This window comes from Calonectris borealis, chromosome 4 (assembly GCF_964195595.1).
Source record: "Calonectris borealis chromosome 4, bCalBor7.hap1.2, whole genome shotgun sequence".
Classification (NCBI taxonomy): domain Eukaryota; kingdom Metazoa; phylum Chordata; class Aves; order Procellariiformes; family Procellariidae; genus Calonectris; species Calonectris borealis.
In genome coordinates, this window is record NC_134315.1 from 57,772,111 (window position 1) to 58,003,910 (window position 231,800).

General features: G+C 39.7%; 4 protein-coding genes across 18 annotated transcripts; 3 read left to right on the forward strand and 1 right to left on the reverse strand.

Moving 5' to 3' along the window:
• The first annotated feature begins 3,900 nt into the window (after positions 1 to 3,900).
• On the forward strand, positions 3,901 to 40,198 carry ARHGEF38 (Rho guanine nucleotide exchange factor 38). Its single transcript, XM_075149699.1, has 14 exons — positions 3,901 to 4,125; positions 14,141 to 14,331; positions 16,866 to 16,989; positions 21,349 to 21,496; positions 24,497 to 24,514; positions 28,973 to 29,172; positions 29,690 to 29,823; positions 31,490 to 31,594; positions 32,793 to 32,915; positions 35,331 to 35,651; positions 37,261 to 37,401; positions 38,593 to 38,791; positions 38,973 to 39,232; positions 40,013 to 40,198. The coding sequence occupies exons 1-14, from the start codon at positions 3,930 to 3,932 to the stop codon at positions 40,196 to 40,198; spliced, it is 2,346 nt and encodes a 781-aa protein (XP_075005800.1). The 5' UTR covers positions 3,901 to 3,929.
• Positions 40,199 to 40,259: 61 nt separating this feature from the next.
• Positions 40,260 to 66,924, reverse strand: INTS12 (integrator complex subunit 12). Of its 12 annotated transcripts, none has more exons than XM_075149688.1 (11): positions 61,839 to 62,198; positions 60,093 to 60,256; positions 57,918 to 58,070; positions 57,171 to 57,358; positions 53,161 to 53,320; positions 51,675 to 51,827; positions 49,383 to 49,775; positions 46,715 to 46,807; positions 46,442 to 46,516; positions 46,254 to 46,352; positions 45,939 to 46,166 (listed from the first exon to the last, which is right to left on the reverse strand). In XM_075149688.1, exons 2-11 carry the CDS (start codon positions 60,246 to 60,248, stop codon positions 46,050 to 46,052), a joined length of 1,587 nt encoding a protein of 528 aa, XP_075005789.1. In that variant the 5' UTR covers positions 60,249 to 60,256; positions 61,839 to 62,198; the 3' UTR covers positions 45,939 to 46,049. The 12 variants fall into 12 exon arrangements, with proteins under 12 accessions (XP_075005796.1, XP_075005797.1, XP_075005789.1 ...); XM_075149687.1 differs by having other exon boundaries at positions 61,465 to 62,198; XM_075149685.1 differs by having other exon boundaries at positions 61,416 to 62,198.
• Positions 66,925 to 67,056: 132 nt separating this feature from the next.
• GSTCD (glutathione S-transferase C-terminal domain containing) lies at positions 67,057 to 142,065 on the forward strand. Of its 4 annotated transcripts, XM_075149682.1 has the most exons (13): positions 67,162 to 67,645; positions 71,362 to 71,520; positions 76,412 to 76,843; positions 78,486 to 78,947; positions 84,411 to 84,665; positions 85,368 to 85,461; positions 123,140 to 123,255; positions 123,476 to 123,520; positions 123,932 to 124,060; positions 130,160 to 130,293; positions 132,096 to 132,126; positions 136,841 to 136,910; positions 141,415 to 142,065. In XM_075149682.1, the coding sequence occupies exons 3-13, from the start codon at positions 76,433 to 76,435 to the stop codon at positions 141,549 to 141,551; spliced, it is 1,884 nt and encodes a 627-aa protein (XP_075005783.1). In that variant the 5' UTR covers positions 67,162 to 67,645; positions 71,362 to 71,520; positions 76,412 to 76,432; the 3' UTR covers positions 141,552 to 142,065. The 4 variants fall into 4 exon arrangements, with proteins under 4 accessions (XP_075005784.1, XP_075005783.1, XP_075005782.1 ...); XM_075149683.1 differs by lacking the exons at positions 67,162 to 67,645; positions 71,362 to 71,520 and adding an exon at positions 67,057 to 67,113; XM_075149681.1 differs by lacking the exon at positions 71,362 to 71,520 and having other exon boundaries at positions 67,162 to 68,993.
• Positions 142,066 to 162,023: 19,958 nt separating this feature from the next.
• On the forward strand, positions 162,024 to 216,536 carry NPNT (nephronectin). The gene is made up of 13 exons (XM_075149700.1): positions 162,024 to 162,127; positions 163,601 to 163,701; positions 171,842 to 171,892; positions 179,732 to 179,824; positions 187,782 to 187,901; positions 188,712 to 188,831; positions 193,956 to 194,090; positions 195,310 to 195,432; positions 197,379 to 197,702; positions 207,369 to 207,464; positions 207,844 to 207,945; positions 211,498 to 211,754; positions 214,396 to 216,536. Exons 1-13 carry the CDS (start codon positions 162,057 to 162,059, stop codon positions 214,489 to 214,491), a joined length of 1,689 nt encoding a protein of 562 aa, XP_075005801.1. The 5' UTR covers positions 162,024 to 162,056; the 3' UTR covers positions 214,492 to 216,536.
• Positions 216,537 to 231,800: the final 15,264 nt, after the last annotated feature.

Consider the following 231,800-nt stretch of genomic DNA (forward strand, 5'->3'; position numbering starts at 1 on the left):
ACACCTAGGCTTCCTTGTACGGAGGCGGGGAGCTACAGAGACGTCTCCGCTCTTTGCAGTCACGCTCCACCTGTGAGGAGGGTAGGACAGATTTCTGCAGCAGTACTATGGTACTTTCTGCTTCCCCACTGCCTGTCGAGTGTAATCGCTTTACATGGGCAAAATTTGTGCTGGCTGGTGAAGTCACTCTGCAGCTGCGTACTGAGGTTCTCTTTTTGCTTGGTGGCTGTGCTGGCTATTGCAGTGAACGAACTTGAAAATGGCAGTCCGGTGTCATTGCCGCAGGACTCCAGCAGTGGTCTGTACTTCCGATCAAAGGGACAGGCACGGTAGTCAACCCGCACCAGCATTTTTCATATATGCTCTGGGATACTAAGTTATAAAGAAATCTTCTGTGACAGCTGTGAGGTATTACAAGAAAACAAATAACTGTTTGCTTACTTAACGGCCATCAGTCTTGATGGCGCTCCCGGTTCGTTTATAGCTCAGGACCAAGATAAAGGTTAGCATTGACCGTACAACAACAAGCTCTTATATGCATCTAATACAGTTGCTTGGGAACACAATGCCAATATTTTCCGTGTAGACACCAGCACCTGTTCTGTCTCTTAAGCAGGGTGGCTTCCAAGCAAATAACTCCTGTATGAGTGCTCGCATCAACTGGATTCCAGTTTGCTTAGGAGAATTAAATGAGCACAGCATACAGCGGTTAAAGACATTTTCGCGTTAATTGTAAAAAGAGCGTTTTGTCCGCATAGATGCCAAATATTCCCTCTTGTCTCAGGGATTAGTGGCTTTGATACTGCTTGACCATCAGTTGTTATTGGGGCCAGAAGGGAGGAGGAGTAATTTGGAAATTGAGAGAGGGTTGCTCGTACTATTGCGAGTGGCAGCTGAAGTCGAGTACTTCACATGCAGTTCTGACCGTGCTTTCTGTGGCATTTTGTTATAGCCCAGGTGAAGTACAGTAAACAGTAATAAGGGTTTATAGGGGTTTCTTGCTCAAATACACATCTGATTGTTTTTACATATTCCTCCCATGACTGCACTGGCACAGCCCACTAGTGTAAAACAATCATTGGATTTAACGTGACGATGGATAAACCACAATGTGTTTCAAACCTCCCTCCCTCCAGAGGGGATAGGGAAGCCACTGGTTCTGAATGCATCCCCCTCACTTGGACTATTACAGAAGACATGCTATTTTCAGCCTTTTCCATGCTGAGTGGCATAGAGGAGATATTTTGAGGTTGCAGAAAGTACTCATCTACATTTCCAAACTGCGGTATAAGCTAGCTCTGGGCTCCTGGCTGCCTCAGAAATAGTGCTACTGGCTGAAGCCAGATAAACCATTGCAAGCACAAAGGCAGCAGCAAACCACAGCCGGCTTTCCCCGCAACTATTCCTTGCTGAACGAACACATACCTTTTCACACCCTGCGACTGAGTTGGGGAGGAAGAGGAAGACAACTTTTGCATATGGGTAGATTGCTGTCGTAATAAACACCTGAACAAACTTTACTGTATCCTATCTTGGCTGTAACTCTGTGTATATGGCAGAGAGCCTACAAAGCCAAGAATTTTATAAAGTTTTTTCTTCCACCTCCACCCAGCCAACATATATTCCCCAGTTCTCCCCCAAGCCATCCTAATTTAAATAAACATAACAAAATCTCATATAAATGATGGGACCTGTGTCTTCTGAAAAGCATGACACCATAAAATCCTGGCGGGGGGGAAATACCTTCTCTGGGCAATGCTGGCTTAAGCAACCGTCAGCCCTACCCCCGGCTGCTCACATGTGCCCCTGCATCATCCCCTGCCTCACGCTGCCACAACTGCTTGCGTAGCTGGGGGATGAACTAAACGGGAGCACGGATCCAGATGGAAAATAGCCCAGGGAAAAGGGGGGAGGGAGTTTTCAGCTGGATCAGTTCCTCCGTCTCGTCTCAAATGGGGGTGTTTACACCCTGCAGCAATAGTGGGAACAAAATTATCCGGGGAAGGGGGGCAGTCAGGGCGGTGACTGTTTAAACCAGTTTTACCACCCTCGCTGAATGCCAAGCCATTGCTTCAGAAAAAAAACCCTCAGGAAATCCCCAGTGTAAGGAAATGGGGTGGTTGATTTCCCTCAACTCCCACCTTAATCTGTTTACTTGCTGCTGTGGCTTTGATGCTTGTCATAAGGGTGTCACTGGTCAGTCCCTGCGTATGCCTCTCCCCGCTGTCACCACTGCTCTGCCTTTCAAGGAACTTTTGTGGTCTGACTTGCAAAACAAAGAGTTTCTTAGGGAATATCAAAGAGGAGGGGAGACATGAACTGCCTACGTAATACGTGAGTTCTCTGCGCGAGCACAAAGTCTTCCCAGTGTCCCTCTCACCTCTTTATTGCTCTGCCAGGCTGTGTGTTTGGGCTGGACACTTTGTGCAGCACTGGCGCGCGGCTGCACTTTGACGTAGTAAATTGCTTAACAGTTTCATAACCTTTTCCTTTCACTGCTGGGGAGAAATGAGGGGCTTTGATCAGGAGGTTGCATCACAGGACCAGCTTCTTAAAGCAAAAGAAAAGTTGGAAACGAGATTACACTACTACGTCCCGTCCCCGCTTGTTTTTTACTACGCAGTCCTTCGGGGACACAGCGTGGCAATGCTAAAGCAATATCCTTTGCCAGGGTTTGTCAGAGGGACATTAGTTGTGACCCCTGGCAGATGCTGTGGCAACGAGCGTGCGTGCGACTGACACCGATTAGGCTGCACCACGGGGCTCCCACCAGGCGTTTCCTAGAGCAGCGAGGGCCGCGGGGGGTGGGTATCACAGCCGCGGCAGTGATAGCTGCTGATGGCTGTTGGGGCTCTTCCCAGGGTAGGTCCGGTCCAAGCTTAGATGCCAGCAGCTCCTGCTGTTTTAACATGAGCTTGATTAGACCGGCGCTAAGGAGGATCACTAGACAGTGCTTGCGTGCCAGCAGCTAACAGACAGGATAATAAGATCTCTTCCAGGGGCCGATCCAGAGGTATTAGGAGCAGGTGTTTTGCTGTCCACTTCCTCAGCCATCGGAGCACGGTGATTTGTTAGGACAGCCTCCGCGGGTCCTTGGCAGGCTTTCATGTCGCTTCTCTGTGCATAGTGTAAAGCAGGACACAGCCTGGTTTGAGACAAGCATCAGCACCACGCTGCTTCCCACCCCCCCGAGGGGTTTTCATCTCCCTCCCGGCTCTTTTCTTCCTTGTCCTGGGGGATCCGTCTCCCTTCAAACCTGTAAATCAGGAGTTTCCAGTCTAAAGACTACACATCTCGGTGGGGTCGGGAGCCTGGCAGATGCTATTAGATGCGCTAGAAGTTGGGGTCCTGACCAGGCTGCAGGTTGGGCACTAGCCCGGGGAAGGAGAAGGAGCGAGGGTCAAGGGGGTGGCTGGCCTCCCCTTCCCGTTAACCTTGCCCTCTGCTTCCCCGCTGCCCCCGCAGCGCGGAGAGGGAAGGCATCCGATGAAAGTGTGGCCGTGCCCTGCTGCACTCGGGCATCTCCCTGCCAGCGCACGGCAGGGGCAGCCCAGGCAAAGCTGGGAGGATGCCACTCCGCTTCGGGGTGCCGGCACCCATGGCCCCGCGGCGGGGTGAGGAGCGTACCCTGAAGCAGGGAAGGGGGGCCGTGAATGACTGCGGCTTGGGGCTGGCTCTGAAACCGGCCCCGCCGGGCGTGCTTGCACATAAGGCAGGTGAATACAAACACTGCCTGGGGCGTCAGCTTCCCGGGGGTGGAGCCGCTCCGGCACAGGTGGCAGGGCTGAGCCCGGGCCCTGCGGAGCCTGGGGAGCCCTGCTCCAAAACCAAGCCCAAAGCAACCAGCCTTTGCCTGGGCAGCGAGTTCACCGCCCTAAAACTCAAGCTATTGCCCCCCTTCCCACCGCCATCACCAAGCAAGGCTGGCTATGGCGAGCACGGACTGTCCGGGGAAGGAAAGCGTGGGGGGCAGGAGGAGGAATTTGGCCCTGCTGAGGAACAAGCTGTACATGGGGGAGAGGAGGAGGACGGAACCCGTGGTGGAAAGCACCACCGCCGCCGGGGACCACGGCACCTTGAGGAGGAGTCAGTCTGACAGGACAGAGTACAGCCAGAAATTACAAGGTACCGGGAAAGCTTGCTTGGTGCTCTGCTGCTAGGGGTGCTCTGGGCTGGGGTGGTATCTCGCTGCCCTCCAGCCTGCAGCCTGGAGATAAAGAAGAGAAGGGCACTCTTTGCCCCACACACGCACAGTTGGAGTGAGCAATTGTCCCCTCTCACCCTTGCCCCCCACTTCCAGGGTGTGAAATGTTTCTCCTCATTTTTCTAAATAATGTGTAGACAGGACGCAAAATGCAATCGAAGGTTTCGGCGTGCTCCTGCAAAACGCGTATGCGACCCGGATCTTTCTCGTTCGTCATTTGCAACATTTGCAACGCAAACAATAATGTGAAAATATGATGCCTCCATCCTATCTGTCTTTGGTTGTCGTATCAAGTGGGGTGTATGCTAACTAATTAGAAGCATCAAGGGCAGTTTTTTCTTTCAGTTAAAAATACCGGGATCTACAATGTGTTTATCTGTTGCTCAGATTGTACAAGCCTGAACTGAAGTACGTCCAAATACACGTTTTGATGGATATGCTGATTCAAATTATACCATTATGGAGAGGGTTTCTTTTCAAATAACCAAATTGCATCTGGACCAGAAATTGGCAAATTATGTCAGTATTGGGCCTGTCAATCAAAAATTAAATGTGATCCCACAAATTGAGGAAAAGCATGAAGAATGTGTATGTCTATTTCTGGGAGTGCTCTGGAACACAAACTTACGAATTTCTGTGGGTTTCCAGGGTCTTGAACAAATGCGGGGTTTGAGTAGTATTATAATATAAGCGTGTATTACTAATAGGGATATAACTGTCTAGTGACAGTCACTCTTGTGCCAATAATCCTTTATGGGGAAATAAAATAGGAGAATACTTTGGGTTGCTGTATTATGGTTTTGATGCACTTAATTAGGAAGTAGCATTCCTTCAGAGAGACAATAAAAGCAGAAAATAAAATAATAAACCTGAAAATAATAGGATTTCTATGGGGGCTGCGTACACTGAAAACAACAGAGCGGTTCATCGATTATGCTGTTCCCTCCTCATGATAGCTAATCAATGAGAAGATGAAAAATTGTCAGTTAAGTCAGGCACGCGCTGCAGGGATCTGGCAGGGGTGTTTCAGGGTGCAAGCACGGATCGGGATCGCTATGGCTGGGCAGGCAAGCTCCTGGCACACATCCCACCAAAACAGCAGTTTTTTACCATGAAGGGGGTTGCCCAGGTGAGGTCGAGGTTATCAGAGTGGTATCCAGCAAAAAGTATGAGATCTTCCTGTCCCGTGTCAGGTGTATTCATGCCATGAACGTCTCCTGTTTAAAATCTGGAGCAAAGGAGGCGGGGAAGCCTAGGTAGTCATGGCAGAGCATGAGGTTATGTTCATGGCAGCAGTCCAAGGAGATGGTAAATCCAGCTTTACGGCTCCTGCCACCAGCTGAGACTGCCGCGGCTGCTTATTGCAAAGCACCGGTGTGGTATCGGCTCGCTCTGCTTGCTCACGTTTGTTCAAAAAAAATGGTGATGGGTTAACAAGGTACCCACAGGCTTTATATTGGATTAGAAGTTGCCTGTCCTCAGAGGGAAATATGAAGTCGGTAGAAATTCCTATGAAGTGTATTTACAGTCTCAAGAGAAAGAAATGGTGGTGTGCCAAGGCCTGATCTGGATCAAATTTTGGTGAACTAGATGTGCCTGGATCCGATAATGATCACAGATCCCAGACCTAATGTGTTACCTGCCAGCGCTGATGATGTGCTATGATCGTACGCCTTTATGTTCTTCATTTTTCTCACTAGTGCTTGGATGTGAAGCAGCTTACTCCAAGGTGAGGCAAGTGGTTTTGGTGGCACAAAGCTTTTGAGTTCTCTATTCTTGGTAAGAAAACCCAACAGATCTGTTGGTGACATAAATGGTCTGTTGTGTATCACCAGGTCGGGACTCTCCGATCACCCTAGAACGATAAATGCTTTGCAAAAAGATACAAATGGTAATAATTTGCACTTGCTTCCCATATGAATTGGAAGAAAAGCTCTGTGCCTCTCCGTTCTGTAGTCCCCTGTTAATATGTTTTCTAACAGACAGTCTGCAGAACTGTGGTTGGTATTAGCACGGACAAGGATGTGTAAGACAGGAGCAAACCCTGCAGAAGGGAATCCCCTGTGAGCAGGGCTGGGAAGCCAAGAGTCAGAGGCTGCAGGACCCCCGCCTCTGCTAGTGGCAGGCAATCTAGGCAGAACACGGGGACCAAGCTGTCTTTACACCGCAATGCCTATGTCAGTGTTGCAGCACATTCGCGCAAGGTGAGGCACAGGCGAGACATCTCTCGAGGGCCCTTCCAGTCCTCTGCGTGCTTTATATCGTTCCCTGACTAGAAACCAGGCTGCTGCCCCCCCAGCCATTTCCAGCCGCTCTGAAGTATATGCTCAAAGTGCAGCTCAGTGTGCTAGAAATATAGGTCCCCAAATAAAAGCCTATAAACAAACAAACAAACAAACCCCCAAAACAAGTGAGCAAGCAGTCAGGCATAAAAACTCCTGAGCATTCAGTTTCTGCCCTTGGATTTCTCTTAAGTTTTGCTGTTTCACACAGAATCCAAAATGTTTTCTATAAAGTGTGAGAAAGGGAGCCTATCACCCAGATCTCCAGCGTAATCAAGGTGGTTTGCTCTGTAAGTCTACAAACATGAGCACAATAGCATTGTCAAAGGTGCAAACGTCTGCAAGTGTTTTTCACTTTAAAATTAAGGATTCATTAAAAACACAAAGAAATTGTTAATTATTATACTAGACACATCTATTCAATACCTTATCTGGTGTGAATGGCCATGCAACACCTCCTGACTTTACTCTTTTTAAAAAGGGAACGAGATGCAAAGTAACCATTATATTCTCAAAGAGCTTGGCAAGCATTAGTGCATCTATTTCAACTCATCCTGTGAGATAACCAAATGCCCGCAGCCCCATTTTAGATAGGGGAAAATAAGGCGATTGCTATCAAACGTCAGGTTCGTGATACAACCATGCAGTCTTCCAGAACTCACGTTGTAGTTGCATTCTTGGATGAGTCCAGAAATACCTTGATCAAGCCGTATATATATTTTTCTTCCATAGTTCCCCATCAACTGGATTTTTCTAAAGAGGGAAGAACGGGGTTAAGGAAGATAAACTCACTAGCATTTGTGGTGGATGCAGAAATATTATCAAGGGTCATTATCAGAGCTAAGACACAGCTCCTGTGATATTTCTATGCAGTGCTCTGCTCTACGTTCACTAGAAAATCCTGCACATATGTCCTTTCAAGCGGAATGAAGAACTTGCTACTATCCTTAAGCAACGGCACAACATGGCATTTAGCAGCTCTGTTTTCAAATGTATTATCCGTAGCTGTTTAGCTGGTAGGAGTCGGTCTCTTTTCTACAGTGAAAATCCATCAGTAGCAGCTGTAAAAGTAACTATATTCATATCTATTGCATTAATGTTGGGATCAGTCTTTGAATTAACGTAAAGCTACCATTCTGTGAGTAACTATGTATTTTGGTAAGAGGAGTTTGCTTGATGTAGTTATCTGCAGGTAAATGTTTGCAAGATGAGGGCAGATTAAGATACAATGTATCATGGGGATAGATGCTATCAACCAAAAAGGGCAGACCATGAAAAGGAAATTAAAACATAGTTCACTGTCTGTTAGGTTTTGGACAGATTGTTGGTTTTTGTTAATAATCACATACCGAACTTGTGCTTGGTGTGAAAAATGAGCTCTAGAAAATGGTGGGTTTCCAGAAGGAATCAGAGATCACATTGGCAGTGTTCAGCGAGACAATACATGCTTGGAAAATACTCCTTGTCTTACAAATCTATTACATATTAACTCCCTTATAACTTTAGCTGTGAATGGGTCAACTGCACTGTTAAATGATTTGCACATTCTTCAATTTAAAATACATCAGTGACATACCTGTAATAGGTAGATAACTTGTGATTCAAATCACACAGCTACCACAATATATTGCCTCAGCGCTCGTGTTTGAACCCCGAATTTCACGTTTTGCCTGCGTCTGATGTAGTTATGAGAAACAGCCAACAACAGAAAGGACGCAGAAACCTGTGAAATTATACAAATTCCTGGAAAGCTGCTACCCCTTGGTATACAAAAGCCCAGTCGGAGGCAACTCATCCCCTTTCACCCCATCCCAAGCAGGGCACCTTCCTCCATCCCACCCTGCTCCCTGCCTGCTCAGCACGCCGCTTCCTCCTGGGCGGGCTGCCCACGCACACAGCTTCTCGGCACCTCCGGCCAGGCGTAAAGATCCTCCTGCGCCTCTCCCCAGTTCCTTATTTGCTTTGCGCTATACTTACTGATTAACTTTCTATGGACTACAATGCAGATAATATCCTATTTCACTGCAAAATGTATTGATCTTTGGAGCGGCTGGTTTGCTGAAGTACAGTAAGAAGTAAAAGTCCAGATTATTTCCTGAGGTGCAGGAGATGGCTTGATGAAAATAGCCCCCTATGCCCCCTGATGAGAAATCACAATCTACAAATACTTTTATTTTCTCCCGTGCAAATTTAAGCTCGGATGATCCAATTCTGTTAACTTGCACTACAATAAAGCTGGAGTTATTCCTTGAACTTACTGCAGTGGCAGCCAGGCTGGGAAGCAAGCTCGTCTTTTCAGAGCAGAATCCATTTTGTGCTGCTGTGTTTGCACAGCACTTAGCACAATCAAGTCCTGCCGTGTGGCTTACGACTCTTAGGAGTACTGCAGCGTAACTAGTAACAGCAACCAAGGTAAGGGAGTAAAGACTAGGATCCAACGAGGCTTATGGATCCTTCTCTGAGCATATTAGCAAATGTTTTCTTAATTGGGATACTTTGCATTGTGGGTCACACAGCTCACAGTTCGTACAGCTAATCCGTGCCGAATCTTGAGGCACATGTGTCCCAGGGGAAGCGGTTCAGATGCAGCCCTTCCTCGGTTCTTACTTTATTAACATACTAGCTCAATGCCACAGGAGTGGTATATTTATACCAGTATATGACACACTGGAAAGGTTTATTTGTAAGTATTGGCGCTAACAATAAGGGCATTCTTCTGTCACCTGATGATAAGCTTTTTTCCCTTCCACTACGGTCACATGGGATCTCTCAGTAGTCCTGTCAGCACACATATAATTAAAGCGGTCTGCTGTCAAGGAATTGAAGAAAGAACTTGCGTGTTGAATGTAAATATTTTCTGTACCTTATGGAACAGAAAAATGATCAAAGATTGAATGACCTAATTGCAAGGAAGTCTCTGATGCAGATTTTATGAGCGAACCTGTTGCCCAGATAGACTGGTGCAAGGTCATCCTGGTCCTGCAGTGTTCTCCTCTTGTGTTCAGAAAAGGGGCTTTTTGCATGTGTAACTCGCAGCCCATGTACAACAAACCCGCTCCTGAACAACGCTGCTGTTATGTGCATTTGTAAGTAAAAGAAAAAAAGGTGTTTTCCACAACCCTCCTCCCAATTCTTTTGTATTTCAAAATTTGGAGTTCAGCGGATCTAATTCGCACCATGTTTGCACCATATTGTTGCACTGTAATAACCCTGGTGCAAAACTATAATGACACCCCTATGAAGTGGTCCCTCGCAAGGGGAGGGGAATCTGGAGTAAAACTCCTTGTGTGTTAGCTCATGTGATGTACTTCTCCCACATGCAGTGGGACACTCCGTCCTTTCCCACTGCTTGTCCCATTTCAGGCTCACTCACTTCCAAAGATCCTAGTGTCCCGCAGCCTTCCCAGCACCCGCAGTGGAAGCAGGGGTGTAAGGGGCAGAGCCGGGGCCACGGTGCAAGGGGAGATACAAGGGGGGAGAGGAAAGCTGCCACGGCAGCAGTCTCTAAACTTGGCTGCCTGCATTTCATTCCCAAATCCAGCTGATAAAAGCCGGTGTACATTCCCGTGTGTAATCGCTAGGTTATCTGAGGGTACAGGCTATCTGAGGACTTGCTTTCACAGAGGAATAATTTTATCTAGGGTGGTGTGAGACTCAGGTTTCACGTGTGAAAACACAGTAAGGCTGTAATTTGTTTGTTATACCTTGATAGCTTATGCCTTCTCTGCTCCCTTGTGCCAGGCAAAATCCCTGCATCGGCACAGCGCGAGTGCAGAACATGTGTTCCTTTGGTGTCCTCCAAGAGCTGCCTAAGTAATGAAAAGGCCTGTTACTCACTCCATGCACTGACATCACTGTACTTGTTGGTCTATTCTGTGCCCGTACCTTCACTTCCAGATGGAAAACATTAGATGGGGAGAAGCCTGGGTCCCGTCCCCAAGAGCAAACGTAATATCCAACCTGAGCACCTTACCTGGGAGGAAGGAGGGATAGAGCAGACCTCTCGGAGCTGCTCACTCTCTAGGTGGGAAAGCCAGGGAAATTTGCACGCATAGATCTTGCAAACCTGCTCTGGCTGCTCCTCCGGACGCTTGCTGTGGGAGGTATTGCCCTCAATACCTCCCCTGGGCCTCAAAGAGAGCTGCTGCGTTTGCACATTGCAGGCTCTGTTCCTCCGTGCTCTCACTACATTGCTGGATGTCTCCGTATGGGGATATTTTTAGACTTCACACTTGCAAGAAACTGTTTTTGTAAGATGCGTGGCTGCTTTGTCCATGTCATCACATAGTGAACCTCTTGTTTCGTGCAACTAGAGCCGTGTACTTCAATACACAGCTGGAAAACCAAAGTCATCGCCTTCCTCTCCAAAGCAAAGTCCTCCAGAAAGGCGACTCCTGCAAGTAACTGACACGGCAAAGCAACAGTTGCAAACACTACCTTCTACTTTACATTTTTATGCCTACTAAAAGTACCAATTACTTTTTTGTAAACTGGTCTTAAGACGTAGCTGTCTAATAAACCATTCAACAGACAGTTTTTTCTGTTTTCTAAACCTGGCATCTCCGAGGATGAACAAGCCAAATTCTTACTGTAACAGTTAATCCTCAGCAATGTCTCTTCCTGCTAATCCTCTCTCTCGAACCATTCCAGGGCTGGTACACATTACCAGGTAGAAACGAGTCTGCTTATATTCCAGATATGCACTTGCTGTTCGTGCATTCATTAAACTTTCACTTACTCCACAGGGATTTCAGCAAGCTACTAATGTCCTCAAACTGGTCAAAAGCAATCAGCTGAACATGAAATCACAGGTTTTGGCTGTAATCATCACTTCAGGATCTTGCTGCTGCATTCTATAGAGACAGACATGCCTGAAATGAGAAAGTGAACGTATTGAGTGAAAACGGAAAATTATATTACTTTTAACAAAAGGACACATTTATTAAAAAACATGTTTTCTATAAGGAAACAGCATCTTCCTGATATTTCTCACGGTTATTTCTTCCTGTTGAGAATAGTTTTTCTTTCCTGGCATTATTATCTATCATGCAATAAGGATAATAGATGAGCCCTGACATAATTCAAGAATCAAATTTGATCAGGGCGATCTAATGACATAAACTGAAAGAACAGCCTCTCAAGGGATTGCAACTTCAAGCCTGAAGTGGGATACAGTGGCTTTATTTTGCTCATATAATGCCCTCCCCTGCCACCAGTATAAAAGATTAGAAAGTTCTTTTGCACAGCATCTTGTGTTTAGCTTCAAATTCCATCTGATATCGTGACAGTGCTGCATCTGAGACGAAACGACACTTCTGAGATCTTCCAGGACATCTGGTCCTCTCTGCACTTTCTCAGAAGTCGCCCTGAACTCTCACATACAGTCACACACGTGCAAACATTTTCACACCCGATCTCAATAAAAATGCTGATTTCGGTGCAGAACTGGAATGGAAATGGATTGTCCATGTGGTTCCTTGTGAATTTGTAAGTGTGGTTACATACTGTAAGTTTTTAGAGGAAAAAGTACCTGCCATTTTAGCAAGTAAGCAGCAGGCAAGGTGCTCTCATTCTGCAACCCTAGCAGAAAATTGCTCAGAGGGAGCTGTGGAGGGATACTGGTACCAATTTTGCTCTCCTCCTCCCTAAAGTAAGGGCAGAGTCTGTTTCTTCCAGCACACAGCACCTTTGGTGGATGAGCTCTGCAGCAGCGCGAGCTCCTGTGCAGTCTGTGCACTTGCACCAGCACGGACTCACTAGAGCAAGATTCAGCTTAAAATTCTTTCGATAGCCCAAGCCTTGCGGAGGGGAGACATCCTGATCGTGTTTCCATTTTATTGTTCATGTACAAACTTGAGGACAAAATGTTCATGCTTGTGTTATACACAGACTTCAAGGCTAAAAACTCAAAGGTAAAAATACAAAAGAGTCTGAAAAAACAGGCCCCCCTGCCCGGTTTGTTTGGGTTCCTTCCTTGTCCTCACTGTTTAAAACTATCAGTACAGAGGCAGAGGTGCAGTCCCAAAAGCAGCTATTTAAAACAATAACTGTGGTCACATCAGTCTCACTAGAAAACCTTATGGGAGAAGGATTAATAACAAAACTGTCCTTTCTGAATATCAGTGGTCTGCATAATTGTAGAAGGGGTTGGGGATGACGATACATTGGATTTATAACACTTTACTCCTCTCAGCGGAAGTCGGCTCCAAGCACTCTCTCCTGAAAGCTGCTTGGTTTTCCCACAAGCCCAGCTCCAGGTTATCATCTACAGCCTTGTCGTACTGGCCGGTGTCGTACTGGTGAGCTGCACGCTGTTTGACGCTCACTTGAGCGCTCATGACCTCACCCTTGACAACCAATTCAAACAACTGCAATATATTCAGTATTGGCTATCAGAGAGCAAAGCATCAGACGCTGCTTGCTATTGCCTCATCATACAGTACGCTCCCCACAAGAAGTTGACACGAAGGCGTAGCAGTCTGATCCTCAGCAGAGATGCCCGTCCTTTGCTGCTGGGCTATTGCTGTCAAAGCTGGGCCAGCGCTGTCAAAGCACGACCTGGGTGATGCAGAGATGAGTACGGTAATGATATGTCCATCTTTGTTGGTGCTCTGCACCATCTTGTGGCTAGCAGAAAAACACCAGAACAGCCTCTGAAATCTTTCACTTGGTGTTGGTGTGTGTGTGTGTTTTTCCTAATGAAAAATACAGATTGTCAGTATACACAGATAAAATTCAGTGCCCTTTGTACAGCTGACATGGATGTCTGCAGGCTGGCTTATGAACCAGCAAAAGGGAAGACCATCATTACAGATAAGTAGGTTGTGTGCAGGTCCTGTAGCATACATAAATTACCTATCTGCAGAAGGCTTGCTTGCATTTCCCTGTATTTGGAACAAATCAGATATTCTAGGTCTTAAGTATGGAAAACTAGTTAAGAATGTCCTGATCCCAATGACCTCTGTTGTTCCAAGAAATGTTTGTTACTGATCATTAAAGGTTTTCCCATGTTCTCCTGTAATTCCTTTGCCTCTTTCAAATAAATCTTTTTAAGCAGAATTACAGGTTTCATCGTCATTGTTAGTAACATTGTCTTCATTTGAAAATTTGTCTTCCAGTACTTACAGCCCTCAGCCTCCCATGAATAGACTCAACATTACATTGTACAGAGCAAAGGTTATTCCAGTGAAGCTTATTTATGGTAAACACAGCCTTTTTCTCCCACAGGAACGCATTGTCTCCCATCCTCCAAATCATAATAGATGTCAGACTGAGACTGTGTTTTCAAAGGAGTAGAAGGGCATCAGCTATCCTTGCACTTCAGCGTGACAAGGGTCACACTCTCCTGTGCTCCATGGAAAATTTCTGCCCACATACATTCTGCTCCCACATCAAAGCTGGGGGAGCCGGTGATGGGTTATCCCCTTACTGCCAAACGGATGGTTTCCTTTGCCAAACCCATGTCTGCTTTTAGAGGCGGGAAACGGGACGACACTCGGTCTGATCTGGGATTGCCATTTCTTGTGCTTCTTTTCCTGCTCCCCATGGCGAGTTTCTAACAGGCACCGGCTGCGTTCCCCCACAGTCGCGCAGGGCAAGCTGGGTCAGCACGCAGGATTACGATGCTCCTCACAAATCTCCCTCTTTTAAACAGAAAAAATGGCCCCGCAGGTGGGGTCCTCATCCCCTGCCACTTCGCCACGGGAGGACGAAGGACAAGTTAGCAGACGCATGATGGCCAAGAGGGTGAAAATCATCGCGGAACTCATGCAGACGGAGAAAGACTATATCAGCGACCTGGATCTCTGCATCAAGGAAGTGATTCAGCCCCTGAGAAACAAGCAGGTGAGTGCCGGGGGCGGAGGACGAGGCAGTGACGTCAAGGTCTCAACTCACCCACGTTCTGCTTGCAGATAATCTTAATGCAAGCACAAGTGTCAGCGTGAGAGTGACACAGTGCCGGGAGCGGGTCCAGAGCTAGCTTTCTGGAAAGGGACGTGCCAGGGCTCTAGAGAGGAGAGCGGGAAGTCAGATACGCTCCTGACCTTTGCGCTGCACTTGCATAAAGCCTGCATCAAAGTACTTGCTCAGAGGGCAGCTTGGACGCCATATCCCTGCTCGTGGGCTGCAATAGCAGCTTCCACCTCTCCATACTGCTCTGTAGTTATAACCCCTGGTACATGCCCTGGCAGACCTTTACTGGCGCCTCCAAAAGCAGTAAAAACCAATAAAACCAAGTATTTTCCATGATAACAACCTGGCATGGCATGAACCTCCCCATCAAGGTTAAATTCAGTCATAAAGATAACTTTATCCGGCCTTCCAGACAGCTGTGATGGAAAAATACCATGCCTGACAGCCCAGTGAGAACTTGAGAAATTTGCATTCTACACAGAAAAGGTACATTTAAGAAGGAAGGCTCATAAACTATCTTTCAGGCAAAAGATCTTATTAGGCCAATGATACCCATTTTCTTTTTCAGCTGAGACTTCAAAGAGCACCTTTTCCTCAACAGTATTTCAATTTGTAGAAAAATTGTGCAGCCGAAAGCTGGGAATAGAAGAGGTTGTCCAGAGAAAAATTTGTATTTGCGGGGCCTGCAACATAGCGTTCACAGAATGAAGCTAATATAGAATAAAAATAATTTTAAACAGACCTTAAACCAAGTATTCTGTATGTAGGGTTTCTTATGAAATTGGTGACAAAATACACGTGTGGGGGCCAAAGTGTCTTTAGATGACATTGGCACTGCCTCTTCGGGAAATGCGGTGGCCAGCTGAAGCCTGTGCTGTTTAAGCTCCTGCAGGACCTTTTTTCCGTCTTAAAACTTTGTCAGAGTTTATTCCAACCCATTTTCAGAAGAGCTGGCATCTGCTGGCATAACTTGACTTCTTCTTTCTCCTCACTCGTTCATCTGCTTAGAAGTAGTCTCCACTTGACTCCCTCCCCAGCCTGGCCAGCACTGAGCAAGAGTATTCTCTGGTTGAACTCACTGAGATTTTTTACAAGCGTGCTGTATTCCTTTGCTCTTTTCCAGCCAACTGAAAACACACGTTTTGATTCTGTCCTTTGTCACTGTATTAACGTGTGTAAGTGTCCATGCACAGCATAGTTCCAAATACTATGTAGGCATTGTGCTGGAGTGAAGGTCAGAAGTCCTGTGCTAGATGTATACAGGAAAAGTAATTTAGAGATTATAACTGTCTTAATTTAATAACCTCTACATTTTTGAAAGGCTTTCAAGAATGTTATATGGTTTTAAGGCTAGTTCTCGGATGAACTACCGTATTGAAAGTTTGTAATGTGTTTAGAGAAGGATAGCATTTAGAAAATTGACCTAGCAATGAATCTGTTTCATATTTCCAAGTGGATAAAACATGTTTTAGCCCCTATAATACTTACAAAGAAATTAACTGCATTAGTACTGAAAGTATATTTCTGATTCTGTTACAATAGCATGCAATTTGATCCTCCTGGCATCTGGTAAGCTGCTATATAAGTCAGCAATTCTATTTCTAATGGAGAGATACGTTCAGAGGGTATCAATATGGATGTCGAAATCAGTCTTGCCTTTGTTCTCAGTATTACCACATTATCACTGGCTATCTCCAATTGTCCCTGAATATTAACTATTGCCCTCCTGTGCAAGGAAATACATAACTACTGCATGAAAAGTATGTGTCCTGGAATTTTTCTACTTGCTGTAAAATGAGCAGGGACACGAACCAGATTTTCTGTTGGTGTAAACTGATTCAGTTCACTGAAGTCAATGTTGTGCAGCCAGGCTCTGTAGGAAGCTCTTTAGGTTATATTAATACCCAGAATTGTAAATGTGTTTGTTTCAGTGGAAATTATATGATCTTGATTGTGTTTTTGGATTTATAGGACAGCTAACTTAAAATGGTACCAACATCTAGAAGTCTTTGTACCTGCTAGCTGGCACCAAAGCGCCAAGATCTAAGCTTATGTAGCAGCCTCCGTTAGCAACTGGTAATCAGGGAATCAAACCTACTGTCAACTATTCTTTTTCTCAGTGGGAAAGTAAACAAACATTTTAAAGCCAGCTAAGGATCTTTTGTTTATTCAGATGATAATATTTATTTCCTTCCTAGGTAAACACTTTCAGATTAGGAATAGTTCAAAATAAGGTTAAAAGTACTTGATAACATGCCCTTTGTTAACTGCGTCAATCATATTATACTAATCTGAAAACTGTGTATGTGTCCTTGAAGTCACAAGGAGGATGTTTATATGAGGTTTTGCAGAAGTAGTGCTTCCTGGAGTGTTGAACACTCAGGGCATAGCAAGAGAAGGTCTGTAATATACAATGTCCTTCTTTATCCTTCGTCATTAGCTGGTTAATATTTGTATTCCATTAGACTGCTCGCTTTGACGTGGATGGCTTGTTTAGCAACATTGAATTGGTCCATCAAGTATCAGCCAAACTGCTGTCATTGTTGGAAGAAGCCACGACAGATGTGGAACCACCCATGCAAATAATCGGTATGTTTACTGTCCTCTTGAGTTCTACAAAGCTACGTGAAAGAATAAACATAACACTCTCCTGATCTATACCCTCATCAGACTTAACTAGTACCACTCCCAGAGGCTACCGTGCTACAAGCTGTCCGTAATGACACAGGAAAAATGTGAAACCTGTCCAGTTGCTCCACTGTACTTGTATGATCATGATGCTCTTTTTCCGTCCATCTGGATGTTGAGGGGAAGGAAGGAAGGAGAGAGTGAGTTTAGCATGAGTAAAAACTGCAGCACTGAGTTATGCCACATACTGATAATACCCTTTTCATCTAGTTTGATATTGCCTACCTAACGCTGCTCACGCCTACACCAACTCTTATATTGCATACTCATAATTGTACCATTCAAGAAAAGAATTAAAAATGATTGGAATAATAAACACATCACAACCCCCCCGAACATTTGTAAACATGTATCTACTGGCAATACAATTCATGTAAGAGATGGTTAAAGCTTAACCGGGACACGGTCAGTAAAGGCAAGAAAGCTGTAATTGACATGAAGTTTGTGGGAATCTGTGCAGGAATGTCTGTAGGGATCATGGGTATTTTCAGCAAACGGATTGCCCCTGGATTTGTCACAACAGGCACACATTCTGCAGGTCAGGCTATGAATGTTAAGACTGTGATCTATTCACGTGACATTCTGGCACAGATTTAAGAAGTTACCACTCGTCAGCTCTCCCATAATTGCTTCCTCAGTACACAGGCAGTAGGTGATCCACCTTAAGGGATCAGGCGAGAATTCTTAATTTGCTTCAGTGCAAAGTCAGCCAGTTTATTTTAAAAAACTTCCAGCCGTGATTGAGGTCAGAGAGGTTCCTTCTTCCCTAAACTGACCACATACTACACGTAACATGTTATAGAAAGGACCCCTCCTATCGCAAATAATGGGGTAAAAAATTATCGGTCGCCGTTTGACTACGAAACGTGACATTAAAGCATATGAGGCTTGGGAAAAGTATTAATCCTAGCACATCTCAATCTGGTTTGCCAAGGCAACAGCTTAACGTAGTTTGACGCGACTGTGTTGTTTGGCGGTATTTCAATAAAAGTGCATCATGATGAGTCATACCCTTAATAAGCAATGTTCTATTCTAGCAGGAAGTGCCTTTCTCACAGCCAAGAGAATCATCCTTTTAGTTCCCTGCCACATCCAGAAGTAAAGACAAACAATTTCATCCATCTATTAGGGTGTATTTCTCCAGAATCAGACAAAGAACCATGAAAATGTACGGGATTGTGGATCACAAAGTTGGCTAAATTACGGCAGGGAAAAAGATGGCAAGTGAGGTGTGAGCTATTCTTCCAAAGGCTCAGACAAAAGCAGGGAGAATAATTGCATCACTGTGAGCAGTAAGTTAGTAAGTTTTTCATCCTCTAAAAGTACAGCAAAGTGATAATTTTGTCTTCAGGATCTTTATAATCAGTGTAAAAGTTGTTAAAGCCAGTCTATAGAAAAAGCAGGCTGAGAATCTGTTTAACACACCGATCATATTCTATCATGTTTATGGTATTTAAACATTTTGCATTGAAATATCTTACTTTGGAAGGCCACCCAGTCATGGTAAGATTGAGGAGAACTGCTAATTCACTGGTTTGAAACAAAACGATGTGGTTGCTTGTATTCATGTCTTATTTTAGTCTATGTTCTCCACACCTTATGCTATGTCCGCGTTGACGAGTAGTAATGTCCAATAGGAGCAGACTTGTAGAGTTAAAGAGTTGGTGCTAAGGACCTGGTATCCATACTACACATGTCAAGAGGTCTTACTTCAGATTGGCTGTAGCCTGAGAGATCCCTTTATGGTTGGACTGCATAAGATGTGCCCTCGGAGTGCGTCTTCTGGTAATGACCATCAAAGGGATCCAGTTTGTGTGTCTGTGACTGCTCCGCCACACAGCCAAGGCATGGGAGATGAGGGCTACTGAGAGACAGGCTTCAAAAGCCCTCTCCTAATCTGAGCTAAACCGCTAATGTAGACAGACTTTTTGTGGTGCTTGGTCTTCTGATGCTCAACGCCGCTGAGGTTAAATACCCTTTCTAGTTCTCCCTTGTATTTTTTCTGCTCTCTGTTCTGGATACTGTATATGGAGGAATATGAAGACTTAGTAACCTAACCCTGGCTTTGGCTATTAGACCCCTTCTTCCTCCCTCTCCCACTGCTGTCCACACAGGAAGCACCACTGAAAGCCACAGGGAGAGACTGTTTCTGTCGCTCAAGCCTTCCTCCTAGGATTTTCTCTTTGAGACTGATGACCACCACACTTAAGAAGAGGCATCAGGCAGATTTAGATCTGTCAGAGTGCGCAAAAGACTCAGTATTTTTAAACCTGTGCCCAAATACAATGTGGTTTTGGCCCATAAAGCAAGCTCCCACAGTGATATGCCCAAAGCTCATCTGATTTGGTCCATATGGCTCAGAACCAAGAAGGGCTTTAGGCTTAAGAAATCCATCTGCTTTTAAAAGGCCCTATCCATGAAATCAGCACGTAATTTTTCCCATCATTGAGCATCAATGAAAGTATCTGTCATTGTGGCACAATACATCAGTGAACAGATCTTGCTCATCTCTTTCATGCCGGAGAAGAGAATGATAATTTCCAGCCTCTAGTATATGCTGAAATAAGCTGTAAGTCTATAGCTTGCATTTTTGCTACTGAAAACATAACCTCACTTGAGGGCTTAGCATAGTACGGGTCATAATAAGCACTTGGAGCTCTGCTTAAAGTTAGTGAAAACTGTGAGAGCTCAGCATCTCTGAGAATCAGGCACCAAGGGAGCAGGATCAAGAGAAAGCTTATTAAGGTTTCCCCTTACACTGTTGGCTAATAAAAGCCTGTGTAGAGAGTTCATGGGAAAGTCAGGATGCAATGTGTGTTGGTAGCCATCAGCATTAGCATTAAGCACAAGACGGAGAAGACAGACAGCTAAAGAGCATTTAACTGTAGGATGCTGGTGCTTTTCTGACTGTGGCCTTACAGTAACTAAAATGAATTAGTGTGGTCTTAGCTCTGTCATTGTTGTTCCCTTATTCGCACCTTGAAACCAACATGCATTAGACAGCCCAGTTAACCTTCGCTGCTAGGGGAAAAAATCCAGAGCTGTGTTACTGTGGTAACTGAATCATTTTTCACTTCAAGACGGAGCAGTTCAATGCATTGTATTATGAAACAGCCCACTCCGGTCAGGATGAAACATGCAGGATGCCTGACAGCTTGGCGCTCACTCTGTGAATGAACAGAGCGCTCCCAATTAATGTGGTATTCGGCTTTTAACTTTAATAATCATTGCTATAACTCAAGAGAAATGTTTATAAAACATGGGACTGGTTGCCACATAGATGCAATTTTCAGTAAATGCCTGAGATGGGAGTTTTCACCATTGCTGTTGTTTATTATATGCATTTCCAAGGATGCTGATCAGGGCGCTGCTACGTAAGGGTGTAAGAACTGAGTGAATATCTCAGCAGAAGAGATGAAGCATGCCTCCTCCGCTCAGATAGTATTTCTTACGTACCAGAAACCAACACAGGAGTTTTAGGCTGAGAGAATTAGGCACCAGCATTAAATGGGAAATGGGTGCAGGACTACTTTAGTGCCTCTAAAATTCCCAACTGTTCTTTGGGGGGAAATGGTGGTGTAGGGGACTGGAAATGGAAATGTTTTCCCCTTCCAGTTGTATATAAACCTACATACTATATAAAAATGGCTGTAATCCACGGTGGTTTTACTTAATTAGGGGAGGGGTGGAGGTTGTTCCCCTGTCATGTGAAGAAAAATCTCTATTCTAGGCCATAACAATTGCCATTTCAGGATTTTGCAAAACAGATAAAAGTGAAATGGCTAATGGGAGATGGAGTCATTATTCCTGTAATAACGCATTTAAGTTCATATTCACTTGAAAAAAAAAGTCAAAAGGAAAATTAACAGGCTTACATTCATCCCTCCTGCCAGCCCACGACGCAAAAATGGTCTCCCCTTAACAGTTAAGCTCTCCTGTGTGGTTTCCACTGAAGGGGCATTAAGCTGGGGCAGTGAATTAGGGGGTTGTGTATGAAGGGGTGCGGGGTGTAGAGATTTCATGCCTTTTCCTGAGGGAATTTTTGTGCATTAACACAGATATAATGGTGCCTGGCTATGACAAAGATGAGCAGCTGAGAAATACATGTAATAAATAATGCACATAAACATGCAAGATCGTTTCTAAGGGAAGTAAAGTGGAAGCCAGCCTTTTTAGCTCACGGCTAATGTGGTGGAATAATAAAACTCCTTCTGAGATGCTGTTGTCTGGCTTGACACGCTTTGTTTTTCTCCTCAACAGGGGAAGTGTTCTTGCAGATTAAAGGCCCACTAGAAGACACATATAAAATCTACTGCTATCGCCACGATGATGCACACACCATGCTGGAATCCTATGAAAAGGATGAAGAACTGAAGCAGCATTTAAGTCACTGTGTACAGTCCTTAAAGTAAGATCTTTTCAAATGATGATTTCCGTCCATAGTCAGTTGCCTGGCAGGGAACATTTTAAATGGATGTAGATGAAAGGTCCCCTGTAAATCCGGAGTTTTATGAGGCTTGCTGGGAGCTCTGGCTTATGCCGCTTTCATGAAAAGATGACAAGCCAGGGGCCACGATTAGATTTCTTTCTCTCTAAGACGGCCAAAAATAGCACAAGAAAGGTTGCTTTTCCCTTAGCTTCAGTGCCCCATACTGGCAAAAAAAATGCTGCATCATATCATGGGCTATTGGGAAAACCTTGCCCAGCTCCTAGGAGACATGCTGTCCCCGTCTTCAGCACTTCCATTGCTTGAATTAAAATAGCCTGTAACGGCGCTCTTCACACGCACTGGTGCTTCTGGGCCCCTGTTGCAAGGTCCCAGGGATCTGGAGCAGCTGTGTGGTGCTGGACCCCTCATGATGGGGGTATTTGAGAGCGATCAGCATTGGAGCAAGTTGCCAGGTCCCACCAGTGGAAGGTGCTTTGCGCCTTCGCCTCCAGTGCCAGCCCCTCAGGGAAATGTGTTGAGAACTGGGGATGCCGCAGAATTACGGATCCATCTTTCCTCCAGCGTGGCTTCCTCCTGCAGCCAGTTGCAGGAACCAGCTTATCCGCTCCATGGAGCGTGCTTCTCTTCCCACTCATAAATCCCCTTGCCCCCTCACTTTCCCAAAAGCGTCGCACGGAGCTGTCGGGAGGGAATGCACCACGGTCTTTCAGATCAGAGGTCTAGCTCCGGCTCCAGGAAAGGCCTATGCTGCATGCTGGTAGGAGAGACGTAAAGCTATCACAAATAATGGAGTGGACATCAGCAACAGATATTTCAACCACACCCCAGTTGGTGATCAGTCTGCAGAGATGTGTTAAGACTTAGGAGATGGGAAGTATGTCCAAGTGAAATCTGGAAAGAGTAGTGGAGGAAAATATTAATAACATTAAAAGAGAAACGTCCACTTTGAAGACAGGTTACGTTGAAAATAAGGCTTATTTTGTGCAACACGTCCAGTTATTAAACACATAACCAAGTATATGTGCAGGGTACTTAGGCTTTAGCTACCCTGGAAGTTGAAAGAAATAGATTTTCACACAAACTCAGGCTTTCAGGCTAACGGATGGCCAGGTATCTCCCCTAAGGGGGTGTTTTAGTTGCTGATGCCTACAATATTCTCTTCCGGCTAATCAAGAGAAGCTGCTACCGTCCTTCACTCATCCCTGCTGCTGAGGCAAGGGGACATGGAAGGAAATAAAGATAAAAGATAGCGTCCACGTACATGCTAGGGTGGATGCTGCCACTTGAATTCCAGAGCCAGCAAGAGGAGCTCCTGTTCCAACATCACAGCTGGGATTTGTGAAGACAAAGGATATTTTGTGCTGAGCCATTGTAGCCTTTGCTAGCAGGAAGTGACAAAGCCTTCCTCACAATGAAGCCTTGTTTTGTCTTGTTCTTTCCTGATTAGCCTTTAAACAGGAACCAACAAAAAAAGCACTGATGCATGTATACTACGTTGTGTTTTTTCCCAGTGCCTAAAGATTGCAGCCAATTCAAATATTAAGACCTGAAAGCGCACACCCAAATGCAGAGCTGTGGTCAACTAAACCTGTTACTACTGATTGGAGAATACTTGCCCTAGGAAGAAAATTATGCAGCATTTTAACCAAATAAGTTACAGGTTGTTTTCCATTGTGAGACACAATAAATGCAGGGGCTGGTGACGACTACTCTTCAAAAATGCTTACTTCTTAAATAATTATTTTTTTCCTTGGAAAGAATATTGTTCCATTTTTTTTAAATTAAAATGGGCTAACGTTACTAGGGGCTTCTGTTCCTCAGCTGAGAAATATCTGCCATGTGCAAAACAACTTCTATATCAGGAGCAATTTGAGAGTGGCACTCTGCACATCTGTACAGACAAATCAGATTTAATTAGCCATGCTGAGATTCCTATTCCTCCTGTTGACTGAAGAGGAGAAATTCCATCCCAAAATGTAGGTGTCTGCCTTGGAGACATGTGCAAATCCAAATTCTGTAGAGTCCTGTGTTTCAGCAGTGATTATGCAAACTGGGGATGTTATTTGCTAGCTTAGCCAAAGACATGCAGCTGGTAAAAATGAAAGGATGCTGGCAACTACCTGCTCTGCTTTCAGCTTGGAGTAGCTTGGTCAACTATTACAGGGGCAGAGGGACAAAGTGCTGACAGTGCAGAAGCAATGAAAGCGCCAGCTTCCAGATGCTCAGTTAGGCACCGCTGGGAAGGAGATAAGAGTGCAGGCAGTCAAAAAGCAGTGGTTGATGATGTGATGTCAGGAAAGCCTGACACAGAGATGGAGCGACATTTTGGTTCCCTTGCAGTGAATTCATACCATAAGGAAAATATTCTATGCGCATATTTGCATGTTTCCAAACTACAATTGTACGTCCCTGCTGCTTTCAGTATATGTATCAACACCATCCTAATCTGAAGAGGATTCAGTTGATGTGTAGCCTACAAAAAAATCAACAGCTTCATTGATTCTATATCCTAAAAGGCTGAAATGTATTCTTTCCCATTTAGAAATACATTTCTATTTAAAGAAAGCAGATGGGAATGCACGTAAACTGTAAGAATGACATGTTTAATTTTACTTTTTGTATTAAGGACTTGATGTTACTTAGCGTTGTTAGCACAGTGACCCAAACTTCCTCCTCTAACAGTGTTAGGACAAGGCTGAGTCTTATAGCCAAAGCCAGGTTTCTGACAATCCTTTCTCATTTGGGGCTGTCCTTTCAAAAAGATATAGGGCCAGATTCACCAGTACCCTCTGGCTGTTTTGTGCAGTTCTGCTGACACATAGCAGCCATAAACCTAAGTTAACTGGCCAGTTACGGCTGCTCTGTGTCACTGAAGTATATCTGAGAATCTGGCCCCTGATCTGTATAAATCCTTTTAGGAGGAATCTAATATATGTTTTGTTTTCTTCTCTTTTGCAGAAAGATATATGAGGAAGAGTAAGTACTATGCCTTTCTTACATGTAAAATAACCTTTAAAATATCTTTAATTTATCTTCAGTATGCTTAAAATTGTACATGTGGAAATTTTAAGAACACAAGCCTTTTGTGTCAGTATAACCCATAGACTCTTCCAGGACATATGTGATAACGACTCTCAGTTCTAATTTCCCTAAGCCTGTCTAGTTTTCTAATTACCGTTGCACTAGCTTTGCAGTATCTTGCAAAACTTGTGGTTTATGAAGCTACTTAATTTGCCTGCCAATTCATTTGGAGTCCTTTATTATCACCTTGCTGTCTCATAAATGTGCTTGGAGAGCTCTAAGGTCCGCAAGAGTTGTTGTCAACAACATAGTGTCAGTCTTTGAAATCCAGACAGTCTGAAATAATTTTGCATAGGCCGCTGTAGACCTGCTACAATACACGTTAGGTTCACAGGTAAAGCTATTTCTAAGGTGGTGACCCCTTTGGCAGCCCTGTATGAGAAGTCCATCTTAGGATCTTCTCTTTGACAGTGGCTGGAAGAGTATTGGGAAAGAACAAGCTCATTGCAACACTTTGCCAGAATACTCACCCAGCCACCGATAATTTGTGGTTAAGGGACTTTTGTGCCAAATGTGACATCTTTGAAAAGCTATAAAGGAGAGTTTATCACAGCTGCAGTTTCTGGACATCCAGCAGGTTGGGATCATTGAAATGCAGCATCTCCTGAAGTTATCTGCAGGGAGAGGTCAGAGGAGGGGTTAGCTGAACTGAAGAAAATGATTACAACCCCAGACAGAAATGTTAAGAGAGAAGAGGAGAAAGTGTGCTTTATATTGGTAGGAGAGGAACACCTGTAAAATCAGAGAATTTGTTAATCCGTCAGTCAATCGCACGTCATAAATAAGATCAGTGTAAAATACACTTTGAAGGATTTGCAAGTTGAAATTCTACAGTTGGGGTTTTCAAGCTTTAGTCTATGATAGGAAATAGTTTTTCTGCATCTTGTTTTGATAAGGGACATTCTTGTATACTCCAGTCTCCCAAGGAGCGGGGCTGCAAGAGGAACAAAATATCCAGAGAGTCACAATAAGATCACGTGAGTCAGCAACACATATAGAAATAGCGCAAGTCTGGCTGCTCTGCCTTGCGTAACCCTATCAGAAATGAATGCCTAGTCCTAGTTTTCTCCTTCAGTTTCCAGTGGAGTGTAGGATACAACTCACTTTCTGAGTTTAAACTGGCTCTTACAAAGCTGTGCAGATGCAATGAGCCAGGGTTAGCTGCGGGACCCTCCCCGAGCTTGGCTACCTTGCGTGGCGTGGTGGCGTTTCCCTTCCCCGCTGACCAGCAGGGCACTCAGAAATGCCATCACCTGCCACTCAGCTTAGAGGTTGCAGAGTCTCAGCAGCCCTTGGGCAGGACCGCGCCCAAAAATCTGGTTAACGTTGAACTGGAAAATACAGCGTAACTCACCCCAAACGGTCTGTGATGTTGCGGCTCCCAGACTGCTTTTCATTCAAGCACGATCAAGAAAACAATTACATAAATACCAGACAGTGCTGCCCTTTGCTAGCATCTCGATAGGTTAAATTCTGCTTGGCTTAACAGCTGTGCAGCCTCAGTGAATTCCCTGGCTTTTTATGGGAGTCTTACAGCACAGTGACTTATTTGCCCTGCATGTTTTGTACGAAAATGAACTCACGCACAGTAAACCATGAAGCCCGAGACTGCATCCCAGGCGCTGCAGCCTATGATGCACGCACACCATTTCAAAAGTGCCAAGCTGAACATGACACCGGCGTCAGCCCTGCTGTACCATACTGCCTATCGTGTTCGCCACTGGACCTAGTTGCTGGGTAATGAGAGCAAATGAAGCTAAATCCTCAATCACCTGTCTTTGCACAGCTCACCACCATGTGGTTTTTAAACAGGTGGGAATCTTTCTGCATTTGTGACTTTGTTTTGTTGGGAGGAGGGAGGAAGGGTATGCTGTGAAGCTCACTGCAGTTAAGCCCGCCGCATTTACTGCAGAGCTACGGTAATAATTTGCGAGGAGATTAGTACAGCTACATATGACCTAGAATACTTGCTAAATTCACAGCAACATGGCAGGGAAGGCTGAAGTAGCATCACAAATGAATTATCAACTTAATTTTCTGCACAATAGATGTCACAAGCTGTTACTCGCCTGTTTCGGTCGCGTGGCAAGGCCGTGTCCTGCCCAGCGGCCGGGTGCGTCCTAACAGGGCGCATTGCAAACGGGACTCGTCCAGGGAGAGTGGCTATCATCAGCTAATCTTGCTGGGGAGAATTAGATGAGTTGAACTTTGTGGCATTTAGTGCCCCAGGGAGTCATTATCTTATAACAAACCTACTATCTCTCGAACCATATTGCAAGACTGTGTCATGCAGATATGCGAACAGAGGGCTGTTTATCACTTGGGCAGCTGTCCAAAGTGCAACGATATAAAGAGAAGACACTTGAAGATTTTTCCATTCATGAGGCAGCTTTTATAGATTTGCATTCATGGGGCTTTTCAGAGAAAACAATAACAATTTAAGATTTTTTTTTTTTTCATTATTGCTGCCAGAAGCTGGAAGAAGGAAAAATAGCTCTCTATATTTAATGTAGGATACAGGGGAAATGAGGGGGATTGAAATGATGAGAAGGTTTGGGGACATCAAGAAGCCTTAAAAGGCATCTACTGTTAATTTTTTTTCATGCAGAACTTTTTTACAGATAATGCCTGTGCTAGAGAGATGGTTTAAATATGCAGATGTCTCTTCCCAAAAGCATTCAAATTGTTAGTTAATTAGTCAGCAGTAAGGATTGGCTCTTGTACTTTTTATACACATAAAAGTGGGAATGAAAGCGGGTTTTTTTCTCTTTTACTCCTCCTGCTGCACAAAACAATAGATGTCAGCCTGCAAAACCAAGTGGCTGTTCCCTGTTTTTTGTACTTTCCTTCTACATTGTGTTATTCCATTTTTCCGTATGCAGAAATCCTGCTTCGCCTAGCATTAACTCTTGCATAGTAAACGTCAACCAACCTTTTCCCCTCCAAAGCAGCCTTTTTGGGCATGCAAATGGAAAGCTTGTTCTGCTTTACTGCCCTTCCCACTGTTACCAACAGCTCACGCTCAGTTTCAAAGGGGAGGTCTGTGAGTCACAGGTAGTTCGTACCAGCACTGGTGCTAGAGTGTTGCCTGGTTTGCTCAGGAGCGTGCTGTAACGAGGAAAGACAACGGACATGTCTGTCCCGCTGCTGGAGCCTCGGTAATGGCTGGCCCTGGCCCCAGGGCTTGGCCACCTGGTGTTACCTACTCTGGGGAGACCCCATGTTTCTACCAGCCACGCGGAAGGTAATGAAGGCACGTGTGGCTTGGTCCTGCCCTTCCCGTCTTTTCTCCCAGGCTGTTGTGGTGGCCTGCAAACTGCACGGCCTCTCCCCTTCAAGCCTAGAGACTGTGAGCAAAGGCTTTTGCCCGGAGTGGGGCTGGAGCATGAATTCAGCTGGCTGGTAACTCCCTGGCATGGATGCCAGAGAGCTGGGGTGGCCTTGATGACCTGAGCCGCTCGGGTGCCTGGGGAAGCTGCTCTGCTGCCCCTGCCGAGCCAGCGGGGATCGAGCCTGGGGCCACAGAGCGTCCCTGTGCCCGTACTGGAAGCTGTGGCTTTCCTACCCTCATCCTTCTGCCACCCTAGGCAGCTGCCTGCTTTGCCTTTGCGTAAGGTGACTTCCAGCAGGTTGGATCAAGCCTGGGTGAACATCCTGTATGTTCAGCGTTCCCCCAGGCCAGATCTGGTACCCTTTGGAAGCTCAGGCATCATTAGAAATAACCTACTGGCAGCCAGCAAAGAAAAACCACAGGTAAAAGACAGTAAAGTTTAAGGGTCACTGTGGCGAGTTGAGAGATGTTGTGAGAAGGGATGCAGCCATGAACGGGCATCCCAGTTACTCGCAGCAAGGAGATGCTGAAATTTTAAGCCTGAGGGGCCAGGGCAGGATGCAACAGCCCCGCTCACATGGGTTTCTCAAACTTCCTGTTATTTGTTCTTCCACCTGCATCTCCCTTCCTGGGTGTTGTGCTGTGCAAGTTGTACCACAGGCACCCTCAGACTGAGTGGGACAGTTTCAGAGGTGATGTCTAAGCAATAGTCTGGTAGGTTGCTGAAAATACAGAAAACTCGGCCCCGGTGTGTATTTCTCATTGAGGGGGCGAGAGGAGGGTTTCGTTTACAACGGCCCCTGTTCCCTGACAGATGTATCTTATTTTTTGACTTAAGTGGTAATTGCACTTCTATGACTCAGTGCAAAGCACTGCTCTGGTTTTGGTATTTTCTGTAGTTGAAAGCTCAACTGAAGGATTGATAAAAGGCAGCAGCTTCAATGACTAGACAGAAATAATAAGAAGGTTTTGTCTTCAAGGGTTTTCTCCTTATGTGACCTTTTTTTTGGTATAAATTATAGAGGAAAGCCAAATCTAATGGACATGGGATCCCTGATGATCAAACCAGTGCAACGGGTGATGAAATATCCCTTGTTACTCTGTGAACTCTTGAATTCAACTCCTGCCTGTCACCCTGACCACAAGGTGCTACAAGACGCCCTTTTTGCTATGAAAAACATTAATGTGAACATCAATGAACTTAAAAGGAGGAAAGATTTAGGTAAGAAAAAGGCACAGTAAGTTCTTCTGTCTTTGTAGGTTTGGGCTGGCAATTACAAGAGAGGTTTCAACTCCAGCCGTATCACTACAACAGTTTTGGCTGGTGCTACCCCAGTTGTGTAATACACTTGGGTTTCAAGAAGGTAACAGATGCCTTAATGTCACTCGTCCTCAGCCAGCTATGTTATCTGACTGGTAACTCCAGAAATACGAAAATGGTTAAAGAATTCATGTTATATCCATGTTCATTGTCCATAATGCAGTTGCAAACACTGATAATAATTAAGATGCAGTGATAGCAATATTTCTTATAGACTTGCCATGTTGAAGCCCTAACTTCACTCTTCCCAAGGCTAGCGTTGATAACAGGGTTTTCATAATCCCAAACATTTTCACACAAGATTACAGCAAGTGACATCAAAGTGTCTACTCTCAAATGGTTTCATATTTGTGTGCCCGTCCCTGTGAAGAGCCCTGTGAATACAGATTATTAGTGTCATGAAATTCTCTGTCTGCAGTGCTGAAGTATAAGAGGAATGATGATGATGAAACCCTTAGAGAAAAGTTTTCCCGACTGAATATCCACTCAATTAGCAAGAAATCCAAGAGGGTCACCAGCCATCTGAAAATACTGACGGGGGGAGAACCTCAGGTACTTACTCATCCAGTTGCAGATTTGCATTGACAGCTTCAGTTCTGCTTTTGCACTGGGCATTTTTTAAAACATGTTGGAAATGGAGTTTGTGGTGTGGCTTTTTTTCTGCATCATTTATAAAGTAATTTTCTGACTGTCACAGAAGACAGGAAAGATCTTTGTGATTGAAATAGAAAATAACGTAATGTGTTCTCCACCTTTTCCTTTTTTATCTAAGAGTTTCTCAAACTTCTGATCTTCAGCAGAGAGGAAGTGACTGGTAGTTTTGTGAAACTCAGCCTGAGAGCAGCGCTTTGTGGATAGTCTGGCAATAGTTATTGTCGGTGGTGAGAACGTGTTCAATCTGTCTTGCTCTGCATCGTAACATTCAGATTCTGAACCCACCAAGGAAGATGAACAATACTTCTGATTAGGAAAGGCCATGGGGTTTGCCTCTACATGTGTAAGGGCCTGAAACGGTCAAAACTACCAGAGGCAAAGAACCCTGTGATAAGTCCGACGGGTGTTGGGTGGCCAAAAATAAAACGCTCCTTCATAATTTCGAGGTTGTAATTCAAAACCTAACAGGATAAACATTTTCAGGAAAGCTTAAATCTAAATCTCAAAGAAAATCAATTACAACTGACCTTGAAAATGATATCCAGTGCACTTCACTGCATGAGCTGGCCGATTATACAAGGTCACTTGCCTTTCTAGATGTGACTTTACAAGATACGTGCCATTTTTTCCTGTTTTGTTTTTTATCAGTGGTTTCCCCTTTTCTCTGATGCAAACTACCCACATTTGTTTTTTCTCTTCATTTATTTGTACAGTGGAAATTTTTATATACAGAATGGGACACTAGCAAGGCTATAAAATCAGAGAAAAACAGGGAATTAAATTTGATTAAGAGGAGATGCGATTTTTCTTTTTTTTTTTAGAAGCTTCTGTTTTATTTTTTTTTTTCTTTTTGTTTTTTAATTAAGCTTAAAACATTTGAGAATCATTTTAGAATCAGGATACATCTGTTAAAGATTCAGCCCTTTCTCCTGCTTAATTAGACTAAGAAAGTTCCCAATTCACATCTCTGAAACACGCTGTGACCCTTACAGCAAGACCACTGAAAACGAGACTTGAGATTTCTCAAATTCCTCAAGTAAAAGGTAGGCAGAAATAAACGTATTTTTTCAGCTAGCATAAAAAAGTAGTACAAGCCTTTTTCCAGCTGCTGAGGTTTCTAGCTGAAGAGCTGGCGTTGCTCTAGAGGTAACAGCTCCATCTACAGACTGCCTGTGGGAAATCTCCCCATCACCCACAAATAAGCACGCAGGGAACTAATGCCATGACATAAAAATATCTGACAATTTTCACCATTGTTTCCTCAAATGGATCGACTATACAGAAAATGAAGAGTTTTATTGGCACACTCAGGTGTGCTTGTAATAAAGCAACTCCCTGCTTCCTCAAGGATCAAAAATTAAATGCTCGGTCATATTGCCCTGTGCACCCAGGACTTTTCTTGGATTAAAACTGGAGCTTGGGAGAATTAGGGGCTGATCTGTTCTGTTTTCAAAGGGAGGAATTCAGGGAAGGTTTGGGATTTTTCCAGCAGCGCTCTGGACGTTTCTTTCATTAGTCAGGCTCTTTTGGGCTGCCAAAATAACAGTGCAAACATCTATTTTAGGTGAAAGATCAAACTTTTAATAAGGAAGAAATGTTGTTTCGAAGTTTAGAGAAGACTGTGAAATTATGCATGAAGAACATTTCACTCTCCTCACAACATCTACAGGTGGGTACAGGCCTTTTTGAAATCTGTGGCCAGAAACCATGTCCATAACCAGTTTAACACACATTTCTGCCACTGGTTAGGCAAGACCAAATTATTTATAAGCAGGCCTGTCTACATCACAATATTAAATAAATGAGCTCTGCTGCTGCTGCATTACTGAGCCCATGGCAAAGAATTTCTGAAGCCCACACTTCTGCATTTTTCCCCTTACGCAAGCAGGCTCTATGGAGACCCATGGGTGCAGTGCAGAAAAAAAGGTGCTGTCTGGTGGCACAGTTATGACTTTCAATCACTGTGTGAAGCCACCATGGGTCATGCACACCTGCTGCAGTGGAGCACCAACTGCTTCTCATTAAAAATGGAAGAACTGAGTTGCAGCCACATGAATTAAAAAGTCCTAAAATACATATTTTGGATGCGAGGACTCCTTCCTTTGTCCTGTCGCTAGGTTGTGTTGAGGGCTAGCATTGGATGTACAGAGTGCTCAAGTGCTGTAAATGTCTTTGCTTTAATCCTCCTCTCCGAAGGTGCAGGTTGGCTTGTAACTTACCAACTTTTCCCTCTCATTGACAACTTGCCAACTGTGTAGATGGCATGAGGCCCTTCAAAGCATAAGTGTGCCCAAACTGGACATGAAGGTTGCATGAGAGGTGGGTAAGATCAACAGCCAGCTGGCCAGAGCTTATCACAAACACACCTCATTTGGTTCAGCAAACGGGGGAAGGCCAGTGAGCTCAGCCGACAAGAGCTGTTGCCTGGAATGGTGTTGACAGTTCCTTATCCAAACAGATGCACACTTCATTAAGATTAAAATTCAGACTAAGTGAAATACACCACTGTAGTCCTACTTAGTCCTCCAAAAGAGGACTTTGAGGGTGCATGGGTCTTGAGCTGGCTTCTTGCTGAGGAGTAGCTAACTTCCAGTGGAACATTAATTAGGTTGGGGCATAATTTTTTTAGCTGAACACTAACAACTTGACTTTTGAATAGTTTACACTGAAAATAGACAAAACATAGCAAAATATTATCGCAGTAAACAATCCCACAATGGCTGGAAACTGCACAGAAACTGCACAGGTGTCAGAGATGGAAAATATTTCTAATTCCATCAGTATTATTGCAGAATCTGCATGAGTAAATGCAGTATATTAAAACAGATTGTAATACAGTTTCATCTTCCTACCATCTTCTCATTTAGGATTCTATAGATCTGGCTGCACAGAATATAATTGGGCTTCAGGAAATCTTGCAAGACAAAGATGACGAAGTCAACGACTGTTTGAAAAAACGGAACAAAGCTGCAAATCTCTGTGAAGACCTTGTAAGTTTATGCAACGTCCAGTGTTACACAGCTATCTCTATGTGTGAGAAAACAGGTGTATGTGAGGAATACTGGGACAGAAAAGAGAAAAAACCTTACGAATCCATTGGGAAAGATGAGTGGGTTTTTTGGTTGAGTTTCTGTAAGAAATAAGATAAAATTCAGTGTAAGTGCACTGTGTTTTCCCTAGAAGAGCTGAAGAAAACTTCTCAAGTTAAATTCCTGGGTTTAAACTAAAATCTTTGTGCTAAATTTGCACGTTTCACCTGAGCTTCAGACGAGCAGCAGATCTTTGCTTTGCTACTTTTGTTATCAACACTTGCAGTTTCAGAGTGACTTTTGTGATCTTTGTTGTGCTCATAAACTATTAGCTCCTGGAATCATAGATCTGTGAAAATCTCAGCTTTATTACTTTTTCAAGTAAGTTACTACCCTTCATATAGGGAAACCATGAAAACTCTGAATATAGCCCATAGGAATTAAAAAGCAATTAAAAAAAAAAGGTAATAGTTTTTCAGCTAGCCTCTTGCTTTCAGGCTCCAAATGAACTCTAATGCCTGGCTCTACTACGATGGACTAAAATATCTCTTCAAAATGGGGCAGGCTGCTTCTTCAAACAGCTGCTCAAGCTGGAAAAATTCAGAGGTGGAGGTTTTCTTATACTTTCCTAGGTTTGTGCTGACTAAAATATAGCCGTTCAATCCTTTCCAAAACACTGAAAACAGAGTCTGCCAAGAAACAGAAGGATCTTTGACAGACCACATCCTCCCAGATAATGACAGGGAAGTAAGATGTTGTATTTCCTTTCCTTTGAAGTTCCCACATTTGAAAAGAATCTCAAAAATTAATCTCAATAATCAGAAAGATATTTTCAATGTCTTTACAATGAATGAGTGCATAAAGTGCAGAAGAGTACCCCTCTATCATTGTGGTGAGTGTGTCCAGTATGGAAGATGCCCCCATATTCAGAAACATCAAAGAAAAGCAGAAGCAATTCCACAAGATGAAACAGGAAACTTTTTTTTAGAAAAAATTTTGTAACTCCTATTGGCTCATGACCCAGCTATTCTGAAGATCTATGTAATTTAAAAACAAATAATCTTAATCTTATTTGTTTTAACTGTGGACATTGTTATTAACCATATTAATTTCTGCTTATTATCTATTTATTTCCGTGTCTTGGATGTACAAGATTACAAGGATTCTCTATCCTATGTGTAAGGTTTTTTTTTAAAAACCTTTTGTTCTGACATTGCACGTTGAGTAGATGTTCTCACTAAACAACCCATGGTGTTCTTCACGTGTTTTCCTGAAAGGATATTATCAATGGAGATCTCAGCAGTGGGCTCAGATTGATTTTTTTTTTCCTTTGTGCATTTTTCAGTAATGAATACCTTCCTCTCTCATTATATTTTAGGGAAAATTTTAGGGCAGAAATCCACAATAGCCTCTTCTCTTCCAGAAATCAGGTCCAGCAGTTTGGAAAAATTGTTTTCTTAATGCATCAAAAATTAGTTTGCTAAACACAGCCCAGTTTTTCAGGTGGAAATAAAGTAGGAACTATCTAGCCAGTGTACATCATCTCGGCCTTGGGAGAGCAATTCTGGTGCTAAAATGGATCTGTTCTCTCTCTGCGTTACAAACGGTAGAGGGACAGCTGCTCTTTTATTCTCACATTCAACCCAACAACTTAATTCACATAGAACGTCCAAAAGCTTTAATATGATGATGAGTTTCACTCACTACAAGCCTGTGCTGTATTTGAACAAGTGACTTACAAAAATAAATTTTATTTCATGCAATATTAATCCCTTGAGACAATTAGAGACTAATGGAAAAGTCTGAGAAAGACTTTGTTTTTTTACCAGGTGTCTAATTTTGTTGATTACTAGAGATAAAACCAACAAGCATAACATAATTTAATCAAATCAAGTGATTGTTTGTGTTTGCTTAAACAGGAATTGAGTTACAGCTGTTTCCAGGGGAAGGAAAAAAAAAAAAGCTTTGATAGCATTCAAGACTGCAAGACTGCCATTTAACAAGACCTCATTGACTCTAGACTGTATATTGGCATGGGCCTTCCAATTATGGAAATCCCAGTTTTGTTGGACCACTTCACTGATCCTTGCCCAGTTTTCCCTCAGTGGTAACATACTAAGGGCAGTACTGCAGGCTGCATGCTCCACGGGACCATCACCAGACACTTTAAGCTGCAAAACTGTTACCTCTCCTTTGCAATGTTAGGAAGGAGATTCTAACTCATGCTAGACCCTACCTGAAGCTCCCTCTGACAGCAATGCTTGTGAAGAGTAATTAACAGACTGCTTGATAGGCTGCCGTCAGGCTTAACCTGTTACTGGGTCTGAAGAACTGTATGAATGAAATAGTAAGTAGGTCTGTTTTATACCTTTCTAGATGGCTCAGCTGGACAAGCTTGTTTTGACTCCTCTCTCAGCACTACAAGCCTTGTTTTCAGGCCCACAGAAGCTCATCCAGAAGCGCTACGACAAGTTGTTGGACTACAACAGCTACCTTCAGAGGTCAACAGGAGAAGAGCTGGACCTGGCAAAGAAAGACTATGAGGCTCTAAATGCACAGTTAGTGGAAGAACTTCAGGTATTCAATAGAGCAGCCAAAAAGATTGTGTTGAACTGCCTGCATTGCTTCATTGCCCTCCTCAGGAATATTATATCTGCAGCACTTCAATCAAATTCTGCTGTGGTGGTGCCTGTTCCGGTAAGTACATTAGAAACAGGTGTAGCTCTGCCTTTACTTGTCTTCTTTCTTTCTGTATGATTTGGCTAGAGTTATGTAGGACACATACCTACAAGCTACACTGATTTTGTTTGTTCTGCTAAGCACAGTCAGGTTTGGGGTTTTTTTTTTTCCTTGCAAGCTCAGCAAAGGTTAAGTTCTGAGCTTAAGTTTTGTCAGGCCTGGACTTTTCATCGCGAATGAGCCTAATGCAGCTGTTCCAGCTGCTACTGTGATAGTAATGGCAAAAACATTACAGTAAGGAAAAAAGGAGGCAGCTGCTAGCATTTTATTTTCTGTTTCTTAGCATCTACCCTGAGTAGCCCAGAAAACACAGGAAGAGAAATTCTAAGAAAGTACATGAACGCTCCTGTTGCTGCTAGACCTGCAGAGTCACAGATGACTGCAGAAGAGAAGCAGGTTAGGAGATCTGGTGAAATAATTTCTACGAAAAGCAAGTTGCTTTTAAACTCAAATATGCTGCAGAAGCTCCTGCAGACATCTCTAGTGGTAAGGAATAGCTTTGTCTATATTGGCATTTTTAGAAAGTTCAAATCATTTCACTTATGAAGCCAAAAATACCAAAGATGCCTGTCTGAGCTACACAGAAGGGCATCAGTTCCTCCAGCCCACTTTACTCTTTCTGGGCACTATGATCGTTACTTGAAGATTGAAGTTGAGAAATTATTCTTAATTTGTGTGAAAATCCTACAGTGTTTCAGTTTTTCTGTACTTTTGCCTAGAGGACTTGAAGCCCCCGAGAAACACAGCTGCAACAATGCCTTCCACACATCCAAATGCACTCACCTGAACTGGAGCAAGACTCTAGATAGATAGGAAACACATTGGAGTATTCCTTCCCGTCAAGGCTTGAACACAGCACTTTATAGTCGGGGGAAGCTGAAAAATTAAGAAAGCAAGGTCAGGATCAAAACATAGAGCTGTGCCGTTTAATGGGAAAATGAAGGCTTTTCCCACATGAAGAAACTGCATCCCTGTAATTTGACAATTTCATGTTTTGAAAGCTGTTGTAACGAGCATTGTTTTCTGTAAGGCTCTGCCTACAAAATTACCTTATTTTTCTTTTTTCTGTTTACATCAGCAAATACATTTGGGGTTAGGCATAGACCAAAAGCACTTATCCAGTGCCACAGACAGAGCTTCAGCTTACCCAGTGATTTTTAACCCGGTGGCAGCACCCAATTGCACACACACACAGCTGTAGGTAAACTACTCCAAGCCTTACAGCACATTGGCAACTCTGATAGCTGCCAAGATGCACATTTGCATCTGAAAGCAGGTGGCTCAGTAACATAAGTGCAAGGATGTTCATTTTCATCACTGTTTAGAATATTTTTTAATGACTTAACTTAAATTAGTATGTATTTTAAATCTAATAGCAATCATTAGAAACTTTCATTAAGCAAGGACCTTTCTTTTCTTTCCATCTCATACCTAGCACGCTATGGGCTCTGCAGAAAATAGCAGTAACTTGTCGGATTTCCTCACTCCTAGTGTTCAGCCCATTAAACCAAAGCTGCTCTCTCAAACCTCCTTGCTGTTTTGTTCTAACCCACCTTTGTGTTTACAGCTGTCTTCCTCAAGCATCTGTGAAGTGCAGAATCAGTTGATGGAGGAGGTTCACAAGCTGAATTTTGTAAAAGAAAACAGCAGCACAACCTTTATTGAGAGAAAATTGAGCTTGGAAAAAAAGAAACCTGTCCCTTCTCTGGTGAGTACCATACATCCGAATTATGTTATGAAGCATCCTCTTCTGATCGCTTTTGAAACAAATCCATTTTTATACCACCTAGAGGTTTGGGCTTGGTCTCTTCACTGGGACTCTGAATCAGGCTGTTGGAATGAACCTGTTCCATTGACCAGTAACTTCTGAAGATTTTTCACTCTGTTTTCATGTTATTATCTTGAAAATCCAGTTGGAATTATCTCCGATTACCCTTAGGTCTTTAAGCACATGTTAAGTTTAAGGTTGTATATGTAAACTTTGATTACTTCTTTTGTTAAATACTCTTACAGTGTATCTTAGTCTTCTAATTCAGAACATTTTTTTTTTCCTCATCCTCAGCTGTGGTTATGTGTACTGGTGTTTACACACATATGCACACACATACATCCCCACAGCAGAAGATTCAGAAAATCCACCAGGAAATCTGTGTCCTCCTGGTTCCCAATCTTATCAGACATTTCCAGAGCTTTTAGGAGTCTAATTTACAGTAAAATAAAAACTCAAGTGCAGATTTAAGAAGCTGAGGAAGCTGTATGATTCCTTTTAGCATCAGTAAGGCACATGTGCTCTTGCTTCTGTGGTATGTTAAGATTACATTGATGTGCAGGACTTCCCTCCCCGCCCTCTAACCAAACTCTGAGTGAATATGCTTCCAGCAGTTAATAGCACCTTGCCCTTATTTAGCAAGGTAATTTCACACAAAAAGCAGACTGTTTGGATACCACTGATTTTTTTGCCTAATGCCTTATCATGCAAGTTGTTATGTGACCTTAGCACATCTCAGCCGATTTTTGGATTATGCTTTTTTTGTGATATTACATAGGAATTCAAAGATCATTGCTACAGAAAAACAATTAAGCAAGTGACAGTTCACGTACAGAACGCCGGCTCTTTGAGAGCAGAGGACAGACTAAGAGGTCTTTAATTAGTGAAATTCCTACATTTCTTTAAAATCTGCCCTTTATTGCTCACCTATTAATATAGCAGTTGGACAGGTCCTTGGCTGCATATGCAAAGGAGATTTGGTTACATATAGCTGTGTAAGTAACTCCTTGACCTGCGTGTAAAAATGTAGGGTCAGTTGACACATGCAGCATACACTAGTTTTTACGCATCTGTGTTGCTCTAGAAATGGCCTTAGCATTATTCCCAGTGAATAATTTTTTTGCTTTTCAGCTCGAATCCCCACGTCAAACAGAAGGCCACAGGTCCAAGCTGTTGTCTACGTACAGCACAGAATTACTATACCAAGCTAAGCGCAAGTGCAATGCCACGCAGGAATTTGATATTGATTTACATGAAGGAGAACTGGTGGCTGTTGTGGAGCAAAAGGACCCCTTTGGAAGTACGAGCAGATGGCTTGTTGACACAGGAGGTAAGTTCTCTGCACAAACATCCCAATAACAGCTTCCCTTTAGGGTACTGATTTCTTTTCATTCTGGCCCCATCTGTTTGCCTCTGTCATACTGACAGCTGCATAAAATGGTTGGTTTTGAAATGGTTTTAGCAGTATTTTCCTGTTTGTTTATTTTCTCTCTTTTTATTCTGGTGTCTAGTCCTTAAAGGGTATGTGTATTCCTCCTTCCTGAGGCCTTACAATCCAGCCAAAGCGCAGAAGTACGTAGCAGAAAACAGCTTTGGTGATGACGATTTTGATAATATCAGCCTCTTTGTCTCTTCACGGCCCTCTACTGACAGCAGCACAAGAAGTCCAGGGCACAAGAAGAGTGACAGCAGCTCATCTCTTCAATTCTGCGAAAATCCCTCAATTAATGGCACAGGGACTGATGCTTTTCAGGATATGGATGATCAACACGTAAGTATGATACACACTGTGCCTGTCGTCTTCTTGTTCCTATTTCAAATCTAGAATTATACTGCTTATAATTTAAATGGTTTCCTTTTACACTGGAAAAGACTGGCACTAATCTGTCAGTATGACATAGGAATTCGTTATCCTCTGTTCTTTGCCTTTCTTAAATAGCTATGAGGTAGGAAAAGATAATCAGTTAAACTGTGAATTGCAGTCCTGTCTCACAGAAAACACACTGTTGCATTATCCCACCCCACGTTCAACGCCTCAAGGTTCTCCTATGGAGCAGGAACCTGCAAAATAGCTCAGTTTGGGGGATTTTTCTACTTACCGTTGACAAGAAAGCTGTGGCAATGCTGATCAGCAAAGCGCAGAAGTGACCCGTGTGCCACATTTGAGTACAGGAGCTTTAGGAAAGGTGATTCTCCCTGAGGAATCCTTACTGCAAAATTCTCTGTCCAAGCCAAGGCCGCTTGGTGTGACAGAAACAGGCACTTGGTGCGAGCTGAAAACCTTACTAGTGTAGTAAGGTGATGAGGTCTTTGCTTGTTTCTTTGTTTGTTCTTCCCCGTGCAGAATTCTCCAGATCCTTCAATTTTACTTTTTATTTTGGCTCTATTCATTGTAGTCTGTGTAGCAATTGCAGAACAGATGTAGTTGCGTACTGTTATATGTTATTACACATTTTCTGTATACAGAATTCATACTAATACACAATGACAGGGTAAGATGTGGCTACATTTCTGAATTCAGATTTTGTTTTTTGTGGCTTTGCTTTTTCAGACCTTCTATGCTGTTTACGCATTTCAAGCAAGAAATGATCAGGAACTCAGTCTTCAGGAGTACCAGAAAGTTAGGATACTTCGGTTTTCTGACCTGAGTGGCAATAAGGAATGGTGGCTAGCAGAAGCAAAAGGTCAGAAAGGATATGTACCATCTAATTATCTCGGGAAGATGACATACGCTTAGGAACAGAAAGACCCATTGAGCCAGTTTCTCTGAAGTAGACAGAATAATCATCTATTACAGTTTGCAGCAAGCAAGGCAAACTCACAGGTGATTGACAGAAGCCATGGTATCTGGTACAGCAGACAGATGATACTGAGAACCTCCATCCTCCAAAAGCCATCACCTTGTCAAGACCTGAGGGAGAAAACATTTAACAAGAAGACTGATTCTGATTAACATCCTGAAGAGCTTGCTTTTCTATTACCCCATAATTTTGTCTTTTGTCAAAGCGTCCTACGTCAAAAGGCAACCTAGAAGTACAAGTCACAGCTAAAATTATGTTTTTCTTCCGTGATATTTAGAAAATAATATTCAAGATAAAGAGAATATTAGCCTTGAAAAAGGACAAATTCAGTCTTCAGGGATGCTGTAGTTCAGGCTGAATTGTTCCTGAACCGCTCTCTCAGTGAACATAAACACATCTTAAAACTTTTTGGTTGTCTGTTTTTATCCTCAATCACTTTTGTAATGAACCTTTTTCTCAGTGGAGATTATTGGAGTGGGAAAAGAAAAAGGGTTTCATTTTTGTAGGAAACATTTCAACTTCAAACATACAAATGTGGTGGTACCTGTAGCTGGTCCCAGGGAAGAAGGTATGTTTAGTTAAATATGGAAACAGGGGGAGGGAAAGAGGAGGCACAAGAAACGGGTACTATGAAATAAAGAAGTTATAATTTTCAAAAGAATTACACAACTACTTCATATGGTAGGAAACAGTTTGTAGCAATACGAAAATGCCCCAGGTTTGAAATTCCATATGTCTCCACTCTAACTGCTTTATAGTGCAAGATCTGTGTAGTGAAATGAAACCTGTGTTATTAGACTTGGGAAATTTAGTAAGATTTAAAAAAAAAGTCAAGCAGTGCCTTTCAAAAAATATTTACTGCCTATCTGATTCCTTAGGTCAGATATAGGGATCATGTCTAGTGAATAAGCTAGGACTTAAGATACATCAACATTTCTCTTCCAGAAAAGCAAAAAATCATCAAAGTATCTGATGTTAGATTCAACAGTGAGGAATGTATCGATGAGCTGATTCACTGTTTGCAGAATTCAGAGTCAACAGCCCTGTATTTTGCTGAAGTATCTTCAAAACAGTTGAGGATGTTTTAACAAGTTAATATAGTTCACATTGCATCCTCAACGAGCATAGAAAACAAAATATCCCAAGGAAGGATGTGAATGTCAAGTGGCATTGCTTTAGGGTTACTGACTACAGTGATCCTTAGGTCAGGCTGGTGCCCTACACTTGAGCTAGACTGAATAGTGATATAACAACATCTCGTTGCTATTACCATCGATGACTGAGTGTTCATCACAATTTATTTCAATACAGCAATGCCTAGGTCCTCTAGTGATAACTGAGGACCTTCTTGTGCATTGCAAAAAGGAAACAAAAAAGTGACTATGCCTGCAGCAGATAGCGTGATTGAAGGTAAACTCCTGCCAGGTATTTTCTGTATTGCTGCATAATTGATTATTACTGACTGACCATTAAAATGACAACACTATTAAAATTAAGGGGGGTGTGTGTTGCTGATCAAGGGTATACAGAAATTGTTCTAAAGCTTTTGTGTAAGTTTCTACTTCCTATAGCTGAAGTGTGAGGTATGAAGATGAAATGATTCAAAACCCTTAGCAAGATGTAATAGGAGATAACCTGTCAGCAAAGAAAGGATGAGAAAAGTTAGGGCAGTCGATGCAAACAATAGTTTTTGCTACACTAATGAACCTAGTTTCATTTTCTATAGTGTCCCAAATTTTCATATTATTTTCCTAAAAAAGAAAGTTCTCAGTCTTGCTCAGAAGATGAATGCAGTGCATCACAGAGATGAGAACCTGCAATTTGTGCTGGATTAAATCATATGATAGAGAAACTTTTCGAGTTCTCCGAGATGGACATCCAGAAACTGATATGTGAAACTCTGTGAACTACTGCAATCCAATGAGCAGTAATAATAGATAATGCATTATTTTGCCTAACTGTACATCACCTCATACACTTAAATCTTGCTGTTTCCGTAGCAAGCAAAAAAGATTCTCATTCATTTTATTAATGGATGTTCTGTTTTTATGGAAAACTTTGCCTTTAGTTAAATGAAGAAAATACAGCTTTGGAGAGGGAATATCAGCTTGGACTGACTATATCAGAATGGACTGACAGACTCTCCCCTACTAAGCTTGCACTGCTTTCGTTTTTATATTTTAAGATTATGGGGAAGATGCACACAAGAAGCTTTTCAGTATGTCTTACAATTTAGAATATTTTATTTGGAGATGATCTATACTTTGCAATAGTTGAAACAGTTTTAGAAATGACTGAATTGTACTTAATAGGCTTAATGCAGTCATTTAAGCACAATGATGAAGTTTTGTATTTCAGACCGTGAAATTAATTAAGGGCAAGAGTCAGGAAAAAAAAGATTTCTGAAGTCTTAGCTCTGAGAACTCAGCTTGAGTCATAGGGAGAGCTCTGATTTTGAGTGTTAGGTACATTCCCCATGAAAAATCAGGCTCTGTGAAGGTGTCTCAAAGTGTACTCAAATGCTGCTCTCCAAAATATTCACTAGGTATCATGAAGTAAGCAAAGAATGAAGGATGAAATATACTGGAGCTGGCCACCTACATTTCATTGAACTTCTGAGGGACTTGGGAGCTCCTAGTAGGCCATATGAAATCCCAGTGTAGGGTTAGGACCTATAATAATTTTTATATTGTGGGATAATTTATATGACTTTATTATAGCCTTGTAACTTGGGATCCAGAAAAAGTACTTTATTGGGTACCCAGGTGGATTGGTTTACTTCATTTCAGAAATTCAAAGTTTTAGCTGTTATCATTTGATCTTACAGATCTGTTGCAAACTTTTATTTTTGTTTAAAACAGATGAATGCAAACTACAATTGCCAAAAATTAAGAGACGCTCTTTGAATCTAAAGCCTTCCTACATTAAGGAGATTTACAACGATTCATATAAGACTTGCTCAGACACATTTTTATTACATAGTGCTTTAAATACTAGAAACTGAACTATGTTAGGGCTCCTGAAGCTCCTAAGAATATGCAATGTTTTTGCAGCTGTTTCTTTAATGTAGAGAAGGTTACAGTATTCTAAGAGTTTTACCATTCTGATTAATGACAAGACTAATTTATTTTGATTAAAGCAGGGACAGGCTGCAGTTTAATGGACCGATCTTGCATTTATTCAAATGCGCGTTTTACTTACTTGAACCATTGTGACAATAAGCATGTACAAGTACTTTCAAGATTGGGTCCACTCAAACTGAAGTGCTTCTCCATTCAGGGAATATTTTTAAGTGTTGCCATTGATAACCCGTAACCCAGAAAATGTCCAAGCCAATGAACAGCACAGAGTCTCTGGCTCTGACCTCTGGCACCTGTGTGCTTCACCATCTTCCCTCTGCTTGGATGGTGCTTGTGAACCTTAAGTAAGGATTCACCTTTTCAATGCAAACACAGACAGAAGAATTATTCCTTCTGACTTTTCATCTTAGGAAGCTTCACTGAGTAATTACCTCCTTCAAACACTAAGGTATACTTTTGCGGAAATTTAAGATAGCTTGTAAAAATGCAGATATGTGAAGCGGACCTAACACCTGCAATAGGAAACACGGCCATAACAATCCTTGTGCCTGTAGATCTATTACTGATAATTCCTTTTACAATATTGTTTGTTCAGAAATGGTGAAAAAAATCTTCTTTTAAATTATTGTAATAATAAAAATCTATTTTTGTAAAGATATGTTTCTTCTTTTTTTCTAAACAAGACTTTTTCCAGAAGCAGAGACCTCTATATGCTATCCAAGATCTGCCTTCTGTTGTGAACTATTAAAAGCATCACCGCAAAATTAGCAGAGGAGAGGAAATAGATGCCTCAGATAAAATGCTGCATTTCTAGTATGCATCCTAGCTTATCTATCAATATATTAGAACTCGTCAAACACTATCAAAATACTAAGCAAGTTTCAAAATACACTTCAAGTTTCCAAATGTCAGCTTAGTTCTGTTCTTTTCTAGCTGCTCCTGAGGTCGTGACCATTATTTACTGCTATATCCAGCCAGAGGTCTGTCATGAGTTGCAATAAATAAAAGCTTGTGTTACTAAATTAAATTACAGAACTTTGTGTTAGATCTTTCCTCTTAGACCCAGATATCACCAGCATCCCTTAGAACGGCCAGAAGGAGCACTCATGGAACCAGAGTAACCTGTCATTTCACATTACTAAGGGTATCAGAAGTTGGGCATCTATGAAAAAACATCATATTTAAGTGGAAGTAAAATATTACCATACCAATTTATAAAATGGATAAGGAAAGTCAATTAGCTATTTTTATAGTATATCACAGAGCATAGATAGAAAAATGGGGGGACTATTTGGGATAGAAAAATCACAGGACTATTTTCCAGTTATTTTTTCTAAATATGAGGTATGCTTCTCAAAATTCAGAAGAGCCTTCCTTCTTTCTGCCCTACACCAGATTCCTCAGCCTGACGTGCAAATTCAGTCAAACAATCCTGTAGAACAGACTCCTTTCCTGAAAATACAGTTGTTAATTCCATCCTAACTATAACTTCAAAGCAGAAAGCAACTGCTCCCTTCAATCTACTCTGTTTTTCAGCAGTGCCTATCTTACATATTCAAGCTAAACATCTGATTTAAAAGACCAGGTCTATGCTATAAATCCTTCCTGATATAACACTTGAAAGAATCACAATCCTAACTGACGTTTTTATACCAACAGAAGGAGACTTTATATTTCATTTAGGGAGCTGGGAAAGTTACAGTGGAAGAAAGTCTTTTGATGATACAAATTGCAGCTCTATTGCAGATTTTGCTAATACAAAATATCAGCAAGTCCAGCTAGACTTGGCCTTATTAGAAGGAAAAGACAAGCATGTATAAAAGGTATAGCATAAGTTATGTTATTCTAAACAAATAGGAGATAACCTACAATCAACCCATGCCAGAGTTATAGATGTAAAAACATCAGGATACACTTGAATCGGGTCTCAGAGGTATTTTAAATGGCACTAGCTACCACAATTTAAAAACAAAGACCATTTTTTTCTGCCTCTGTTCACCCCATACGTGGTACCTAAAGTAATCTGCACAGTTCAGATGTAAGCTCCTGAACTCTCACAAGCAAAACTATATGTATATTGAGAGGCAAGACAGAGGCAGCTAGCACCTTGAACCTTCCTGTGGGAGCAGGTTTTACTACCAGAGCAAACACTTTACATAGCAGCACTCCAGCCATTAAAAGAATCCATCTTCACACACTACTTCATAGCGTTGGCAACATTCAACGTAGATTAACATTTAGGAAGAAAATATGCCTTCTGTTTGCTAATGGAAACTGCTTCAGTGTCTTTTCCTACTATACCACCATTAAAAACCTTCTGTGCTGGAGAGGAAGAAGGATAGACTGATCGAAAAGCAATAAAAGTTCTGGATTCCTCCTCCTCATGCTGTTATTTTTAAATTGCCCTGGAAGCTGCAGGCACTACAAAGACAAAGCCTTTCGTTTTTTCCTCCACAGGAAATAATAGTTGAAGAAGTATGCAAATTCTCCAGGTAGCTAAGGCAATCCTGAGTAAATGAAACTATTCCTTTGGATATAAGGAATGTTAGCCTAAATCTTAATTGTGGAGAAGGGAAAAGAGGTGTGAGAAATAGCTGCATGTATCAGCTTTACACATACTTAAAACACAGGATGGTTAAGAAAAGCTGTAGCTTTCACCTATCTATGAAAGTCTGAGATGTTTTCATGTTTAGACATGCTCCCCTCATCACAGAAGGAATGGAGAGAGGATTGCTAAGTGCTGGTCACAGACAGCAAGACTCGAGATCCTTTTCGAGTGCTCAGCCTGAGCCAGTTCTTGAGAGCCGAACAAAACCTGGAGCAGCTGGGATGAAGAGAGGGAGCACAAGCTGTGAAGAACAGCTCAGGGGCGCGAGTGGAGAGCTGGAAGACCTCATACTTTCTCAACTACCTGTCTTAGTCGCGGTGGTAAAGCATTCAGTGTAACCTGTGTGTGGCTGGGACAGGTTTGAAGGAGTGTAACAGAATCCAGCAGGATACGCAGAAATAGCTGAAGGGAGGCTTGTGGGTGTAAGACAGGAAAAAGCCACAAATGCCTCCGCAGGAAGCTCCCGAGAGGCAGTCACAGTGCCTACAAACCTCCTTTGTAACAGCAGCTGGGCTAAGCGCAAGACCGTGCTGGGGCTGGGGGGCGGGGTGGAGGGGTATAGTCTTCTGCAAAATAAAGAGAGACAAAGCTGATCCCACCCAAGGCCCTGGAAGTGGGAATTTAACATATTCACCTTGAACAATACCCACACACTGAGACAAATTCCTCTTCCTCCCTGCTCCCCCCCCACACCCCCGCTTCAAGTTTGTAAAATTATTAGCTGTCAGGCAGAGGACCCAAGATGCTGCTAGGATACAAGTCACCTTGGACGCTGCCGATGTCTGGATGCAACTCTGCCCTGGCAAAGCTTCTCTCTTGCAATAATCCCGTGGCATCTGCTTAATTTGCTCCTGGAACTGAGACAGTACATAACAACGAAACACAGATATGTAAACACAGATATGAGAGTTCTATGAAAGTTGTGCGGAATACGTCACTCAGTGTAACAGGAAAACTCCTATGCACAGTTAAAAAACCAATTTTTTTCATTATTCTTTATGAAAGCAAAATATGAACCCTTATTTTCACAAAGGGGTAAAGAAATATATTCAGATCTCTGAGCAATCTTTTCTATTTGAAAAATCTATGCTATTACAAATATTTTTGACCTATTTTAACAGCTAACACACGTTGTATCACTATTTCAGATACTTGCAAATCCACAAAGGAACTAGTGGAGGAGAAAAAAGGAAGTCTGTGAGTTGAGGAGAAAGGAAGGTTTCGGAATATATCTGCCCCCTGCCCAAATCAAACAATGTTATGGGAGGGACAAGTGGCATATTAGGATCCCCATTCCCGGGTTACATGGATCCCAATACTTGGCCTCCCAAGTTCCAGACTCTGGCCCTTGCACCTTCAGACGCTGTTGACAGGCTATCCAACCTGAAACTCAAATAGGGAGCCTGCCACGGGTCTTAGATTAATACGAACGCGACACGCAACATCAGAACTGGTGTGGTGGTTTGTAGTTTTTCCTCTGTCTAATTACAACTCAAGGGATAAAATAGGTACCATAATACAGCTGGGTAAGGCCTGTCTCCTAGCATTTCTTTGTGAATGTTTTTGCAGCCAGGAGATTAGAATTAACTTTCTATAAGCTTAAGACTCTCAACATGCCCTGGCCCTTCTCTCCAAATTGCATCTGGAAATCCAACCCTTCTCCCCAGGCTTAAACCCATCTACATATAAGCCTTGAAAGATCCAATGCCAATACCCAGTTAGAAGAAGCTCGGTAACACTTGCTAGTAAATTCAAATACAGGGTCTTCCAGCAGATTTGGGAAAGCATGCACTAGCAGAGTCTTCCTTCTGAAATACAAATCACTCAGGGGAAGGGGAAAGGAATTGAACTTCTAGAATATACACAATCCATTTGCTACTTTGAGTGTCATGAAGGAAGACATGCACTTGTATACATCTACTTCTGTTTCTGTCTCCTACAGAAATTGCTGGAAAAGGTTTTCCAACTGATTTCAAAGCTCTGTAATAGACATATTTTTAAAAAAGCAACAAACCCTTCTCTCCCACCCTCCCCCCCATTAGAAACTAGCTAATAGGGCTAGAAAAGGGTTTTTATCTACCAACACTGCCACTAACTACTAAAGAGATTTCTGCCTTTGCTACTTCCTTGTATAAGAAAGCAGTAATTTTAAATAATAATCATACAAGCTACGGTAGAACAGTTAAGAGACTAGAGGCTTCATTTTCCGAGATAGGTTGGCAGGCAATACTATTTTGACACATGCAAGGTTTGTGGATTTTACAGCAATACTTAACAGCATGGAATACTTAGGTGATCAAAAAGTCTTATGTGTTTCACACGTGCCAGAAAGGAAGCTAACTTACTGACACCTAAGACAATTCCCTTCATTTTCTTTTCTTTTTCCCTCTCTCACATCATCAAAACAATGCGGTTCAATCGGACTGTGCTTTTAATTAAAATATACGCTGCCTACCACTTATTTTCCATTCATATTCAACAGGACAATATTAAGGTTCTTTACAGATTAAGAAAGCTTGAAAATACTGTCTTGGCTCTCTTCTGATCTTTTTACAGTTTAGGGGCCATTTATCCTCTGCCAACACTCTTTTCTACTCCCTCAGAGAATTACAACAACGACGACATGATCATGACCCATGAAGTTTCCCACTGTATAAAAACAAAATAGGCCACTTAAAATTCTCATTTTAAATAAAATATGTTGTTTAACAGTTAATTTTTGAAATTGTTTAAAAGAAAATGTATTTTTTCCCCTAAGGAACTGTATAAGTTGGGATAAACTTCATTAACTCTGCACAATATAGACAACTCTGAACAGGCGAAGCATTTTAAGTATTGGAAAATAGGGTGAAAAAAAAGCAGCAATGATTTCCCAGATTAATAATACTTTTATTAATAAAGTTTAAGAACGACAGTTTCAGCAAGTTCCATTTATTAAGTGTCCACATAAATCTGTTTTTTTATACGCCAAAATACCCAACTTCCACAATTTCAAGTTTCAGTGCTTTGAGCTAAAAAACAGGAGCATATAATAGGGAATTCCTCCAACATATTAAATTCATAGATTTGCAAAGTCAGAAGGAATACTAGGATTATCAAAGTTTGACCTCCTGTATAACACAGGCTTTGGGCTTCCCTGATTTAACTACTGTTTCAGTCCAGTAACTGGGGTATTTTCTTTAAGAAAAACACCAACGCTGCTGTTTCACAGAACACAACCAACAAGATTAGCAAGCAGCCATACTACTTCTTGAGTTTCTTTTGAGCAGCCTTCTTCTTGACCATTTGTAATCTTTTCATAGCATTGAGCTGAGATTCCTGAGAAGTCGGGCCTTTTAGGGAGGTTGACTGATTACCAGTATCTGCCGTGGTTTTGCTTGCGCTGCCCCCACTGTTACCCGCAGTCCCACTGTTGCCATTCCCACTGCTCGCCTGGCTGCTGGTGCTCGGCGCAGTACTGCTGGGACTAGGAAGACCTACTTTGCTGACATTGTCGCTGCTTACCGAACGGCTAAGAGTGGTTTTCCCCAGCGTCAGAGGTGGAGGAGGTTTCAGCTGAACAGGGTTTGTGCTGTTGTTGGCAGAAGCTATTTTTGACCCTAGTCCTGTTTTGGAAGTTGCCAGCCCTGACAAACCCACAGGTTTCTGGTTATTTGAAGAAGCTGCAGGTTTCCCACTGGCGCTCTGTGCTGTTGATCCCAGTTTGGCAGTTGATGGATTGGCAGAGGAGGTTTTGGCTGCAAAAGCAGCCCATCCTGTAAGGCCACTGGTTGCTGAAGAGGAAACACTCGTACTGGCTGAGTTCCCCGAAATTGCTGCCGAAGTCTAAAATAAATAAAGCATTCTTATTATAGTAGCATCTATTTATGTAACACATCACAGCAGGAATAGATCGAGCCTCTGTTTCGGTTCTTTTCCCAGGAACACCCAGTGGACAATATTTCATCACTGGTCACTCCAGTTAAAAGCATTAACAAGAAAAGGAAAGGATGCCAGGTACAGATAACTTTTAATTTCCCAGCCACATAAAACCAATATTACCTTTTCTTCCGTTTCTTCTATACAGCTAGCAGGCTATCATGTAGCATTGTGATCCTCCCATAAACTCTAAAAGATGGTTTAACTGAAGTAACTACAAAAAGCCCAGATTTGTGAAGTTTAAAAAAGGGAGGCAAGCCACCACCTTTTATTGTTTATTGTCGTTACCTGGTGTCACTTTTTAACAAGATGACACATGCACAGACAAAAATCAGACACTGAGCAATTAAGTATTGCATTTATTACAGTCTTTTGGTCAAAGTAGCAGTGTCTAAACTTTTTCCTTTCCTTCCCTTCTCTCCTCTTGGTTCTTTGCAGCCTGTACCATAGATACAATTTTTTAAAAAAAAAAAAAAAAAAAAAAAAAGGTTATTGGACTTCTTTCCTGTAGCCTTCCCATTCAGGTACTCCAAAAGACAAAGCTCCTGCAAACAAAGTTCGCCTTGCCTGCAAAGTGCTATACACATTAACTGCAGTTCCCACACCTTAAACCCTATAATATCCAGTTTTCAGATAGGGATAATAAACATGTTGAATTATTAAACCTGAGTTATACCAAACAGCAGTCAAAATGGAAATTAAAACCCTCTCTTCAAGTAATACCCCTTCTATAATAGATCCAGACAGTTTCTAAACAGTAAAGATGCTGGATGAAATTGGGCCTCACTCTTACAACCCATTAAGGCATATAAATAACTCTGCTGAGGTGAAAAAAGTTATTCACAAGTGCAAGTGCTTGAGCAATAGCCATCATATTACTTGTGATGATTTGCATCCAGGCAGAGCAAAGGCAAACACAACTTTGAGTACGTGAATAATTCCTTTGATTCTGAGTTAAAGATGTGTTTTCCTAGGCAAGGGTCATGCTTTGTTAGACTATGTTATTTATTACACTGTTTCTGGTTTACCACCTTTGACCAACTTGTGACAATATTTATTAAATAAATTGGAGAAACAGAAACATGAGGCAACATATATAAGAAGCAGCAGCCTCCTAAATTAGATCTCACAGAGTCAGCTAGAATTTCCCTATTATCATGAGGAGAAGCCTTCTAACTATCAAAATATGCATATGTTACTTGACCACAAAGAGCAAATCATATATTTTATACAACTCATAGAGTCATAGAATGGTTTGGATTGGAAGGGACCTTAAAGATCATCTAGTTCCAAGCCCCCCGCCGTCAGCAGGGATACCTTCCACTAGATCAGGTTGCTATAAGCCTCATCCAACCTGGCCTGCTGAACGCAGTACTCCAGGAGGGATCTCACGAGAGCCAAGTAGAGAGGGAGAATCACCTCCCTCGACCTGCTGGCCACACTTCTTCTGATGCAGCCCAGGATGCAATTGGCTTTCTGGGCTTCGAGCGCACATATATGAGGACTTCTACTTGTATGAAATATCATTAAAAAAAATCCACAGAACAAATTCTGTTCTCTCCCTTGTAACATAAAAACACAGTCAAGAGCTGGATGCTTTAGGGACTTACAGTTGAATTGAGGCTTTTCTTCCTACTCGCTTAGTGTTAATGCAAAACCACTATGGTATGGTACTACTCAGTACACATAGTGTAGCAGACTATTTTCATTCATGGTTCTTGTGAGAAAAGATTGGTCTAATTGAAAAAATGATAATCTATCCAGTGAAATGTAAACTCTCCCTCCGGAAAATTTAAACTACGTTACCTTGGCTTCTGTTCTCTTGAATGCTAGAAAAGTTGGTGGGGTCTCAGGTTTTAACTTAATTTCTGGCTTCTTGACCAAGGGATCCTTCACAGTTGGTGCAACTAAAACCACTGCAGGAGCTGGTTTTTGAGGTGGTTTTTGTGTCTTCTGAGCCTGTATAAATGGTAGGAAAAAAAACCCTAAATTAGCTATGGGCCCCATAACATTGACTGTTTTGACTGTTAACAAAAAGAATGAGCGTTATCAGATTACAATCTAGCCTTTACAATTTCAAGCTGAACGGTGCCTGAGAAATAAGATAATAAGGGATGTGGAGGTAGTGCTGAGTATGATACTGGGGACAGAGTCCAGCCGAAAAGCATACTGAATAGGACTTGCTATTTCAGCGTGGAAAGAGTGGCGGTGTTGACACTTAGGGAACAGGAAAGGACTGGGCCTTCATAGAAATAAGGCAAAGACAGGTGAACTTGAGGAAGACAGGGGCATAATTCAACAGTACGGGGATGCAAGCTGCAAGAATCTGCTACGAAGTTGCAGGTAAAATGGTAGAATTTATGCTGAAACAAAAAAAGGAAAGGGCATATTGAAGGCAAATGTTGAATGGCTGCAATGGCTATCCTGTGCAATAACTGACCTCAACCAAACTCTGAGTTCAAAGGCCTGACGATCATCAGAATAATCATGTATTTCAGTCAGTGATGATAACTCCTAGGCCAGGATCTTACACTGCCTTTTTTTCTTATTTCTCAGTAGAGCCATTTCAACAAGATAACAATTTGCTAAGTTATCATAGAACACTTCCAAAACAGAACACATTTTCTGCTGTATAAAAGGGTTTGATTTTAAAATGTCAGAGCTAAAGTTGTGCGAACTAATGGGTAATGTTTCATGCACCCAAAGATGCTTTCTTACTCTGATGTTTGTTTCTCATAATGAGGTGAGTGGGATTCCTGTGGGATCAGGAATAATTAGTCTGTTTAGTCAAGAAATTATCACACAGATCAATCAAAATAAAGGAATTTTTTCCTGGAGCGTGCTACCCTTAGCTTATTGTCCAGCGTGAGAACACTCAGCACTTAAGATCTGGACCGAAATTTGCAGTCTTGTCTTACAGGGAAAACAACCATTCATGTCCAAAGCTGAGAAGAAAGCTAAACTGTAGGGCTATTTGGTAGACAGGTCCTAAAAACTGAGTATCGCTTGAAATAAAAAGTTTTCAACTGCTGCTTACCAAGTAGAAAATAATCCTATTTCACTCTTCTTGCACTCAACTTGTGCTTTTTAAAAAGCTTTGTTTAAGAAGCGCATTAAAGAATACTCTTTGAGATGCTACATTAAAAAACAGAACTGCAGCAAGGGAAGCACCGCTGAGAAACATGGTTCTCTAACATGCTTCCAAAGATTTCTGCAACCCATAAAATACTCTCACATATTGGAAATAGCCTGCTGTATTCAAATAGTGCTTGTACAAAAACCTGACTCCTACCATTCTCTTCATCTGCCTGGTACAGCGGGCACAATACCACACAAGTCGAGGATCATTCACTTCCTTGTCTGTCACTTGAGGTTTATGGCAATCCTGGTGGTAGAGATTATGGCACTCCTGACACTCCACTAGCTGATTCCCAGAAATAACTGTCATTTGCCTGCAGAGCAAATAGTTAAGAACAGATTATGGGAGAAACCACTTAAAGGATTATCCAATTGTTGCAAGTTTTGCAAGGCTTAAGATAAAAACTAAAAATATTTTTGCTTTCACGTATATTTTCTACCTGTGGCAAATGAAATATATTCCTTTTCTTCCTGTATGAGTTCTTCCTAACAAATATTTTAGAAATTTTTTATTTTTTAAAGGTAATTTTGTTCAAGAAAATCTAAAACTTCTATACTATTAAACATGTGTATACGACACTTTTGATTTCCCTGTTTGATCTTTATATTAGAAATGTAAGTCTCACCTGCTTTGCTTCACCTGGGCATTTTATGGATACCTCACTGTATACCAATTATGACTTCCTCATTATATTAGCATATGAAGGCCTAGTTTACATTTGGATAATTTTGCTGCAAGCTATAGAGCAATACAGTTCAAGAACAAATAATTTCTCAATGACAAGCCTGTAAAAGTGCTTTCTGCTACAGGATTTAAAAGCATCATCATCCAAGCTGTATACTACTTTAAAGATGTTTTATTACCCATCCTTTTGGTCCCTACTACACAAACAGACTCTTGGAATTCAAGATAATACCAGAATCATGGAAAGACGGAATAGAGAAGATTAACTGTGCAGTCCTGCCTTGAAGCAAACATGTAAGCTGGTGATGAGGACTTAATTTTGCATGGGCCTCTGGTGAAAGTAATCACGCTGTATAAATGACAAATTAGTGATATACACATGACTGGGAGGATGTCTGTGAATTAGCCAAATACCATTTTTCTAATGATTTCTTCCTTCAGATGACAAATCAGGCTATTTAATTGCTAAGCTGCTTTTGCTCATATCCCCATGGAGCAGGTACCCAGGTAACCATGGAAACTCTATTTGTAGATGGGTGGGGAAAGGTAATACCTTATTTCTTTATATAACAGGAAAATGAAGTCTGAAGGTATTGTCCATATGGATACTAGAACATTTTCTAAGAAATATTTCTCTTTTAAATGGGCTAGTTAAAAACAGAAGGAGAAACCTTCCTGAAATTCCAGGGTCCATTATTTTAGATGCAGGATATTTCAAAAGCTGTTTTGTTTGTTATTCCTGAATAAACTGGGTCAGAAGAAAGCAGTGATGTTTCAACCCCATGTCTCAAGGGAGGAGACTCACCCTATTTTAAAATTACAAGGAACAATCCCAGACTGATTAAAAAAACATGAACTCTTCATGCCCAGAAACAAGTTAAACCAGACTTATTTTTAAATTACATGATAAATGAGAAATGAACCAAATGATTTTTTACCTTCAGAAACTAACCAAACAAAAAAGTATTCATAAAAATTAAGGTTGTTCTTTCAAAACCAGGCTTTTTAAAAGACATATATTTTTTGGTTTTTTTGAGAGACAGAGTTCAATATCATCTGAAAACTGCATGTAGTATTTCCTCTTCATATAACTGAGGAGCCATATAACTGGTGAGTCCTGTTTTTCTAACATCTGCATGTATTGGAGAGGGTGAAGTTATTTTAATACTCCCTCTCTCCTTATGCCTAACTTGCTATAAAAGAACAAGAAGAAAACCACCACAGGCACCAATGTTCAATACTTCTCATCACTGCGAAAATACATTTGACACTTAGCAAATCTTGAACAAACATTTAATGTCTCTACATCTAAAAAAGGAATAGTTAATATTCAAATGCACTCTTTTGCATTTGTGAACCCACAGCTAAGTTCTTGTTAGTTTGTCTTCTTAAGCAATATAAATATAAACCCTTTGGCTATGAACCCCACCTACTCTGCAGTTGGACATGGTGTTTTCATTCATAATTGATTGAATAATTGATGGAGTTATTAAAAGATGTTAGTTTCTAAATACTATTCATATTTGAGTTATTTTGCAGAGTATCCAGTGCTTTTGTATTGCGCATGTAGTGGGATGTTATTATTTCGGCTCATGATGACCAACCCCAAAAAGGGCCCATATGTTGAAAGCTGAGCAGTAAATAGTGGAATACTGTCTAACCAATGTGTTGGATTCAGAAAGCCTGAAGCACGAGTACCCTGAAAAACACCCTTTACGGTGTGAGCTGAAGATCGAGAACCACATGACATCAGTTCCAGCAGGTTTCATATAAAATGAAAACAAATCCTGAGTGTTGGGTGACTGTTGCCATTCCCTCTCTAATGGGTTGTTTCTTTCCCTGCTGTGCTTCTCCCTCCCTCTGGCATCAGCTTAATGAGAGCTATTTTAGTTAGCCAGGATAGATGCATCTTTTGCAAGAGCACTATGAATTTGTGACCATGATTAGCTAGAAGCAACGCCTTCAGCAGCCAGGTTAAACATTGATTGTGGAACAGCTAATGGAACCACATACCTGGCCTATGCTTTTCAAAGCAAAGTCTTGGCCACGCTAGGCACAGTAGTTGCATTTTCTTTCTTTACTTTGCAGGCATTTCTCATTATGCTTGTAACGTGTTTTCCTTTGCCAGGGAAGATGCAGAATTAATAATCCACAGCAGCTCAAGACTGTCTAAACAAAACTTTTCTTTATCCCCTCCTGCCAAATAAATTAATACTTATACTACTGTTTTTACTAGCATTTTAACATACTGCTGAAGAGGGCTTTGCCCCTTTAGCAGACAGCAAAAATGGAATTTACATGAAGAAAGGTAAAACTGAAATATTTATTTCATACTTCAAATGTTTTAACTGTCTTCCTTTTTCAATGTCTATAATAAGAACTTAAACATTTGAGCTAACACATGGGAATAACGTGACGAGATCTCATCAGTTCACAATTGGTTAACAGTATAATTAGCTGTAACAATGGAAATTTATCCTCCATGTACTGGAGACATCTCCTTATCTACACAACAGGAACGACGGAAATGACTGAAGAACAAAGTTATAAAACACAGTTTCCCAACTAGCTTAAGCTGAGCTAAAATATATAACGCTACCAAAAGGCCAGTCCCACCTTCCTCTCTGTCCTGGCTCTACATTCCTGCATCCACACACGTGCCAGCATAAGCACTCACTAAGCTGCCTGAAACCTAAACCTACCGAAAAACCCAAGTGGAGAGCTGATCCAGAAGCTGATTCAGCTGATCACAAACCTGTGTAGGCAATATACCCCCTAAACAGGACAGGGAAGGAGGTACAATTGGGAGAGCCAAACTGTTCCTTTTGGCAGCAGTGGGGACTTACAAGGTCGTAAATCATCTGTGAAACCAAATCCTGATTTGAGTGATTTGATCCCAGGGTGGATATTCAAAAGCGTATTTTATACTTTTGTTAACACTAAATATATTGTTAGCAGAATGTTACTAAGATCCAATTTTAGAGCCCTTACTGAAAAGTAAAAAGAACCTGTCTTGACTGCAAGATATATTTACACTGTTAACTGAAAAAACATGGCTATGTGTAAACTAATGTGAAATGATTATGAAAAGAGAAGCAACACATACAGATCTCATAATAATGCCATGAAAAATGTTTTCAGAAGAGAACTGATTTTTTTTAAAATGCTTATCGTTAGCTGTTAATATTTTGTTTTCCAATAATTACAAATCAGTATTTATCATGATAGGTTTTGCATCATGTCTAGTTTTATTATTTTTCACTTGCCCTTTCCTGAAGAAGAAAAGTTGGTTTTCTCATTAAAGATTCCATTTTCAAGAAACCATTCTTATTCATGTAGGATGCTTAAATGTATTATTAATTTTGGATATGTGCTTAAGTGATTTCCAGAATAAAAACTACAGGAAGCATTAACTTAATAGTACACAATAAAAAAAAAAAAGGTAACTACACAATTGCAATGAAGAAATGTTGACTTACCTGCAAACAACACAAGCTAATCCCATTTCCATAGCAAAGTCATCAGCGCTGGTTTCCTCAAAGCTAGATAAATCAGGCATGGATAAATCCTTGCTTGTCTGAACCGTAATAGGAGAGGAACGAGCCTCTTGCTTCTCTAGCCTGGGCTTCTTTGGTGTATCAGCTCCTTCAGCACTATCCCCTTTTATCTGTTACACACACACAACACAGAGAATGTGAAAATGCAAAAAGCTAATGGATATTATTAAAATGAGAAAATGACTGGAACAATTAGGTTAGCAGTATAAGATGATGTACTTTACACAGCATACATACAACACATTTTACTTAAATACATATTTTCTTCAAATTATTTATGAACCAGAAGCTCAAGTCCACTTTTTGTACTTCACCTCAAAATCCCTGAAAAAGCTTTGGGAATCCCACATTTCAGTTTGCTACATTTTAGTATCCTCTTATTATCAGGATATTTAAAACATAGAATCACAGAACGGTTTGGACTGGAAGGGACCTTTAAAGGTCATCTAGTCCAACACCCCTGCAATGAGCAGGGAAAACATTCACAGAATAATTATAACAGGACTTTGTGTTGGATTGCCTAAATGGCAACATGATTGGATAATGCAGCTCACAGGCTATGCACAATTAGATGAGTTGACTTACACAGGGTAAAAAGGAGAGCTTTAGTCCAAAACATCTTCAAGTTTATTAACAAAGTTATTTCATTAGAGAACAAAAATTACTTACTTTATCAGCAGATCTCTTTTCTGTTTCTTTTTTCACCTTTTCTGATGCAGTGGACTTGCCATTGTTGTTGCCAGAAGGCAAACTAGAAGAAGCTTTAGGTTCTTGCTTACTGGAAATAGGTTTGGTAACAGATACTTTTGGTTGCTCTACTTCCTAAAAACAGAAATAAAAATTGAAGGCAAACCCTACACTTGAGTTATTTCCTAGTTGACAATTAGTTAGATAACAGGATAGGCAAACAACACGTCATACAACATTGGTCATCAATATATACACTTTTATTTTTAACATTTCTTAAATATTTTCATATCACATCGACAAATTAGTGTGCTTAAGCTGCAGTCAATTATTAAAACCTCCCCTTACCACTCACCTTTCAGAGGAAAAGGTGCTCCTTTTCCAAAGACAGGTCCTCTTTGGAACATTAATTAAAAAAGGAAAACTTTTCTGCTTTTAAAATTCAAAGAGACAATGAACACAAATTTTCAGATAGTTCTGAGGACAAAATTCAGTATAAGCTCAAAACATAAGTTGACGTCTGATGTCACCAGACACCAATACTTCATTCCCTTAGAGAGAAAAATATTGACCTCCGCTCAATCTCAGTCCACATTCATCTATCAGATTAATAAATTTAGATCTCAACAGAAATCAATAGCTCTTATTAATGACGCATTAGTTTCAGCAATGGATCATAAGCAAACGAGTCTGTAAATGAGTGATTAATCACAGCAATGTGCATGAGCAAGGTACCCCCCCCAGCTTAGTAAGAAGGGAGTAATTCTCTGCTGTATACTGGGATGGGTCCTGAGCCTTGAGCTTCAGCCCCCCCAAGTTTGCTGACTTCCTCTTGCATCCAGAGTCAGAAATGGATTTCCTCATCTGCCCGACTGTGGTAATCCTGTGCTCCTTACTCTGTTCTTGGATTTCATGGTCAACCACAAATTAATCCTGCAGCCTGAGAATGCAAGGAAAGGAATTCTTGTACTTTTTTCCATTTCTGAGTTTTGCAGTCCAGCTGATACTGGAGATACACTGAAAAGAGGAGAACAAAAGACTTCTTCCTCTGGCCTGAGCCTCAGTCTCACCTGAGGGGAGGTGACTACCAGCCGAGCTGTTACTAGGATTGGCTTCCCAAGCCTCTTTGCACTATTATTCAGCTCCCTGCTTCCTCTTTGAACCACAAACCAATGCTTCTTTGAGCTCTGACATAGAGGGCTCCTGGGAGTTTTGAGACCTGTGTCAGAGGGAACTGCAGTTTAGGTTTTGGGGAATGAACAATTTGAATAGAAAGGAGTTAGACCACAAAGTGCAAACATGATGTAATGCTGTAGCAGTAATTGTGCTTTTCAGTTATTCGGAACCACGTACACGTAGAAATGAAATATTACTAATCTATCAGCATACAGACCATCATTAGAACATACCAGGCTGACTTCCAGGCATCCTAGGGGAGAACACTACCTCATTATCCATATGGCAATACGTAGCAATATGAGGATGTCCCCCCTTGTTTATTTCCATACACTAATCTCAGATTCAAATATTCTCTCTAGCAGGTGTTTAGTGATTTTCAGTATATGAAAAATAATGTTTGTCCATTGGATGGCAATGATTTCAGCCTGCAAATCATTTCTGCTTTGAACCATTTGATGTTTTTCATTCTCATATGACTTCATCAACAGAATTTCAAGAAAAGAGATCCAGCTTTATAGTAAATAGCTTGTTTTGTTTCATATTTATCTGTGGCAAAAGTAATCTGCATTTTAAAGATCTTTTAGCTCTGATTGTAACTGGAGAAATACATAATTTTGGGTGCACCTTACATAGCGTGTATGATGGCTTACAAACAAAAATGCCAAAGCTGATATAAAAGTGAATACAAAAAGTATTATTACAAAGTCATGACACTTGCAATGTAGTGTTGAATCTCTCTTTTACAGGTCTTGGTACATCAACAAGGTAAAGAGATTTTTTTATTTCATTAACTTCAATTAATCGAACGGATTATGTTGCATAAAAGGGGAATGATGAATATGAACATTCCGTAATTACTTTTTCTTCTTCCTTAATTTCTGATTCTCTTGTAACTTTTCAGCTATAAAAGACGAACTAGGAATAGCAGCAGCTTTAAAAAGGCATACAAAAATGACCCATGCTCTCTAATATCAATACCTTCTGAGATGGACGATAGCTTGAGTCAGTTCCTCTGGCCAAAGACTCATCAAGAAGCGCTTTCAGCTTTTCAGCAGAGTCCTTACTCTTTGAATGCAAGAAACCCAGGGCTTTCAGAAAAATGGGATCAAGCTCCAAGTTCACTGTAGCAGCCATAGTGGTGTCTTTGGAGGAAGAAAAAAAAAAAAAAAGAAAAGAAAAACAATGACAACTTTATTCATATGGAGTATAACTCAAACAGCATGTGGCTAGCTATCTCACAGAAGATTTTTTTTTTTTGTAAAATGAAATTATATTAAATCACAGCAAGGATGATATGTGAATTAATTATCATCATTAGAAGATGACTGATTGTGAACCTCAGAGCTGCAGAATTTGAATTTGGCTTTACATCTGAAATGATGTCAAATTCGTTCTTTGGCATATCTGATGTTCAGAAACTCTTCATATTTATGTAAATGGAACAACTATTCCATATTCTTGATATTCCATATATACAGAATATTGAAAAGTATGCAAAATAAGTGTAAACTTCATGAAAAGCAATTACTACCCTTCTCCTTAACATTATTTGCACACACAGTGATTTCTATCTCATTGGTCATTGAAGAATAACAAAGAAAAATCTCTTACTTGTAGAAAAATTAACTTTTGAAACTTCTGAAAAGAACAGCTCATTGTAACATACAACATAAGAGATATAAAACAGTTAGTATATATTAAAAATCTGAAAAAAAATATTGTCCATTTTTAAATTTAGCTGAAACAGTGAGAAAATTTATAACTCAGACTGTGATTTATCCAAGTCCCCTTGTGATAGTCTAGGTTTTCATGTCAAGTAATAACTATCCAGAGCTCTAAGATGCCACAGTGTCAATGTAAATGGAATGAAGTGAGGAAAAGGTTAGAACGGATTTAAAAAAAATATGTTTGCTTCATAGCAATACATTCCTGCACTCTGAAGCCTTCTCTGTTAATTTCTTTAACAAAAGTTCTAAGGAACTGCATTTACATCAGAAATTGTCCCTACAAAGATAGATAGCTCTCTAACTTAATCACTAATTAACAATTAATAACTTAAGAAGGGAAGTTTCCTGTTCGTTTCCAAAATGGATGAGAAGTAATATTGTTAATAATCCCTTCAATCCCTCATTTGAAACACATCAGGACGTTTTATTTTTTTATACAGTAATCTAGAAGACATTCTTGAAAAGGCTTTCATCAGTTCTGCTCAAAAGCACTGCCTGGACAGCTTTTTCAGCTGGAGCTTCCAAGGTTTTGTCTGATGAATTCCTTTTGATATTTAAGGCAGTGAACTTTTACCTCTCTGGCCAAAACGCCAGCAGTGGCAGCATGCTCCCTCAACACTTGCCTAGAAGTCTCCAGGAACGTTTATCTCACGCTGAGCTTTCACGAGACACCAGAGAATCGCTCAATCGAGATCATCAAGGAGTTCGACATACAGTAGACTTCATAGGGATTTTATCAATGGACCCAGCAGAGAGTTAAGAATCCTCTTCAAGAGCCTCTTCTCTCCTCCTTAATCTTTGCTACTTGTCAAATCATTTTCCGGTGGCCACAGAACTTCTTCTAGTAAGTACTACACATCAGTTACTCTGCTTTTTCACTGATCAAGCAGAGACTGCAGTGCAAGCCCCATCCAGACAATTCAGTCTCTCTCTGATGTTTACAAAAAGCGAATTCAATGTGCATGGAAGCACATACCCTCTTTTTTTATGCATCTACCTCTGATAAATTTTCAGGCTGCTCCTGAGTTCTGTGAGTAGGTTCTCTCTTCCATTTCTTTGTTCTGTGAATATGCCTTCCAAGTTTCAGTACCATATAATCCTAAATTAGAACTCTGCTAAACCCTCTGTTAAATGAAAACAGTAGAATTAAAACACCAATTTCAGAAATTCGGAATAATTTCCTGTTAAAAAAAAAAAATCCTTTAAGTTCTTTTCTGAGGCTTCTTCTAGGAATATATACTTGCGTATGTAAGGAACAGGTAGCCTCAACAGTCATGAGCAGGCAATTCAGGATGCCTGGAGTATTTAGAGAACAAGTGTAAGCATACTAATTCCATTTTCATCTTTCTGAAGGTAACACTTCCCAGATTTATTTCTAGCTCTAGCTTTTTAAAGACATCATTGTAAAGGAACTGTTAAAATCCAAATTTCAAAAGGGTGCTCTGTATTTATTCTTTTATTTGCGTATGAAATTGCAGCAATTCTTTCTCTGTTCTCAAGGGTAAATTATAATGTCATATGCTAATGCACTTATAACTAACATCACAAGAAATTTCTCATGAGAAGGGAGGGAAGTGAGCTTAAAGTTCAAGTATGCTCAGTTTAGGCATACATTTTCAAATTAAAAAAAACTACTTCCAAGTTAAAGAAGATAAGTATATTTAATGGAAAGATGAACACATTAATAGCTGTCTTAAGAACAGCATCATCTGAAAAAAGTAAATTGATAAATATGCTCTCCTTACTGGACCACAATAACACAACTATCAAACAGGCTAATACCAATAACTGGTCTGATCTAAAAGGCAAATTATCGCTTTTGGTAGTGGCCTTTTCCAGATGTTTACAGATCAGAACAGCGGTTTGATACTTATAAAGCTAAGCTCCAATTACATTCATTCATGTTTTCATTCATAAACTGCTCCTCTGGTGGCGAAGTCAGCATTAGCAACTTGATAGTCTTGGAGCAAGAATAGTACAGTGTTCTAACAATGATGCCATAGGTTATTCTGCGCGAGCACTCCTTGACTTTCTTGTTGAAGTGGAATCTTTGTACGGAAAATACAGATGTTGTTTAGGAAAAAGAAATAGGAAAAAAAGTGAGTATGACACTGTCTTTGTGTAGCAGTTTGATAACGCAGCTGTGAGATTAGAGGGCTGTGTTATAAACCTTGAACCCAGAGCAGAACTGGTTTTGCATGAAGCAGTAACTGAAGGGAACACGCAGGCAACTTGCAGAGCAGGGACAGGAACTCAAGCGCGCCCTCTTGCAACTAAGCATTAACCCATTAGTCCAGCCCTAAAAGCACCTTTCTTAGCTTAGATCTCTGACACGTCTTCACTAATGTGTAAGAACTGTTTGATGATGGATAGACAAGACCAAACATATGGTAACAAAACTCTCTGAAGTATGTGAGATAATATTAAAAATCCTACAATGGACAGTCATGGAGTAACCTCATAATGCAGACTACTCTAAGTGGTTTAAATCCCTGGGGGAATAAAAAATGTTAACTAGTGGGTTGTTATCCTTAAAACATCTAAGAATTTTTTTGAGTTTCTCATTTCTTGAGTGTACAAGCTTAATTGAGCACTATACAGAATATGTAGTCTTCCAATTTAATAGACTTATTAGACTTCCAGGGTATAAGAGACTCTTTCTTTTCATTTATTTGCCAGCTATTATTTTGCATGCCTACACATGTATTATCTTACTCATCATCACTTTCCGTTAAATGGATCTACTTACATTACATTTTGAGATATGGCCATATTTTCATCCACCTGTTTCTGAACTCCTATTTCTATTATTTTCTGAAACAACTGAAGATATTTTTCCAAGAAAGTGCACGCCTTCAATTTACATTGCAATGCTATTATCAAACCCATTCTTTATAAATTCAGCAATACTTTTATTTTTCACTGGCCCTGATGATTAAAAGGACTTTCACTCACATATCCTTTTCAGGTACCTTAAACATCTGTAGCAGTTAACTTAAAACCCAGTAACATGAATAAGTAGCACAAAATTCCTCCCAATGCCCTGCACTGTGTTTATCAATAATTAATTTCACTTACCACCATAATATCAATTCACCTTTTTTTTTTCCCCTTTTGGATTCTTCTGTTCATCAGGATTTTCTCTCTTCCTGACTAATCTAATAACTGTGACAGCGGCAGATTTTGCTTATTTACCAATAATGCCTTTTCCAGATCACTTTCAGATTTAATGTAAGTCTTAATAAAGTAGATCAAGGAAAATCTTAAAAGCAGGAAAAACTGAACTATTTTCAGTTTTTGTTTTAGTATCTTAATCAGGACTTGATTCATGACAACATAATTTCGCAGTTATCTCCCACGAGGGACATTTCAAAACTCACACACTTTAGTAGTCCGGACAACCGTATTAACCAAAACAATTGTATTAATCAGTTCTTATTTACTTGACATCTTCTCCAAATAATTTTAGAAGACTGGAGTAAAATCTTCTGCTATGGAGTTACTAGTAGTGGTATCCTTCATTTTACATTCTATTCTACAGCGTATTTTATACTGTACTTTTAAATTAATATTTCAATCAATATCACAGCAACCTGTTTATCCAAAATTTCTAAGATTACACTATTGCCCTATATTTGCTGTTTTCTACTCCTCACAAACAGTACATTATTTAAGAATCACTGAATCATTCAGTTGGGAAAGGACCCCAAGTGGTCACCCTGTGCAACCTCCTGCTCAAAGCAAAGTCAACGCTGAATTCAGACCAGCTTGCCCAGGATCGTGAAAACCTCCAAAGACAGGAATGCGACAAACCTTCTGGGCAACCTGTCCCAACGCCTAACTGTCCTCATTTCCTTACTTGGAATTGGAAGTTCCAACTTGTGCTGTCTCTTGTTCCCCTGCAGTGCACCTGACTAAAAAGACTGGCTCTATCTTCTCAATAATCTCCTCTCAGGTATACAAAGGCTTCCATTAGGTCCCCCTAAGCCCACGGTAGATGACATCCAACACTCCTCCTTCATCTTCAGATCTAGTTATTTTGCCACAGAGAACAAGACAGTTGGTCAGGCACGATTTATCCTTGGTAGATCCCAAGCTGGCTATCCCCAGTCACCACCTGCTCCTTCTTATGCCTACAAATGGCTTCCTCCATGATCTTTCCACAAGTGGAAGGGGTGAGGCTGACCAGCCTGTAGTTTTCTGGATTGTCCTTCTTGCCCTTTTTGAAGATGAATATAAGATTTGCCTTTCTCCAGTCTTCAAGGATCTCCCCCAATCTCATGGCCTTTCAAAGACTACAGAGAATAGCTTCGTGAAGACACTGTCAGCTCTCAGCCCTTGAATGCAGTCCACCTGGGCCCACAGACTTGTCAGGTAAACAACCCCTGCTTCAATCCTCTTCCACAACTTGTAGATCCTCCTCTCCTTGAACCCTGCCTTGTGGCAAAAGGCCTGGGAGACCTTATTGCTGAAGTCTGAGACAAAGACGACATCAACTATCTCACCCTTATCTGTGTCTGCTGTCACTTACACACTTGTCCCACTCAGCAGCAGCACCATATTTTCCTTGTGAATCCTTTTCCTAATAAATGACATCTCTTGCTAGTTTCAAATCTAGCTTAGCTTTGGCTTTCCTAACACTATCCCCACATGCCTGGGCAATATTTCTATATTCCTCCTTTGTAGCCTGTGTCTCCACTTCCACCTCCTGTATACGTTCTTTTTGCATTGGAGCTCTGTCATGAGTTCCCTGTTTAATCAAGCCCTTTTCCTGTTAGATCTCCCTTACCTTTCTACAAAATGTTTTTGTTCTCACGAATAGTTGTGTTGCCACAAAAATCAGTTTTATAAAAAACATTTATTCAAGTAAAGGAGATAATCATACCTACGCAATTGGGATTTGCTAATCCCTGCTACCACCACGCTCCAATATTCTGCAAAAATGGACCTGAAGATGCTGTTTAAACAGATGTAACTGCTCATTGGTTTAACTCACCAGTAAATTGATTATATCTCCATTATTGTTTTCACCTTTCCCTAACTCAATACCTACCTGAATTTATCAGGTTTACAAATTCCCTAGATATCATCCTTCTGGTGATTTCTTGGTGGAAGAACCAAACTTTAGTTAAAACCGAATTTCTGAATTAGTTACACCAAAGCCATGACCCGGTCCTTTGCAACATACTTGCTGCAAATTTCTCCCTGACATTTCCTTTAAGAACGAAGGAAAGGCCTCTCATCTGAAAGTCACTCTTCAAAAATAAAATGCTTAAGAGAATAAAATGCCACCATCTTTTAATCCAAAAATACCCTATACTATGGTTGAAACTTCTGTGCCCTGTATTACGCGTACATCACCTCTATTTGCTTGGTCTGTTTCTTTCCAATTGCTGTCCCCACCCGCGGGCCAGTGCCTTCTTCGCGTGCCAGTCCCTGTCACAAACCGCCCCGTTTCATTACCGCGCTAACAACCCAGCCCGCTTACACCGAAGTCAAACGCCAGGACGCGGCACCTCCCGCCCGGGGGCAGGCGGGGCAGCTCCACACGGCTCAGCGCCCTTAGCTGGAAACCACCCGCCGGACACGCTGCCCTGAGGCAGGGCAGCGCGGCTGGCTCTCACCCTGGCAGAGCCCGAAACAAGGCTCCGGGACCCTCCCGCACCCGCCTCCGCCCTGGCCCGATTTCCTCACGGCCATGGCACCGGGCGTGCCCCTGTGCGCAGGAGGGACCGTCCCTGCAGAGGCCGGCAGCAGGGGCGCCAGCACCCACAGGGCCAACACGGCCGCCTCCCGGCTCCGCCCGGGCCCACCCCGCGCCACAGGGAGACTCAACGCTCGCCCCGCCCCAGGACCGGGGGTAACGGCCACCAAGCGTGCGTGTTGGGCTCCCCTCTACCTCCTCCCAAACCCCCTCTTCCCGGGGCCCGGCGAAGTCTTGTCTGCCCCCGCGGAGCCGCCCGCCGCGCTCTTACCGGGGGAGGGGGGAGGGAGAAGGAGGAGGAGGAGGAGGAGGAGGAGGAAGGTGTGCGGGGTCAGCCGCCGCCAGCCCCCGGAGCCGGGTCCGGAGCCGGGTCCGCCGCCGCGCCAGTCCCCCCGCGCAACCAGGGCCCGGAGACAGCCGTTCCGGGCGCGCGCCCCGCGCTGTGGGCGGGGGGAAGTGTGCGGGCCGGGCCGGGGCCCGGCGAGGCACGTGCGCAGGAAGGGGCGGAGTCGGGGCGGAAGCGGCAGTGCCCCGTGCGGGGCCGGGAGAGCGCTGCGGGCGGGGCGGGGTAAGCGGCGGTTGGCGCCCGCCTCACGCGCGGGGGGACGGAGCCGTTGGGGGAGGGGCTGGTCTTATTGTCTCGTGGCCGTTACCGGGCCCCGGCGGCGGGAAGAGGTCGGCGCTCGCAGGAGCTGCCTGAGGGAGAGCAGCCGGGCAGCCCCGGGGGTCCTCCGCGGGCTCGGCGCCCTCTGCGCAGCCCTGGGGAGCCCCGGTTTTCTGCTTCCTCCTCGCCTGGGCCCCCAGACTGAGAACGGCCGCGTCTGCCCCTTTTGCCGTTAGGTCTCTGTTTCGTGAAGGAGGGTTGGCTGGAAACGCCTTGTTGAGGTGTTTATCGGTGAAGACCAGTAATAGCTGATGGCAGGAAAGACACTTGTAGCCTTCGTGTCGTTCATCTGACGCTTGGTGACTTATGGCTAAGCTTTTGGGGAAGAAAAAAAAAAAAAAAAGAAATAAAAGGTTTCAGTGTTGACTACCAGGTCCGATTTTTCTGGGCTGACAAACTGCTGAGAGAAGCTTGGAGTGGAGGTTTTATGGAATAGGTCTGCAAAGGAATTTTAACTCAGTGGTATTACTTTCTGCAGTAACCAAGTTTTAGTGTGCTGTCTTTCTAAAGTTTGGCTTCTGTTCTTCATAGCCTGTGTCTTACTTTCTTGAACCATTAACAACTTTTACTTTATTGATACAACTTTCTGAAATTCTGGCTTGAAGCTCTTGATGAAAAGCTTGTGTGCTTCTCTTTGGATTTACTAGAGGATGCAATGGTGGCCCTAAACTCATTCAGCAAATTGATCGTCTGGATAGAAATATAACTCCCAACCTCCAAAGCTATTTACCTTAAAGCACAAATATTACTTTGTACTAAGTTAAATATTTGCTGGAGGAAAACTACTTTTTTAAATGGCTTATTATGTTGAACCTTTCTCGAATGTTGATGTGTCTGTTTAACAAAAGTTCTGTTTTACCACATAGTAATCAACAAATAAATGAGATCTTTTTCAGGACCTAAAAGGAGGAGGATGTTTGTGTACTTAATTATTTATTTTTAATTTTTTAATTTTCCTGGGAAACATTTGTTTTTAAACCAACGATTTTCTTTTATTACATCGTTAACACAGTAGCTCAGTGAAATTAATTTAACTGTTGTTTAGTGCATGTTGAAAAGGAAGAGAAAATGGTAGCAAACAGTACAGTTAGTGAAAATTATACTTGCTTAATGTTTATTATTTTTAAATAGTCAAGGGGATTTTTATACCAAAGGTAGACAACATTATTTATCTTGTCTTTAAGTTACGTTGCAAATCCTGTGATGTTCATGACTTCTCCCCTTCCCTCTTTCAACAGTGGCTATGTAAATAAAACTGGTATAGAATAAAAAACCCGTCTCTTCCCAGAGAATTTACAGTCTAATTAGAGAAAAAAAAGTGCCGGGAAAAATACTATGAGTGAATAGTGTAATGTCTTGTAGGTTTTGTTAGTTCTGTGTACATGTTTTGTTTTATTGTGCATATCTGTGGCTGCTTTTGTCTTAGTAAGCTGCCAAGGGATTCATAAATTTATCACATTTAATGAAGGATAGTAGTTACGTGAAAATACATAAGTGAGAATGGGCAACTAGGTAGGCTATTAAATCTTCCAGAGGAAAGGCTCTGCATAAATCCACAAGGAAGATGTACTGTGCAGAGCCAAAATAGTGCAGAAAAACAACTATCTTAGAAACAAAAAATATAGGAAACGAAACTTTATAAACGTCTGTGCTTAAAGACAAGCTGTTAGGAGGAATTCTCTGAAGTAGAAGATGGGAGAAGGATGGGATATGGCAGCGTAAGAGTGTACAGCACAGTTGAAGTGACGATGCAAGAAGACCTTACCTTCTCAAGGGAAACACAGGTAAAGTCACTTATAGTCAGGACTCCCAGACAGATTCATTTTGGTTTCTCTTCTGTGAGAGACTTGGGAATAAGATTAGCCTGATTGTAGTTTTACAGTGTATTCATAGACTGGACTTAAAAAAAACCCCACATCCAAACAAACAACAAAACCCTTAAGGAAAATGATTTTTAGGTTTGCTCTAGGACAGGCTTCCTGTGTGATGCTGAACTAAAAATTCACTTTTGTGCTTCAGCTTTTTCACGTGCATGGGAACACAGGAAACTTCCACCTTGCAAGGCTTTTGGGAGGAAAATCTATGAGACGTTCAGTTACTGTTGTGATGAGGGGACATAGAAGTTTTTACAGTAACTAGCAATATAAATAAATCCAGACTGAATGCTTTGCTATTCTAATGAAATAAATATGTAATGAGTTGCAGTCATTACAGAAGCCCGTTTTGTTAAAAATACTTTTTCAAGTTTTTGTGGGAATTAAAGTATTGGAGTAATTCTGTTGATGTTGAAAAGCTCAATGCAAAAAGCAGAGTGGAGTTTTCTGTTGCTAGCCCTCTCTACCTTGTAGTCTGAAACAAAGTCTGTCTTCCTGGTCTGAAAAGTACGTAATTTTAAACATCCCCATAGTTAATATTTCCTATTCTTTTCCAGTTTGCTAAGAAATTGCTAACTTCTCTCTAAACAAGTGGAATAGCAAAATTTAAATTCAGGCATAAGGGAAAAATACTAGTTAACAGCATGTCAGATCAATCATTTGTGGTATATGGTTGTAGTAAAGGAATAAGATTCAGTGCTTCCAGTTGTGAAGAAATATTATGGTGATCTAGTCAAACATGAGAGGATAGAGATCTGTGGCATGTGTAGAGAGTTGAATTGCCAGAATGAATTAGGACAAACATCAGCGCTCGAGCTTTCTGACAGTGCTAGTGAATGAAGTTCTTGCAGTGTAGCCATGCATGTGGCAAAGCTTGTGTCCAGGACAAAAATCTTGTTTCTGGTATTAGCTAATGTGCATTTCATCCTTCTCTAAAATCTCTGTTACAGTATTTTAATAATGCTGCTCTCATCTTAGTAATTCTAGAAACAAATGTTGAATGGGGAAAGAGGAAAATCTTCTATTTGAATGATTACCCTGTAATTCAAGATATGGGCCCTTTGAATGTAGCAGGTGGCTTTATGTTGGTCACTATCTGACTGAGGCTGAAAAAGAAAATTTCCTAGATAAACTTTTGAGGTAGTCACTGAATGATCTTTTTTGTGGCGAAGAGGTTTTTGATGTCTAGGGGAGTAAGAGCAAGAGAGACCTGCTGGGTTAGTCTAAATCTTATAACTTCAAATATGAATTAAAAAAAATATTCTTAAGTTACCAAGGTAAGCATGTTATTTGGCAATTGCACAGTCTGTATGAAAGTTCTGTATGAGGTCAGAAATTACACTGTCCATGTAAGTGTTCTATGAAAAATAAAGGTGGAGAACTTTTTTCAGTGTTCTGGAGTTGGTAGAGGAGACAGATGCATTTAGAAGTCAGAAAATGGGGAAAAGTGATTTACAAAAGATTTTCTCAGCAATTGAGCTCAGGACTTCTTTTTTTTCTGCTTCTTCATGTAGTAGGAAGTTCTAAAATGGTTAAAATTTCTTTTGTGTTTACCTCATGCATTGTGAGCTCTATAGTTGCAATTAAACTGAATCTCTAATAGAGACTTACTTTATTCAGATTGTCATTTGGCTGTTCAACTTACTTATCTATGACCAAAATTAACTTAATTGCTATTTTTTGGCCTTCTGAAATCTCTTATGTGGAATACAAATGGATTAAAAAAGCAAAAACCCCTTAAACTTTTGACTGTTTTAAAGAAAGACAGAAAGATAAGTCCTTTGCTCCCTGAGAATCTTGTAGATACTAAGAATTAACTTAGAAACAACTTACAGCCAATCTGGTTGCAAAAAGTAACTTCCAAGTATGAACCAAAACAGTGGCCTTCATTCCTTGAGAGTTCTGAAAAACATCTTCCGCTGCTCAGCTCATAGGGGTATTCACTTGGTAGCTTATCTTAACATGAGCACTGTTAATTGTCTAACTGTTGATCACCAGCAGAAATATCAGCTAATAAACTTACCTGTTCTTGTTTGAGGATGGTACCTTCATCTTAATAATTTGTATTCTCAATTGGATGAAATAAAGTGAAGAATTAAGTGTGAGTATTGGAAGGAGAGGGATGAGTAAACCTGAGTAAATTGACAAGTGAATCTTAACCTTCGTTAAGTCAATAGTTAGAGTTTTAAAAATACTTAGTTTGATACTTGAGCCTGAATTATCACGAATTTAAAGATACATAATTTAACATGTTTGTTTGGGCTTCCTTGGAATTTAGATGCAAGTTCTTTGACAACTGTAAAGGAGGCGTGTCCCTGGACCACCACGCTGGGCAGAGCAAAGGAGAGAAACAGCTGGAGGATGCAAACAGGAGCTTTAAGTGCAACATTTCTTTTGTTTTCCTCCTGAGTGAAGCTCAACTTTTCATCCCTTGAAGGTTAGCTGCAGAAACGGAAAAGTATTATTGTCCTAAATGGACCCTAGTGAAGTGTCATGGTTTAACCCCAGCCAGCAAATAAACCCCACGCAGTCGCTCGCTCACCCCCCCCACCCCCCGGAGAGATGGGGGAGAGAATCAGGAGGGCACAAGTAGGAAAACTCCCGGGTTGAAATAAAAACAGTTTAATAATTGAGATAAAACAAAGTAGAACAGTAATAATAACAATGAGAACAACAACAATAACAGAATATACAAAGCGGGCGATGCGCAATGCAACTGCTCACCGACAGCATGTCACAAACGGGGGGGGGGCGCGACCCCCCCCCCCCCCCGTTTTTTATACTGAGCATGGTGTCACATGGTATAGAATACCCCATTGGCCAGCTGGGTCCACCACCCCGGCTGTGCTCCTCCCTCCTCCCCCCCAGCAACAGCCAAAGCATCAATGGGCCATCAACGCTCCTTTCACACTAAACCCAAACCACAGCACACCCCCCCAAGCTACTGGGAAGAAAGTTAACTCTGTCCCAGCCAGAACCAGGACATTAAGAATATAATTTGTTCCACTCCACACAGTAAGTTTAATAACTCAGATCTAAATTGACCATATCAGTAGCTGAACAGGGAGTATGGTTCTGGGAAACCAATTTCAGTGTTGTAGCACTGCAAATTTGAGAAGAGAAAGGGACTTTGGTAGGAAAAATAGCAGTAGTATACTATATGAGAAGAATTTGGGACTATATTTGGAAATGATGGGACAGTATATTGCAAAGACACCTTCAGGTCAGGTACTATGAGTGCTTGCAGGATCAGGACCTTTAGTTGAGAGAGATCTGATTGCCTGTATGAACCAAAATGAATCGCTGCCGTATAAATGGTGAAATGACAGATTGGTTTGTCAGGGTTTGGAAATCATTTGTGTATGTAAGTACCTATTCTCAGATTTAAGACCCGATCTTGTGAAACGTGCAATGTTCTTAACTGTCCCTGAAAACCAAGGAAATGAGACATTTGTATTTTTTGTGATGAGAGCTGGAGTTACCTCCTGCTCTGGAGTTTATTCTGCTGTTAAGTGTAAGATATTAGTTGCTTGCACTTTTTTCAGAAATTAGCAATTTACAGTTCATTTTTATTTGGTTCAGAATTACTAACTGGGATGATTAATTGTTGCTCTATTGATACTGTCACTATCTATGTGATTCTTTAAAACGGAATTTCTCATAATATTGACCATAATTTTCATCTTTGGATTTCCCCTTCTCCCATGTGGGGAAAGTAATTAACCAAAACAGCTGCCTTAGCCTAACCCTTCTCCTCCCCCTCACCTTGATATAAGAATGCCCCTCTAAAATTTTTTATGAGTACTTTTAAAAAAAAACAATAATCTGAGTAGCTAATGAATGTTTTATGAGTGAGTGTTATTTAAATTTTTTTGCTTTTTGGGATAAATGCAACTTCAACATGTGCATAAAACCTAGCTAAAGGAGAGTCTAGCTTTTGGAAAACTTATTAAAAACAGCTGCCTATCCAACTAGAAGAAAATGTAGAAATGGCTTTTTTATATATCAGAAAATTCAGCAGCAGATATTGCAACTTCGCTAAGAGCCCTGAGAATCTTGTCAATGAGCAATGGAAGCTCTGTTTTTAATTTGGGGTTAATATAGCTACCTGTGTTTGAGCAGCTAAACTTCAAATCATACTGAGCATTATGCTTACCTCTGTAGACCTGTTCACTGGTTCTTTGTGCTTCATGGAGGTGAATTGTATAATTCTGTGGAGAGTTAGTGGAGAACTTTTTTGTCCTTTTGGGCTTGTGAGTAGATAATTACAGGCAGGTACTGGAGGACTGCTAGTCACTGACTACAGTAACTTGTGTTGTACTGGACAGTCGTAAGTGAGAACCCCTCTCATAGGCTATCTAAGCTTATTTTAAGCAGTACCAAGCCTACATGAGGTGGCTTTACCTGAGGAGGGAGAATACAAGAAAGAGCCAAATCAGAGTCTGAACAGACTCTGTGGAGAAGAGCCAACTTCTCCACAACTTCTTCACAACTGCCAAGTTGTGGGACTAGAGGGTACTAAGCTGATTCAGTGTGTGATACCAAGACCGGTTGACACTATCTAGGTCTGAGCCACTGACAAAACAAGTAATTTCCTGGGCTCCCTGTCACCTGCAGTTGCACATTTCTACCATGTCCTTTACACGGGCACTTTTGCGGCTACATGCTGAACGACATTAATTTACTGCTCTGGCTGAGGAGGAAGAAAAGTCTTGGCCTTTCCTTCCTTCCCAGAATAATTTTTCCTCAGTCAATTCTGCAAAATGTTCTGATTTTACAGCGTGAGCACAGTGCTGCTGTGTAGGTAGATCATGAATGTCACCGTTTCTGCGTTCTTTCTGTCTTTATAGAAGTTCATTTAGGTTCAGAAAAATAATTTAGTCTCTCTGGTATATTCCACCATGTTGCAGCTGAGTAGAGGTAAATTACTGTGTATGTTCACAAAAAATTACTTTGAGTTTTGAAAAAGTTAGTAACCACCCTTATGCTGTCTGGCCCAGCTGCCTCCCAGAGGTTCTCTCTTCAAGGCATTTAGAAGAACAGACCTTTCCTGAGTGTACCTTTGCTTCAGTGCAAAATCCAGAGCCTTACCTAAAATGGTTGAGGGAAGTGACTTTAAGTTAAGATATTATGGACTAAATGAAGTGGGCTGCATACTTATTCCTGTTTTCTGACACTGTCAAGAGAATGGAGTAGGTAACTCTAGTCAGCATCTGCTTATCCTGCTTCAGCAAGATCCCAGTATTAGTTTTTCTGGTTTGTGTGACTTCTGTATGTGATAGTTGTATCCCTGAGAATGGTTGAATTTGACCAGTCAAGCTGCTACTCTGGGTGAAAATGGGCAAGGGCCGGTGTACCTATTGAGCGTACCTGTGAGAAGGTTAATGTTTTACTTGTGCAGTCCCGAGTGGTGGATTTGGAATAATTTGCAAGAAAAGGTGATTAACACATGGAAACTACAGAATAATATACTTTGGAAATAGAAACCTCTTCAGAATTTACCAAAATATTTAGCAGTTCTATACAGCATGATAATGACCCAAAAAGCTGATTATGTCCGGTAAGTCAACCAGAAGAAAAAATTCAGCAGTGAAGTGATTTTAAGGTGAATGCGTATGTCTGAGTGGCTAGAGTGGCCAGGAAAAGATGGGGTTGTATGCTCTACGGGTTCCCATGGAAAATAAAAACAACCCAAATGCATATAAGGGTACTATTTAATATTGAAAGAAGTACTATAGTCAAGGATATGAGTTTAAATGCTAGTAACTGTGGAATTAGCAGGTAAGACTAACTCTTCTTGACTAATCTCCTCAACAGTACCTTCACTATATAGTTTCCTCCACAGAGCTGTACTTAGGGTATTGAGTCTGTCTCAACTTATATGCTGTCAAGATTTATCCACATAAAATAGCTTTTAGGAAAGTAGGTATTTTATTATGTATTGTAGTATTCTTTGTGTGGCAGGTGTATTAATTAAAGAAAAGCAACGGTACTATTATGTTGAGCCACTGTTGTTCTGAGAGAAAGTCATGTAATGTAATGGTTTAAAAATACTTCAGTATGACAATCCTTATTATGATCTTTACTTAATGTCAGGTGGACTTGATTTTATTCTTCCACTGCCTCTTTTTGGATAATTGATTTGGCCCAGTGATAGATGATATAAAATAGTAAATTTGATGTACATATCTACATGAAAAAAAAATCCAATAATCTACATATATCAAACAAAAACCTTTTTAGCTTTTTAAATAATTACATCATATTCATGTAACTGTATAGAGACCTTATTAATCTAGACAGTTATTTGAAAGGCTGATGCTGTTCCAATGTCACTTGTGCTTTATATATATACGTATATATGTATATATATAAAAAAGCCCATACTGGCCTTTCTTAGCAACATTCAAATGTCTTTCTCTTATTATAAGAAAGCTTTCTTCTATAATGATTGTTTTAAGAGTGCCATCTAGTGTCTAAAGCTTTTCAATACGAGTTGTGATTTTTAAGTTAATGGGCAATTTTATTGAGTGATGGAGCAGAAAAATTATTGCATCGTTGTTTTCTATTAAACTGGTATGGAATAGTTTAATAGGAGAAATGTAATTTTCAACCAAGTATAAGGAAGATGAATTTAAGTTTTTAATATAATGAGAAGACGTTAATTTCAGCTATGTTACTGTTGTATTTAAATGCTTTAAAGCAGTTGTGTGTTTGAGGTGTTCATGTAGCATTCTCGAAATGAACGTTTTTTTTCTTCTTACATGTCCTCTTGACCTTCAGTTAGTATCTTGCCAGGCTCTAGATTAATTTTTAATACAGAAACCAATATGGCCTAAATACCCTATATATATGCCTTCTAACAGTTACAGAAAGACAAATGTGTGCATTAGGAAACGGACTATTGTAGATATGTGCTCAGAATTTGTTTTTTCAGTAATATATGGTTAATGTTGTGGGAGATTATTGATTTAAAAAAAAAAAACTCGCTATAAAATATTTATAAACTAAAAAATCTAAAAGGAAATGTTTTCTTTTGGTTTTGTATGTTTTGTTTAATGCCAGAAGTACACTAAAATGTAAAAAAATTTTTACACAGATCATTTCCCTATCAGTGATTTGTATGTAAAGAGATAGTGTATATGTGAAACCATTCTTTTCTCTCAAGAAGGGCCTGCAGTCCACTTATTCAGGCAGGATGTCTTTAATAGTGTCTTATGTTAAAATCAGTTTTAGCAGATAGTGGAAGGACCACTGTTTCAAACCCTCTTTTTTTGTTCTAAATTCTGTATTCTTTTATGAATGTTGTGTTCTGATTTCTATTTCAGGAACTTCAGCTCAGGAGGAAGATGAAAGATAGTGTCGCTGAAGAACATTTATATTTGGGTTTTTCTCATCAGTACAGAGATAGTATCTTTCCTCTTCATACATCTATTTCACTGTTTTTGCTATCCTACTGTGACTGCAAATTATTCAAAATTTTCTTAGTGCCGACTGGTGAAAATGTGGATGATCAGTTTGTGACAAAAAACCTCCTTGGCGATCTTGAGGTCCATTTAATCTCCAGATGTCAGCTTCCAGTGATTGTGCAGAGCTGCTGTTTACCTGCTGTTGTCGTGAAAGATGGCAAGTTCTGCCGAGCTGGGCTTTCCGTTGTCTTAAGGCATATCATACAGAAAACATATGAGGCAGATCCATCTAAAAAGGATGTTTTGGAACTCTTAGGCTTTAAGAAGACCTGCTTAAAAGCCTGTGCTGAAGTGAGTGCTTCTCTTTCTCTTGGATACCTTAATAGTTTTTCTTACAACAATTAAATACTCTGAAGTAGACTCTTAATATTGATGTAGACTAAGTTCTTCTAGTAAGAAAGTTAATTTGCTTAGAAACTGAAGTTTCCTCAATGGAGAAGTATCTGTATTTTGGCATAAAGATGAAAAATAATTCTTTTTAAAGATACTGCTTTCTATCAGCACAAAAAGAACCTTAAGATTCAAAAAAATGCGTCAGATCTTTATTTTGTGTCCAACAGTATAGTTTCAATGAGTTATAAAGTACAGCTCTTCCAGTTTGAAGTAAACTAAGAAATACTTAATTTATTGTTAATTTTGATTTCAAGAGCACCATATACTGTTAGCCTTCATCACTGCCAAAGCGCGCTGGTGGCTTATGTTTAGCTTATGCTCACCAGGATGGTCAGGGTCTTTTCAGCAGAGCTGCTATCTGGCCGGGTAGTCAGTCCCTAGCCTTTTCCATCACAGGGATTTAGTCCATCCTAGATACAGGATGTTTTACTGAGTTTCGGGAAGTTCCTGTCAACCCGTTCTCTAGCCTGTCTGGGCCCCTGTGAATGGCAGCCCTTTCTTGGAGTTTGCTCCACTGAACTCAGTGTCATCCTTGACATGAGTGTATTCCATCTCCCCCTCCAAGTCGTTGGTAAAGGTAGTTAATAGGCCTCAGCATAGACCCCTAAAGAACTCCGGTTCTAACTGACCTTCAGGTAGACTGTGAACCATTAACCACTACTACCCTTTGAGTTGGTATTTCAGCCCATTTATCACATAGCAGTTTACTCATCTGGCAGTTCATCCACCTAGACTTGCCTTCCTCGCTCCTCTCAGGAGGTTGAACTCCAGTATGTCATGATTGCTACATCCATGGTTGCCATTGATTACTGTGCCTTCACCCCAGTTCATCTCTGGGTTGGAGATCTGGGGAAGCATATCCTTCTGTTAGTCCACCTAGCACTAGCATGAAGAAATTGTCCCTGACATCCTCCAGAAACTTCTGGTTCTAATCTCTTCTTGGAACTGCTGGAAAACTTGATTCTATGTTTCAGATGGCTGCAAAGTGAGTAAACTGAATTAAAAAGTTTTAAAACCTTTAAGTACAGATAATAAGGAAAAGAGGACAAGGATAAGAACATGAAAAAAATGAGTAATTTTTTTTAAGGTGTTGTTCGGTTAGACTAAAGATTTTTGATGTTGCATGCTAAAAAACCACTAATAATATAATGTATTTCTGTAAAATAAATGTGCTCAAAATCTGTTTGGTGTAATCTTCTGATTTTATTACCAGCACTTGGTAGAGATGATGTATATAAATTGATCACAGCTTTTCTTCTCATGAGTTACGCAGCCACCCTAATCTTATGCCAGTAATAAGGAATAAAAATATGCTATACTGGATAACTGTTCATTCTGTTATATATAAGATTTAGCTTCCTAATTCTGCTATCGCAAAAGTAATACAAAATACCTGAGCTTCTAGGATTACCAAAGAATGTGTTAAAAGCTGGAGTTACCACCTCTGGCTGGAATTTCTTTGCTTAAAGTGTACAGAAAGGTAGCCTGGATTTTGTTTCCCTTTCTGTAGAGACATTAATTACATAAATTTATCTGGCAGGTTAGCCAGTGGACCAGACTTTGTGAGATCAGCATACCTCTGGCTGTTGAAGGATTTTTGACGGCGTCTCCTGAGCACTGTCAGGCTATTCCTCCTGACATTTTACAGCTTGAAAGGAAGCTTGGAGAACCTGTCCGAGTACATAATGATGACAAAATTCGAAGGCAAAAACTTCAACAACAGAAGGCAGGTGCCAAGGCTGCAGTGCCTGTACTAGGTAAAGAAGCAACAGAGGGAGGAAAAACAGTGGAAATGTATGAACATCCACTCCCAAGTTTGGAACTGAGCATAGCTTTCTCCAAGCTACTTGTCCAGGAAGTATCAGATGCAGTCAACAGGGAGGCTCCTCACATCAGGAGAACAAAAACCTCTGACCTTCCGCTTTTGGACCACGTTTTTGCAGAAGGACTTTATTTCACCTTGGCAGATATAGTGCTTTTGCCATGCATCCATCAGTTCTTGGTAAGACAACAAGTTCTGCAAATATTAAGTAGTGTATATGTGTTTTTTTTAAGAACTGGAAGGTTGTAAAATGTGTTAATTTAAAATATATTGTGGCATTTGCAATGTGAACTTTGCCTGAAACAGGAGATTTGTCTTTGTTTTTGTACAAACAAAAACCAGGGATTGGTGAGATCACCAAAATTACTTTTAAATACATAGCATATCAATACTTAGTAAACACTGTTAACTGTTAAATTATTATGCTGAAATATTTTGGCACCAAGTTGCCCAGAAAATTCCTTCATGAAAATACTTAAAATGGACACTTAAAGTACATTGTAATATGCATAGGAAAAAAAGTAGGTAAGCAGGAACCTATTTTAATTTTGGTTTCAGTGTACGGAGGGGCAAAGAAAAATGAATTCCTACCCAGTTTGTTGTACTTTTACTACATGGATATTATGTGAATTGGAATTCTTTTCAGCAAAGACTTGAAACTTTATGTAACTTTATCTTGACACGGACAGGTATGCCTAAAAGAAAACAAGTACCTTCTAGGAATGCCTTTTAGGGAGGCAGTGAATGAAGAGAGATTCAGGGACTATAGTGACTTTTTAGAGGTGTAAATCCTTGACTTTCCTTACACATAAGAGAGCTGAAGAGGTACTCGGGTATTGATTAGAGGAAGACTTCCAAACAAATGAAGTTTATGCTACTGGTATGTAATTTCTTGAGATTCTCTTGAGAATTTTTTTTTTTTTGTCCGCAAATATTTCTTTTTAAAATATGGTGCGCTATGACTTCTGATTTGCTTATTTCTCCTCATAGTAGGTTAGTTATTCTTAATCTCTGCTGTTGTTTTCTTCTAGTTCCTAAGAATGACTTCTTTGATTGGGAGGAAACATTCCTGTGTAGCCAACACAGCTTTAGTCTCTCTCAAATGGGTGCTTTTTATCAAGCCCTCCACAAAATAAGCCAGTTTCATTGCACATCTGTAGATAAAGATGCGTGTCTAGGACAGCATAATACCTACATATCAACAAACCTTTTATTCTTCTGTGCAGTTTTGTTTTTACAAAACTTAATCTGTATTCTTCTTCAAGCAAGGACTGATCACTGTGACCCTGCTCAGAAATGAGGTGTTGTGTCTAGGGAGCCAGCTTCTTTGGGATATGCTTCAGGCCCTGAAACTTCAGTAATCTGTAGTTTTGTCATTGATAGTATTGTTGCTACTAAACTGTTTTCCACAGTTTGTGGAAGGTCCTTTGTTTACTGCAGTGAAAGGAGAAGTTCCTTGGAAAAGGTTACGTTGCTAGAAGCTCTTGGAGTGAAGTTTGTAACTGAGAAATTACGATTCTCTTTGCAGTCCTATGAGATTGGCTGCTTAATTTTTTTTTCTAATAGAATCTGTGTTCTCTCTATGGTCCAATAATGTACTGATAGAAAGTCCATACTTTCCTTTAGGGGAGTTGAATGTTTTCCAGATTGCGTAAGTAGTTTGGAAATGCAAAGAGTGTGGTCTGTTCAAAGATGCCTTTGTCTTTCTTCTCCGTTGCAGTCAACTTAGCACATTCTCAATACTGGACAAATACCAATGGACTGTTTTCAATTGTCTTCATCCTTGTCTCTTTCCTTCACATCAGGAGGTTTTCGCAGCACAATAACGAAAAACAGTGTATGCTAGCAAAGTAATATGGACACCGTATATAGTGGGTATATGCAAAATTTTGTTCTGAGTGTAGGACTATTTTGGGTCTTGTGATGTGTTTAGAGATCTCAAAAGGCCTCCCAGTCTTTATATGGAGGAATTTGAAACCTTCGAAGAGTTTCACCAAGATAAACCAGGAAAAGCACTGACAGAGCTGGCCGTCAGGGCACCACACGGAATGTGGAAAACTGGGGAATAAATCTTTGCTCCCCGACATAGAATGTCACTATAGAAACACTGTCGCAAGTGACAAAGCTGATTTCAGAAGTTCCTGCACTCCAGGATGCAGTTGCCAAGCTATCAGTTGTGTCAACTCAACTGTGATTTGAATCAGTAAAATATTCATGTCTCTATACCTTAAGATCAATGATTTGTTAAAAGCTTATCTCACACCACTTGTAGGGAGAGCCTTAGTCACTTGGTTATTGAGTCTTTTGTGGTGTATCTCTCACTTCGTACGAAATTTATCTGGGCCTGAGAAGGAGATTCCGTGTGTGTGTGTGTTGGTTGTTGGGTTTTTTGTAGCACTTACCTAGTAAGTGCCAGTGTCTTGCAGATTCTGTTGTACAAATATCTTAACATCTGGATTAGGAAAATATATCCAAATATGTTTTCAGCCTAATAAAGCCATGCAATTTGGCTTTTATTTTATTTACTTTTTTTTTTTAACCCCCGTTTTCTCCCTCTACCCTTTTCTCATCTCTGGAAAGAGGTAGAGCTTAGTAGTACAAGCTTGAGCTCAGCTTCAAAACCAATTTTATAGTGGGAAAAACTTCTGTGGCAAGACTGTGTGACAGTCTTGCTCAGCACAATCTGTGTACTTAGTTTTATGAGGATGTATACACAGAAAAGAATTAAGGAAACGATAACTGTGTCTTTACTTCCCATGACAATAAAATGATACGATGAGGTTGCCTACTACCAGTATTCCTGCAATTACTCTATGAGATTGATAGCTAAGCTGGTGTCTGTTGCCAGGAAGAGCTCTGAGTGAAGTTGGTATTTGCATTTTGATTTTGCAAGTTGTTTTGCCAAATTTGCCTTATGGTGTTTGAAAACAAATGAAATTCCTGGAGAAGATGCTGTCAGTCAGATTCAGAGAAACATCTCTAAAATCAGGATAATTACTAACGAACATTCATAGGTGACAAATATCCAATTTATAACTTCTTTAACCAAGATCATCATCCTCAGTGGATTTCTGGATGACGATAGCAATGTAGGAATCCAGAAGTAGGTTAATATGGCTATCTTTGAATTACGATGATGAGTTATTTTACAGAAATTGTTATTAATTCATCTCTGCTTGCTTTGTTTGTTTTGCAAATCACATAATTGGGGATTAACAGCAACTTCTGTATGGATGATACTAAACAACCCTAGTAAGACAAAATGCTTTCCTACTATTTAAAAAACTTTAATATATTTCAGTCATCTTTATTTTTCCAAGGCATTTTTAAAGAAGAAGAGCATAACTTTTTATAGTAATATTTGATTTACTGGTGCTAGGCATAAGAATGTTCCTGGATCAGATGCTTAATTGATTTCAGCAATCCAACTGAAATTGTTCTGTAGATGTACCATGAGCAGCTGAGAATGCTGTATTTTTTTGCTTTTCATGTGTGACCCTTGAGCCCTGGTGGTCTGCAGCTTACGAACGATATATTGTATAATACATTTTTGTTAGCTCGCACCAAGGATTGTCCTAAAAAAATGGCTTTCAGTTTCATTTTTACCTAAATTATAAGAGCTCTGGGATGATGTTGCTTTATTTCTGTTCTTTGGTGAATAATCAGTTTTCTAAGCAATTATACCTTGATTCCTACAGTTATCATCCAAATTTAATAACTTGCATCTAAAAGCTGTTTGCAGGCAGTGGGTTGAAACTGCTCTTGTTGATGGAAGTGCCAATTCTGTATTAAAATGTTATTTATCACTTATATAACTGGACTTCCTGGATTGTGTTTAAAAAAATCATTATAGTTGCACTTCCACTTAGGGTATGAATGATAATGAAGTCTTCAATGGGTATGTGTCTGGAAAGTATCATACAATAAATATGAGGAGACCTGCCTAGCTGATTGTAATTGTAATTACCAAAAGTAAGATAATGAAGCTGAAGAGTTGTTTTTCATTACCTCATTCCATTTCTGTTATCTTTATGAGGTTAGCTTTGTAACACTTTCTATTAGTTGTAACTGTTCAAAATTAATGGAAGAGTAACAAAAGCTCTGTTCTCCATCTGGGAGAAACCACTATTCCCTTTTTAAAATACAATTTAGAACACTTGTTATCAAGTGTAACAGTGCCTCTTAGAATTGCTTTCAAAATACTTCGTCCTTAACTGAATTAATGTATTTCTGCCTGTGTTACTATTAGGATATTGAATTGATACTAAAATTACACAGTTCATCCTCCTTTTGCTCCTTTAGCTATTACTTAGCTAATTACTTGTGATTACTTTAAGAACATTATAAACACTGCATGCAAGAAATCTGCTTGAAATTTTGTGTCATTTCAGGTGTTCTTTACCAATTCCTATTTCCACACTGAGGACAGATATGTGGAGGAGCACTGTTTTTGCATGGCCTTTTCTGCCTTTTCCTGTAATCTTGATTTTTAATGTTCTGCTTAAAGCAGGCACAGCATCACGGAACAGTAGAGGTTAGAATAGTTGAGGTTGGAGGGCACCTCTGGAGAACATCTTGTCTAACCCTCCTGCTGCTAACTCAAAACCTGACCTAACCCAGGGTCAACTAGAGCCAGTTGCCCAGATCGTGTCCAGTCAGGTTTTGAGTGTCTCTAAGGATGGAGACTTCACAACCTCTCCTGTAAGAGGACGATTTTCACTCTTCTACAACATTTGGGAACCTGAAGAAAAATTACTTCAGTTCACCAGATGCATCCTTTTTAAAATTAGCTGGTCTTCACGTAAAAATGCGTTTTGGGTATCTTTTTTGTAATATGTGCATTGTATTCTTACTTAAGAATTTTTTTTTTTTTACACTTAAAATTCTAATTTCTATTGAAGGCCACATCATCTCACCATCATATATACTTAATTCAGAAAAGAAATATAATAGTTACCATTTTTGTATAAAAATATGAAGTTAAGGTGGTAAAAAAGTTTGAGTAAATATATGATTTTTAAAAAAAAATTTTGATTCAGTGCTAGTAAAAAAAAAAAGTCACAGATGTAATGCAAAGACTTCAGTAAGGACCAGGGACAATGTATGCCTGTGCCTGTTTTGCTGTTACCGTATAGTCAAAGGTATTTCAGGCTTGCAGTTGCTGGCAAAATAGCTGTCAGTGGATGAGCTTTTAAGGGCTGCAAGGTGCCTGTGAGAAGGAAGAGCATTCGGGTACCATAATGTCTTGCTTAGAGTTCAGTATTTATTGCAAATTACTGTTGTGGTTTTTTTTTTCTTTTGTGATTACCAACCGAAATGAATCATTCCCTTGTTAGGAAATAGCAGATAATTAAGAATATTATTTAAATTGTGTTTTCCTGCTCCTGACTGAAATTAGGATTAAAATTGGTCATGTAAACTTTTTTATCCTAGTAAGCAAATGGGAATTATAGATAAAGTCTAAATGGCCAACTGGCAATTCCATCTGCAGGGCTGAGCTCTTAACTAGCTAGCTTTTTGCTATCATACTATGAGTAAGCATGCTCGACATGAAGCCGAGCTCACTTCTGTAGTTCTTGCCTTCTTGTGGCTTGTAGGAAGAAATTTACAGAGGCAAGTAACCTTTCCATTTTATTTTTCTAGGTTTCCAGCAAAAAACAAGGCAAAAATCTGGTAAATTTGCCTCTTATATCTAGTTGGTATCAAAGAGTTCAAGAAGTACCTGGAGTAAAAAAAGCTGCTGGCAAATGCAATATGGAGCTTCTCCAGCTTCCAGAGTTGATGTCTGCTCCAGAGGAAGAGCAACAAGACCTCTCTGCAGTTCCTGATGAATTAGAAGAGGAGAATGAAGACAGTCATTTTATAGGTGGTCCAAGGCCAACTATGACTAAGTTAATGGTAATTTTAGCTTTTTAATGAGTTATTTTTAATAGTAATATTCTGCTTGATTTGGAATAGGTGAAATTTATTAGAATTGCAGAAGCTAAGTGTGACAGCCTTGAACAGTTTAACACATTTGGCCCGTCTTCTGTCTGATATGCATTGACTTAGAAGTGATTTTACTTTTTTGTTCTGTGATGATACTTGATCAATTCAGGAACTGAGCAAAGATAGGGACTGCTGGAAGCCTCATCAATAATTCTGAATAATCAAAGTAATTTTTTGTTTGAATTGCAATATTGTATTCCTCTTTTAAAGATATTTACATAAAGGATGACAAAAAATGTTGCTTTTATGTTTGGCTTCATTATTCTATCGTTTCTGTTGTTTATTTGCTATTTTATTAGAGCTTTGAACATCTGGGAACCCTAATGAGTTTTGTTAAAGAAAACTCTCCATGATGTTCCATAACTCTCAATGGTTTTTTGCATAGAGGCTGACAACATTTCCTAAAAAAAATTAGCAGGGCTTTCTTGTGAAAATGAGAGAAATACATAATTTGAATCCCATATAACATCAAGTCAGCTGCCTGTTTAGTTTCAGTTGGGCTGAAAGTCTTGCACAGTTTGATCTGATGCCATTAAATTCAGTGGGAATTTTGCTACCTACTCCACTGGGTAAAGGATCAGGGTCTTAATTTTTTTCCCCCCTTTCACATAGGAAAATGGTATTGAAGCAAAGTTTTCTCCTCATCCATGCCCCAACTGGACCATAGACTGGACCAATCTACCATCTGCAGTCAGTCCTGGAGAAGGTAAGGGTTTTTATGTATGTATGTATGTATTTAACAGTGCCTTCTTCTGGTGAAGCTACTTAACTGTTTTATAGGAAAATATGTCACTTCTCAATGTATTTCAGAGCTCTGTAAAACAGGTAAGCAGTTTTAAATCTGTTTTAAAATTCAGCCTGTTTGGGACACATGGTGAGATGACTTCCCTCAGGTCATCAACAGCTGATGACCAAACTGGGGATAAAAGCTTGACCTTGATTCCTGAACCATATTTTTCCCCACTGTTTCCCACTTTCCTGAACTTTTCTTCATATCTAGAACAGTAAATTCTGACTACATGATGTTAACATAATCTGCATGAATGTTGTACATGGACTGTATCTCCCAAAGCAGCAGCAGCTGATTTTATTCTGATGAAGATAATATTCATTAGCAAAGTTTGGTAGCTACATATGAATGAGTCTTCCCTTTTGTGGCAGTGTTCCCTGCCCTGAAGGGGTTGTTTGCTTTGCTGAATTGCAGGGCAGTCTGTTGCCTAGTGGCTATAGTTCTACAGAGAAAAAACTGATTTATCACAATGTTTGTTATTTTCATTGGTGTTACGAATATTGAATACTTCTTCCACCACACAGTAGAGTTTCCTCTAAAAGGTCTTATACATACTGCCAGCAGTAAGAAGTTAGTGGATGGTAACTCCATTCTACAGGGAAGAAAAAGGCTTGTGTTCTTTTGTGGAGTCAGTCTAGCCTCAGTGGCATAGAACTTTGAAGAATGCAGAATAGATACGCAAATGTATAGATGCTCTTCAATGACCAACGTGAAATTCCTCACAGAATATGTTAGGAATCACTGAAGAGCTATAGGCACTTACACAAAATACTCTTTTTTTTAATGTCTAACTGTGTGAATACAAGCATGTATTCCCATCTATGATATACAGGCTATAAAAATAAGATCAAATTTGAAGGTTTTTTCCTCTGTTTTGGATCTGTGTGTAGTTCATAAAGCCATGACAAAACCCTCATGTGTACCATGAGTAGATTTATAGTTTTATATAAAGTATCCATCTTTCTAACATGAACTTGATGTTTTCCCCTGGTTTTGTCCCGAGAGAACTCTTTGTTGGGAAGTTGCACACCCTGCTTTAAATATGTTGATTCTTTCTTTCATTTAGCGTGGAAGAAAAAAAACCACAAAACTTGGGTTTGCATCTGTCAACATTACACCATGCTTCTTCAGACTTTATGTGGATATTTTGAATATACTTGTGTTAAAATAGCTTTGTAGCCTTACTGTTGAAATGCTCAGGGAGGATTATATGCGTTGAATTTCTGTGACAAATTCCAGTATTTTGTCGGAAGTGAATAAACATTTTTGCTTATTTCCAATGCTCAGGTTTTTGGCTGTAAGTGTTAGTTCATACTTTTGTCAAGATACCTCTTTTCTATTTAAAAGAAAATTTTGAAAAAGGCGCATAACATACAAAACCACATAATGAATGTGGAAATTTTGTGCTGGAAGGAGTCTCTTGGACTAGGTTTGACTGGAAGAAAAACCAACTCCTGCTGCTTCCTGCCTGGATGTGTGCTCGCTCTCTCTTTTTTCACATTTGCTGAAATAGTTACTAATGATGTAGATATCTGAAATCGGGTTTCAGTTCAATTTTTGGGAAGATTTGTAGCTCAACAAGGTGCCAGGAGAGAGAGATTTCACCTCCCTCCACCTATGATCACAGTGATGCTGATGCCACTTTCTGATTTAGGGAAACTCCAAATGGTAGTGTGTTTAGTCCAGGAGCAACAGAGTCACATAGGACAAAAAGAAGTTTCCCGATATGAGAATTGATTTTGCTTTTAAGTTGGATACATCTGCATGCTTACCTCTGCTGTTCTAAGTGGTACTGTTCTCTGTTTCCTGATTCTTTTTGCTAGTACAGCCTAATCATTGTTATATGAATTGAATTCTCAATATTTTACTACTAAATCCTACCTGGCACACTAAGAAAGTAGTCACTGAATCTGACAGGGTTTTAAACTGGATTTGAATAATGCAATTCAAGCTTTCAAACAGATTACCCCTATAACTGGTAAATAAATTTCCTTTTACTAATGTTCATTGCAGTTGAGACAAAGCAGAGAATGTTTCAGTTAAAACTCACTTTGTTTTTTATCCACAGTAAATTTCATTTGCTTAATGCATACATGATATACTTTCTTCGCCCTATCTCAGATTAGATAACTCGGAATTTGTGTTATACGTATGTGGAACTTCTTGGATTGAATTCTTCAGTCTGTCTGTAAATCTAATCAGACCACCTTGCTGTCACAGTTATTTACTGCAGAAAAGAATTACTGATGATTGCATTTCTAATGTATTATTTGGATTATACATTTAAGTTCTTTCTTCTTTTTTTAATAGGGATTATTTACAGTTGCAAAATTGAAGATTATGACATCATGATTTGCATTTCATTTGCTTAGTCATATTTCTGAAGCAGAACGAGATAGTTAAAGACGTGTTAGTTCTAGTCCTCATGCAATTTTTAAAATGTATTTGATTGACCCAAAATGGAGTCATGTTTACCTTTTAGATATCCTCCAGCTTTTTGAATTCCTGCCATTATGTCAATTACTTCTAAAATATTTGGCTTCTAAAGTTGTGTGTATGGGCCTTGAGACATGTGAATCTGTAAGGCTTTGTGAGCATCTGGACTGTATTTGAAACATTGCAAAATATCCCAAAATATAGTATCTTAGTGCCCTCTAACTGTTGATATTCTAGGATATTGTAGTTGCTGAATTGTTGTCATAAACTTTCAAACATTGGAAGGAATGTAACACCAAATATTTTATTTATTTTAAAATGTATTGTAAATGCTGGTTTCTGTTCTAGTTTACTGTATAAAAACTTGGCCAGTACTTTAACTGTATTTTTTCTAAGCTTGTTTTCCAGATCTATGTTTAGATCAGAAATGTGTTGATATTGTCTATTAAATACAGTAGCCAAACCCCCTCAGCACTTCGTTGTTTCTTCCAAATCACACAGTGTATAAAGACTTACCCCCAAGCATACAAACCAAGAGATCAAATGCATCTCTTGATATTGGAAAATTAATTTGTGCAAAATCCCAAAAGAAAATGTAGTATTTCTAAGTTATATTAGGGGTAAATACTGGAAACTTGTATGCCATTAAAATATTTAATGAAATACTCATTTGCAATATTTGCAATAAATACTTCAGTTGGCAGTAGACACAACCCAGAGGTCCTAACCAAGCTCAGTGCTTGGCTGTGTTGAGCTTTCCATAGAAGTAAAGGTAGATACAGTTGTAAATATGTACAGACGGTAAAAAAAGAGGATGGCAGGTCAGAATATAAAAGTACAGGTGGTCACAATGTGAGAGTGAAGGAGAATGAGATACGTGCATCAGCAGTACAGGGTAGTAATCAGCATAGAAAATGACAAGGTGGTGGCTGAAATTTTGGGAAGGGGGCCTTGTTGAAATGAGAATGCTGAATGGAAGTAGTGTGCTAGTGCCGATTAAATGAGGAGTCTGGGAAAGAGGAGGCTATCTTTAATTAGATTTGTGACCAACAAAGAAATGGGGCATCTTTTCCATGGTTTCACAGTTCATATTGGGCAGCAGTGGAAAGAATTTTTTATCCTTTTTGGAACTTCAGTCAACCCTGGAGTCTTTGCTTGTGTTCCTGGTGCTGTGTGTGTATGAAACCGTTCCTTGTCTTCAGGTTAATTTCTTATTAGCTGCAACGGCTTTATGGATATCAAGACCAGTTTGACTGGTTATGATTAAAGGTGCTTCCTTAAGGCTCACCCAAAGCACATTATGGGGAGGGGGAAAGTGTGTGTATGTGGGGGCAGGGAGTGATAACCCTTGTCACTGCTTTATTATTCTGATGATATATGGGGATGTAAGTCTTTGGCACTGTCATTTTTTCATCAAGCATTGTGTTCACGGTGAAACAAAAAAGGGAGAAAGGTTATGTTTTTTTAATAGGAACCTATTTTTTTCTTTAAAACAGCCTTTTATTTATTTAAGTTTTTTACCCAATTGTGAAATTCAAGAATGAGAAATAACTGACCCACAGTCTCACTGACCCTTACTACTTCATTTGTAAGTTGAAATACTTGTTAAGCAGGAAGTACTTAAAAGAGGAAAAGTGCTTTATTTGTGGTATCTTATTCTGAAATTACCAGCTAGACTGACAGAGTGTGCATGTGATGGTATTTACTTACAAAGGTAGAGGTTAGCTGTGAAGAAATTTATACTGTTCTTTCCAAAGTGTGAAACTGCTCACAGAATGAACGTAGCAAGTAGTAAACTACATTCTGTAGGCTTGTGAGTAATGCCCTCTTCCTCATAAAAATATTTTTTCCTAAATGAAGGAATTGTAGTAGGTCAGAAAAGAGCTCCTCTAGCTGAAATACTACTTACTGTCAAGTGAACGTGGAAAGACCACTATAATAAAAACTAGGAGTGCATGCACAGTAGGAGATAGAGGATTCAATTAGAGAATCTGTGAAGAGTTTGAGGTGGAGGAAGTTAGTTTAAAACATGTAGGCAAATAAATAAAGCTAGATCAAACCAAATGAATGCATTTTACAAGTGCAGCTTGCTCTTACCAATTAGTGGAAGACATGTAGCCCTTTAACTTTGTAGTTGGTCCTATTCATAGGGCCAATTTTTCCTGAACAAGTGCATTTTAATGGATTGTGTATAAACACAACTGCCAATGAAGCATGTCAAGTATTTTATATACTTTGTTTTTCCTAGTAAGAAATTGATTGATTCCTGGTATTGAATTGATTTGGACAAGTGTTTGACTTGAGGAAGTGAAATTTTCCATGTATGAATTTAAAAAAGCCAATATGGAAAAAGAAGAGGCCTTTCACATCTTCTGTGTCCAGCGCACAGGTGTAAGAAAGGGTGTTAGTCCATCGCAAGGCAATGCATACCTGCCTGGCTGAAGTGCAGAATGACTCTGATCAAGTTTGTTTGATTTATGCTTGCTTTGTGATCAGTAGCAAGTTGATGGCCAAACTAAATGACTATATAAAACTGTCACAGAAAGGTTAGCCTGAATAAAATGATGCCCTGATTGATACTTGCCCCTTGTTTGCATTCAAGTCTTCAGACTTTTGAGAAAGTTGCTAGATTTTTTGAACGCTTAGTTTTTAAAACAAGACAAAGTTTGGAAAGCCCAACATCTACTATTCAGGGGTAAGGCTGTCCCTTAAATGGTTGTTGAGAAGAGATTTGTTACCTTGATTTATAAGCCACAGAATAATTCATAATATACTGTAAATGTTTTTTGCGGGGCGGGGCGGGGGGGGAGACAAGCAGAATTCAGGAAATACAGGTATATAATATTTAAAAAGTTGCCTTTATATTGTCATCTTTTCCTAAATAATTTATGTCAGCTGAGAATTTGATCTTCAGTGCTTTTTCTTTTTTTGAGGCCTGCTTTTATTAATAGGAGTATTTTAGTAGGATTTATATTAATGTATATATTAAAGGTGGCATATTCAGTTATTTATGTACATATAGAGTACAGAATGTTCACATTAGAAATAGAGAGCTTGTCTGAATTACAGAAACAATAGTGACATGAAGATGAAGCTCTTACTGTGCCACCTTTCTTTACGTTTGGTACTTGTGGTAATTTTTTCCCAAAAGGAAATGCTACGTTTTTGGGCTTGGGATATTGTTTTATTCGGCAAAAACATAAGTGACACTGTTTGAACGTAATTTCTGATGAGTGGTTATCTCAAATCATTTGAGTATGATAAGAAATTACAAGTAAATCTAGAATGTGCCTTTGAGAATTGACATCACAATATGTTTGGCCAGATGAAGAATAGAAAATTTTCTTAAAATTATTTTTAAACAAACTTCTTATGAATTAAAAATATGGAAAGATGGAAATTTCCACTATCTGAAAAAAAAAAAAAGCACTTGATGGTATATGTCTGCAGAGGAATTGTTTGTTGCAATGTCTTATCCTTTTTAAAAACATATCATTGAAACCCCAAGGCAGTGAAACTTGCTTCCCTCTAGAAGTGTAGGGTCTTTGTGTTCCACAATTGTTGCATAGAGCTAATGCTCACGTTTTCTTTGTGGCATTAATTATTTGCAAAACCAGGTTTTGTTTTTAACCTACTGTCCAACATAACATAGGGTTACTGTATTAGATATCTTTTTCTGGCAGAAAGAAAAATGAATTACAGATATTTGGCTGACACTTTGTTGCACTAGAATTGTTAAAATATCTTATGAAGGCAAGAGTGTTTTCCTTCATTGGCAAAAATGAATCTGCTAAATAAAAATTCACTGGAATGTGGACTTCAAAAATGTTTTTTTAAGTGGACAACCATTGATCTTGGAGATCCCATTTATCTATATTATTCCAAAGCAATTTGGTTTGTCCTCTGGGGTCAACTCTCAAGGACTGAGTTCATGCATCGTAAGTGCTTTGCAAATACTGAGTACTGTGTCAGTAATTTGCTACTCTGCACGCTCTCTCTCCATACCTACTCTCCTTTCCTTCTCTGTCCATAAACGCTGATTTTATAGGACATTTTGTAAGAAACTTGCATCAGGCTTTGAGAAAGTATTTGTAAATAAAGGACGCAGAGGAATTTACTTCAATAGTTTTACTTTCTCATCTGCTTTCTGTGAGACATCAACTTAAGTTTTTTTCCATTTACAAATTAACAATACAAGTACAGTCTGGCTCAGGAGCTGCAGTTCCTTCATGAAGTGACAAATTAGCACAATCAAAACAAGTTTCCCCATGATGCCTATTCATCAGGTTTGACCAATGTCACTGTTCAGAGTGATCTCTAGTCTTGATTTCCAGTGTGCATAACTTAGGAATTAAGGCATCAGCTAATTTGTCTGCAGTTGAGATAAAACCTCTGTTCTTTCTCTGAAGACTAAATATACAAGTAGTTTGTAAGGCTATTTTTAAAATGCATTTACCTATTTACTATGATGTTGTTTTGTAAAATGACTTCTCAGGTACCCAAACTCTCCTCAGCTCCTCCTACTCCCCCACCTCACCCAATAACTATTATCTTTCATCTGGACAGGATCTGAAATACTAATCTAGTAACAAATGCCTCTGTACTCTGTTTCTTTAGATCAGTAACACTCTTTAAACTCATCAATTCATACATTTTAAAGCTAGACAGACATTCTGATCACCTGTCTCCTGCCTGATTCTGGCTATAAGCTAAATTTGTAATTGTATCAAGCAGAATGATTCCTAGAATAATAATAATGTTTAACAGATACCTGGTTGAAGGAGGAGTTTTGGGTTCACAGTATAATTTTATTTCTCCAGAATGGAGATTAAACTGTAAATTAGATATTCTAAAGTGAAGAGTAAGTTATGAAGCACAGCAGTTTTTAAAAAGAGCTTCTGTTAAACATATTGGGTGGACCAACAAGAATAAAACAATGTTTACAATTTTAGCTTAGAAACATCTTCAAAACTTAAGAACCTTTAAATAACACAGAACATAGTATTACAGTTCTGTGGAATTAACTGATGTTTTGATTGAGCAGTGTTAGTGGTATACCAGACATCAGTCCTGGAGGATCAGTGTTAGCTTCAGCTTCCAGAGCTGATATTAAGTAAAAGATACTTTAATGTAGCGTGGCCTCTCAACAGGGAAGATACAGAGACTTAACTTGGCAGAAGAAAATTTTGAAAATTTTTCAGCCTCATTTATCATATACAAAATTAGCTATAATGAAAGGAAGGAGGAGACATCAATGAGCTATGATGAGATTCTTGATTTCATCCATCAACCATTGAAAAGCCTGGCTTCTGACTGAGTGCCCTGTATTTTGGACATAACGTTGGTTTCTTGGGTTTTACCCTTATACCAAATGACTATCAACCATTCTCTAACTTCACGTGATTAGAGATTACTGATGTTTTAATGGTTGCTGTGTTGTGGTTTTTTTTTTTTTTTACAACACTGGAGGAAAACAGCATTAAATGATGTCATTATCTTTTAACCAATTTAAAAGTTTGTGACTTTAGGTCCATATTAAAATTTTTTGTAATTGCTAACAGAACTGACTAACATAATAACTGTGGAATAAATGCTTTATTAGATGCAGAGTTATTTGATTTGAAATTGTCAAGATTGATTCAATATATCCAAGTTGCTTCTAGGATTATTTTGTGAAGACAGGTCACAGTTATTTTATTTTGTTTTGCCTTTTATATTGGTATTACCTTTGGAATATTTTAGACTTGAGAGATGCTTTCTGAGATGAGAATACGTGATGCTTAAAAATCAAAGCTGTTTTAGGGAATCTGATATTTTATTAAAAATTTTGCTAATCAAGAGATGCAAATTATGTGTTTTACTTTAAATGTTAAAAGCAACAGTGTTTCTAAAATGAGATCCAGACAGTCATTTATTCTGTAAAACAAAAAGAGTTAAAAGAAACACTTTAAAGTTCTCTATTTCCTTTCCAAGCCTGTCAGAACTTTCTGAAAGACTTTGAAGATTTTTTTTTTTTTTTAATAGTTTTGTAGCCTATTTCAGTATCTCAAGCATCCTGAAGCAGGAACTCATCCTTCTTCTTCAACTGATTTTTCCGTATCAGACAGCTTTTTGCCTGCAAGCCACATGGGTAACAATCCGAGGGAAATTCAACTGAAGCTGCTTCTCATTAACCTCTCCTTAAAGTTACAGTTTTGCTGCACTCGTTTAAGTAAGTTTAAACCACATTTATGATTGTATTGTGTTTTGCAATTCAAGATCTGGAAAACCTGCGATGGCAGTGGAGCCAGGTTGCCTCATATTCTTAATAAATACCTGAGAAGTAAATAATTTTCAGTAACAAAGAGAAAGGGAAATGCTCATCGCTTGAATATAGGCAACATTGGTATTTGAGGTGATAAGTGTAAGAAAATGGAAGCTTATTACTGCAATTTCACTCTTTTATGTGGCTTATCTTAAAAAGAGGATTCTTGCAAAACTTTAGATTTCATATGTGACTTTTTTGGCTCTTTTGACTGTTCTGGGATATACCATTGTGTAGTTGGCCTGAGAACAATTTTGATGGGAGTTTGAATACAATTACAAATTTTTAGACAAAAAAATCTTTCTGTGTAGCTGGAAATAATAAATTATGCTTACCACCAAACCAGTTAACTCATCTATGGCAATATACACCATTCCTACTATTACTGTGCTCTCCCTCCATTTTTCTTTTGTGATTGTCTTGGTTACCAAACTAAACAAGGGAAGGGAATGCATTATTTTATGTTTTTAAGATGCCTATTTGGAGACAGGAGGCAAAGCTATTATATGACTAAGTTAAATTAGTATGTCATAATGATTTTTAGGTACAATGTTTTACTGAAACGAATACTAGTTGAAAATATGGAAGGTTTGTATGCCTCATGAAAACAATGCATCTGCATTATGAGGGATGCAAGTTCAGTACGTTTATGTTTGCTCAAAGTCTGTTGCATTTTTTTAAGTGATGTTTTGGTCTAAATGACATGCTTAACAGCCTCTGAAATATTCAAAATCTGCGAAGAAAAAACAGCAGTTGTTAGTGTCTCTTATTGGAAATCATACTAGAAAAAATAATATCAAGTTCTAACAGCTACATTTTGGTTCAGTTAGGACACATTCTCATTGGTGTTTGGCCTGTTCTGTAAGAAATTATTACAGTGAGGATGATTGACGGACTTCTCATACGACTGATAATCATACTGAAAAGTGTCACATTTGTTTTAGTGCCTTTCTTTGTGGAATAAGTGTAAACCCTCAGAGAATTACTGAAGCTTTAGCCCTTCATACTGAATATCCCCTATAACAGGAGTTCAGTTTTTGAAGAAGTTTAATCCCTAGGGGTATGGTTTTACAATTCACAAGTCCTTGTTAATTGTGAGTTTATTAGGCTTCTGAGAGATTTGTTTTATAGAATACAGTATATAAAGTTCAGTGGAGGCTTTTTTCAGTCCGGTTGTGGTTTCTGTTTGTTTACTGAACATATCTAAAGAATTAAAATTAAATGTTGCAGTTTGCCAGTTGAAATGTTTTAGGGATTTATGATTTGGGAACTGAAGGCAATTCTTAATGATTTGTTTTTGTAAATTCACAGTAGTCTTAGTTCTGACAGTTAAATCAAAGCATGTTCTTGATTAATCAGCGTGAACTTTTAGAAAGTGTCTGCACTTGACAGTCACTGGCCTAAACTGGCTATGTGTAGATAGAATTTGAGTGTGATCTGCCCTAGACAAAAAAAGTAGCTTTATTCATTAGACTGTGGGGTTTTTTCCCTTTTGTCTCTAAATTTCTCACACTTATGGAAGGACATAAAACCCAAAAACATTAACTCATAGATGACTAGCAGATTTTTTTTTTTTTAAACAGGACTGTTAAATTAATTTTCTGTGTCTTATTCAGAAATCTGTAATGAACGTTAAATAGACTGCTAAGTAACTCTGATCTTTATTTCATTTAACCTATATTTGGTCTTTCTTCTACTCCTGATATCATTGTAGTAGAGTTTACTTCTTTCTTTGCCCCTTTTATATTTCTGTGTTCCTTGTTCATGGGATAGCAGAGCCCCGAAGTTACTTTATTTATCTCTTAAGCCAGAGGTTTAGAGAACAAGTTTCTGCTAAGTACTCCATAGCATGGAGGTGCAGGTCATTCTTTACGGAAGATTACTATTGAGGAAAGAAGGATGGATGATCCATTCTAGCAATTTTGGTTTGAAACAATGTCCAGGAAGAAATTCAGGACAAATGATTACTGTGATCCAAAAAGACATTTTCTTCTAAACATGACTTGAAATCAGCAGGGGTATTTTTGTGGAAGCCAAGGTATACAGAAATTTATCTCCTTTAATGGTCAGTAAGGTGTACTTAGGAGTGATGCTGTGGTACAAAGTGACACTTTGTCGAGAAGACAGTGATGACATATTTCTTGCTCCTTTTTGCCTGGAAACTACATATGAGAAGGCATTTAACTACTTTTTTTTTTTCAGTCCTGTTTATAGTGTTGCCATTTCATAATAACTGATTCTATATATGCCATCCAGTCTGAATTACGCAGATGCCTACCGTTCATGCGCTGCTGACCCTCAGAAGGCCCTCATGGCAGCTGGATAACTAGTTGTCAAAAAAATTTGCCTGTTTCAGAACTTCAGCAAAAATATAAACAGATAATTAGATGGAGGAATGCTGGCTTTTTTGTTCACGTTCCATTTATTTTCTCTTGCTTGCCTCTGAATAGGTCAAAATAGACTTTATGTCTGCCACTATGAGGAAGAACTAAATGCCTATTTCAGGAGTTTTGCTCATTGCACTAGTAGATGTGAACTTTCCTACAAAGTATATATAGTGTTCAAACTTACAGCAATTCATTTTTATACCTCGTCCAGTTTTAAATCTGTATGTACCTGATTTTCAGCATCAACCTTTGGCTACCATCTAAAAACTTGTAAAGATGTGTAAAGAAATCCTGTTCTGCTTCCACATAAAGCAAGTGAAAAGATTGCTTTTACTTCATTGGGGCCAATATTTCCGGTTTTGAAAGGTCTGTTTTAACTTTCTAACTATTTTAATCAAATGTTATAGTAATGAATTCCATATGCATTAGCATATTTGTATTAATTACAAAGATTTAGGAGGAGGGGGAGTTAATGCCTGCCTTTGTCTCCAAATATTCTGAATATGCTATTGGATAAAACGTTAAATTTTTGATGACATTAGTATTCATAATTTTTTTTCCAGAATATACTAATATCTTAGTATTCCAGTTGCTGTACAATTTAAATTGATCTTTCGTAGCACCAGCATTGTCTTTAAAAGAGAGATTTAATCTGCTTCAATATTCTGGTATTTCTTGCTGTAAAACGTCTTCACTGCTTATTTGAAGATTGTTCTGTAAGTTTTCTCATTAGACTTAAATCCCAACTACATCGATGATAGGCTGTAACCACTGTACAGCTTGTGTCCTTTAGGTATTTCATGTCATCCATTTGCCATATCTGAGAGTATGGAGATTCATAATTCATATAGCTATGTAGCGTAATCAACACAAGGGTTTAAAGTTAGGTTTTTTTCCTTTCTTTGCAGGATTTTTTTAGGTCACTTACATTGTTGTTTTCTACACATTGTAACTGAGAGACAGCAGATTTTTAAATTTATCAGCTCAACTGTTAAGTGAGCATGGCTGATCTCTGCATTTCTGCTACAAAGCCTTAGGAGTCCTTTAGGAGACCTTTGTTACCTCTGCAACAGCATTTTTGGCTTTTTCACTTCCTTCAAAGTGTAATGTTGAGCTGTGCAATCTGTCTTTCAAGACAAAAGTGTGAACTGTCTGAGCGGAATCAGGATTTTTCTTAGCTGTTTTGCCAGTGCGTTGGGGTGTATGTGTCTTTTGAAGCTTAAAATCTTCACAGGCCACAGGAGGGCAGCAAAATCTGTTTGGATAAGAAACTGTACTTGGATGGATGGAGCTGTGCCCTGCAACTAAGGAGTCACCCAAGAGATAGCTGCTTTTTATATGGTAGTTCTCAGCTCAATAACCTCTAATCCCAAAATTTCGGACCACCTGCTGGAAAAAGTGATTTAAAACATTATTTTTTTTCCTACAAATTAGAGTTGATGATTTAACAGTTGACATATTCATTGTGTTGGAGTAGGACTTAAAAGCAATAATTGCAGAGTCGGTTGTGCTAGGTGCTGTATAAACACAGAGCAGAGTAAATGCCTCCTGCCTTCAATGTTTTCAAGTCTAAGAAAAAAGGTAACAGCTGAGCAGGGACTGACAGAGGGGGAAAGTTGATGAGCTCAGCTTCTGCTGCTGGAATTTTGTATTCTTTGGGATAAAGGAGAATGCTGGGAAGATATTTGTAAGAGAATGAGGAGCTCAGTGGAAATTTCTGGGAATTTTTTCCTGGCACATACATAACAATATGAGAAGATTTGTGCAAGCGATTTAATTTTTTTTTTTTTTTAAAATGCATCAATAAATGCTGCCATAGTTCAAGGGCCAACATTTTGATAATTGAAAAAGATGGTAGCATCGAAGGCTAGGTTATGGCTGGAATTCAGAGGAAAGGGAAATAACTTGTTTGATATGGTGGAAGAAAAAAGTAGGCAAATTAAAGGATGTAAAGAGGTGAATTTTAAGCAACTAACCACAATCTTTTTTGCAGCAGCAGCACTCTGCGCACATGAGAATATGTGACCCTCTCATTAGGATGGGAGGGCAGTAGTCAGAATGTGAAAGAGCTGTCTAGCCTATGCAAACGTTTGAAAATGTTCCCCAGAAACAAGTCAAAAAAGATTCTCTCTCTTAATTGAACCTCTCACAACTTCTCTTGCTGATATAATCTTGCTTTCAAAAAAGGAAATGTAGGCACTGGGAAATTACACAGAAATTAAGATCAGAAGATTAACTAAACATGAGAAGGAAGGTATAGTTTCTGTGCTTGGGCACAGAAAAGACTGCAGCCCAGAGAACAACTGAAACTGAGCCTGAGTGTGTCTCTTTCTCCTGTTCCTTGGTAACAAAATACTGCAAACATACCAAAAGAATTTTTATATTTTTCTCATTCAGGAAGATCCCCCAAGTTTTTTGACATTCACTCATATTTTGTTCTGGGGATAGGTTATTTAAAAACATTATTTGTTATTGATTTGGGAGGGAAGAAGAGGAGGTTTTGCTGGAAGTTGAAATACTTCATACATTATTTACATTATCTTTTTTGTAATGGTCTTTGGAGAACCCATTAGATTATTTGTAGATTATTTGTGAAAAATAACTCAACCTGTGTTCTTAGTTCACAGTTTCTTATTTTACTGGATTACTGAAACTCTATTCATCTCTCCTACTTAGTATTTAATATCCTTAAGGAGTTATTTCTATGGCTACTGGTTTTTTCCAGAGTTTGTGATTGCCCAGGTTTTATGTCAATTCATAAATGAGCATAATAAATAAAATGGAGGTTTATTTTGTGGTTATTAAACTAGACAGTTTCCTTCAGAAATGTAGGCAAACATTTTTTGAACAACCTTATTTTGCAGTGTCAGAGTTTTATACATTGGGGGGATGGGGCTGCCTCATTGTAATGTAAAAAGCATATCACTATTGAAGTACTATAAAGTTTTTTTCAGCATTAATGAATTTCTGTAAGCTCTTTATTGACATTTTATAAGGAGTTTATGAATCACGACGTATTTCATCGAGGCAATACAATAGGCTTGTGTATATAAAACATACTTTGAAACGAATGTTTCTGCTAGAAACACAGGTGTTGTGTGTACTCTTAAAGGTAAGCATTGTACAAGTGGCTGCATATACCTTCTTTTTCCATCCCCCGATCTTTATCCGTTGCTGATTTGAGGTACAGATTTTGTTTCCAATCCATAAATCATTTGTGACAAGGTATGAGATAAGGAGGAATTTTTCTGTCTCTTGAAGTTACTTATGGTTTCCATCTGCACTTTCAGTGTTTTTAGATTTCCGTATTAAGAACCATGAATGTATTACTTAATTTGGATACAATTCCACATTGGGTAAGGTCAGGAGTTTCATTTTAGCTCTTCCTGAAAGTGAGTCCTTAGGCCACAATTGTGCATTTAAAGTTCTAATCAGAAATTTCAAGGAAGACAGCACCACTATGTTTAAGAAAAAACCCCCAAACTTAATAGTGTTAAAAAAGAAAAAAAAAAGAAAAAAAAAAAGAAAAAAAAAAGTAAACTATTTTGGGTGATTCATAATCTGTTCTGAGTAGTCTGATACTTTTAAAGCTTTTAATTGCACAAAGGAAAGGCCAGACTACTGTATGTTTAGTGTTTTAGTGAAGGTGGTATTAATTATTTTGTACTTGAAATGCATCTTCTCCAGATGGTCTGGAATAGCTTCTGAAAAGTTAATTTTTGGCGCATGTCTCATGTCAAATTTCTGGCATCTTACAATAGCAATATCAAAAGGAATTCACATCCTTTAAAAACTTTTAAAGTATTGAAGAGCAAAGGCAAGTAGGAAATTCAGCTGTTTGTAGAATTATCTTGTAAGTGTAGAAGAGCTGGAGAATAATCCCAGTATTAAAATCAGTCAAATATAATCTGAAGCAATAAAATTTATCCTCTGTTGTTGTGGAACAAAAATCCAGAGATAACAGAGAGAGATATGACGCTTTTATTTCAGTTTTTGCCAGGAGGTTACTTTAAAACTTTTGCAGATCTGTCACGGAGTTGTTGGTCTTTATGTTGATGTTTAAATCGCATGTGTAAGTATTGTAAGCAGACCAGTTGGGATAATATTCATTTAATCGTTCCATCAGCACACTCTACCTGGAATTTTCTAATGTGTCTGATTGGTGAAGTGCTCTTAAATCTGTTTAAATGCTTTTGAATATCCCATTTGCAGATCTTTCCTCTGTTCTTGCATTTTTAGTAACAAGAAGTAAGAAACAAAACAACATCCCCTCACCCCCAAAGACTAAGAAACCTCTTACCAGTATAAACTGTTCTGAGAGCTTCCATGAAGAAATGCTAAACTGGACAAAGTTCTTGGCTCCCAGTTGCATTGCATGTTTTCTGCAGTCTTTCGTTTGTGAGGAAGAGTGTGCTGGAAAAAATAAAAATGCATTCTTAAACTTTTCTGTTTTATACAACCACTCCTTGCTGTCCTAGGCTTTGTACCTGGTATTTTGAAGGCTGCACTGAAAGTTAGCTCAGGCTGTAAATGGTTCTAGGCTGTATATGTGACGTTCAAGACTGCGTATGGAAACTGGCTTCCTTTCCCTATCCTTCATCAGTTACAGACAGTAAAGATACTGGTATATGTCACAGACTTGCATGAGCTAGCATTCATGCTGCATCCTGGATGGATTCACATGTTTCGGTGCAAGTTCAGTGGGACTTAACAAGCCCCCTAAGGATACAAGGTATCTTTAGGAAAGAACATGGTGCTGTTACTTGCAGCGTGACATGCTTATTTTGTGCAAGAATTAAGGCAGTTTGTAGATACAATACCTTGAATCATGCCTCATATTTCCATTGTGGTTTATAGTAATATTGGGCATATTTTGCTTGAAATTTTATTTATCTATCTATATCATTCTTATGTTTCCGTATCATCAACAGAAGCTACTTGTATATGTGTGGCGTGTTCTCAAAATGCACGTTTCAATAATCCCAAATAGGGATTTCGTGTTTGTAGCTCATTTTCCCTCATACAGGGAAAAGAATGTAACTAAATCTTTGTTCAGAAGTAGTAACTTGAAAAATGAACCAGGGTATCAAATATAGATAGGTAAGCTTGAGAAACCAGACTTGCTGTGCAAGATAAGTTTTGTGGACTTTAATGACAAATTTGACGTTAATATGGATACATTTCTAATGGTTTTCATATTTTAAATTGATGATTTGGGCTTTTTTGACTTATATTCTTTAGACCTTGTCAACTGTAATAGACAGAATTACTGGTTTTACTTTTAACAAGCTTCATATTACTGCTACAAATCTAAATGTGCATTTTCAAATCCTCTGGCTAGATACTTCAGTGGATTTTTTAAAAATAGACATACTTGGTAGTGTGAAGAATGGAGTATTTTTATTTTCAAAAGCAGAATTAACAGTTTGCTTGAAGGCTGTTATTTACCAAACATGGCTCTTCACATGTGTTGATGTTGCTTGTTGAATGGTAGTGAATTCTTTTGATTCTGAAATCAGTAAACTTTCTTCTTAATGTGAGAGGGAAAGCATAGTTTGTTCTGCAGTGAGAAGTTAAACTAATTTTTTTTTTGTTAGTAGTCTGCAGTGAAGAGTGCCCTCCAGACCTTGAAAAAGCTTACTTTTATATTTAGCAAAATGGAAAAAGGGATGAAGCAACAAAGCTAACACCGAAAAATGTTTGTTTAGTTATATTCATTTAGTTCTAGAGTCTGTATGTTCTTGTGCTATGCTTGAAGGCATGACTTTAAAGTGTCCTCTGAAAAGAGCACTGCAATGTACTTCTGCAGAATAATGCTGCAGAACAATCCAGGTAAATAAGTGAGACTGCCTCAGTCCTGTCACCATGACCTTCGTCATGGGTAGCTTTGGTGTGACTTCTTTCTCTTCCAATTTGTGAATATTTCCTTATTTTAAGCTTTCTAATCATAGGAGGCATCTGTTGGTCTGCAAAGTTCTAAGGCCAGGAACTCTTCTGTTGTTTGTATTCCTGTAGTACTAAGTTTCTCAACAGAAGCAATGGTTTCACTGCCAGATCTCTTCAGTACAAGTCTGATCTGAATTAGACATTGGCATACTACTGTATCTGTGACAAATTAGCACACAATTTGGAACTTGTGCCTAGATACTGCTATGCTAGCTGTGAAAGGACACCTGAAACCTGACTTGGCTTGAGAACAGTGCTATAGATAGAGAGCATGTTATCTAAATTAAAGCTTTTCAGTACAAGTTAAATGTCAAAAAAAAAAAGGGGGGGTGGGGTGGAATTAGGAGTGTTATTTGAGCCCCCAGGGTGATATCAAATCAATGCGTTGCAATATGAGGAACCTGTATTTTTTGGTCTGGTAGTAGTAGCACTCAAGCATGATTTGGTAACTTGTTTAGCTTCCACCTGACCTAGAATCCTTTCTTGTGCTTAATGCTGCATGTACCCATAATTAGAGTCCTTGTCCCAGAAGAGCTTGTTGGCTGGAGAATCTGTCCCTTGTTCTTCCTAGAAGAGTCTGATTCTGCCACTTCCTCCATATATTGAATTGTACTTTGATTTCACTTGGTTCATTTCCAGAGTAACTCCCTAAGGAAGAAAAGATAAGCGTGTAGAACTCAGCAGAGAGTTACGGGTATCTCAGTTCTAACAGCAAGTCCTTCTTCACTTCCAATATTGAACATCTGAAAGGATGTATGGCCAGTCTGTTGATTTCACCATCTCATTACTATCAAATTTGTTTCCCACAAACTCTATGAAGACATTTTGAGCCCAACTCTGGACTAACATAAAAACAATGTACTGTTTTGTTTCTTTCGACAATAATTCAGCATGACTGGTTTTGAAATAATTTGGCTGAGATCTCTGCATCTCTGATCACTGTAAATCAGTAAGTTAAGAAACCCAAGATCATACTAAGGGGTTTTATTTTTTGGTTTTGTTTTTTTGAACCAAGTGTATGTATTATGGCATCAAGTCTTCATTCTGTCTTTATCCAGGTAGTTGCAATTGTTTGCAGGACAATTACATAGATATGTCTGTACATACTCAATTAATATAATCACAGGGGTGTACATTTTTAACATTTCTCATTACTGACTTCTGTTTTTCCAGAAAATCTTGGTTGGATTTGGCTTAGCACTGGTTAGTGATTTTTAATGGAAGAAGGAGGAAGAGGTTGCAGAGCAGAAGGAGGTGGATTAATATGTGTTTAGTCTTTTAGCATACGTTGAGACTAAAAATAAAATCTAAAATACCACAAGAAAGCATTTGTAATGTTTATTTTAATCTCTTTTCCTGTTTGTTTTGTAGAATCAAATTGTTTCCCCTTGTTTGTGCAGCCCCTGAAATACTTTAATTGTCTGTACCTTAAAAATCTCTTCTGATGTGTGGGTTGTTGTAGTATGGTTGTTCCTTGGTTGTTCTTTTCCAATATAGCTCTCTCACAAATTTCTTGCGGAAGTGGGAACACTTTTAATTGTATCCTTTTATTGTAGATGTTTATGTCGCTGCTATTGCTGTGGTATCTAGTTCACAGCTTTTCAGCTGTTAAAATTCAGAGCTGACTTGTGACATGGGACAACAGTAATACCCACATAACAGCTGAGGCACTGGGCTTAGCTGATGTGCCTGAGGATGTTCACAAGAGAAATAGGAAATAGCCAGAACCTGAATTCTGCTTCCACATTAGTATACTAGCCAATGACCCATCTGTTTCTTCTCAAATAAAATTGAAACTTTAGGTATGGTTTGTAGTAATGTGAGAATTGATATATTTTAATCATGCTGGACTCTGAATATTGTGGCTGGGCTGGAGTGTGGGATTTAACTGTTTTTAGAATAATTTTTCCTCTCCCATTTTTTCACCTTTAAAGTTTAAGGGAAGGAGGAAGAGTCAGGAAAATGTGGGCAGTCCTAGCAAATTCAGTAAATGGCTTAATCTGAAATGCACAACTGCTTAATATTGGAATTTCTAGGTCTATCTCTATAATAACACATAGCCCAAGAATTTAGGCCTTGCTTGTTGAAGAGTCTTGGAATCCTGATCATAATTTAAATGGTTTCCAAAATAATGAGCTAGGATTTCCAGGGCTAATGTACATGTAATCCAGAAACTAGTTAGTGACCAGTGTGGTCATATATTAAGCAAGTAGCAAGAACTTAGTTTTAGTATAAAAGTGTATTGTAAGATATTTATGACATGCTTTAAAATAATTATGTTTATGAATCAGTGTATATGGATATGTTTCATTCCTATTTATAATGGAAATATAAAATTGTAAGCAACTACTGTGAAAAGTCTTGTAGCCAGGGGGTTTAGAGTTATTTTTTCGTAAGTAACTTTTAGAATCAAGGGTTAAGAAAGACTGTTTACTCTTGAACAGCTTCTGAATTTATACTTGTAGCTAATTTGGCCCTTTAACCGTAAAGTAGCTGTACAGCTTTTCTGTGTGTGCTAATCCTAAAATTGTTTGCATTCTTTGGTGGTTTCTGTAGCAAACTGGAAGTAAGCAAAAATAAATGTCACTATGCTTTAAGTGTAGGAAATGTGGAAGCAAATCGCGAATTTTACATCCAGATCCTGTAACTTCAGACTGGTAGTTTCCAAGTAAGACATTTCATTTGTTAGTCACTTTAAACTTAGCGTTTCATTTTCTCTGTCACACCACCCGCCAAAAATCTTTGAAAATAAATCTGGCACTTAAAATTGGCATAACGTTTTGTTCTGTATTTTTTCTCCAGGTTTGCAGAACCTCTCATTCTTGTAATAGACTGTGGGCCAGATAGTTTTGGACCTCTTTGTAAAACATTTGTTGATGGTGCTAGTTTTTAAGCGAAGCGGATGCATTTTGAACTAATGAATAAATTAAGTGACTGTTTCATGCTTTCTTAAATTAGCCATTGTTGATTCTAGTGATTTTTGGTTTTTTAAAGTATATAAGTGTGAACAGTAAAATTCTTCGTTTGAGCGCTCCATTGCTTGCCTGTTGCTAGACTTTCATTCTTTGTAATTCAGGTTTGTTATCCCCAAAATGTATTTCAGATTTATATGAACTAACCATAGCTGCTAGGCAAGTATCAGTTTTAAGGAATTTTGGCGATAGACATAAATTTTGTTCATGTGGTTTGTCTCAGTTTACCTGATGTAAAATATGAAAGCCAATATAAATGGGTATATAGCCATCTTTAAAAATTGTTAGTGTCCCTATGTTCTGTAATGTATTTTTTGAGCACAATCTATTGCTGTACAATTTTTGTGAAGCATTGCCATAATTTCTTCACTATCCTCTCATCTTTTTTTGAAAGGCTGGAAATGATTTCTTAATTAAAATAATCTGTTTCTTTAAAAACAAAACAAAAAGGAAAAACAATTTGAGCTGAGACAGAACAGTTCTTAATCCTGTGTTCTATGCTATTCAAAAAATATCTGCCAAATGGTTTACTTTCCATCTTATCTGCAGCACGTATTTGACATTCCTCTGCTTGTTCTTGTTACTGGATGCTTTGGCCCAGTTATGATCCCACTTGATGTGTATTGGAATTATAAGTTCTCTGTAACTTATTTTGGATGATGTTAAGTAAGATGTGATGCAGAAAATAAATCATACCTTCAATCAAGCTTTCTTGACATTTTGGATCTTAATTGCTTTGTAAACAAAGATTGTTCTTGCTATATTTGTATCCCCAATTTTTTTCTTGTTTCATGGTTAATACATGCATTTTACATCTCTGTATGTTTTTAACTGTGGCATAAAGATTACAGCCACAGTTGATTCTCGCTTGTGGGGAGTAAGTAGAACATATGGCAGAGATTATGAATGTTGAACTCCTATTTGAGCCATAACATCAGAAATTTTGTTTAAAGATTGGTTTGTAGCTGTTGCAATGGCAGACAGTAGGGCTGAAAATCACTGCAGTAATTTTCCACAGAACATGCTGGTTGTTTGTAGATTCAGCTTCACCTGGTTGTGTGTCAAGTTCAAAACATGCAGGTCTGTACGAACGTATCTGTTCATGATTTTGTTATCAGGGAGATGAGCAGATTTTGTGCTATATTTTTTTCCTGAAGGTCCTGCAAGGATAAGTTAATCTCTAATAATTAGGTAATATCTCATATCTAGTTCAAGGCATTTTATGAATGTAGAGCTTTTTTTGTGTAAGTTGTTCATCATTTTAATAAATACCACAGGGAAATGCTTGCTTAAAAACCAGTAGTTTCTTAAGTTAGTTAAAAAGATATAAGGAAACTTCCTTTTGGTTTTGTTTTTTTTTTTTAGTAAATTTAATTTTTATGGTGACTTGTAGAGCTTATTCTTCCCTACTGCAACCATGTGTGTACTTTATTTAAATGTAGGAGTAGTCCTGTTGAGGTCTTGTGTAAAAACTTAGCAACAAGAGTTTCAGTAGAATCACAGCTTTAATTTTATGTTGTTCATTAAGGTCATCCAGTTAGATTTACTACTGTGCAATATACATAAATCCAAAGAAATAAATTTTAAGACTTACTTTATTTAGTGTATTCTTTCAGTTTTGTGTCACAAATATGCTGCATAGTCAAGTGCTCCATACTGCATTAGTTTCCCGTTTGACTTAATTTCGTTGTGTGTCAGAGGGACAGAGCATAGCGCTCAACTCATTTTTTTCAATTACTTTTCTGAAGTATTTTCAACTCAGTAATAATTAATTTAAAAAAAAAACCTAACCCTGTAATATTTTAGTCATTAACTCAAAACAGCTTTATGGAGAAATCAAATCTGATGGAATGTGGTCCGTAGTCCATTCATAAGACATCTAGTGGTTGCTGCATGAGTAAAATTAGAAGCATGCTTCATGATTATATTTTTATATAAAGCTGCAATACAAGAGAAAAAATGGGCTTTACAATAGCTATTGGTTATCAAGGGATGTTGAGCTCCTTTTCACTGAAGGGGGGAAATGAATTGGAAATCATAATTACTTTATCTTCCATCCTCAAATTTTAGTGACTATAGACTATTTGTATTGCCCTTTTTTGCCAATATTCACCATTATGCAGGTACACAATGGAGGTTGTGGTTACTATCACAGCTCAGGATTTCTTGGATTTTGTAATTAAAAATACCCCTTAAAATTACTGAATACTCAGTTATGGATACTCCTATACTCACGTATAGTCTTTCTTGTCGTATTGTAAGAAACACTTTTCCCTGTAATTGCAATATAATTCTTCTAGTATAGAGATGCTTGTTCTGGCTTCATGTCTTTTCAGTTTTGTTTACTCAAGAAGTGGTTTAATCTAAACAAAATAATCCTATCAAATACCCTCAAAATAATTCCACTCTTATACCAGAAACGCTCATTTTAAGGATTATATTTGTATAACAGTTTTGATCTGACTGATGAGATTTTTCTTTGTAGGTTAGGCTTTGTGCTATGCTGTGTCTGTATTAGTTACTGTCAAAACAGTTTCATGTCTTTGGCCTTCAGGAGAATTTTTTGGCAATGTTAATACCCTTTTAGCTCGCTCTTCTTTGAATGCTTGCTTTGCGCTGTGGGTACAGGGCTCAAGCATCTGCAGAACTTCTATCTCAGAAATATCACAGGAATATACATGTGCCTTGCTCCCACAGGTGGTGTCCAGGCAAAGGTGAAGGGTCCCCACGTTTCTCAGTTCCTTTCAGCTACTTTGAGGAGCTTTGATTTCCTTGTGACCTGCATTACTGGGATCTTCCCTTCTCAATTCCCCACACAGTTACAGGTGCAGAGAAGTAATTCTGCCTATCAGTGCCTACACTGTAGGTAGAATGGGATGCAGTAGAAATCTTGCAGATTTTCCTGTGTGGAGTTTGTGAATAGGAAAACTTAGGAAAATAGGATAACAAAAAAGGCAGACTGTTAACTCCACTCTGAAGAGACTCTGAAGTAGGTGACTAATATTGCTTACTCTTAGCTTCATATGCATTTGCTTAAGCCCAATTTGTCCATGCAAATATGTGTGACAGGCAAACTTTATTCAAATATACCAAACAATCCATGCAGTACAGAGCTTTTATATATCTTGTGTTGCTGCTGCTCTGGATTCTTTATAAGTCTTAGCTGTGATAGTGTGAATGTTGTTGAGCTTGAGTATACAGAGTAGTTTATATTCTCATCTTTCTAGCAGAAGGGGTGCTTGATTTCCTTGGTTAGAATAATAATCAACAGTGGTATAATTACTGTTTTTCATCAATATGTGATGACTCATTGCTTGCCTGAGAAAATAAAAACGTAATAATTTTAGATTATATATAAAGGAAGAAATTTTGAGGAGGAAGTGATGCTAAAGTGGCTTAAATTCTGTATGTTATCCATACATTTTTAAAAGTTAAATAACTCTAAAAAGAATATATTTTATCTTCCACTTTTATGTAGTGATTTTTGAGGGTATTCATTTGTAAATGATGCAAAGCATTCCTACAGTTATCAGAAATATGTATGTTTATATATATGAGAATAGATTTTATGTTTAAGAGTTTAAGAACTATTAGCTGAGGCATTGCTTAGCAGAGGCACTGCTGAGGCGTTTCTTAGACAGGTACTGCTATAAAGTATATAAACTATTCATGTTTTTCAATGCTAGACATCCCCTATCACAATTTATTAGGTGGTGAAGAGGTCTATAGCCACAGATACTTAGTGCCCTGTTAGGTCAATTTCTGCATCAGCGTTAAATGATGATGATATAGTAAACGTATCTGTATGATCTCCAGTACCACAACTCTGTATCCACAGATGATGTTGATGAAGGAAAAAGAATTTTATGAGATGATTTTTGCACTAGAAAGGCAGTATGGCACTTGAATGGGTTACCCAGGGGCCTGTGGTATTTGCATGCTTGGGGTTAAGACCCGTTTAGACCTGACCAAGTCTTGATGGTAGCTCTAACTGGAGCAGGTGGTTGTACCAGAATAACTCCAGAGGTCTTATCCAAAAAAACACTGCTGTGATGATATGTTGTGCTGTTTTCTTTGTGCGTTTTCCATTTGACATTATAGTGGCATATAAAGTTTGTGTCAGAGACTATTTTCTACACAACGCCCTACAAATATTTGCCTGTTGTTTAAATATCTTAGGTTTATGTTCTACACTACTCTTAAACTACCTTATGTTTTTACTATTTTCTTGTGTTTAGTCGTGTATTTTTCATTAAAGCAGATGTTTCGATGAACCTGCCTTCTGGCGACTAGTAGGAGATATATTTTCTTTTTAAGTTTCTGAAGGCAGATATTTCTTTAGCCTGAGTCTTTGTGTAGTTGACTGAGCTGATTAATTTATGTTGGAAAAGAGTTCATAATTTTTCATTTCTGTTGGCTTCAGATCAATTTCTGAAATATTTATGGAAATTCAGCAAGCTGTTTGAATGACTTCAGTCCATGCTACCCAATTTTTCTGTCTCTCTCCATCCCCTCAAAACTGCTTGTTTAATTTTGTTCAAGTATAATAAAGTAATTAAAATATACTGGGGAGATGAGGGAGAGAAATGTGCTGATGTTTTCCCTTCTGCAAAGAACTCAGTGTTGACATAAGGAGCAGGAAGATACTATCGTACATTTCCTCCTCTAAATTAATTAATACAGAGTTTTCATGCTGGAGATAAGTTTATGGATGACCTTACTGTTTAGCTAGATGGCCTTAAGTATGCTGATAGTTTGTACAGTAAACAGAAGTGACGTGTAAAGTTAAGCTGAAAGTACTGCTGTTTGTCCGGCAGCCAGCTGTTCAGTTACTTGCTACGGCAGGGCCAAATGAATCATGCCTTTGTTTACATGTAAAGAACATGTGAAGGAAAGCCTAGGGGACTGGAATACAGTACTGGGCTGGTGCCCACAGTTTCATTAACGTTTTTTTCCCTTTAAATCTCCGTCTCTGTTTCAAAGGTGGTTGAAGGGATTTATGGATTTTCCTGGCTATTTGCTTTCATAAACTATGTAAGAATAATACAAAAGGCCACCCGGCAAAAGGCTGCTTGAGACGCAAGTAAAAGGACCTTTTTGTTATTAGAACTGTTGATTATGCAACAAGTGCCAATTGTATATATTCATTGTCTTGGAAACTCAATTTTTGCCTCTGCTTTGGATTTCAGGAAAATGAGTTAACTTGTGACAATCTTTGCAAGCTTGAGTACTTTTATTCCTTAGAATATCAGTAAGGAAATACTCTCTTCTGCTCTTTTGTCAAAGGCACGTATGTTTGTAGTAGAGAACTGTATGCACAATTAGCTTTTCAGCAGTGTTTCTGAAGTGATCTTACATTGGATTAGCCAGAATTAAAATTTCTATCTTTAGGCAGCTTTCTGAATTGATATATCCAAATTGTCTCTAATTGGTATTTTATACTTGCTCTGAAATCTTCTAGGAATGTATTTATTTGTGAATAAGTGCTGTATAGCATAAGCCGACACTTCTGTGTTTTTGAGAGGCATTTCCCCTTATGTCTAGTCCTTCAGAAACACATTAAAACATGTTGAAATTTTATTACATTTTCTTACAAACTTGATGTAAAACGTTGTCTGCATGTTGCATGTTTTTGACCTGTCATGAAAAAATTCTATTTATGGTAGGATTGTTTAACTTCATAATCTTTCTGTCATAAAGTGTGCAGTAAAGTAGCATTTGTTTGTATTGGATGACTATTGCTATGAAGTATGATCCAGATGATCACACCATTATTTTTATTTATTAAAAGGAAAAAAGTAGGTATTTATTCTGTTCATTTCATTGGTATGTCTTCCACTGCATTATAATTAGCTTGTGCTGATTATAGTCAATTTGTGCTTTACCTAATTTGGAAGGATTTGAATGGGTTGTTTGGATTACTGACAAATGAAAAAGAGCAGCTTGAACAGGAGCATTCTGCAAAATGCCCTGATTCTATGAGTGTGGATAAATAACATATCTATTACAGTTCTAAAAGTGGCGGGGGTACCAATGGACTATCTTTATGAATACATTTGTTATGAAGCCTGGGTTTTTTCATAATAGTGAATGCCAAAGATGCTTAGCAAGTGGTCTGGTTTTACATAGCTGGAGAGCTCCTCAAAGGCCATGCTGAGAATACTGAAATACTTGTTGATTCTGACCCAAATTCGTTATCCAGAGCATCATAAACATATCGTAACCGTACTTGGCTGTGGTATGCTACCTGCAAAATTGCACAGCTAGCATTCAGTAACAGGAACTTAATTATGGCTAAAGGACTGCCATCTCAGCCACTTTTGGCTTACTCATTTTGTGTTCGTAGTATTAGGAAGCACTGGAGGGAAAAGACTATGGAAAGAGAAATGCTAATTGAAAATAACTTTTTTTTTTTTTTAAATGTCATATGTACTTCTTATAACAACAGTTTATTATAGAATGCAATTCTGGAGGTTATACAAACTTTAATGCTGATCATCAGCATTTACAGTGGTAGACTGGTAACCTGGCAGAAGCAGATACTGACCTTCAACATTAGAGATTCAAAGAGCACTTATCCAAAGCTGGTGACTCACTTCAAAACAGTATAGAAAACATCCTAGTTAGCTAGGTATTCAAAGGAATTAATTGTGTCTACTGTGTAAACTGCAGTTCATTTTGATCCCCACCCCAACTTTGCTAAGAAAATTAATCAGAAGAAAAAGAAAGGAAAGGAAAACAAGTGGTCAAGCAGTTACTGTTACTGAATTAAAACCTTATGATGGAGTCATGTAATTCCTATATTTCCTATGAACTCTTGAATGTTTTTTCAGCCCTTTTAACTAACATAAACCACATGAATACCAGAGACACTCATTTTATACAGTAAAATTGATAGAATTGAGTAAAATTTTCATAAACTCCAGATTTATACAGGATCAAGCTGTAAGTGCTGTGATAATTGCAGTGTAGATCAGACAAGGTAGAAATCTGTAACCTTGGCCTTTCCATGTGCAACTAGAATGCCTTTTGTTTGGAAATCATATCCAGCCATTGTGAAATGATGTGGTTATTTGCATATTAAAATGTAAATGAATTATGAATCAGTCATCAAACCCTTTGCATTGTGGGATTTAATTTTTGTAATGACTGAAATGCAGGATGAAATTCCAAGGATGAAATTCCTTTTCATCAGACTAAGTGATTTGGAGGGATTCCTCCAGCCGTTAACCTTTGTACATTAAACAGACATGATGTGTAAAGTTAAGCTGAAAGTACTGCTGTTTGCCCAGCAGCCAGCTGTTCAATTGCTTGACACAGAAGGGCCAAATGAATCATGTCTGTCTTCTAAGCCAGCTTTTCCTGTTTCTGAATTATTAGTTCAGGCTTTCTCACTCTTATTGATAAGCAAATCAGAGACAGGAATCATCCAAATTATTAATATACCTAATATTTAAATTTTTTTTGCTTATTTAGGGGCTGTGGTGGGAATTAATAAGATGATATATATCAGAAGGTGTCTTTCAGAAGATGATATATATCAGTAGGTGACGTATTACCGTCACCTACTTGCGATTCACTATTCCTTACTGTACAGAGCCATTTAGCTCTTACCTTTTCCTTAACAATCAGTTATAGGTATTCAGCATAAGGAGCTCAGGAAAGGAAATCCACTATGTTCCTGCATGCACTGTGAATAGGCTGCCTTTTAACTACCCAGAGTTGGTCCCCTGGAGCGAAGATCCTGCTGAACAGCTGTGAGCGTGAATGACAGGGGCTTCTGGCCCTTGTTCTGACCTCAACAGGGGCCCGTCTCTGTTTCCTGCTGGGGAAGGAGCTCTCCTGTTTCTGCAAGAGACAAGCACTCTTAGCCCCTGGTGAGCACTGAATTCAGCAGGAATTAGCCATTCCCCTTTCTCAGCAGGACAGTAGCTGTCAATCAGTATATTATCAGAGGTAAAGAAACCATTTGATTCTTGTTTCATTGTCAGGCAGTGATATCTTCATCTGAAGAAATTTTGCAGAAAGTGAGCAGCCTCTACCTCACAAGCCTGGATGTTGCTGAGATTTGGTATAATATCGTGCATAGGTAAAACAGCACTCCTTTTGGGGTTAGAGACCTTTTTCCACATTTAGCACAGCAGAGGTTGCTTTTCCCTTTCCTTTTTTCTTCCCCAAAAGTTTTATCGTCTTTCACTTTTTAAGGTTTGTATTGATGTGCTTTCCCCCTCACATCTTACTCAAACACTTTGCTATAAGTGATAGGTGGGTTTGAGCACATAAGGAGCGGAAAATAAAAGCAAAGGGCTGCCTGCTCAGGTATAGTGAGATAACGGAAAAGAAAAGCAGCAACAGGGGAGGTACAGTGAGGACGGGAGATGTAAATTTAAAGGAACACCACTGTTGCAAAGCTGTTACAAATCTGTCTGTTCTCACTGTGTTTGCTCTGACACCTGCTCTTTGAGCAAGACGTTTAGCATTCTTACTACCTGTAACATACCCATTTGTAGAATCATGAGGTAACTCAGGTTGGAAGGGAGTCATGTAGTCCAGTAGGGTCAGTTATGAGGTCCTGCAACTGCCCTTGAGTTCTGAACACATTGACTTCTCTTTATGGCATCTTGACCCTAAAGAAGTGAAGGTAAGGGAGAAACGTGAAGGAAAAAAGAGAGGAGTGGAGGAGAGGCAGTATATGAATAAATGGGAGAAAAAGAAGCGAAAGAAGGGTAAATGCAATGTCATTTTTTTCTCACAGTTCTGTCATGACACAGTGTTTTGAAATCCCATGATTGTATAATATTGCCTGCTTTCATTTTAAAACAAAATAATTCCCTAATCTTTGGGATTCTGGAAAAATTGCTTGAAAATATGAATCTCAAAGGCTTCAGAATAAGCAGGATGAACAGATATTGTCAGTCTTAAATGTGTAGTAGCTCAGAATTTTGGAACTAATCTAGTGTTTTAGGAGAGGTGCTGATACATGATTTTTCTGAGGAGTGCTGTTGGCAGTATTATAATGTGAAAAAGAGATGAGCATGGCTCTAACAAGTACATACTAGTGTGGATAATACTCATTAATTTGAGTACATATAGAGGGTTCATAATCTAGTACAAAAAAGTTTAAAAATAGTGTAAATACTAGATTAGATGTGTAAAAATGATGTTAGTTGTTTGTGTCTGGGTTGCTTTTTGTTGAATATTCAGAAGATGAGTTTTGAAAATGAGCAATTGGAAAAAAATCCAAAAAATTCTGTAAGTAGAACATAATTACATTCAGGGGGAGCCCAGCATTAATTTTCATTTCTTTTTAATGGCATCTGTTGGTCTTTATTTTCTGAAGGTGGCTTATTCTTTTGTTGTTTAAAATCCTCTAATACAAAAAAGGAAGCAGACCAAATTCCTGCTTAGGTTGTCAAAGGTTAGTTTTCATAGCTGTCTGACCTTTTTAGACTACACCAAGATAGTGAATGAGATGAAGGGATTTTTTTATGCCTGAAGTGATAATGCTATTTTGCAAAGCTTGCCTTAATAAAGAGCAGATTGGTTAGTAAGATCAGGAGGGACTCCTATTTAAAAAAAAAATAAAATGTTCTCGTGGAGTTCAGTTGTCTTTCCTGTCCTTTTTATTATTGCCCTATATCTATATATTTGAAACCATGCATTGTAGCATTCTCTTCTCCTACTCCCTTGACTGTAGCTAAAATATCACCACATTTGATGATAAAAGCCTTTATATAGTAAAAAATAATGCATACTCTGAGGTTTTCTGTTCTGGCCTTATCTGTTGACTGAAAGTGCATGCTATACATTCTCCAGAAGGATAGTTTATAGGCTTTATTTCTGATGTTGGGTTTGTTGCCCCCTTCCCCCCACAATGACTGCTATGGCCGTTATTTTATGTGTGTGCACGTTAGTAACTTCATGGATGCTGTTAGTTCTCTTAGACTTGCCAGGAACATTCAAGTGTGCAAAGTCTGGTCTTCGCAGAATGAAGACTGATATATTCTGAACTGCAAAGCGCAGAGCAGCTATGTATTCTTAGCTGTTACGAGGCTCCGAGCAACAAATGTTTTGTCAACCCATTTGTTAGTCCCATCCTCCTCAGAGGTTAGTTAAAAAACAATAAAACAGAACAGCACAACTTCCTGAAAATCTAATTATTGTTGTGATGAACTGGAAAAGCTAAGACACAAAGTAACAATGAAAATATCCAGTGATCTGATAGGAAAGCATAAATAGACTGTATGCCAAGACAATTTAATAGCAATTTTCTTCATTTAATAGAGATTGCTGCTTTTAGAAATGAAGCTGTAGAATTTACATATGTATGTGTTACCTCTTTTAAAAAGTGAGCATTTACATGTCCTTTTACCAACAAGTAAAGGCATGTGGAGTGTTTCCAAACTTCATAGTTCCAGAATATGGTACATAGTTCCAGAACTATTCGGTACTTTGTGATACTTCAAAGTAGGTCTTTTTTGTTTCTGATGATTCTGTTCCCTGGCCTTCCAAAGTGTGAATTAGATTCTAAGTCTTCATACATTGCTGCAGGTAGGACAACCCAGAAATATCTCCTCAATATAACGAAAATGCTAATTAAATACCTACTTTAAAATTCTGTGAAGCTCCTCTGAGTGAAATGTTTCCATTTACTTTTCAATGAGAGCGATTTGGATAATTCACCTATTGTGCAAATCAATTGTATTAGATTGTTAAAGGGAGCTGATGTAGTGGAAAATGTAAAAACAGTGAAACTTTTTTTTTTTATAATTTGACTGATGTTTTCTTTGTCACTGTTAATTCCAGTATCCCCCATTATAACAAATACTTCTATGACAAAATTCAGCAGGTTTTGCATTTCTTGAGTGTTTTCAGCCTTGCTTCTCAGTCTATTTTATAACTCCATAAGCTTGTAAAATTTCATTTTAACATGTCAAATGATTTGTTTTAGCATTGGTCTGGATCAGACTTCCTTTTTTGGGTGGACTCAAATTTATTTTCCACATTTAGGTGTCCCTTCTTAGCAAAGGAAAGAAAGAGAATTCTCAAGATGATGAAACAAATCCTTTTTCAAAACTACTCTGTGTAAGAGTTCAGCCTTTGACTGCTGCATTCATCTCAGAGCTCAAAGTCTGACCCTTAGACTTAATGCACTTGATAAAGGAGTACATTCTTTGTAAATAAGAGGCAGACTTCCAGTGACAAACACTTTTTAGTCCAGCTCACTGGAAACAGCCAGACTGAATTATTTCACAAAGCTTTGTAACTATAAGGGAGATGGACATAAGGAAAACAATTTATACCGAGCCTGACATGTGGAGGGCCAAGGTTAGTGTCATTCTACAATCTAGACTGCCATGAGGAATCAGTTAGGGACATTTTCTGGTGTTAATTGTTTTACAGCTACTCTGGAGTAAGAGACTGCTTTATTCCTGAAGAATTACTCTGAAGAATGTAAGTTTTTGCTTTTAAATGGACAGATTTATATCAATTAGGAGATATTCAAGTCCCGATACAGGATGTGGTCAGACTTCTCTCTCAACAGCCACAGTTCCTTTCCTGGTCCCCCACTTTGAGTTACACCCAAGCGTAAAAACCACAAACACACTATTTGCTGTGTTGAATTCAAATACTGCTCAAAAAAGATAATCATCCTATTTGCATGATCAAAGTTGCCTCCCTCCTTTGTTATAGAAGGGGGTGAGAAGGAGTGGAAGATTGAGATACACTTGCCTCTCACATACCTCTTTGGCAAGTTTGCCTTTTGATGTAGTATGTATTTGCAGACTGTGATTCAGCTGGGTCTTTACCATGACATACTTGTAGATGATGCTGAGACTGGCTGGCCCGTCTCCTGCTCCTTCTCCTCACTCCTCTGGTGTAGTCATGCAATAGGAGTAGGAAACAGATGTGGCTGAAAGCTAGCAGTTCCCTTCTTGGGAGGGAGGAGAAGGGACACAGGTCAGTGCAGCGAAAGGGGGCAGCTGGAAGGTGGCCCCAGGCTGGAGAAGGGGAGTGCAGATCTTCACCTTTCAGCACTGGCCCACACAGATTGAATTAAAGTAGCTGAAGTCAAAGAAGAATATTGTTCAAGTGACTGAGGTGACCACTGGACCTTAACAAAGTAATTGTCCTTGCTAGTTGTATTTATTGCAAGATTTGGCAGAGTTCTTTTTAAGAAGGTATTATTATTTCTGACAAGTAAGAATATTTCTTTGTAAATAAATGTCAGCTGAGCTGGCATCCTTCATCTGTTTGAATTCTGCTTTTTCTAGCAGTTGCATGGGAACCACTGTACAGCTATATTAATCTGACAAATACTATATTTAAAAAGAAAAAAACACCCATAATGCAAAACCACAACAACCACCCCCAAAACAAAGACGCAAACAACCCCCCCACCCCTCAACAGGTACCAAAAATATTGTAGCGGGAGATAACATCATCAAAGTGAAGGAGGTGTGAACTGAGTGTTACCATAAGGAACTACCAGGAAAAAAAAAGCATTGGTTTCAGAAAAATGTGTTCAGCTTAGTATAAAATAATAAAACTGTCTCTTTTGGCTTTTGCTTTATAGTTACTGAGCCTTTTTGCTGTACTAAGATTAAATAAATATAGTAATAAATATTCTCTACCTGAATTTCCATGAAAAGTAGACGGACATTATCGTTTCAATTAGTTAGCTGAGGCTTATGGAAAACCTAATAAAAAGATACTTGTGCTAAAACAATAGAAGTATGCAATTCTGCTATATGGAATAGGAGAATGTATATATTGTGTTATATGGATGTTATATGTAGCTGTCTGTTCTGTTGTAGTGTGTTATGACTTCAAAGTAGAATAGGGTTCAAGTCTTACGGATGATACTTGGGTTTTGCTTATTTAAGGAAACTTTGATGGCTTTTCAAGTTTAACTTGCGAAATATGGAAGTTTTATTTGAGGGCTGAAGGATTATATTAACTTGAACACTGACAAAAGGCAGTATAAAAATAAGGAGCTTTTTGCCTGCTGAAAAGTTGTATTTCTTTGTGCCAAAATGCAAGACTTCTAAGTGGCACAGAGACTTTAAAGCTTTGCTTGACAAGGGCTGAATTAACAGTAATATTAGGTTCGTGAAGTCAAATAAAATATTTTTGTTGTGACCGTTAATTAAAAATGAAAATAAATCTTTCTGGGACTATATGGCAATCTGTCAGTTGGGGTCTTACGAAGGGAGCAAAGCGTTGTATGGAGGCCTTTCAGTGTATTGTAGGAAAACGTCACATTCTTCAAGGTTTTGCCATGTAGGGCTAAATTTCAAGCTACCTTCTCTCTTACTGTTTTTGAAGACAACAGTTAGCGTTGTTTACTATCACAGGGCTTGAGAAATGTGAAGTGAGCTGTAGTATTTTTAGATGCAGAAGTTTTAGTTGAATTTATTGCCTACTTGCTGTAATGAAGGACTAGTGTGCCCAGCCATGCTAACTAACATTCTCTACAGGCTACGTCATGGCTTGCTGTGTTTCCGTAATTCTAGCTACTGAGCTCAAAATACAGAGGTAGACCAGACAAAAGACCTATGGATTCGAGCTTGGTTTTCTCCATCTTTTAAGGGAATGTATGCTACTTATTGTCTGCACCGTAAGGGAGGATGAAACCTTGTTTGTTGGTAACCATGAAGAGTTAATTTTCAGGGAGTTTTTAAAGGCTAAAGGCTATTACTTTAAAAAAATATTTCTTATTAATTTAATCCTCAGGAGGTCGACTAACTGAGTACTAAGTAGTGGATCTGTTGTTGCTGGTGAAACCTGTTATCGTTTTACTTTTTGATTTTTAGTGACTCTAGGATCTATTTGCTGACTTTGAACAGTATGAAAACTTGATGGCATTTTTCAGCAGTTGTACTTGATATTAATAAATCCCAGACCTCTTGGGAAAACCTTAGGGTTGTAGAATAAGAACAGAAAAGTTGGGTAAGGAAGGGAGAGCATTTGCTTGCATGGATTTTTGTGCCGTTTGTGGCACGACAGGTGTGGTTTGTCCTTCAGTATTGTGCAGGAAAATGGCTCAGAACATTTGTGCTAATGCGTGTTGAGAGGCAGGAATTGGAAACAAAATTGTCTGCCTGGTCCCTCTCATAATTACGAAGATTGAACTTGAAAGCGGATATAAGAGAGTGATACGGAAGTTACAGGGAAGAAAGCATTTACAACAAATCCCATTAAATTAATTGCGGCAGTTACTTGAATTCGGAAGGCTTTCCACCAAGGGAGCTTGCAACTTTATACTGTGAATGAGCTTTAAGTACTTTTATTACTTGTTTTCACCATATAGAAAGAAAGAAAATTGTGAAGTTTTTTTTTTTTTTTTAAGATAATGCTTGTGAGAACCAACCACTGTTAAAAATTACTTACACTGTGAATGAAGCCACCTAAGCTTATAAGGCAAATTTTGTTGTGTTCAAACCCATTTTGGAGAACAGAGATGACCTTTTATCTTCACAGTGTATTTCTAACTAAAGGATTCTGTGTGCTTTGGCTGTCTTGAGGTTAAAAGGGCAAGTCCATATTGAATTCTGTCAAACAAAAAACTCTGTTTATGCTTTTATCATGCTTTTGGAAAGCCCGTTTTTCTGTTTTTAGCTGAACCTGAAATTTTATCCAGTACTGCTCAGGAGTTATGTCCCTTGTTCCTTCTTGCTATTTGTGCTGCCAGCTGCTGCTGTCCACTGGTTCTGGACCTGCAATATCACAAGAATAGGCTTATACCGCAGTTAGAAGTGTGCCTGCAGTTTGTAGAGATAAGCCAAGCTAATTTTAAGCTGGTAGCTTGGGTTTTAGCAGCATAGGAGCTGAATAGGTTTTTGGAAGGCTAGCTTGCCCTAAACGCAGAGCTGTCATAGCAGTGTTGCTGTCGGTGTCTGAACTGGGTTGTTTAAAGCAAGCTTAGATTTACTGAGCTGAGCTGCAGTCACACCTCTTACAGCTCTGTAATCTCAGTCAGATGTAGATATTGTGCATGGACAGCTCCTAGTGGGCTTCTAAGGAAGCTGTATGCGTTGGGAAGCCTGGACTTGCTTGGCTGCTCATTTGCTGATCAGATGAAAGAATTCAAATGTGACTCAGTTTCTTGCTGCCTCCATAAAAGGGGAAGGCATCTGGTAATTTCTTTTTTGTTTCAGAGCAACAACTATTTTATTAAGTACATTATCAGGTAGAATTGAAATAATTGAAACACAAAGAATAAAATCTGTTGATTGATGAAAACAAACCCAAGTAGTAGCCTGTATTATCAAGATAAAAGTCCCTGTTAATTGTGTCCCCTTTGCCACAGCTGTATGTCAGGTGTGGGGGATATAGCAGATAAATATAGATTAGATTTCTTGATTCTTTTCACTTACTGCTCAGGTAGCCTAAATTAGATTAAAGCTATGTGCAGGACAACAGCTACTTTTTAAAACTCAAACAATCCATTGTGATTTTATGTGCGTGTATGTGCACACACATACAAGTACACAGAGAACGTACTTGTATTTTTTTTTTAGGTGTAGGATTTTCTAGGTATTAGGATCACAATACCTGTCTACCTAACAAATTATAGGTTTGACCTCACAAGCTAAATTTCTAGCTCAAACACTGTGACAGCACTTGATTTTGCACATGCTGGAATGCCTGCATTTTCCATTGGCTTCAGTTAGAACTGTAGGAGTTGAGAACATTTGAACATTAGTTTATCAAATGGAAGCAGGAAAATTAGAGGCAAGCTATAGAGCTGTTCACATAGGTATTTGGCACACAAGGAATTAGGGTTTCCAGTATAGTCTTTCATAAAAGTTTTTTCCAAGGATCTACTCATGTGAAAGAGATGATTCCTTAAAATGTATTTATAATTTTACGTGATGTGGTAACGGTTTCATATCCACAGTCCTTGTATACATTTTTGTCATTAGGAAGGGACTCCTCTTTATGGTAACTTTCACAAAGTGTAAAAAATGTTTGAAATGTAACAGTGGTTTTATTTTTATAAAATGTACTATTTTATACTTACAAAACGGGTAAGAAGTGGTGAAGTTGTGTTCAATCTGTTAATTTCCATTAAGAAGTAGTACACGTTTTAATACGTCACCATGCAGTGAAGTCACCTGGGATCTTTGTTTTTTTAAACATCATTACTCTTTTTTTTTTAAATGACTGTCTGTGCAATAACTGCAGAATGAACTCTGCCCTACTTCCTCTGCCTTCTGTTGTCAGTTTTTCTCTTTTCTTTGCCCTGACAGTATAGAATGTAATGTCTTGAAAAGTGATCTTTTTTTTCCTCATTCTACCCAGAGCAATGTAGTGATCATTTTATCAGATGAGTTTGTTGAATTTGATGGATTATTTGTAAATTGAAATGTTATTTTACAATAAAATATAATAGAAAATAATACATTTTCAGGATAGAGATTTAAACAACAAACTGTATAATAAATGCAATTTATGCTGATGATGAGAATTGAACTGCTTTTGTAGTAACCAGGAAACTTCACTGATTTGTGGGTTTTATTCTAAACTACTCCTCAGTATTGAGAAAAATGTATTTTTAATAGACAAAGTTAATGAATTTAATACAAAACTGGAGAATGCCCATACTTAAATATAATGCGGTGCTCCAAGTAGGAAATATGCTCATATTTCAGAGAACGTTAGGATTGTTTGGTACACCTAAACTTCTTCATGAAAACTCATTCAACAGAGTTGTTTCAGTACCTTTTTTCTTATTGTAAAGATGAGCTCATGAATATTTTTACTGTCAATATCTGTGTCAAACTCTGCTTTCTGAAAAAACAAAAAGGCTATTAAATAGGTCTGTCAGCACTCTGTTAGCCCCACTGAGACAAAATGCATCTTTACAAATATGTAAGTGCTGACTGAACAAATTCTTCATATCTGAAGCAACTGTATGTTGGACTTTACCAAGCACATTTGAAAGAAATTAATAGTTTTTCCGTTTCTGGTTGTGTTACAGATGTGATGGAAAGCCAGACTTTGCTACGCAGGAGTAGTCGCTTTGAGAAGTACCTCCTTGCACGCAGTCATTTAAACTAACAGGGCTGCTTGTTACGAAAAGTGAAAATTGACAGGAGAAAGAGTAGAAGTTTTAAAAATAAGATGCTTAAGGATAGTGTATAGATATAGTAAATAGGGATTTATTTTGGCAACCTTACTGTGAATGGGTTTGAGCTCTGTTTCTGGGCATGATTCACAGGTTTAGAATATAATCAGGCCAGAGCTTACATCGATTTGATTACTTTATGTTAACATTGTTTCCAATTTATATGAGTCTGTTCTTAAGGATACATTAACAGCAACAGCTGGAAAGTAAAGTTTTAAATATGCTGAAGGTATAGAGAAAGCTCTACCAAATATTTGTGAATTTAGCTCAAAGTGGATTTGGATGCCCAAGTGTTCCAGCCAGTTTTTAGTCTTGGACGTAAATTTCATTTGTGATGCTTTGCTGTTACCCATTTAAAATTATCAATGTTGAGAACTGCTGATCACTGCTTAGGCATTTTCTTTGTCATCCCCAGGAAAGATGTCTAGAGACCGGGCTCTGAGGAAGCAGCAACAATTGAATAATTTGGTAGCAGCTGTGACAAAGCTTGCTAAGCCTGGAGATGTGATTGTGGATTTTTGCAGTGGAGGGGTAATGTATATTTTTGTTTACGTGATGCAATTTCTTTCAGCTTTCATCTTTGCAGTTCTAGGTGGTTGCTGCCACAAAGCAAAGCAAAAGAACAAATGCTGAAGTTCTAGCTGCTTTCAGAGGTTCTGTCATTGGTTAGGGGATGCTCATCATGTTATGAATCAACAACAGGGATGCTGAAAAGTAACTTAGATTTTGTTGTTTGTTTTTGTTTTCACAGGGCCATGTTGGAATTGTTCTTGCTCACATGATGCCATCATGTCAGGTAAATTCTAAATATAAAGTACAGACGGTATGAGCTTTTCGTCTCTGATAATCATCTTAAAAAGATGTGCATGTAGGGAGAATAAATATGAAGACACAATTGTCTCAGCAGATGACTTAGATTTGAAACATGCAAATTTTTAGCATAATCCGAAATGTGTGTGGTGCTTGCCTGAGAAAACAAAAGTTATTGAAAGTATAAAATATTTGCAAGCTGATTGATATTGGCAAGTATTAAATGCCTTCCATTGTTGTTGGGTTTCCTTCTAATAATTTTGGAGATCTCAAGCTCTGTCACCAGTAATTTAGAGGTTTTCTCAACTAAACTACAAAGTTTTGTGCTTGTTGGTAATGTTGTACTTTGATTTCTCAGTATTATGTTGCCTTACTTTCTCCTGTGTATGAAATCTAGGTGGTGCTCATAGAAAATAAGGAATTGTCTCTGATCCGTGCTAAAGACAGAAGTGATGAACTAGGTTTAAACAACATTTGGTTCATTCAAGCCAATTTGGACTATTTTAATGGGACTTTTAACATTGGGGTAAGTGATTATAACTTTTCCACTTCAAACTTCAGTGTCCGGTTAATTATTCTTAAAACAACGGAAACATTTGAGAAAAGGAAATTCTATATGTTCTTACAGACAGGTATTTTTGATGCTAAGAGAAGCACCCTTGTTATAGTAACCTGTATTAAGTTAGTTTTGTATTTATTATTTGTTGCACATTGGCATCACTTTTATCTTACACGAGTGAAAAAAGAAGTGTCTGTTCCAATCAAATACAAAAATGGGAGTGCTGTCTGACCACGTTGAAGAAAAAATGGGAGTTTAATCACGTTATTTTAAAATCAGTGATTCATTAATGGATATACTCTGGAGAAGGTTTTGAAGATGGGAAGAGAAGACTTCTGTTGCTCAGGTTAAGCCTGAGTACAGTAAAGTGAGGTCAGAAGTGTAGTTAGGTGACAATAAAAGCATTTTAAGATAAAGCAAACAACTCAAGACTACGTGATGCAAAGCTGAGAAGGAACTATCTTGACAGAGAATGTTATACTAATGGTGTACATGTGTCTGCATTGTGTAAAGTATACTCGAGACCAGTTGTTCTTGGGGACCCAGCCTGCTGAGCTGGAAGACAGGGACAGGAAGCAGAATGAAGCCCCCATAATCCAAGGGGAAATGGTCAGTGATCTGCTACATCACTTAGACACACACGAGACTATGGGGCCAGATGGGATCCACCCAAGGGTACTGAGGGAGCTGGCGGAAGTGCTCACCAAGCCACTTTCAATTATTTATCAGCAGCCTTGGCTAACTGGGGAGGTCCCAGTTGACTGGAAGTTAGTAAATGTGACGCCCATCTACAAGAAGGGCCGGAAGAAGGATCCAGGGAACTACAGGCCTGTCCGTCTGACCTCGGTGCTGGGGAAGGTTATGGAGCAGATCATCTTGAGTGCCAACACATGGCATGTACAGGACAACCAAGTGATCAGGCCCAGTCAGCATGGGTTTCTGAAAGTCAGGTCCTGCTTGACTCACCTGATCTCCTTCTATGACAAGGTGACCCACTTAGTGGATGAGGGAAAGGTTGTGGATGTTGTTTACTTGGATTTTAGTAAAGCCTTTGACACTGTTTCCCACAGCATTCTCCTGGAGAAACTGGCTGCTCATGGCTTGGATGGGCATACTCTTCGCTGGGTAAAAAACTGGCTGGATGGCTGAGCCCAGAGAGTTGTGGTCAACGGAGTTAAATCCAGTTGGCGGCCGATCACGAGCGGTGTTCCCCAGGGCTCACTATTGGGGCCGGTTCTGTTCAATATCTTTATCAATGATCTGGATCCCTCAGTAAGTTTGCAGACGACACCAAGTTGGGTGGGAGTGTTGATCTGCTCGAGGGTAGGAAGGCTCTGCAGAGGGACCTGGACAGGCTGGATCGATGGGCCAAGGCCAACTGTATAAGGTTCAACAAGGCCAAGTGCCGGGTCCTGCCCTTGGGTCACAACAACCCCAGGCAACGCTACAGGCTTGGGGAAGAGTGGCTGGAAAGCTGCCCAGAGCAAAAGGACCTGGGGTGCTCGTTGAACATGAGCCAGCAGTGTGCCCAGGTGGCCAAGAAGGCCAATGGCATCCTGGCCTGTATCAGAAATAGTGTGGCCAGCAGGAGAAGGGAAGTGATCGTCCCCCTGTACTCGGCTGCACCTCGCATACTGCGTTCAGTTTGGGCCCCTCACTACAGGAAAGACATTGAGGTGCTGGAGCAACAAAGGTTGTGAAGGGCATCGAAGCTGGTGAAGGGCCTGGAGCACAAGTCTTATGAGGAGCGGCTGAGGGACCTGGGGTTGTTTAGCCTGGAGAAGAGGAGGCTGAGGGGAGACCTTATCACTCTCTACAACTACCTGAAAGGAGGTTGTAGTGAGGTGGGTGTTGGTCTCTTCTCCCAAGTAACAAGTGATACGACGAGAGGAAACAGCCTCAAGTTGCACCAGGGGAGGTTTAGATTGGATATTAGGAAAAATTTCTTCACTGAAAGTGTTATCAAGCACTGGACCAGGCTGCCCAGGGAAGTGGTTGAGTCACCATCCCTGGAGGTATTTAAAAGACATGTAGATGTGGTGCTTAGGGACATGGTTTACTGGCGGACTTGGCAGTGTTAGGTTAATGGTCGGACTCAATGATCTTCCAATGTAAATGATTCTATGATTCTATATTTATAAAGGCCGAATGATATCTCAATTTTGTAGGACTGATGCTGAGCACTCCTATTGCAGTCAACAGGTGATGTTCTGACTCCCAGTTAACTGTAAATGAGCAGACAAAAGCAGGAATCTGAATTCTGCAGGAGCAAAGTACGTGATTTGAATACTGATTCAAAGCATCCATGTTAGACCCTGAAAGTAAATGAGATGAATGTCCTCTCCAGAATTCTGCAGGCCTGGTGAAGAGTAAGGCATAAATAGTCTTTTGTAACTCTGTAAAGATTCCTGTCTTCCATTTTTACTTTCTGTTAATAGAATATGAACTTTTGCAGCAAGCCCCAAGCTTTCAGTGCGAGTCTGACTGATCTTTAAATCATCCATCCAAGGGCCTGTTTTGGCTGTAGCTTAGGATTGTTAATGCTGAAGGTTTATGGTCCATGAACAGTGCTGTTTAACTATTTGGTTGGTTTATTTAATAAAGGAGAAGAAATATAGTGCAGGAGAAAGAGGAGAGAATAAATTATTTTAGCCCAGTCCTTCTAAGTGTAAATTTCCAGTTATCTAGCTTTATTTTCTGTGCTACGTTGTCATATAAATCTCAGTGGATGAACTAGAGGGCTATTTCAAAAAATCAGGATCTCATGAATAATTTATTGAATTCTGTGTGTGAAATGTGTAGTAGTTTTTCAGTGAAATGAGTCTCCAATTTTGTGATCATTGGAGTTCCTGTCTTCATTTTTTTAGGGTTTTTAAGATTTTTTCATTTTTTTAGGGTTTTTAAGATTAATACTAAATTAAATATCTCCGTGGAGTTTTAATTTGTAAAAAAGTATTATATTCTCTCTTTTAAGCTTTGTGACAAAGAAAAGATTGAAGTTTATGTCAGAAAAATTCACTTGGAAATTCTTCATTTTCAGGCCTGTGATTTCTTTGACTTGATTCTGTAGTCTATTCAACAGACAAACCTGGAGCTTTCCCTTTTTGGGAGACCTGCATCAATCTTAGCTTCAGAATTAGTTTGTATTATACCATGATTCACTCTTCAGAATTAGCTCATTAACTCAGGATTAACTTTCCTATGCAGCCACATTTAAGACATGAGCTGTGTGGTCTACTGACCAGTGGCACAAGTGTTTGGTGTGTTTGAAGGTAAATAATTTAAAGTTTAGCTGCCTTTGTATCATGTAAATGTGGCACTTAGGGACATGGTTTAGTGGGACTTGTCAGTGTTAGGTTTACGGTTGGACTTGATGATCTTAAAGATCTTTTCCAACCTAAATGATTGTATGATTATGTCATAAACATTGGTCTGATACAAAAAAATGACAATATAATACCATAGTACATAGATATGTACAAAGTTTGGCAATGCATCATTTCTGAACCCATCTTCTGAGGCTTGTATAGCTATTCACTCACTGCATGACTGCACCATTTTCAGTAAAACAATACAGTGTAAATGTGAGGGTGGACATGATGACAAGAAATTCACTGGTTATAGTACCTGAAATTTAAAGAAGTATAGAAAAATGAACATGATAGAAGTCTTCATCTCTCTGTTTTTGGTATTAATTTAAAACATGTTTATATGCATTTTACTTACCTTAACATCAAATCTGCATTACTTTCTTATCTGCATTATTTTCTTATCTGTTACCTGACAGGAGTTCAAAAGCCGGTTAAGAAAAATGTGTCGACCGCTTCCCTTTTGCTCCACATAAAATTTCTGCCCTTATGAATTGTTGGGGTAATGAAGATCAAGGTTCTGAAACAACCTGTTTGAATGCCAAACTTACTATTACGTTGTAATATTACGTGTTGTAGTACAACCGCGATAATAAATGGTGGTTTATTATGTACAACCACCATAATAAAGGATTCCAGTCTAAAAGTGAAAGCTTTCCAAATATTTGCATGCAGTGTTCGTTTACATGCCAACACCCAGAGGAGTTTTTGAGATCTTAGTTGTTTTTAATACTTAAATAGTACTCATAGTATCTCAGCTAATTTGTGAGAACAAGTTGAAAAGTTTAAGGTTTGATTGGGGGGGGCGTATATTTTTGAGTGTGTTGAGTTCTTATCTTTTTAAGATCACTAAAGTGAACCTGAGGTTTCATGAAACATTCTTTTCCCTTTGCTTTTCTGGGTGCACTAGGCTATTCTGGGGAGTTGCAGCGCTGGAGGAGTAACACAGGGCAATGGTCTCGCACTGCATTAGCTCTGTTGCTGTCTTCAGAGGCCACTTTATTTTCCTCTGTCTATAGATGTATGGATTTGTGAACCAAATGCATTATCTGCACTAGTCCTCACTTTTTATTTTGTTTCAGATAATGAGTTTAATATATAGAATATCCTGAGAAAGCTTTGCCTTGAATTTTATTTGTGATTTTTCGCTTAACTAAATTGATTCTGAGAAACCCAAAGAAGAAATCAGTTGTTGTAGAAGTTCATACAGGCTCAGCAAAGCTACTGGTTTTATCCACTGCTGTTTTAAGGTCTCTTTTCCAAACATGCAAGCAAAGCAGGGGTCTTTTGTTTTCTGCTTGGATAGATGGGAAGGTAACTATAATTATATTCCTTGACAATCTAATAGCTATGATATTAAGAATCTATTTCTGGTGTTAAACTTTTTTTTTTTTTTTATTAAATTCATAAGAGCAGAAAACTTCCATTGTGAAATTATTTTCTTATTAATTTTTTAATGTTCTGCTTGAGACAAGAATATTTGTTACCATCTGTATGCATTTATAGTTCAGTTGATGATTAATGGTCTGCTCAGCTGAGCTTACATCAAGCAGTCTGCAAACAAAGAAGTCTTTGTTTTAATCTATATCTGAGAGCAAAGTTTTTATCTTCCAATTGCTGTACCTTGAAAAACAATTTTGAATCCTGAAATCTGTGCTTTGCAGTTCTAAACCTTTTTCCTAAATTTTCAGTGAACAAAAAGCAAAGAAAACGATGCAGTTTTAGAAATCTGCACCGCTGCATAAAATTAAATATGTGCCTCAGAAATGTCCTTAGTTTAATGAAAACATAGATCAACGTGTATGTACCAGGCTTACTCTTTGAGCTACTGAGTGCAGGGAAGAAGGCAGAGAAAGTAATGCCTCCATTTCACCTGGCCCATTTAATATCATAGGTATTGATAGGAGAGAGCTGCTTTCCTTTCCTTGCAATATATTTACAGCAATAACTTGTCTTTGTGTGGTAGAGCATGAAGAATTTGGGTACAACCTGTGTGTTGCCCAAACACACATCAATGCTCACAGGTAGCTGTTGTGATTGAATGGCATTCTAGTTTTAGTTTGAGCACCCATCACTAAGAAAAAGAAAGAAAAGAATAAGGAGGAAGAAAAAAAAAGAAAAGGAAAGCAAGTTGTATTTGATTCTTTCCCTCCCCCCAATGTTTGTTTTCTAAAGTTTTTACTCAATACCTTACAATCAAATGATCAAAATTTATGCTTAAATGTTGTCCTTTAAATGTGACCTTTAGGTATATCTGTTACTTCTCTTACTGCTAAGTTGAAATCCAGTTTTGAAATAGTTCTTTGTATTTCTAAGTTCTTTTTGCTTGACAAAAACTTCTGACTAATCACCACAGTAGTTTTTCTTTTAATATTTTTCTGGAGCTTTGTTTTTAATTGATTGGATATCGCAATGGAGCGTACCTACCTTTTGAGTGCTTTTGGTGAGTGACCCTTGTTCAGTGTTGATGGTTCCCTTGTTAGTGGAATAGGCCATACATTTTCCTCAGCATAGATATGAAGGAGAGGAATGAAAAACAGGAATTTAGGACCAGGCCTTTGGCAAAACAGCTTTCACGGCAAAAACTTCCTCATATATTTAAGTAACTCAGTCAACCAAAAAAATACTGCAACAGAATTGTATGTAGAATATTGCTATAAAGAATTTGCTTGTTTGGTTTTTGTTTTTAACACTGTAGGTGGCTCTGCATGCATGTGGTGTGGCAACAGACATGGTGATCGAACACTGCATCAAGGCACGAGCAGCCTTTGTCATCTCCCCTTGTTGTTATGGCTTCATTCAAAACACGGTGAAGTTTAAATATCCACAAAGGTAAACTAAAGCTAACAAGATAAGCTTTAAAATATCAACTTAAATGAAGGAAGAAAATACTAAAAGAGTACAAAATTAATCAATTGAAGATCATTGCAAGTGTCTAGGCTAAATTGGTTCACAGTTATAATGCAACTGTTTCTTCCTGTTTCTCTTTGCAAACCCATCCTGAAAGGGAGGCAGATTGGTAATTCCTGGGTTGTTTTTTTCTGGATTTATCTATTCATATTTCAGAAGACTTTATACCATCAACATAGTAGATATGTGGGAATCTATGTAATATGCAGACCTTTTACCTTGAAATCACAAAGTTAATAGAAAACTCATGAAAATTACTGTAAGAAGGGGAATTGACATTTTAATGTTGGAGAAAGATGTAAGCAATCAGCTTACAGAGGTGGGTCTGCTTTATACCACAGTTTACTGCTTGTGAAACTCTTCTGATTTATTCCCAAGTAGACAAGCTCTCCTGTATGTCAGTTCATATTTTTAATACTTTTTCAATGGACTGTGTAGATATTTTGTCTTCTTCTAATCTGCCATGTTGAAGATACTTATATATCTTAGGCTTAAGAATTTTAACGCCTTTGATATAAATAAAATGTAAAAGATAAGCATAAAGTGGCAGAAGGTAAGAGGCTAACAGCTTTCTGAGGCAGAACTAGATAGGGGAAGAGGGTTGTGGTTTTTTTTCATAAAACTGAGCTTTGCATTTTGCATGTCCAAGATGAATCAGATTTAATTCTGCTAGGAAATACAACATTGTCTTAGGTATGTATTTGCTAAAATAAGAAACTGAAACGTGTTGTCTTGAAAGGAATCAACAAATCTAAAGAAACCTTATGCATCCATGTTAAAATATTTTTCATATTTTTCTATAATATCGAAGTGTGCTTTCACAGAAGTGCATGGAGGGTAAATATTTAGAATTTGTCGGTTTGATAAACTTTGCATTTAACAGTGTTTTCTTAGTCATTTTGATTCTTCCATCTCTTTATGTGTGTCTCTTTTTGTTTTCTTTTGTGACACAGTAAAACAAGTAAGTATTCTTAAGGAAGAGGCAATAAAATTTTAAGTCTTCTAAAGTTAGCAGGCATATAGCTTTTCTCTGTTGACTTGTTTTAAAATTGACTGGATACTGTTTAACTTTTGACTAATTACGTTTTTAGATCACAAAGACTGGAAATGCTCACTGTGTTAGAAAACTTTGTTGCTGTAGATGCTGCAGAATGTTAATTATGGTTTTGTGTTTGCTAAAATTTTGAATCTAACATTGTAAGCCTGTGTAGAAAATTATTTGGTTCATAACATATCAACGCTAGCTTGAGCTACACTTTAGGGTTTGCTTTTTCTTTTTTCCTTATTTTATATGATCATAAAACATGATAGCCTGCCCATATCCCATATTGCCTGTGTTCTATACTCAGTTCCATTGTAAAGGCACCTTACTTTTCTGATACAAACAAAATATATGCATGTCTAGAGGGTGTGTACATGTAATATAAAGTATTTATTTACAGATTTAACTCCAGTAAATCTGTGTTAGCATTTATAATGATTTAAAGTGAGAATTTTTATGAATAATGCAATAGGGGGGAAAAAAAAAAAAGACGACACCAAATACGCTTTTCCTTTTTCTAGTGAACCGGAACTATAATGGTTTCTGGTTTTTTTGAATGCCTTTCTGTAGGATACAGATATTGCTATTTTGTTTAAAATGTGTTCAAGTATGTAATGATTGCTTCTATTTTCCACCTCTGCTTTTTTAGATGTTAACTGAATTGGTCTATTTTTTTTTTCAGTCATCAGTTCAAAGAAATTTTGTCCTACAAGGTATGTAAAAGGGTTGGGGGGGAAGAGGGTTATGTGCAGTTTCCTGTGTTTCACTGGGTCTTCTTATCAAATGAAATGTAAGTGGTTGTGTTTTAAATGCAAGGAGGAGCATGTGTTATGTGAAATGTTCATTAGTAGTGCAGATGTCATTGTGTTGCTTCCTCTCCACTATCCATTTTTTTAAGGCTTTTTTTCTTCAATAAAATTAAATAGTTTCTCCACAAAAGAACTTTTTTTATCATAATGTGTAAGCGAGCCATTCCTAAGATACTTCGACATGTATCAGTTAACAATTACAGGATACCAATTTATTTAGGCCTTAAATACAACTTTCATACTGTGGAAATGTCTGATCATTTTTTAGGTAAAATTATTGCTTTTATAGATACTATTTTCTGATAAACATTAGATTTCTCTCTCTAATTTATGTCTAGAAGATTGGATGTAGTAAGTAGGAAGAGCTTATTCTCATCAGCAAGAATTTTACACAGGATTGTTTTAAAAACATTATTCAAAATGATTTCAAAAATATTCAAATGTGTTTTGACCTGGGGGAGCCATGGTCTGTGTGGAGATAGTCTGAGAGAAAAGTGGGAGATCTGACAGAATGAAGATAACAGATAACATGGGAGTGAAAAAGCACAAGAGCAGAGACGTGGGCAGCAGACAACTGGTACTGATCTGTTAAGCTTTGTCTAGTGCGTTTAAACTAGTTAGTGATGAGCAACCAGAAATTTGAAGGTTAGATGCACTTAATGTGGCATGGAAAGAAAATGTTTCCATTTGAGAGAAGCAAGGTTATATAGAAACTTTACTAAGTTTACATGCCAAATCCTAGACAAGGTCTTGGTGTTTACAATATAGAAAATGAATTTTGAGGATGCAGAATAATCCTTTGTAACAGAAATATGAGAGACACGCAGTATTTCTAATATCCAAATGTTTTTTGGGACAGTGAGCACAGCAAAGGTAGCAGGAAAATGGAGATTATCCTTTTTAATCCTCAAGTAAGAGGGCATTTAAAAAATTCAGAAAATTTCCAGCCATCTTATATAGGGAAGTTCAGTTATCTGGTAATACACTAATCTTATCTTCATGACAGTCTGGTTTATGTACACTTTACTAATTTACGTAGAAGTAAATGTCCATAGATTGAGATGATAAAAGCGGCACAGTGGATTTGGACCTGCCATTATTTTTTCCCTTGATTTAACATTCTTTTCAACACATTTATATGTTTCTAAAACATAATCATGAAGAACTCGGGTTTCAGTTCAGAAAAAGTTTATTTGCCAACATATTATTAAAAGTAGTTGTCGTGGTTTAACCCCAGCCAGTAACTAAGCCCCACACAGCCGCTCGCTCACTCCCCCCTGGTGGGATGAGGGAGAGAATCGGAAGGGTAAAAGTGAGAAAACTCGTGGGTTGGGATAAAGACAGTTTAATAGGGAAAGCAAAAGCCACGCACACAAGCAAAGCAGAACAAGGAATTCATTCACTACTTCCCATCGGCAGGCAGGTGTTCAGCCACCTCCAGGAAAGCAGGGCTCCATCACGCATAACGGTTACTTGGGAAGACAAACGCCATCACTCCAAACGTCTCCCCCTTCCTTCTTCTTCCCCAAACCTTATATGCTGAGCATGACGTCATATGGTATGGAATACCCCATTGGCCAGTTGGGTGAGCTGTCCCAGCTATGCTCCCTCCCAGCTTCTTGTGCACCTGGCAGAGCATGGGAAGCTGAAAAGTCCTTGACTAGGTAAACATTACTTAGTAACAACTGAAACATCAGTGTGTTATCAACATTCTTCTCGTACTAAATCCAAAACACAGCACTAGGAAGAAATTTAACACTATCCCAGCCGAAACCAGAACAACACTACAGAGGTAGTGGCAATTATAAAGTCAAGGGTGCCCAGATTAGGATAGTGTGTATAATCTCATTAAAGATCAGTGGATTTTTTCTTAATCTGTTAATCCATGGAGGTTTAAATCACAGGATTTATCAGCACTAGAAGTTCCAGCATTTTATTATTTGTGTTGCAGAAGGGCACAGGGGCCAAGGATAGTGCTAAAAAATACTGCTGCTCTTAATAATGTAGGAGTCTATACAAACGGTCTAGGCTGGTTGGTGCCTCAAATAATCCTAGTTATAAATAACTTTTGTTATCCAGCTAGCTATATGCATTTTTATATTTCATATTAATAAATTGTTACAGGTTATTGGCTAGTAGCCAGAGCTGCCATGTGTTAGCCAGACGTTGTCTGTGAAACCCCCTCCAGTTTCCATTTTAAATTTGTTTCTCTTATCTTTCATTTTAGTGAGATCTGAAAAGACATCCAGAAGTCTGGCAATTCCAAAACTTTTTTGATGAGAACATTATGCTGTAATTCATTATTTTATAGCTGCAAAGAATAAGGTTACGATAGCTGTAGATTTCTACCATGATACATTTTGAGACTATTTGTCAAGACACTTTCCCTATAGGAGAATTGGAAAGTAAAACTGAATAACTTTGCACATACAGCTTTGAAAACTTAATGGGAATTGAAGGCGTGGGTGTTCTAGTAAGCAAGTTAACTGTTTATGCACACACAAAGTTTGGACAGTTTATCTCCATTATTTTAGAATTGCTTTTCTTATTTCTGCCAACAGGGAATGTCACAATTTAATGACTGTCTTGGGGAAGCGTTGTAGTCATAACTGAGGCTCTAGTTAAACTTTTTGGATCATCTCTGTAGGAAGCCAAGGCACTAGAGTCAGTCCATATATTCTGGTTAAGTGGTGAGGCTTACCTTGGCTCTGGTCTAGTCAGATGAGCTGAGAACTTGATGTTGCAAAGAGCCAGCTTGTGTTGGGTGCCTGAATGCAGGTGAGGGGTACTGTGCTAATGTGGATCTTCTCTCTCTCCTCTGAATGCCTCTTTTTCTCCCCATGCTGCCTATCACTGCTTCTTCTCTCCTAACAGCAGCCACATTACCTGTGGCTTTCCTCCATTCTCCGGTAGTCACATCTGGGTTTAACGTTTTCAGCTCTTTTGTACTACAAAAATAGCCATATTTGAACCGAACTGACTGGGCATAACATGTTTAAGTCCTAAACATGTTATAACATGTTCTCATTTTGCTTGCATATTTCTTATGGAGCTGTGAGCTGAAAACCTTCATGTGAATGAGCTGTACTAAGGAACAAATATCCCTGCCTCAAGATATTGTAAATTTATTTAAATGAGTAACATTTAAGAATCAAGTAGCAATAATATTTTATTTTATAATATGTGGGCAAACTTTTTTGTGGTCAGGTGTCTATTAAATTTATGAATTGGATGGAGTGTACTGTGGAGGGACTTACCATCTTGATTTAATATGAAGATGGGATTTCATTCAGGTTTTTTTGTGAAATGAAGACTTTTGGATGTATATATCCCCCTAATAAAAAGCTGGAGTAAGTATCCTTACTTCACAATACTGAAGTAAGCTGAAATATCCTTAGATGAAGGTGCTCTCTCCATCTGTTACAGGAACCAAACATTTAACATAATCATTTTATATCAGACAAGAATTTAAAAAAAAAAAAAAATTATTCTTTTTGATGCAAGACACGTCCTTCTTTCAGAACTATAGCTCTGGACCCTTTGCTTAGCAGAGTACTTTTTGTAGTTGTCTGTTTCTGTTTTCTCCCTGTGACATTATAGGAGACTTGGGAATGTTGTACAGTTCTAAAATGGTTCTCATTTACTCTGTCCTGTTCTTAATATTGCAGCTGTCCCAAAGAGCACAGCTGTCATCAAAGCATTAATTTCATTGCTACACTTTCAAGGCTTTTTCTCTCACCATCTGGCTAACTTGCCTTCATTAGCTTGGCTGGTCTTTGAGAAACCATTATGCTAGCATAGGTAGTGTTTTTTAAAGGCAAATGAGGATGTGGTTCTGCCTGCCTGTGTAGTGATCTAAGCAGTGAGTAAGGTGGTGGGGCTAACCCTCCACTGCACCATACCCCTGGGTGGCAAGGCAGGAAGAAACCAACAGTAGCTGTTGTAGAAGCCTCTGCAGAAACTTTAAGTGGAACAGGGATAGTTTGAAAGTGAATTGTGCTCATTTTGATGTAGGAAACTTTCCTATTCACAGCCAGGTATTTTTTGCCTTCAGTATCAATTTTGCCTTCAGGATCTTTTGGGTTGATCCTGAATGGAATTGGCAGAGCAGAGGAAGTTTGACCCACAAGGTGATTCTTCTAAGATTCAAAATCACTGCTTGGGAGAAATATGCAGTAGTTCAAATCACCTATGTAAGAATTTTGTCTTGGCTGCTTATTGATGCAGAGATGCTGCCCCATGATGACTGTGCTAAAAGAAGGCTTTGTTGCTCATCAGTAATTGAAGGCAAAATTAGTCTGCAGTATGTCTTTGAATAATGCTATCTTGTATACATTGCATCCAATTCAACTGCTGCAGAGGATTAAAGAAAATTTGGCAAGAAACAAATACTCATGAGTAGAAATGCGGTCGTAGTTACAAACACTTGATTTACACACATATTTACAAGCCAAAGCAGTATCAAAATTAGGATTTGCACACAGGTGATTTTTCTAGAAATATGGTCTTCCACATGATAGTGTTTTTGATACTTTTAAACATTTAATTAGATTTTTCTTACTTTATTTGGAAGAGGGAAATGATAATGGACCAAATTTCTTTATTTTTTTTTTCCTAGGAGCACATGATCCTTTGCAGATTTGCAGATCAGACAGCTGTTCAGCTTCCACCTGAACGCAGGCTAATTGGTATGAATTTCTGCAGCTGTTGTGTAAACTATCTCAGTAATGTATTTACCTTGATACGTAAAGGAAGAAGTAGTACACTTATGAATGGCATTGAGTTGCTGTCTTCACATAACACTTGAAAAATTTGAGTTTCTTCACATTTCGCCTCTTGCTGTTCTGAACTGTGGTATAGAAACTCTTTTCTTCTTTCAGAATTATCAATATGAGATAGAGGGTTTGCATTTTACTGATTTTTGTTGCTTCACCTTTTTTTTTTTTCCCACCATTCTCTGAAAAGAATGAGGTCTTTGTAAAGTTCACTAAAGTCCTGCTAGTGCCATTTTATCTTACATTAAAAGCGCAGGCTATTCATAGTAGTGATTTTCAGTGTGCACTCTTTGTCCTGCTTGTAATCGCTGGTGATAACTCTCTTAGAAGGGCAAACATCTAATGCCAGCTGGAAACAATAAGGCTAAATTGCAGAGGCTGAGCTAGCTTTGGTACAGGCAGGCTTAAGAACTGATAAACCTATTTGGCCCACCTCATTATTAGGATCATCATAATAATATTAGAAAAAAACCCAGAAGGTTTTCTGGGATATATTTTTTTTTTTAATAGTGAATGATATTTATAATTTGAAGACTTTGCCAAGAACACAGTTTGGCTTACCCCTTACCTGAGGTACCAGCCTTCCCATTGTGGGGAAGCTTACGTTACAGCTACAGCAGTGCATGACTCGATTTTTACCTTTTGGTAGTCAGTTCTGTTTCAGGTTTGTACTTTATTGCCATTCTGAGTAAGAGCAGCTGCCTTCTGTTGGGTCATTTCTGTGCAATTAATTGCCAAAGTAAGTTGATCCCTGAGATTTTAGTTTCTTGGTCAGGTGTCAATGATTTCTGAGGAAAAGAAATGCAAGAAGCTATCATTAAGGTGGCGGGAATTTCAATACTCAGAAGGACTGCAAAATACATAACACTTCAAATATTTGGAATAAGCAAAGCCATTTCTTCATTATGTGCAATATTCTAGTATTCTTTGACTTACAGAAGGGTATAACGTGCTCCTGTCTGGTATTAGTGTTCTGATGGAAGCCATGAACTAGCTTCCAGGTCAGAAAAGACAGAAGAGGCTGGGAACTCTCAGGATATAACTGCATTCTTGGCTTGCAAGAAACACTTAGAAAGTATGTTAAAGCATTAGTAGCAAATAATCATAATGTTTTTAAAAAGCTTCATTTGAAGAATTCCAAGTATTTCCTATACTACTGCACAAAAAGAAAATAACACAGATTCTGGGATAACAATATCTATTTTATAATAAATTTGTTGGCTCTTTTGCTATCATCACAATATTTGGAAAAAAAAAAACCAAACCAAAACCATAAGAGCAGTGTTCAGTTACCAGTGTAGCACCCCGCATTGTCTCCTGCTGATTCCCAGGTGGACTGAAAATTGGAAAAGGACACAAAAAACTTTTTGAAAGATTGTAACTTTTATCTGTTCTCTGTCTCTCAAACTGCAATTTTTTTTCACAAATTTAACTTCTATCAGGGCAAAGCACGTAAAAAACCAAACATAAATCTTATTCCTCTCCCTTCCCCTACATCATTGCTTTTTCTGTTTTAAAGAATTTTTCCTTAAGTTCCATGTAATACTAATCTCTTTCAGTGAAGATCATTCCCATTTCAGTGTTCTGTTTTGGTTTTGAAACTGGTTTTACGGGAATCTTGTTGGGGTTCTTTTAAGTTTTGGTTGCAAATAATTGAAGATTGAATCAGATCAGTGCTGCAGCCATGGTGAGATTTTTTTTTTTAATTTAATTTTGTGCAATGCGTGATCAGGTATTGAGAAAACTGTAGATTTCATTTAATGAAAATATTCCTGAATAGACGGATACTTTTTCTTTTCTATTGTAAATGGTGGCAAAATGACTCGTTCTGCTACTTTCCGAATGTTTAAGGATTGTATTGTAAACTCTATTTTCGCAATTACCACTGAATTTATGCAGCTTCAGTGAAGTGACAAATCATTTTGTTTAGTTACCTGTAAGCCCGTAAAGCACTAAAGTACAGCATTCTGTCTGTGACTGTCATGGCTGAAACAACACATTTGTCAAAGCAGTTATCGCCAATTCCTGTACTATCTGTGAACGTAAAAATATGCAGTTGAACCCAGTTCTGCTACACACAGCAATTCCCTCTCAAATGAACAAAGTTCTGTTTCCTATTTTCACTGGACATGTGTGTTTTATCCACTATATGCAGCAGTGGCACCTGAGTGCAAACATACTGAATGGTTTTGTGAACATCGCTACAGCACACCTGATTTATTCTGTCTGATCACAGAACTGCTCCATGTATTTCACACATTCTCACTGAGAGCACCCAGGGAACCGGCCCCCAATTCTGACAATCCCAATTCCCCCTTAGTGTGTACACTTTGAATAATAACGATATTGCTGTCAGTGGCAGGAGCGTGTACATGCCATTTTGTTTAACCAACCACAGGTTCTGTGAAACCGCAAATGTAGGAGAATAGTGCCACAAGAAGTAGTTTATGGAGATCTGCCCAATACTACAGCCACCTAACAGATGCATACCAGGGCTTGTAATGGTAACAGGCACTCAAACTCTGTATATATTCAGGGCAAGAGGTAGGCAGTTCCAGGGGGTAATTTGGAATGCCAGACTTGTATCCTGATGGTAAACAGAATGAGTGCTCCTGTCTCTTCCCTTCATAGAATCATTTAGGTTGGAAAAGACCTTTAAGATCATTGAGTCCAACCGTTAACCTAACACTACCAAGTCCACCACTAAACCATATCCGTAAGCATCACATCTACACGTCTTTTAAATACCTCCAGGGATGGTGATGCAACCACTTCCCTGGGCAGCCTGGTCCAGTGCTTGATAACCCTTTCGGTGAAGAAATTTTTCCTAATATCCAATCTAAACCTCCCCTGGCACAACTTGAGGCCGTTTCCTCTCATCCTGTCACTTGTAACTTGGGAGAAGAGACCGACACCCACCTCGCTACAACCTCCTTTCAGGTAGTTGTAGAGAGCGATGAGGTCTCCCCTCAGCCTCCTCTTCTCCAGGCTAAACAACCCCAGGTCCCTCAGCCGCTCCTTATAAGACTTGTGCTCCAGACCCTTCTCCAGCTTCGTTGCCCTTCTCTGGACACGCTCCAGCACCTCCATGTCCTTCTTGTAGTGAGGGGCCCAAACTAAACACGGTATTCAAGGTGTGGCTGAGTACAGGGGGATGATCACTTCCCTTCTGCTGGCCACACTATTTCTGATACAGGCCAGGAGATGCTATTGGCCTTCTTGGCCACCTGGGCACACTGCTGGCTCATGTTCAGCCGGCTGTCAACCAGCACCCCCAGGTCCTTTTCCTCTGGGCAGCTTTCCAGCCACTCTTCCCCAAGCCTGTAGCGTTGCCTGGGGTTGTTGTGGCCGAAGTGCAGGACCCGGCACTTGGCCTTGTTGAACCTCATAGAGTTGGCCTCGGCGCATGGATCCAGCCTGTCCAGGTCCCTCTGCAGAGCCTTCCTGCCCTCGAGCAGATCAACACTCCCGCCCAACTTGGTGTCATCTCAGACCCCAAATATATTTAACTGTACAGTTCTGTCAGGAACAAGAAAAGGCGTAGGATCATTGGCTTTGAGACTGAAGCAGGATTGTGCTTTATTCGTGACTTGAGGCTGTATGACTATTAGTGATAAAACATTTCAGGGAAGTGCTAAATCTTTCTTGCCAGAGAGTTTCAAACTGCTGAAAATACAATCTGACAAATCAGTTCTGTATTTCAGAACATAGTAATCAATTATAATGAGTAAATATGTAAAGACAAATGGGCCCATCACCTTGGCATGGCTGTATCATAATACAAACTTCTAAGCAGAAAAAACCCTTGAATTTATCCTTCCCATTTTTTCTGCAGATAAATCTGAGATAAAATTAGTTTTTATTAGTAATTTAGTACTTTTGTTTATGAACAGTTAGATTCATATGTCTCAAATCAATTACTCTGGATCACTGTTTGGTATTTTAGTCTTTTATTGGTATTCAATAACGAGAGGTTTTCAGATTTTAGGTGAAAATACAGGAGGAAAACAGTTATGGTTATAAACGGAGTAGAAGTTTGGCAATTCAGAGAGCTAAGGGGTAAACTAGGCATTTTTTTTCTTCCTGTGGCTTTTGCATTAATGCATGGATTTTTCGGTAAGTTTTGAGAATACTTCAAAATAGTTGTGCCTGTTATGTTTCTCCATATACAAAGAGTTAACAATCCTTCTCAAGTTCTTTGCTAAATGAGGGTTACAAGTCACAGATGTGATTTAGAACTATTAATGACTGTCTAGTTGAAGTAAAACAGATTAAGATAGTTTTTAAAGTAGATTTGGAACTTATTTTTTAGATGACTTACTGATGTGTTTTCCTAACATTGAATATTGAAGTGCACATTTCTGATAACGTTTCTACATTTTTAGAGTTGCTATGGTCTCCTTTGCTCTCGTTTTAGGAAAGCAGTGTATGGGGCTTGTGGATCTGGATCGGGCATGGGCTGCAGAAGAACATAACTACTCTGTCCAAGTTATATCTATGGAGCCAGAGAGTTGTTCTCCAAAGAACAATATGTTTGTGGGCACCCCTACTTAGAGTGTGAAACTTGCATTTGGTTTGAAGTTGAACGTAAATCTTCAGTGCATAATGACATCCAGCAGATACAAGCATAGCTGGGAACCAGACATCACGCATCTTGAACCCATTGCGTTGGGAAAAGGAAGCAGCACAGAAAGTCTTAGTGAACTGCATGCAGAGCATCACAAATCGTACTTGTTATGTGTCATTAAGCAACTTTTGGTTCTCTTATTGAGAAGTTTCTGGATCTAACGACTGCATGGAATCATACCCATCTGCAAAGGTTTAGAAAAAAGTTGGTCTCATCGAAGGGAAGGTGATTTCCTTTTTAGTAAAGCTGTCTTGGCTGCTTCAAAATTGCATTCATGTTCAAAACTGCATTTGTGCTCATAAGCAGAGCCGTTATCAGCCAATATTGCAGATCACTAGAGGACCAGAAAAGATCAAATTTATGGTGTTAGTGAAGAAGGCTGTGCAACAGGTGATGGCTTGACTTGGCTGAAGAATTCCATACTACTGTAGGAAGATTATTTTTAATAAAAGTCCATCAGAATACTTTGGGCATCATTCTGCTTATAGAAAAATACATTCTAACTTAGCAATCTTTTTAAAAAGACTTAAAAATTATCTTTAAATATTACACAAGTATGCTGTAACCAGGCATTTGAAAATGTGTTTAGTTAAAGAAAGCAAACCCGTATTTATCCATTGACCAGATTACGGGAGTAGAGATGATGTTAGTGAATGGATACTTCACTGCCAGCTCTGCTAATTGAAGTATATTTCTTCCCATCCTTAAGAAACTAGATGTCAGAAGAAATTTTTAAGGACAGTTCATGTGTCTGTATACATCATCTTCATTGATTTTATATTCAATTTAAAATTTGAACAAAGTTGCAGTTGTGGAACCATTTGAAAAGGTCAACCACACACATGTTACTGTAAAATGAAAATAAATGTTCTTCTGTGCTCTGATTAGTAGGCAGTTTTCTACCCTAATTTAAAATCATCTGTTGACACTAACACAATGGAAAATAGCTTCTAACAAGATTTTTCCTACATATTTATGGGTTTGATATGTTTATGAATTCTGCTATGGATTAATTTAAATATATCTGAAGTTTGGTCAGTGTGAACATACCTTCAGTGCATGTGGCAAACAGAATTATAAACAACAATAGGTATTGGAGGAAAAAAAAGGATCCTGAAATATTTCATTCTTCATGAAGCTTATATCTCTAAAAGGTAAAATACTTGGGTTTTTTTAACGTGAAGACTGAAGGAACCTGCATGCTTATTTGGAAGCACAAAGGTAAGCAAGTAGGTATGATTTCATACCTTTAGCCTGAGTTCTTCAGTGGATAATGATGTAGTACTTTTTCTGCAACTTTTTATAGTTACAGGAGTAGCTGGAGGTCGGAAGAATATATAGCAAATATAAAATATGTGGCAATACGAATTGCTTCCAGGGTTTTCTCTCATACTTGCCCAAAGAGAACTCAGGTTTTAAGATAGCAGTGTGTCTGAACATTATCCATGTTAAATTAACTTTATTTAGAACTCCAGATACTACATCTGGAGTGAGAAAATGTCTCTTCATTACCTTTCTCTGCTGAAGGAAGAACTCATCAAGGTGAGACACCTGATGCAAGTTTTGATGCTGTTTACGGTAAGGATTTTCACAATGCTCTGCTCCAGGCAATGGGTACCAATATGAGTGTTTTAATCGTGGTGATGTTGAATATTTGGCATGGTCTGATATTATGCAATAATAAATAGCTTATAGTAGAGCAAAAATCTGTGCTGTTACATGCTTCAAAATTTCTACAATACCAAATACCAATCTCTCTTTCGTTTGGGGTTTTTTTTCCATTTTTTAAAGTACCTGTTTTCATGTTAATGATGCAGTTTCCCACAGGTGTTGCTTATTTGTGATTTAGGTAAGTCACAATATTTTATATCTGCTGCTCCACATAGAACTAGGCTTCACAGGAAGAAAAGATTTATGGAAGCAAGGGAGAAAACCTGCAAAACCAGTGCTGTGTGTATGTCCATCATGACATCCCGTTTTTCTTGGATGAGCCAAACTATAGAAAGTGAGTTTGAGATTTTTTTTTTTTTTTTCCACAGATCAGGGATATTTTGATGGCATCTTGTAGTATCCATCACCTTGATGGCTTACAGGAAGGATAGTGAGACTGCATCCCATTTGTAGTACTGCTTTGTGATCTTTGTTGGCATCAATGGGCTCTGGTTTCGTTTCTTCTCAGGAGAATAGAATCTTCCTCATGTCTGAGGATGGAGTTACCTTACTGTGAATAGTAAAGCCTGAACTCTACTTGAGGTAAACTGATATTTTCTTTATCGAAAACTGAAGAGAAGCAGATGAAAAAAAGCGTAAAAAGGAGAAGATATTTTCAACAGCTGATAATAGCTAATTTACCACAGATTAAATTGCCACTCTGTGCCATATACTTCCCTCTAGAAATGTGAGCTTAATTATATTAATTTTTAGGTGTGTTAGTTTGTTACATGTTTCCATATACATAAATGGTATGGAATGAATAGAGCCTAGAATTCCCTAAACAAGGTGACTGGACGTCGTGATCCTGGTAAGTGAACTCTTGTTGTTCTTCTAGCAGCTTGTTATGCAAGGAGCTAGCTTGATATCCAAGATGCAGATCTAAATACTATTTGTGTTTCTTATGTGTCTGGCTCCACTGGGACCAGTTGTAGGGTGAACAAAATATTGTCCTAACATAGTCATAATTTTCCATTGTCTTGCCAGTCTTCTTTTATGTTACCCTCATAGCCAGTAATGCTGGAAAAAGTAAGTTTATAACAGGAAACAGATGACGAAACTGAACTGAGCTTCTGTGTGTTAGTCATCTGTGTGTACATGTATCTTTATTTTTGTTCTTTCATTTTTGTCTTTATTGTGTTAATTATCTGCTTCCTCAATTCTATTTCAAGAGGTGTTAGTATTTCCATATTTAGGCATGGGTAGTAATAAACAAGGGGCATTCCTAGTAGCTACATTGTGCCACCTAATTTTTCTGTGGCTTGATCTTAACAAAAAAAATTGAGATGTTAGTATGACTCTGCTAAACCAATCTATAGATTTTTTTTAATGAAAATTACACGTTGTCAAAATTACCCCTTGATTGTTCTTACAAAGACGCGTATGAAATGATTCATTCGCAGGGCTGCCATAAATTTTGGACTGATGTTTTCTGTTTCTGATTATTGCTTGACTTTCAGCTACCTGGTGGATGTTATTTGAAAAGGCAATGATAATAAGCAGAAATGTCTTTTTAAGTAGCTGTCTTCCTAGATGACATGCTAGGCCAGGTATTCTTATAGAAAAGAACAATTAAAAAACTTAGATGGTCAAGTACGTACACATAGAAGTTTATGAGCGTCAAGTAATCTGCAGTGAAATGGCACACAGCTGATTTTATAATGGGTTTATATGGATATTAGTTTTGCTAGACACAATCAGCTGCAGCTATTTTCTGTCAAGAATTTGGTTTAGGATTACTAATTTACCCTTTCAATGAATTTTTTTTTTTTAAAGAGTGTTGAGCTAAAAAAGCATTGCTTAACAAAAGGTAACTGGACAGCTGAAGTGTTGATTTCAGTCTTAGTGCTTAGTTGCTTAGTCAGCAGAAAGAAAAGCACGTTTTTTCCTTTAAGCCTCTTCAAGTACTACTTTCAGTGTCTTTGCCTGGGAGCATTGGCCTGTCATACCAAACTCCTGATGTACAATCTCAGTCTAAGTTCCTGTAATTTTATTACCACTTTTTTTTTTTAAAAAAAAAGGGAAAATCTAGGTATCATACATGTACCTGACTACCTGTCTAGTGTCAGAAATGTTACTTACATGCATCTTTAATAAAATGAAGAAAACCTCAGAACTGTCCATGTTCAGTCTTGCACTTAAACGACCTGGCTATCGTGGTTTCAGTTCAGTAGCTTGTCCTTAGCCAGTTTCAGCTTATTACAACTATCATTAAAAGAAATTCGATTTCCTAAGTTAATAATATATTAAGATTATATGCAGACAGTAAAACTGAAACCAGATTAATTTTCTCTTTCCTTGTAGCTTTTATTTACTCAGAAATTAAACGAATAGTGAAGTGTCCTGCTCTGCACTTTTCTCCTCAAAGTGCATTTAAGAAAATACCTCTATTTTCAAAATTCCCCTGGTAAGCCTCATATGTAAGGAACAGTGTTCAGGATAGTTTTATAATCAATCACTCAGGTAATTTCTAACTGAAAACAGAACAGTTTTTAAACTTTGTATGTGTCAAGTGGTATATTTCCTCACTTGTAACTCAAAATTATTTTACTTAAATGTTTGAATTTTTCACATACTTGGTTGTTGTTTTTTTTTTAAGGTGCTAGTGGAAATGTTCATTTTATGGAAAGTGAGTGATATTATTTGAGTATTCTTGTTAATAAAGTAATCGCTAATTCTAGAAATTAAATTATTGACTAATTCTATGCTTTTTCCCCTTCAGACTATATTTTACCTGATTGTTGCTGATCTTTCATAAGTTTGCACAGCATCAGCTGTGATTGAGCCCTTGAAACAGGTTTGCTAAATGATACAGTTTTACTAATATTGAATATGGCTATTAATTTTAGTGCTAATCTTTTTTAAAAAAAAAACCACCACGTTTTCCAGTATCATTGAGAAATATGAACGTGTTGTGTGAATTGAAATGTACCTGTATTGCTTCAGCAATTTTACTGTCACATTCCTTGTGATAATTTGTCATTCTTCCTGAGTGAAAGATTTCCCTTGAGCTTTAAGAACTAGAAGAGCACTTACTCAGGATACATGAGGGTTGAAATCACAGCTGCACTGAAGATAGCAAGCTCTCCATGATACTGAGGACAATAGGTTTTCATCCACTGACTTTCAAATACACGAAACATCACTTTTTAATTTTTTTTTGTACTGAGCCCCTTCTATGCTTGGAGTCCGTTGTTGCGGGTATTTGAAAAGTTTTAAGGGGCTTCTATTTTAAAAACATCTGAGTTAGCTTCAAATGTAAATACTATCTTTTTGGGGTTGTTAAATTGATCTTTTGAGAGGTTGAATGAGACTTGGCTAATAGAATCTGTAATACCATATTGGAGTTGTGACCTCTTGATGAAAAGCTCTTGAACTGTTTTATATATATCGGACTTGAACAATGGCAGAAATCTGCAATTCTCTAGGTTGACATGCATGCAGCAGAATGGAAAATAGACGTGGGATGCAGAGCTAGAACAAAAAATACTGGGGATGAGCTCTTTGTACTTTCCCAGAGAGATACAGCTGGTAGTTGCTGAGTGCAGCAGACATGCAAGGAAGACAGGTCATAGCATATGTAAGTACCAAAGCGTAACAAGGCAGTGATAGCCCAGGGAAGTGTACCACGTGTGCCCAATCCAATAGGAAACATGCTCACAATGGAGACTTGATTCTTTCAGCACTAAGGAAGCATTTCATCAGCAGGTTGTAAAATTCTGCGCCTGTATATGGGACAACCATATGTAAGATATATTGCAACCCAATTTTATTCGATTCATCATGAAAATCATGTAAAACGTTTACACTACCCACTGATCAAAATGCATCGATAAACCACCTGCAGAGATGAACCATTGCTGTTTCTCACTTAACAAATCTGAAGGTTGAAAGATGCTGCTGATGTGGTGACATTATGCTGATGTGATATCATTTGTTCTCCTTTTTAGATCTGCTGTACCTACACACTTCTCTGCCACTTATGGTTTGGTTAGTTTGCAGCAAGTGCATTGGAGTGTAGAAATAATTTACTGCTGATCATATTACTGCTGATACTATTATTTTTTTTTAATTATTCCTTCTTTTCAATTGATGTCTTTTTGAGTTTGGAATCCGTTCATCAACACTAGTGCCCAATATGATATTTGTATATTGGTGAGGATTGAGTTACATTTCTTGAAGCTTAGAAGCAAAATCTCTATTCTGCCTGCCTTCAGAATCAGAGTGCAATTAAATGAGTGGTGGAGTCAGGAGAATTTTACATATGTGAGAACTAAAAGAATGTCAATGATTATGTTGTTACATATGTGATCATGAAATTTGGATAAACTACCACTTGCTAGTTGCAAAAGGATTAGAAATAGATATAGCATACCGAAAAAAGGCATTTGTGCTTCTTAGTGTTCACTTCATACGCCAAAGCCAAAGTCTAATTTCAGAAACTGTTTTTGATATTTTTCTGCACTTTAATCCATCAAAAACATTAGTTTACATTAAAATTAAACATTAACATTAGAATTCTTATACTTTCGTCAGTCCTAAGTAATTGTCATTTTATCTTTCTATTAGTGTGCTATTATAGCTCCCATTTTTCTTGCTTTCTCCTCTCCCAGTGCTAGTTTTCCAACCCAGATCATTACTTTGGGTGTGTTGGAACAGCATTCCATGCATATTTTTAATTGTTAACAGCTTTCTCTGAGCGTTAAAGTGTCAATTTAAAATAACATGCCAGTGTACTTAATATACCCTTTATTCTAATATGTCATTGTTGTAATTTTTAACATTTTTATTAGTATTTGGTTGCTTTTGCTGCATTTAGTGTTGTAACATTTCATTTAACATTATAATTAGAATTTGGAGGTTTTTGGAAGGAATGATATCTTCGAATCTATGAAGATAGAGTAGGTTACTGTACTTTGAACTGTTACCAGTACAACTGTGTTGTAGCTCAAACACCTTCAATTATATGCAAGAGAAATGCACTTGTCCAATCATGGACACAAGAGACAAAGGAAAATCAGCTCTGTTATATGAAAGTAATAAAGAGGAAAAGGCATATCTAAGGTAAACAATGCAAGAGTAAATTCATCTGTGCCATGGAACAGAAAATCCAAAAGTTAGCTTTCCTTTATCTTCAGCATTGTCCTGATGCCCAGCTTTTGATGTGTTTCTCAGTTTTAGTGTTTTTTCTTTGGATTTCTGTAATTTTCTTCACCCCCAAACAGTAGCATGTCAAAGGCCTTGGCATGACTCCAGTTACAGATGTATCATTCTGGAATGATTAGGGATTGATACGCAAATGTTACTAAAATGGTGTTGCAGGTAAGAAAAAGGAGAGAGAAATTTTGCAGTTTTAGAGCTTGTGTGGGGAGATGATACCTGTTTCTTAAGGAGGCTACAAAGTTAGATGGAAATCCTAGACATACCAGCTTGGAGGGCTTCCAAGAGGCCTTGCTCTGTGATTCTCCCAGGGATGGAAGTGAGGGTGACCTGCATATAGTTCCCTGTGTTCTCCTCCTTGCTGTAAGATTTACCTTTCTGAAATTATTGGGGAACCTCCCCAGGCTTCACCACCTTTCAAAGGCAATAAAAAGCAGCCTCATGATGATGCCAGCCAGCTCTCCCAGTACTCTCAGATGTGTCCTCTCTACTCCTGTGGACTTGTATGAGTTAGAGAACAGCGTCTAAATGGGGGAAACAGGTTGTGGCTATGGTATGATGGGAAATGTTAAAATGGAAATGTACCCATGGAAATGGATGAGTTTTCTCACCTATGAAATAAACATGGACAAGTCTAAAATTAACTTTTAATGTAGTCATTTAAAAAGAAAAAAAAAAAAAGCCACACAGTAACTACTCCACTGAGGAACATCTGACTTTTATCAGATGTTTTAGCCTAATATTTTCAAGACAGCTGGGGTACTTTTGGTGCAGGCATGTGGAGAGGAGCAGTGGGGTGTAAATGTGGAGAGGGAAGGGTGAGTTGAATGGAGGATGGTTATTTGAGATACTCCAGCTGTGGAACTCACTCCCTCTAGCAATTTTGTTTCCCTACCCCCCATATGTTTGTAGAGCAGTTTTTCATCTGGTGTTTCCTGGACTATGGACCATTTCTGGGTCATCTATGGCTGTTTGAATTGATAGATGTAAGAGCTGCTTATGTGTTTTTTGTGATAAGCTGACCTACTATTTGGTTGCATTCAGTCTATATTAAATACATATTAAAACACAAGCATAAGGTGAACAAAATAATGTAGGTGATTTTAATAGCTCATATACAAAGAATCCTATTATTTTGCAAAGAAAATACAAAAGTGGTGGTCTGGGATAACATCACCAACTTAGTGTAGAACTCTGGGGGTGCCAGTAAATTTGCAAACTTACAGGTAAGTGATCGTGTTTATAACGTGCATATTTCTTTGTGGCATCTGTATTTAGTCAGTGGAATTCCCTATGACAAACTATCACTGAGCCAGGTTTTAAATCAGGGTTTTAAATAGAGGTTTTTAAAATAAGGATAATGAAGTTATCCATAGTTAAAATAGATGATAGGGAAGGATCATGGGGGATGGAAGCTTCATGTTTTAGAACTTAGACCAAGAACTTGGAGCCAACTGCTGTTCATTAAAAACATTGTCGCTCCTTTCTCAGAGGCCTCCAGTCTGGACCACTGTTGGCAACCAGAAGAATCGAAGTTCTGATTCACTGTTGCAAATCCCAGGCGCCTTCCTTTAATTGAGGTCTGCAGTGGCTGACTTCTTAAAATTAACTTTTATTCAATTTTATTCTGCAACTACTAAAAGGCTGTTGAACTGCACAGCTTCTGGTTATTATGGGTTTTGTCCAGCTAACATTGTTTTTCATGTACTTCAGCATAAACTGTAGATTTCTTTCTTGAATAGATACCCATTTTCATACCCCTGCTGTGTTACAGTTCCTGAGCTGTAATACATATATATGGCTGTGCTTCAATACAAGCTTGGATGATGACATAATGGGCTGGTAATAACTCTTGCTGTGTTTTATTGACATTACTTTCTTAAATAAAATCACATCAGCTATAGACTACGCATGTTGCCTAAGAGGCCAGTAGTTATAGTAGGTATGTGTAATTTTGCACATTGCTTTTGCATGCTTTTGGCTAATTTTGTAGAAATAGCTAATGTTTGGCACCCATGAACGTTGTTTTTATTCATCTGGCATGTTCCCATTCAAATACCCATTTAATGCGGTCACCAACTATAGAAATAGTTAAACAATACTGTAAATGGACATGTTTTCTTTGTTGGGGTGATCGCTGACACACTGAATTCTTTTCATTAAGTAATTTGACCGCAAGCATCTCTTTACTTTGGAAAAAGAAGAGGAAAAAAGCTCTAGCAAATAGATTTTCTCTCAGTTTTCATATTTGCAGTGCTTATATATGGGGATATAATTAGAATTTCAGGATAAATTACACAAAGTATTGGATGAAAATCAAGACTAAAATGAACTTTCAATTCCTCTTTTTTGCATTTGACCATTACACACAAACATTTGGTTATAAATAGATACCTCATCCATGTTGGAGTAACATTTCATGTTCAAAGTAGGATTCTGGAAAAAAAAAATCCTCTTTAAAGTTATTTAAAGCAATTATGCAATTTGAAACCTTCAGTTAGTTTATGAATCTTTATTACAATTGGATTATTTTTGTATACTCTGTAATAAATACCAAAAAGCCCTCTAAAGTAAAACATGTTCCAGCTGAATAATCCTTACTGAGGGAATTTGCAACCGCAGTTGTTTTTAGCTCCTGATAATTTTACATTAGTAGGATATCTATATTCTATTAGTATACACAATAGCTACTGTTACAAGAATAAATACCATTGACATGTATACTGTCAACCTGATGGACATAAATAATCTAATTAATTTGTTAGCACTTACCTTGCTTGAAAGAAGTGGGAACATTCAAGTTCTGAGGATAACACAGCACCATTCTCTGTCTGCCATCCTTACTCAGAATTTGCTGCTGTTTGTAGAGATCACTAGAAAGTATAGTTTTAAAATTTTTCAGGATAGTCAGTCTTGTGCATCTGATCTTGAAGAATCTTAGTGTCTTTCTGAAGGTCATCTCTCAACCATGAAAATGTAGGCATACACATGCACAAAATTGCTATGACTTAATACCTACTTTCATCTACAGAGAAGAGTCAACGCAGTGCAGAAAGCAGTAAGGCAAAGTTTTTAGCTATTGCTCTCAAGCTGTTTTTGAACGGTGACACTTTATTCCTGGGTGATCAAGTCCACTAGACTCATACCTTACATGAAGCACAGCAGGTTTTCTGTAAGCTGTCTGGCTCTCCTAATTATATGCACCTTCCACACATTAAGAAAGAGTAGAAAATACTTTTCTTTACTCAGTAATTTTCTGGTTTGAACCAAGAAAATCAAAGCTAAAGTTGACACCCATGAGCCAAATAGGAAGAAATGACTAAAAGCAGTAAATGCCAGGAGGTGCTAGTTTAAGTCTAAGCTATACTCCAGACCCTGTTGTTCTGTCACTGTGTGAAAAGTGAGATGATCAGTCAGGCTTTGACATACAGGAGGACTCTATAGAAATTTCTGTGATCTGTCTCCTTAATGAAACATGTCCCTAGTGCACACTGATGCAGTGTTTCTTGGGGTTGTGTATGATGTAGATAGTTGCCCTACAAGTGTGCGCACCTAACTTTTTATTCATGTCAGTAATGCTATTGATGTTGGGGAAATGATTCAAAAACTAAATTAACTAAAAGTTCAGTACAATTAGGTTTAGGTTCAAAGGTTTGTTGGTTTGAATCCTGAAATCATAAGCTTCTGGGAGCCAAGAACCAGAGATTAGCATTTTTAATGTCATTTACAGTACAAACAAATCTGATCCTTTAAGTGGACTTCCTTTGATTGCTTCCTGATTCAGTATGTTTAAAATGTATTCCTTTTTCCTTATAGGATCATTGCCTTTAGTTTCAGTAAAAGTAGAAACCGAGTACTATGCAAGCTTGACAGTCTAATTTTCTGATGGGCAGCTGACATTCTTTAACTGCACTCAAAGGAAAAATGACACCTCATTTATCTGGATAGTTTCGCTTTAAGAGCTAACAGTTTGTCAGTTTAAAGGTGCAGCTTATAAACTATTCAGGTTATTGCAAAATATTTTAGAGTAGTTCAGGCTATACTTCTTGAAAGAAGGTAGAGCTTTTTATAGACACTACCCTGTCTATCTTTTCAACTCTTAATACTTCCTGTACTTGACCAAGCATAGTTATCAGTCATGGTTATTTATGTATTAGAACTAAAAAGACAGAAATGATATGTACTTTCTGAAACGTGACAGGAACCAACTTTTATCCCTTCGTCCTAGTTCCATCTTCTGTCTGTCCATAGAGCTGTTCATTAATTCTGTCATTAATTCTGTTACCTGTGGATTCTGCTATTTAAAGCTCTATAGGGCCCTTTAAACTTTGGAGTGTTTTTCATTTGTCCTAGAACATTTTGATACGGTCTGCAAACCAGTTTTTAAAATTGTTGACAGATTTGCTCCAGTCTCTTTCTTAGGTTTTCCCTCTCCTTTCATGCTAGCCGTTAGAATTTGTTTTCTATTCCTGAAATTTTCTCACTTTTCCTACTGCAAAGTGTCTTTATTACTGAAGGAAAAAGCTTCTAGTCTGGTGCTCCCAATCCATCTTGGCCAGAACTATTGTATTTCTCTACCGTATGAAAATTGCAGTTCAGGAGACTTCTGGTTTATTTCAACAGTTCAGGCATGTGTCGAATCGCATTTTAAAACGGAATCCCAAATTTATTGTCTCCTCTCAAAAGATATCCATGAAAACCCATAGAAGTCTTTAGAAGTGTTATTTGGACTTACTGTTTTTGAATATACAGCTTCACGAAGAACATAGTACAAAGTAAAATTGAATGTTACTGCATTGTTTTAGCTGAATATAGAAGAATCAGTAACTGTCTACCAAAACCTGTAGATAACCCTGAAACTGCTTCATTTCCTTTCATACTGAGCACTTAAGCCCATCTTAAATCTTTTCCATCCTCTTGTCTCTCACAATGTATTCTGAAGACATGAATTTCATGCACGTTTTAGTCTCTCAAATCCTACCTAATGAAAACCACAAACAAAATCTGTAGTGCTGAAAAGCATTAAAAGGCTCACAAACAGCTATCTGTGCAATAATCATCATACCAGTCGTGCTTTATTTATCTATTATTACACTATACTTCTATGAGATCTTTTTTGGTTTTGACTTAAAACATACGAAAACTGTATTGGTATAAATTGTTAGTTTCACAGAGGTCAGTACTGGGTCGAGTTCTGTTTAACATCTTCATTAATGATGTGGATGATGGGGCACAATGTGCCCTCAGCAAGTTTGCTGATGACACAAAACTGGGAGGAGTGGCCGATATGCCAGAAGGTCGTGCTGCCATCCAGAGGGACCTCAACAGGCTGGAGTAATGGGCTGACAAGAATCTCATGCAATTCAACAACAGAAAGTGCAAAGTCCTGCACCTGGGGAGGAGCAACCCCATGCACTATATGCTGACAGCTGCCTGGCTGGAAAGCAGCTTTGCAGAAAAGAGCCGGGGGTCCTGGTGGACACCAAGTTGAACTGAGCCAGCAATGTGCCCTTGCTGCAGCTAACGGTATCCTGGGCTGCATTAGGAGGATTGTTGCTAGCAGGTCAAGGGAGGTGATCCTTCCCCTCTACTCAACACTGGTAAGGGCATACCTGGAGTGCTGTGTCCAGTTCTGGGTTCCCCAGTACAAGAGAAATACAAAGCTACTGGAGACAGTCCAGCAAAGGGCCACTAAGGTGATTAAGGGACGAGAGCATCTCTCCTATGAGGAAAGGCTGAGAGACCTGGGACCATTTAGCCTGGAGAACAGAAGGCTCAGGGTGGAATTTCATCAATGTGGACAAGTATCTGAAAGGAAGGTGTAAAGAAGATGGAGCCAGGCACTTTTCAGTGGTCTTGTCCAGTGACAAGACAAGAGGCAACGGACACAAACAGGAGATTCCATCTGAACATCAGGAAACACTTTTTCACTGTGAGGATGACTGAGCACTGGCATGGGTTTCCCAGGGAGGTTGTGAAGTCTCCATCCTTGAAGCTATTCAAAAGCTGCCTGGACATGGTCCTGGGCAATCAGCTGTAGGTGACCCTGCTTGAGGGGAGGGGGTTTGGACCAGATGACCTACAGAGATCCCTTCCAACCTCAACCATTCTGTGAGTCTGTGAAACAGCGATAGAAATAATCAGCTGTCCACACTGTTTCAACTTCCGGAAGTTTTTTCAGAGACTGCAGTTAGATAAAGTTGAACAGAGGAGCTGGGTCAACAATATCATAACTATATGAAAACTCTCCCTCAGAGCATCCACAGTAGGTTTTCCTGCCTACTAGTCCCCCTTGGTATCTCAGAATGTACTAGGAATTTTCTGTATGTCAAAACAAGATGGAAATTAAACAGGAATTCAATCAATTAGACAAGCCCATTTTCCCCTTGCAATTTAAATCCATTTATATAAGTAGTTCTAGGTCAATTTATCAGCAACCAGTACCAGAGGATCCATCTCATTACACAGCTATAGCTTAGCTCAGGCAAGCAACGTTACAGCACCTGAAACCAAATGAAACAGGGAAAATCAGGACCCAGAGTGATTTATGTATTTTGAGCTAATTTATTCCATCTTTGCCAGAATTTATGTAGCAATTCAGGTTCAATATGAAAAAGAAAAACAATCTAAAGGATCAGGTTAAAGTAGTGCTTGATCACTTCTCTCTGGAAAGTCGTCATTTATATAGGTAGTCTGGGCAGCATAGCTATATTAATACATGGACCGCCAACTTTTTTTTTGTCTGATATTGGCAATGAGCCCAAAGCATGGGGAAAAACAAAGTTACAAAAACTATGTTATAGTCAAGGCTGATATCTTAGGCTACTGTAAATAATTTCCTTCTGGTTCTGCATCTACCAGTGTATTTCTTGCTGTAAGGACTGTATTTCATGAGCAGAAACAATTGAATCCATGCTGCACCAGATTATTTGCTTCTTTTGTTCAAAAGACAATTCTGGTAACTTTTCAGGCTGATTTATGGCTGTTTCTTATATGTTAAAATTCTTACGTAGCCCAAGAAATCCTAGCTTGCAGTCTGGGCTCATGAAAGAGAAAACTCACCTGAAGTCCATAATTATTTCAGGTAATATACAAAACAGTTGGCCTGCTTGATTCAAATCAGTTTACATTAGAACTGTGGTCAAGAACATGTCTTCATGGAGAACTCTTCTGTTAATGTTGCCTTTTTCTTTTGTTAAAGTTATAGCAGAAAGTGTGAGGTTAAGTTTGGTTTCAGCTCACGTACTTGTGGTTTTTTGATTCTTAACAGCTTTTTTTGTAGTTATCCTCTGTATGACATATGTGACTCTTCCTGTTTTGTTTTCTTTATATTTTCTTTAGTTATAGATAGTAATCTGGTGATTTGATTTTTGCTTTGTTTTTTTTTTTAAAGAATCTGTCATCAGCCTTTAATATTCTTGAACAGAAGGTTTTTATGCACTTCTTGCCCATGAAAAAGACAGTACACTGTTGATTCTGAGTGTTGCTGAGGCTAAATGTCTTGCTTGTGCCTCAGTTCTGGTCTCTTTGCTCTGACTGCTAAGTGCATGTGTATGTAGCCCATGGAGGTGATTTAGGCGACAATGTATTAGTGATGCATAGAACAGTTTTCTTGTGTTCAAGCATTTGATTTCCTCAGGAAAGGAGACAGCATTAGGCATTGGCTGCACGGTGTAAAACTGGACATGAAGAGCTGTAGTACGATCTGCAAAACACGTGCCGTAAAGCTATCGGAGTTGTATTGGACTCAGTGTATTATTGGAACAGTAGGACCTTACAAAGATTATGTGGAAAATGCTGTTACGGAAGCATGACTAAGCCAGCCTCCTTTTCACCGAACCTAGCTGGTTTGTTGTGAGGCTTTCCTAAAGGCTGACTGAACTAGAGCGGTGAATAATGAGAGCTAGCTGGCTGAAACAACCTGCAGTAGATAACAACGGTGCTAATGTGTTGTTGGAGACATTCTGTTCAGTGCTGACAATCTGATTGCATAACATAGTTTGTCAATCATTTATTCAACAGGTTCCTAAAACTTTCTTCTCTTTCTCCCTTTTTCAGACAGCATCAGAGGCCATATGCATGTTTTTCTGCTCAATCTGTGAAGGCATTCACAATTGTTCCATTCGCATGTGGAACTCATCCCAGTACCACCCTGTTGCCTGCTGGCAAGTGGGGATCAAAGCAATGTAGTTTCTGGTCCTGTCCACAAAAAATTTTCTTAAGCCCATGTTTTTCAACAGTTGCATCTCTTTCATTGCTGGCATCACTGAGCAGTGCAGGATGTGCAAGGCTGGGATTAGTGCAGGCAGTTTAGCACCATTTTTTGAAGTTGGCTATGCTGTCCCTCACCATCCTGCTGAAGATGTCTTTTACATCTGTTGCCGATTTTTCTGCATTCAATGATTGTGTTGCAAGTGAGGCCAAGTAGACTGATTCCCTAATGAACAGGGTAATGTTAAATTTGGGGGATTATCATTCTGATTCCCTATGCAAAATACCTTTGGTACAATAATTCATAACAGTTAGAAATATGTTTAAAAGACATATGCAGAAAGGAATATGAAATTTTACTGGGCTTTGAAAGGTAAATTAGTGTTTATTTATGGGAAAAATAAATTCTTTACACTGTAATGAAATGCAGGAAACTTCAACACAAATACCACTCATAGTTTTTAAAGAAGGAGCAAGTATGTGTGGAAAAAGCTTATTGGAAAAAGCAAATTAATTTGGAAGACCTGATGCAGAAAAAACATTTGGAAGCTTTTGAATTAGTATTTCCAAAGCACAGTGTTTATCTGTACAGAAAGTGATTTGATACTACAGTGTCTGATAGTTTTGGTAACTTTCTTATGCTTTCAAGTAGGTTTACTAAGAGGGAGGTAGAGTACCAAGATTGATTTAGCTGATTGAATTGCTGGATTTTCTTGATGCCTCACAGTTTTCTTACTAGCATGGAACTGACAGATCGTTACCTAGCATATGTCGGAGATAATATTTACTCAATAAATACTACTTTAAAATATATCATATATAAAGTTGGTTGAAAAGCAGAATTGCATAGCCCCAGAGGAAAAGGAATGGCATTGAAAGTTTCATAGATAATTTGGACTTTGATTCTTTTCTTCTGTTCCATTTTGCAAGAAGTATACATGTTACATTAGCATCACAAATGCAGAATATGATCATGCATGCCATTAACTACAAATGAAGTGGTTTTTACACACGTCATAGTGTGATTTAGTGACTTGGGGTCGTGTGGTATTTGTGGTTAACTTTCTTAGCCTCAATGAGGGTGAAATACTTAGAAGGGAGGAAGGATGGATTTGTGGTTTAAGTATGAAATTGGAAAACAGGAGATCTATTTCTGGTTTGATGACAGATGATTTGATTTGTGGGAAAATCATTTTCTGTTCCTTAATTTCTGCTTATGTAAATGGGAGAGTTACAAAAAGTATTGCCTATTTCCACTGAATAGAGGACTTAATTCATTAATATTTGTAATGTGTTTTAAGACAACAAAGGGGAAGTTAATATAAAAAAAGTGGACTTGAAAGAAGTTACTCATTTAATACCTCCCTCAAAGAACAGTAACCTGGCAGTAGATTGCCCTGAAAGCAGTATCTTTTACTGGTGTGATTATGTCCAATTCATAGCTACCTGTAACAACGACGATAAATTTTAAAGTTGTTTCTGTGTGTTTTCTGTCATATCTACCATATTCTGTCATCTACTATATCTACCAATAACTGTCAGCCTTAACGTATCTACCACTTGTATCTTTTCAGCTCTTTTTTCTAAATATTGCCTGTCCAGTCGATGCCACGGAGTATTCCAGAAACTGGTTTTGTTCTCTTGTTTTTTTCTCTCAGGAATGGTTATGGCCACAAAGAGTGCATTAGAAAGCTGTATTTAGCCCTGCAGCTGAAGTTTTAAACACCGAGACTGCTGGGCACAGTCTACCCCAAGTGAAGTAGAAGTAAGTATTATTGTTCAAGAGGAACAGGTCCCATGCATACAAGAAAGGTTCATTTCACTAGAGAAAACTATAAGCTTCATTTCATTAGAACTGGGTTTCCTGTTAGCCTGTTGTTTTTTAGTTGATGTTACTTGTTTTACCAGTTACATATATTGCTCGTGACATTGGTTCTTTAATGGAGTTTAACACTGCACTGCATTGTTTTTTTGAAAAATATGAGTACTGTACTGAGCAGTGTATTGAACACATTCCTGCCTGTGTTGTTTAACTGTACTGTGCCAGACGTCACTCTGTCACACTCGCCATCCCAGAAGCAGCAGTTGTCATCACCACCTTTACCATCCCTGCAGCAGAATTAGCAAGCCCCACTCTTTAGAGCATTTCTTCACTCTCTGCCACCTTATCACCAAAATTCAGTTTTGTGTGTAATCAGATGTGCCTTTATCACTTACGATGTAGAATACAGCAATAGAATATATACTTAGGGCTTCATCCCCTGGGAAATTCTAGATAATTCAGAACCTAATGGGCCTTCTAGTGGCATGGGCAACTGCAAGTATTTTAGACTCCTCCTCTGCTCTCAACTCAGAGTATCTTAACAAGTTTAGGGTCTTGACTTTCATAGAAGGGTCTCAACCTGAGCTCAGTATATCCATGAGACTGAAAGTCTTAAGATGAGGATCATGGCTGATAGTGTGTTGTCTTTGGCACAAGGTGCATAAAGATGTTTATGGGGGAATGGAGAAGAGTAAAATAAGCATGGTGGGAAGGGTCACTGTGCTTGCATAAAATAAACACCTTTTCAGGCAAAATTTACCTTCCCATTTGCAATTGCTGCATGCGTTTTGACTTTTTCATACACAAGGGTACAGCATTGGTGTTCAAAATACTATGTCTTCCTCTGTGTTTCTGCTTCAGTGTTGCTAATTTGCAGCTAAAAACCTGACTATCATGTTGCACTCCAACCAAGTGTCTTATCAGTATCTTTGAAAAAGCTTTCTTGGACATTTGTTCTTTTGCTCCATTTCATCCTCTGCTTGGTAGCTGGGTATGTGCTAGTCATCCGAGTGCTTGATGTACAGCTGCTGAACCTCTATTGCTAATGTCTTGCTGAACATCAAGTCAGCCCACCCTATAGCTTCAACATTTGCCAGGCTTTCATACTGCTTCACTAAACAGAAGGCACAAAAGTGCTTCTAGTAATACTTCCAAGAACTTCTCCATCTTCTATATATTACCTTGATGCACACCTAAAATAAATGAATTTATAAATGTTCAGTCCCATTGATGGGTATGGAAATGCAATACATGATCTTTCAATGGCTGGTTAACAGTTTTTTCAGGCTGATGTTCCAAAACAAATTGTAAAGGCAGCAGACATTAACCAAAAGCAGACAATCTTAATTGGAGTAGGCACCACGTCTGACCAGCACACGAGTATTAACATACAAGAGTGCCAAACAGGCTGCTGTGGAAATCTTAAATACTGAGTGCAATCTGGAGAGATTAAATGATCTTACTGTCATTTGCAAGTATACATGCTTTAAAGGAGTAGCGTGTGCTTTAAAGTTGCTGTGTATGTAAGTACCACTCTGCAGCATTGCATGGAAGGAATTGATTTTATGATGTATCCCTTTGGACATCTGAAGGAAAGTGTCAGGTTGCCCTAGACCTTAATTCACAGTGAAGTTCAAATGTTGCTTTTGGCACCTGTCCTGAACTTGGCTGCGGTGTAATTTGTGGACAATTTTTTTTCTACAAGTTGGAGAGATGCAGGCAGATGCTGTTATCTGAAAGAAATCCTGTGGTTATCACAAATAGGATTTCTCCCCTTGTGCCCATAAAATCTTGACAGTGAATTCAGTCTGTTATCCCACAACAGACATCCAAGTGGAAAAAAGCGATCAATCAATCGAGAGCTGGAAATCAGCTCCATATTTCAGCAAGAATCTAATCTGAGCCAGATGCTCTCCTGTCTTTCCCAAATGCCACTGTGTCGTCGTCTTCACTGTTTGGCCATCAGCTTCTCATGTGAATGGAGGGAACCAGGTTTGGTCCTCGGTGCAGTTTTTATATCTATCTGAGTCTTCCAAGGGGGCTTGCTTGTTATCTAAGCATAGGTAACGAGCACCTTGCAGAATCATCACCTTGTAGCTTTTACAGTTGTTTTTTCTCTGTGTCTGAAAAGTGCTGGGTTGAGGCTGTGGACAGAAGGCTTAGCAGGGGGAACGTATGGTCCTGAGAAGATGAGAAAAAGAGGGGAAAGAGCATTGGAGGGGGCTTTCTGCTGCAAACTTGAGCAGAAAGTGGTAAAACCACTCTGGGGAAGGATGTAATTTTTGAAAGCTTACTGGCACAATTTGTATCTTGTGCAAAAAGTAGTTACCTTTGTGTAAATTGCTTGAATTATCTGTGAAGTGTTTTGAAGGTGGAAAACGCTCTGTACAGAACTACCAGCTCAAATCCAAAGCCTGAAATCGTATTTGGCTCCATAAAGGATTTGCCTTTGTGTACTGCACAACCCAGAAGATCTTTGTTTTCTGCTTGTAAGCTGCAGCCAGACCCTTGTAAGAACAGCTGATGAGCTTTAGCCTTGATTTAGGCACAAATCAAAACCAATGCTGCAACCTAGTCCAAGTTGTTGGCCCCATCTGTCTGTAATCAGAGGGATCTCAGAGCAGCTCTGACCCTAAATTGGTGACAGGCTGTTATTAAAAGTGTCCCTTAGTAAGTCTCGAGAGCTGTAGTTCATAGAAACGAACTAAAAATAACTGCTGTATTTTAGCATGTTAATGTAGATTACAGATGCAGTCATTGCTGTTGGTAGTGGTGCTAGGATGTCATTACATGCTGTGTGGGTAATGTTTAAACTTGTTGCTTTTTTGTTCTAGACAAGGACTGGGACACCTTATGTCACACATGCCAGCATCTGAGAGCTATTAACAGGAGCGTTTGAGCCAGAAAAAACACATACACCTTGTAATTCTTTTGAAAAGCTCTGTTCTGGGGGAAGTTTGATTGGTAAAAAAAGGCCAAATCTTAACGCTCTTGGCTTTAGATGTGGACTTTGCTCGCAGAGAGGCGCGGGCGGCGGTCGTACCTCATGCAGTTCAAGCTAGAAAAGCTTATAAAAACAAAGCCCACTAAGACTCGTAGTGTCTTCAGAAGGAAGAAGACAGAAGGAGCTGAGGGCTCGTTCCCACTAGCTCCTCCACCAGGCGTACCGGCACAGCTGGCCACACACCGAGGGGCCGGGCCCTGCCCGCGGGGGCCGCGCCGCGGGCCGCCAGGTGCCCCTCGGCGGGCGGGCGGGCGGCCCGACCGCGGGCGCCTCTGCCGGGGACGGGCGGCGCTGCCGCTCCTCGTGCAGCGCCTCCTCCGCCCGGCAGCGAGGCGGGCGGGCAGAGAGTGAGGGGCTCGCCGCCGCCGCTCCGGAGCTGTCGCAGCGCAGCCGGCGTCGGCGGCAGCCGGACCCCCCGCCCCGCAGCCCGCCTTGCAGCGCGGCGGTGGGGAGCGCCTCCGCCACCGCTGCCCACCTCGGGCCGCCTCGGCGGCCAGCCCGCGCGGCGGGAGAGCCCCGCCGGCCATGGAGCTCTCCCTGCGGCTGCTCCTGGCGTCCTGCCTCTCCCTGGGGGCCGCCGGGGAGTTTGACAGAAGGTAGGCGCGGGGTGCGCGGAGGGGCGGTGATCGGGGGCCGGCCGGGCAGGGAAGTTGGTGTTCCCTCGGGCAGGTCGGAGCCCCGGCGGGGCGAGCAGAGGGAGCCCGGGCTCTCCCCCCGGCGGGCGGGGGGCTTCGGCGCCGGCGGCTCTAATGGCCCACGGGCTCCTAACTGCCACCAGACCGCCGGGGCGCGAAATGGCGGCGGGGGGCTCGTTACCGGCCCCCGGGGCTGCCTCCCGGCAAGGCGGGGGCGGCCGGAGCCCTCGGCAGGACTTGTCTGGGCGCCCCCGCCCCCCCAGCCGGGAAGAGGTGCCCGCGGCCACGGCGGGCTGGCTGAGGGGCCGAGCGCCCCGTCCCCGCGCCCGGCGGGCGGCCGCAGGTGGAGGCGCGGGGCCGGCGGGACCCGGTGCTGCTCCCGGGGTTCCCCGGGACGGACTCGCTCGGCCCGGTACCCCCCGCCCTTGGCCCGCGCAAAGCGAGCGCCGCGCATTGCTCGGCAACCTAAATATGGGCTTAGGTATAAAAAGTTTATTGCTCTGGCAGGGTTGCGTCCTGCAAGAATTAAAACCAAAGCACTTTGCGTGCTGTAAAAATAAAATTAGTTTATTGACGCCTCGAGGCACTTGAAACGGAATACGGTGAAGATTGCAACTCAAGTTTTAACATGAAGCAAAGTGAAAATGAATGCTTGGAGAGCGTGTGCCTCATGGGTTGTGCGGAGCTGTGTCAGGTGTAGTGAGCGGCAGTAAGGCGCGTTGGAGAACGCTTCATGGATGCTGCAAGGAGCGGACTGCCCAACGCCACAGTTCTGTGTGCGTATAAATCAGCCAGCATGATCCCCTCTCCAAGGATTTCTTTAGGATTTGTTGAAATGCAGTGTTCACATTATTGCAGCTCATCATTAAAAAACATTAACAATTTATGTCAATACTTTGTAGTTGCTTGAGGCTGTGGTATCTTTTCCTTGGAACAAGGATGACTACAGCTCTCGTTTTGTATTTAATTTCTGCTTAACAGTTCAGGAAGCTTTTGTTTTTATTTTTTTTCCTTTAATGTTTCAGTGAGAAAATTTGGCCATATATTGTGAAATAAACCAATGCTGAAATTTTATGATGGTGGTTTATTCTGTGTTATAAGTTCTGTGTTTCAGACTTCTGAAATTATTCAATACCAGCCTGGGAGTGGCAGCAGTGAGCATATTGCAAAGCATGTCAGTTTTTTAAGGCTTTACAAAGTTACCCTAATTGTCTTTTCCCCTCTTTGCCTATAGTCATTTACATTTTGTGAACTAAACACAGTATTAATGATAGAAATATCATAGACTCAGCTTAGAGCAGTTACTGTTTTTAAAAAAAAAAAAGATATATATTTCCATGCAGGAGAGGTTTTTGCTGGTCTTTGTCTTTTGTTTTTCTTAATCTAGCTACTTTCAAAATGTTTCACCAGACTTTTTTGAACTGCCTTGTTCAGGTGGCCCAGACAAATAGTCTCCTCCACAGGACTGTGTCGGTTTGGAAGTAGAATTGACTGCTGCTGGGGCTGGGCCCGATTGTCCTGGGGACAATGCCAACGTGAGTATCATTGCTGCTGGGGCTTCTAGTCACTTGTAGAAAAGGCTTGTACACACCTAGTCACGTCTTTCACGTGTTCACACACATTCTTACAACTCAGGGCTTAGGCTTTTGCACGTGTGAGTCTGACTTACTTAGAAGGATGTTGTCAGGTTAAAATTCTGTCTATTATTAACAGTACTAAAGATGATTGCAATCAAGTAAGGTAAACTTTAGTTAGGGCAATGAGAATTTGGGAATTTCTGTTTGGTTTCCACTTCATTTCATACTCTGGTCTAACAGCCTGACGTAACACTACACTGTGTCATGTTACAAGCACTGCAGGGCGAGAATATTTGCATCCGAGAAGGAAACCCAAATTATTGATAGTTCACTTAAAAAGTCGATGGGAACGTTCCAATTAGTATTAAGTACAAACATTCTTTCAGTAACCCCAAACTAAGGGTATAAATCTGCCTGACAGCATCCTTTTACTGGGTCACACGTGAAGAAAAACATCTCTGAGATTCTCACATCTATTTAGAATCTTTGATTTAATTGCAGGATAACCAAGCAGATAAGTCTTCATTATTAACTACATCTTCAAAAGGTATTCTGTGGTGGCAGCTAGCACTGTGTAGAAGTTAAAATTGTTAGGAGTGTCACAGAGACCTCAGCTTGTTAAAATTACGGCCTTTGATACCGGGAACGCTCGCTCATGTTTTTAATAGTGCGTACATGAGTGATATCCCCTAAGTTTTTGCAGGAGTGAACCTATAAATACTGGTTCTCTTTTTTTTTTTTTTTTTAAATTTAGATAAAAATGTCTGCAAACCAGACCATTTTCTGCCAAGCCATTTTTAAAGTAAAACAGGTATTAAATATTGTACGTTGCTTAGTTTGCAGGGCAGTGACTGTAGGTAGCAAATATTAGGCAAAAGATAGAAATAGCATTGGCAATGCAACTGTAAACTCTCAGCAAAGGTTTTGTTCAAATCTGTAAACAGCAAGACTGGCTTCTTCCTTCCCAACTGTGTTAAAAGCCCACAATGTTTAATAGGTATACAAGATGACTGGTAAAAAAGCTATGTAAAATACTTCTGGAACATAACATCCCTGATATGTTTTTTTTGATGCAAAGTTCTCAGGTAGATATCTCTCAGGCCATACCATGAATCATTCTGATTTTTAGGGCTGTAGTTGGTAACACATAGTCCTTTCCTTGGGATGAATGTTTGTAGAGAAGGAAGAAGAATGTGGAGTAGGTTGATTGAGGCTACTCCAGAGATGATAGAATCTCTGTCCATCTTTCATAACACAGTTTTATTTGAAAATCATTGAGCATTTAAATGTTTGAGGCTGCGAAGGCTTAACTGGCAAGTATCAATAATTCGCATTGTTTAAAAAAAAATAAATGCAACAACAAACCCAAAAAACCCCAAAACACGAAAGGGTCTCACTATGGCCCTTCGACAAGTTGTCTCCTGCGTTGTGACCATAAATTGCAGCTCATGGTTAGGCGGAAGTCAATTTAATTTATATTTGTCCTTTAATTTCTCACTATTACCAAGTCTGATTTGGAGTTGCATTTTTATGATCTTGGGAGACAAGAATAGCATAAAGTGATACTATCAAAAGATTCATAACTAAAAGTTGAAAATGAGACAAAAGTAATAATATACAGAAAGTATTTTTTATTTTTTACTCTTTGAATTTTGTCAATAAGTTCATTTGTAGTGCCAACTTTTTCAGGTACCATAAATGCTCTTTTTTTAAGGCTAAAGCTAGGTTAATTCTCGCCTCCTTCCACTGCATTTTAGTCCATTATTCACAGATTTGTTCTCCATGCACATTCCCAAGAAGTGCAGAGATGGATTTTATGTGGTCATCTCCAGTAGTTGGGACCAGACTTTCAAGAGAATGCAATTTTCACTTAGGTGTCTAAATGCATTTTTTCCCCCCTTTTTTTTTTTCACATACTGGGTGCTGATAATTTTTGAATTGCTGGTTCAAAAGAGTCTCAGACATTTGGGTGAAGAACTTACTAAAAACTTAGCAGCTCCTTCTAGTTTTTAAATGGGAGCCAAACTTGCAGCAAAATAAAGCAAGAAAATCTGCCCCAGTTGTGGGTGGTGAAAATTCCAGTCATATCACAGAGTGGGAGATTACACTAAATGAAAGTGAATCTTTATAGTGCTCGCAGCCAAATAGAAAACCTGTAGTCAACTCTCCACCTTGGGAATGTGGCATTCGGTATGAAGGATTAACCTGGCACAGAAGGCAGCATTCCTGGCCTCAGAGGAAAACTTTACTGTTTTACTGTACAAAGGGATATCACTGAAAAAATTCCAAAAAGCCAAATACACAATTATTTCTCCTGCTTTCTCTATGGAGAAAGGCAAACCTCGTAGCCCTGTCCCCAAAATGAGTGGCATAAATACATGTCAGACATTCTCTACTAGATAAAAGTTTTCTTTGCCTTTCTAGAATAAATTGTGTTTGCACAATGAAAACAAGTATAGAGTCAGGCTTAAAAATTAGTAGTGAGACCCAATTTACAAATGAGTCCAAAAAAGAAGCTATAACTCTTCAGGCAATAATGCTGAGCTCTTTATTAGTGAGCTTGAACTGCTTTTCTCAAACTAGTTTGAGCCATCCTTGGTATGCCTGCAAGTGCCTCAGCACCTTTGGACTCTCACCTGCTCATGCATAGTTTACTATGTAGGCACTGATCACCTCTGAATTTATCTTTCTGACAACAAATGTAAGGTGAGAGCCATGCTGGAACCAGAGTATAGCAAGAATACAGGCTCCGATACATGACAGGGTTGTCCCAGTTTACGGAGACCTCTGAACCATGATGAGTCATGGGCAAGTGATCGCTAACATACCTGGCTACATTTTCTGCCGTCCAGCTGAGCTGCTCCACAAAACACGTGTGGGCATGCCTTCTGCCCATGGCTATTGAGGAAAAAATGTGTTAATTTAAACCAACTGTGTGATTTAAGGTAATGGTTTAATTGTGACAGAGGTTTAAGCCTGTATATGTCAGCTTTAACAGGGTAGGATTGTGGCACAGCTGAGCTGACAAGCGGTAACCCATTAAGCCTTGGTAACTCGGTGCTCCTGATCTTCCATCCATAACCCACCCATACAGTTGCAAAAGGAAACTGAACTGCGTTAGCTAAACTTGCTTTTGTGAAGTGTGGAGTAATTCCTTTTATGTCCCTTTGACTGACAAAGGAGTGCACATAGAGCATAATCGTGCTTACTGCTGCTTAGTAACGCAAGTCAGCATAACTCAGCTGTCTTTTTCAATCTTATAAACATGTAGGAAGAAGTCAGGCCCCTCCTTTAATTTACACTCTTCCTTTAAAACATCCTCTGTCTCCTGTTAATAAATTACACCAGTCAAGACTTGTACATGTAAGGAAGGGCATGTAGGTCTGATCTGTCTGTAAACTTGCTTCCAAAGCCTGTCAGTGTCAGCTGTAACATCTCAGCTAGTAGAAAAATTTTCTCTTCAGTGATGTGAAATTGCCTTCCCAAATGCTCTTTCCCATTCCAGCAAACGCACTTAGAAGGTGTCTCTCCAAACTGAAATAATCAAGAACTTTGAAACAGGTTGGATTTTTTTTTTTCCTTCTTCCTTGCAGGTTGTGAACACCAAAGTGAGATCCATGTTTAGGCAACTATATCCATTTTGAGACTGATACAAATACAGCCATATTTTCAAAGGGGCTGAACAAATGTAACTCAAATAAATTCATTGGCATTTCTAAGTCCTTGTAAATTGGAAATCCATTCACACTTACTCAGTGGCCTCATCTAGATCTAAAACGGTGGATATATTCCATCACTAATGTAACTAAGTAGCCTTTCTGAGGTTTTGATCTGGTATATAAACCAGATTTATTGGTTAAACCTGGTGTGTAGAAAGGCTAATTTGGAAGCAGCAGCAATGTTTAAGCAACAGCTCTTAGTTCATGTGAAGTAGCCTCATCATTGGTAGAGCTGATCCTTTACACTGATGGACCCACAGCATCAGTGCTTTAAAGCTAGGTGTTAAATATCACAGTTGAAATTAGTCCAATAATCTCATGTTTTTGCTGACCCTGAGGGATTTACTTGCACCTCAATAAGTAGTAGTGGGAGTAATAGCTGTAGGTGGGAGTAATCACACAAAAGCCCACTTCTGTGAAAAATGGTGTGTTGATAAAGCACCTGATGAGATGTGTGTAAAAATAGGGCTGTTGTCTTGATTTTTATGTGTTATTGTTATGCACACAGCAAAACTATAACCCAGAGCAAAAGAGAGGCTAGAGAGAGTTTCTTCTGGATTTCTTCTCTCAGAGTAGGGGTTTTGACATCCTGTGACAGAGCGTTTTTGGTGAGAGCAGGTATCAACAGTACATTTTTAATTCATAACTCCTTTTGCATTGTAAGGCAACTGCATCTGTGATACTGAGTGTGTTGTCCTAACCCAGAACCCATTAAATGTGTTTTAAAGTATACAGGGAAAACCAAGTCAGGGCATGCGTCATTGCACACATCTTGCACAAACACACTTTCCTGCGTGCCAGCAGAAAAAAATTTGCCTTAGGAAGTTGATTAAACTTTTTTTTTTTTAATGTGTTCAGCATTAATTTTCATTGTTTGAAATACTTGGGGAAAGACAATTTCCAGCAGTGGTAGGGCTGGAGCTCAGTTCTTTGAGCTGGATGAGAAACATCAACTGCAGAATAGAAAACAGCCGTGTGCATTCCTGTATTCTAGCTACTGTACTCTAGGAGACTTGCTGAAGCCTGTCATCTCATCCCCCTAATAAGATGTCTGTGACAGTATTCTGCAGGGATGGCTGTCTTCCTGAGTGTTTCTCAAGGAAAGGATAATCTGGGCCTCGTTGTCCAAGTGTCTCAGCTAGGTCAGAGGTAGGCGAAGCAGCAGGAAAGTCCTTGGAACCGCTGCTGACTGTCCCTTGCTGATAATCCGGTGTACAGAAATCAACTGTGAATACACACTTACATACTGAGCTCTGGAACCTGGTTAGCTGATCAGAAAACTAAAATATGGGATAAGAGATGCACTCATTTCATGCAGACACTTATGTGAGAAGTAGGTTGATCCTTTTTATTCCTCAGTATGAAAGTGGAAGTTCTTCCTTTCAGTTTCCAACAGGCCATGCTAGGGGTTATTTGAAAAATAGTAGTTCTTCGTGGACGTTTTTGCCACTAATCCATCTTGGTGTTCCCGGAAAATTATTCTTAGAACTAATGGTCTAGCTGGCTTACAAATGTCTCTGAAGTTCTTTCGAAAGCTATAAAAATGGTTTCCACATGCGTATGTCTTTCATGAACAAAATACACCTGCTTTGTACTTGGCTGCATGTCTGTTTGTATGCTAGCTATATGTAGTCAAGGTACACTAAAGATGTAGGCTGCCTTTTGCTTCAGAATTTCAGCTGCAGTTTAACAGCCAAGAACTGTAGAAAGAGATACTGCTTTAACACAGATTTAAAAGGTTAAGCAAGATTTTTTTAAGAAAAGCAATATAAAACAGCTCAAAATCTCGTTCTGGATTACAGTTTGGACAACTCCTTTGCTAGAGGTGATGGCAAAAATGGTTCCTTTTGCTGTGTTCGCATATGTGCAAAATAGAAGGTTGGATCTGCAGCTTCTATAAATGGATGCAGATCTACTGTCAGATGGCCTGTTGGCCTGAGTCTGCATGACTGGGAGTCAGCAGAGGGTACTCTGAGATTTTGTCTGTTGGTCAGAAAGTTTGACCAACAGAAGATGCTTAACAAGAATAAAATCCCACTGAACATGGATTTTACAAGTAGTGATGTTATTTGATTACGTCACTCATTTCAATGTTGAATTCTTCTTAAACAATAACGAAGTCTATAAAGTCTGTCTTGAGAAGGGGTTGTGAAGATGAGTGTGTTCTTTCAGAGCATCCATCTGTTGTAACTCCATCTGGTTATCTCCCTGTGTTCTAGCTAGGGAGCAATACCAGAACAGGTCAGCAAAGTAGTTTCCCACCGCCTTACACTAAAACATGACAGTTGGCTTAAAGGTTAGGGACAGAGCAATCAAGCAGGTATACAGTAAAATAGCCCATTAGTAAAAGTATAAGTCAAGCCATCAGTTTACACTTCCCCTTAGCATTGCATCATTAAAAAATGTTAATTGAAGGATGTCAGGTTAGCATTTAGATTTAGTCAAACCTAGTAGAAAGCATACTATTTCAGGAGGTTCTTAAGAGGACCTGCAAGAGAGAGCTTGTACAAGCTGATATAGCAGATGCAGGCATAACCAAATGCTTTGCTGGGAACTGTGCATGCTGCTGCCTTCTTACAACAGTTGTGAGGAAACTTACACTGTCTGTGCTGCTGCTTCTGTCCTAATGAGCTTAAAGACTGTGTATCTGTACTGTGCAATCTATTTACAGAGATGCAAGGTGGTGGTGGTGGGGCGGAGGAAGAGGTGGCTGTGCTCTCATTGATGCCTGGAAGGAGATTTTGTATAATCAGTGATAATGTTGATGGGAGTTTACCCGTATAAATCATCTCATACATCAATGGGAGAAGAGGCCATGAGCTGCTTAGGACTTCTGTTTCTTGTACATAACAATGCTTTCAGTGGAAATGGCAATTCTGTATGGTCCAAGATGCACAAAAATAAAACTATGATATTCTTGAAAAGCCGTGAAAACACTGGCTTCCAGGAGGCTGACCCACTAGCAGAAACCTCCGTAAAGTCAGTAAGAGTTTTGTTAGTCAATTTGTGGTTGCAAGAATACAGTCTATATTAATGCATTGTTTTGGCAATGTTTAATTAATATTGATATGCAGCATGTCTGCTTCTCATAAAATGACCAGTATTTTTGTGCATCCCTGGTACTTTTCAAAGAAAAGACATTTTATACAGAATTGCAATACTGCTTTAATACTGCTATGCAACAAAAAATGAGGTTTTGCTATTTTTATTCAGTTGTTTGTGTGGGTTTTTTTTCCAGTTTAGAAGCTTTATGCTTTTATAGCAATTATGACTTTACTATGTTAAAGATACAGTATCCTTTTCCACTTCCCCACTGCATCCCTCCTGCACTTCATACATACAATAATAGTTTTGTAGTCCAGTTTTTCCGAGAGAAATCTCAACAGTAACATGATTTGACCATTTACAACTGTAGTATATTCATATTTGGAGCTTCTCTGAAAGCCCAGCAACTTGGGGAGCCTCCCTCCACTGTAGCAAATGCTAAGGGACTTTCTGGTTAAAACTAATTTAAACCAATATAAGTTGCAGTCATAGCAAACCCTTAAGTGTTGGTCACATACTACTTAAAATACAAAGAGCTGCTGTTGCTTAAGTCCCAGTCTTTTATAATAAGGCTATGTAGCCTACCAAGCTATGCTGCTAACATTAATTTTATTGTCAAATAAATTGGTTTAAAATAAGCCCGAAACATAAATCTGTGTTTCCATCTTATTTAACTTTTGTAGCGTATCTAGTTTCATATGGTAGTAAGAGCTGAAAAGGTCTCTAAGCATTAGTTTTAATTTAGATGACATTCAAAATTTAAACATTATAAAAATGACCAGTAAATTTATATGCCAGCACGTTTATTGGTTGCAGATGTTCAGATACATATAAATGGGTGTAATTTTAATTACTCTCAAATTAGCATCCAGATGCTAACCCTTTATGTTTGCTCTGTGGAGGTGCAGCATTAAAAATATATACCTATATTTAAATGAAAGGATACTGTCTCTTTAAGAAAAGTATTTATGTTCTGTTGTTGGAAACATTGAACCTAAACCATGAAACATGAGAATTTTTACAACTATGTACCATATGAAACATGACAAAGTGTAGCTCCTTAGTTGATTGAATAAGAATAGCATCACGTCATTATGTTTAATTACTCTTACGTATCAGAATGTGTTTGTTAAATCTCATAACGAAATACTGATGTAAGGTATTTCCATTTTTAAATGTGTCCCAGAATTTTTTTTATTTCAGAAAAGCTCTGAATGTTGAATGTGTGTAAGTCTCCAGGAATGTAACAAGTTGATAAAAACCCCAGCCAAGTCCATCCTCCTTACAGAAAAAAAAAAAGCTGGAATTTCTTTTTTTGGATATTTGTTTTGCAGCTTTCTACGTCTTAAGGCAGAGAATAGCCAGCCTAAGGTGCCAGCCCAAAGGTTAGCTGAACATATTTCTTGAAATAATTTTGGCAAGGTTATGACTTGGAGTTATGGCCTCTAAGTCATAAGGTTACATGAAAACTATAATACTTGACAAGAAGATGTAGATGTTCTTTTATTTTTTTCCTTTTTTAAACATTTGATTTGGGGAAGATGAGGGGGGAAGGAAATTAACAGGGCTGTTCTATCCCAGTCACCTGTCCGATGAGATACTTATTTTCTAAACTGTCGCACTTTTCCCTTTTCACTCTTTTCCTTTTTCTTTATTTTACCCTCAAGCCCCAGGCAATATTTTTTCCTTCCTGCAAATTGTTTATACTCCCAGCATCATATTTACAAGCTTAGGAGGCCTAATTTGCTTTCACGGTATTGAATCATGATTGAAACAGCAATCAGCTGTTCATCTGTCTGTGAAAGTCAGCTTTCTTAATGTGATACAGAAGTAACTCTGCTGAAGCCAGTGGGTGTTAAATTCTAATAAAATAGCAATAGGGCCCAGTTTGTTTTCTGCCACGACACATAGAGACACTTGTGCTACCCTTCTTCTACCTGCTGGAATTCAGTAGACACAGAGAAAGATTCAGGTAACAAACAGGCATTTGAGGTGATAAAGCACCATTCTTTAAGCAATTATCATGAGCCACTTGAAATGCAAACATGAAAAGATTGACAAAGCATGAAATATTTCTTGCTTTTCTAATTTTGCATTGTGTTAGATCAAATTTTCACTGCTTTTTAAAAAGTGTATTTAAGTACATAAGCATTAGATTAACTTTCACTGACTTCATTAAATCCTGTTGATTTCAGTGTTACCCATGCTTAAGTTATGCATGCTTTTAAGTGCTGTTCTGAATAGCATTAATGAACCAGGGTCTGGATTTGTGTGTGCCGTTTAGAAGCACATTTGGCAGCAGTCATAGGCAAGCAAAGAATTCACTGCAAAGAATAGCCCACACTGGTTGCAGTTTGTCATGTTAATGTGCTGTTACCAGAATCATATGTGCAAACTGAGTAACTGATTTACCCAGGCAAATGTAGTAGCTGTGCATGAAATATTAGGAGCCACTTACTTAATGGAACTGTGTGTTTTAGATGGAAACTTAAGCATGCATTTCGACAACATTTGTTATCATGAATGTTACAAATAAGTGCAAGTAATTTGTGAAAAAATATTCAGGCATTAGATACTACCATTTTATCTGATGATATTATCAGTCTCTAGTTACAGAAGTTGGTCAAGGACATTTATTATCTTTCAAAAAATAAAGTAAGGAATGTTTTGCATATGAAGTTATCTGAAAATTAATACCCAGTTGCCCTAGTCAAGCTTATTAAGCTCTGCAGAGATATATGTTGTAACTGCTAGTATACTTCTTTGGGAAGCAAAGTTATTTTTTCTGAAGTAATTCTGTAATATGAGTTATGGGTATGACATGTTTTTACCACCTACTGGTAACTGTGTGGTAGGTTAAGCTTTATGCATTCTCCTACATTTGTATGTAGTTGAACAAAAAAGAAATATGTAACTCTGAAAGAGCTGCAGTGATTTATTTTACGAATTAGCTCATGCTTTTGGGATCCTAGATGAAAATTACTATGAATAAGGCAGATTTATTTTCCTGAGTGTGTGTTTATGCAATTGCATAATTTGCAAAGAATGGCAAGAAGTAAATAGAAATAGACAGACGTGAGCTGAAGCTGGCTCTGAGGAAGAGAAGTATAGAAGTTGAAGTTGTGGTCTGTTAGCACCACAGGAAGAAGGGAGCCAGTTTCAGGTGAAGGAGGAAGCATGGAGGAAAGCTTGTTTCACCAACATGCAAGTCTTGTTATAAAGTTGGCACCGGGGGAACGTAAGTAGCGATCTTAAGATTGGAAGTCTGTTTTGCATTCAGCAGTATAAGAGGATCCAATAAAGATTTGTGAAGCTGAATAGCATGTAATCATCTCTGGGCTGACGCACAAATTACTTTCTGTGTTTGGGCAAACTGAATTTTAAGGAGCTGGGATTTAGAGTCAGAATAAATAAGGGGCTATATGTTACTTGGGAAGAGAGGGCAGAAGCAAGGCCATTCAGGCAGTTGGTCGGCATAGTTTGTTTCAGATGCAGGTATTCATATGAATATTTTTAGACTTCAGAGAGGTGAAAATAGAAGTTCAAGGACAGTTTGGGCATCTGCAGTCTGGCATTTTGAGGCAGATTTGAGTGGAGGGATGTAGAAAGAGCAATTAAAGATTTTGAGGGCAACTTCTATCAATGAAACCCTCTTGTGGGCATCACACAAGAAAGAAAATGCAAGGAATAAGAAATAACTATTAAGGAACAGAAATTAAGAGGCAAAGCAGAGAAAAAGAACGTAAGAATTATACACAGAATTATGCTCAAGGCTATCTTGATGAAAGACATAACTAGGAGTGTTGGAAAACCAAAGAAGAGTTAAATTGGTAGAGACACTCCACTAAGAAGGCTCAGGGATTTCCAGCATTGGCTACAAATGAAGAGAAGGAGTTAGGCAGGTAGGAACGAGGCAGTGCAACTGTCTGGTTAGGACTCCACCAAACAGTGTTTGGTAATCAAGAAATAACTCATTAACGTTAAAATTCTAGATGAGAAGGAACAGGGGGGACAGCATGCGGTAGTCACCCATGCCCTCAAAAGGTGGGCAGCTTAGTGCAGAGGAACTGACAAAACCTGAGGGGGGACTTCCAAAGCAGTTCTGAGGGAACTGTGTGCAGGGAGAAAATACAGATGAAATTTAAAAAAGACAGCATTATAGACCCATAATGAATTGATTGAATGTGTTTTTCATTGATTGTATTTATGCAACAATTAAAAAATAATAATTCAGAATGATTGAGTCATGCTCAGAGACACCAGCAGCAGCTAGTAGTGGCTGTGAAGATTGGTGGCTTCTGGCTTTTACACAAGCATAGCAAGTGCTAACAGCACATGCATTTCACCAGAAATTCTTTCTCCCTCTCTCCCACACTGGAAAAAAAAAAACCCAACTCTAAACCCAAACCACTCATTCATGTTTCAATTCCTTGTGTTATTTTTACAGGAAGTTTAATTTGGCCTGAATTTTAGGTGAGACTTAAAATGTGGTATTTATCGTCTTATTTTGGAGGAAAAGATATTCTTGCCAACCTTTACAATAGATACTCTGTTAGATTTATGGCCAAATAAAAGGCTTTAGGATACCTCCTTGACTCCATTGAAGTCAGAGGGAACTGAGACAGATCAAGCCTTCACATCTGGCCCAAAAAAAGAATTCAAAATTATCAAACTGAAATGAGTAATCATGAGACCAGAGTTTATTTGCTGGTACTCTTGAATGAATTGGGCAATAAAACGAAATGGAAAGTTTAGTTGTAGTTTCTTCTATGGCCTAGATAAATAAGCAGCAGTTCACTAAAGATGAAAATAGTGTGTTTAGGATTTCTTTCTGTCTATCCCAGTCCACATTACTACCCGATGGGAGTGCCAGTTTAAATGCCTTCAGAGAGGAATCCTTGGAGAAATGGTAGGTCTTTGTTGATACTGATTCAATAATAAATTAGCAATCTTGTTTTTAGTAGCACTTGTCTATACAAGTGTACTTTTAACTTTTGTTTAGAACAATTACTATTATAAAGAGTAGAAAGTTTTTGCTTCTTTTTGGCAACCTTTTCAGACCCTTATCTTCTGGACGTCATTGCCCTAGGCGTGTAAGAGAGCGACTTTCTCAGCCTGGTGTAACTCTCCACTGTCTACATTTCCTTCTTGCCTAGTAGGGAAGCGAGTATTATGTAGCAGACTGAAGTCCATGGACATGGCTGTTTCGGTCATTGTAAATGTGAGTTGATCGGAGGGAAATGATGTTCTATTGGTTGTTGTGGTCGGTTGTGGGGGAATTTTTGAATTGTCAATATGCAAAGAATATTAGTTGGGAGATTTTTTCCCCCGCTACTTATGAATCTAATAGTGTTAAAAAGAAATGGATAAACTCTGTGTGTTTGTGTGTGAGCAGAGCAACTGAAATAACCTATCCTATCCTATCCTGTTTGGAATTTTGCAAGAAAATAAGTAGAGTGGAAAATTCAAAGAAAAAACCCAGTCGCATCAGCATACATAGTGTATGCCTAGACTCATACCAAACAGCTGAAATAATTGCCTGCTATTAAAAGAAATGCCGAAAGTCAGGCTCAAGCTTATATTTATACCTGGATCTCATTGTTGACGATGTTCGAACGGAAGCCTTCGGGAGTCAGCGAGTGTATCTCTGCTGCCGCGCAGGGGCGGCTCCTCCTTTGGAGAAGGGAAGGTTTGCAGGCGGCAGAGCGCGAGCCAGCCCACCTCTCTGGGGCCGGTGGCTCTGGTAGAGGTCAGTGGGAAGGGCAAGCAGATGTCGCCGGTGGAACCCCAGCCAGGTGCGCAGACGAGGCTGAACACCATCTGCTTCTTAAGTCCCGAGCACTGTGCAAAGCCCCGTTCAAGTTAATGGGAGGATATACAAATTGCCTGGTGGTGAGGGTGGCTTGATCCTGGTAGGAAATGCTGTGGGATGTATCTGTGGTGTTGGCTGAGCTACAGGTGTTGCCAAGCTTACTGCAAAGCGCTTGTCTCTTGGGTATAGAAATTCTTCAGTTGTAACATTGTATTGAATTTCAGCAGCTGTGTATAAATAAGATGCATAATACTTAAGTAGCCAAAGTGCACAGAATGTACTCTAGTGGTTTTCTAATCATTAGGAAACTTTCCTTGTGGTAGTAGAGGTTCTTGAGCTGTAGACTGCTTAGGGGCTGAGGTCTCCTTTAACTGAGACTTTTAAAAACAGAAAAGAGAGATACCTGCCATGTGATTTAAGTGCATTTCTTAATTATATCTTGAGACTAGGAGGTAGACTAGATTAGGAGTTACCCACCTGTATGTCACACGAGACATTAAATACTGCATAGTATGGAGCTAAGTTTGTTGAGATGTATTGGACTAGGTGATCTCTTGAAGATCCCATAGATCCGATTAATTGATTTAATAACATGGCCTATGTTACATGTTTCATATCTGTAGACAGTTGTATATTATTTGTTTTAAACAAATGCTAATACATAATTTTGTTCTAGTACGATATCTGACCTACTTGGTTAACTGAGAGAATTAAGCAAAACATCCGATTCCTAATACAAAGGTATTTGACCTTCTGAATTAGAGGAACATTTTCATTTCTAAATGAAATGAAAATCTCATTTATTTCATTACTGAATTTTATAAGGCTTTTTGTCTTCAAGTATGAGATCTTTTTTTCTCTATCTGAGCTGCTGTTAATTTACAACCTATGCAGTTGAGGGAGGGACCAAGACTTTTTTAAAGTCAGCTAAACTAAAGTTGCCACAGGTTCAGCTACTGAACTGTAACACTTCACACCAAGCTGATCCCATGGTGCTTTGTGTTTTTTAAAGACTAATTATTACCTAACTGAATCCCACTCCACAATATGGATTTTCTCTAAAGTGCAGTTGAAATTTCATGGAAGCTTCCAAAAACATATTTATAGTCATTTCTGTTTCTCTACTGTAGTTTCGCTCACATCTTTTTCTTTTTCCCCAGTGACTTCTAAGTCATGAAGTTGGTCTTCATAGTCTTTGTTTTGCCGCCATCACCTCTAATTAGACTTAGGTCTATGATGTCAGGAAGATAAGAGTCTCAGTGTCTAAATGAGCTCTTACACAAAGATCTTTTTTTCTGTTTATGACCATAGAGATTAAAAAAGCAGTAATTGTTTCCAAGTACACTGTTCTAGAAGTTTTTCATGATGTATCAGTAGCTCTTCAGTCAAATCTGTCCGTTACTCAAGAGTATACTTTTTGAAACATACCTTTTAGTAGTCTAAGCAGCCTCTTTTCCTAATGCTTTAATTGAGAGGTGTTTCTGAATCTGAATCCCATTTCTTTGTTTCTGGACAGTGTTTATTGGGAAAAAAAAAAGTCTTGCATTAACTAGAAACACGCCTCTCTGTTGCCTTTTAAGATACTCCTTAAGACAGTTTTCAGAAAGAGACTGCACCATCGTGTTAGGAAGATCCATCAAGAGTAGTGCTGTAGATTTAAAACAAGGTTTTATGTTCTCAGGGGATATCACTGGCCATATATATATAATGTTTAAACAAAAAAATGCCCTGATAATAAAGGACAAATACAGTCCTAAAACTGGAGCAAACTCCTCTTACACTAACAGTTGCTTCTGTGGATGCATTTGTGGGAATTACTGATTCTGGATGCTTTGAATTTTACGGAAAAGATTTTAGAACATCAGAGATGTATTTGCATAGTTCTTCCACAAGCAAAACTAATCTCTTGTGTCTGTTTTAATTTTGTTTAATTCAACACTGTTGAACAGCTTGGCTAGAATGCAAGCTGCATTTTTGAGTGCCTTCTGACAGATTTCTGTTAAATTACATCCTTAATACATCCAGTTTTATCATACAGCCTCTTGTCAGATTAATGAAGATTACAGCTGGATCTAGTTAGTTACTTCGCAAATTCCAAATGATACTGTTAGTTTAGAAAATGAACTTAAAGCCAGGGTAAATAGTAAATCCCAGTTACAGGGTATTCAAGTTTATGCCACCCTCTGATTTCTGTCTGATTTGTGTCCATCTTGTTTAAACAGTAAACTCACCAGAATTTTGCATTTGCATTTTGTCATATAATGATAAACAACATTTTAGAGCATAGTAAATACTTTAGTTTTGCAGTAGGTTGAAACAGTATGTTTAGTAATATAAATAAAAAAAGACTTGGAAATGTTGTTTAAAATTTTCAGCTGTAAAATGGTTTCCAGAGTTATGGAGGGTTCGTTGCACTCTGAAAATATTCCTGCTAGCTAATCCTACATCAGTAGAAATACATTTGTGCATAAATTATTATATTTCTTCCAAAGCAATGCTCGTTGTATTATTGAAGTTTTAAAAGTTTGTTTTATGAATTTTATTTGTGTTATATTGAGAGAGGTACCAAAAAATGGCTTCCTAACTATTATTTCTTGGAGTTCTGTATTTATGCTCCATTTGGGGAATTAGAAATTACCTGGCAAATTTGACTCTGGAAGCAGAATAGACCATAACTTCGCATTCTAAGATTATATCTGTATAGCAGGTTGGGTAATAAATGCTTGGAATGTTCTGGGTAGAAGTGACTTGGATGCGCACAGTGATAAAGCAGCATATTACAGTCAGTGTTGCTTTTGCTTTTACCCAGTCCTTTTTTCCTCCAAAAGAAAAAAAATAAAAGTAATTCCTGTGCCAGAATCCAAACACCTGAAAGGGAGAGATTCAGGCAAAATATTACTTAGTAAGGGGGTAAAGAGTGTTGCCTTATAGTCACAGAGGAAAATGGTGAATGCTGGGATCTGTGCTACTGCTTATCAGTGACTGAACTATGGCTTTGTTCATATCTCACCTATGACATTGGTATATGTGTTTTCTGTATAGCTGGGGCATATTCCAGGTTTACCAAATTTAATGGCATGAATCCTAGTACATACATACATAGACAGAGCAAGTGAAGGCATGGTGCCAGATTGCTGATTAGGTATTAAAAGGGTTTAATATCCCTGAAACTGCACAATGTAGTGTGTACAAAAATAGACTACTAGCAAGTATCTCATTCTTCCCACATGTATTGGGGTGGTGGTTATTTTTGAAAGTGCGCCTGGTGAACAGTGGTATTGGAAGCATATAATGTTGCTGAAGGGAGGAACGTAAACGGTACTATTTGTTAGGTCGTTGCCATTTGTTTCAAAATAAAGCACTGTCAGCCGTGACTGGAGTGGAAGAATAATGAGTATTCCTCTGTTTGCAGCTATATGCCAGCCAGGATGCAAACATGGTGAATGTGTTGGGCCAAACAAGTGTAAGTGCCACCCAGGATACTCTGGAAAAACGTGCAATCAAGGTAAGAAAGAGAAGTCCAAGAAACAGAATTTCTTCTTGAAATCACAGAAGTATTGTTGATCCCTCTCCCCCCAAACGCTGTGTGTGTCGCCTGCGTTTATAGAGTAATGAACTCATACACCAGGTCTGTTACTGCTGTAGCTATTCTGATATTGGGACTGACATCTGTAGAGAGAATGACATCTGCAGTGGGATAACACAGGGGAAAAATTGCTTTCATTCACATGAAATCAGTGAGATTAATGTAAAGGATGTATTTACATGCTCTCCTGAATCTGAATCAAATCATTTAAATCTTGTGGTCAGGATTGTTATTTCATAAAGTCACAATTTTCAGGTTTGGATAGTGAAATAATATTTGTTTAATTAAAAAAAAATTAATTCATGCATTCTGGGTTTTGGGTTTCTGATCCTGAACTAGCTAGGTAGCAATAAACTGTAGTGCGTACTTAAGAGTTGGAAATACAAAGTGTTCTTTTACTGAATTATCAATATTTGTGGTTTTTTTGCTGAAAATGATCTCCAAAATATGTAGTGGTATAAAGAGCATAGAGTATAAAACAGAATTGTAATACATGATTTATTAGATTTTGATGCCTAAGACATGATCACATACAAAGATATCTCAATAAGACTGTTCTCTTTTCCAGTTGTCTCAGCCTGAAGAAAAAGTTCATACGTTTTCTGAGAGTGCTGAGGAAGTATGGTAGAAAAGTGTGACATTTAGAACTATGTGGTAGTTCAAAAATGTACCCTGATGTTTGCTAACCTTCTTTTGACATGTTGATTTTAGAGTGAATTATTTTCTTTAAAAATAGATACATATTTATTTTCAGATTTACTAATCCTTCCCAAACTGATGTGGAAATGAATGTTGTATTTTTCAGTTTTGTTTTAAGTTTCATTTATTCTGTCATCTCTGAAATTATCCTGTCTCCTTTTCCCTTTACTCTGGGCTGACATTTTAAAGAATGGGTTGTTATGGTTTTATTATTCTACACCTGTTTTGGTCAGTCTGGAACTTTTTTAGAAAACAGTGCAGTGAACTAACGGTTGTTATATGTATATGTAACAGTTTTTATATGTACTAATTACTTTAGCAATATCAAAAGAATGCTGTGCAAATTGCTGGCGGCTGCATTCTTGAACTAAACTATTCACTTTCCCCTAAATGCTAAGGAAGGAAAAAAATGTGGTGATAAATGATTAAAGGAAACCTTTTAGGCAGTATTGATCAAATATTCTTGCATGGTATTGGTGGCAAAGTTGCCATGGCAGATGTGCATGAGGTTTCTGAGATGCCCACTGACTGTGGTGTCCCAAATCACCACCAGTTCAGGCGACTACAGTCTATATCTATTCTATTCTGTGGCGTTCCTGGGGTCAGGGTATGCGTTCTTGCCATGGGCTGATTCCATGTTAGGATGAGACCTGAAAGTGCATAATGGATGCAGAGTCTGCTTTTGCTGGGAGGAAATTCAAATTGCACAGGATAAGTGTCACCTATGTTATTATACCTTAAATATAACAGCACCCGTCCCGTTCAGTCTGTGGGCCATCTTTCTCATTTCTGTTCTAAAATAATAATTAGTGATAACAGGAAGTAATGGCGTTGGCAGAAGAAATGGTGGAGTTTCCCCACGGAGATGGAAGTCTTTTTAGGGTATGTGAATGGTGCTGGGCTGTAAAGCATACTCAGGTTCTTGGTGAAAGGCATTCTTTGAGTACAAGCACTGATAAACAGGCCTTACATCTCATCTGTTCATCATGGGTCAAGCTGTATTCCAGGGACCAATCCAGGAGAAGAACCCAGCCTCACAGTGACTGTGTGATGATGCCTGGGTGCTTGTCCTTTTCCAGTGGCACTGCAGCTGCTGTGGCAATCTAGACCTCACTTTAGGTCACACGGAAGTTAGGATTAGCTGATACTTCATTTATTACGTTGCTATCATCAGCAATTAAATTGCAGTGACTTTGCCCAAGAGCTCACCATGTGCTCTCCCCACAGCATTCAAATCTCCTGAGTGGCTTTAGTGTTTCCTTTCTAGCTTTTTGATCCAGGTTTACAGCTGTAACCAGTTAAGAAAAAAGCTGAGCAACTTGAAAGAAAATACCCTGTGCCAGCTCTCTAATTTTTAGTGATAATAATGGAACTAATACTTCTTTCAAAATGTGTTCATCAGAAAATTGATACCTGCTCTTCAATAAGATCTGTGTTCACAGACAAATACGAATAGTTGAAAACTTGTGATTTTTGCTAGCAATCTAAAGCATATGCAGGTTAACTTCACGTGGCTGGGAAAGGTTGTCTTTATCCAAAGAATGTAAGGCTGCTTTTCTGTAACTTACTATCCTCTTGCCCTGTTTGTTCCAGGAATGTGTTGCAAAGTTCACTACTTTCTTTTTTTGTAATGCAATTCTTGTCAGCACTTATAGAGAGAGGTTTGTTTGTTTTTTTTTTTTTAAATGATGAAGTAATACATATTACAAAGATCTGGTAATTTCATTTTTATTATGCCCTCTTCTCATCCTGTGGAGATGAGCAGCTATATACAAGTCTACCTGGTCAGAGCAGTGAAGCACTTCTATTCCACCCCCTGGATCATCATGCAAGAAATATAGCATCAAGGGGTGAGATGGTTCTGTATTTCAGGTGGCGTGCTCCTTCTACCTGCATGGCTTGAAACAGTAATACAATTTCTTGCAAAGAGTTTGGAGGCTGGTAGACCGATGGCTGCGACGCAAAAGCTGAACCTGCAGTGTCATTAACATGCAGAGCAAATAACTGATTGTATTTCCTTGGTGCTGTGTGCCTGTATTCTGAAAGGGCTTGATTCTCCACCATGCTCATGGTTGTAGCTTGCTTTTATTTCTTTCCTCTGCTCTTTTTTCAGGGCCTGCACTTTTTATTTGTTTCTGAGTTCCTTTGTAAAGTGAGAGCGATGGAAATTGTTTATCAGGTTAGATAGACAAAACTGTGATTTACATAAAGCTGGAAGTTGAAGAAAATGAAGGTTGTTTAACTTCTGCATTTGGCAGCTGTTGATTAATCAGACTACGTGATGTGAACAAAACTCTCTCTTAGGGTGATACAAATCTCGTAAGTTTGACATGTAGTGTGATGACAGTTGCTGGAAGTAAAAACTGATCTACTGTTTATAGTATGGTGGTAACAGTTTAATTTTTTACTTGTTTTCTGGTCCTTGGTTTTCTGTTTTCAGTCTGAATAAATTTGGTGTTGAATATTTGACCTCTGTGTTGCCTGATCCAAGTTAGCTAATAGGCAGAAAAAGGCAGAAAAGGTCTGAGTGCTGGAGTCTTCTGCAGAAGCTAATTAAAGAAAATAGCAGAGTGTGTTGCATCTTCCTAGGAATAAGTGCCTCATTGTTAAGTGTGCACTGAAGTCGGTCGTTACCCGAGATCATGTGTGGTGCCACACAGTAGTCAAAGAAGTCATGTCCGGATTGGCCAGCATAGCACTCTTGTCCTTTCCTTGCATTCACATTTTCATTTCATTTCTTTAAAAATAAAATACTTGTGCTTAGCAGCCTGCGCTTATGTTACAGACCTGCTTTCCATAGTGCCCAAAACTGTCAGTCTGCTTTTATGTACAGTACTGTCGTATGTTATTTTGAAATTAAGAATGCAGGTTTTGCATTGACTGTACAATTGTAGGGAATTTAAGTGGCTGAACAATGAAATTCTCAAGTGCAGCACAGTGAGTGGACATTCCTGCAAAGAAATTAAAGGGATTTGTTAATTTTTTTAATAGTGTTGGGCTTTACCCTTTGAGTTTATACTTTTTAACTTTCAATCTTTTTAGAGGAAACTTCTGCTGTTTTCTTATTTCCTCTTTTGATGCATAGACATTTATACTGAGATGTCTTTGTAGCTGTTGCTTGAAATACACAACTGGTAAATAACCAGCATTTGTTCAAGAGGTATGTTGCTACCGCTGTTTTTTTTGACTGCTCTCAGTAGCCTGAACCTGTTCCTGAAAAAATAGACCTTGCTTAAGGAACAAGAAACACATAAACATATAAAGTATATAAATAGCAGGAACGTTTCAGCGGTCCCCCAGTCCATGTGGAGTACATCCGGACTCTTCTTAGGGAAGCACGCTGTTACAGATTATGGGTGCATGGAGGTGAATCAAGAGAGCTGTCAGCATATTCATACAGGCCTTTATGTAGAACCAGTAGGACCTGCCAGTAATCGTACAATGTGCCTCCTAGGAAACTGAGTAGTGCTTGTCATGCAGTTTCCAAGTATGTGCCTGACTGCACTGGTGAAAAGGAAGAAAAGTTGCATTTTGAGGAAAATAAGATGGGCTGAGCAGTATGGTCTAACACACCTAACCTGTTTGCAGGCTGGCTTCTCTTTTAAGCAGCCACAGCACTGCCAGTACTTATTTTCCTAAACAGTAGCATTCGTTCTGACACTGTAAGGTTAAAAACATCTTTCTCTCAATAGCTAATTGCAAAGGCAAAAGTGAAAACCCGTGACACATGAGGTTTAGGTTTAAGTGGAGTTGTGCTAACAGCCTATTTCTGCTGCCTTCTGCTACATCAGCCAAGGTTAAAAAATTTGAACTTTTTCAAGGCACAAGCATTTTAATTTCAGCATGTTTTTTAAGATGTGAATCAAAAGCTGTTGTTAACAGGATTTATTCACAGGCAGAAATAGAATGAAACGAAGACAATAGAAGTAATTTAGTCAAAATTCCACAAACAAAAAGCATGTGATGTGATATGCTAATACAGTTGATCGCACCTACTTTTTAAGATCAGGTTATTCTCCGAGTATGTTACCAATAGCTGTCTATTTGTCAATACCAGAGCTTTCGTTTCTGTACTAAGAATATTTTGTACCAAATGGTGGTGTAGTATTCAGAGTGCTATAGAAAGATCCAATTATTTAAGGCTTATAATGTAATCTGTACTTTATGCAAGATGGTAAACTGAGAACAGTCATAAATTCTTACCGTTTTCAACTTTGGATCTGTGGTTGTAACGTTGGAAATAAATGCGAGACAGTTCTTAAGGGTAAAGTCTTCAGGAGTATCTGAACTTAGGAGCAGAAGTGCAGTGGGATGTAAGCACTAGAGGTTAACACAGACATCGGTAAAATCCTGCTGTCAGCTTAATTTCAGCATTACCTTTCCTCATTCTGTTCGTACATCTACTTAAGTATTTTATACTTTGCTCTGTTATGCGTTTATTTTGTAAAGTGAAGCTTTTTGTACAAAAGAGGAAGAATACAGATATTTTAGACTTACAGAACTTTTCTTTCTCTTACTTCAAAATGATTGTTGTCCGTGAATCTCAGAATAGTCAATAGTGTGGGCACTGTGAGGATACTTCTACGAATTGAAGTCAAATGCAAACAGAGGTTTTTAATTTAACAGTGACTTTTTTAACAGACATATTGCATGTGTAATAAATACGTTAATGCAGCTATAATATCTGTGAGGAGCTGCCGAATTGTAGCAAGTTTTACAGAAGAAAGAAAAAAGCAGCTTTTTATGCTGCCCAGAGAAGTTTGCCTCCCAAAATGCAAGCTTTCACCTGTTTATTATTGAGCATTTTTATGTAAATTTTTTTTTTACACAAAGATTTTCACCATGAAAACTTGCCCTTCCCCTCTAACATAATCATCTGCTGCTTTTCTATTTGACCTTTGCACGTACTCTCTCAATAGTCACAACTCTTAGCTGAAGATCCTGCTTTCACGGTAGAAAATGTACATCTCTTCTACAGCTGTTTCTCTCAAACCCAGCAGGTACACTCTTGTGATTGTGGTATTGGTGCCTGCTGGGAGAAGTACATTCTCCTAGCAGCTCCAGAAATGTTTTCAAACTCCCAAAGAGTGAGAGTTGAAAAGAGATGCTCTTTCTGCAACGCATGATCCGCAGGAAGACTGCGGAGATGGTCATCACTCCTTGTTCGTCAGGCACAGGTCCAGCCCTTATTTTGGCAACTTCTCCTCACTGAAGTACTGCCTACACTCACCTGGTCTTCCTCGTCAGTCTAGGAACAAACGTTTCCCTTCAGGCTTCCTAGAAACATCTTGTTCACCCTTCTGCAGGAAGAAAGAGAAAATTGTGTCCCTTGCCACTAGCCTTTCGCAGCAGAGGGGAGCAGGAAGTGTTTTTATCCCTAAACCTGCTGCTCTTCCCAGGCCTTGGAATATGAAGTAAAAAAGGTCATATCCATCAGTTAGGGGAAGGGCTGTGGGGAGGGGCAAATACCTTTCCGCATGACGCTCGCTCTTCCTTGACTCCATGAAGATGAAAACAAAGTAGGTCAGAAGATAATAAACGTTAGGATACACACAAACACTGTTAGGAGCTCTCAGGAACAGCAATGACATAACAGAGTGCTCATTACAGGCACTGGCAAAATCCTTGTGGCTGATTTTGGATCGCATCTGTGACTTGTAGTCTGATACGTTTATTTTTCTCATGATTGCTCTGCATTTTATCAGTCATAATGAAAGGGAAAACACTTCTCAATTTTAGAACGCCGTTTAAAAACACTTTGACCTGAGAAAAATAAGATGAAGAATGTTGCCCTCCAAAACTAAGTGATTGCAATGTTTCAAGATTAATTTGAAATCCAAATACTAGGAATTTGAAGAATTTCAGGTGTAGCTGTTAGAAGCAATGTTTTCTCTGACTTCGTCTCCACAGTGAACGTAACTTTCTCTCACTCCATTTACAACATAGGACTTGTTAAGGTTGCTACTTGTAGTCCATAAAGCAATCAATGAATTACTGACTTCATTCTAACCACAGGTATATTTGTCTTTCTGTTTTAACGTCTTCACTCTAAGCCTTCACATCTACTCCATAGAAAGCATGTGTCGCCTTCTCAGCTGGCATTTTATAAAGTGGCTACTGTGTTTGTGTGTCTACCACATGGTAGGAGCCCCGAGGCTTACTTTTCTGCTACATGCATTAGGGACTGACACTTGATGAGAAAGTGCTTAATAGTGGAGATGGCTTTTCAAAAAGTTCCTGGAAATAACAGTGACTCTCTTACTGTAATAGACCTCTAGACGGCATTGTACCATAGAGATGAGAGTCGGAAACTCAGTTGTTTAAGTACTTGCTGGCTGGATTTGTGAATAGATTTATTATTTTCACCTTTATTGTCATCTTTACTCATCAATACACAAATAACTAAGTAACAAATTCTTCTGGTTTACCCAGATAAAACCAACACGTATTCTTGGAATAGAATTCTGAAGGAAATCCTAACTCAATCTTTACTTCTTGTTAGAAGCCCTGTGTACTAATATGAAAATTGTAGGCTGAAGCTTTTCAGTTTCAGTCATGAATTCTGTATTAAATTGTAAATCTGAAATATTAACCTTCATGGGTAGTCCTTGACAAATATCACCGATGTCAAATACTTTTTTTTTCCCCCAGTATTTTCTAGATGGTAAAGAGTACATTTTCTCTGTGAGATTGTTTAGAGTAGGTTAGCATCAGCTTTCCTACCTTCCTCTGCAACTAATTTTGAAGCATGATAGTGAATCACTGTATCACTATCAGAATCACTGATAGTGATTGCAGCAGTGACATTTGCTTTCTCCTTCCTCTTCCTTCAGAGTTCTGGCTAGTCCTGGACGTGGCATCAATGTGAATAGTGGCAAGATGTGGGCAGCCTGAGCTTGTGCGTTCCCTAATGAAACTTCTGTTGGTTCTTAATCTGATGCTATACTGTCATTTCTGAAAGGATATCTGTGAAAGAGAAGAAAATATGCCACTTGGCAGGAGGGGTCAACAGTGCTTCATGCAGGATGTTCTGGACACTTGCTATCAGCTGGACTGCATATAAAAAGCTAATTGCCATATTTTTCCTTCTTTCTCCAGGAATTTGAACTAGTAGTTTTTTCACACATACTTTGTATGTTTTCTTTTCCCACCCCCTTCCTTGTACCCTTCATTTCAGATCTAAATGAGTGTGGACTAAAGCCACGGCCATGCAAACACCGGTGTATGAATACCTACGGCAGCTACAAGTGCTACTGTCTGAACGGCTACATGCTTATGCCAGATGGAACGTGCTCAAGTACGGCAAGGCTTGTTGCTTTCTTTTTTCAAATTCCTCAAGATCCCTGCTTGGGTTTCCCTGGGAAACTTGTATGAAATGAAGATGAGTCCCAAAGTAAAAGATTAATGGTGCTGGAAATCAGGCAGTTGCACAAGATGAGCTTCTTTTTTCTAATGAAATTAGGCTGAACAAAACAAGAGCAAATATTTTGATTTTATTAATTTTATTACAAGAAGCATTCTTCAGTGCTGTAAATCACTGTTAAGTGGCCTTCAAGGACAAGTGCTTGCAGTTTTCATTGCAGCAAGACACCTGCAGTTCTTCTGTATTATGTCCGTATGAATGTAAAATCGTTAAAGCTGCAGATGTTTGTTGTTTGACTGGTATAAAATTGTACTGTCATCTCTCTGGAGATCAGGTTCCTACTTGCTCCCATAAAAGCGGATATTTTGAGTGTCTGGACAGAGAGAAGGGGAGAGAAATTACCTTTAATTAGAGATGCTCCTATTTTAAAATGGCAGTACTGTCCAGGAGGGTATATGGCACATACTGAGCTTTATGTTCCTCATGGAGGCTGCATTCCATGACACAACTTGCTACAATTGTGGTGGTTTTCTTTCTTTCTTTCTTAGAGATGCAATTTGTGGAAAGAAAAAATTTACTACATACACATTGCTCTTTAAAGCCTGAATCGATACCTGTTAAATTCAACAAGTGTTTTTCCATTTCTGTCATAATCATACGACGTCTTAATTCTCCAAAGTTCTCAGTCATTTTCTGGTACTGATCAGAGTCCTTACCTGAATATATTCAATTATTTTTCCCTAGCTGCCCTTTCTTGCTCAATGGCAAACTGTCAGTATGGCTGCGATGTACTGAAAGGGGAAGTACGCTGCCGCTGTCCTTCTCCGGGACTGCAGCTAGGGCCTGATGGCAGGACTTGCATAGGTAGGTGATCAAATGTAGATTTAATTTTTTTCCTCCAAAAGGTTTTTAATCCTTACACTGAACGCATCTCAAGAGAGTTTATCAGATGTATTTAGAATGCATCATACATGCAGTTTAAAGATGTTACTAACGAGAATTGGGATAGGCATGTTGCTCAAGTGCTCTCAAGTGGTCTGTGTCAGAGATCGCCAGTGTTTTACTCCAGTCGTGCAAGTTTCATTGACTGCATAAAACCCAGACGGGCTGCTTGGCATCCAAGTCCTCAGCCCTTACCACTCCTGTTACTGGATCATTTTAAACTATTGCTAACAGAGACTTCAAAATACCTGCCTGCATAAAAAAAGGAATGGGGAGATCAACTCTCCCTCATACCCAACAAGGTGGTGTCTAAGCTCAATGAGTAGAGGGATAATTTGGGCAAATCATTGAGATTATACTGGGACAGGGTGAAGGTCTGTGCATGCTGCCAATATTAATGGGATTGAAGCTACTGTCTTTCTTCCATACTGTGAAAACTCTAGGTTAAAATAAACTCAGGAATTCAAACTGTATAAAAGTGAAATGTTTTGTTCCCACGTTCGTGAACATGGAAAAGATGCTTATGGTTAATAAGACTACATTGCACCACACTCTACTATGGTCTGAAGAACAGTGTGACCTGTGATTTCATTAGTCATTAACTATACAACTCAAGTGGATATGATGCTCCAGTGATTTTATTATTTATATCCTATGCAGTGCTACAGTTCCCTAACCAGTAATAACACTTGCACTGAAAGAATGTAAGACAACGTGGGTGCCCTAATCGTCCATTTGGGTATCATGGCTATCCACAGGGGAGGTGGTTCTCCAAGTGGCTGACCCATGCTGACCAAGAATTTGTTGGCAGAGCAGGGGACAGATTCTAGATCTTCTGATGTGAGGAGCAGGCTCAGCTCTAAGTTGGAGGCTTTCTGAAGTGCATGATTGGCACGTCTATGTAGGCAAAAGAATGAGTAAAACAGGAGAAAAAACCCCACCATTGTCACATGCTGAAGGGATTGAATTGTGATTAATCCCACTGTGGACATTACGGAAGACAGAAATCTTTGGAAGAGACGTGCCATACTATAGTGAGCTGAGTGATTTTAAGTACAAATTCAAGGAAGTTATACCAAGTACAGAAATTCGCTAGAAAAATACTTGCAAGATTCTCCTAGTGTGTGTTTTTATATTCAGGCAAACTTCATACTTTGACGTAAACAAAGTGCAGTTTTAATGCCGAAGACTAGCACTCAAACCAGTTATATGAAATACTTTCAGTTCTTCAGTGTAGTTTTCAAACAAACATTTTTCCCAGAAAGGTGAAGAACTGTGCACCCACATTTCAGTTGGGTGTGCATCATTCAGATTGATCTCATAACCTATTTCAGAGCAGCCTTGTACAATACAGAGAAAGCAGTCACAGCAAGAGATGTCTGTCCTTCATGGGTCATAACATGATCGATCTACTCCTCTTTTTTGGTAAGAAGTGATTGTGACATGCGCCGCTTTTGTGTTATTTCTCTATCAAGTGTGAGTTGCCTTCTTGCCTTATGTGAATTTGCAAAAACGAGTAAATACCTCCAAGAATTGAAGCTATTTGGGGCCAGGACTGTGCCTTTCCTCACATGTGTACAAGCCCATCACTGTTGTGGAGGTTGTCGGCTCTAGCAAGGGTCTGGATATTGCTGCAGTACAAATAGAAGTGTAGATGATAGTAAAAAAAAAACCTGAAGTGTGCATTGGCTGCGGCTCATGAAATCCTTGTTTGAGGAGAGTTTGAAAGACAGCTGGGAATGTAATGCTTATTTTTAGCACAGGTGGAAATTCCTCTAGGCATTATTCTAGTCTTAGTTTAACCCATGCTGATCATTCTCTTGTTAAAACGTTCCTTCCTGATGATCAGTATAGAGCTACCAAACAATTTGGCTGCGAAGGTAAATCATGCAAACTAAATAACAATGAATTGAAAAAGAATTTGGCAAAGTATTCCATGAAAATATGGATTAATTGACTAATTAATTGATTAATGACTCTTGAATCAATAAATCAATCGGTGTTGCCAGCTTTTTGGATTGGGATTTTCATTTAATGAAAAGAGCAGCATACACATTTCAGCTTCAGAAGGTCTGAAATTATTTGAGGACTGAAAATAATTATTTTCACGGTAAAATAAATCCTTTCTAGTTGTTTTGGTTTTGTGTAGAAACTTGAAAGTATGACCTTGTAAACTTTAAAATCATACTATTCTTAAATCAGTCTCATAGTTGTTTAGTGCTTGCGTTGACAATATGGTCGTACTTACAGCAGGAGAGAAGCAAGACTTTGTAATTCTGCTTCTCTGTTGAACACTGACCATCACACACACTAGGTGCTGTCTGTATTGTGTGCCTTTGGAGCAGCTCCTTGGCGCTAAGTCTGGGCATGCGCCTCCACGGCAGACCAGGCTGAGATCAGAATACAAATCACTCCTTCATGCCCTGGCTTTCATAGGAAGCAGGCACGAGCCACAGCATGTTGCAGCAGGCAAAGGGAAACAGCCTTACACCATTTGGGGCCAGGTGTGAATTGGCATGGGTCCACGGACCTGAAAGAAGGCACAGTCACTGTACTGTTTGAGAACTGCAGGAAGCTAATCTAAGCACTTGCATACCTGCTTCCCACCAGTAACGAGCATCCACCCACCTCTCATATTAAATGCAAGCAGTAGACTGTTAATTTTTTCCATTATTTTTGTGTTGGTTTTCAACAGTGTATTGATTAGCAGTTCTGTCCTGTGTCTTTAGGATGTATAACTGCCTAGAAAATTAAACAATACCACTACAGTGCTCTCATCATCTAACATACTTCTTGCCTTATGGGAATTTGCAAAAACATGAATATGTACAGAGGGAAAGGCAGGACAAGCTGCATTAGGTTTTAAAGAACATAATGCATGCCATGATGAGGTATATTCAGTGGCTAATCTTTTTCCTACTGAATTGCTTTTTGAAGTTGTGGTTTAAAGATAAAAACAACGGAGAACCCCAACTCACTCATGGTAATCAAGAGTCTGAAATTTGCAGCCTTGAAATAATATTTTAATAAAGGGCAGAAGATTGTGGCTTGTAAATTAAATAACAGTAAGGAAAACTGTAGAATTTATAAAACTTTTAATAATGTACTCAAATCCTAATAATAGATTCAAACCAAGAGGCAGATTTATAGGGAGATTCAGACGTCTGGAGAGGTGCCCAGTGTTGGCCTTGTTTCCTTTCTGATTCAGGCCTTCACCTCGGCATTGCAGAAGTGCTCCCGACTGAGAGTAACGCAGAGCTGCTGTGTCAGAGCAGCCTGACGGGCCAGGAGTGCGGGAGCTCGGGGCTTGGATCCCTGCTGTCCTCAGTAATTCTTCATGCAGAGTGGGACAGTGCCAGCAGGAGCTACTGGGACAGCCCATCTAGCCGGTAACTCATGGCTTTAGGTCACTTCTTTCGGCTGTGGGAAACACAGCTTGGGGAATTTAAAGCTACATCTCCCCTGCCTCAGGTAGCTGCCCTACCTAACCAGCACTTCTGTGGTAACATTTTTCCTGTGCTGTGCAAGAGACTCGGGCCTCTCTCTGCCTGGTTCAGGCCTCTTTCACAAGCAGCAGGGCATCAATCACTTGTCTTTGTTTTGCTCTCTTGACACCTGCAGCTGAAGCGCTCTTTTTGGGAAGAGAATTGCGTGGAGAGCAAAATCTTGCTTTCCTGAGAGAGTTGCAGAGCAAAGGCTTGAACTGTGCTCTGTAGATAACCAACAAACGTCAGGAGCGGCAGAGGCAGCCCTGCGTGGCAGGCCTCTACCTCAGTGAAGAATTAGGGTTCAAGCACTCAGCAGGCTTCAGCTCGGTTTCCAAGGGCTACAAAGTGAGTGGTAGCACGAGCAGCTTTTGTGTATCAGCCTGGCCTCATCTGAGAGTTTCCCAGACAGCGAAAGCAGCACTGGGCGAGCATCAGCTGCTCCCTGGGCCTCTGCCTGGCTTGTTAGCGTGAAGAACAGCATCTTCTGGGAGATGAGGGGCGTCAGACATTTACCGAGCATCACCCGTCTCTTCCCACTCCTCTGTCCTTGTCTGGACGTCGCTTGCTGAAGCACTGCTTCAGGTCCTGCTGGGAGGCCCTGGCAGCGCAAATGGGAGCCATCTATCTCGGAACCTCAGCGATATTTTGAGGTCGCTTAGGTAACCAGCCTCTCTGTGCAACAGGGGTCAGCTACAGCGGAAGCACTGCAGGGTAAGAGATGGCAAATAGCAGGTACTCAAAAAGCATTTGGCCTGTGGTAACCAACTGGTAGGAGACCCAGAAATACTGCATCCCTGGCATTAGCTTAAACTCTCTTTGTTTAGAGCAAGTCCCGAACAGATGGAGATTTCTTGATAGGCTCAATGGGCAGGTCATGGATTAGGGACACCTGAGATTTTAAAAAAACAAACCACTTCCTGCTGCAGGGTGATACACTTTGAATATGCACCTATGACCTGTGCTACAGGAACAATATTTCAGGCATGTTTCAGAAAAAGAATTACTGGGGTAGTTTTTATTATTTTTCCTTGTCTGTAAATCTAGGTGCTGTCTTTATAACCGGGCATGGCTTAGTGGGACAAAAGAAAGTTACACAAATAACATGAAATTGCTTTTCTTCAAATACCATTACAGTTTTAAGGCTGAGTGTTCCGAGGCCTTGAAGAAGCTGTCATGCGTTCTGTGGGGAATTAGAGAATGTGTCCTCTCCAAGGGGAAGGTTACCAGGATGGCAAGAGCATAGAGCAAGCATTCCAAATTCAGTGGCAATGCTCGTTATGCCAGTGCATCTCTTGTCACTTACAGTATTTGTAAAGGCTTCTGGCACAGGAGGCATAAAAATTTAAGCGTGTGACCAAGAGCTGAACTGAGATGGCACAGCCAGAAGAAGTGCTCAGGTGTTACTGCTGGCTGACCAGCTTTTAGCCAAAAGGACCTTATCAAAAATACTTTGGCTATTCTTCTTTAGTTTCTCATTATGTGAAACCAGTTTAATTTAAATAGTATAGATTGTATTTTAACTGTCATTAAGAATAATATAGTTCCTTTGTTTCCACAGATATTGATGAATGTGCTACTGGGAGAGTTATCTGTCCACGATTTAGGCACTGCGTCAATACTTTTGGAAGTTACATTTGCAGGTGTCATAAAGGCTTTGATCTAATGTACATTGGAGGCAAATACCAATGCCATGGTAATAACAACTTATTTCTTATGTGCATGTAATAGCACTGCGTATTCTAAACTAAAATTAATGGTTTAAAGAGGAATGTTTGCTTATTATGGCTGAAATGTTGAAGCAGGTTGGTTTAGGTTGCACTGTATCTGTATTTTAGGAGAGAGTGGATTATAGAAATAGACTGTGAAAAAGAAAGCATATATTTGGCCCCCATTCTTGTAACTGGTTCTCCTGTGGAAGCCAGTGGGAGAGCAGAGCTGATGACCCCAGGAATTCCTTTCCAAAGCCTTTGTCCCCACAGATTTCACTGTGCACAAGCAGTTGTAGGTTTGGAGCAGCGTACGAGCTTAGGCCATGTCTGAGCTCTAACACGGGTGTGCTCCGTTGCATGTCCCAAGATCCAAGATAAGAAAAAGTGGCTAGAGCACACCCTAGCTCCTCCAACCCAGGCTGCCCAACTTTCCTTCCCCTGAAGACAGGTGGGGAAAAGGCAGGGCTTGGGAAATAACCTGTCTTTGTCTGGACATGAGACTGGAACGCAGCTGGTGTATGCCCTTCAACAAAGATGTTCCTAGGTCCCACTGTCTTAGTTTCCCAGGGACTCAACTGGTTATGATCCTTTTGCTGAAAAAAGGATCACGTGGAGATAATGAGGCATTCCTTTATGTTTGTTTAAGTGTATTTTTTGGAGAGAAATCTCTATGCAGAGCACTGGAATTTGGAGATTTTTGCTTGCATCACTAACAACAAACATGGAAATGCCATATAAGATGTTTGAAGCAGTTTCTACTTGATGTAGAGACATCCATACAGATGTATAATAGAGGAAGCATTTTATGAAAAAACAGCTTAATACCTGTGTGATTAAGAACATGCATATTCCTACACTCAGTTTTTCTTTTCTTATCATGTCACCGTTAAGAAGTGGTTATTACAATTGTGATCTTCATGATCTCAACAGCAATCTACCCACGGCACATAATTGAAGCTGATGCTAAAGTTTAAGCTAAGCAATACCAGAGTTGCACAATAGTCCCTTTTACCCTGACGTTTGTATCACCACATTGATTTGTGACTATCTTTATTTTCCCACTGGCAATTCAGTTTTATTACATTTTTCAAAATTAATAATATCTTCCTAATGACCATACTACTGTTTGTGTTTTTGCAGAGATAAGCAGAAAGTTAAGTTTCTTTGATGTAAATGATTTTTTAATGTAACTTTCTGTTGCAGATATAGATGAATGTTCCCTTGGCCACCATCGGTGTGGTAGTTTTTCACGATGTTACAATACACCGGGATCTTACAAATGCAAGTGTAAAGAAGGGTACAGAGACAATGGAACAAACTGCATACGTATGTAATGCTCTTTTTAAAAAAGGAATTCTGAAAGTAAATGTGTCCCATGTTGTAAATTTTGAGATACAGCACTATCGGGCTCAGTTTCTCTTAACTATTTTTAATACGTAATAAGAGGCCAGGGAATGTAGTCAGAGTTTGCTGAGTCTTAGCATACCTTGGTAAAAATACCTTTCCCTGAGACATTTTCATAATTAGAAAGAAATTCACCTCTCCCTATTCACAGCTTCATTCTAGAGATTGCTTCAGGATGAGAACAACTGAGTAAGCAGGGTAGGTCTGGTCAAACAGTACATATTATGCACACCCTGTTATTATGCACGCTCTACCACTGGCCCATCACAGCAGCCCACCTACTCCCCACTGCTTCCCAGGTGTGAGCAGAGCTGAGAGGGAGGATTTCTCTGGAAGAATTCCCTGTTGGAGAATTTCCTTCCTCTCTTGGGAGAAGCAGCCATCCCCCTTGGTACAGAATAGGCCATTGGAGCTCCCCCACATTTGACATCCCTCAGGACTGTGCAACTTCATGACATCTGCTGAATCTTTTCGAGGACCTGGTGTTCATACCAGAGTTCTGGTCTTTGGTGACTCACTGATCTCTTTAAAGAGCAGTACTTGTGCTCTTTTGACTTGTTTCTTTGGCTGTAGCTGTCATGGTAATGTGATCTGGCTAAGGTGATCTTTCACAACTTGAGTGCTTGCAATTAGATGTGGACACACTTCACATGTGTTACTGGGACATAGTCCTAAGATGCATTTTATATTTTAATATACCATAACGTAAAAACCGCAGGGTATTCAAAAGAATAGTAATAAGCAGGTGGCCAGAGAGAAAACCTTTTTACTTGCTATCATCAAACAATTCATTGTTTAACAAACAGTAGTTCTTCATTTTAACTGTGTGTTATACTTGAAACACTTGTACACAAAATATGTGACTGGAGTTCTTATTGGGGCTTTTAAGATCTCCAGTGAGATATAAAAGGCTTATTAACAAGTAGAAAATTATAAATAACAAAGCAGATGTTATTGCCTTTCATGTCTGCAGAAACTCCCCTTGTGAAACCAAGTTAAAATCTGTTGTCCTTTCTTTATGAAATATTGGGGGAGATGGTACTGTAGGCACTGTCACTGTGGTGCAGGTAGTGCTCAGTTCACCTTCTCCTTTTTGTGGAGGCTGAAAAAATGCCATTTACTTAGTTTCCTGGTGTTTAGCAAAGGTAAAGATCTAAATGAAGGCTATTGGCTTAGGTTCAATCTCTGTAAAATGATTAATGCTTATTGACAAGGAGAAAAGTTTAGAAGTGGAGAGGTCTGAAAGATAGCTTTCTTCAGCCAAGGGTGTCTGCCCATCCATGACCAAAATGATTGTAACATTTGAGTCTCACTAAACTCGCCTCTGCTGCAGAGTACAAACTTGTCCAGTTTAGAGGGCTACTTAAACACACATCTTCCTGTCTGTGCTTTTTTACTAACAGTGCTTTTGGGCAAGTTTTACCACCTCTGAAAGAGAGTTGACGCTTGGGAGGAGATGGGGGTGGAAGTCTCTTGGCCATCAGTCATTCTAAATCATCTCTAAACTGCTGTAATGAGAAGTACTATCTAAAGGGATGTGATAATTCAGCAGCATTGATGCTAAAGTATGTTTCTAATTAGTGAAAACATTCAGAAGACGACAAATTATTTCAGCAAAGACTCTCCATGTCATAATGAAATATGTTGTTAGGTTTCTGGAGCGAGAGACTCAGATGTCCGTTTTGATCCCGTTTTGATTCTCTTTGCAGTTATTCCTAGTGTTATGATTGAACCACCTGGTCCATATCATATATTTAAGGGCAACAGCACACTCCCTAAGGGAGGCAGTGGTATAACCAATAGGATTCCTGATGTTGGAGGCACAAGGCAACCTCTCAGACCACCATATGTACTTGCTATTGTTACAGAAAGGCCGGTGACCAGGCCAACGACTCGTCCTACACCTGGGCCAACGACTCATCCTACACCCAGGCCAACAACTGAACTGACACCAAAGCCAACCACTAGGTATGTGCCGGTGACAACAAGGCCAGTAACAAAGCCAGTGACGAGGCCTCCGCCTCCACCACCACCTCAACCTACAACGTTAAGACCTACACTACCGCCACAAAGAACTCCAACAATAACTGAAGAGCCTTCACATGTTCCCACTGAAACTACATCTTCCCAAGGAATTACAGATGACAACAGGATCCAGATAGATCCTCAGATACCCCGAGGAGATGTGTTCAGTAAGTAATTTTACATATCCTTTCATTTATCAGAACTGTAGATGCAGTGAGGTGATAGCATGCGCTGTACTGTTTGGTTTTTTTGGAACACACTATCAGTGAGAACAAAGACATGAAACTGGAAGTGTTCATAAGATAAAGCTGCACAAATAATTGTTTTTATGCCCTAACAAAAATGTGGGGAGGAAGTTCTGGATCAATTCAACCAAAAATTTCAGATTTTCTTCCTGAAATTATTTGTGAGTATATCACCCTGTGTAAGTGCTTAACTTAATTATGCTTTCAGACGAAAGTTTTGGAGAACAAAAGACATTTTATTGAAAAACATTGAAATGCAACGTAACTCATAAATAGTTAATGGATTCAAATTCAGGGAGTTGAGAGTCACTCTTAGACAGCATATTTCCTTAGCTTTAAGAATGGTAAGAAATGGGACCATATCTGATTATCTAAAGACTCTGTTATGTCACCTTATTGTATGAATTCAAATAGTCTTGGATGTTAATGACTAAGCAATGGGAAAATTGCATAAAAATAACATAGAGGCTAATTTTATGGACTGCATCTATGAAAATGGATACATGAAAAGCTGAAGATAGTAAAGATTCTCATAGCATGAACACATGTCATTTTAAGAGCTGCTCTGAAAGCTACAGCCCCATTTCTACGCCAGCTTTAGTGCATACCACAGAAGACATTACTGGCACATGCCGAGTTACACATATCTGCCAAGAAATACTCAACACTCGATTTCATCTTTAGTTCTGCTGCTAATTTTAGAGATGGGAGGGTGTGCTGGATAAGCCCTTCTCCTTCAGCTTGATGAACAATAAAGCTGCTGAAGCAATGTAGTAGGAGGAAAAGTTTGCTGTCTCAGAGCAGGTGTACAAGCAACGTGGGAGTTTTATTCCGGTTGCTTTGGCATCTGTGTGGTAACTTTTGGGCTGTGTTCTCTTAGGTCATTACACAGTGAAATATTTTGTTCCTTGTAAAAAACGGTTTGTTTTCCTTGTTGACGTTTTATCTGTTGTAGACAGTTTGATAAATTTAAAATGGAGACAAAAGCTGACTTAGAATTTGGGAAGATAAATCCTGGTACTACTCAGAGGAATGTGCTTTTGGCTTTTTCAAGGTTGTTTTTTAAACAATCTATATTCAGTTAAAATATAAAAACATTTTTATGTAGAATTCTAAAAAGAAATACAGTAAAGACTCCCAAAACTTAATATAATGGGAACCAATAGTTAAAAATACAGAATTCTCTGGAAATTATTCTAGACTCTAGCATTGCGCTTCCCAGGCTGTCTCGTGTTGCAAGTGTTCTCTGGAATTCTAAAGCAGAGGGATAGTTTTCAGCTATTTTCATGAAGTCATAACAATCATCTGTATAAAGCTTATTATTTACAATTAGTCTTTCTACATTATCCCTAGAGGCTTGATTTTGAAGCTAATACTTTCAGTACGTATGCTTCAGATACAGGGGTTTGGAAAGTAGGAAAGTAAAAGTGTTTGTTTTCTGACTGTAAGCTTACATTGTGGTACATACAACAAACACAGGAAAAGTTGATCTCTGCTAAGTGTTTATCAACTATTTGGGTCAGCTGCCACCCTTCGAGGTTTGTGATATACATACATAGCTTCAAAAGCTTCAGTGCACAATACAGGATACCAGCAGGTCGAGCACCAGCAACTGTTACTGGTTTCAGTAGGTAATACAGGGAGAGAGAGCTCGTCAGATCAAGTGAATAGACATGTGTCTTTAATCCCATGTTATTTCTTCTTCTATGCCCTGCTAAAGATATACTTGATATACGTACGTGTGTGACATGACCACGTTACTGAAGGCAGACACTCCCACCTGTGCTCTAGATCCTAGGCAGGAATTTGCATAGTGCTAGTAGTGTAATCCGTAACGAAGCTGGTATCATCTCTTTTGTTTCTGTCTTTCTAAAGTCTGTCTTTCATGACTACTTTGAAAGTATCATCCAGGTAGTAGTCACTGATGTCTCCTTCTACCTTCTCTCTGTCCAGAGGCATTTATTTAGTGAGTGCACCACAGCATTTGTTTAGGATTTGAAAACTACAGTTGAGTGCAAAACAGCTCTGTTCCAGAAGAATGTGCTACCTTGTCAAGGAAAGCATCGCTTGTAGAGTAAGGTGTTACTTTACCTATTGAATCCTGTTACTGTAGGAGTTTGCGGGGAAGCGGAAAAGTTACATTTCATCATGTGGGACAACTAGAAAAGCCGGTAGAAAAGTTATAGCCACATACATTACTACAATGGGATGTGCAGGGCATGACTCAGCTTGTCCTCGCCTGCTCCGAGACCTGCACTTCTGAGGATAATACAGAGATACTCAATGATCCCAAATGTCGTCACACCAGGGGTTCAGCGACATGGGAGCGTTACTGCCAGGTGCTGAGTTCCTGGGCTGGAGAACTGGCTGCATGTGTGCTCTTGGCCAGTGGCAAATGCAAGATAAAGTGCATTAGCTCAAATGCCTTTTATGTTAGCTTACAGATGGCATTTGCCGGGTGGGTTAAGCTTCAGGTTCCTGCTGGCGTGCTGCAGGCCAGCCCTGCCCCTGCTCCAGGCCCGTGGGAGAGCAGCGCCTGTCTCTGCTAGGCAGCAGCTGCTCTGTGTGAGGCACCGCCAGCTCAGGACGGCTTCCACCAGGCGTAAGCCAGGGCCTCTCAAAAAGCATTCCTCACAGCCAAACACAATGTTAACAACCACGATGTTAAGTCAATACAGAATTTTAAACTGAAATGACTAGTAACATTTAACTGACCTCTGACGTGCTCCTTATCTGCCTTGTGGATATGTCAACCCCGCCCCCCACCTCCAAAAACATTTGTGGATTTTTCACTTGCCTCTGTATTTCCTCAGGGAAGGGGCTTTTTCAGCTAATTCCTTCAGCTTCTTTAAAACTGTTGCTGTTTTAATCTCACCTACATCAGACATCTTTGCAGTATTCCTGGGTTGTGGATATGAGCTAATTTCGTTTGGCTTATACTGAGCCTCTTCAGGTTCATTCCCCACATCATCTGCTTCTCCAGTTGAGGCAGCAAAGAAGCGCAAAAATGAATTTGCACTGTGGTACCCATATGACTGCCTGAAAAAAGAAGAGAAAGCCTCGCTCTTGCCTTCTTTATTTGTTTCCCACGGGAGAACGCAGGCAGCAATTCATCTTACAACACTCATTGTCTTGGAAAACAGAGGACGAAATTGATGTTAGATCCACTCAGATCATGAAGTAGGACTTAACTTCAGTTTTGTAAAGTCTTCGGAAGAGTTATGGTGTCTTCTTAGATGGCTGCTTCCTCATGTGTCGCCAAGGGCTGTTGTATCCCAAAGAGTCACAAAAGGTAGTGTTTTATCACTAAGGATGGGCAAAATCCAGCACAGAGCACTGCAGCCAGCAACCACTGGCAATTCTGATCTTCCAGCCCTTAGCATTTGCTGAAGACCTCAATATTTAAAGTTGTGTTTTTAAACTAGGTTATCTTGTGATGCATGGATGCACTTTTTCCTTCCTTTTTTTCCCCCTCAGGCTCTGAAGCCTTAGCTAGACTTTGACAAAGCAGCATGACTGTAAATGCTGCTTTACTTAGCCATCTGAATAGGTGGTACTTCTGTTTGGCAGTCTATGGCAAAGGCATAGCTGGTGCGCTGTACACTGATAGGTGTCTTCGTGCACTAGACCAAATCATGCAAACACACTGGTGGTCTAGGGTTGGTCCAGATCAGGAGAGGAAACATGCCTGGGCAAGGTGCTTGTTTTCTGCAAGCACCTCTCAAATTTTATTTTTGATTATTTAACCTTTTCCTGAGCTTGGTGACTTACCTTTGGTGACTCGTTGCTCCCTGTTTTCTCCCTTTGCTGTTATTTGACCTACCGTCCCACACACGCTAAGTAAACTTGTCCTAAGCTTTCACTTCAGAACACTCTTGAATGTGCTGCTTAGCTTGAAATCAGCTGAGGACCACTGAAATTGGTCTGTTCAGTGGTGACAGAGCACAAACGATAATAATGCTGATAACGTTATTTAAATACCTTTGCAATTTTTGAAAGGTATTGGGTTGTTGCGCTTCTTTAGCTGCTTTACCCCTTTTCTAAAAATGCCTGCAGTGACTTTGGGGAGCTGCTTTTTCAGAGAACAAAAAAATGAGTATTTTTTAAAATGGAATTCCTACACTTGGCCTTTGAACCACTTAGTCAGATGCAGACAGTGGAATCTGGCACCAAGGATAATCTCCTGATATGGATATGGGGGGAATGGCAATGAGAGAGGAATGCAGCAATGGCTTAATATTTAACTATTTCAGAACTGATACAAACTACAGTGAAGTACAGAAGAATCTTTTCTGGTTACTCAGATGGAGAAAGTCTCTAACAAATAGTCAATAAGACTATGAATTTCTGATACCATTGCGATATGGGTGATAAGCATTAAAAGCATAAACTTACAGACAAAGCATAATACTAGATATCAGCAGAACCAGAACAAAAACGCTTATCTGTATTAAAAGATAGTTTGGCAATTTTCCTTCTTAGCCCTTAGTGGAGCTGAAAAGATTGGAATTGGGAGACTTTTCTCATAACAGCTATTAAAAAAATTTAAAGATTGGATTAAAACATGGTTCTTTCTGCTCCCCCTTTCAATGACTGAAAAGTCCTTAGTGCAGTAAAGGCAGTTATGTGATCCTTGAAGCTGTTGAAAAAAGGGAAATGCTAAAAGCAAAGAATGTGGTTTTTGTTATGCTTCGATATCATTAGAGTAGCATCATTCTACAATAGCATTTAATTTGTTTTCACTGTTCTGGCACCTATTAAAATGTATTTGTCTAATATTTAAGCATTTAATATAGGCACTTTGTTCCTGCTTGTACTCTGGAGCTAAATCATAAGACATAGGAGTCTTACAAATCACACCCTCCATCAACCTTCCACCTAGTTTTATCCGCAGGTCTGATATGCAAGCTTCTGTAGACTACTTATGTTAGCTGTGTTTCCCTGAAACTCAGTTGTCGCTGTGCACCTCCTGAATAGCTGCTCATAGAAAAGCAGGCAGGTTACTTTTCGGAAAATCTTCTGGGAAGATACATAATAAGATGTTTGATTTAGGTCAAAGTTAATGAGCCTTGTAACTGCCTGAGAAATGCAAGACTGGACTTCAGAGTGGTCGCACGCTAGCACCATCTCTCCCCTGTTATGCAAATGGTACTGTAGAGGGTGGGACAGGCCATGAAAGCCCTTCCTGAAATAATTCTCACTGCAGAATTTGAATTTGCGGAGTTTTAGGCAACATATCCTGGACTCTGCGGGTATCCAGATAAAAGAGTGAAGTGCATCTCTCTGTTGCCCCTTCTTTTTAGCCCAGCATATATCAAAGTCTTCCCTGGAGGAAAATAGGACGTATTCTTGTTTACAAAGAGGTCTGACTGACCTCTGGACTACCCTTCCTTTTAGCTATTTTCTACTAGTTCTGCGTGAGATCTCATCACTTGTAGGGTTTTTTTGGAGGTGGAATTTAACAACTTTCAATTGTAACTATTCAGTCAAAAAAATCTTTGTCCTTTTTTGTTGTTGGTTTTTTTTTTAACAAATGGGAAGCTGGTCATGATTATTGTGTGTGGAATGGAATTGCGTAAGAACACAGTGTTTGTTGTAAGGCAGAACACTGCATTATTAATAGTAATAACAATTACTAATAACATGAAGCTGCACTCCATGTTTGGTTTTCATTTTGTAACACCAAAACAGTGATTATTCTGTAATTACAAATAACTTGACATATGTACACACCATCTCTTACACTCCCAAACTCAGCAATTAGCAAGTAAATGAAAAAAAGTCCTACTGTTTTCCCAAAGGATTAAAAAGCTGAAAAGAATTCAGTCTTATGCAGTTATTAAATGTTCCCCCCACATTCATGCGTCCATGAAAAACTTAGCTCATGAACTTTGAGAATATGGTACTGTTGATGTATTGGCTCACTTGGAGCTTATAAAATTCTCCAAGAAAAAGAAGCCAAGTTTATATTTAACAAGCTTAATCAAACCATTGAAGTTAAGTGAAAAGCACACTGATACGCTATATAAAGTACACAGAAACGGCTTGGAAAGCTTGCAGAAAATAATTGTGCCAAATACTTTCTCCCACGATCGCCACTCAACATATTAGTTGTCGTAGCAAAAAGAACTGTACACATGGATCATATTTAGAGTCCTGCATCTCTTGTTTCATATCGAGTGCACATTCCTCTAATTAGGTCTGAGCACTGAAGTGACTGGTTTAAAGCTCTGTAACACGTCTTCTAGAAGTTCATAATAACAGTGTTTAGAGAGGACTTTAGAGAAAAGTTTTGAATTAATATTTTATTGTAGAGCTTTATATAGGCAAATATATCAACTTTAACTTGGAGAATGCTTGTATGTGTGCACAGATATAACTCAGATTTGTATAAAATAACCATTCATTAGAAATGGTATTTTAGTGAGTAAACTGAAGTAGTTTGGAAAATAAATTCCTAATATTTCCTGCGGTATTTTCCATAAACAAGAGCTATTGGGGACTAGGAAGGGGATCCGCAGGGCAAGCACATACCTTGAGACTGTGACCCCTAGGTATCCTACAAATCCTAGAGCATGGCAGTGGGTTTCCTCAATGCTCTCTGTGTTCATTCAGAGCCCTATAACTACCTGTCTGCGAGTCTGTGGTCTGAACCTTTGGTCCCTAAGAAAAACTTAAATTAAGGCACAGGGGAAGAACAGGAAGATATGGAGGTGCAAAGTGTTAAGTTCAATGTTAACCTAGATGAGAAGAGGATGTGGGCATCCCATCGCTGGTGGGTGCATGGGGCCCAAGGGTGATGGCACTGTGAGGTTCCTCACAGGCTGGAGTCTCCTGCAGCTCGGGGAGAGGGCAGCTTGCTTTTCTGTCTGCTCCCGTGGGCTGACCTTTTTCCATCGCTGTGCTGTGTGGATGTGGGAGGTGCAAAGACACGTCAAGAAAAGGCTGCATGTCCATTCCAGACTAGCAGCTACAGTACATACATACGCTGCGCTCAGCAGTTTTGAAGCAAATTGTCAACTTGTTCTTCATAGCATAAGAAACAAACAGTGTCTTTTTTCCTTAGTGCATTCCGAGAAGAGGAAAGGCAAGGTGATGATCCCTGGGGGTGCAGCATAGATGTGTCTCATGCGTGGGGACTGCTGCGTCCCCTGGGGAGCAGCAGCCTGCGGTGTGGTTGTAATGTGAGGTGAAGCTCCACTGTGAGGGCTTATCTAAGGCGAAATTGCAGTCAGAGCACTGTCCTGCCAGAAATGACAGTAAGTAACTTACAGGATGCTGTTAGTTTAGCAGACTTTGTAAGTAAATACTCCTGCAAGATTTGCTGTCCCAGGTGGCTGGCCACAGTAAGCCCAAGAAATTGAATTACCAGTTTTAACATCGCTGAGCAAACCCACCGCGGCTGATTTTGAACAGTGCCGATGGCTGCCGTTTGTACCGCAGTGGCGGTGGTATAGGCGCACATAGACAGTTCACACACGTATCTGCTCCATAAGCTGCTGCTCGTGGTTGTCCATGACTGTAGTGCAGTTAGAGCAGTGTAAGAGTGTGTATGCTGTTACGCGTCAGAACAGCTTATACCGCCGTAAGCACCTCTGTGCAGGTGTGACTGTAGCTGTGCGATGTGCTTGTTCAGCTGTCCCGCCTACACGCTAGATAGAGCTCTTGGGAAAGACAGCAGTATCCTGCTGGGAGGGATTAAGGGTGAACGATGGTTTTAGAGCATTCCTGTTTCGATTTTTTGCTGCCTGAGGTAAACTGATTTTTTTTCTTTATATAATTGAATATAGTATTTGTGCATAAATGTACTGCAGGGTGATTATTGGCCTAGGTGGTGTGGACTGTGCACATTTGTAAGGTTTCTTTCTCAATCTCAAAATTCTAATCACATAAGCAAAAAAAGCAGATTAAACAAAGCAGCAAAAATAATATTACAAAAAATGTATCCTTAAAAATTAACAGGCCTTTACTATCCAAGACCACCTAAAGTCCTTGAGGCTGTTTGAGCATTAATATCTGAGACTGCAAATAGACATAATCCAATATCTACAAAGGATAAAAAAAAAAAAAGAAAAAAAAAAAAAAAAGGAGACACAATGATTCCAAAAATGACTATAATATTAAGGAGTTAACCAGTTTCCTACAGACTTCAAGCTTTTTATTTATTTATTTTTATTACACAAAATTTCCATCCAAGATCTGTAGCCTGTGATGTTACTTTTAAAATACATTAGTATTTGGTCGGCTTTTTATCAGGCTGCTTATTTTGTCCTAATTCCCAAAAGGAATTGAATGAAGGAAGCCCCTTCATTCTTATTTTTCATTTTCCTCTGTCTTCTGGCTTTAGAGGAACTCTTGCAGCAGTGCTATTTACGTCTTGTCCTAGCGCAAAAGAAGTTCCTTCTTAGCTTTGATTTGATTTCCTGAAAACAACAGTCCTTTATTTCAGTTTAGAATTGTAAATCATCTCAATTCTTGTTCTCACTTGCCTAAGAAGCCTATAGAGACATTAAGATACCTATTTTAGCACTGCAAATGGAAAACGTGTCAAGTTTTTAATAAATAAGGCCCTTACAAATACCGTAGGTGTCAGAGGCGTCTATAACATCTGAGGACACGTCTGAAACACATTACTACTGTTATTAATTATGCGCTAAACCTGCCTCTAAAAGAGGAATTTCCAAGACAGCTCTATCCAGTGCAGTCTGTTTATCTCTAGTTGACAGCTGTCCATCAGGCATGACATTGGTGTGTAATTTCTGGAGACTTATACAGACTGGCACAGCGTCTTCAGAACTAAGTGGAAGTCTTTGTAGCCACCTGACTTTAGCAGGCATCGTTCCCATGAAGACCTCTCAAATCCCATGTTGTCCTGGCTGCTGAATGTCTAATAACCTCTGGGCCTGTTAATCACCCAGAGTGTTCCTTCTCCTTGCAGCTGAGATCAGCAGCTGAAGGGCAGACTTTGCTGGAAAGCAAAAAGTATAATTACAGTTGAATTCCAGCTTCCACTAGAGCTCCTCCTTCTCAGCTCTCAGTACAATCCTGGTAATTGTTTAGAGAGCTCTAATCCTTTGCAGATAGATGGATATACCTTCCGCTGTGTTTCAAAGGTTAGGTGCATGTGGGCCTCTTCCAAGTACCTCTGCCTCCTGTTGAGATTCTCCTATAAACATCTGTGGAAGGTGAGTGGATCGGAAAGTTTGAGCAAGAGCTTTAATGTGGCTTTATTTTATTGAGAAACTACTATCTTTCAAAGTGCATTTGGAGGGGAATAGTGTGCTTCAAGGTTAAAGCTTTTCTTCCTTTTTTTTTTTTTTTCCTGGTTAAAAAGGAGCTTTCATTCGAAGAGCCTTTAGCAGATTTGGAATCACCTTTTACAGTGCTCAGATAAATGTTACAACATAAATCATAAATCACATAGGCATAAAGTTTATGAATCGTCGTGTCAAATATAATTAAATATATTGAATTCTCCAAGAAAAGCACAATGCCCAGAGCTGCTCTGCTGTTTTTTATTGAAGATAAGGAAGTAGGTCACTAACTACCTTTATCTCATTTATTTCTGAAAAACTACTTTTCTTACAGTTCCACGCCAGCCTGGAGTGAGCAATAATCTGTTTGAAATACTTGAAATTGAGAGAGGGATTACTGCCGATGAATTTGAAGCAAACGATGACCCAGGTAAAGATCACGTCTCCTATTCGGGCCCGAGGGTTTAGGATTTTTGGGGATTTCTTGGGGTTTTGTACATTTTTACAGGACTCCTACATCGTATGCCCCTTGTTTAAACTACACTTTGTAAAAAGAAGAAAAACGACCACCTAAGTGAACCTTTATAGTTTTATTTCCTAATAGATTTAGCACAAAAATAGTGTGAATTGTTAATAATAACACTATCATCCTTTTTATTGTTTTAGTATTTTTGTAGATTCTAGTGCTCCTTCTGCTGCATTTAATTTTCGTATTTACTTGCTAGTGTCAGCCACAAGGGAAATTAGTTCCCCAACCAAAACAATCTAAATCACTTTTTTTTTTTGACCTCCTGCTCTGTTCTGCCTAGGTACTGTGCTGGTACACAGCTGTAATTTTGATAGTGGACTGTGCGGATGGATCAAGGACAAAGATGATGACTTGCACTGGGAACCAGTGAGAGATGCATCAGGTAAGGTACCTGTGGATGATCACATCCTGTAGTTGAAGAACCACCCAGGCCTGAGGTTGATGACAGTTCTCACATTATGATGAATTTACACAGCTTCTGTTCTCTTTAATTCCGGGATATATCACTCACACCTCTTCTGTGTACAAAAATCAAAATGGAGGATTCCCGACGTGAAAGGGCAATTGAGAATTTGCACTTTTATTATAGCTGGTATCTTTACAACAGGAATATCTCTGAAGGAGTAGTAAATGTATTCAGTAAAAGATTGTTTGTCTTAAAAGAATCAGAAAGAACAAAAATGTGGACTAGAGAACAACTTTTATTTATGGTGAAACAAAGCTTATTTTTCAAACCACCACGCAAACATAATTATTTCTATATTACTAGCAAAATTATAGAAAGTGCTGGAAATAGTCTTTGTTCTGCTGCCAAATATAATGTTCTAGTTCAACCTCTCAGTTTGATTTTATTGAATTCTACTCTAAGTTACAACAACCTGTATATAGGAAAACTGTTAAGTAAACGGAAGGAAGACAAGTTAGGTGCTCATCTGCAGAGACTTCTGGAAATGGGATGTGTGACAATTGGGATGGTGAAAGCTGACCTTGCAATGAATATTACAGGGGAGGCGTACTAGCCACTCGCAGGATAGGAGAAGACTGGCGTGGGCACTGGTGGTCAGCCGAAGCAGGAACCCCTTCCACTCGCGCACCTCTGCCGGTGTAGTCCCAGCAGAACTGCACATCTGCGCTGCTGGAAGTTAGTTGTGTTTTGTCCCCTGCTGATTTTACTCTACGGCAGCGAGAGGTTGCCTGTCCTTGCCTGCGTACCCTTCCCCCAGCAGTGCCTGCCCCACAGCGCCGGGGATTAGACACACAGCTCTGGCTCCCCGTAATGACGGGATTACTTCATACCCAGAAGAGCAGCCTTTGAAGTGCACAATGCTTATGTTATGTGAGGGGATGGAAGGAAACGCGCTTTCAGGCGGTAAAATGTTATAGGTTAAGCTGAGGGAGGGTGAGGGCACTGAGAGCCATTTTCCTTACGCACCACCTCATCACAGATGTCTGTCCTTACACTGCCATTGATGAGATGGTCGTTTGCCACCGCAGCGGGTGACCTGGCACCTTCTTCAGGCTGTTTAGCTGGCTACGGGGAAGTGCTGTCTTCACTTACGGGGCCGGCTCCCTCCCCACCCACAGGCATGCTCTAGTATTTCGTACGCTCCTTACAACGCTTAAAAAGTCTCATGAACAACTCGGACATCACAGCTCCTTCCTCCTGTAGGTGAGAAAACAGGTAGCTGTCCCCTGTGTGCAGACTGGCATTTTAAAAAAGATCACACATAATTCAAACATCTTTTTGAAACGGTGGATTTAAAACCGCTTTGTTTCTGAGAAAGTCAAGGCATATTCATTTCTGTACTCAAAAATTGTCGTTAATACATATTAAGCTCCAGAACTATGATTTTTAACTGGCTTTTTTTGTTAGAGTTTTTTTTTCTCCTGCATCGCTTCCCAGTCAGGGACAATCTCAGCTTTTTGTTTCCTGTGTATGTTCTGCTGCTGTTGACATAACCTGTTAAAACTAGTCCCTTGAAGTCACCCACCCACTCCCTCCTGTCTGGAATACCTTGTTGCAAGGATTTATTTTCACAGCTTGTTCCTGAGTGTTTGCTTTCACCTTTCAAAGTTTGCTATTTGTTGGTTTATCAGAATCTGCATTTTGAAAGGTGCCATACTGAAGCCTTATAAGCTTATCTTACATGCAGAAAATGCTGATTTGAGGGGACCTTTTCCTGCAGAGGCTTGCCTACAGATATGTTGGCTTTGTGCTTACGTAAATCTGTTTCCTATTGATTGGATTCAGTCACTGTAACTATCTGAAACAGATGCAGGTAATGAGTCAAGTCAGTGATACAATTGTATCTACAACAAACAGGTGCAGTTATTTAAACTCTATTATGCTTATTTTAGCAGTTAGTGACCTTGATGCAAAAACAATGCATTAAAAAAAAAAAAAAAAACACAAAAAAAACCAAAACCAGATTCTTGGACAAATGGATCCCCCAAATGCAGATCTGGGGCCCCAGATAGCATAATACTTTGCTTTGTTAAATCTCATTGAGACCAAAGAACTTAAACATCTATGTAGAAGTAGTGAATTGGAGACGAGGTTGCCTTTCCTTTTAAATGTGTGACAAGCCCTGGTACATTGTCATTAAATCTCACAGCTTTTGAGGGAAATCATTGTGGCTTTCAAAGAGAAGCTTTCAAAAAATAAAGCTCTGGTTGAGTAGTAGCAGGGTGACAATTTAAATGAAAAATATTCTTCTATTCTATAATTAAGTAAAGACTGTGTATGTCAACAATATTACAAACCCCCGATTTCTACATCATCAGTTTCAACTAAGGAACCTAAATGCCACCTTTACCTTAAGTTCATTAAACTTGGGTTTTTTTGATTAAAAAAAGATTTAAAAATGTGATCTCATTAAAAAAAAAAATCTTAGATTCAGAGTAAGATAAGAATTTTTTATTTTTATTTTTTAAAAGTGAATAATCCTCCCTTTGGTAATTTCAAATTTTAAAAAGTTATCATCTACCTTGCAAAAGTTTTAATGAAAAGTACAAAGAAAAAATACAGGTGTGGCTTTTCTCCAAGATGTGAAGTCTCATTTATTGTAGTTTTGAGTGTCTTTGTGAAAGGGTATGTGGGACTGATGGAAGTATATGCCTTTTTTTTTTTTTTTAAGGTTTAATGGATGTTGCCATATCTGAGATCCTCTACTTTTCATGTTCTAGGTGTTTTTATGAAGGCACCTTTACTTCATACATGATCAGAGATAATAATAGGGTTTTGAATTAAGTATGTATGTTCACTGACAACTTACTACTGTTAGAGAAGACTTCAGGGAGTGTATCAAGTTAACAGCCGTTTGGAAATCATTACTATTTCTAGCTTTCTGTATCTAACTCAGATTAAGGGTTTAAAATATGGTTAAATAAAAAGGCTATCTGTGTTTGCAAATGGATACACTTTGAGACTTAACCTGTTAACACAGTTCCCAAACAAAAGGAAAGGGACAGAACCATAGCTCAGTCAGGTGGTAACGTTTATGTTGGCCTTCTTAATCACCTATCCAATAGCAAAAATCTGCAGCTTACAAGATGCATAAATGTACACAGTAGCTTTAATGTCAGTGTGGGTTTAAAATCATGCAGTCGCCGAGGGGTTGTCAGAAATGAAGGAATACATGAAACTTTCAATTTCAAAACAGATATTATTTCCTTTGTAAAAAAAGAAATTAGATGGGCAAGACCTAACCTGGTACTAATGTAAACAGAAGACCAGCACTGTAAATCTTACCCTGCAGGAGGCAGGGCATCAGTTCTGGTTCACGTTCCAGCAACTATACACCTTATTTAAGACTCACTGGACCTTGTGGAGCCCTTTTTTACTTTTTGATTTTCTTAATGACTCTTGTGCATTCGGTCCTGCAACATAGGGTTGTATTTTTTTAAATTCTACAAACTGCTTTTTCTTTTGCAGGGGGACAGTATCTCACCATCTCTGACCCCAAAGGCAAAGAAGGAAGAGTAGCCCATCTTATTCTGCCCTTGGATCACATGGCTGAGGCCGGTGACTTGTGCCTGTCGTTTAGGCATAAGGTGCCTGGACTGCATGCTGGTGCCCTCCAAGTCTTTGTAAGGAAAAACGGTGCTCACGGGCCAGCCGTCTGGGGAAGAAATGGTGGCCATGGCTGGAGACAGACACACATAACTTTACGAGGACTAGGCATCAAGAGTGTAAGTACCGATGCATGTGCTGCCTTCTGGTTTTTTGCATGAGAAGCTGAAGACACTTGGTGTTGCACTGGACTGTTTGTCTTCTGGGCCCAATTTCAGCCTGTGTTTTACTTCTTTGATCCCTGCCAATGGAATCATATTAAGGATCAGAGAGTTACTGTGCGTTTTGTCAAATCTTTTTTTTTTTTTTTCAAAAAAACCCCACCTACAGCAATAGACACATAGGAAACTACAAAATAGCCTGTACGGAGCTACCTCATAGAGCCTATTTTCAGAGAATCGCCACGTAGAAAGAGCAGTCTAATGAACAATGGCATACTGTACGTGGATTTCCAAAAAGCCTGTATCGAGATTCCTCATGAACAATGCTTTACATAATACAGTGCCATGAAATAGCAAGAATCATCCCCTGTGAATTAATAACTGGCTAAACCAGGGCAAAGAAACTGAAAATAAGTCATTTTTGATAATGCAGGAAGGTTACATGTGCCATCTCACACGGTTTTATGGTCTTCAGCATACCTGTAGCTGATCTGGACAAGGAGGTAAATGGTGACCTAATTACGCCAATAACACAAAATGGTTTAGCGCAATCAAAAGAAGCTGTCTGAAGTGCCATGGAGAATCTTTTCGTACTGGAAATCTTAGAAACATTGGGTGATAAACCGATAAATCAAAAGCTCAGCATTTTTCTTTAACCTCTGCTTAGCTTTGAATTTTCTTCAGATCTGAAGAAGGGGCTTGGGTGCTTCAGGGCCTGTTTTGCTCTGACTTATATCAGGTGGTCTATCAGGTCTTATATCAGGTGGTCTCTAACATCATAATGTTCATGGTGGGAGCAGGCTACAACACACACAGTGTGTATGGTTCTAAAATTAATATTAAGGCTGTAATTACTGCAGTTAATTTTCTGAAAACTTTACCTCAGCAAAAGTAACAAAGACGCCTGACCTTCTGTTAGCTGTAAATGAATATCAGACTGAGAATGTGGAATTTTATAGCAGGTGAACAATATATTTGCCCATTCTTACTCTTTTCTGCCAAGTTTAACACTTCTCGCAATCCTCAGGCCTGTCTCACCTTATAGAGCAGGTCATTAAATAAGTGTGTATTACTAACATATTGTCTGGCAGAAAAGCAAGTGAGTTTTAGAGATGGCAAACAAGCCCAGCAGTCCCCCTTTGCACCGTCCCCTGCCTCTCTTGACCACCTCAGCAGTAGCTGTCAGCGTGGCTTGCCAGCCGTAACCGATCGCTGGTCCACAGACCAGAGCTGCCTCATGGCACCTTACGGAACAGTAAGTTCAAGCTTGGGATCTTTTCCTGCCAGCATGGGGAGCCCGGGCTGCTGACCGGAACCACTGTGACATTTGTTCCAAGGATCGGGGAATGAGAGAAAACTCTAGGTAAGCAGGGAAGGCCTCTGCCACAGAGAAATCAGGAAGAAATATGGAAGCTTTATTTTCTGGCTAATTAAAAACCAAAAGCAACTAAACAGTAGTGATTTTTAGGGGGGCCTAACTGGAAACTTGAGGAGAATATGAACGGAGACCAGAATCCTTCATCACGCTTTCTAATGAATTAGCTCTGTGTAGATTACTTCTAAAGCACACCCAAAATCAGTCATTTCTAAAAAAAAAAATTCATTTATTCAACAGAGTTGAATAAAAAATAATTTCTAAATTCTTTTATTTCTAAAAAAAATAATTCAGTATATTCAACACAGTTTCTCTGACTTCCTCTGCTCCTACTCCTTATCAGCAAGCATCCAAGTTATTTTTAACTACACAGCTAAGTTTCTGATCTATGAATGTGTATTAACTCTTTCCAGCTCGATGATAACAGCAGACTCTTACAAAGCTTTGCTGTAGGCTTTGAATAATTTTTAAGCCACGGTCAAAAACACTGACCGTATTAAACACTTCAGGCTTCTGAATCCACAGCAGTAGCAGCGCAGGTGAGCAATACAGATTTACGGGAAGTGTTTCTTAAAGTCAGCTGGCCATTCTGTATATCATCTCTGATTTATGCTCCAGTCCTTCTAGTCAAGCTTTATATTTGTTGAATTTCTCCTACTCAGGCTAAATCTGGACTGCTAATGATCTACTTAAATCCATGCCCAAGTTCTGCTGCCATTTTGCAAGCAGCCAGTGCTTCTGTAGATTACCAGGAGCCAGAATTTGTTAAATAAAAGATGGGTGTTTCTAGTTCCCGTAACTAAGGCAGCTGCAAGGTGCTTTAGCAATGGAAAGCTCCTCTATTACACAGCATTTTTCAGAATACAGACAATTTTATGTGTTTGCCATGAGGGACAATGAAACAGTACAGAGATGATAGGTAGAAAGCACCCGAGATTCTCTTACGTGGGAGTGCATCTCACCTCAGCAGATGGTGCAAGTGGAGCAACTCTGTCCTGAACCGCTGGTTCTTCACAAAGATCCGGCCAAAGTGAAGAAGGGAGAGGATCAGAAATGGAAAACCCAGCCATAATTCTGAACAGAATAAATAGGCTTTTGGGAGTGAGTTACGATTGCCTGAGCTTGCTTATGCTTTTGCTTTCTTACTGTTGAGACCTCTCTCAACCAAAGCTTCTTTCATTTTACTTTATTTTTGCACTCAAATTGTTCTATTTCTCTTCCCAGGTTATTTTCAAAGGGGAGAAAGGGAAAGGAAGAACTGGGGATATTGGACTAGATGATGTGATCTTGAGGAGAGGACACTGCTCTGAAGAGCATTAGCAAAGACGATGGACCAGCACAGTCATCTCCTCTAGCCCTTCTCGTGCTATTCCTACCACGCTTTGAAACAGAACTGCACAAAAAAGAGGAAAAAGTTGGAGAGTGACAACTTCTTAGTGGTCTGCTAAGTGCAATCTCACTGAAACTTCACTTAAAAACACGGAGAGCACCTCCCAGGATTCAGGAATTCCAATCCCATGCTGGTCGTTTCTATTAATCCTTACCCCTAAATCATATTTTGTATGCAATAACTTTATCCCATGTTAATCCTGGTGAGTGCTCACACAAAGAGCACTTGTGAAAAAGGGAGAATTAATTACAACTGGTGGCAAAAGAAAGCTCTAGCTCAGAAAGTTTTAGTGTTAACTGATATTCATTATCTTCCCATAGTGCTACTCTTTCGTTGATTAGATTTGATGGACAGTGGGATAGATCTAGCTTCAGAGTCACTTCAGATTAGTGGAAGCCTGGACCTGAACTTTGGCTTACTGCCGTTGACCTTTGAAGAAGGGTTTGCTTCATATTAAATAGCATTTATTTTGGTGTATTAACAAAAAGCAGTTATATAGAGTGGGCGCTTCATTCTGTAATATTGTTACTGCTGTTTTGTGTATATGTGTATGGTTATTAACATATTTATGTTTTTAATATTTACAGACTCTAGCTGCAAGGTAATTGGCAGCTGTGCTTTCTTATGGTACAAGACAGGAGTTCAGCATATTCTTTGATCCCGCTGGTCGTGCCAATAGGTAGGCTACCAAAGTCAGCTAATGGTGCTCGTTGAAAAATGCTGGTGCAGTTTTTCATGTTGTAATATGCTGAAGGCTAAAGACCAAACCCTTACCTGATGTAAACTGGCATCTGATAATGCTGTACAAGTTCGCATTTAGCTCAGGAGCAAGCCCTAAAGGGTTCTCAATCCTGCAAGAAACTCCTGGTTCAGTAGAAGACGGAGCAGCCTGGAGAAGCTAACTCGCATCTTGTAAGACTGAGCCTGTTGACGCTACCAGGAACGTTCCCTTCCCACAGGTGGCACAAGCCTACGCATAAGCAAAAGGGGCAGCTGCATTAATGCTGTAGGAACAATTCAAACCGTGAAATGCCTCGAGTGATCTTTGTCAAATGTCCATATTCCATCCGACTCTCCTGTATATAATAAATATTTTATTCTTTAGAACTAGAACAACTATTAGCTCTAGCTGGAACTAAATATTTATCAGAACTTTGGACTAATTTTTTAGGTATGTACCATGTGTGTGGTGTGCAGTTTCCTAGGGAATTCTTCTGTTTGGTTTGGGATTTTTTAAATGAGGAACATCATCATTGCTGCTAACAATTCTAAATTTGACAAAGTAATTGTAACATTTAAGAAAATGACAAAAGATTGATGAAATGTTGTTAGTGGTGCAGCCTTAACGCTTCAAAAATGTATATAGAGAAGAAATAGGTCTCAGATCGTTTAAATACTTAAAATACAATGTAAAATAAATGTCAGCTTTGTATCACGTTATAAAACAATCATTAAAAAAAATTCATGTTAAGCCTTGCACAAAGTCCACAGAGCCAAAACTGCAAGACCATTAGAGGTCATATTCCAAACCCCTGTTTCTGACAAAGTACTGTTTTGAAAGTATTTTTCCAATTTGTCCCCAGGACAAAGCACAGTATGTATAGCAGAAGTTTATTTGACCAAACAGATAGTCTCCTGCAAAACTGTATCAAGAAACATTTTGAAAAGGAAAAAACAATGCATTTGAAAACATTTTTAAACTATTTTGCTTCAAATATGATCATGATTTTTTTCTCTTACGTTACTTTGTAATATGTCAGAAATATTTGTGAATAGTTGAAATACCTTGTCCTTATTTTAAAGTAATCAGTAAACGAGGCTGTTACTTGCTACTAATTGGAAATCTTGCTTTCATTTCTAGATCGAAAAAAAATCTCATTTTTATTGCAGTGAAATGAACCAAAAGATGACAATTCAACCAAAGTGAAGTAACTCTTGTTACCAGATTTAAAAATAAAAGTACATTTCACTGTAATACGACAAGAGCATTATATGTATTATTCAAAAGGAAGAATGACAATTTTCAACCTAGCTTTTTTAAAGAACAGTTTCACAGGTAATTTAAGAGCTTCTGCAATAAAAAACATCCCTTTTACAAGAAGCAGCAGCTATCATAGTTCCACACACTACTGAACCTGCACAAACTGTTACATTCTTTGGCATCTACCAAGATTAACACATTTTGGTCTGGTTCATCTGCAGTGGATGGAGATGGTCTTTACCACATATTACTACAGCTTTCTGAGACTGAGACTCCTTGGTTAAAATAGAAATCTATCTCCTAGCTATGCAAGACTGAAAGAGTTTTTTGCCCCTTTCCAAATGGCCCTTAGAACGCAGAATTTGAATTAATTCAGAAGGTATCACAGACACCACATCCCTAGAGCAAAAGGGCCATCTCTACAGCATCTCTCTACTCTATGTACCAGGAAACATTATGTATAATTGCATATATCGTGTGCGTGCACATGCACACGCACACGTATTGCGCCCAGTAGGTTGAGGCCAGTATTCAGTGTTTGAGCAAGGAAGCCAAGTATTTGTCTGGCACACGGAATAAGGACACCCCTCTCCCTGTGATACAGCCAAATCCCACCTTCCTCTGACCAAAAGATACTACAGCACCTTTCCAGTAATTTTTGTTAACCTTCTACTTTATGACTTTTTACCCTCTGTTCAGGCCAGGAGTAGTCCTCTTCCACTCTTCTCCCAGGTTTCTCCTCGTTGTGCATTTCAACAGCCCATGCTCTCATTTCAGACTCTCATCCAGAATCCTTTTGATACTCATTTGGAGTTTGGCAAACATCTGGAAAGACAAGGTACAGTGTGTACTCAGAGAATGATTTTACTGCATTTGCATGCAACACCAGTGCTAAAGTTGGGGATTGCCACTTACATGGATTTCAGGGAGACACCATCATTGCTCTGATACCACAGGTGCCCCAGCAGAAGTGAGGACCATGTTGCCTCTTCCCTTGCCTTTTCCCCTTGTCAGGATGGTCCAAGACAGAATTCCCCTATGTATGAAGCAGGATTAATACAGCATGCATACGCTCCGGTTCAGGACCTGTGGCTTCTTACTGCAAACAACAAAAAAAAGCCTTTCAAAGAAAATTGGCTTTGAAACAACAAAAGGCCTGGATGTGTATCTCAGCGAGGGCCCATCGTTCTCCTCTGCAAGGAAGCTGGTAATGTTAAGCTTGCATAGACAATGCAAAACCTCTCGGGTCTGGTGGCATAGTCACGTAATATTCCACTTGGTTTAAGAAAGATTCTTCTTTCAAAATGGCTCAGTTTGGAATAATATCAACTTAACAGAAATTAAGTCTCCATGAACTCCACAGAGGCCACCGCTTTATCAGTCAATTAAACATGCCTGGGACTGTCCTCTGGCCCTGAGGTTACACAGCACATAATACCCATGTACCCATACTATTAAATCTATATCCATGCATCCATACTATTAAATTTCCTGGTCCCCAATGGGGTTTCGATGTGCAGTCTATCTGTGGACAGCTGACCCCAGGGTGAGCTGACTGCCAGCCGTGCCAGGAGCAGTTTGGAGCAGACCTGGCTGGCGAGGGCTGATGCCGTGCCAGCGTTGGCTGGGACAGCTGGAGCCTGCGGGGCTCAATGTCGCTGCAGGTCCCGACTCCCCAGAACGGCGCCCGCAGAAACAGCCCCGAACCCAACCGCCACAGGCGTGCCCTGCGTACTGTAGGCAGGTGAAGAGAGGGCTCTCTGAGGACGCAGTGGTGTGACATGAACAGTAAAACACATCCCTTCCTTCAGAAATGCTCTGCCAACCCCCCGACACAAACGCACACAGTTTGCCTCGCAGTTTGCACAACTGGCCTGCTCTTAGCGTGGCTGCTTTGCAAAAAGTACTTTGCAGACCTATGTATGTAACAGAGCCAGCAAAGAAGAAACCAGTCATCAAAAGCCAGAGCTAGGGCAGGTGGCATCAAAGCTACAGGAGTGAGCACAGGGAAGGGGTTGCTGTGCCCCCCGCCCCATGCGCTGCCTCTTTCTACACAGACACCACCGATGCTGAGATGCAGCTGTGGGACAGTCTTGCAAAAATCCCTATGAATAAAATCCCAAGGATGCTTATATCCACCACCCCCGTACCAAGGTTGGGTCCTTAGCAAGGGTTGTGACTGGTGTCCTCGGACATGATCACACCTTCTTGTACCCCTGAGAAAAAACACTGACCGTGGCTACAACCCTCAGGTCCTGCAAGCTAGTGAAATCAAGAGGGGGACAGACAGGTGTGTTTCTTGGCTTACCTCTAAGGTGCTCTTGGCCCATGCAGCAGTCCCACGTGGAAGGAGAAGGAAGAGTCGCCCTTGGTCCCCCTCCTGCTGCGGCCCTCGAATGGCGCCTTGTCAGTCTTCCCCCTGACGGCACGTTCCCCATCCTCAGAGGAAGCACAACAGGAAGCCCCACAGACACTCCCGCTGGAAAAGCTGCACAGTCCACTCCGAAAATACATTTTCCTCGGATCCTGTGTCTCAGGTTGCCCCACAGCTGCTCCACAGCGGTTCTGCCAAAAAGAAAGGAACCACTGCCAATTCAAAGTATGTTTTTACATGATTTTATTCCCAGATGAGCACAACAATACACGTGTAGCACAAGTGCCCAGAGAAAAAAGATAAGCAGCCAAAGGTATACCCTGATATGTGATCGGTAACAGATCAAAGGCAACATCCAAATTTTAAATTAAGAAAAAAAAATGCTGGCTGACTTAAAAGAACAAGTCTTTTGCCTATTATTTCACTCCAGCAAATGTTGGAACTTGGTCATTGGATCTTAATACCAGTATTTGGGGATGCCAAGTGCAAGTAAACTTTCTCCCCTTTTTCCAGACCTTTCCAGCTAGATGATACAAATACTGATATATATCCATCTAGATATACTCTCACATCCCTGGCTTCAGGTCTAGCACAAGAGCAAGAGCTCCTCATCCTGGAGCTCACGTGACGTGTGCCGCCTCAGCTGGTGATGACAACACCAGAATTCTCAGCAAAGACCATCCTGACGTCCAGCCCGAGTAGAGAACTAAGCCTAAATAAGCACTGAGCAGTGCCAGTTATGCTTTTAAATGAGGAAAATAACTGGAAGACTGTCTAAGGCAAGAAATTTGATTAGTAGGATTCAGAGGGGCGTCCAAGAGAGACACTGACTTCCAGCTCTCTCAAGTTCTGACTTAGCTCAGGAAATGTTGTCATCTTACCTCAGTTTCTTGGACCAGCTGGAGGACAGGAGAAGTTGTCATCCCATAGGGCTCTTCAAGGTTTCCATGCCCAGATGGGATGTTTAGTGTTCTCATCAATCAAATACACAGGATTCTTGTTATAGTCTAGGGGATCCCTTAGTCATTGTGCCTTGGAGTGTATAAACAGGGCTCGAAGACACTGAAACTGCTCACTAACATTAAACTCCACAACTCTATAGCGTACAACAATTTACACAGAAAGCAGGCACCTTTATTGCGTAGTTAGAGGTGTTAGGAAACTGTGAGCAATTCAGTTACCCTCCTGCTGTATGCCACTGGTTTTATCCTGCTTATAAAAAGATATTTTAATTGGCTGAACTCCATTATCAAAGGCTGATTGCTAAAAGCGAGTGATGTTTAATTACCCGCCAGGTACATCAGGCAGTTTTGTGGGGTGTTGTTCTCGGCACTCGGGCAGCCCGGCTGTGTATTAGCGAGCAGCCCTGGCACACTCACGCTCGCTGGGAAACTTACGGTGAGCTACTCTGACCGCTTTTATTGGAGTAATTTGCCAAATAAAGATATGTGACTGGGGCTTGAAAAAAATAGTTCACTAATACAAAAAACAGGCAGAGAAAGTACATGGTACATCAAGGGATGCCTTGGTCACCTTATGGCCTTTGATCCACTTACACAGGTGATTAGAGGGCTGGACAAAAATTGTAGGGGTTCAAATACGGCTCGGCCACAGAGCCCCAGTCCACAGGCCTCTCCCTCAGGCTCTTCATAACACTGTTCCTCATCTGCTATTCAGCCATCCCCTCCCAGGACACCACTCAGCCCAAAGAGCATGTTTGGCATCGCAGCAAACACACAAGCAAGACTAACCCTCCGCAGCTGGCTGGGACCGGGTGGTCCCTAACGCGAGCAACTCTCCTCATTTTTCTCTCAAGTTTTGTCAGCGGTATGAGCTGTGCTACTAAAGACATCAGGCAAATTCAAACTTCCATGTTCCCTGGTGAAGGTAAGGAGGAGATTTTCCTTCCCTGACATGCAGGTCTGCTTCCTTCCTGATGAGGGACTCTCAGCAGGAGACCCATTCAGCACCACCCTCTGCACCAGCTGCTCCGACTGAAATCCCCTGCGCACTGCAACTAGGTCCTAGCGCGCAGGTAGCAAACTGCACAAAAACCCCAACCAGGGCACCATCCTGAGCGTGTGGCAAACAGATCGGAACTATGACCCTTCAAGAGGCAACTATGGGTGAAACCACAGGAGGCACAAATGGGGAATGCAAGCAATCCTGCAACTGCACTCACCAGTATGGGACTACAAAACAACTGGACTCCATTTCTGGCCCTGAAATGCACTGACGCACACTTCAACTGGTGAGTTTTCCAATGGCTGGCCTGCCTGGGACAGCCCAGGGACCCAGCATCTCCAAACCACACAAGGCTGCCAACAGTGACTACAAGGTAATCTTGCAGCACTCAAAATAATAGGCGAGGGGGATTTTCAAACCTTGCTATTAAAAACATCCTTGGAATGATGGCTGCATCCCGACACTCCACATGAACAGCCCATGCTTCACGTCTCAGGGATGGGGCAACAGCTCCCTTAGGGGATGCGTACGGACTGCACAAATACGCTCTACCCTTTGATGACCATGGTTTTGGGAAGATAAACATCTTGCACCCGTAAGGGAATTGTATAGAGGTGCAGCAGAACAGGCACAGGCTGCTCCAGTGGTCTCAGGCTTCGCCCACCGGCCCTTCAGCCGAGGGGTGAGGCTGCCCGGGAGCTCCCTGAAGATGTTCAAGGGACCGGTATGAATTTTCTCTGTGTGCCTCTCCACGCCCCTATTTATACTGCTGTAAGTAAGGTGAGTAAACTCACCCGCGTGGCAGATAAGAGAAGTGGGCAAATGCTTATATCGTGCACCCAGAGGTAGGTAAACGCCATTTGCTTGAACTTACTCGCAAATCCTACTGCTACACACTGTCCTCTTGATACACAGAGAGAGGTCAACTAGCCTAACCTGCAATAGCAGACAGTTAAAAGCAGCAGCACAATTAAAAGCCTCCATTATCCAGCATTACTGAATGGGGGAAGCTTACAAACAAGTTTAATTTGTCTGTAACTTCCAGAAGCCCAGACCTCCGACTCGGCCCTTTTGCCACTGCCACAGTCAGACAAGCCATGCTGAAGACACTTCGGACCCAGCTGCCGTTGGCTTCTGTGGCACAAGATCAGGTCCTTCGTTAATACCACATTAAACACCTTGCTTCTGATTAAAAAGAATCCTCTTAGCTGCTCAGAGAAACACATCTGCCTTTCCTGAAGGAATTGCTGAATGGGGCATCTAGAAGGCCGCTCTACAGAAAGCCAAGAAAACCAAAAACATGTTACAAAGAAACTTGGGAAGCCATGAGACAAGCGAGTAGATCAGACACTGATGAAATCGCCATGCTCCCTGAGCTGCTCATATGTGATTTATCTCAGCTGCTAGTTAATTTTTAACAGGCATTTCCCCTGTCCCTTGCCAAGCAGTTGGCAAACTCACTGCAAGGAGCCGCATGTGCTCCAGTAACAAACATCCAAGCAGCGTTTCAAAGCGGATGTTGTAAATGGATTTCTTACTCCAAGAAAGAACGGTTGTTCAAAACCCTACTTCTTCTGTACCTGAAAACAAACAAACTCTCACCTACATCAAAGAACTGAAATGCAACGTCCCTCCCTTCTCCACCATATTCTGCTTCGTGCTACAGCTTTTTTTCTTTCTACCTAGGTACATATCATTCCTATCACCTACACAGAGCTCTGCAAGGCTCCAAAGTAGATTCATTAATTGAACAACAGCTACCAACATTCAAAGTCTTTTACAAAGTGCATTTGCACCAACACTAAACCAAGGCAGCATCAGGGCAAGACAGAGGGAGAGCTCTTGCAGCCTCACGTTTCAGCACATTACAGCTTTGCTGCAGAGTTTCCAGTCTCGCTCACAGTGACACCAACGACACCAGCCTGTCAAAAGCTCTTCAACAGACCTACCAGCAATTTTATAAGCACTATACTTGAAATACTGGCACTCTCACCTGCAAAATGCAAACCCTCAAGCTGCCTCCTCTGGTTCCCATCATTACAAGCCTTTGGACTGGTGGAGAGGTTGTGCTGCTCGCAATTAGTCCCAGCTGAGGGCTCTAATCCCTGGGCAGAGTGCAAAGGCAATGCCCGCCGCCCAGCTGCAGCCCCTGCAGCTAATGGTGCTCCTGCACCACGGGACCCAGCGCCAAGCCAACACCACTGTGGATGGGCCCTAGATGTGCCATTTTCCCCCAGTGGGAGCTGAGGTGGCATATCCAGTGGGATAAACCAGCATGGGCACAGCCTGCGTTAACCCAGCTGTGCTGCCCCGTGCACCCACGCTGGCTTGCCCGGATGCCTCTGCACAGCGTGACGGCAGGCAGCCACAGGCACCACAACACCCGCACGCCTTGCCACAGTGGGGCTTCTAACTCCTGGCAGGACCCAATCCTGCCGCCACTGCCCCTGGCTTCAGTTAGGGCTGGAGCCCCCAGTGTGAACAGATTCAAACTAAGTCTCTACAAATCAAACTAGAAGAAGCCCCATTTGCCTCTGAGCCTCCACAGTTGGGCAGTCCACAAAGAACAACCACCTGAATTCGTGCAGCCTACCAAGCCTGCACTACCCACCCCACAGCGCCGAGGCAGCCCTGCCAGCCGGGATGCCGAGAGGTACCCTCGACCGGCAGCAGGAGAGCGGGCGCTGGTGTTGCTTCTAAGCATAACCGAGTCTTCAGTTCAGCAGCAAGCAGCTAAGGCTGCGAATTCAGAACGGGAGAATTTCTTTATCTTGTCCATGGTGTGTGTGTGTGCGCTTTGGAGTTGGATGGCAGCACACCATGTGGGGGCACAGCTCCCCACCTTCTGCACAGGTTGCTTCTTCCCCCCCCACCTTTTCCTTCTCTTCCTCCTCCTCTTCCTCACACAGCTCTCAAAGTTTCCCAACTGCTCTTTTTCTCTTACCCTCCAGTTTGTTCCAGGACCCCAACATTTTTCTCTCCATCTTCCAGCTCTGTGTTACCACTGTGGTCTTGAGCTTTGGATGAAAAACAGGCTATCAAAGCCTTTATCCTCAGCTGCATACTTTTAATTTTAGGCCCCCCGTCTACCAGGAAGATTCACGTTAGGTATAAAGCACTGCACCTGGCAGCGTTTGCCAGATCCTACCCAAACAATAATAAAGTTTCTTGCCTCAGGACCTGCTGAACCCAAAGACTGTTTTCTCTGGCACGAGAGGCCAATTTACTCCTTGAGATAAATATTAAACAAACAGGATTTTTTTTACTTTAGGAACTGAGAAGCTAGAACTTTTTCCTGCAGCCACAGTCACACCCCTTTTGCCTGCTATTTTTAAAAAATTCATTCCTGTGGTATTTTCCTAATAGCCACAAAGCAGCGGGGCATTCTCTTAGACACACTTTGCTATTATTACTCCGTCTATGTCTCGTGACTATGACCTTCCAAATTCAGAAAGATTAGCCAGCTGTCAAAAGAAAAAAAAAAAATGAAATTCTTCTCTTTGTAACCTTTACTCTATCGTTTGTTTTGCCTGGGCAGCAGCTCAGACCTGGCAGGAAAACATCTTTTAGTTCCTGCCCAAAGACTCCATCACATCTTGGAAATGTCCATGTCTTGAATGTTGCAACTCGGACCTTCTGCATACTAAAAAAAGAAAAGAAAAACTTGTATCTCTTGCCAATGTTTCAACAAGCAAAAACAGTGAACCAAAACCCAAGTGAAGGACTATTGCCCATCCATGTAATAACGACACTTTCTATACTTGAAAAAATAACATTAGTAACTGAAAGCGACCAAGGGGCACCAACATCAGCCATTCCAACAATCATACTGTTCCCTTCATCTCAGGAGATGACAGGTAAATTCAGCTTGTGACTTTGCTAGTAATTCTAATAAAAGCATGAAGTTCATATAGCAAATTATGATACAGACCCATACCAGCTTGGGGACCTCTTGCTAAAATAGCATTCAGAGATAAGAGTAGTCAGCTGTTCTCTCTCCTCTGTACTTGTTCCCTGGTTTAAAATACAGAACAACATTTTTTCTAAGACTATGTAAAGATAAACAAATATTAAAATTAGGGCAAATATCTCCTTCCCCTGATTTCATTGTCTGACCCTCATTAAACTCCTAAGTAAGCAAGGTCAGACCCCATCTACTTTCTATTCATACACACAATTTATTTCTGCTTGCCCATGGTCCGTGCCTGGGGAGAGCACTCCCAAGCAATCAACCTTTCACTCCCAGTTCCCGACCCCATTCCTTTCCTCCCATCCTTTTACATTTTCCAGCCTTCTGGCCACCTACTAATGGTGAAATCAGCTTTTTCCTGCCTAAGCCAAGAGAAGAGGCAGTGGCAACATGCCGTTATGAAGAAGAAGTTGTCTCTTGCCATGTTTTCTACTTGCCAGAGCGGGTCTGCAGCCGTCTGTCCTCCTCCCCCCAACCTGCTCTGTTGCTGCTGCCCTCAGCAATGCCTGTAAGGCCACAAGACAGGCCAAGATCCGGAACAGCCTCTCGTGGCTCTGCTTTGCATCTTGTCACACTCCCCCTGCTACTGCAAATGCACCCTGAGCCAAAAGCCTCTTTCAAGTCAAAACCTAACTCACTGACATACAATGTTACAGTCCAGCAACTGCTAGCAGTGAATTCTGAAATTTAAAAAATTTCCCCTGCACGTTAATGCTCTTCTCCCTCTACTTGATGAGCCCATCTTCAAACTCTGTCCTAGAGAGGTGTTGGAAATAAGATAGGTGAGAGACATGCAGGTCAGAGCTTCACCCGTTGGCACAGCCCATCTTTGCCACCTCCCTCTGGGAGCTCAGATACTGACTTCAGAGACTGCAGGACTAAGCTTAGCGTTACCGCTAGGCTAAGAAAGTACATTTACATAAATTCAGCTGATATAGCAAAGTTATAATAAAGTTTTAGTTCAAATGGTGCTATGCTGTTTTTTTCATCAGCTGGTTTTCCAGCGTCATTCATTTACTCTGAAATAATATTTAATTCTCATGTATGTCAGAATCACAAAACATACTACGCTTCTCCCGCATCAAACTTAAGGACAAAATAGGTGATGGGTTGCAGAGCTGTCTAAAGCTGAACACTAATAATTGCTGGATGAGAAAACAACAAACAAAAAGTTATCGACAACTTCTGGCTAATTTCAGAGGGCAAAAGGGAAGGACTTCATTCAACAAAAAAAGAGCAAAATCCCAAGAGAAAAAAGCAAGCATTTTTTCCTTCAGTCAATATTGCTTACAATAATTCCAGTGGTTTATCTACATTTCTAGACTCTTTATTTGTTCTCCCAGACATTGGAAATAAAAAATAAAACCAACTTTCACTCCCCTCTCCACAAGCTACAGTGAAGCGCAACAGATGACAAGCTGAACGTGCCTCTAGCAGTCAGCCAATTCCAATACTGCACCTTTATTTATATAGGAGGAACAACACATATATATAGATAGATACTTTTAATATATGTATCATATATGTATATTAAAAAGTATATATGCCTATTTATGCATTCAGGTAAAACACGTAACAAGAGTTGCTTGAGAAGTGCTGCCAAGGCTGGTCAGTGGTGGGAAGCAGGACCTCCTGAACCCCTCCCTGGGGCTTGCTGGTGGAGCAGGTGCTACCTCAGAAGGAACAACCTCCCCTCGTGCCAGCTTTTCCCCATTTCACAGGTGCAAATCCTCAGCAGTTTGTCAGGCTCTGCTTGTTACAACAAAAGCCTTCAGTCTCCTCCCATTTTAAAAGGGTTCAAAGAAGCATAACATGAGCTAGTTAAAAATACCACGTGGAGTGTGTACACACACCCACCCCACTCTAAGCCAAAATCACAGAACGCAGAGTTTGTACAGCCTAAGAGCTCATCCTGCCTATCCCCCCTCCCCTGCAGGGAAACAGTATCTGCTCTGTTACCTTGCCCGCTGTGCTTTGAAAGCCCCAGGTGACCCCCTCCTCACAGCAGGCATGCAGGCTGTACCCCTGTGCCTGGCACAAAGGGGCTCTGAGCCGAGCCGGGCACCTCCGGGTGGTACCCGATGGAAACGGATGCTGGAGAGCTCACCCTGCAATACTGTTCCCGACCTTCAGCCAGGATTTTTGCTTCAGCTAATTTGAAACTCCTCCTCTCGGGAGACCGGCCCAAACGTCTTTCTACAGTTCAGGTTGTGTCTTAATCACCTGGCCAAACCCAAGTCCTGCAGCTCTCTTGATCTTTTCTGGTTAATCAAACTTCTTGGTCGCTTTGCGATGTTTGATGCTGCTCTCGGGATTCCTCTCACATACAGTGATCTCCTCCTACTTCAGACAGCTGCCGAGCGCCAGGCAGCATGGTAATTGCAGACAGCCGCGAGTTCCCACAGCTGACACTAATAAGACCAGCACAATGCTCAGACAGGGCTCACCAGCGGAGCACAGGAGCCTGTGCCGAGCTCCCCGTTGCTACTGCTAGACTGCTTTTGAAATTGCAGTAAGATAAGGTCTGTCTGCGCAGCGTGGTCGCACCATTTTATTACCCCATCCATTCCCAAACATCAGGTCACAGTCGTCTGCCTGCTTTGTTCATGGCACAGACAATATCACCCTGCAACTGCTTCTACGGCAACTTTAAATGTCAGAGGGTTTAAGGGCACCCAAAGCCCACTGCCAAGCCATTCAGTAACAGCCCTTGCTCCCCTTTCAGTCTGTGATCAATCTATTTCCCACAGCCTGGGGGAATCAGAGGCAGGGACTGCTACAGAGAGAAGAAAAAATGAGCAAGAAACAAAGGACAAATAACAATATCCAGGTAATGCAGGTAAATCAGCACCACCAGTATTCTGGCTCTTTGGTGGGCAAATTCCACATGTCCCAAATTTCTCCTAACGCTGAACAGTTACACAGTGGCATTTTATATTAAAAAATAATGTAAACTATATCACCAATCCTACTGTATAAAATAACAGCAGGTTACAGGGTGTGCAGCGAGTAGCCAGGCAATGAGGCTTCCTGCATGACAGTTCTGCGATATTTTGACACTGTGCCAAAGCCTGACAGCAGCCCTGGATTACTGCCTCTTAGTGATGCCTCGAGGCTGCTCTTCCTACCACACAATTCATCTGGCCTACTGTTAGCACCAGCACGCTCTGAATGCCAAGCACCAAGTTTTGGGTCAGGGTGTGTTTCACGTTACCTTTGTGTTGATGCAAAAGTGATGCCACAAAGCGGCAGGAGAAGAGGCATCGGGCTCTCAGACTAGAAAACATCTGAAGAATTGATGGAGAAAATCCTGTGCCACTGTAATAGGAAGATTGCTTTTGGAAAGTCAATAGTGCCCAAATAGGTGATGCTATAATAATTAATAAACTTTTATACTATGCCATAGTGATCCATGAGAGATTTCACACTAGATGCTGTACGAACAGGGAGATTTCTATTCAGGGGAATCCCACCTCTTATGTCATTTGCTTAAACAGACAAAAACCCCGAAACAGCATTTTCATCCCTTCTTTAGGATATTTTTCATCTGAACAGATTCCTTTCAGAGAAGGTGTTCTATAAAAAAGTTACTTGACCCTTGCAATATCCTCCTGAGAGTGGTACAATGCAATCATCCAGAAGAAACTTGCCTCTCGGATGAATTCAGCATAGCCTGCTGACAGCACTTAAGGCATTGCTCTCTTCATTCAGCATTATAAAATTGTTTGTCTCCCGAGTGTGAGTGTTTCATTTCAGGTCCTGCCAAGGCTAATATGCAGGATAAATACTCTCCTCACTCATGGCCTAGTGGGAGCTCTGTTAAGCACCTCAAGTTTGCTACGTAACACCTAGGGAAACATGACAAGCAACATCTTACGTGCTAAATTATGTCAGACTTCAGAATGCAAGCAGGATTTTACTTCAGCTACTCTGTTCTTACTCTCCTCTGATACTGAAAAGAAGTGATCCTCTGTAAATCTGAGATACTTTGACACTAGAAAAAGGAAATCAGTATTTCTTATAGGGATTGCTGTGAGCAGAGCTTTAGCTGAACAAGAGCTGTCACACCAACCTCATCCATGAAAAATTAAGTGCCAGGAACTGAATGAGGTGGGGGGGCACGCGGAGAGAGAGAGAACACCACCCCCACCCCCACCCCCCCAAAAAAAACCAGAAACAGATCCATTTTAATAATTTTCTCCCTCAGAACACCTTCTCTAAGAATCACATTTTCCCCCTTAAAAATGGGTATATCTTTAATAACAACATTATCAGTATTTATTTTTGTTATCACTTTGCCAGTGAAACTCTGGGCTGATTTGAATAGTTAATCTTTTCTCCAGATGAACCTGTAAGTTTTCATAGTGGCTGGCCTGGAATGAATATGTGCCCTGATAAAGTGCAATGACAGTTTGCTGAAATGTAACTACTGTACATTTTTGGCAAAACGGTGGAATCTCCTTTTGGAAATTGTTTATAATTCAGAAGTCTACATACTCCTCAAAATGTCTTGGTTACTAATTAAGTTCAGAATGAAAGAGAAGCCGTTCACAGAAATAATCTGTTAAGCCCAGAGCAGAAAATTCATACCCGAGGACACACACCAACACATGCATGAAAAGACGATGTGAGTTTATCCTGGTTGGACTCTATCTGTAGAATTTGTGTCAATCTGCAGAGTTTCACTGTCAGTACAGCTGCTGCTGTCTGCACTACCAAGCTAGAACAGACTAATTAAGTCTAGTTAACTCTGAATCCTGCCCCCAATGTCTCCAACAAACCTCCAGACAGTTAAGGAAAAACTTGCCCATTTTCATTTTCAGCAACAGTACGTGCTATTGAGACTTGTCAGAGATGCTGACATCTAAATATGCTTCACGAACTTCTGAGTTTTGACTGCTTCACTGTATTTCCTGAATGCATTATGCCTGCAATTTTCCCCCTCTGAATCACACAGCTCATCTGTGTCAAAATAAATTTTTCACCTATTAATTTCCATTCTTCTGCTCAGACAGTTATTCCACACCTCCAGCAGACAAGGGCAATGCAAAGGCAGGGCATCAGGTTGCTAATCTAACACCACAGAGGAGGTTACAGCATTTCCCCCTCTGCAGTGTGCCCACTTGGCACTCTTCAGACTGTAGGTTTCTGGCAAAATATAAACCAGATGATACACTTTTTCAGTTCTGAGAGAGCTCTTCCCTGAGTTCATGGACTTGGGTGTCCACTTTACCTCTTTCAATTTAAAGAGAGATGCAGTTTTTCTTGTTCTGCTGTAATTGATGAAGGCTTTTTCCCCAAAAACATTTCACAAGGGAGTTAAACCCTACATAAAAAACATTTCCTAAATGATGAAAAGCTGTCACCTTTGATAATTCCCTTTTCAAGAGAAAACAACAGAACAGAAAGCAAGCATGTTTTAAAGGAGCAAGAGACAATTCTTAAAGGAAACGAAATCCACGGATCTGACACAGCAGTGGTAGAGCTGGCTAGAGCTCCACTTCTTGACCATCCACGTCAAAAATAAAAAAATAAATCAAGATGTTTTCTAGTGTGGAGTAACTCAATCTCTCACAGGAGAGCTCTCCATTTGATTAAAACCATCGCATGCTGTCTCTCAGCCAAATTAAACTCAGTTTTGCTTTAACTGTAATTCTGCTTTACGAGGCCTCCTTGTTACAATCAGAGCGGGTGTATTTTTCCACGAGAAAGTACTGGCACAACCGCAAAGGAAATGTACTTACCATCACACTTCCACCCTAACGCCCGATTAAAGCAAAAGCTGACTAAATTAGTTGTTTTCATGTTTGGGAAATCAGGTGGTCAGCACCAGCTCTCTCCCATCCGAACACCATTTGACACCTCTGCCACTCGCCAGCGGGAAGCACGGCTGGCTCGCTGAATGCTGCTCTCTCAGCACGGCGCTGCAGTCTCTCATTCAGAAGATGTTAATTTAATTAAGAATATTTGAAAACAGACAAAAGGCAACTAAAAAGCCTGTCAGTCATGGTATACAGTCTTCCAGCTTCTGTTCTTTGAATATATGAGCTCATCACAGACCTGCCACTGATATAACATGCAAGCTATCAGTCCTCGTGACTGTACAATGCCTGTAGCACACAATAAACCACCTCTCCACTTCATACATTTACTCAGCTCAGTGGCAGCATCTTTTCATCCCCAAACTACTTTAAAAAGGTGGTTGATTTTTGGAAGTACCTTACAATGTTCTCAGATTACCAAAAAACTGTCCAACAGACTTCAGACATGGTTCTTTTTAAAAATAGACCTACAGGATTCCATCTGTAGCATGAAAATGGAAGAGAGTTAAAACCTTGGACACCTGGTGAACCCAAGTAAAATCTTCCTCCCAGAAATCCAGGTTAGGAAGGGCACCCCAGGGGGACCACTGGTGTAGAAGATACCTGTCAGCAGTACCAGCAAACCTGCATGTGGACATCTGAGAGTTGAGAAACACTCCTCGAGCCAGATGGGCCACACAAGCAGAACCAGTGATCTCCAACAAATTCTAATGTCACTTTTGGAAGCCCCACCTCAGGGGAACTCTCCAGGCTACTGCGTACGAGCCCTTCAGGTTGCAGAGCGCTAACAGGGTCTAACAGCTCTGATGCTAGATACACACACAGGATCTGATGCTGTCACCCTACAATGGCAGCTACTGGGTTTATATTTTTAAGTATTGTAAAAAACAGCTAAATGTTTAGTTCTGGATCCCCATACAAACCACAGGGTGATTTAATTAGCAATACTCTATGTCTCTGCATACAAACCATGATACTGATGCAGTACTAAGGTAGACAGTTCTCATAGTCTCCATTTGCTGGAGATATTAGGTAGAGGTTTAACCCAGAAAAAATAATTCAATGAAGGCTTTTCAAATATTGGTATTAAATACCTTGAAACTCTAATATATTCATCATTTGAACTA

Coding starts and splice junctions, on each gene's coding strand:
- ARHGEF38 (XM_075149699.1), top strand. CDS start 3,930: ATGGCGAGCACGGACTGTCCGGGGAAGGAAAGCGTGGGGGGCAGGAGG. Junction 29,824..31,489: donor TGACGGGGGGAGAACCTCAG/GTACTTACTCAT, acceptor CATCTATTTTAG/GTGAAAGATCAAACTTTTAA. Junction 32,916..35,330: donor CAAATCTCTGTGAAGACCTT/GTAAGTTTATGC, acceptor ATACCTTTCTAG/ATGGCTCAGCTGGACAAGCT.
- INTS12 (XM_075149688.1), bottom strand. CDS start 60,248: ATGGCTGCTACAGTGAACTTGGAGCTTGATCCCATTTTTCTGAAAGCC. Junction 57,359..57,917: donor AAAAGAGATCTGCTGATAAA/GTAAGTAATTTT, acceptor TGTGTGTAACAG/ATAAAAGGGGATAGTGCTGA. Junction 46,353..46,441: donor CAGCTGCTGTTACAAAGGAG/GTTTGTAGGCAC, acceptor GCCTCCCTTCAG/CTATTTCTGCGTATCCTGCT.
- GSTCD (XM_075149681.1), top strand. CDS start 68,913: ATGGGATATGGCAGCGTAAGAGTGTACAGCACAGTTGAAGTGACGATG. Junction 76,844..78,485: donor GCTTAAAAGCCTGTGCTGAA/GTGAGTGCTTCT, acceptor TTTATCTGGCAG/GTTAGCCAGTGGACCAGACT. Junction 84,666..85,367: donor CAACTATGACTAAGTTAATG/GTAATTTTAGCT, acceptor CCTTTCACATAG/GAAAATGGTATTGAAGCAAA.
- NPNT (XM_075149700.1), top strand. CDS start 162,057: ATGGAGCTCTCCCTGCGGCTGCTCCTGGCGTCCTGCCTCTCCCTGGGG. Junction 163,702..171,841: donor GTCCTGGGGACAATGCCAAC/GTGAGTATCATT, acceptor TTTGTTTTGCAG/CTTTCTACGTCTTAAGGCAG. Junction 171,893..179,731: donor CCTAAGGTGCCAGCCCAAAG/GTTAGCTGAACA, acceptor CTCTGTTTGCAG/CTATATGCCAGCCAGGATGC.